The following is a 242,446-nucleotide window of genomic DNA, read 5'->3' as shown; positions in this document are numbered from 1 at the left end:
ACATTCTCCCTCTTCACCCTCCCATTTTTCATTCTTTTTTTTTTCATCCTCCTCCTATATTATAAGTAATAGGAAATAAATGAACATAAAGGAGGTACCTTGATTGTTTTTATAGTCTAACTTTTTTTTTCACAGACCACTTGAAAATTGCTGAGGGTCTCGGCAGACCACTTAATGATCTTTCCAAATGTTGTTTGTACCATTAGCTAACTATTGTAAAGTGCTTTGGATTAGAGCACTTTATAAAAAAAAATTAATAACCTTTCCTCGGTCCACCTGAATGGAGTTCTCAGACCATAGTCTGAGAACTAGGATGGATCTAGACTGTTCTCAGTGGAACCAGATGACAGAACAAGGAGTAATGGTCTCAAGTTGCAGTGGGGAGGTCTAGGTTGGATATTAGGAAAAACTTTTTCACTAGGAGGGTGGTGAAGCACTGGAATGTGTTACCTAGGGAGGTGGTGGAATCTCCTTCCTTAGAGATTTTTAAGGCCTGGCTTGACAAAGCCCTGGGGGATTGGTCCTGCTTTGAGCAGGGGGTTGGACTAGATGACCTCCTGAGGTCCCTTCCAACCCTGATATTCTATGATTCTATGAACTTCTGGTCTAGAAGAAAGCTTATATTTGCATTACGCTAACGTGAAAAATGTGTAAAAATAACAAGTATAGATGACTCATGAATGGAAAAATTAAAGTTAACTTCCTCTGAAGAAACTTATTCAATTTGAAAAAAAAAGTTATTCAGATAGCTTTTTTCTACACTTTTTCTGTACAAAATCGACAATTAAGTCATCGTAAGTAATATTTTATAAAGAGGCACTTTCAATCGTCAATATTGCCGAACTTGTCAAATGTTCCTGACTCATTGTATTTCACAAATAATTTTTACTTGTTTCAATACAGAAAAAATGTTCACCAGAAGCATTTGTGACAGGTATTGTTAAAAATATTTTCAGAATGGTTTCTACATTTGGAAAGGTTGCCTGCAAACCATCACGTACAAGTCTATACAAATCAACTGGTGATCTTGAAGCACAGACCTCCAAATTTTTGATAAAATTAATGAAATGTTTCACTTCATCTTCAAAAAGATTTGTGTCTATGTCCTCTCAGTAGAATTCACTTAATTTCTTACTGTAGTGGCTTTTAGCATTTTCGTCCATATTTCTGTAAAAAACCCATGCAAAATAAATCAACAGTTTTCTTTAGAGATTCACCTCTACTCTGCAATTGCACTATTATTGTGTCACAAATAACATTGACTGTTTCAACTATGATCTTCTCTTTCCCTTTTAAATTGATTTCATTGTCTCTAGTTTCATCGAAAAATAACTTCCTGCTTTTTTTACACTTCTCATCAGATATATCAAGGAACCTATATTTTCTGTTAATGTTAGTGCCTCTGCTTCACTGAGCTATAGTCATTTTGAACTTCCATGACAAAACTTTTAACTGAGGCTAACAATTGTGCAGCATTCAATAAATCTGTATCAACCTTTTGCGGCGATTTTCTGATGGCATTAATTCTTTAAAGTAAATGGTTCTACAAAAACATAAAAACAGCAATGGTCATGCTTTTCAAACTTTTCTGCTAAGGATTATGCTTCAGTTTTCACATGTGGTTTTTCAGAATTTGATGTGGCTATGTCTAATAAGGTTTTCTTTATTTCATCATAACTCATTTTCAAAGCCAAAACAGCATCTGCATGAGCAGACCACCTGGTGTCACAAATTCTTTTGACTGTCAAATGTTTTTCATTTGCCTGCTCCGGATTGTAGCATATTCCACCGATGCATGGAAACCGAAAAAAAGATATACACGTTTTGAACTAAGTCAAAAAAATGTATAGTTCCCTCACAAGATTCGGCTGCAGTATTGCAGATTAAATTTAAGGAATGGCTGGAAAATGGTATGAATAAAGCAGAGGGCTTGCATTGTTCCGTCTTGCCTGTAGACCTGAATGTATTCCTGCCATATTTGCAGCATTATCAAAGCTCTGCCCAGGATAATTTTTGATGTCCAAACCTAATTTGCAATGATTTCCAAAACAGTTGTCTCTAGACCTTCCAAAGTGTGGGATTTTAGCGGGACAAAACAAAGAAATCGCTCTACAACTTCACCATGCCTAGCGAGTGCTGTTCAGTTGAGCGTGAGTCCCTCCATCGGGGTATGCCAGGTACAGGTCTGCTGCCCTCAGTTAAGACTACATGGATAGAAACCCTTTATTATTTCTGCCCCAATAACAAGGAGACTGGGGATACAACACTAGCCACAAGTAATCATTTGGGCAAGCAGTCCCACCATGCTGAGCACCTAGGCAGCGTGGGTGTGTCCATGTGTCCAGATCAGCTTCTGAAGTCTTTTTCCACAGCTCACCACTAGATGTCAGGGGAGAGCTCATCCAGATTCTGCTTACACATACTAATGGCAAATCACGGGCATGGTTGCAAAGTGCAGGGGAGGGTGCTTTTGTTTAATTGGATAATTGGTCAAGCAAACAGACTTTGATTGGCAAATGACGATTTCCCTTAGTTGCTGTTATGTTATTGCCAAGACAGCAAAAAAATGGAGAAGAAAAATTCTTTGCTAGACTACCTCAAAAAAACACATTTAGAACAGAGTTTGCAAAATAAGTTCGCAGGATGCAGAAACCCTGGACCACTTCGTGACTTGCAACACTTATTAAATTCAGTTATTTATCAGATTTGTCCTGCATTTTGGGGTTCTCTGTCATTGGGGGCCCTGTGCCACCACATGGTTTGTTTCACGGTAAATCTGCCACTGCCTGGAGGAGCCTGATCAGACCAGGGAGACCACAGAGGAGACCAACCAAACTGAGGAAAGTCTGAATGAACCTAATTGGATTGGAGAAGGGCAGACAGAGTGGGACCAGATTGGAGAGCTGCTCAGAGACAGTTCACCAGCTCCACGGCACTCAACAAGACAGTGCTGGAACAGTGGGCTGCCTGATGAAAGAGGAGCAGAGACCTGGGGTTTGGCCAGTGCTGCTGTGGGGCAACGTGCAGCAGAAAACTCTTGGAAACATTGAAGAAAGGGGGGTAGCATGTGATATTCAACCTTAGCAGTTTTTGACTAAGGAAAGGGATGAGGTTGCCCTTTCAATAAGCTGGGGAAGGGTGTAGCCCAAGGTCCAGTGTGCTTCAACAGCAGCCCTGGGAACTACAAGTTGTGAGCTACAAACTGCGGCATGTTGGAAGAACTTCCTGGTTCCTGCCAGGATGTACCCACTGCGCTAGGGTTACCATTCGTCCGGATTCCCCCGGACATGTCCGGACTTTTGAACTAAAAATAGCGTCCGGGGGGAATTTGTTAATGTCCGGACTTCCCCCCCCCCCCATGCAGAGCACGCGCGGCTAACAGGGCAGCCGGATGGTGCCACTTACATGTGGCTCCGACAGCGAGAGAGAGTCCCTCCTCCCCCTGCAGCAGAGCTCACTCACTCACTCCCTCCCTGCATTCGCCTCCGGCAGTCTGGAGCTCCTCCCCCGCTGCTGCCCAGCATACCAGTTCCTGAGCAAGCTCCCAGAGAGACCTTAGGCGAACCGAAGGCCAGGGAGGTTCTGGAGGGGGCAGTCAAGAGACGGGCGGGGTCGGGAGTTCGGGGGGGGGGGCTTTCTGGGAGGTGTGTGGATAAGGTTTTGGGCAGTCAGGGTACAGGTAGGGGGTAGGGTCCTGGGGGGCAGTTTGGGGGGGTCTTAGGAGGGGGCAGTTAGGGGACAAGAGGCAGGGAGGCTTAGGTAGGGGGTGGGGTTCTGGAGGGCAGTTAGGAGCAGGGGTCCCAGGAGGGGGCAGTCGGGACAAGGAGCGGGGGGGGTTGGGAGTTCTGGGGGGGGGCTGTCAGGGGGCAGGAGTGGGGAGAGGGATCGGAGCAGTCAATGGGACAGGGAGCAGAGGGGTTTAGATGGGTCGGGAGTTCTGGGGGGGGCTGTCAGGGGGTGGGGAGTGGTTGGATGGGGCGTGGGAGTCCCAGGGGTCTGTCTGGGGGTGGGGGTGTGGATAAGGGTTGGAGCAGTCAGGGCACAGGTAGGGGGTAGGGTCCTAGGTGGCCAGTTAGGATGGGGGGAGGGTCTCAGGAGGGGGCAGTCAGGGGACAAGAGGCAGGGAGGCTTAGGTAGGGGGTGAAGTCTTGGGGGGACAGTTAGGGGCAGGGGTCCCAGGAGGGGGCAGTCAGGGGACAAGGAGCGGGGGGGAGGGTTGGGAGTTCTGAGGGGGGCGGGAAGTGGGTGGGGCAGGGGCGGAGCCAGGGCAGGACAGGGACGGGGCTCTGCCCATCCTCTTTTTTGCTTGCTGAAATATGGTAACCCTATGCTGCACCCACCCCCGGCAGGAGGTTTCAGCACTGACTGAGCTGGGAGCATGTAGCAGGCCAGCAGAGAGGAGGCTGTTGCACTGTAATTGGGGGAGGGATAGCTCAGTGGTTTGAGCTTTGACCTGCTAAACCCAGGGTTGTGAATTCAATCCTTGAGGGGGCCACTTAGGGATCTGGGGCAAAATCAGTACTTGGTCCTGCTAGTGAAGGCAGGGGGCTGGACTCAAGGACCTTTCAAGGTCCCTTCCAGTTCTAGGAGATAGGACATCTCCATTTATTTATTTAATCCTGTTCTGTGTTCTTTACAGAATAAAGCCTTGTTCCTGGGGTTTGTCTGAGTGGGTCTGGTCTGAGGTGAACACATACAGACCTACTACTCAGAGCATACAAAGGGCCTCAGGCCCAGTTTCTCAAAGTTGTGTAAAAAGTCGCAAGGCAGGCTTCCCTATCTTTAACAACCTCATACTGGGCCAGTGAACTGGAGAGGGGGCTCTAATTGTTAAGTACATGTACAGCATTGAAACACTACATTAAAATACACTGCTGGTAACATACCTATCACTTTCTCGCTGACCCTTCACAAGCACACATGCCGGCGAATACCCCAAGCATGTTGAGTGAATCCAGGGGCAGGGGACTTTGTGCCTGGGAGAAAAGCAATGTGAAAGGGTCCTGGGGCACTTATTGGGGGGAGCAATACTCTAAACTTTCCCAACTTTTTCCACAGATGAGGGTCATTGTGGCAGATATATCACTCCTGAGGGAAAGCAGGGGAGCAAGGATGTGTCTACTACTTCTGCCCCAGTCCCTATGGTGCTCGCCTGTATGCCACTTTGGTCCCTGCCCAAGTGATTGCAGAATGGTGCAGGAAAGTGTCCCTCAATGGGGGAAGGAACAAAGCAGCTCTGCCAAGGAACCTCTGGCAGAGGATTGGTGAGTACCTCAAGGAAAATTTCCTAGAGAGCTCTCTAGAGGATTCCCATGAAATCTTGGTGTGCATCAACATCCTGTTCTTGGCTGCACGGGGAAATGCCCAGCACACAAAAACAAAGCCACCCTTCTACATTTCTCTGCCCTCAACCCACCTCTGCACTTCACAAAGCAAAACCACTTACCAGGGGTCTCCTCTCCTGCTTCTTGCTCACTGCCGAGAATGGCTAGACACCTCTGGAGTGGAGAACAGCTTCTGACTGCACGCAGCATTGGGCAAGCCAAGCATGGGCTCCACATCTTCTTCTGCCTCCATCTCTTCATTGATGACTTCCTTCTCTGGGTTCGGTCTAGTTTCCGTCGATTCCAGCCCGGCCGAAGTATCCACAGTGCTCTTGGCAGTGGAGGTGGGGTCGCCACCTAGCATAGCATCCAACTCCTTATAAAAATGGCAGGCCTGGGGTGCAGCACCGAAGCAATGGTTTGCCTCCCTCACCTTCTGGTATGCATTCCTCAGCTTCTTCACCTTTGCTCTGCACTGCAGCATGTCCCGGGCATAGCCCTTTTCATGCAAGCTACTTGAAATCTGGCTGTAGGTATCGAAATTCCTATGGCTGGAATGCAGCTGAGACTGGACAGCCTCCTAGCCCCAAATACTGAGCAGATCCAGTAGCTCTGCATTGGTCCAAGTGAGAGAACATTTGCTGCATGGAGCCACCATGGTCAAACAGGAAGGGGAATTTCAAAATTCCCGGGGCTTTAAAAGGGGAGGGTGGAAGGTTGTTTACCTGGCAGCGGAGTTGGAACTGCTGACCAGAATGCTCTGGAGGGGCATTGTGGGACACCATCGAGGTGGTTTTATTATGTTGTTGAAACTGAGGAATTCCACTGGCAAAAGTGGCTTAGCAGTGTGTACACCTCCACTGTTTCGTCACCAAAAGCTGCCTTTTGACGAAAAAACTTGGCAGTGTAGACAACGCCATAAATCAACTGGGAACTGGTTTAAGATTCCTCTAAATTTGATTCTAAGCTGACGCTAAACTGAATAAACTGCTTTTAAACTGAAATAAAAGGATCTACATGGGGGTTTGCACCAGTTTAACTAAATAGGTTTAAAACCAATTTAAGGCTACATCTGCACTACAGGGGGGGTCGATTTAAGATATGCAAATTCAGCTACACGAATAGCTGAATTCGACGTATCGCAGCCGACTTACCCCGCTGTAGGGACGGCGGCAAAATCGACCTCTGCGGCTTCCCATCGATGGCACTTACTCCCACCTCCGTTGGTGGAGTAAGAGCGTCGATTCGGGGATAAATCAATCCCCGAGAGGTTGATTTCTACCCGCCGATTCAGGCGGGTAGTGTAGACCCAGCCTAAGTGTAACCAGTGCAACAAACCCTAAACAGCCAACAGATGGGGAAAAGGGAAGTGAAGTGACTCAGCCAAGCAGCAGAGGAAGAAACAACTCTGATCTCCACTGGACTATGCAGCCTTCTGAAAGCCTCCTGAAAGAAATCCCTGTACTATATGGAAAAGTGGAACTGTCCGGTAAAGCTGGTGACTTTACAGATGGAAGGCAGGACAAGTTACTATAGCATCAGTCTCAAAAGGGCTCAGAGACATATATATGCTTATTTCTTTAAGGAGAGGCATTTTTCTTCAAACTTAGCAATTTGTAAAACAGCAAAAACATCCAGGCCCTCAGCAGTGAGCGAGCACCTCTCCCAAACTCTCTGCCCGGGGAACCCTGATCCCATCAGGTAAATCACTGCAGAGTGACCTCCACAACATACACTGCTGCTGACACAAGCAGAGAGACCAAAGGGAAGTGTTTGACAGGCCACATGGGCATACGGGAAAGGCAATTCTGTCTCGAAAACAGCACACCACATTAAGTGACATCCCCTCAAGCCCCTGCAGATCTATAGGGCAGAGACAGAAGGTATAAATTTCTAAACAGATAGCATCAGATGCACCATTAGGGCTTGAAAAATTAATGCAAATACATTTGCAATGCACCAAACCAAACCTTTTTTCATGAAATTGCAGAGACACAGGGAATGGAGACCAGTTAAAGGGACAATATCTAGGACATCTGAACTATATCCTCCCTTGTTAACTACACTCTCTTGGCAGCTGGAAAAATAAACTTTCTTTCCTTACCAGCACTGGCTCTTTGCCATTCTCACCTCTGTCCCAAAGGGAGTGTGTAGGGTTACCAGATAGCAACTGTGAAAAAAACAGGACAGGGGGTGGGGGGGTAATAGGCGCCTATATAAGAAAAAGTCCCAAAAAATGGGACTGTCCCTTTAAAAATGGGACATCTGGTCACTCTAGGAGTGTGTTACTGGGACAGTAATCAACAGCCAGCCCTGAGAACAGCTAAAGAACTCGTGCTCCCTCTGCTGGCAGCGCAACACAAGACACCTCAGGTCCTACATAAACCTGGGGATCTTTGAATTTCATATGCGTATGAGGATGGATCTAAACACAAAACTGAGATCCGGATGAATTATTGTGGTTTTAAAGTAGGTCAGAAACTCCGTGGAAACAGAATGGCAGGCGTGTCCCTTTAAGAAAGCATCTTTGTGCACAACACAACCATGCATTTCACACATTTCTGCTTGCTAAGTATATCAAATGGCTGTTTGGTTGGTTCACACACAACACAGTGCACTCCTTCATGGCAGAGCCTTTTCATGTCAATATCTGAAGGTGCTTGGTAATTATTTGGTGCATAAGAAGGGCTGGGACAACAGAGCTCAGCCATAAAGGTGCTGCAATGGAAAGATGTAACTGTTTGCATTCTGCCAGGAGCCCTGTGTATACACAGCTGTGCCATGCCAGCTGTGCACAGTGGTGAGTGACTCTGTCCGCCCCCCATCCTTCATTTATTCCACCCCCACATAGCTTTCACATGCACCCCACCCTCCCTGGGGTTCTGCACTCACTCAGTGGGGAGGATATTTAGGGAATGCCCACAGGCACCATCCCAGCTTAGCTGTCACACTACCCCACTTTGGTGGAGCTCAGAATTAAAGTGCATGGTCCCTTGCATGGCAGACCCATGCAGCACTCCAAGCCTGATTCGGAGGCAGTGATGTCCTCTCAGTCAGCCACCACTGATGTGAAATCCAGGGCCCTGCTCCACTAGAGAGGACACAGCTGGCACCATTCAGTGACTGATCCTGGTGGCAGCAGCTGTTTGGGGGGGGGGGCAGACACTGCCCAGTATGCCTTGGGCAGCAAATGGCCTAGAGCCAGCGCTGCTCCCCCATGAGTGGGGGGCTGGATCCCATTAGGGTGACCAGATGTCCCGATTTTATAGGGACAGTACCGATTTTGGGGTCTTTTTCTTATATAGGCTCCTATTACCCCCTACCCCGATCCCGATTTTTCACATTTGCTGTCTGGTCACCCTAGATCCCATGGCCAGTGGACTCTCTGCCTCTTGCAGCCATGGGTTGAGGGCATGGCAGCCACACATCAGCTGTGCTGGAGCTCCAATAGGGCCACCACGCAGCACAGTACTGTCAGTCAGAATATTTCAAGAATGGCTCATTTGACCAAACAGAGACTGAAAAGCCTGGGAGGGAGGTTTCAAGCCCTGGTGTAAAATGGGCTAAGAAACCTCTTCCCTTCAAATGTGGAAAGGGCCCATTAATACTGCATGAGGCTGAGAGCAGGTGGGGACAGAGCCAGTCACAGAGACCAGGGAGAAAGAGATGGGGTGGGGTGGGTGGAGGAAGAGGAAAGAGACGGCTGGTGCTAGAGAAAGCATCGAGGGGGCGGAATGGCAGATGCTGGGGGAGGGCATGAGAGATGAGGAGGGTATATGAGAATGAGGGCAAAAGTCAGAGTGTGTGGGGCAAGCATTGATGAACTTGAGTTGTTCACACCAGCCGCATGGCACCAGCTGCTGGAGTGCCCCACCCAGGAATTTCAAACACTCATCTGGTGTGAGCTGCTGCACTGGTGCCAAGAGAATGGGTCCCTTCTGACCTTAAAGTCTAGTGGAGGTTCTTACCTGTTGACTCCAGTGAAGCAGCACTGTTTTACACAGCTGAGGAGCGGTGTCAGGACCAGGGCAGGGCAGGCAGGGCCAGAGGTTACAGCTCTAGGCAGTTGAGCCTGAGAGGTTGAGGCAGAGTAACTAGCCATGCACCAGAACCAAGGGCCAAGCTGGCATCAATAGCCAGGAACTGCGGGAGGGGGAGCAGGATGAGGAGGCAGGAGCTGGGAGTGAGGTGAAGGAGCAGAAAGTAGATATAAGATGAGGAAGCAAGAACGACGGGGCATCTACCTCAGCAGCAGGTCAAGGATCTGCCTTGTTGCACAGAAAATTCCTGGTACTCCCTCAAGGTGTCAGTAGTAGGTGTGGGCCAATTAGAGGTCACGGGAGGAGCTGACAGTCATCCCTACCCTGGGCAGCACTTTCTGTAGTGACTGGTTTTCCAAGATGTATGATGCATTGACCATGGCTCTACTTTGGTTGTCTGGTGGTAGCATGGAAGTGCCACCCCCAGAGCCCTGCCGACCCAGACTACAGTATCACAAATCCTCCCATCACACCCCACTTCTTGGGTCTTTGCAGGGCCAGGCTTGTCCGGGTGAAATTTGTGAATAAGTCTTTGACTAGTTCCTGGTGTGACAGGTTCCCTCTGGGGTGCCACCTGGACCTGGGGTACCACTGAGCCCTCCCTGACCCACCAGCCTGGGCTCTGCTGGCACCAGCCCTATCCCAGGCTCCAGCCTGCACTTTACCAGCACATATACAGGTAGGGACACACCCCGCTGCAGTTACATAGAGATGCTGTGTTCAGCTTTGCATAGTGAGACACAGCTAGGGCACCTCCAAGTTCCTAAGGCATGTACCTCCTCTCTGGAGTGTAAATCCAAAATTATACCATCTTGCCCTGCTGGATATTGAGGCCCACTCCAGTCTTCAAATGCAGATTTAACTGCAAGCAATTCCTCGTCAAGGATCTCATAGCTTTGTTCTGCATGGGTGAGCTTCTGCTAGTGGAAAACACAGGGGAGCAGGAGGTGTGGGGCCCATGCCTCTGAGACAGCATGGCTTGGATGACCACATTAGATGCATCAGCTTCCACAACAAATGCCCTCATTGGATCAGGATGCGCCAGAATAGACATAGTGGTGAATTCTGAGCTGTTCAAAGCTTTGCTGAGTCTTGGGCAACCAAACAAATTTGTTGGCCTGAAGAGTAGGGTTGTAATGGGGGCTTGTAGTGGTCCCTCGCTCTCCCACTCAGAGGGAGGCCACTTGTTCCAGTTGCCTTCAGGCTTCTCTGGCCAAGGCATGAAGCTGCAGAACAGTCTAGGGCCCTTGTCTCCACCCGAGATGGAGCAAGGCCCCCCAGGTCCTCTCGTTCCCAGCCCCACAATAGGGCTGGGCACCAGACAGTCACGGCCAGGCTTTAGGCTGGGCTTGGGGAGGCTCAAGCTGCCAACAATTAAACACTCTTAAGTCTGGCTTTAGCCTGGGCGGGGCTCAGGCAGCCAGCAAAGCGACAGTCTATAAGGGAGCTGATACGGGAGGCTCCTTCTTCAGAGCAGGAGCTTCCCTGCACAGTGTAGGGAGTCGGCCACCCTGGGGTGGGGTGGCTGGGGGACGCGGGCCCACCCTATTCCACCGAGTCCCAGCCCAGGGCCCTGGCAGGGGCAGGATTGGCTGTCCCTGCGTCGGTGGGGAACCAGCCACAACACACCGACTGAGCCACACCCAGCTCCACAAACCAGCTGCTCCGTGGCTGCCCCTGGGCCACTTCCTGCCTCCCCGGGGTTTGGTACCTCTCGCTTCCAGGGCTCCTCAGGCTCCTCGGGGTACACTGCGGCCAGTAGTCCAGGCCACTCCTCATTGGAGTCTCCCACTTCTGTAGCTATGGACAGCCGGGTGTAGGTTCCCCTCCTGGGCACAGCCGTACGGCAGGAGCGTCCTTCTCCTCCGGGGATTCCGCCCCCACTGGGGTGCAGGGCCTGCCTCTTATACTTCCAGCCCCACCCCGGCACTTCCAGCAAGGGGGCATGGCAGGCTACGCTTCGCCCACCAAGGGTTGTGTAGTGGTCCTTCGTTCTCCTGCTCAGAGGGAGGCCACTTGGCCTCACTACAGGGCTATTCATTTCAAAAACCCTGGAATGAAGAGGCTACAGAAACTGGCAACGCTTAGGAAGCATTGCACTTCTCAGAGCACTCCACGGTGCCTCCCAGTTGTGAATGGCTTCCACCTTATTTGGATCCATCTTAACTCCTTCTGGGGAAAAGGTATACCCCAAAACACTCCACAGAGGCTTGGTCAAAGGTACATATTTCCAATATTTCATATAGACCATGCTGACACAACTCTCCAGGATGGTCCTGATGTGGTGTTTGTGCTGTTCAGGGTTCTCTGAAAAGACAAATATTTAGATGACAATATATTGATCCAGAAATGTCCCTAAATGCTTCATTGACAAAGTATTGGAAGGTCATAGGGGTGTTGGTCAGTCCAAATGGCATTATCAGCTATTTAAAGTGTCCAGAATGTGTTCGGAAAGCAGTCTTCCATTCCTACCTCACCCAGATGCATATCAGATTGTAAGCCTGGTGAATATCCAGGCAGATCTCATGTGATCCAACAGTTCTGGAATTAAGGGCAGGAGGTACTGGTTCTGGATTGTCACTAGGTTCAGTTTCCAGTATTCTACACAGAGGTGCAGACTCCCATCTTTTTTCTTTACCAAAAGGACTGGGGCCCCTGTGGGAGACGTTGAGTGGCAAATAAACATTTTGGCCAGGTTTTATGGAATATACATGTGGAGGGCCACCAGTTCTGGTTTGGACATCACATAATATGGCCATAGGGAACCTTCACCTCAATCTGTAGGTCAATAGGACAGTCACAGTCTCAGTGCAGAGGCAAAATATCTGCATTTTTTCTTTTCTTTTTTGAAGATATCTGCATATTCCTGGTATTTATCAGGAATGTGGGGGTCAGACTAGGAGAAGCTCACTCCAGCCAGTCACTGCAAGCCCCAGCACATGTGGGGGTGGACTCACCACTGGAAATTGGCACCTGCTTCCAGGGACTTTCTGCTGTTTTCACGGAGGCCAATGTTGCTCAGAGGGGAAGCTGATCTGTGTCACCAGCGAACCTGGGAGAAATAAGGGAAACATCACACTGAACTGCAGCACTTCTTGGTTTTCCTGCATTACCGCTTCAAGGGGCACCATCTCCTGGGCCACCAGCTCCAAGGACAAAAGGGTCCCTGTGACACTGGCAGGCCAGGTGCCACCCCATGGCAAGTCCCCTGGGCCTCACTGAACATGCATAGCTGGAAGCCAGTCTGGTTCGCCTGTGTGTTAGTATTGTTAAAATAGAGATTAGAGTTATAAGACTGTGTTTTGTGTTTAGACTTTATGAATTGCTTGTAGGACGCTGCATGTATTAATCTTACTTACAAGGGCTGTAGCCCACATTATTAGGTAACATTTAAGTGTTTTGTCTGTAACTATAAAACTAAGACTGTAACTCCCCACCCCATTCAGGGGAATAGCATTACCAAGTGTGAAATACAAGAGCTGTCATCTCCTCCCCAACAAAAGAAGGCCCATAGACACCAGACAAGCCATTGTGGAACATCAGTGGACAAAAGACTTTGTTGATTGCTTCCTCCCCTCTCCTCCCCCAAAAAGGGGACGTGCACAAGCTCTTGTCCCATCACAGTTTGAACACTGGGGGGAAGGGAATAAAAATCTCTGTTAATAAGAAATTGTATCCTATTCTGCTTGAACTCGGGGGGGGGGGGGATTTCTAAGCATAAGCAAGGGGTCCCCAGCTGATTAGCTTGGGTTAGCCCTAAAGGACATATAAAGCTTGTATATTATAGCCTGTACTATCTTTTGGAACCTAAGACTGTATCTTGTGTGTGCATGTTTACCTGCTTTAACCTTGTAAATAACTTGCAGTTCTTTTTCCAGGTTAATAAACCTTTCATTAGTTTATTATAGGATTTGCTACAAGTGTTGTATTTGGTGAAAGAGCTAGGGTGCACTTGACCTGGGGTAAGTGACTGGGTCTTTGGGACAGGGAGTAACCTGATTATTGATGTGAATTTTGGTGTAAGGGACCATCTATCACCAAGACAGGCTTGTCTGGGTGGCAAGATAGCCCAGAGTACCCAAGGGGACTGTCTGTAACTCCATGGTAAAGCTGATATAGTGCTTGGGGAGTTCACACTTGTTACTTGGTTGGTGAGATCTAATTACAAAACACAACCAGTTTGGGGTTTATGCCCTGCTTCTTCACAGTCTGCCAGTCAGATTGACAGTCCTGACTCTGGTTTCCATGATGTCTGCTATGGAGTTTTGCTGGACAGGGAGTTGCCGACCTTGAGCTGTCTCAGAATTTGTGAAGTTGTTGGCAGCCCCCTAATCAATAAGTGCCCACTGCAGTGGCAGCTGTCAAATTTCGCTGGGGATGTAGAGCTGAATTGGAACCAGAAGATGCGGCAAGAGCCTTGGGGGCCTGGACAGGTCCCTGTCAAGTCTTGGGAGGTCAGCTCCAGGTGTAGTCTCATGGTTGAACCAGGCCAGCCCTCCCTACAAGGCCCAGGCTTGCTCATTTCCCGAGCCTTTCCTGGCCAGGGTCTGTGATGGGCACGAAGTGAGTGCGTGCTCTAACTCTCCACAGCAGATGCACAGGTTATTGCGCTCATGTTGCTCCTTCTCCTCGGTGGTCAAATATTGGCCAGTCACATCAACCTGCCTGGATCCAGGGGCTGAGCTCAAGGGTGTTAGTGCAAGATGTGGGCGAGGCGGCCGTGTAACACCCCTTTATTCCTCCCTCCGCTTGTCAATGAGGTTGGCTAGATCAGTGAAGGTGTCCAGGCCTGTGTGAGCTTCCACCCAAGCCATCTCATCTCTGCCCTCTTCTCAGTGCCACCCCTCATTCCCTCGGAACTCATATAACTGGGCCCCTTTGTTCCACTCGGTGTCAGCCACAAGCTGCTGGATGTGCATGGCATATGAGATGGCTGACTCCTACTTGCCAGAGCAGCATCAGCCAATTGCATGGGAGGCAGGCCATGAGGAAAAGGCTTGGAGGAAGCTGTTCCCATCGGTTAGTGCCAGGCAGTTCTGTGTAAGCAGGAGGCCTTATCCCACGCCTTACTGGTCAGAGAATAAATTACCAATCCCTCTTTGGCCTGATCAGTGGGACAGGTCTCGGGGTGGAACAGAAACAATACACGGCACTGGGTAAGAAAACCCCTTCATTGAATCGCTCTGATAGGGCAAGAGAATGCCTGCTCCCTACATGTCCCCACTGGCTGCTGGCCACAGGGGTCAAGGGGGCCTGTGAAACACTGTCAGGGACGGGTGTGGGTGTGGGTGGTCAAATCCAGAGGCTAGATGCAGTAGGGCCTGAGGAGAAGACGCTTAAGGAAATCGAGGCTCAGGTGATCTTCAGTGGGATTCTGCCTGTTCCTAGAGAATGGCAACAAAGGTGTGACAAGATTATGGCGGTCAACAGATGGCTAAGACAGTGGTGCTATAAGGAGGGCTTTGGGATGTATGGCCACTGGGAAGCATTCATGGACACAGGACTGTTCTCTCAGGATGGACTTCAACTGAGTAAGGAGGGAAATAGACTTCTAGGATGGAGGCTGGCACAACTGATTAAGAGAGCTTTAGACTAGGAATTTGGGGGAGATGGTTGGGAGATTTCCAGGTAATCTCCACGCCGGAATTTAACATTGAGAGGGAAGAAAACAAAGCAAGAAAGGATACAGTCGTGTGTAGGAGAATGGACATAAGGAAGAAAGGTAGTGTGGATATCGATCTAAAAGGTGATACTGGTGATAGAATGTCTGTGCCCAATTGGGTAAATGTCAGTGAAGCCAAACGGCAAAAATTAAGATGTTGGTACACTAGTGCAAGGAGCCTAGGAAACAAAATGGAGGAACTAGAGCTACTGGTGCAGGAAGTGAAACCGGATATTATAGGGATAACAGAAACATGGTGGAATAGTAGTCATGACTGGAGTACAGGTATTGAAGGCTATGTGCTGTTTAGGAAAGACAGAAATAAAGGCAAAGGTGGTGGAGTAGCATTGTATATCACTGATGAGGTAAACTGTAAAGAAATAAGAAGTGATGGAATGGATAAGACAGAGTCTGTCTGGGCAAAAATCACATTGGGAAAGAAAGCTACTAGAGCCTCCCCTGAGATACTGCTTGGGGTGTGCTACAGACTGCCGGGATCTAATCTGGACATGGCTAGAGACCTCTTTAATGTTTTTAATGAAGTAAACACTAATGGGAATTGTGTGATCATGGGAGACTTTAACTTCCCAGATATAGACTGGAGAACAAGTGCAAGTAATAATAATAGGGCTCAGATTTTTCTGGATGCGCTAGCTGATGGATTCCTTCACCAAGTAGTTGAAGAACCAACAAGAGGGGATGCCATTTTAGATTTGCTTTTGGTGAGCAGAGAGGACCTCACAGAAGACATGGTTGTGGGGGACAACCTTGGTTCGAGTGATCATGAGCTAATTCAGTTCAAACTAGATGGAAGGATAAACAAAAATAGATCTGAGACTAGGGTTTTTGATTTCAAAAGAGCTAACTTTAAAGAATTAAGGAAATTAGTTAGGGAAGTGGATTGGACTGAAGAACTTGTGGATCTAAAGGTGGAGGAGGCCTGGAATTACTTCAAGTCAAAGTTGCAGAAACTATCAGAAGCCTGCATCCCGAGAAAGGGGAAAAAATTCATAGGCAGGAGTTGTAGACCAAGCTGGATGAGCAAGCATCTCAGAGAGGTGATTAAGAAAAAGCAGAAAGCCTACAAGGAGTGGAAGATGGGAGGGATTAGCAAGGAAAGCTACCTTATTGAGGTGAGAACATGTAGGGATAAAGTGAGAAAGGCCAAAAGCCATGTAGAGTTGGACCTTGCAAAGGGAATTAAAACCAATAGTAAAAAGGTTCTATAGCCATATAAATAAGAAGAAAACAAAGAAAGAAGAAGTGGGACCGCTAAACACTGAGGATGGAGTGGAGGTTAAGGATAATCTAGGCATGGCCCAATATCTAAACAAATACTTTGCCTCAGTCTTTAATGAGCATTATGCTAGGATGACAAATGGGAATGAGGATATGGAGGTAGATATTACCACATCCGAGGTAGAAGCCAAACTCAAACAGCTTAATGGGACGAAATCGAGGGGCCCAGATAATCTTCATCTAAGAATATTGAAGGAACTGGCACATGAAATTGCAAGCCCATTAGCAAGAATTTTTAATGAATCAGTAAACTCAGGGGTTGTACCGTACGACTGGAGAATTGCTAACATAGTTCCTATTTTTAAGAAAGGGAAAATAAGTGATCCGAGTAACTAGAGGCCTGTTATTTTAACATCTGTACTATGCAAGGTCCTGGAAAAAATTTTGAAGGAGAAACTAGTTAAGGACATTGAGGTCAATGGTAACTGGGACAAAATACAACATGGTTTTACAAAAGGTAGATCGTGCCAAACCAACCTGATCTCCTTCTTTGAGAATGTAACAGGTTTTTTAGACAAAGGAAACGCAGTGGATCTAATTTACCTCAATTTCAGTAAGGCATTTGATACGGTTCCACATGCGGAATTATTAGTTAAATTGGAAAAGATGGGGATCAATATGAAAATTGAAAGGTGGATAAGGAACTGGTTAAAGGGGAGACTACAACAGGTCATACTAAAAGGTGAATTGTCAGGCTGGAAGGAGGTTACTAGTGGAGTTCCTCAGGGATCAGTTTTGGGACCAATCTTATTTAATCTTTTTATTACTGACCTTGGAACAAAAAGTGGGAATGTGCTAATAAAGTTTGCGGATGACACAAAGCTGGGAGGTATTGCTAACACAAAGAAGGACAAGGATATCATACAGGAAGATCTGGATGACCTTGTAAACTGGAGTAATAGTAATAGGATGAAATTTAATAGTGAAAAGTGCAAGGTCATGCATTTGGGGATTAATAACAAGAATTTTGGTTATAAATTGGGGACACATCAGTTGGAAGTAACAGTGGAGGAGAAGGACCTTGGAGTATTGGTTGATCACAGGATGACTATGAGCTGCCAATGTGATATGGCCGTTAAAAAAGCTAATGCAGTCTTGGGATGTATCAGGTGAGGTATTTCCAGTAAAGATCAGGAGGTGTTAGTACCGTTATAAAAGGCACTGGTGAGACCTCATCTGGAATACTGTGTGCAGTTCTGGTCTCCCATGTTTAAGAAGGTTGAATTCAAACTGGAACAGGTACAGAGAAGGACTACTAGGATGATCCGAGGAATGGAAAACCTGTCTTATGAAAGGAGACTCAAAGAGCTTGGCTTGTTTAGCCTAACCAAAAGAAGGCTGTGGGGAGATATGATTGCTCTTTATAAATATATTAGAGGGATAAATATCAGGGAGGGAGAGGAATTATTTAAGCTTAGTACCAATGTGGACACAAGAACAAATGGATATAAACTGGACACTAGGAAGTTTAGACTTGACATTAGACGAAGGTTTCTAACCATTAGAGGAGTGAAGTTCTGGAACAGCCTTTCAAGTGGAGTAGTGGGGGCAAAAGACATATCTGGCTTCAAGACTAAGCTTGATACGTTTATGGAGGGGGTGGTATGATGGGATAGCCTAATTTTGGCAATTAATTGATCTTTGATTATTAGCAGGTAATTAGGCCCAATGGTCTGTGATAGGATGTTAGATGGGATGGGATCTGAGTTGCTACAAAGAATTCTTTCCTGGGTGTCTGGCTGGTGAGTCTTGCCCACATGCTCAAGGTTTAACTGACTGCCATATTTGGGATTGGGAAGGAATTTTCCTCCAGGGCAGATTGGCAGAGGCCCTGGAGGTTTTTCGCCTTCCTCTGCAGCATGGGGCACGGGTCACTTGCTGGAGGATTCTCTGCAACTTGAGGTCTTTAAACCACGATTTGAGGACTTCAATAACTCAGACATAGGTTAGGGGTTTTGTTACAGGAGTGGGTGGTCTGCGTTGTGCAGGAGGTCAGACTAGATGATCATAATGGTCCCTTCTGACCTTAAGTCTATGAGTTAAGCCAGTTGGTAGCTAGGGTCTACAGCCAAGGGTCAAGCCAGGGTCAATAGCCAGGAACTGGAGCCCAGGGTTCAGTCAGAATCACTAACCAGGAACCCGAGGGCAGGGCAAGGAGGCAGGTGTGACGGGTTGGGTCACAGAACCCCCCTTGGGAGCTGCCACCTGATGTGCCCAGACTACTTCTACCCCTGCTTTCCCTGCCAGCTCAGGACTCCAGCACCCTGTCTTGCTGAGCCAGACACTCCCGTCTGCTCCAACACAGACCCAGGGTCTGAATTACTTGCCCCAAAGCTGCAGGTTTACCTGAAAGCACCTAACAGAAGTGTTCCTGTCTTTAACACTGAGATGCCCAACTCCCAATGGGGTCTAAACCCAAATAAATCCGTAAACTCATAAATTGTTCGCCCTCTATAACACTGATAGAGAGATATACACAGTTGTCTGCTCCCCCAGGTATGAATACATACTCTGAGTTAATAAGTAAAAGTGATTTTATTAAATACAGAAAGTAGGATTTAAGTGGTTCCAAGTAGTAACAGACAGAACAAAGTAAGTCACCAAGCAAAATAAAATAAAATGCACAAATCTATGTATCTAATCGAACTAAATACAGATAAGATCCTCACCAGTTCCAGAATGCTCCCTTTTCCAGACTAATCTCCTTTTAGCCTGGATCCAGCAATCACTCACACCCCTTGCACACTGTCCTTTGTTCCAGTTTCTTTCAAGTGTCCTGGGGGGTGGAGACTCTCTCTCTTTGGACAGCTGAAATGGAGGGGTCTCCCCACGGTTTAAACAGACTTTCTCTTGTGGGTGGAGACCCCCTTCTCATTCCTATGCAAAGTCCAGCTCCAAGATGGAGTTTAGGAGTCACCTGGGCAAGTCACATGTCCATGCATGACTCACAGTTTTTACAGGTAGCATCCATTGTTTACATGCTGCCTTGAACATCCTCAAGTAGACTTCCTATGTGGATTCCAAGATCCATTGTCCTTTAAGTGTTTCTTGATTAGGTACTTAATTTCAACATTCCTTTCTCCAGGAACTTACCAAATGCTCTACTAAGGTTATTTAGAAATCACGCCAGTACACAGCCAATTTTTATAACATTCATAACTTCGAATACAAAAATGATACATGCATACAAATAGGATTAATACATTCAGTAGCTCATAACCTTTACGGACAAAGGTTACATGGCATATGTAGCATAAAACACGTGCTAAGCATATTTCCATAAAGCCTTATGGGAGGTACTGTCACAGCAGGAACCTGGAACGAGGAAGCAGGAACAAGGCAGGATCTGCCTTGTTGCACAATTTCTTGATACTCCCTCCAGGTTTAAATAGTAGGCCTGGGCCAACCAGAGGTCATGGTAGGAGCTGACAGTCATCCCTACTATACCATTTCTGCAGTGACTGGTCTTCCCAGATGCATGATGTGTTGACTATAGCTCTGCCAAGGTTGCCTGGTGGTGCGGTGGACGTGTTGCCTGCCACGAGCCCTACAGACTGGGATCAAGTCCCATGTAGGCTGCCAACTATCTACTTGCACAAGGCCGAACACCCTTACCCTGCCCCTCCTCCAAAACCCTGTCCTGCCCCTTTTCTGAAGCCCCACCCCCAGCTCACTCCATCACACCTCTCTCTATCGCTTGCTCTCCCCTGCCTCAATCACTCACTCATTTTCATCTGGCTGGGGCAGAGGGGTGTTTTAAATGGGCCCATTTTCTATTAACTTTTCTGTGACATTTTTAATAGAAATTTGCACAGAAATTATTTTCAAAAACATAAGAACATAAGAACAGTCATACTGGGTCAGACCAAAGGTCCATCTAGCCGACAGTGGCCAATGCCAGGTTCCCCAGAGGGAATGAACAAAATAGGTATTCATCAAGTGATCCATCCCCTGTTGCCCATTGCCAGCTTCTGGCAAATAGAATCATAGAATCATAGAATATCAGAGTTGGAAGGGACCTCAAGAGGTCATCTAGTCCAACCCCCTGCTCAAAGCAGGACCAATTCCCAGCTAAATCATCCCAGACAGGGCTTTGTCAAGCTGGGCCTTAAAACCTCCAAGGAAGGAGACTCCACCACCTCCCTAGGTAACGCATTCCAGTGTTTCACCACCCTCCTAGTGAAATAATTTTTCCTGATATCCAACCTGGACCTCCCCCACTGCGACTTGAGACCATTGCTCCTTGTTCTGTCATCTGCCACCACTGAGAACAGCCGAGCTCCATCCTCTTTGGAACCCCCCTTCAGGTAGTTGAAGGCTGCTATCAAATCCCCCCTCATTCTTCTCTTCTGCAGACTAAACAATCCCAGTTCCCTCAGCCTCTCCTCATAAGTCATGTGCTCCAGACCCCTAATCATTTTTGTTGCCCTCCGCTGGACTCTTTCCAATTTTTCCATATCCTTCTTGTAGTGTGGGGCCCAAAACTGGACACAGTATTCCAGATGAGGCCTCACCAATGTCGAATAAAGGGGAATGATCACGTTCCTTGATCTGCTGGCAATGCCCCTACTTATACAGCCCAAAATGCCGTTAGCCTTCTTGGCAACAAGAGCACACTGTTGACTCATATCCAGCTTCTCGTCCACTGTGACCCCTAGGTCCTTTTCTGCAGAACTGCTACCTAGCCATTCGGTCCCTAGTCTGTAGCAGTGCATGGGATTCTTCCGTCCTAAGTGCAGGACTCTGCACTTGTCCTTGTTGAATAGAGGCTAGGGACACAATCCCTGCCTATCCTGGCTAATAGGCATTGATTGACCTATCCTCCATGAACTTATCTAGTTCTTTTTTGAACCCTGTTATAGTCTTGGACTTCAGAACATCCTCTGGCAAGGAGTTCCAAAGGTTGACTGTGCGTTGTGTGAAAAATACTTCCTTTTGGTTGTTTTAAACCTGCTGCCTATTAATTTCATTTGGTGACCCCTAGTTCTTGTGTTATGCGAAGCAGTAAATAACACTTCCTTATTTCCTTTCTCCACACCAGTCATGATTTTATAGACATCAATCATATACCCCCGTTAGTCGTCTCTTTTCAAGGCTCAAAAGTCCCAGTCTTCCTCATATAGAAGCTGTTTCATATCCCTAATAATTTTTGTTGCTCTTTTCTGAACCTTTTCCAATTCCAACATATCTTTTTTGAGATGGGGCGACCACATCTGCACACAGTACTCAAGATTTGGACATACCATGGATTTATATAGAGGCAATATAATATTTTCTGTTTTATTAGCTATCCCTAAACAACATCAACATTTTTTTGCTTTTTCCAAAAGCTAGTTTTTCAGTGAACTAAAAATGTCAATATTGATTTGGAAAACAATTCTGATACATATTTTGATTAAAAGTATCCGTTAATATGCAAAAAAAAAAAAATAGAAAAAAGTAAAAAAATTCAATAATGCAAAAGAGGCCACTTTTCAATCAAAAAAAAAGCCACAACCATCTAGTGTGACAAATTTTGATTCACTCCTATAGGCAATGATTTTTAAAATCGGCAGGGTTAAAACAAGAGACACCTCAAAGTTTGAACAACTTAAGAGAATAAGAATGTCTTGTTCCTTGTGATGGTTGGCCCTTATTGGGAGTGGTCAGGTGTGGAGGGGGTTGGAAGGGGAGCCCAGGCCCTGCCACTCCTCCAGGCTCCAGCCAGGGCCCTGTGAGCGTTACCGAAGGACTGGCTCTCAGGAGCATCTTAAGGCTGTTCTCCCTAGGCCACTTAGAATCATAAACTCATAGAATATCAGGGTTGGAAGGGACCTCAGGAGGTCATCTAGTCCAACCCCCTGCTCAAAGCAGGACCAATCCCCAACTAAATCATCCCAGCCAGCGCTTTGTCAAGCTGGGCCTTAAAAACCTCTCAGGATGGAGATTCCACCACCACCCCCATAGGTAACCCATTCCAGTGCTTCATCACACTCCTAGTGAAAAAGTTTTTCCTAATATCCAACCTAAACCTCTCCCACTGCAACTTGAGACCATTACTCCTTGTTCTGTCATCTGCTACCACGGAGAACAGTCCAGATCCATCCTCTTTGGAACCCCCTTTCAGGTAGTTGAAAGCAACTATCAAATCCCCCCTCACTCTTCTCTTCTGCAGACTAAATAACCCCAGTTCCCTCAGCTTCTCCTAAGTCATGTGCCCCACCCCCTTAATCATTTTGGTTGCCCTCCACTGGACTCTCTTCAATTTGTCCACATCCTTTCTGCAGTGTGGGGCCCAAAACTGGATGCAATACTCCAGGTGTAGCCTCACCAGTGCCGAATAGAGGGGAATAATCACTTCCCTCGATCTGCTGGCAATGCTCCTATTAATGCAGCCCAATATGCCATTAGCCTTCTTGGCAACAAGGTCACACTGCTGACTCATATCCAGCTTCTCATCCACTATAATCCCCAGATCCTTTTCTGCCGAACTGTCACTAGGTTGCCTCCCCCATTCAGTAAGGGGCCCATACTTTCCCTGACGTTCTTCTTATTGCTAATGTACCTGTAGAAACCCTTTTTGTTACCCTTCAAATCCCTGGCTAGCTGCAATTCCAATTGTGCTTTGGCCTTCCTGATTACACCCCTGCATGCTCAAGCAACATTTTTATACTCCTTCCTAGTCATCTGTTCAAGTTTCCACTTCTTGTAAGCTTCCTTTTTGAGTTTAAGCTCACCAAAGATTTCTTGGTTAAGCCTAGCTGGTCGTCTGCCATATTTGCTATTCTTTCTGCACATCGGGATGGTTTGTTCCTGCGTCCTCAATAAGGCTTCTTTAAAATACAGCCAGGTCTCCTGGACTTCTTTCCCTCTCAGATTAGCCTCTCATGGGATCCTGCCCATCAGTTCCCTGAGGGAGTCAAAGTCTGCTTTTCTGAAGTCCAGGATCCGTATTCTGCTGCTCTCCTTTCTTCCTTTTGGCAGGATCCTGAACTTGACCATCTCATGGTCACTGCTACGTCCCCTACCAATTCTTCCCTGTTTGTGAGCACCAGGTCAAGAGGAGCACAGCCTCTACTTGGTTCCTTCAGCACTTGCACCAGGAAGTTGTCCCCAATACCCTCCAAAAACTTCCTGGATTGTCTGTGCACTGCTGTATTGCTCTCCCGGCAGATGTCAGGGTGATTGAAGTCCCCCATGAGAACCAGGGCCTGTGATCTGGAAACTTCTATTAGTTGTCCAAAGAAAGCTTTGTCTACCTCATCCTCCTGGTCTGGTGGTCTATAGCAGACACCTGCCACAACATGACCCTTCTTGCTCTCGCCTCTAAATTTAACCCAAAGACTCCCAACAGGCTTTTCTCCAGTTTTATACTGGAGCTCTGAGCAATCATACTGCTCCCTTACATACAGTGCAACTCCTCCACCTTTTCTCCCCTGCCTGTCCTTCCTGAACAGTTTATATCCATCCATGGCATTGCTCCAGTCATGTGAGTTACCCCACCAAGTCTCTGTTATTCCAACCACATCATAGTTCCTTGACTGTGCCAGGACTTCCAATTCTTCCTGCTTGTTTTCCAGGCTTCTTGCATTCATGTTCAGGCACCTAAGATAACTAGCTGATTGCCCTACTTTCTCAGTATAAATCAGGAGGACTCCCCTGTTGCACCCTCCTCCTTGTGTTTCCTCCCGGTATCCCACTACCCCGCTTACCTCATGGCTTAGGTCTCCATCCCCCGGCGAACCTAGTTTAAAGCCCTCCTCACTAGGTTAGCAAACCTGCCTGTGAAGATGCTCTTCCCTCTCTTCATTAGGTGGATCCCATCTCTTTCTAGCAATCCTTCTTCCTGGAACAACATTCCATGGTCGAAGAATGCAAAGCCCTCTCTCCAACACCACCTGTGTAACCACACATTTACTTCCACAATTCGATGGTCCCTATCTGGGCCTTTTCCTTCAATCGGGAGGATGGACGAGAACATGACTTGCACCTCAAACTCCTTTATCCTTCTTCCCAGAGCTACACAGTCTGCAGTGACCCACTCAAGGTCATTCTTGGCAGTATCATTGGTGCCCACGTGGTGACGTAGGAAGGGGTAGCAGTCCGAGGGCTTGATCAGTCTCGGCAGACACTCCATCAAATCCTGGATTCTAGCTCCAGGCAAGCAGCACACTTCATGAGTTTCCTAGTCTGGACGGCAGATGGATGACTCCATCCCCCTTGGGAGGGAGTCCCCAAACACCACCACCACCTGTCTCCTCCTCTTGGGAGTGGTGGTCGTGGAACCCCCATCCCTAGGACAGTGCATCCCATGCGTCCCTTGATGGGATCTCCTTCTGATCCCTTCCCTCAGATGACTCTTCCAAACCATTCTCCGCCATAGTACCTGTGCAGAGAGCCTGAAAATGGTTTCTTACCTCTATCTGCATTGGAGTACATGGGTTTGCCTCTTTCTTCTTCTGGAGGTCACATGCTGTCAATTTTCTTCCCTGTTCTGCACTGCCCTCCCTGATTCTTCAGCATGCTGTGCCTGCAGTACCAAACGCTGAATTCTATCCAGAAAGTCTTCATTTTCTCTGATGCAAGTCAGGGTTGATACTTGGGTCTCTAATGCTTTAACCTTCTCTTCCAATATGGAGACCAGTTTGCACTACGTACAGACAAAGTCGCTTCGATCCTCTGGGAGAAAGACAAACATGGCACATCCTGTGCAGGTCACAACAGCTGATCGCTTACTATCCATATTGTCGTCCTCCTTCTAAGACCTATTTCAGATGTTGTATTTACTACTCACAGAAGCCTAAAAGGCAAAAACTCTGTAGGAACGCCCCTCAGGCAAACGCCCTCTGTTTGCTTCCCCTCTGCTTGCAGCTCACTCGGCTCACTTCCTACCACCCACTCTGTTCTCCAAGTTTTGCAGTCTGTAGCAAGAAGATAATAGAAAAAAGTACTAACTGCCCCTTCAGTCTGTCTGGGCCCAGCACTTCTTCTCCAAGAGAGGCTTCTGCAGAATCCCTTCTCAGGAGCGACCAGAACAGGTCCTTCTCCCTAGCTTGTCAGCCTCATTCTGAGCTGTCTGGCTACTTTTTAAGCTCCCCCTCCACCTGGAGCATGCTCTGCAGATATGGCTAGGTGGGGGTAATCTGGGCCTAGAGTTGTTCTTTAATCCCTTCAGTTCTTGTGCGGGCTTTATACACCCCATCACATTGCTAAGGTCCAATCCCACTGCCAGCACAGATGCTGCAGTGCTGAGACTTAGTACAGCAGTTGCTAATGCAGAGATGCCTAGTGGTTAGAGCACTGTATTTGGATTATTCTCAGCTCTGCCACTGGCCTGCCGGCAGACCTTGGGCAAGTCTTGAGGCAACCTAGTGACCGAGGATGTGGAAAAAGCTAATGTACTCAATGCTTTTTTTGCCTCTGTCTTCACGAACAAGGTCAGCTCCCAGACTGCTGCACTGGGCAGCACAATATGGGGAGAAGGTGACCAGCCCTCTGTGGAGTAAGAAGTGGATCGGGACTATTTAGAAAAACTGGACGTGCACAAGTCCATGGGGCCGGATGCGCTGCATCCGAGGGTGCTAAAGGAGTTGGCGGGTGAGATTGCAGAGCCATTAGCTATTATTTTTGAAAACTCATGGTGATCGGGGGAGGTCCCGGATGACTGGAAAAAGGCTAATGTAGTGCCCATCTTTAAAAAGGGAAGAAGGAGGATCCGGGGAACTACAGGCCAGTCAGCCTCACCTCAGTCCCTGGAAAAATCATGGAGCAGGTCCTCAAGGAATCCATTTTGAAGCACTTGGAGGAGAGGAAAGTGATCAGGAACAGTCAACATGCATTCACCAAGGGCAAATCATGCCTGACCAACCTGATTGCCTTCTATGAGGAGATAACTGGCTCTGTGGATATGAGGGAAACAGTGGATGTGATATATCTTGACTTTAGCAAAGCTTTTGATACAGTCTCCCACAGTATTCTTGCCAGCAAGTTAAAGAAGTATGGATTGGATGAATGGACTGTAAGGTGGATAGAAAGCTGGTTAGATTGGCGGGCTCAATGGGTAGTGATCAACAGCTCCATGTCTAGTTGGCAGCCGGTATCAAGCGAAGTGCCCCAGGGGTTGGTCCTGGGGCCGGTTTTGTTCAACATCTTTATTAATGATCTGGATGATGGGATGAATTGCACCCTGTAGCGGTGCAGTAACCCCGCTCCTGCCCTGAAGGGCTTAAAACAGTCCTGGGAGAGGGCTGTGGTAGGGGAAAACCTGGGCTGATTGGGGAAGTAGCCACAGCTGGCCCTTATACGAGGGCTTTCAGAGAGAGAGGGGACTGGCTGCTGGGAAGCTCAAGGTACCTAGAGTAAGGCAGGGCTGGGGAAAAGCCAGAGGGGTTGGGTAGCTCCAGGCTGGCAACTCCTTAGGCTGCAGGGCCTTGTCCAAGGCCCCATAGAGGTACTGGGTTGCAGGTAGAGGCAGCATGTTCAAATCCCACCTTGCCTGTGATGAGTGGCTTATACTGCAGTCTGCCCCAGGGAGCAGGGGCTAGTTGGTGACTAGCAGTAGCCTATGACTGTGGCGACGTGGGGATAATGGGGTGGGGGTTCCCTGGGGAGGGGAGACCCTGAAACTGAGGGGGTGTATGGCCAGGGGGCAGCACCCCAGATAATGGGGCACCAGGTCCAGGAGGGAAACAGGGGCCAAGCGGCAGCAGGACACCGGCCTGCAGAGGGTGCTCCGGAGGCTGGATGAGCTAATTCACAGAGGCAACCAGCAGGAGGCACCGCAGGGGTGAGTCCCGCATCGCTACATACCCTCAGCAAGTTTGCAGATGACACTAAGCTGGGGGGAGAGGTAGATATGCTGGAGGGTAGGGATAGGGTCCAGAGTGACCTAGACAAATTGGAGGATTGGGCTAAAAGAAATCTGATTAGGTTTAACAAGGACAAGTGCAGAGTCCTGCACTTAGGAAGGAAGAATCCCATGCACTGCTACAGGCTGGGGACCAACTGGCTAAACAGCAGTTCTGCAGAAAAGGACCTGGGAATTGTAGTGGATGAGAAGCTGGATATGAGTCAGCAGTGTGGCCTTGTTGCCAAGAATGCCAACAGCATATTGGGCTGTATTAGTAGAAGCATTGCCAGCAGATCAAGGGAAGTGATTATTCCCCTCTATTCGGCACTGGTGAGGCCACATCTGGAGTATCGCGTCCACTTTTGGTCCCCCCACTACAGAAGGGATGTGGACAAATTGGAGAGAGTCCAGCAGAGGGCAACAAAAATGATTAGAGGGCTGGAGCACATGACTTAGGAGGAGAGACTGAGGGAACTGGGGTTATTTAGTCTGCAGAAGAGAAGAATGAGGGGGGTTTGATAGCTGCTTTCAACTACCTGAAGGGGGGTTCCAAAGAGGATGGAGCTCGGCTGTTCTTAGTGGTGGCAGATGATAGAACAAGTTGCAGTGGGGGAGGTCTAGGTTGGATATTAGGAAAAACTTTTTCACTATGTAACCCCTTTGGGGTTTGGAGAGCACTGTCCCTTTAAATCTTTTTCCTAAGGGGGGAGGGGGAGCAATGAGAGAAAGGAGGGGGTGGCTCTGGAGCTCTAGAGAGAAGGGCTGCAGCCTGCAGGCCCTGGCCAAGGAAGCAGCAGAGAACCTGCCTGAAGCCTGGGAAGGACAGGGCCGATCGGGGACACCCCAGGACAGGAGCCAGGAGCAGCACGGCACCAGGGAGGAATCACCTGAGAAGGACAGGCCGGAGCTGGACCCAGTATTACGGCTGCCCAGAGCTGCATGGGGCTGTGAGTACTGGGGCTTGTGACTCTGCATTGGGAACAAGGAGGGAGGCTGTAGCTAGTTAAGTGGGGAGGTGGTCGCTCTGGGTGGCTTTGCAGAGAGCGGCAGAAGAGGGCACCGGAGGGGTTTGTTGGGGGAAAGTTCACTGGTGCTGAAGAGGACCAGGAGCACCCAAGACTCACCACTGGACTGGAACTTCGCTCAGGACTCCTGAACTCTGTGTGCAGACATATTGCTCAGTGTCTGCCCTTCCAGACTGTGCTACCACTGGGCCTGTGGGGCCTTGGCTTGGATGCAGCCCTGTTCTACTGCTCCCCATATATTTCCCCTTGTTGTTTTTCTCCTCTCATCCCTCTGTAAATAAATATTTCCCTTTCCTATATCCACTGTACTTTTCCTGAGGGTGTGTGTGTTCACTCTGGGGGGGTTTGGAACAGGTGCCCCTGGGGTGGAAGGGATTTCTCCTGCTGCATTCCTGCGCATGCCTTCTCTTGGCCAGAGCTGCCTGCCCAGCAGACTCCATCTTGGCCACAAGGGCGCTAAAGTTACAACTAGGAGGGTGGTGAAGCACTGGAATGGGTTACCAAGGGAGGTGGTGGAATCTCCGTCCTTAGAGGTTTTTAAGGCCCGGCTTGACAAAGCCCTGGCTGGGATGATTTAGTTGGGGTTGGTCCTGCTTTGCGCAGGGTGTTGGACTAGATGACCTCCTGAGGTCTCTTCCAACCCTGATATTCTATGACTCCAGCACCCAGGTATTTCAACCTCCACTCCAGAGCTGCAAGTTAGTCTGTGCAACTGCCACACTCAGCTAAGAGCCCTCCTGCTGCCTCGCTAGGCTGCCAGCGACTCTGGATCTGTCCTTTCCTGCCCAAACTTTCTTCCAGCCTGCATCAGTCTTGTCCATGCCCTACCTGATGTTGCCTCCTGACCCCCAGACTCTTGGACTGACTCCAACCCAACTTTGACCTTCGGCTGGCTTCCAGACTCTGTCTCTGATCCTGATCTGGCCAACGACCTGTCCCCAGACCCTGCTTTCAGCTGTGCCCTCCGCCCAGTCCCAACCCTACATTCGGCTTCAGCCACCACTCCAACTAGCAGGCCTGACAGCCTAGAACCCCAGAGCCGCAGCCAGTGTCCCCCTCCCAACTAGTTGGGCTTCCCCCCTATGTAGGAAGGGCAGAGTGACCACAATTTCCTGGCATCTACTTGAAACCCCTAGGGGGTTGTGATGCCAAGCTGAGACCCTTGGGAACATGGTTCAAACCACAGCAAGAGACAGGGCCATCGCTGGTGAAAACGCCACCGAGGTCAGGGGTGAATAAGACCCAGAAAGTCCTGGGAACTTCCCAGCTAGTACTGGCGTGTCCAGCCCTTCCATAGTCAAATAGCCTGTCTATACTTATATGGCACCCATCACCATCTTCACCCTGGAACATGGGAACTGAGACCCACAGAAGGTAAGGGACTTGCCCAAGGTCACTTCAGGAGTCTGGCAGGGCAGGGACTTGCCCAAGGTCACTTCAGGAGTCTGGCAGGGCAGGGAGTCTTTCACGCCCTAGGCTAGTTCCCTAACCAGATAGCTTTGAAGGGACCAGCACCCAGCACACGGAGCTCGTTGGACAATTCAGCCATTTTCTCTGGTGCCGCGTGACAGCTGAGCCCAAACTCCCCAGCTCACACACTGGTGAGGCCAGGCCTTCAGACCCCAGAGCATCTGCTCATTCCCTGGTGCCTCATGTCAAGCTGCTGCATGCACCTCAGAGATGCTGCAGGGCTGTGCTCCAGCTTCACTGTTCTTGCATCACACTCTGAAGGTGACCAGGGATAGGCTCGCTAGGCTTGATTCCAGGTGCTAGTGAATGCCACGGTCAAGGGCTCTGCCTTGCAGCTTTGATGAGTTTGCCCAAAGACTGATGTTAGGACACGTCCCCAGCAACAAATCCCTTCAGTCAAATGCCTTTTAAACAGGATGTTATTGTTTGTTAAACATCCTAATATGTGCAAGGGAGAAGGTGAGGACACAGTTTTGTTCTGGAGCATCCAGCCACTGCTGGAACTGGGTACCACAATGCATTCACCAGTGGTCTGAATCTAGGGGGCTGGGGCAGGATGTCAAACTGGATTGGCCACAGTGCTCTGATGTCATGCTGCAGGGGTCAGGCTATTGGCCCAGCTCCCCCTGTGCTCTGAGGTCACGCTGCTGGAGGCTGAGTACCACTCTAGCTGGACTTCTCCCGCCTTCGCCCCATTATTGCAGTTGATTGGAAATACAGTTTGTTGCCAGCAGATGGCAGCCTTGGCCAGTGAATCCAGCCCCTGGGCTCCATCCAGAACCTTGTGCCTTGCAACAGGGAGGAGCTTTCACAGATGCTGCACTTGCCTGCCAAGAAAGGGGCTCTGTCCCTGTGGAGTCAGTGCATGGTGTAGGCTGGAGTTTGAGGCGGCTCCAGTGCTGCAAAGGGTCAACCTGAGGTCACCAAGCTGTTTGTGCCTCTATGAGCAGCATACCCTGGGGGTAGGAGTAGATGCACAATCCCTTTGCCCAGGCACCATCCGGACATCACCTCCCCAAGGGCTCTGGGCTGAGAGTTCCCCCTGTAGCTCCCCAACCACACCAGCCAGTGCAGATGGACAGGAGCCCAACACACTGCAAACACACTTCAATCTGCATTGGAGGTGAGTGCACCTCCTCTGTGACCCCTGCTGATGGAAATCACTGCTCTGTGTAGCAGGAGCAGGACTGGTGACACTGACAACATGGGGGCCCAGAGCCGGTAACAGGAGGTTCCAACTGGAAATAAACCTGCCTTTCTGCAGCTGTAAGGGCCAAAAGGCCAGGATGATTAAACTAGGTTCCTGTTTCAGGTCAGCTACTAACCACCGTTCTCATTCCTCTCTGCTCTCCTCTAAGCGCCCTCTAGAGTTTGCAAGTATGGATTGCACTTACACCCTCTTGCTCTGTGCAGTTAGTCTCAGGAAATACAGTCAGGCCAGGATTGCTAGCCTACCGTAAGCAGGGCTGGGGGCTTTATTAGCGATGTGCCTGCTGGTGTAAAATTGACTGGGCCCACAACTATTAATTGTTATTCCTTAGTGCAGTAGCACCTAGGGACCCCAGCCACAGAGCAAGGCTGCACTGCGCCAGGCGCTGTACAAACAAAAGGAAGACAGGTCCTGCAGCACAGAGCTGAGAATCTAAGTCATTGTTATTTATCATATTATTCTATTATAATCATATTGGTATTGATTGTCTTGTGGAAGCCCCATTGAAAGTCAGGGCTCCGTTGTGTTAGGTGCTGCACAAACACACAGTGAGAGACAATCCTTGTCCCTATGAGCTGAAAAGCTAAGCAGCCAAGAGGTCAGAAAAGGGAAGCTGTAGTAGCCCCATTGAGCTGAGGCTCAGGGATATTATGGGGCAAAGGTTTCCAAGAGCTCAGGGCCAAAGTTTAAGTCTTCTATTCCCATCTATAGGCTCGCTGACAAGCCCCAGATCTGCAGTAGTGCTCGGCATCCAGCAGCTCACACTGGGACAGATTTTCAAAGGACTCAGCTCATCTGACAATCCAGCCTATGCTACTTTCCCAAGGTCAGAGCAGAGCTCAGAATCCATCCCAGAGCTCCTGATGTGGCACTTTATCCACAAAGCAGCCAGCTTCTGCGTTTTGCATCAACGCTTTCCAGGCACAAGCAAAGAGAGTTCTGGAAACACAGCCCTCAGTGCTTACAACTAAAGCAAAATATTTCACATGTAAACATTACACATGACCCTACACCAGTTCTTATCAGAAGTTGTAAAGGGATTGTTATTAAAGTTACTTGGGACTCTAGAGCCCATTTTCACTCAACAGTTACCTAGAAGTGTTCATTAATGAAGCCCCACAACATCCTAGACGTCAGTATTATCACCCTTCATTTTGCAGTTGGGGAAACTGAGGAATGGAGCAGGGTAGCAATGTGCTCAGAATGAGTCAGTTGCAAGCTGGTAGTAGAATCCAGGAGTTCTGATTATTTGTGTGCTGCTCTAATGACTAGCCCACACTCTTTGTATCGGAGAGCAAGGGCCTCACTGGTTGCCCATATGCTATGGTAGGAGGTAGGGCGACTGGAGAAAGTTCCAGTATATTGTGGCGGGGAATTGCCAGTAAATGCACAGCTGTGAAAACACCAGCATGGCAAGGCTAAACATGATCCCCGAAGCACAACACTCCCCATGCAAACCATCTGAGTTGTATTTGTTTAATGGTTTCTCGGTGTGCTTGTCATTGTGGTATCTGGGTGAATGACAAAAATGATCAGAGTGATAATTGACATGACCACAGTAGTCTGCTCTGGATGCCAGCTCTGTCCCGCCGGACTGGCAGAGGGAGGACAGCTGCTGAGGCAGTGTGTTCAGCCCTGGGGATAGGGATGTGCCTTAGATTGTTCTCTAGCAACCCTCCTCCGTGCGTGTCCCAGCAATACCAAGGAGGCGCTCTCAGGCCCCTTCGGGATTCCTAAGCCCATATGTATGAGTGCGTGCGATGTAGCTGCCTGATCTGGCACTTCCCGACTCCTTGCGCTTAGGAGACCCTCTGAATTTAGGCCATTGCTGTAGCGTTGAACAGTGGGGCTGCTGCCCCTCAAGGCCCCCAGATCCCAGAATGACATTACTGATCCAGGTGGCCTGATTGCTATAGAACTGTATGCAAGGGAATGTACCATTTTCTGAAGCTCAGAGAAAACTCTGATGGTCACAGAATGGGCAAGTCCAGGATCTACATTGTCGAAGCCAGGAATCTCATTCACAGCAGAGTGGCCCCACACTGCCCCCAGGCTCCCTGCAGCTTCACCCCAGGCCAGGAAGCAGACAAGGAGCAGGAGGAAGGCTGGTTGTATGGTAAAGGGACAGGCCTGGGAGTCAGGACTCCTGAGCTCTATTCTTGACTTTGACACTGATTCACTGTGTGACCTTGAGGAAGTCACATTCCCCGTGTGTGCCTCAGTTTCCCCACCTATAGAAGGGGTAATGATTCACCCCAGAGGGGCTTCCGGCAGTTGTGTTTGTGAAAAGCTCTCAGACCCTTGGACCCACATGCAGAACATTATCAGCAGCAGCCCTGGCTCCGCAGCTGCCCACCCCATGGAGGCACACACATGGTCAAATTCTGAAAGCACATGGGGACAGATGGACAACACCAATTGGTGCTACTTCTGTGGGTCACCTAGCAAAGGCATGGATACCATGCCTGGAAACTAGGGGTATCACCTTTCACTTCGTCCACAGGCCCAGCCAATCTCCGGCAGCAGTACCCCAACAGATATCCTGCCTGTCAATAGAGGGCACCATCTCTACCTGCAGGGAGCTGATGTCCTGGACAAAGGGCATCGCAGCTCAAACAACAGCCAAACCAAGTGCTGTCTGTAAGCTGCCAACAGGTAACACCAAAAATTTGTGCTACAGTAGATCCCTCCTTTCTGGACGGTACAGCCCCAGAATGCCTGGGAACCAACAGCAGCAGTTGTACAAGTAACAGGGAGAGGAAAGGGGATTGGCTTTCAGCCACAGACAGGCAACAGCTCAGTGGAGCTGCTAAGACTGCTACAGTCATGGGTTTCCCATCTACTCCTGAGGACATTCTGTGCCAAAAAATTTAAAATTCTCCACACAATATTTTAAAATTCTGCAAAATACTGTAAGTTTTATTTATTTCTCAATAAATAAATGCAGAGGCTCCAGCATGGCAGTGGGGAGCACAGGCCATTGGCTGCACGAAGGTGGGAGATCACCCTGCAGCCCCCCCAACCCCTGGGACATGGACTCAGCAGTGAGGCTGCACCTGACTCTAACACAGCACAAGGTCTGGGCCTGCCCCGGAAACACCCTGGGCCCTGCTCCTCTGCACCAGGCACACCAGGTGTGGGGCAGGCAGGCTCAACCAGGCAGGATCCAAGTGTGGAGGGGCTCAGTGTGAAGAGATCCAGGTGTGGAGTGAGAGGATTCTGTGTGGGACAATCTGGGTGCAGGCAGCTTAGTGGGGGGTCTAGGTATCTATCTATCTCAAAAAAAGATATATTGGAATTGGAAAAGGTTCAGAAAAGAGCAACAAAAATGCTTTGGGGTATGGAACGGCTTCCATATGAGGAGAGATTAATAAGATTGGGACTTTTCAGCTTGGAAAAGAGATAGCTAAGGGGAGATATGATTGAGGTCTATAAAGTCATGACTGGTGTAGAGAAAGTAGATAAGGAAGTGTTGTTTACTACTTCTCATAACACAAAAACTAGGAGTCACCAAATGAAATTAATAGGCAGCAGGTTTAAAACAAACAAGAGGAAATATTTCTTCACACAATGCACAGTCAACTTGTGGAACTCCTTGCCAGAGGATGTTGTGAAGGCCGAGACCATTACAGGGTTCAAAAAAGAACTAGATAAATTCATGGAGGATAGGCTGGGACTTGGAGTGGCTGGGGAGAGAAGCAGAGCGGGACGGCGTGCTCAGGGGAGGAGGCGGAGCAGAGGTGAGCTGGGGAAGGGAGTTCCCCTGCATGCCGCTCCCCCCCCCTTACTTGCTGCATGCGGCCCTCCCCGCGCCTCCCTGCCCCAGCTCCCTCTACCTAAATGCCAGCGGTGACCAGGGTGGCCGAAGATCCGGCCGCCGCGGTCGCAGCCAAAGAAAATGCCACCCCCCCAAATCCTGTTGAGGAGGATGAAAGGCCCAGGGAAGCAGAGCAGTCAACGGGAGCAGAGGGAAACCTTCCCATGGTTGGGACCCTCCTTCCAGATGGTGCTGGCGTTGCCTCTCGCACTGAGGTTTCCTCTCCGGGGGAGGGAACTCCAGTTGCTAGGAAAAGGCAGGTATTAGTATTGGGAGATTCGATCATTAGAAACATAGATAGCTGGGTTTGTGATGACCGGGAGAACCGTATGGTGACTTGCCTGCCTGGTGCGTGTGAAAGTGAAATGAATTATATTAAAGAAATAGAATGAATTAAAGAATGCTGTATGTACCTTTAAGTAGAAATGAGAAATGCTGCAAGCCAGGGGGGCAGAAAAGCAGATATTAACTGCTTAACTTGCCACTTAAGGGCAATTGGTGAAGCATTAGTCTTAGATTGATAAGATTTCAGAGTAACAGCCATGTTAGTCTGTATCTGCAAAAAGAAGAACAGGAGTACTTGTGGCACCTTAGAGACTAACAAATTTATTAAAGGTGCCACAAGTACTCTTGTTCTTCTTTTTGCAGATTGATAAGAGTTAACAAGGAAGCAGGATATGCATACTGTGCTCCATGCATATTTTACAATTTTGCTCTCTCTGTCCCTTTGTTTAGTTCGCACCCTTTTATCTGTATAAATAAGACTGTTTGAATCTTGCATGGAGGCTCACATTATCTGAATGTATTAGAGCGCTGTGCTAATAAAACAGAGTGGTCTGACAAACTATGAGTCCTGAGTCTATCTTTGACAATTTGGAGGTTCCACCGAGATGGCAACCGTCTTCACTGGGGCTGTGTGATTCCTGACCGTTTTTGTAGGACGACCGTGGTAGCCGGCACCTGGGCATTTGGCCTGAGCGGTCCTCCTCCTGAACGGAAGGGTGCACGACCACAGTGAGGTCTACGCCATTGAACCTGTTGGTTCCCACTCTGTTCTGGTAGGGATCCCGTGATCTGACATCAGGAATCTGGTCAGGTAATTATTTCTGTGTTTTGTCCGGACTGAGGACTGTCCTGTCTCTGTGTCTATCTGTCCTCCTGTGGAGTGTTTGAGTCTGGGTGCCATCTCCGTCCGGGGATCGGCCGACCAAGGGGTTCCTGTCCCCGCGGTCTGAGTGAGTGAAATCTGCACAATCGCAGCCGCACCGCACCTTGGGTAAAACCCTTGGTGTGAAAGCAAGGGCGATTGAGTCAGTAGCCTGTGGGCTCCTTTTGTGTGTTGCACCGGGCATCGCTCTGACGAACCCGAATTTCCTTCTTGTGTGATTGGTGTGTGTAAAGTCCTCCTGTATTGGTAACAGACGTCTAAGTCGGGACAGTTCCCTAAAGGAACGCCAGCTCAGTTTTAGGAAGGGTCCGGACTCCTGTAAATTTCTGGAAAAATGGTCTAGGCTAACTCAGGGAGATCCCAAAACTCAGTGGCCACTGTTAAAACTTTGGAACAAGGACCGAGTGGACATCTTAAAAAAAACAAACTCGGCCAGCCTAAAACTAAATTGGCTAAAGGAGAGGTTAATTGTTTCATGCAGTGGTGGGAAGAGGCAAATCGTAGGTGGACAAAATCAAAACTCGCCTCTCTCAAATATTCAAATAATAAATTAAAAGCTTTATTAAAAGCCTCCTCTCCCACCACCAGACAGAGCGCAACCCTTTACCCTGTTCTAAAACAACCCCGGATCGATCCCAACTCCCTTCATACTCCCCTCTCATTGTAAAAAGGATAAAATGGCCCTTGTTCTGTTCCCCTTCGTTGTCTGCCTCAGAAACTGATTCTTTAGTTTTCCATTACCAATTCAGCAAGGAGGGTGGGCTTCTCAACTAGCCCCCACCCTTCCTGGTCCCTTTCCTTAAGCATTTATTTCAAAATTGTGAAATGACCACAATATCACTCACAAAAATGGTTCATTGGAAAAAGCGGGATTGGGCCCAGACAAGCAGGCAAGCAACAGATAAAGAAACTGAAAAAAACACAGGTTGGAAGCCCTAAGGGCATAGTGTCAGGAGTAAGTGCAAGTATGAACCCCTGGAACAATACTTACAATGGTGAAATCTGAGTTGATGAAGGCGTCATTTTGGGAAATAAACAAGTGATTTAAGGAAAGAGTGAAAAGTTAACTCTACAGAGGCTGGGAAGAATTAAACAGTTAAACTTTGTGAAAATGTTAAAAAGGATCTTGTTAAAAGAATTCTTGGTTTCTTTGCAGCCATTCTACGGGAAAAATGGGCCCTTTTCCAGAGGAATGTCTGTAAATAATCCAGGTAAAGAGACTATCTAATTAAAATAATTTGATTATGGACAATTGAGTCAAATTTGCTAAAAGAACATAGGGGGGGGTTCTATTGGAACTTAACTGCCCCAAATGTATAAAGGTAATGTAATCTATGTAAAAACAAAGCAGTGTAAGAGGGATGTTAAGGAAAAGAAAATGTGTATGTATCTGTCTGTCTGTGGGAATATGTGAGGTTTGTAAAACTCCTATTTTGTAAGTTTAAGATAAATTGGTTTTGTTTTGTTTATAATGCCACTAAAAATCCATTTGACTCTTTAATTCAAAGTTGCAAAACTGACAGACCTTTTTGCCAGACACAGGTAATCAGTGTTGGTTGGCTTTGGGATTTAACCCTTAAGGGGTAACTTGATTCTTTACAAAATTTGAAATGTTTTCAAATAAAGACCAAGTCATGGCTGCAGCAGGGCAGTCAAAATCAGAAAAATAGGGAGAGATTCTGGATTCTGTTTGTTTGTTTTTGTAACAAAATAGCAAATGAAAGCTGTAGGAAAAGAATAAAGACAGTGCCCCTCTGAAGCAACAGCAGGGGTGAGGTGCACAAAACAAAAAGAAGCAATGTTAGAAACACAGCCTTAAAATGGCTCTGTGTAATCAGACTGTCACTTTGATAAGGGTACATAAAACTCTGTAAGAACAAAAGAAACACTTACACCTTGTGTAAAAATTAATATGGCTAATGTTTTAAAAGTTAAAGTATAGAAGGAATGTGCAGACGTGTGCAGTGTATATTATAGAGGGGGTAAAAGAAATGCAAAAGAAACATGCTACTTAATTAAAATCCTATTAGGGCTCCAAAGGAGCCACAATAGATTGTGTTTTCTTTTTCAGATCTGTGTGTGTTTTGGAAGCAAGAGTTAAAAGTAATCAAAACTCTGATAAAAGTTAATTGTGTTCCTTTTAAGACAGAGTCTCTGAGCTCTGCTAATGGTTTTGAATTCAAAAGCCAAGCCTGTGATGATGCAAATTATCTAACTGATAAAGGAAGTGAGAGAACTGCCAGCACAAAGAAGTTGCAGATAAAGAACATACCTGGTCAGCAAACAAATTGTCTAAATAAAAGGCACGGTATAACAAGGTACCTTTAATTAAAATAAATGTAATGTTAATAAGTACCCCTGTAACAATGTATAGTGTGTATGATTTTGGGGGGAAAAAAGAAATCCTTTATGGTAATGATGCTTTTCAGCTGTTACCTGTTAAACTTAAAGCTTAATACAGCAGGAAAGACATTGTAACCTTGGTCTGCTGTAAAGGGAAAACTGAGGTACACCACCTCATGGATTTAATGCCTGAACAGTGGGATAATTTCCCCATAACTCTTAAAAGATAGAAGCCATTAAAACCTGGCCTGCCTATAGAACAAAAACACAGGAAAATATGGAGGTAATTCCTCTCGTTTTGCCTGCAATCAGCAAAGGTATTTGTAAAAGAAAGGAATATTTTAAGCAATAATGAATGCCACCCCAAAAGGGGTAGAAAAAATGTTATTTTTGTCTTTCAGAAAAAGCTAATATCGGCTACAGGACAACCTAATAAGAAACAAATAAAAGTGGGTATGCTTATCCATGCCTGTTGCTCCAAAGCCCTGTAGTAAAGACATCTCACTAGGATCCTGTATGTGGGATAAAATGAATAATGAGACCAAAGTACTGTATAATGGGCTATGTGTATGTGTTAATTCTTGGGGGAGAAAGTGTTTTAAAAGAATGGAAGTGTTAGCAACCTTCCAATAGACAAATGTAAATGTAATGTAAGTAATGTGTTTACAAAAGGTAAAAAGGTAACATAGTTCCTAAAACAAACAAAAGGGCAGTGTGGGAAACCAAACCATTCATATTATACATGCAAATGGCAACATGTTAAGAATTGCCACTGCAGAAAGATATAACAGCTTACCATTGGTATAATATATTTTCTGAATGGTCTCCCACAACTACTGGCGTACTAATGTTACTAACCCTAATTGGTTTTGATTTTAAATTGTGTGTGTTTAATTGGAATGTTTGAAATGTGCTGTTGGATAAAACAAATGTATGCAAAGCTAGAGCCACAGGCCCAAATCACCTCCCAGTATTTTCTATTACGTGGACTAAATAAGAAGTGACACTGGCGATTAATAATCTTAGTGTCAAAAGGGGGATATGTAGGAGCAGGATCTTATAATGTCCCATAAGAATTAATGTATGATTTGATTTCATCCCTGTCAGCCACCCTTTTTGAATAGCAGAAAGGAATGACAGACCAGAACAATCCTTATGACTGTGTTGAGTCTGAACTTTTGATGAGCTTAAACTTAACCCAGACTTGATGTCTCTGTCTGAACTTTTAATCAAAGCTCTGACCTGCGAACTACTCATGACACCCCCCTCCCCTTAAGTAGTCATCTCCCCTTTTCTCTTTCTGAATTTACATTTTAACCTGTTTTATCCTGTAGAATCTTGATTGATTATACATGAGCATTATGATCTGTTAATCACTTTGTTTACTTCTGTGTATAAATATTGATGCTCACCCCTAATAAACTTGCCACACTTACTCTGAAGCTTTTCAAGCTAAGGATAGTGTGAGCCCGTTGATCAACGAATTGGTGTCTGGTCTCTGACAGATTGTGAGCCCCATACCAACTCCGCACGAACTCGGGTGCTGGAGAGGTGAGTGAGGACTTGCTTTTTACCTAACAATTTGGGGGCTCGTCCGGGATTTCCTTCTGGTGCGGTGCCTCTGTCCAGTGGTAAGACCACTCATATACGAATTGGCAGGTGCCACGGGAGATTTCTCCCAGCCAATTCAATATTGAGGGGTCGTGTACTGGACAGCAGGGTAAACGCCAGTTGGAGGGCTCCTGTCAGACACCATGGGTCAAGGGACTAGCGTGCCTCTTGAGAGTCCGTTGGGGATTGTAAATAAGTTATGGAACGAAGGGAAACTCCCAGTACAGACAGGAATGTCTAGGAGGAAGTTGTACACACTGTGTGTAAGGAATTGGACTGGGTATATTGGCCGACCCGGAGATGAGGTGGCCTTCGTATGGCTCTTTCGAACAGGCTGCCTTAAGAGGAGTAAGGAGCCAGATCGAAAAAGACCATCCGGGACAGTTATGTTACTGGTTTTGTTGGGACACAGCAGCAGAGCTGTGGAAATCTTTAAAAATTATGGCAGTCAGGTATTCTCCCGAGAGTGAACCCCCTCCATGTTATTTCGATGAAGGGTGTAAACCACGGCGTGTTTTGACTCGTCAGTTGGTCCCCACTGCACCTGCCCCTATTCCTCCGCAGGGGGACTCTCTCCAGGGCGCAGAGGGGAATCTGCAGGACTCCAGATCAGAATCTCTGCAGAGGGATAAGGGGGAAATGGAAGGGCACACCTCGGGAGGAGTAATTACTAGGCAAAAGATCAAGCAGATGCAGCAGGTTGCATACCCCTCCCCTGGGGACGCCCAGAGGGTCCGGTCACATCTGCAGATACTTACACCAGGGACGAATACACCCCTGCACCACCAGCTCAGCCCGTTCCCCAGGCCTGGATCAACTACGGGCAACAGCTGCAGCAAACTCAGCCTCCTCAATGACGGTACCCCGGGGGCAAAGGCAAACAATGTGATGGTCTTATTTCCTTAATGTCTTTAGCCGGCTCCTTCCTCACTTTCTCCCCTCCCAGCAAAGAGCCTCGTCTAACCCTTTCAGTCCAGGGACTGCCTGTCTCCTTCCTCATTGATACTGGAGCTACTTTCTCTCTTTTAAATCATGCCCCCTCTCCCTGGCTATCCTCTGAGGTTAAAACTGCAACTGGGGTGGAGGGCAACCCACAGTCTCTGGGACTCACTTTGCCTCTAAATGTTATTTATGCTGATAAATGTTTTTCTCACCGTTTTCTTTTTTCCCCAGCTTGTCCGATCCCTTTGATGGGCCGGGATTTACTCTGTAAGCTTGAGGCTACTTTAACCTGCACTCCTGAAGGGGTAGGATTATTGATGACAGTGTTAGGAGATTCGGCCCCAACTCAGGGTAATTGGGAAACCCCCCCCCCTCTCTCCCCTGACCTCACTGACTTGCCTTTAACCCTCTGGGGAATTTCTGACACTGATGTTGGCCTGCTCTTTCGGCAGAGCCAGTAAGGATTCAAGTGAAGCCCTCCTTAACCCCCCCGTCAGTCCCTCAATACCCCCTGTCGCTGGAAGCCCGGGAGGGCATCCGCCCCATTATCGAGGGATTCATTGCACAAAAGCTAGTCCGCCCTCAGCGCACTCCCTGTAACACCCCTATACTGCCTGTCAAAAAGCCTCCTAAAAAGGACGGAGACCCTATTCGTTGGCGCTTTGTACAGGATCTACGGGTTGTTAATCAGTATGTGGTCCCTCTTCATGCAGTAGTTCCTGATCCAGCTACTATCATCAGCCAAATCCCCTGGGATGCTGAGTGGTTCACTGTTATTGACTTAAAATCAGCCTTTTTCAGCATTCCTGTGCACCCAGACTCTCAGTATCTCTTTGGTTTCATCTGGGAGGGACAAAGTTATGTCTGGCAACGACTTCCTCAAGGCTACAGAGACAGCCCCACGATTTTCAGCCAATGCCTCCGCCACGACTTGGAAGGCTTCACCAGTCCGCAGGGATCCACGTTAGTCCTATACGTAGATGACATCCTATTAGGTAACCGCGAAGAAGCTGCCCTCTGCATCGATGGTAAGGCACTTTTATTATACCTACACACCAGAGGCCACAAGGTAGACCCTAACAAGATTCAGTGGGTCTCACAGAAGGTCCGATATCTGGGCTTCCTGTTAACCCCAGAGGGGAGACAAATGGACCCAGTCCGCATAAAGACTATCCAAAACTGCCCTCTGCCAAACACCAAGAAACAACTTCGAGGTTTCTTAGGATTAATTGGCTTCTGTCGCCCCTGGTTGCCGTCCTGCGGGGAGTTAAGCAAACCGCTCCACCGACTCACTGCTAACCTTGCTCCTGACCCTTTGCAGTGGTCCCCGGACACAATCCAAGCCTTTCAGTTACTCAAGGACAGTGTGGCCTCCTCCATGTCTCTCCGCCCCCCCAATTACAGCAAACCCTTTCACCTTTTTGTCCACGAGAGGGGCGGAATTGCTAGTGGCGTCCTTACCCAGCTGAGCAGGCCCCACCATTTCCTGCTTGCTTTTTACTCTCAGCAGATCGACCCTTTCGCTCAGGGAACCCCATCCTGCACCCGGACTCTGGCAGCAGCTGCCCTGCTGATCACAAAGGCAAAGAGCCTTACCCTGGGTCATTTTACCACGGTTTGGACCTCTCATGCCTTGTCAGCCCTTCTGCGTAGGGACACAACCCAAGTCTTTTCGGCCCATCGTCAGCAACAGCTAGAGGCCGAACTCTTAGAAGACACTAACCTAATTTTTAAAAGGTGTGGGCCCCTTAATCCAGCTACCTTGCTTCCTGACCTGCCAGTCCTCCAGGATCAGCACGACTGTGTGGAAGTAGTTTATAGCATCTTACAGATAAGGGACAACCTGTTTGACGTGCCACTGGACAACCCTGATTGCATCCTCTTCTCGGATGGAAGCTCCTTCTATGTTGATGGCAAGCATTTCACCGGTTATGCAGTCACCTCTGAATGGGACATTCAAGAGGCCGCCTCACTGCCAGGCAACTGGGGAGCCCAAGCCGCCGAACTCTATGCCCTGGCCCGAGCTTGCCAGTTGGCCGCTGGTAAGACCGTTACCATTTTTACTGATAGCAAGTATGCTTTTGGAGTTGTGCATTGTCACATCCACCTCTGGAAGTTTCGAGGTTTCCAGACAGCTGCCGGTAAACCCATTCAGCACCTCCCCCTCATCCACAAGCTTTTGGACGTCCTCCAAGAACCCTTGGTCCTGGCTGTAGTTCACTGCCGGGCCCATACTAAAGATGATAGCCCCGTCACCCGTGGGAATGCCCTGGCTGACGCCTCCGCCAAGACGGCTGCCGTCTTACCCTTAGCCATGCCCACGTTGGCTATTGCAGCCTCCTCCTTTACTCCACCACACCCCGTACCAGTACCCGCTGCTGAACTACAGTCGTGGGAGAGCCTCGGAGCCACTCTGGTCAAAGGGACATGGCTTATGCCGGATGGCCGAGCCTGCCTCCCTCGCTCCACATACCCTGTGGCAGTTCGCTGGCACCATGATAAGGGGGGGTCACTACGGCACGCACGCCCTTGTGGACACCATCGCTCGCTTTTGGTATGCTCCAGGCATTCAACCCTACTGCCTGTCAATAGTGAAAGCATGCAGCACATGTCAGCGTAATGGACCTGCTCCGCCTCTTAACAAAATTAAGGGTGGAAGACCTCCGCCTGCTGCTCCATTTCAACATCTTCAAATTGACTTTGCAGATATGCCAAAGGCTTTTGGGAAAAAGCACCTCCTTGTTTTGGTTTGCCCTCTGACTTCCTGGGTCGAAGCTTTTCCTACTGCTAATTGTACTGCTGCCACAGTGGCGAAGATTCTCCTTAGAGACATTGTACCCCGTTTTGGCATCCCTCTCGTGCTTGACTCAGATCGCGGACCTCACTTTACTGGTCATGTCCTTGGCCGTTTAGAACAAGGACTGGGCAATTCACACTCCTTTCATACACCCTACCACCCCCAGTCTAGCGGGAAAGTTGAGCGTATGAATAGGGAGCTTAAGTTTACATTGGCTAAATACTGTCAGGAAACAGGATTAAAGTGGCCTCAGGTACTTCCCTTGGTCCTGTTTCACCTTCGTACTCGCCCAACCCGTGTATTGGGATTATCCCCCTTTGAACTGCTCTATGGACACCCCCCTTTCAAAGGCGGGGCGCTACCACGTGCTGATGTTTCACTATTGGGAGGGGATCATATGACCACGTGCCAGTTTCTCTCCCTACAGGCTCGCCTCCGTACCCTTTGGAAAGCCTCGCAGTTTTCCCAGACCGTGCCGCTGGAAGAACAGATCCACCCGTTCCAACCAGGGGACTTCGTCTGGGCCAAAAAGTTCGTTCGTGGCGACACCCTCCAGCCGAGGTTTACTGGACCCCACCAGGTTCTTTTAACAACCCAGACTGCAGTGTTCCTGGAAGGACGCAAATCCTGGATCCACCACTCCCACGTCAAGCCAGCCGTAGTGGACCACAGTGACGGACCAGCAGCTCTTGCCACCACTGAGGACACTGCCTCCGACCAGTGGACCAGCTTACCTCTTTCAGACATCAGACTCCACACCGGTTAGAGTAAAAGATCTAGTCCAACACAATCTTACATGGGACAAAACAGGAGTGCCAATTAACAGATATCTCAGGGTAACCAATCAGACAGGATCACTGTGTTTTGTTAAAGAAAAGGGGTCAACTTTTGTGGGAACAAGTAAATGCAACATGTATTTTAATGGCACCGCCTTTAGTAAAAATCTTGGCTTCAAGCCTTGCGCATCCCACTTATCCCATATGTGGATCCCTCACCCCGATCCAACTTTTTCATGAGTGGGCAGGCCTTCAGAGCCAGCTTTTAAGAAGCCCTGCTCAGATCACGAGGGTGTCCAACTAATTGCTAAGGGACATACGATTGCCTTCTACAACTGCTCAAGCAGTACTACACTGCCCTTTGAAAACACCACTACCAAATTGTGCCTCTGTAGTTTGCACAACGACCCCTCTGCGTTACCAGGGGAACAGTGGTCCAACGGGTGGTGGGTTACCTCCTACTTTGAGAAATGGAATACCCGAAACGCATTGTATGGAACATACTGGATGTGCGGGCCCAAAGCTTATTACTTTCTCTCCCCTGATTGGGCAGGGTCATGTTATTTGGCATGGCTAACACCGCCTTCTCGCATCTCCCTCACTCCCCCTCATTTTCCCCACGTTCGTAACATCCGTGAAACCTTCAGAGATATTAATATCCGTGAAGGTTTGTCGTGGCAGCGGTGGGCTGGTCTCATTAGCTTGAGGGGTGGTGTCATCCGTCTACAGGGACTACTAGAATCTTTAACCAATGAAACTGCGACCCTATTTGAGAATCAGGCCGGGGAAATGTCCCAGCTGCGCCAGTTAGCTTTGCAAAACCGAATGGCTTTAGACATAATGTTAGCAGCCCAGGGAGGAACTTGCGCCCTCATAAATGAAGAATGCTGTGTTTTTGTAAATGACACCTACTCTGACACTTTTCAACGTACCAAACATCTAAAGGAAATAGCTAAGAACTACTCCTCTGGCCAGCAACCTTATGATTGGTGGGGAGCCTTATGGAATTGGTTGCCTGGATTTGGGTGGGTTAAAAAAACTCTTGGTGGGTATTGTTGGGGCCATAGTAATCCTTATAATACTGTGTTGCTGTATTCAGTGTGTCCCCTCCCTCATAGACTCATGTAGGTCAGTTTATTCTTTTCCTACTTCAGCCAAGGGCCTTACTCTCTTCGAGTTGGCCCAGGCTGAAATTGCCAAGCGGCCCTTGGCTCCTTAAAATGGGGTGTAGCTTTTGGTAAATAGTTATCCCAAAGCTACAAATGGAGGAATGTTGAGTCTGAACTTTTGATGAGCTTAAACTTAACCCAGACTTGATGTCTCTGTCTGAACTTTTAACCAAAGCTCTGACCTGCGAACTACTCATGACACCCCCCTCCCCTTAAGTAGCCATCTCCCCTTTTCTCTTTCTGAATTTACATTTTAACCTGTTTTATCCTGTAGAATCTTGATTGATTATGCATGACCATTATGATCTGTTAATCACTTTGTTTACTTCTGTGTATAAATATTGATGCTCACCCCTAATAAACTTGCCACACTTATTCTGAAGTCTTTCAAGCTAAGGATAGTGTGAGCCCGTTGATCAACGAATTGGTGTCTGGTCTCTGACAGATTGTGAGCCCCATACCAACTCCGCACGAACTCGGGTGCTGGAGAGGTGAGTGAGGACTTGCTTTTTTACCTAACAGAATCCTAATGATTTTTGTATGTTTTCAGTTAATCTCCTGTTGTATCCAGAATTGTGTAAGGTATGCCACCAAGGTGACTGCCCCAAAACAGAGTGCTAATATGATGATGTTAAATATCACTGATGAACCAAGAGATAAAGAACTATTAATATGTGGAACCCAGTAATTGTTGGTCTTTGCGTAAGCTTGACCAAAAGGAGGGATTGTGAAAGTGAAATGAATTATATTAAAGAAATAGAATGAATTAAAGAATGCTGTATGTACCTTTAAGTAGAAATGAGAAATGCTGCAAGCCAGGGGGGCAGAAAAGCAGACATTAACTGCTTAACTTGCCACTTAAGGGCAACTGGTGAAGCATTAGTCTTAGATCGATAAGAGTTAACAAGGAAGCAGGATATGCATATTGTGCTCCATGCATATTTTACAATTTTGCTCTCTCTGTCCCTTTGTTTAGTTCGCACCCTTTTATCTGTATAAATAAGACTGTTTGAATCTTGCATGGAGGCTCACATTATCTGAATGTATTAGCAGAGCGCTGTGCTAATAAAACAGAGTGGTCTGACAAACTATGAGTCCTGAGTCTAACTTTGACATGCGAAGGTTGCGGATCTCTCGAGGCATCTAGACAGACTTATGTGTAGTGCTGGGGAGGAGCCGGTGGTCGTGGTACATGTAGGTACCAATGACATAGGGAAGGGTAGGAGAGATGTCCTGGAGGCCAAATTTAGGCTGCTAGGGAAGAGACTGAAATCCAGGACCTCTATGGTGGCATTCTCAGAAATGCTCCCAGTTCTACGCACAGGGCCAGGTAGGCAGGCAGAGCTTCAGAGTCTCAATGCGTGGATGAGACGATGGTGTAGAGAGGAGGGGTTTACATTCATTAGGAACTGGGGAAACTTCTGGAATGGGGGGAGCCTATACAGGAAGGATGGGCTCCACCTAAACCAAAGTGGAACCAGACTGCTGGCACTAAACATTAAAAAGGTTGTAGAGCAGTTTTTAAACTAGGAGATGGGGAAAAGCCGACTGCTGCAGAGGAGCATGTGGATCGGACAGAGACTTCTCTTAGGGGAGAGTCTATTGATAGAGAATCTCCAGGTTATAGTCAGGAGCAGAGGATGGAAGAGGATAAAGTAGGGGCCAGATCAGATGATAAACATTCACATAAAAAAGAATCTGATACATCAGATAAGGGCAGACAAATAAATAGTAACAAGTTTTTAAAGTGCTTGTATGCAAACGCTAGAAGTCTAAATAATAAGATGGGTGAACTAGAGTGCCTTGTGATAAAGGAAGATATTGATATAATAGGCATCACAGAAACCTGGTGGACTGAGAGCAATCAATGGGACACAATCATTCTGGGGTACAAAATATATCGGAAGGACAGAACAGGTCGTGCGGGGGGGGGGGGAGCGGAGAAGGGGGAGTGGCACTATATGTGAAAGAAAATGTACAATCAAATGAAGTAAAAATCTTAAGCAAATCCGCATGTTCCATAGAATCTCTATGGATAGAAATTTCATGCTCTAATAAGAATATAACATTAGGGATCTATTATCGACCACCTGACCAGGACAGTGATAGTGATGATGAAATGCTAAGGGAAATTAGAGAGGCTATCAAAATTAAGAACTCAATAATAATGGGGGATTTCCATTACCCCCATATTGACTGGGAACATTTCACTTCAGAATGAAATGCAGAGATAAAATTTCTCAATACTTTAAATGACTGCTTCATGGAGCAGCTGGTACGGGAACCCACAAGGGGAGAGGCAACTCTAGATTTAGTCCTGAGTGTAGTGCAGGAGCTGGTGCAAGAGGTAACTATAGCAGGGCCGCTTGGACATAGTGACCATAATACAATAGCATTCAACATTCCTGTGGTGGGAAGAACATCTCAACAGCCCAACACTGTGGCATTTAATTTCAAAAGGGGGAACTATGCAAACATGAGGGGGTTAGTTAAACAGAAGTTAAAAAGTAGAGTGACTAAAGTGAAATCCCTGCAAGCTGCGTGGGCGCTTTTTAAAGACACCATAATAGAGGCCCAACTTCAATGTATACCCCAAATTAAGAAACACAGTAAAAGAACTAAAAAAGAGCCACCATGGCTTAACAACCACGTAAAAGAAGCAGTGAGAGATAAAAAGACTTCCTTTAAAAAGTGGAAGTCAAATCCTAGTGAGGCAAATAGAAAGGAGCATAAACACTGCCAAATTAAGTGCAAGAATGTAATAAGAAAAGCCAAAGAGGAGTTTGAAGAACGGCTAGCCAAAAACTCCAAAGGTAATAACAAAATGTTTTTTAAGTACATCAGAAGCAGGAAGCCTGCTAAACAACCAGTGGGGCCCCTTGATGTTCGAGATACAAAAGGAGCGCTTAAAGACGATAAAGTCATTGCGGAGAAACTAAATGGATTCTTTGCTTCAGTCTTCACGGCTGAGGATGTTAGGGAGATTCCCAAACCTGAGCTGGCTTTTGTAGGTGACAAATCTGAGGAACTGTCACGGATTGAAGTGTCACGAGAGGAGGTTTTGGAATTAATTGATAAACTTAACATTAACAAGTCACCGGGACCAATGGCATTCACCCAAGAGTTCTGAAAGAACTCAAATGTGAAGTTGCGGAACTGTTAACTAAGGTTTGTAACCTGTCCTTTAAATCGGCTTCTGTACCCAATAACTGGAAGTTAGCTAATGTAACGCCAATATTTAAAAAGGGCTCTAGAGGTGATCCCGGCAATTACAGACCGGTAAGTCTAATGTCTGTATCAGGCAAATTAGTCGAAACAATAGTTAAGAATAAAATTGTCCGACACATAGAAAAACATAAACTGTTGAGCAATAGTCAACATGGTTTCTGTAAAGGGAAATCGTGTCTTACTAATCTATTAGAATTCTTTGAAGGGGTCAACAAACATGTGGACAAGGGGGATCCAGTGGACATAGTGTACTTAGATTTCCAGAAAGCCTTTGACAAGATCTCTCACCAAAGGCTCTTATGTAAATTAAGCTGCCATGGGATAAAAGGGAAGGTCCTTTCATGGATTGAGAACTGGTTAAAAGATAGGGAACAAAAGGTAGGAATTAATGGTAAATTCTCAGAATGGAGAGGGGTAAGTAGTGGTGTTCCCCAAGGGTCAGTCCTTGGACCGATCCTATTCAACTTATTCATAAATGATCTGGAGAATGGGGTAAACAGTGAGGTGGCAAAGTTTGCAGATGATACTAAACTGCTAAAGATAGTTAAGACCAAAGCAGACTGTGAAGAACTTCAAAAAGATCTCACAAAACTAAGTGATTGGGCAACAAAATGGCAAATGAAAAAATAACCCCAACTATACATACAATATGATGGGGGCTAATTTAGCTACAACAAGTCAGGAAAAAGATCTTGGAGTCATCGTGGATAGTTCTCTGAAAATGTCCATACAGTGTGCAGAGGCGGTCAAAAAAGCAAACAGGATGTTAGGAATCATTAAAAAGGGGATAGAGAATAAGACTGAGAATATGTTATTGCCCTTATATAAATCGATGGTACGTCCACATCTCGAATACTGTGTACAGATGTGGTCTCCTCATCTCAAAAAAGATATACTGGCACTAGAAAAGGTTCAGAAAAGGGCAATAAAATGATTAGGGGTTTGGAACGGGTCCCATATGAGGGGAGATTAAAGAGGCTAGGACTCTTCAGCTTGGAAAAGAGGAGACTAAGGGGGGAAATGAAGAGGTATATAAAATCATGAGTGATGTGGAGAAAGTGGATAAGGAAAAGTTATTTAATTAGTCCCATAATACAAGAACTGGGGTCATCAAATGAAATTAATAGGCAGCAGGTTTAAAACAAATAAAAGGAAGTTCTTCACGCAGCGCACAGTCAATTTGTGGAACTCCTTACTTGAGGAGGTTGTGAAGGCTAGGACTATAACAGAGTTTAAAAGAGAACTGGATAAATTCATGGAGGTTAAGTCCATTAATGGCTATTAGTCAGGATGGGTAAGGAATGGTGTCCCTAGCCTCTGTCTGTCAGAGGATGGAGATGGATGGCAGGAGAGAGATCACTTGATCATTGCCTGTTAGGTTCACTCCCTCTGGGGCACCTGGCATTGGCCACTGTCGGTAGACAGGATACTGGGCTAGATGGACCTTTGGTCTGACCCGGTACAGCCTTTCTTATGTTCTTATCCTAGTGCCCTAGGCGACCGCCTAGGTCACCTAATAGGTTGCACCGGCCCCGCCTCTGGGTACAACCTTCCCTCCAGCTCAGCACCCTTCTCTCCATAGTCTCTGAGACAGGGACTGCAGCCTTCGTCCCTGCAGCACCTTTCTGCCCTCAGTTACCTGGCTTTATATGTGCCCCGCCTGTTCCTGTCCAGATGAGCATCATCCTTTAATTGGTCCTCCTTGTTCCCAGGCTCCTCCTCCAAGTGGAGGCTAGGCAGTTAATTGGCCCACCTAGCCTCTTTAACTCTTCTGGTTGCAATGGGATGAACACCCTGTCACAGAAAGGATCAGCTTTTTGTGGCCAGGCTCCTATTGTGTAGGGGAAGTCTCTTGCTTTTGACTCCTGTTCACAGGGCTGCATTTTTAATGATCTCCCACAGGAACCTGGAATTGACCAGCCTTTATGTTTTATGGGTTGAAATCAACATAGAATCATAGGATATCAGGGTTGGAAGGGACCTCAGGAGGTCACCTAGTCCAACCCCCTGCTCAAAGCAGGACCAATTCCCAACTAAATCATCCCAGCCAGGGCTTTGTCAAGCCTGACCTTAAAAACCTCTAAGGAAGAAGATTCCACCACCTCCCTAGATAACCTATTCCAGTGCTTTACCACCCTCCTGGTGAAATATGTACTCCTGTTCTTTTTGCGGATACAGACTAACACGGCTGCTACTCTGAAACCTGGTGAAATAGTGTTTCCTAATATCCAACCTAGACCTCCCCCACTGCAACTTGAGACCGTTACTCCTTGTTCTGTCCTCTGCTACCACTGAGAACAGTCTAGATCCATCCTCTTTGGAACCCCCTTTCAGGTAGTTGAAAGCAGCTATCAAATCCCCCCTCATTCTTCTCTTCTGCAGACTAAATAATCCCAGTTCCCTCAGCCTCTCCTCATAAGTCATGTGCTCCAGACCCCTAATCATTTTTGTTGCCTGCCGCTGGACTCTTTCCAATTTTTCCACATCCTTCTTGTAGTGTGGGGCCCAGAACTGGACACAGTACTCCAGATGAGGCCTCACCAATGTCGAATAGAGGGGAATGATCACGTCCCTCGATCTGCTGGCAATGCCCCATCTTATACAGCCCAAAATGCCGTTAGGCTTCTTGGCCACAAGGGCACACTGTTGACTCATATCCAGCTTCTCGTCCACTGTAACCTCTAGGTCCTTTTCTGCAGAACTGCTTCCTAGCCATTCGGTCCCTAGTCTATTAATATGAATTGGTGGTGGATGTTTTCGTTCTCCGTATACATATCTGATCCTTTTACAATCCTGCTGAGCTCTTGTCCTTGTAACAAGGAGTTCCACAGGTTAATTATGCATTGTGCAAAGAAAGAAAAGCATCTTCTTTCCTTAGCTTTCACTGCCTTGTCTTTTGATGCCTGGCAGCACTGCACAGTTTAAAGGGGGATGGCTGGGGCCCTGACTTCCTCCTCTCCATCCCCCACCTGATAACCTCTGGCAACAGAGGGTGTGGGAAGAGAGCATGTGCAGTTCTTCTGGGAGTGGGAAGCACTATAAACTACCTCCCAGGCCTTGCTGGGTCTGTCTTCACTGCAGACTTAACTCAACATATCTGCACTCAAGTTAACCGAACATGAGTGAGGGGCTACTCCGACAAAACCACTCAAGTTGCTGGAATGACACGCATCCACCCGGGCCCTGCACATACTAGTGTGTGGTACTAGGACTTCCAGGAGCACAGCCAGGGGCTCTTAGCACTGCAGAGCTGATCTGATCTAGCTATTTTTTCCCAATGAAGTGTGAGAGAACTTTTCTGTTCTTCCAGCCCATAGACAGAAGTGGTGTTAGCCTGGCAACTCACTTCTGCCTTGGCATGTTCCAGCTTTCTGTTCTCGCCCATCATGCCAACCCGTGGTGAACTGAGCGATGACTTCCAGTCCAGAAGCAGGGACTCTGTAGGTGACAAGAAACCATTGCCCAGGGGGCGACTGTGGGAAGGCATTGGAGGACTAGTGGCACTTGCGGGATCTAGCCTGTGTCCACATTACAGAGGAGTCATGATAGCAGCTGATGAATTGTGCTCAGTCAAGTTTTAGCCTATACAATTCTCAAGCTAGCCAAAGCACCGCTGCACTTGAGTGATGGATTTTGTGTGTGGACGGGAGTTGTGGGCAGCAGTCCAGGTCTAACTTAGTGACTTTTGCAGTGAAGACAAGCCATCAATATGACTCTGTTCAGCTGTCCCCTGCTCCAAACAGGAGCAAAGCCTTCATTTGGCTCATTATCTTCTAAAGGGTTTGTTTATCCTGCTGTCTCCTGTCTTCCCCTACTGACACCCATATCTGGTCAAACAGGAATTTTTGGAGCCATTCACATGCAAATGGACTCATGTGGCGCTTACATGGCTTCCATAGCCACAGGCATGAACTGAGCGCAGCAATCCTCAGCCCCGAACAGGAGTGAGACACAGCCCAACAGTGCACAACAGAAAATGAAAACCTCAGGCTCAGGCCAACTACGGGCTCCTTTGGAACACCCCAGAGGGCTAAGCTAGGGGTGCTGCAGCACAGATGTGCTGGGGACAGGAGATACAGAAAGCCCCCTCGCCCCCTCAGACGTACACATGCAGCACATCTGCCAAGGGGAAACTGCAGTTCGACTACAGGGAGGGGCGGCCGGAGATGCAGAAAGCCCCCCCACACACACACACACACCTGCCTAAGGCTCTGGGAGGGAGTTTGGGTGCGGGAGAGCGTTTTGGGGTGCAGGCTCCCCAAGTTTGGATGCACGAGGGGTGCAGGCTCTGGGACAGAGTTTGGTGCTGGGTGCAGGCTCTAGGCTGGGGCAGGGATTTTGGGTGCAGAAGGAAGTTTGGGGTGCAGGCTCTGAGAGAGAGTTTGGGTGTGGGAGGGGTGCAGGCTCTGGGAGGGAGTTTGGGTGCTGGGTGAGGGCTCTGGGCTAGGACAGGGGGTTGGGGTGTGGGAGAGGGTTTGGGTGCTGGGTGTGGGCTCTGGGCTGGGACAGAGGGTTGGGGTGCGGGGCATGGGGTTGGGCAGGGGATGAGGAGTTTGGGGTGCAGCAAGCAGGCTGCCTCAGGGCTGGGGGCCAGAGAGGAGGACTCCCCCCAGCCCTCTCCCTGCCAGCAGCATTGAGCCCCGGGAGGCGGAGGGGGAGAGGGGCCTCCTTCCCAGCCCCCCCGGCACGACACTCACCAAGCCCCCCCAGGCTGCTGCTCAGGAGGTCCAGCCAGGATAAGCCCCGCCACCCCACGCGGAGTCGCCTGCCGGGGGGGGCTGCCATGCGCATGCGCCTCCTCCCCTCCTCCCTCCGCAGGCACAGCAGCCGCCTCAGCCTGCCCCCGGCGCCACTCCCTTGTAGCAGCAGCAGCAGTGGCTGGCAAGGGAGCGCAGCGTGGAGCAGCAGGGCAGCCGCCCGCTGCCCAGGGCGCAGGCAGGGTCGCTCGGGGGAGGCGCACGGGGGCGGCAGGCGGGACCGGGGGATGCTCCAATGGAGGAGCATAGGGGCAGTGGGTGGGGCCAGTGGACACTCCGGGGGAGGTGCACAGGGGTGGCAGGGAGAGACCCTGGCCCGAACATTGGTGGAGCCAGGCCCCTGGGCCCTGAATTTGTTGGAGCCCAGGCACCACGGGCCCATCTAACTCGCCGCCCCTGACTACAGAGAACTGGGAGCACAAAGGCATAACACAGCCTTCCCCATACACCATGATGGGAGGTTTTGTATGTGTCAACGCTCCCCATGCTCCACCCGTGCCTATGATGACTTCAACAGCCACGGTGCTGTTAGGATATCTGCCCTGTTCCAAGACCCCTCCTCTCTTCGCCACACACCCTCTCACACAACAGACTCCAGCATAGGCTCTGACCTTTATTTTTCCGCGGGGGTGCTTCATCCCTGCTCAACTCCGAGGCCACCCCCCCACTCCACCCCTTCTCCCAAGGCCCCGCCCTCACTCCACCTCTTCCTGCCTCGCTCCGCCCCCTCCCCTGATGTCCCCACCCTCCCAGCACTCGCTGCTCTCTGCCCTCCTTCAAGTGCCTCCCCCAACCGCCAAACAGGTGACCGGCAGCCCCACCGAACCGCTGATTCATGGCGCCCTTGAACAGCTGTGGCTGGTGGGTGCTGAGCACTCACTATTTTTTTTTCCATGGGTGCTTGTGCCTGTGGGCTCCAGTGCAGCAGAGGTGAAAAGAAATGGAGCCGAACCCAGTCGGGACCAGAACAAGCCTTGCTCAGCACTGGTGCAGCAATCACCTCTGTCACACTGTGCTCTGCACCAGAGGCTGGCCATTTGCCTCCTGTTGAATGTGCCTAACTTTGCATGTGCACATGGATCTAGTAGAAAGCTGACACCGAGTCATTCTCTAGCCACATACCTACCCTGGACGATGAACCACCATCAAAACTCAACTACTTCGTGTGCTGTTTACCCAGCAGCATAAATCAGTAGCTTCTCTCCCAGCCATTAAAGCTTCATAAAAACCATATACCTGTCAAAGTATTAATATTGTATTAACGTTTATGCTAATGAGCAAGTTGAACCATTAAGTTGTTTATCCGCCTATGTAAACTGATATAAACCCTGAGAGGTTTACTCACATTTATTGGACCTTGGGTGACAATAAATTAGACACTTGCAAAGTTCCTAGTTCAGTGTAAATTGCCAGCTTGCAACCACCACGCAGAATATGTAAACGGTTTGTTTTCATCCAGTAAGAGGTCCTGCAGTCTCCAACCACATGCTGGGAGAAATGAACGACAGTTAAAAAGCTGGAGCAGTTGGACACTCATAACTTAGTGGTCTGGAGCTAGCCTTTCATGGTTTATTAAACACTTGGGTAATGTGCGTATTAAATATATAACAGTTTCTTTTCTTCATGCACAGTGAGCAATCAGATACTTCCAGTTTGAGCTGATTTTATTTTAGGTTAAGGGAAACCAAACAAATAAAGGACAGAGTACAATCTTCAGGACAGAGCATAGTGTGCGCATCGCCTCTGTAAACAAAATGGCTGGCTGGCTCTACAGAGAGCAGAGTTTCTTAGAGATTTAAAGGAGAAAGCATCGACAGAAGGAAATATTGGGCAGAGACATAACATAAGGAGAGTGCCCTAACAGTGGCACTTAGAGTACTAGACTGGGACACAGGAGTTCTGGGTTCAATTCCCTGCTCTGCCACAGACTTCTTGTGTGAGCTTGGGCAAATCACTTAGACTCCCTGTGCCTTGGTTCCCCATCAGGGGATAATAGCCCTTCCCTGTCTCATAGGGGTGTGGTCAGGGCCAGTCTTATGGTGGGTGATGTGGGCAACTGCCCAGGACGCCATGGTCGGGGGGGGAGGGGCTCTGTCCAAGTGCTGCAAGCTAGCTGACCTGGGCCACCAGAGTAAGGGTGAGTGCTGGTGAGCCCAGGGCTGGAGCCCCTGGCCAGGGGGGGCAGATGATGCCACCCAGAGCTGCCAGCCTGGTGAGGAAGGGCAGGCACTAGGGCTTGCCCCGGCAGAGCCAGCAGGCCAGCCGCAGGATTCCCCCTTCCTGCGGGCATGGGCGGTAGCTGCACACCCTCTCTCCTCCTGCTAGGTGATCAGGGGCTGTGTGGCCAGGGGAGTCAAGGCTTCCTCAGCAGCTCTGCCAGTCTCTGGGGCCAGGAACTGCCCCACGCTGCTGTTCGCACTCAAAGAAGGTGCCAAAATACACATTCATCCAGGGTGCCATTTCCCTAAGGCCAGCCCTTGGTGTGGTAAGGGTGAATACATTAAAGGCTGTGAGGTGCTCAGATACGCTGGAGATCGCTATAGCCCTCATTCTGCTCTCACACCAAGGCTGACTCCTGATTCACCTCCTGTGACCAAGGAAACAGTCCAGCCCCTGGCATAACAGCAGCTGTATGGCACAGAATCCAGTTTAAAAAAAGTCATCATATCATCCTTATCAGTGAAGCTAAAACATGCTACACAGAATTGCCATAAGGTGCTGCAACCTATTGCCCCCAGTACAAATGGAGTGGAAAGCAACAATGAAGGCATGAGTCATCTCGCAAGGGGAGACCGCTGGGTGCAGTGGAAACAGGAGGTGACTTGGCTCCCCCAGGCATAGTTGGCTATCCCAATGGAGTTTCTCAATCGTGGAAAGTCCTCTCCCTTCCCTGAGCCTGAACAGTGGCCAGCCATCAGCCTGTGGTCTCAGACTCTCCCACTAAGTGATGCTCCTGTGGAAGGATCGAGATGTCTAGCCATTGGCTTTGCAATAACAAGCATGACACTCCCTTGGGCAAATTCCTCATTTTCAGTTGTGGTGGGATGTAGTTTGGTCCTGGTGCAGGACTAGAAATCTAGAGACCTGGGTTTGATTCCTGGGTCTCTTCCTGACTTGCTATGTGACCTGAGCCAGGTCACTTGGGACCCAACCCAGTCAAAGTCCTCACTGACCCTCAGTTTCCTGATCTGAAAAATGGGAATGGTAACAATAACCATTTATATAGAGCACTGAGGTCAGTGGGATTTGAGAGGTCTCAACTGCTTGATGGATTAGGCCCTGAGGGATCTATGGCCAAACAGCCCTTGGTAAGAGCTAAGCACTATTATTATTATTGGCATGATAAGGCATTTGAGCATTGCCACGGTGAATGTATCAAGAATCTGGGGATCATGAGGATTTCTGCTTTCTGGCATGGATTGTTTCTGATTTTCTGCCTTTGCTTTTGAGGCAAATTATGGCTAATTTTTAAGGAGTAAAAGTTACATATCAGTGTTTACAGAATTATTTCTCTTAAATTATCCAGAGAGCTGGCCCCATCCAAAGGCTGGGAATGAGCTCTTTGCAACTCTAAAGGGTTCTTGAGGGCACATCCCTCCACAAACAATTTTTCATGCTGCAAAAATGGTAACGATTGGTCCATTTTGTTAAAAACTAGTCTCCAATCTTTGCTCCGTTAGAGTATTATCACGGGAAGGGTCTGTTTGTCAGGGGGAAAGCTTCGTTGAATACACCACCAAGTACTATCGAGCTGCATAATGAAGCAGGAGTTCTTCCATGACAACGTGCAGTATCCCAGTGGAGTAGGAGAAAGAGGCATTGGGGCACCAGCACACAGCATGGGACAGACAGGCACCTGGTGGCAAGTGAGTCGTGGGGTCCAAATGCAGAGGAGCTTGCCAGGTCTGAAGACACAATGACCCTGCTTCCTGTGCCACCACTGAGATCCATGCAAAGTGCATGGGAAATGTCCTCTGAGCAGGGTTCTGCTCACACCAATGGTGGCATTTTACCTGCTGTATACAGGTGTGGAACAGGGTAGCCAGCCAATCCTGGTCATGAATTCGATGTGGGTGAGGTGGAGATAGCTGTTTTCCATAAAAAGCCAGGCTATGGGTAAGGAAGGAGGAGCAGGGGTAAGTCTCAGTCCCCTGGGAATGGAGGCAATAGGCATCAGCTGGGGGGAAAGGCCTCAAGGCAGCAAGCCCTGGGAGGTGATGTTCACCAAAAAGGTGGCTTGGTGCTCAGGACAAGGAAGAATCCTGCCAAAGGCCATGAGGCAGGCAGGACAAAGAGAGGCGAAGGGGAACACCCCTGGGGAGCTGTAGCCCAAGGTGGGCTCAGGAATTGTATTACGCCATTTGCATATGTTTGGAAAATAAAGTTGTGCCTGGGACGAGACTGAGCCTGACTATGGGTCCTTCGTGGGCTGGGGACGAGCCAGCCCCTTCCAAGGTGTAAATAGTGACGGGGAATCAGGCCTGACAGGTGATGACAAGCCCTAGGCACAGGCAGAGGTGCTGGAACTAGGAGCACACCCTGGCTTGAAGTGGTTTCCATCACATACAGGGGTTACAGTGTGGTTCAATGGCTCTCAGCATCTCCCATACGCCACTGGGCTAGGGTGACCAGACCTCCCGATGTTATCAGGACAGTCTCAATTTTAGGGGACTTGTCCTGTGTCCCGACCTTACATCGGTCGGGACGCACTTTGTCCCGATATCGGGGGACTGTCTGGTGGAGGACGCAAGCCGGCGCTGCTCACCTCTTCTTCCTGGGCCCTGGGGCAGCTCAGCTGAACTCCCGGCGCCCGTCCGCCGGCAGAAGCCTGCAGAGTGCTGCAGCCCCACTCCGCAGACATGCCCAGAGGCAGCGAGGAGGTCTCCGCTGTGTGCTGCAGGGGCGGGGCTTGTAGGCGCCGGCAGCCGGCAGAGAGCCCCCCCACCCCTGCCCCCACCCCCCTCGACCCAACCCGACACGCGGGACCTTAGGAGACTGAGGGATGGGACCTGCCTGCTGGATGCTTCCTGGGAGCTGCTCCAGGTAAGGCTAGCACTACTGGGCCTCACCTGGTCCCCTGGCAGGTCCCTCTGGCTGGGGGGAGGGGAAGGGCTCTGCGTGCTGACCCCCTCCTTCCTTGAGGGGGGAGGTGGAAATGGAGCAGAGGCAAGGTGGTGCGGGGGGGAGTGGGAGGCGGGGCGTGGAGCTGCCGGTGGGTTCTCAGCCCCCACCAATTTTTCCTGTGCTCCGGCGGGTTTTTTTGTTTTGCTCCGCTGCCAGCTTGTTTTTTGTTTTTTTTGCTCTGCGCCCCCCCGTGTCCTGATATTTGACCTCTGTCATCTGGTCACCCTACACGAATTTCCCAGCAGCACCAGCACTGTCTCCACGTGTGGCTCTGATACAGGATAGAGTTGCCAGGCATCTGGTTTACGACTGGAACGCCCAGTCGAAAAAGGGATGCTAGTGGCTCCGCCAGCACTGCCGAACAGGCCATTAAAATCCGGTCAGCGGTGCAGCAGGAGCCCAGGGCTAAGGCAGACTCCCGGCCTGCCCTAGCTGCACGCAACTCCCGGAAGCGGCCACCAGTTCCATGCAGCACCTAGGTGCATGGACGACCAGGGAGACTACGCGCACTGCCATTGTCCCGATTACCGGCTACGCAGCTCCCATTGGAGGGGCAGCACCTGTGGGCGTGAGGTCAGCACATGGAACCTCCCTGGCCCTCCATGTGCCTAGGGGCTGCAAGGACCTGGTGGCTGCTTCCTCAGAGTCGCGGTAAGTGTCGTCGTGATCCCGGACCCCAACCCTCCTACTGCACCCCAACCCCCTGCCCCAGCCCAGAGTCCCCTCCCACCACACTCAAACACCCTCCCGGAGGCTGCACCCCACACACACACACAGAACCCCAACCCCCTGCCCCAGCCCTGAGCCCTCTCCTGCACCCAAAAACCCCTCATCTCTGGCCCCACCCCAGAGCCCACACCCCCAGCCGGAGGTAAGGTTGCCAACCCTCCCAGTTTGGCCGAGAGTCTCACAGAATTGGGCTTGATCTCCCAGAGGCACTGAAGCCAATCCAGGAGATTGTAGGCCTCTAAAAGTCCGGTGGTGCAGCCGAGCTATGGCAGGCTCCCTACCTGCCCTGGCTCTGCGCCGCTCCCGGAAGTGGCCGGCATATCCAGCAGTGACCCCTAGGTGCCGGATATGCCACTGGGGGGGGTCTCTGTGCACTGTCCCCCGAGCGCCAACTCCACAGCTCCCATTGGCTGGGAATGGAGAATCGTGGCCAATGGAAGCAGTGGGGTGGTGCCTGCAGGCAGGGAAAGCATGCAGAGCTGCCTAGCAGCCCATGAATTCAGGAGCTGCTGCTGGACCTTGCCTCTGCTTCTGGGAGCCACCCAAGATAAGCACTGCCCGGCCAGAGCCTGCACTCCAAAGCCCCTCCTGCACCCAACCTGCTGCCCCAGCCCCCTCCCACACCGCAACTCCCAGCCTTGAGCCCTCTCCTGCACCCAAACTCTCTGCCAGAGCCTGCCCCCCAAACCCCTGCCCCCTTCCCCCAGGCTCAGCCCGGAGTCCCCTCTCACATGCGAAACCCTTCTGCCGCAGTTCAGACCCACCCAGCCACCCCCCTGTCCCAGCCCAGTGAAAGTGAGTGAGTGAGGGTGGGGGGAAATGAGCGAGGGAGGGAGGGGGACTGGAGTGAGTGGGGGCGGGGCCTTGGGGGAAGGGGCAGGTTCGGTTTTGTGCCATTAGAAAGTTGGCAACCCTAATCCAGGAGCAGGCTCCTAACTTTTGCCTCCGCCAGGCAGTTTCTCCAGCTACCTCCTGACCTCAGGAGCAGCAGAGTTTTGTCCGAGCACATCCTCCACCTTGCCAGCGCCCCCTAGAAAGGGTTAAGGCCAAGCGAGGAAGTCCAGCCCTCCCGCTTCCTGATTGGCTCCTCTGGCTCAGGTACATCCTTCGGCAGCGGCGCCATAGGTCAGAGCCGCTGCTTCTCCGGCTCTACAAGCCCGGCTCCTGGGGCTGCGCGCTTCGCTGCAGGAGTGGCCGCGTCCGAAGGGGATCGCGCCGAGCCTTCGTCCCCTCCAGTGCGGAGCGGAGCGGAGCCGAGCCGAGCCCTCTGCCGCTGGGGAGTAGCCGGGAAGAGAGCGGCTGCAGGCTCAGACATGGTGAGTGGCTGCGGTAGGTTGTGTGCACGAGCAGGCTCTGCTTTCGCTCGGTTGCTGGCAGTGCTTGTTGGAGGCTGCTGGGCTGGGGACACTCGCACAAACAGACCCGCGCTGTGGGAAATGTTCCAAGGCAGGAAGGCGTCCGCTCTGGCCTGGGTGTGGGGATTTAATGGGCTGTGTGGGAGGAGGGCAAGGGCGTCTGGGAACAGGCATGAAAGAACTGAAGTAATTCTGTGCCTCTGTGCTACACAAAAGGGGTGTGGATGTGTAGAGGGGGGAGTGTGCAGGGGTTGACTGGGAACAGATGACAGAGCATGGACAGATTCCCATGTGATAAGAACATCTAGAGGCCAAGAAACTTCTGGTGGCGGTGGGTCCAAAGTAGCAAATGGGATCTAGGGTGAGGTGACATCTAGCAGTGGCCCCGTTTGGGAACGGGAGTGAATGAACAGAAAGTGACCACTAGGGCAACCTGATGGAGTGTCTAGATAGCATGGTGAGGGGTGCATTAGGAATATCTGGAGAGACAGATAGTCTGGCTAATATCTGTGCCACTTGGGAGCCTGAATAGCCCATTTTGCATGGAGGTGCTCTCCATCATCTAGGAGCTTCCCATGTATCCCATCATAAACCCCACCCTCCATGTTATAGCCATCTGTAATGTCTTGGCTGGACTCCTCCCTTCCAGATTCCTGAGCAGGACTTTGAAATAAACAATGAGGATTCAGCCCTTCAAGGAATCTGTCTCAGGTTTTACACTGAGCCCAGAGCAGGCCGAATCAGGGCCCTGAGAGTAAAGTCAGTGCTGTGAGGCTCCCCATGTGCACAGAGATGATAGGAAAGTGCGAAAGCTTAGTGTCTTGGACTAAGGAGAGGGACGTGCACAAAGCCACCAACCTTCCAGAACAGGCTGGACTGGGGCTGGCTGGATGGCTCACCTCTCCCAGACCTGAACTCAGCACAGCCTACCCAGAAGCTCTCAGATGGGGAGCGAGTGTTCAGCATCATCATTTGGCAACTGCGCCAACTCTAAAACTGATGAGTGGCAGCAGGGGACTAAGCTGAGGAGCCACAGTCTCTGAATCAGAGAAGAGCGGGAAATACCTAGACTAGTTGCAGAATTATGGTATATTGTGGTCTGTGTTGGAATAGAAAGCTATCACTTTAAGAACGTGGGGAGGTGGGAGGGGGTGGGGTTCTGGTCCTGTTTGTAGGCTAGGGAACTCTGTGGAGAAGTGTCTGGGAGCACTGCAGCAGTCAGCCTGGAAAAAGGTGGGATGAGTTGTGCCTTAGGGAGCAGCCTGTTTTCTCTCTCTGTGTTTTGGGTTCTTGATTGTTGTTCTGAATTGTAAGAAATACAGTAGTGTTATGTTGCAACCTTCTAGTAAAAGTATCCTATGTTTTTATCTAATTTCTCTGTATGTATGTGCACCATGGAACATAACAAGAATCACTAAAGGGGTAGGACCTAACTAATCAGACATTGGGGAGGAATTAACAAGAGGCAGTTAACTGGGGTACAGTGGACATATGTGCTGTTTCAACTTAATACATTAGCCTACCCGATAGAGGGGGGTGTGGTACACTGAAGGCCTCTGAGAGCAAAGGTATTCTTCCCTCCCCCTGGGGAACAATTTTCTTGTAAGTGTGAATTTCACTCCAATCATGAGGCTTGCAGTGTGCAGCCTGAACGGCCCTGAGACTTTCCTTCACTGTCAAAGAGCTATATTTTGTTGGCCTTGGTCACCACCTGTGTAATGCCTACCCACTCGGTTTGATTCTCTAGTGGTGGCTGGGTCCTGTGGAGAGGTTAAGTCTGCTGCAGCGGTAGTTAGTAGAGCCAGATCTGGCTCTGGCAGCAGAGGCTTATGCATTTAGATTCAGAGGTCCCCCAGGTTCAGTCCGTGTTACAGGTGCGATGTTTATTCAAGCAAAGCTCTATCTGATGCTGATGGGAGTCTGGCCTAGTCAGGAACTGCATCAGGATCTCAGGTTTTAGCCCTTCAAAGCAGATTGTGTGTGTAGATTCTCCATCAGGTAAGGTGTTTGCATGGCCCTTATCACTGAAACATCTGAGCGCCTCTGTAATATGCAAGCATAGAAGCTACTTGTCCAAATGATGTGGCTGGGCCAGAGGGACTGTGTAAAGTGAAAACAGCAGAGGCTGAAGGAAGGCGCCCAGCAGTGAACTCCAAAGGAATAAGCAGGTGACTGGTGATGCAGTTTGTTGACACACCCCTTGATAGCCCTTCTAAGCTACAAACATTTAACATTAGGCAATAGGGATTTTGATAGCCAAGCTTATGAATCTGCCAGCAGCTGTTTGGTCTGAACAAATAACCCATCCTGGGTTGTGGTGGGGGACGATCTGCACCATGCAGAAGAGCTACGTTAACTGAGGGCAGCTGGAAGTCACTGAGCTAATGAGATTCAGAACAATGTAATGTTTGACAGTGCTTGTGTTGATGGAAAGGTTCAGCAGATGGCAACTTGAATGGGGCAGGGACTAGAGGGCGAGTCATAGCTAAAGAGTCACACTGCTCTGGGCCCTTTGGGAGAGAAGATTTGGGAGGCTCATTAGATAGGAAGAAGAGATGATTAAGCCAAGGCTACCAGAGCCTAGATCAAACGGAAGACTAAAGGCACAAATCTATAAACCAAGAATAGTTTTGGGCACTAAAGACATCAAGGTGGTATTTGCTTTACACTGTTATTACAGTACAATAATAGTCCCCTATTTATTGATCTTTCATCAGTTGCTCTCAAAGTGCTCTTCAAACATTAATAATTTAAGCCTCACAATGCACCTTCCCCCAAACTCGTACAGATGAGTAAACTGAGGCACTGAGTAGTTAAGTGATTTGCCAAAGTTCACACAGTGACTCAGTGACAGGACCAAGAATGGAACCCAGCAGTCCTGACTCCCCTGTTGCCCATTCTAACCATTGGATCACACTCCCTCTTCCACTTTGTTGGGGAGATGGTGATCTTTTAAGATCCAAGCTTCTGCTGATAGCTCAGCAGGAACATAGTGGGTACAAGAGGAAGCAATATTTGCCCTCCCTCTCTGCTAAGGAAGCTGAAGCAGGATCTGAAGCATTTAAGTGGCTTATTTGGAATAAGCTTCACAAAGCAACAATCAAGGCTGATTTGATAAGCATTCAGAGGATGAGAAAGCCTAGGCCCTAATAGCTCATTTGGACAATGGGGGTGGAGTCGGCTGGGCTTCATGGCTCCCTCAGGCCCGTGCTTCCAGTTGATAATTAAATTGCTCATGTTTCCCAGCAGAACCAGGGCGGGACAGGCTGTTCCAACATTAGCAAACTCCCGATAAATGATATTTGCATATTGTTTCATAAGCTGGGTTGATGTGTGTCAGGGCCCCCACAAATGAGAAGCCATGGGGATTATCAGACTTTTTAGGACTCTGTGTTTAGCAAAACAGCCAGGATTCTTAGGCCTTTAAAAAGCTAACTGTAACTATGTTTTAATTGCCAGCAGCCTCTCCTTCCCACCCCTGTGCTAAGTAGAGAAGGAAACTTGGATGCTGGGGGCCTAAGTCTGCTTTCACTTCCACTGGTGCAAGTGCAGAACAGCTCCAGTGAAATCAATGGACTAACTCTGATGTGAGGTCAGAAACAGGCCCACTGTTCTGTGGCATCTGTTACGCTCTCATGGGATGGGGACTGGGCTTTCTCTGGTCCCATAGACCCTCCAATGGAATGTTTGTCCAGCAGAAATGTTTATTCTTGGCCTTTGATCTTCTAGTTCATACCTGCTTAACTTGGTTCCATAGTCCATTCCTTTACTAAATCAGTGGCTTCAAACAACAGACACCGATCTCTAGCTAACTGGGACATACAACAGCATACATAGAAGAACTCAGAGGCTTTTCTTCCAAAGCACAAACCCTAGCACTTATGCTAAAGGAGATTTTATTTGAGCGGTGGTAATATTACGGTATATAGATTGTGGGTTGCAGCCACTAGGAGGCAACATAGGCTCACGCTTAAGCAGGATCTGAGCACCCCACTCCAGTTTGGGTGCCACAAACCTGTTTCCCCAGTGCATGAAGGAAAATGAGTTATGTGAGGCTGTCAACTTCTCCCTATCTGGATTACTTATCAGCTCTTTGCTCAGCCAGAGCAAGCCCACTAAAGGAGAGAGGATTTCAGTGCAGTACTTTCATTTAAATATAGCATCCTTTGTTAGTGCAGGGCTAATGGTAAACGGAAGGAAAAAGGGCGGGCTCTGGTTAGATTTTAAAAAGAGAAGTGAATGGCTAGGAGGAAGGGCAAGTGCAGGGTTGGAGAAGATTTGGGAGGTTCATGAGATAGTAAGAAGAGATGATTAAGCCAAGGCTACTAGAGCCTAGATCAAACAGAAGATTAAAGGCACAAATCTATAAACCAAGAATAGTTTTGGGCACTAAAGAAATCAAGGTGGTGTTTGTTTTACACTGTTATTACAGTACAATAATAGTCTCCTATTTATCCTCTTTCATCAGTGGCTCTCAAAGTGTTCTTCAAACATTAATAATTTAAGCCTCACAAGGTACCTCCCCCCAGACTCGTACAGATGAGTAAACTGAGGTTAGGAGGAGAAGTGAAAGTGTGGCCGCATGCACAAACACCCATGTAATCGTGGTGTTTGGATGTAGGATCCCAAGATGGGAGAGGGAAGTAGAATGACTTTGGAATTTGATGTATAGCTGCAAAACGAGGGAAAGTGCTGCATGGTTCAAGATGAATGAATGCAAAGTCACAGGGTTGATTTTTTTTCTTCTCATTTATATCCTTGTAAATCAGGAGTAACTTCATGGAAATCAATGGTGGTTACATGTTGATAGGGCCTTTATCAGCCACCTTGCACTGGTGCAGGTTGAGAGCTGATAGCAGAATCAGACCTCTAATACCAGGACCGGCTCTAGGCACCAGCAAACCAAGCACGTGCTTGGGGTAGCACAATTCCAGGGGCGGCATTCTGGGAGTTGCGCTCTCTGAGTTTGTTTTTTTTTTTGCTTGGGGTGGCAAAAAACCTAGAGCCGGCCCTGTCTAATATCCCTGTTCTGCACTGGTTTCTAGCACATCAAGGGCAGAATCTTATTTATATCTCAGCAGCACCTTGAGGTCCCAACTAAAGATCAGGGCTCTGGGGGGGTGGGGTGTGTGTGGAGGGGGCAGGGGGGAGTGACAAACCCAGAGTGAGAGGCAGCCCCTGCCCTGAAGAGCTCACAGACTATAAATTGACAAGACAAAGGGTGGGAGAAAAAGATATTGTGATTCCCCATTTACAGCTGGAGAACTGAGGCCCAGAGGTGTTAAGTGACTTGCCTCTCATCTTGCAGGGGTCTGAAATCCAAGCTGGAGTCCAGTGCTTTAACTTACCAGAACATCTTTCTTCGATGAATCCATCCCCATATGGGATTCAGAATAACTCTGTAGGCTTTGGCAGAGTCTTTCCAGATTTTCTACTGTGTAACTGAGAGCAGGCTCTGGCCTTGAAAATGTGGCTGAGTACCCAGTCTAGGATGACAGCATGCCGCATGCTCTGTGTTTCAGAAATCCTGGGTTTGCTGAATGAACCAGTTCCCACATGTCTTGCTATTTTTAAGAATGGAATCCTTTTGCTCATCATCTGCTCGAGGGAATGTTTTGGATCCGCCTCATACACTTTCTACACACGGTTGTAAACACGTGAGTGGGCGCAGCAGGCAGCCAAAGGTGTGCCAAGATTGCAGAGCTCTAGCCAGGAGGAGGTGGTGGCAGGAGAAATAACAATGTGTAAACACCATGAGGTCAGCATTTCCCTCTGCTTTGAGCCACTCAATGCACTACACAACTCTTGGGGAAACTCCAGTGGGCAGGCCCAGGCTGGTGAATCTGACTGGGATCTGAGCAGAAGTTCTGTGGGGTTTCCAGAGACACAGGCCAAGGCACAGCACAGATCTTCGGTGGATTTAGGCTCCTAACGCCCATTGAAATCAACTGAAGATATCTTAAAGGGGCCAGCTTTTCTGGTCTCAGGTTGGGCATGGGGACCCAAAACGCCGTAGTTCCAAGGCCAAGAAGGGACCACTGTGATCAGCTAGTCTGACCTCCTTCATAACAAGGTAAATTGTGCCAACCAGACTCCTCAGTTACCTTTGAAAATCTTGGTAATTAGAAGTATTGCAGACCCCATTTGGATTGACTAGAATGATCAGTACTGCCAGCTAAGCAAACAGCAGTTAAAGACAGCACTCCAGTGACTAGCTGTTGCAGAGTCACGTCAGACCTGAAATCTATGTAATAATCAATTGGTGTTTTAATTAGCACACAGCCAGAAGAGAATGCAACCAGGTTTGTTAAGCACTTTGTTGATCCACCAGATAGGTATTCTAAACATAAAATAATTAACCCAGTTAAAGTTAAAATAGCTTCTCATTGGAGGCACTTAATTTGAAACAGGGTCGATGCATTTATTTTCAAGAACTGAAAGAAAAGCCATTCCTGAAAGTGAAAGTCAGCATCACAATGTAGATGAATCTCCAGCCTAGGGCTTATGCCAACCTTGCTTTCAGAATGAGTAAAGCTTCCTCTGCCTCTCATGTCAGTATGGGGTCATGTCAGATGAGATGTTTTTTTTTAATGGGGCTTTGAATGGGAAGTTCTCCCTAGCTCAGTGCTCTGGAGCTGCCATCTTGACCTTTTCTCCACTAAGGCATTAGCCAATACATAGCAACTAACATGAGGTAAAATCCTAATGAAGACAAGGCAGATTGTAATTTTAACATGAGTTAGCAAGGCAAGATAAAGACCTAGCCTGCCCCATAGTCTTTGCCTTGACCAGTGAGCCCCCACCACATTCACTGCTCCTCTGTTCTCGGATGTGTCCAGCCTGGAGTGATTTCCCAGGATCTTGCCCTTTGTGGTGCCATCTACACCTCTGCATAGTGGGTATACCATGCTTCTGAGTCCACTTGGGAGCTGCTACACTCACTTTGCTCAGGTGCACACGGCTCCATCGTGGGGCTCTGGGCTTTTGTGCTAGCATTGGAGCAGAGGATTGGGACACCTGATTTCTGGCTCTCAGCCCAGCCATGCTGGGTAATTCTGGGTGGTTTTGGACAATGTGAATGAATTTAGGCCATTCACATCTTTCACGTGAACATAAAGAAGATTTAAAGGAATGGTGATTTTTTTTTTTTTTTTTAGTTGCATTTGTGCAGAGGGTATGTTTGCATTTTATGATTTATAAATAAGCACCAAATATGTGCACATATCTTCCCTCCCCCCCCCCCCCCCCGCTTGTTGTTATTAGTAACATAAAATCTGGTTTTGCTGGAGGAATTTCTGGTTATCTCAGCTGTTTGTTGTGATATTAATGGTAGTTGTTGCTGGAATTTTAACAAATGAGAGACAAGGTGGGTGAGAGCATGGTTGTTGCTGGGGCTTCTGAGGTGGGTAAAACCAGACAATCACTACACTCTTGAATGAACTCACACAGAAAAACAATAAAAGACAAAAACCGCACTATCACCCATGGGTGAACACTTTTCACAAAAAGAACGAGGAGTATTTGTGGCACCTTGGAGACTAACAAATTTATTTGAGCATAAGCTTTCGTGGGCTAAAATCCACTTGCTCAAATAACTTTGTTAGTCTCTAAGGTGCCACAAGGACGCCTCATTCTTTTTGCTGATACAGACGAACGCGGCTACCCCTCTGAAACTTTTCACAAAGTGATCACTCCGTATTGACCACTTGGTCCTAGTCCTCAAAGGAAATGGCAAAAAACCTTCAAAAGATGAGTCTGGGAGCTTAAACTCCTAACTCTGGCCTTGGCTACACTTGCAGCTGTACAGCGCTGTGAGGTAAACCTGTCTTCGTACAGCTGAGTAGGGTAAAGCGCTGCAGTCTGTCCACACTGCCAGCTGCCAGCACAGAGGTGTGGCCACGCTTGCAACATTTGCAGCTGTGTTGGGAGCGGTGCATTATGGGCAGCTATCCCAGCATTCATGTGGCTGCAACATGCTTTTCAAAACTGGGGGGTGGGTGGATTGTGACAGGGAGTGTGGGGGGAGAGAGAGTGCTTTTTGGAGCATGTCCGCTCTCTATTTTGCAAGTTCCAAACTCCCGGCCCCCTGCTCATTCATTTACTCACTCAAAGCCAACTGCAAACTGTTTGCTTTTCTCTGTGGTATGAGCTTTGAAACCGGCACTTCCGCATTCCTGCAGCCCATCACAACAATGGAGAGGATTGGCCACTTGACAAGGTGATTAGTACAGCGCTGCAAGCGTTTACACTCTCACCCGTGAGTCGTAGCCACTCCGCTGCAGCTGTTATTCCTCTGAGATGTAGAGTACCTACAGTGGTGTACCCAGGGAGATACAGCACTGCAAGTGCTCTGCCAGTGTGGACGGAGAGTGAGTTACAGTGCTGGGGGAGGCTTTACAGCGCTGTAATTTGGGGTATGTCTACACTACGGGATTAATCTGAATTTATATAATTCGAATTTGGGAAACAGATTGTATAAAGTTGAATGTATGCGGCCACACTAAGCACATTAATTCAGCGGTGTGCGTCCAAGTACCGGGGCTAGCATCGATTTCTGGAGCGTTGCACTGTGGGTAGCTATCCCATAGTTCCCGCAGTCTCCCGCGCCCATTGGAATTCTGGGTTGAGATCCCAGTGCCTGATGGGACAAAAAACATTGTCGCAGGTGGTTCTGTGTACAGCCTCACCCCTCCCTCCCTCCCTCCCTGCATGAAAGCAACGGACGGCAGACAACCATTTCGCGCCTTTTTTCCTGGGTGAACACTGCAGACTCCATACCATGGCAAGCATGGAGCCCGCTCAGCTCAAGACAGCAGTCATGAACATTGTAAACACCTCGTGCGTTCTCGTGGAGTTTATGCTGAGCCAGGACCAGAAAAACGAGGCGAGGAGGCAGCGGCAGCGCAGCGACAAGCGTGATGAGGACATGGACACAGACACAGAATTCTGTCAAACCGCGGGCCCCGGTGCTTTGGAGATCATGTTGTTAATGGGGCAGATTCTATCCATGGAACGCCGATTCTGGGCAAGGGAAACAAGCACAGACTGGTGGGACCGCATAGTGTTGCAGGTGTGGGACGATTCCCAGTGGCTGCGGAACTTTCGCATGCGTAAGGGCACTTTCATGGAACTTTGACTTGCTGTCCCCTGCCCTGAAACGCCAGAATACCAAGATGAGAGCAGCCCTCACAGTTGAGAAGCGCGTGGCGGTAGCCCTGTGGAAGCTTGCAACGCCAGACAGCTACCGGTCAGTCGGGAATCAATTTGGAGTGGGCAAATCTACTGTGGGGGCAGCTGTGATGCAAGTAGCCAAAGCAATCACTCCGGTGCTGCTACGAAAGGCAGTGACTCTGGGAAATATGCAGGTCATAGTGGATGGCTTTGCTGCAATGGGATTCCCTAACTGTGGTGGGGCGATAGATGGAACCCATATCCCTATCTTGGCACCGGAGCACCAGGGTACCCAGTACATAAACTGCAAGGGGTACTTTTCAATGGTGCTGCAAGCACTTGTGGATCACAAGGGACATTTCACCAACATCAACGTGGGCTGGCCGGGAAGGGTTCATGACGCTCGCGTCTTCAGGAACACTACTCTGTTTAAAGGGCTGCAGCAAGGGACTTACTTTCCGGACCAGAAAATAACCATTGGGGATGTTGAAATGCCTATAGTTATTCTTGGGGACCCAGCCTACACCTTAATGCCATGGCTCATGAAGCCATACACAGGCAGCCTGGACAGGAGTCAGGAGCTGTTCAACTACAGGCTGAGCAGTGCAGAATGGTGGTAGAATGTGCATTTGGCCGTTTAAAAGGTCGCTGGCGATCGTTACTGACTCGCTCAGCCCTCAGCCAAACCAATATCCCCATTGTTATTTCTGCTTGCTGTGTGCTCCACAATCTCTGTGAAAGTAAGGGGGAGACCTTTATGGCGGGGTGGGAGGCTGAGGAAAATCAGCCTGGCTGCTGATTACGCACAGCCAGATACCAGGGCGATTAGAAGAGCACACCAGGAAGCGCTGTGCATCAGAGAAGCTTTGAAAACCAGTTTCATGACTGGACAGGCTACAGTGTGAAATATCTGTTTGTTTCTCCTTCATGAAAACCCGCCCCTTTATTGACTCATTCTCTGTAAGGAACCCACCCTCCCCCTTCCCCCAGCTTGCTTTCAAACCAAATAAAGTCACTATCGTTTAAAAATCATTTATTCTTTATTAGTAGATTATAAAAAGAGGGAGGGAACCCAGGTGGGGCTTGGGGAGGAGGATCGGTGGGAAGGAAAAGGCCACTAAAAAAAGGTTAAAAAAATGACAGCCTTTTGCTTGGGCTGTCCACTGGGGTGGAATGGGAAGGTGTACGGAGCTCCCCCCTCCCCCGCGTTCTTGCATGTCTGGGTGAGGAGGATATGGAACATGGGGAGGGGGGTTATACAGGAGCTGTAGCGGCAGTCTGTTTTCCTGCTGCCGTTCCTGAAGCTCCACCAGACGCCGGAGCATGTCTGTTTGCTCACGCAGCAGCCCCAGCGTTGCATCCTGCCTCCTCTGATCTTCCTGCCGCCACCTCTCATCTTGAGCGTCCCTCATGTCCTCACGTTCACTGGCTTCTTTCCTATACTTTGAAACCGTGTCCTTCCACTCATTCAGATGAGCTCTGTCACTGCAGGTGGATTCCATGATTTCTGCAAACATCTCGTCTCGCGTCTTCTTTTTCCGACGCCTTATATGTGATAGCTTTCGGGACAGAGGAGGGAGGCTTGAAGAATTTGCAGCTGCTGTAGGGAGGGGGAAAAAAGAGAATTTTTTAAAAAGATACATTTTGCAGAACAATGCTTATACTCTTTCACGGTGACCAACACTATTCACATTACATAGCACATGTGACTTCTGTGCAAGGTCGCATTTTGCCTCTTAATATTGAGTGCCTGTGGCTTTGCTGCTAGAGATCACAGGTCCGGGCAACAGAATTCGGCTTGCATGCAGCCATGGTAAGCCATTGTCTTTCGGCTTCTGCGCCCTCCTTTCCCACATACCAAGCAAAGCCCGTTGAGTGCTGCGGTTTTCCTGTTAACATTATGCAGCAGCAGAAAACAAACTAACCACCCCCACATCCAATTCTCTGGATGATCGCTTTATCCCTCCCCCCCACCGCATGGCTCGTATCAGGCAAGATCCCTCCTAGCCAAACGCGAAAAGCTCAGGGCCAATTCCCCCCCCCCCCCCCCCCCCCCGTGCTTGGCTAACTGCAGGGAAGGATTTCTTTTCAGCCACAGGCAAACAGCCCAGTAGGAACGGCCACCTCTGTCCCCTTAATTAAGTTCCCATATTTCAACCAGGTTACCATGAGCGATATCACTCTCTTGAGGATTACACAGCAAGATAAAGAACGGATGTTGCTTGAATGCCAGCAAACACCGGGACCATACGCTGCCAGGCTTTGTCAGGCAATGATACCAGATTACTTGCTGCAAGCATGGCGTGGTCAAGTGTCCTACCATGGAGGATGGAATAAGGCTGCACTGCCCAGAAACCTTGTGGCAAGGCTTTTGGAGTACCTCCAGGAGAGCTTCATAGAGATGTCCCTGGAGGATTTCCGCTCCATCCCCAGACACGTTAACAGACTTTTCCAGTAGCTGTACTGGCCGCGAATGCATCCCAAGTCCTCAGGGCAAAGTAATCATTAAAAAACGCTTGCTTTTAAAACAAGTTTTATATTTTAAAAGGTAAACTCACCTGAGGTCCCTTCCATGGGGTCATGGTCTTGGATACTGGCTTGGGAGGGTACTTCAGTCAGGCTGAGAAAAAGATCCTGGCTGTTGGGGAGAACGGAGTGCTGGGTGCTCTCTGCAAGCTCGTCCTCCTCCTCCTCTTCCCCATCCGCAGAATCCTCAGGTGTAGCTGATGAGACTATCCCCGACCCAGAATCCACGGTCACAAGTGGGGTAGTGGTGGCGGCCCCCCCCCTAGAATTGCATGCAGCTTGGCATAGAAGCGGCATGTCCACGGCTGACCCGGAGCGACCGTTTGCCTCCTTTGTTTTTTTTTTGATAGGCTTGTCTGAGCTCTTTGACTTTCACGCGGCACTGATCCGAGTCCCTATTGTGGCCTCTCTCCATCATGCCCTTGGAGATTTTTTCAAAAGTTTTGGCATTTCATCTTTTAGAACGAAGTTCTGCTAGCACTGAATCCTCTCCCCATATAGCGATCAGATCCAGTACCTCCCTCCGGGCTGATAAAGTTTGCGGATGATACGAAGGTGGGAGGAGTTGCAAACTCGGAGGAGGATAGGGATACTCTGCAGGGAGACTTGAATGAGCTTGTGAATTGGAGTATCAGAAATAGGATGAAATTTAATAGTAAAAAGTGTAAGGTGATGCACTTGGGGACGAATAATAACAATTTTAGTTACAAGATGGGGACGCATTGGTTAGAAGTAACGGAAGAGGAGAAGGACCTAGGGGTCCTTGTGGACCGCAGGATGACTATGAGTCGGCAATGTGACGTGGCGGTGAAAAAAGCCAATGCGGTCTTGGGATGTATTAGGCGAGGTATATCTAGTAGAGATAGGGAGGTCCTGCTTCCGTTGTATAAGGCGCTGGTGAGACCTCATTTGGAGTACTGTGTGCAGTTCTGGTCTCCAATGTTTAAAAAAGATGAACTCAAACTGGAACGGGTGCAGAGAAAGGCGACTAAGATGATCAGAGGAATGGAAAACCTGTCGTATGAAAAGAGATTAGAGGAGCTTGGGTTGTTTAGTCTGACAAAGCGAAGGCTGAGGGGGGATATGATTGCTATCTTTAAATATATCAGAGGGGTTAATACAAGGGAGGGAGAGGAATTATTCCAGTTTAGTACTAATGTGGACACGAGAACGAATGGATACAAACTGGCCGGGGGGAAGTTTAGGCTTGAAATTAGACGAAGGTTTCTGACCATCAGAGGGGTGAAATATTGGAACGGCCTTCCGAGGGAAACGGTGGGGGCGACGGACCTGTCTGGTTTTAAGATTAAGTTGGATAAGTTTATGGAGGGAATGGTTTAATGATAAAACATAGTAGCCAAGGAAAACCAAGCAATGGTACATGAACAGCATAATGGCCAACAAGGGTCAGGCTAGAGACTCTTGCCTATATGCTCGGGGTATTACTGATCGCCATATTTGGGGTCGGGAAGGAATTTTCCTCCAGGGTAGATTGGCTGAGCCTCTGGAGGTTTTTCGCCTTCCTCCGCAGCATGGGGCAGGGATCACTAGCAGGAGGGTCTCAGCCGATTGAAGTCACTAAAACACAGGATTGGGGACTTCAACGGTAGAGTCCAGGGAAGGGTCTTGCGGCCTGCAGCATGCAGGGGGTCAGACCAGATGATCATAATGGTCCCTTCTGACCTTAATGTCTATGAGTCTATGAGTCCATGCTGGTGCTCTTTTTCGATTATCGGCCTGCATGGTTACCTGTGCTGATGAGCTATCTGTGGTCACCTGTGCTCTCCACGCTGGGCAAACAGGAAATGAAATTCAAATGTTCGCAGGGCTTTTCCTGTCTACCTGGCCAGTGCATCCGAGTTCAGATTGCTGTCCAGAGCGGTCACAATGGTGCACTGTGGGATAGCTCCCGGAGGCCAGTACCATCGAATTGCGGCCACACTAACCCTAATTCGAAATGCTAAAATCGATTTTGGCGCTACTCCGCTCGTCGGGGTGGAGTACAGAAATCGATTTAAAGAGCCCTTTCTTTCGAATTAAATGGCGTCGTGTGGACGGGTGCAGGGTTAATTTGAATTAACGCTGCTAAATCCGAATTAAAGTTGTAGTGTAGACCAGGCCTTGCAAGTGTAGCCAAGGCCTCTGTTACATATTAAAAAATCATAGACTCAACCAGAAACCTTGGCTTTATGGTTCATCACAACCATTGGTAACCTACTAACCCTTCTTTGTCCTATGACAGAAGAGGTGTTAATTGCCCACTTCATTTTAAATGATCTCCTGCAACATGTGATAACCCCTTATGCTTAACAATCTCTCCCACCTTGTATTAGTTGTGACACACTGGTTACCTTTTCCAGACCTGAAAAAGAGCTTTGTGGCACTCAAAAGCTTGTCTCTTTTACCAGCAGAAGCTGATCCAATAACAAAAGTTACCTTGTGTATCTCCTATCCTGGGAGAAATACAGCTACAACACCATTGCAAATAACAATGGCAGATACTGAATTTCTCCTATGTGTTAATTAGACATTGGAGTTAAATAGGTATGAACAAAACAAAATATTTCACTAGTTCTCTAGCCACCACAGATTCTTCTAGGCTAAACAAGACCTGATTTTCCATTTTCTTCATGGAGACCAAAAAAGAGTCCTCTTTTTCATCATTGTTTGTTACAGTCCTCTAAGGAGCTTTTATATGCAATAAAGAAGCAAAAAGTGGCACAATCCATTTCTTCCCCCCTATGTAAGAATGGCCATTCTAGGAAAGACCAATGGTCCATCTAGCCCCGTATCCTGTCTTCCAACAATGCTCAGTGCCAGGGGCTTCAGAGGGAATGAACAGAACATGGCAGTTATCAAGTGATCCATCCCCTGTTGTCCAGTATCCGCTTCTGGCAACTCATGGTTTAGGGACATCCGGAGTATGGGATTGTATCACTAGCTAATTGACTAGCCATTGATGGACCTAACCTCCATGAACTTATTTAATTCTTTTTTGAACCCAGTTATACTTTTGGCCTTCACAATATCCCCTGGCAATGAATTCCACAGGTTGACTGTGTTCAGGGGTGGCAGGTTTGTATAATTTTAGGTGGTGCCCAGAACGGGTCCTAGTCCCACCCTACTCTCCACCTGCCTAAGGCTCTGGGAGGGAGTTTGGGTGCAGGCTCTGGGCTAGGGCAGGGGGTTGGGGTGCAGGAGAGGGTCCAGGGAGCAGGCTCTGGGAGGAAGTTGGGATGCAGGGTTTGGGCTGGGCAGACGGTTGGGGTGTGGGAGGGAGTGTGGGGGACAGGCTCTGGGAGGGAGTTTAGGTGTGGGGTCTGGGCTGGGGTTTGGGGTTGGGTTCTGGGAGGGAGTTTGGGTGTGGGGTCTGAGCTGGGGCAGGGGGTTGGGGTGTGGGAGAGGTTGAGGGGTGCAGCACTTACCTCGAGCGGCTCCTGAAAGCGACCCACACCCACTTCTGGCAGCAGCTCCTAGACGGGGGGCTGGAGGGGTCTCCACACGCTGCTGCCCGCAGTCACTGCTCCGCAGCTCAGGGCAGGGGTAGCGCGTGGAAACATGCCCTCCCTCAGGGGCCGCAGGGATATGCCAGCCGCTTCTGGAAGCCGAGCAGGAGGGAAGCAGCCTTAGCCATTAACCTGCCTTAACCGTTGTGCTGCTGGCCCTTTTAAAATTATCTGTTTGATTCATTGAATTCAAGTGGAAGAGGGGAGGGATCAGCAAGGAGACTTACCTTAGTGAAGTCAGAGAATGTAGAGATAGAGTGAGAAAGGCCAAAGGCCGTGTAGAGTTGGACCTAGCGAGGGGAATTAAAAGCAATAGTAAGAGGTTTTACAGCCATATAAATAGGAAGAAAGCAAAGAAAGAAGAAGTGGGACCGCTGAAGACTATAGCCGGAGAGGAGATTAAAGATAATCTAGGCATGGCGCAATATCTCAATGAATATTTTGCATCGGTGTTTAATGAGGCCAATGAAGATATTAGGGATAGTAGCACCGTGACAGAGGGGCATACAGGATGGGGGATTACCATATCCGAGGTAGAAACAAAACTTGAACACCTTAATGGGGCTAAGTCGGGAGGACCGGACGATCTTCATCCGAGAATATTGAAGGAATTGGCACGGGAAATAGCAGGCCCATTAGCGATAATATTTAATGAATCTGTAAACTTGGGGGTGGTCCCGTTAGACTGGAGAATAGCTAATGTGGTTCCTATTTTCAAGAAAGGGAAAAAAAGTGATCCGGGTAACTACAGGCCTGTTAGTTTAACATCTGTAGTGTGCAAGGTGCTGGAGAAAATTCTGAAAGAGAAACTAGTTGAGGACCTTGAGGTTAATGGCAATTGCGATAAATTACAACATGGTTTTACGAAGGGCAGATCGTGCCAAACGAATCTGATCTCCTTCTTCGAGAAAGTAACGGACTTATTAGATAAGGGAAATGCGGTGGACCTAATATACCTGGATTTCAGTAAAGCGTTTGATACTGTACCCCATGAGGAATTATTGGTTAAACTGGAAAACATGGGGATCGATATGAAAATCCAGAGGTGGATAAGGAATTGGTTAATGGGGAGAATGCAGCGGGTCGTATTGAAGGGTGAACTGTCAGGTTGGAGGGAGGTTACTAGTGGAGTGCCTCAAGGTTCGGTTTTGGGACCCATTTTATTTAATCTATTTATAACTGACCTTGGAACTGATTGCAGGAGTGGGCTGATAAAGTTTGCGGATGATACGAAGGTGGGAGGCGTTGCAAATTTGGAGGAGGATAGGGATATTCTGCAGGGAGACTTAAATGAGCTTGTGAATTGGAGTATCAGAAATAGGATGAAATTTAATAGTGAAAAGTGTAAGGTAATGCATTTGGGGATGACTAATAACAATTTTAGTTACAAGCTGGGGACGCACTGGTTAGAAGTAACGGAAGAGGAGAAGGACCTAGGGGTCCTTGTAGACCGCAGGATGACTGAGTCGACAATGTGACGTGGCGGTGAAAAAAGCCAATGCGGTCTTGGGATGCATTAGGCGAGGTATATCTAGTAGGGATAAGGAGGTCCTGCTTCCGTTGTATAAGGCGCTGGTGAGACCTCATTTGGAGTACTGTGTGCAGTTCTGGTCTCCCATGTTTAAAAAAGATGAACTCAAACTTGAACGGATGCAGAGAAGGGCGACTAGGATGATCAGAGGAATGGAAAACCTGTCGTATGAAAGGAGACTAGAGGAGCTTGGGTTGTTTAGTCTGACAAAGCGAAGGCTGAGGGGGGATATGATTGCTATCTTTAAATATATCAGAGGGATAAATACAAGGGAGGGAGAGGAATTATTCCAGCTTAGTACTAATGTGGACACGAGAACGAATGGATATAAACTGGCCGTGGGGAAGTTCAGGCTTGAAATTAGACGAAGGTTTCTGACCGTCAGAGGGCTGAAATATTGGAACGGCCTTCCGAGGGAAACGGTGGGGGCGACGGACCTGTCTGGTTTTAAGATTAAGTTGGATAAGTTTATGGAGGGAATGGTTTAATGGTAAAACATAGTAGCCAAGGAATACCAAGCAATGGTAGGTAAATAGTATAATGGCTAACAGGGGTCAGGCTGGAGACTCTTGCCTACATGCTCGGGGTCTTACTGATCGCCATATTTGGGGTCGGGAAGGAATTTTCCTCCAGGGTAGATTGGCTGAGGCTCTGGAGGCTTTTCGCCTTCCTCCGCAGCATGGGGCAGGGATCACTAGCAGGAGGGTCTCTGCCAATTGAAGTCACTAAAACACAGGATTCGGGAATTCAACAGCAGAGTCCAGGGAAGGGGTAGGGATGGTTTTGTGGCCTGCAGCATGCAGGGGGTCAGACCAGATGATCATAATGGTCCCTTCTGACCTTAAAGTCTATGAGTCTATCTGCCATTTGGTTGCTCGGTCACCTAGTTCATTAAGATTCTTTTTTAACTCTTCATAGTTAGCTTTGGACTTAACTATTTTCAGTAATTTTGTATCATCTGCAAATTTTACCGCCCTTTTTCCAGATAATTTATGAATATGTTGAATAGCAGCGATCCTTAGAGTGACCCCACCATTTATTTTTTTTCTCCACTGTGAAAATGAACCATTTATTCCTACCCTTTGTTTTCTATCTTTTAACCAGTTACTGGTCCATGAGAGGACCGTCCCTCTTATCCCATGACAACTTACTTTGCATAAGAGCCTTTGGTGAGGGACCTCGCTTGTCAAAGCCCAAGTACACTCTAGCCACTGGATCCACTTTAAAGTCCACTTTACAGTGTGATTGTTCAGACAGCTGGAATGTGCATATTGTTTACTTTGCACCATGGAGAGTGAGATCCTGCCAGGTGCTGAAGGCTCTGAGCTCTGTACTGGGTTCCCACAGACACAGCTCCTGTGCAACATGCACAGAACCAGGCGAAAGGGAAGATTTACAAACAAGAATGTGACCTCGACAGCCCCACCCCCAGCATCCTCTCCCTGCTTCAGAGGATATCTGGCAGTCATTAGCAGAGGAAGTGATTCAGTGAAAGGGAACCTCTCGTGCGTATGCTCTCACGTAGTTGCACCTTGACAGTGTGTGGGCTGGGCTCTGTTAACACAAGCTTCAACGGGGGCTTGCATGTACAAGCTGCACAGTCCTCTAAAGTCTGGTGCTCCCCCCCCAGGATACGACTGAGAGTTCCTTTAAAGAGTTTCCTGGGACTCTTTTTCATCTAAAAGAATCGCCCCAGCCGCTGCCCTCCAGGCTGAATTGGTAAGAGGTGAGTCAGCTTCTTACTTCACGGAATTGTTCTTGTTTTTAACCTTTTAAAAAAATAGTCTGGGGAAGAGGGTCTGGTGCCTAGGGGACACTGGGTTAACACTACAGTTGCTTCTATCAGGTGAAATGGATTTGCTCCAAGAGCCGTGGCATTGTCCAGTCTGGTTAGTTTCAGTTGCTGAGACTCCATGGTGCAGTTATATGGTGGGATTATCAGCTGATTGGAAGGATGGAGGTGAGCACACATCCCTCTGCTGGCAAATCTCCCTGTCACACATTGTCATTGAATGGGCTATGTTGTTGCTTGTCTGTCCACCCCTTTCCTCTGCCCTTTGCCTGCCCCATCTATGGAGATTGTGAACTCTTCAGGGCAGGTTTGTGCAGTGCCTAGGACAATGGTGCCCTGGCCTTGGTTGGTCCCTAGACACCACTGAAATAAACCGGGTTAATAATATAATGGAATATGGGAAGGGTGGGAATGAAGCAGCTGCAGGTCAATGGAAGTTTTGCACACATGAGGATTATGGGATCTGATGCTAAGGCACATTCCATCACCACGGGCTAAGAAATGGATCAAGACTTGCTTTGGGAGGGATCCTCCAACAGGTAGCCAGCTGCTCTGGGCAGATTTAGCACAGAGATTTAGGGCCAAATCCTGCTGCCAGTGAAGTCAATGGGAGCGTAGAGGTATCTGTAAGAACCTGTTGATCAGCCTTCCATCAGGGAAGGCATCCCTAGGGAGTCTCCTTCCAGTTGGGTGTGTTGATCACTTCTTTTAGGTGTCCCCCAAAAGTGGCATTTGAGGGACCTAGTCAGTGTCATTTATTCTGTGGGGTTCTTTAATGAAATGGCTCATTCTGGGGTACTTGTGCTTGGGATGTATAAACCCAGTTTGGTGCTCTGATACCCCAGTGGTGCGTGTGTAACAAATGCCGATGCCGAGAGATATACCAGAACTCCTTGGAGCCAGATGGATTACCAGGCAAAATGGACCACTTGGGTTCTGGGGAGGGTCTGGACACCGCAGGAAGAAGAGCAGGATTAGCTGCACCAAGGTTGGCCCTCTAAGAAGGGTTTTTTAAACCTTAAGGAAATGCCCAGCCTGTCTTTGCCTTAGTTTTCACCCTATTCACTAAGTGCTGAAGCCGTATGTTCAGTGTGCACCAGCTGTGGCTTCTCACTTCCCATAGTTCCCACGACACGGTGCAATGGTGATCTTTTGAGATGCCACTTGCAGACTAATAGCCCAGCATCAGAAAGGCAGAAGTGTAACTCTACCACCGGAGAAAGGGGAAGCAGCACATTGATAAAGCATGAGCTTATCTGCATGTTTCTGAAACCACAGTGGAAACAGCCAGAAAAATGGCTGCCCAGTTTTAACATGCTCTGGTGTGTAAGAGTCCTCTGAGCAGAATTAAACAAAGGTAGCTCCCCTTGTACTGACCATGTGGCCAAGGTATCCCCCTCTGGCAGAGCTATGGTAGGCAGATTCTCTAGCAGAGTGGACATTAAAGTGTAGATCTCTGAGAGTCAAGGGAGCTTCTCTCACCAGTGGAGGTACTTCACCTCTCCCAGAGACAGTAGCTATGTCGGTGGGAGTAGCCCTCTGTTAACATAGTGCTCTCTACACTGGAAGTTAGGTCGGTATAACTGCATTGCTTGTCCAAACCCCTGAGATGTGGTTATACGGACATAAGTTTGTAGTGTAATCCAAGGCTCAGAGCCTGTAAAAGTGGCTCCAAGGTGGCTTATCCTTAGTGTTACTCTATTGAAGTCAGTGGAGTTACATCTGGGATGAATTTGACCCATTGGCGTTAGGCTAGAGCTCCCTAGTACTGGAATGGGATAGCTTTATAGTTTGGGAGTGATGGCAATGGGAGTAGTAATCTTGGATTTCTATAGTGCCACTTGTCCTAAAGAAACCCAACGCACACTGAAAACCATTTACCCAAGAATCACTACTCTGTGCAAACAGCGGCTCTTCTAGGAAGGGAAAGACACTAATAAGTCACTTCACGTATTGCTAAAAGGCAGCCTCTGGGGCCCAACATGGCAGCGAATAGTCCACTGTTAGGAAAGGAAACAAAGGGAATGAAATTGCAGGGTGGATCTTATTCCGCAGAATGTCATTAACTGGAAAGCATGTGTCTTAGGAAAGAAGAGCAATCAGTCTATCACAGCAGTTCTCAAACTATGGTCTGCGGGAACTTGGTGGTGGTCTGTGGAGAGATGCCTGCCACGTGATGGTTCCTTCCTTGTTTCCAGCTGCTAAATTGCATTAACAGAAGCTAAAAATATCTCCTTACATTACTTTTCCGTGTTGTCAATTACTGCCATCAGACAAGGATATTGTGCAACAGTAAACAGGAGGGAAACAGGGCCAGGCTACCTCAAACGGAAGGGGAACTAGGTCCTAGTGATGACAACGGATAAGAGAGACACAGGACAGTCTCTTTAAGATGTGGTCCTTGCTATGAAAATGTCACCCCCTGGTCTAGGGCACGGTCCTTTCCTTTAGCGTCCTGAAATTGCTTAGAAGAATAACTTCCTTCTGGAGGACATGCTGTAAGCATGATCTGCCCATGAACATCCTGTAGCTTGAGGTCTGTTTGGGTGATTCTTTTTCAGCTAGCTTTGTCATGCAACCACTGAATTCTTCTTTGGAGTCTGTGCCTGGGAGCAAGGGCTGTGACCTTGGCATTCTTTAGCCTGACCTCTCGCTGCAATCCTCTGTTCTATCCACCTTTGATGCCACAGATCAGCAAAGAGCCTGTGGTAGGGAAGCTGTTCCCCTTTGGCTTTTCAATATTTCAAAGGAAACCCGAAGGGGAAGATCGAATTAGAGCTACATTAAATAACTATTTCCAAAGACTGATTTCTTTATCTGAAGCCAGCTGGTTGAGAGGGGTTATTTGTGGGAAGGTTTCAAGTATACAAATGGGAGGGAGACGGACTCTGGGACATCTCAGCTGGGTAAACTGTGCTGCATCCGTCCAGGTGCTGTACAGAGTTTGCAGGGGTGCCGGAACCCGGGGCAGCCATGGGGGTACTGCTTGCCCACTTTTTCACATGGACATAGTTTGGGGGGCAGGTGGCCACACTGCCCCCCAAACTGCAAGCCTCAGGCAGGCACAGAGTGGCGCCAGCAGGAGCTGCACTTCACGGCAGGAGAGCTGACAGGGTTCCTGGAGGCCCCCTCCAACCCTGCTAGCGGTGCCAGCCTCTTCCCGGTGTGGGGCAGCCCCCCCTTGCCACAAGGCTCAGTCCCTGTCAGAAGCCAAGCCCTGCCCTGCTCCGCCTTTTCCCTTTGAGGCCCCACCCCCTGGCCAGGCAAGAAGCTGTAGTTGAGCTGCAATAAGCTGCCCAGGGAGCCTGGGCCACTGTGGGGAGCCCTGGACCCTCCACCTGCCTTGGACAGGACATGGGCTGGGAGCTGTTCTCAGGCAGCCTGCTTAGATGGATCTAGGAATTATTATCATAATGCTAGGGTTACCATATTTTAATTAAAAAAGAAAAAAGACATTCCACGGGCCCCACCTCCACCCCCTCCCCTGAACGCTCCGCCCCCTGCTCCTCCCCCTCTCCTGCTTCCCACGAATCAAATGTTCGCGGGAAGCCTGAAACAGGGAGACAGCAGGTAAGCTGGGGCTGGGGCGGTAGCGGGCACGAGGAGGCGCGGCCCAGTACGGTCCCCCCGGCCGACTGGCTCCCTCTGGCGGCCGGCCGGCCCCAGCAGAGATGCTCTGGCCCCGGCATCTCCGGCCCTAGCAACTCCGGCTCAGGCCCCAGGGCCCCGGCCGAGCAGCCCCGGTCCCAGCGGCTCCGGCCCAGCTCAGCTCGGGCCCCGGTTCCGGCTGAGCGGTTCCGGCCCGGCACCGGCCCTGGTCGAGCGGTGCTGGCCCCAGCAGCTCCAGCCCGGACCCAAGCCCCCTCCCTATTTTCCCGGACATGTCCGGCTTTTTGGCAATTCCCCCCGGACGGGGATTTGAGGACCAAAAAGCCGGACATGTCTGGGAAAATCCAGACGTATGGTAACCCTAAAAATGCAGGCCAGGGAATCCATGCAGTGAGCCCTGCATCAAGCCCAATAGCTCATGGCTGAACTAGGCCCTAGTTCAGGAAGGCATTATCGCACGAGTTTAAGTGCATTCTGCTTAACAGAGTACTCCAACATGTCGGTGTGCTTTAGTCCCCCTGATGTCATTGCAATTTAAGTGTGGGCCCCACAAAAGTACTTAGGCACCAAAACCCAAGATTTAGACACCTAAGTCCTAGTTTTGGCTCCACTGTGATCCACAAAACTCCCACTGAGTCCTGTAGGTGCCTAAAGTCACTCAGTGCCTGTGTTCCTGCCTCTGGCTATGTGTGCTGCTGCCTCCCTCTAGGCATCTGGATACCATCTCCTGCCTGAGTCGCAGAGCAATTCACGCACCAGGGCAAGACGGGCCTTCGGCCCCTTAACCTGGGTATGGGGCCCTATCTTATAGGAAGCCTCTGCTCAAACTTACAGGGTTGGGTCCTTTTGATAACACAGCCCGAGCAGGAGGTGGTGCTGGTGCCCACCTCCTCACTTTTATCCCCGTGGTTGGCACACTTGCCTGGGATGTGGGAGCTTTGGGTTGAATTCCCCGCTCTGCCTGAGGGAGAGAAGGGATTTGAACAGGGGTCTCCCACCTCTCAGGTGCAAGCTCAGAACCACTGGGCTCTGGGATACTCTGCTGTGGGGCTCCCTCACACTCTCCTGCTGAAGCTGTTCCACTCTGGATAAATAATGAACAAGCAATTGGAATGGGGGCCTGGACCCAGGGTCTCCTACCCCCAGGTGGGTGCCCTACTGACTGACTACAGACCCATTCTCTCTCTCTCTCTCTCTCTCTCTGGCCCAATGACTCTTCCACTGTGACTAAATACTTAACTAATTACTGGGCCAGAGAGAGAGAATGTGAGCCTGATACTGTAGTCCAGTAGTTAGGGTAGCCAGCTGGGAGTTGGGAGACCCTGGGTCTAGCCCTGCTTCTCAACTCTTTCCCTTTCTGGGAGGGGCAGTGACCAGGGCCATTCCTAGCGGGGTGCAGGGCCCGGGGCAGAAGTGATGAATCCGTCACTTCTGGGACCGACCATGCTGGGTGGAGGCTGGGGGAGGCAGTGCCTCCCCAAATGGCCAGGCGTTGCCCCGGCCACCCCCAGGGCCCTGCTTCAGCAGTGCCGCTGGGCTCTAGGGGGCTCTGGCCATGCCGCTCTCCCTCCTGGCACTCTGGGGCTGGGGAGGGCCAGGTACTAACCAGCCAGGGGCCGGTGGCCATGGTGGGGGGCTCTGGGTTCTGGGGCATGCAGAAGGGGCGGGGCTGGGAGCTAACCTCCCTTAGCCAAAGGTTCACACACCGCCCATGCGCAACAGCCAATCACACTGGCCCGGGGGGCCCAGAGTGGTCGCCCTGATTCGCTGTACCCTAGGGACGGCTCTGGCAGTGACTGCTCTTGGGCTTTGCTCCCCTTTGCACCTCACTGACTTCTTGTTAGAAATTGGATTTGCTGCCTCAAGAAGCATTAGCAGCCACAGCCTCCTCTCCATTAGAGTGTCTGTCTGCCAGTGGCAGAGGAAGGGTTACTATGGGGAAGGTGGCATGTGCTCTTCTGACAGCGCAGCAGGAGATCTGCTAGCTTATGGGCCTCCAAGGGGAGCAACTCTCTCCTCTGCTCCATGAAGTGATGATCAGGAAGCTCCACAAAGCAAAATTCAAGGCATCTCCTGCCCCTTGTGCCTGGGGAAGGGAACCTGCATCTGGGAGAATATGGTCCCTGCTTCTTACATCTATGCCAGGACAGTGGTAAAGAATCACATGAAGAGCTGCTTTCTTCTATCACTGAACAAGGAACTCTGTTAGAATAAGGAAAACCGAGCCACTCTGTCCTTTTTCTCTGCTTCTCTGGAGAGCTTAGATCCTTCTTGTCAAATGGCCTGTCTGCCCTGTAGTGCCACCTTCAGGCTAGTGTGGCTCTGCTTGGGACTGCCTTAGTTTGCCCTTTACTCAGGGCCATACAGTCCAGATATTCAAAACACTCCCCTTCTGGGATCCAATGTATTAAGTCCTGCACAGTGTCTTTCTAAAGAGAATTCAAACCTACAGCCTTCACTCCTTTTTCAGCAGGGGCCAGCCCAGGGCCTCCTCCCTGACAGTCCATTTCCCAGCACCTCTTGCCTGGAATTTAGCCTTTCCATAGGCCATTGCCATTGGTGTCTTCCCCCTACTGACTTAGGAACGTTCTTGCTCCCTGCCATGCTTGCAGGCATCTGCAAATCCCCATCTGCAGTTGCTTCCCCTTTTATAAGGTCCAGGTGCCTTTCCTGAAGCCCAGTTGGGCAGCAGGTAGCTGCACTGAACTCTGCCCCCTCTTAAAGGGGATAGTCACCCTGGCCCAGATCCACAAAGATACGTAGGCCCCTAATTTCCATTGAAGTCAATGGATGTGAGGAGGCTAAATGAATCTGGGACCATGTGCTGCTGTCATGCCCAGCTCCCTGGCACAGATTTAAAGGGACAGGACACATCCTCCCAGGAGGGTCGTTAAGATGATGGATAAGAAAGAAAAGCAGCCCACAGGGAAATGTTGCAAACATCATAGTAGGAATACAATGGTGCGGGGATCCCACTGTAAAGCAAATGGGGTCAAGGGAGGCCAGGACTGTAATGAGAAACAGTACCAGGGCAGGGGGTGAATGTGGCAGAGATGGGGCGGGCTGGAGTTTTTAGGGGCTTGAAATGGGATCACTGAAGCCGATTTGTGCAAAGCCTCTCACAACCAGGGCTGAGGGACAGAAGGCAATACACCGGCAGGAGACTCAGGTTCTGATGGCTGGACAAAGGGAGGCAACACCAGACACTAACTGCCCTTGCTTAGATTTCCGGCAGGGGTTTGTTCTTTAAATAGGAGCATCCTGGAACCTTCTGTGCTAGGGCAGCAGAGGTAAACTCCGGGAGGGAGGGGGCAACTGCAGAGCATGATACGTTACCCTGGAGCTCCAACCTAAGCAGCTGTGTCAACTGTAACTGATGCATATGTACGCAGTTCCAGGGCTACTGGGAGAAGACTCAGCCACTCCAACTCCAGCCTTCAGCACAGAGCAGGAAATTGGGGTAATGCTTTTGTGCCCCACCCTTCCTTTCCAAACCATTGAGGGAGGAAAGCAGGAAAATGGAATAATCCTCTGCATGCTGAGAGAGAATGAGGAATATGCTCCCCCTAATCTGTCTCAATACCAGGAGGGGGTTGGAACCATGAAGGGATTGAAGGTGTGGGTGATGAAAGGAGGAACTGAGAACAAATAGAGAAGGGGAATGAATGTAGGGCTGGACTGAGCAGGAGAAATGTGCCATGAAGTAAGAGACCCAGAAAGAACAAAATAAATACATAAACTCTTATTTTGCAATATTTTAGTCTTTTCATACCAAAATGGTGCAAGGATTATGGGATAAGGCACAAAGGATTATGGGGCCACTGCGTGACAAAGGAGGTAGATGGATAGGAGAAGACTGAGGTCCCCTCAACCAAAATAGGGGAGAGCTAATGTGGCCAAGCAGTTAGTTGGATTAAACTGGGTTTGTTGCTCAAATGAGAGCAAGAAAAAAAATGTTTTTCTTTGAGTGATTGCTCATGTTATTCCAAGTAGGTGTGTGGGTGCCATGTGCATGGTCACCAGAAGGTTCTTCCCCCTAGTGGTACCCATTGGGTCGGCTGTGGAGCCACCTGGAGTCGCACCTTCATGGAGGTGTATATAGGTCCCTGCTGACCCATGGCCTCTTCAGTTCCCTCTAACCACCAGTGACAGTCGTTGTAGCAGCTTCTCTCTTTCAAACTGCATCCAGCTTTCCTCCTGAAGGTGGTTTCACAGTTTTATGCAAATCAGGACATTTTTCTTCCAGTGTTCTTCCCTAAGCTGCATGCCAATGACGGAGAATGCATGCTCCGTTCCCTGGATGTCAGATGGGCGCTAGCCTTCTAAATTGAGCAGATGAAGTCGTTTTGAAAATCGACACAGCTCTTGGTTGTGATTGCTGAACAAATGAAAGGGCTTCCCGTGTCGTCCCAAAGGATCTCCTCTTGGATCACGGCCTGTATCAAGAAGTGCTGTAACCTAGCAAAGATACTGGCACCAGCATTAACAACGCACTCCACAAGGCCGCAAGCTTTGTTAGCTGCCTTCCTTGCTCAGGTTCCTATTCAAGACCTCTTCAGAGAGGTGACATGGTCATCTATTTGCACTTTTACGTCGCACTACGCTATTACACAGCAGGCCAGAGACGATGCCGCATTTGGCAGAGTGGTGCTTCAGTCTGTGACTTGGTGAACTCCGACCTCTCCTCCTAGCCACTGCTTGGGAGTCACCTACTTGGAATCGACATGAGCAATCACTTGAAAAAGGAAAAAACTGTTACCTATCTTTCAAAACTGAACTTTTCTTCGAGATGCGTTGCTCATGTCCATTCCAAGACCCAGCCACTTCCTTCTTGCCGGATACTCTGACAAAGGGGAACTGAAGAGGCAGCAGGTTGTCAGGGACCTATATACACTGCCATGAAGGCGTGACTCCAGGGGGCTTCAGGTACCGCTAAGGGAAAAACCTTCCGGCGCCTGTGCATATAGTGTGCACACATCTATTTGGAATGGACATGAGCAACACATCTTGAAGGACAACAATTATGATAGTTAGGTAACCATTTTGTCCAGGAGGAATTGTGGGAAGGCCCTAGAGGATTAGTGACTCTCAAGCGTGTCACTGACCCCACCTGTGTCTGCACTGCAGAACAGTCATGTTAAGAACAGACAAGTTGCGCTTACTGGGTCTTAGGCTGCACCCCATGTTGAGCTAGCAAACTTGTGTGACTAGCACCACTGCACATGTGCAACGGGTTCTTGTGTATGGACGGGGGTCAAGTTAACTTTGCAGTGAAGACTAGCCCATGTAAATGCTATTGTTCCTCTTCCACTGCCCAGTGCTTCTCTGAGTCTCTTACAGGTGTGCAATGCAGCTGTACCATCCATTCACTCACGCTGTGGACAAGAGTGCCATTTAGAGGGAGCAGAAAGGGGGCTCCTTTCCCCTCCTCAGTTTCCTACCACCGGCTGGGAGCCACATCACTCACTCCCCTCCCCCTGCCCCTCGCTGGCTCAGCCAATAAGACTGCAGAGCTGTATTTGGTAGAGCCAAGAGCAGGGCTGGGAGCTTCTGCAGCACTTTTTCATTCCTGAAACAAACACACTCAGGGAGTGGTGGGGGGAAGGAAGCTCTCAAGCTCTGTGGCTTAGGTCAGAAGATGCCTGTTGTAGATTTCATCATGATCTGCTCCTCCCCTTCACACAGTGACGTGTTAAAAAGGCAGGAGTAAGCCCCTTGTGACACCAGTAGACACAGGGCTGCTCGAGCAGGGGAGGGGGATACTGCCCCAGGCACATTCAGGGGATAATTATCCCCACAGCCAGCCCAGCTTTGGAAGTTTCAGGCTGCAAGAGCAGCGTTGCAGAATGACCACCTGGAATCTTCCTCTGATGTGAGAAACAAGCATGTGCTGCCACTACTGCAAATATTGTTTAAATGCCACTTAAAACTTTCCCAATTTTTTTTCCAACACTCTAATTTGGGGTACTACCATTCACTACAAATGTGGCCATTTATTCTGCCATTTAGTCCCACTTGTCTGTGGGAGTCTTTCCTTTGCCTGCAATGGGCGTTGGGTCTGGTCCATCGGCTGTGACACAGAAACACAATTCTGTGTAAATGCTGGGATTTTACCAAATCTCCCCAGAATGGGATTGCACTTTTCTAGGACCTTTTCCCAGAATACCTTTTTGAGAAGCTGCTGCCCCTCAACTGCTGCCCTCAAACAGCCATTTTGCAGCTGTCTGCTGTATCTCCTTCTCTTCCAGCTGGTAAACATTCTTATCTCCTGTTGTACTTACTCTTTAACATTTCGGAGGGCATGACAGTGTCTCACAAGCTTGAGGACCGTCCATGAATTTCATTGAGGTGATGTTTACTCTCACCAATCGTTAGAGCAACACACTAGAAACCTTCTTCCAACTTAATCCTTGGTATTTTTCATAACTATTTATATACACCCTTCAGTGTATGTAAACCCAAGCCAATCTGAACAGTTTGCCAGATTTGGCTGCCAAAATTTTTGTTGTTAACCCATGCTGCTAACATCCAAACTTAGGAAGTGTTCTTCCAGTGGCAAAGCTGTGTCTGCACTGGGGTTTTTGTCAGCGTAGCTATGTCAGTCGAGGTGGTTTTTTCACACCCCTGAGTGTTGTAGCTCTGCTGATATGACTGAAGTGTAGACCAAGCCTCATCTACTCTGTGCTGCTCTGGTGTGGCCATTCTCTAACTAAAGAGGAGTTAACTTGAGCTACCTCTGCAGTGGAGACAGAGCCATTTAGTGACCTGCTCATACTGCTTTTGCTCAGCCATACAGTGCAACGTTCAGCAGCCAGTAATGCTGAGTTTTATTCAGCAGAGGCCAACAACCTGCATCAGGCTAGCTCAGCTGATTCCAGGGCTAGCTTGACTGAGCAGTGGAAACCAGCATCAGCCCTGTGTGCAGCAGCTAGAGTTAGGGTTGCCAACTTTCTAATTGCAGAAAACCAAATACCCCTTCCCAAGGCAATGCCCCCGCTCACTCCATCCCCCCGCCTCCGTCGCTCACTCTCCCCCACCCACCCTCACTCACTCATTTTCATCGGGCAGGGGGTTGGGTTGCGGAAGGGGGAGGGGCTGGGGTGAGGGTTCTGGCTGGGAATGAAGGCTCTGGGGTGGGGGTGGGGATGAGGGGTTTGGGCTGCAGGATGGGGCTCCAGACTCAAGTGTGGGGCCAAGGGATTCGGGCTGAGGCACGGGGTGAGGAAGAGGCTTTGGGCTGTGGCCAGAAATTAGGGGTTCAGAGTGCAGAAGGGAGCTTTGGGCAGGGGGTTGGAGTGCATAAGGGGGTGAGGGCTCCAGATGGGTATGGGGGCTCTAGGCTGGGGTCAAGCGGCTCAGAGTACAGGGGGGGCTCAGGACTGGGGTGGGGGGTTGTAGTGCGGGGGGGGTTTCAGGGTGCAGGCTTCAGGCGGCTCTTACTTCAGGGGACTCCCAGGAAGTGGCCGGCATGTCCCTCCAGTTCTAGGAGGAGGTGATGTGAGGGGACTCTGCGCGGCGCCCCCGCCCACAGGTGCCACCCCCACAGCTCCCACTGGCCACGGTTCCCAGACAATGGGAGTTGCAGAGCCGGTGCTTGGGGCAGGGGCAGCACGCAGATCTCCCCATGGCCACCCCATGCCTAGTAGCCGGAGGGACATGCCGGCCACTTCCCAGAAGCCACACAGAGCCAGGTAGGGAGCCTGCCAACCCCGCACCAACTGGACATTTAAAGATCCAGTCAGTGGTGCTGACCGGAGCCGCCAGGGTCCCTTTTTGACTGGGTGTTCCGGTCGAAAACCTGTGCGGCTGCACAGCAGCCTATTAAGAGCCTGCAGGCACTCAGGGAACCCAGCCCCAGGGAACCTGCAGCACCTGGGGGAGGGGTGCCCCAAACCTAGCCCTGGCCTGGACCTGCCTGGGGAGGGGCACCTCTCCCCCAAACCCAGCCCAGCCCCCTGACCTGCCACGGCGCGGCTGGGGGAGAGGCACCTATCCCACAGCCCCAACCCCAGAGCTGCCACAGCAGGGAGAGGCGCCTCTCCCTCCTGCCCCCCCAGCCCAGGTGCTGCTGCGGGGAGAGAGCTGTGGGGAGTTCTCTCTCTCTCTCTCTCTCTCTTCCCCCCCCCCCCCCCCCCCCCCCCCCCCGCCAAGGCCCCAGGGCAGCCTGCACCCCAAACTCCCCGGCCCCAACCCAGAGCCTGCATCCCCAGCTGGAGCCCTCACCCCCCCACATACCAACCCTCTGTCCCAGCTCTGAATGCCCTCCCACACTCTGAACCCCTTGGCCCAACCCCCGCCACATGAATTTTGGTATGTGCACCAATATGGAGGTGATGTGTCACACATCACCTCCATATTGGTACACATACCAAAATTCATTCCGCGCCTATGTGGGAAACCTTAGAGGGAACACTACTGGCAATCCTAGCTAGAGTTTCTCTGGGCGTAAGACCTTCTCTGGTTTGTGGTTGTGAGTTTGAGAGCACAAACAAAGTAACAAATCGTGCACCCCCATTACTCACTTGCTTTCACCATCCTGGTTCCATGGGGAAGGCACCAAGGTACAAAGTTTGGATCTGGATGCAGATCTGAACTCCCCTGGACTTTGGGTGAATTTGGAGCTCCGATTTTGATTTGGGCCCATCTCTAGTGAGAAAGAAGCCAAATGGGTGTTAAAACTGGATTCAGGCAGCCACTTGCAGTACATAACAAGTTAATTGAAGCTACTTGCTTATGAGTTCCGCTAGACGTTCTTCTATTCTATGAGATGTAATAGTAATTCTCTACGATCAATCTGTCAGAGAGCATTCCCGCAGTTGTTATAGTTTGCTTACAAACAGAGCTCTGAGAAACACAAAAGCAGGGTACTCCAACATCACCACCAGACGTGCAGATGTGCTGCTTTGGACACCGTGTTAGAGGTCCCTTTCACAATGTCTAGCCCTCCACGTGTTCCTAAACCCAGAAACCCGTGGGCTCTGCTACAGCTCCACTGTGTGTCCGGGACATGATTATTTGTACAGAGTTGCAGTATCATCTAGGAGCCCCAGTCATGGCCAGGGCCCTATGGAGCTGGGTGCTGGTCAAACAGAGAACAAAAGGACTGTCCTTGCCCCCAAAGCCCTGACAATTTAAGTACTAGGCAGGAGACAACAGCTGGAGACAGACAGACAGATGGGCAAGAGGGGAGTACAAGGAAACAACGAGAGGCTGTAGTCCAGGGGTCTCAAACTCAAATGACCATGAGGGCCACATGAGGACTAGTACATTGTCCCGAGGGCTGCATTACTGACACCTTTCCCTCCCCCCACCCGCCGCCCTCGGCCCTGCCCCCACTCCACCCCTTCCATGAGGCCCTGCCTCTTCCCACCCTTTCCCTGCCCCCATTTCAACCCCTTCCCCGCAATCCCCACCCCAACTCTGCCCCCTCCCTGCCCCCAGGGGGTGCAGGAGGGGTGTGGGGTGTGGTGGGGGCTCAGGGCAGGGAGTTGGGGTGTGGGGTGCAGGAGGGGTGAGGGGTACAGCAAGGGTGCAGGGTGCTGCAGGGGGATCAGGGCAGTAGGTTGGGGTGCAAGAGGAGTGTGGGGTGCGGCAGGGGGCTCAGGGCAGAGGGTTGGGGTGCAAGAGGGGTGCAGGGTGCAGCAGGGGGATTAGGGCAGTAGGTTGGGGTGCAAAAGGAGTGTGGGGTGTAGCAGGGGGCTCAGGGCAGAGGGTTGGGGTGCAGGAGGGGTGCAGAGTACGGCAGGTGGTCGGGGTGCGGCATGGAGCTCAGGGCAGTGGGTTGGGATGCAGGAGGGGTGTGGGGTGAGGCAGGGAGTCGGGGTGCAGGGTTCAGCAGGGGGCTCGTCTGCAGGAGAGGTTCAGGGGGCAGGATCTGTCCTGGCATGTACCGGGGGCAGGGCAAGCTCCCTGCCTGCCCTGCCCTGCCCCTGCAAGAGGCTGGAACGTGGGGAAGGGGGGGCGGAGGGGCTGTGCGTTTCTGTTGCTTGAGGCACCGCCCCCAGCAGCTCCCATTGGCCGCGGTTCCCCGTTCCCAGCCAATGGGAGCTGCTGGGGGCGCTGCCTAAAGCAACAGAAACACACAGCCCCTCCGCCCCCCCTTCCCCACGTTCCAGCCTCTTCCCGGAGCTGGGCAGAGCAGGCGTCCGGTCACCGCTCTGGTAAACACTGGGGGAGGGCGGGGGGTGGGGGGGGGCTGCGAGGGGCTCTCAAGCCGCAGAAAATAATCCCGCGTGTTTGAGACCCCTGCTGTAGTCAGCACCAGGGACCGGGGTCTCAGCCTGCTGGCAGGTGCTCATTGTTTAAAGAAAAATATCTAGATCTCTCTGGCCCAAAGCAATCAGACGCATAGCTGTAGCAACGGGCTGATGGCTCTCCGCTAAGAGCAGCCCCACTAACGCCAATGGCAGAGCCAGGGGAATAGCTCTCTGCTTTGCATCTGGCTGTGGCTGCTGTGGTGGGCATTGGTGTGAGCAGAGCCTCTTTCGATATTTGGAAAGTCACAGTGTGCCAGGATATGGCTACTGCTCTCTGTGCCTGATCCTGAGTGGTGCTGAGGGCCTACAGCCCCACCTACCCCCAGCTTCAGGGGTAGCTGCAACGGCTCAGCACTGCTGCTTCTCTTGCTCCTCTGCCCATGTTTTACCCAGTTATTTCCAATGCTACGGTCTATTACCTGCCAAGTGCAACTATTCCAGAACCTTATCCAAACGTACCCCACCCTGCACCAATCCAAATGCAGGCATATTCACCTCCATGCCTGCAGCAGGCAGCCCTTGATCCAGGGATGTGCTCCCCATACGTGGGGGCATCAAACACAGAGGCCAAACTAACCAGGCCATTTCTAGAATGGCTTTGGAGTATCGCTGTCTTTCTAATGCCTCTTCCGCATCCTTGGCACTGGCTAGCAGCAGGTGTTGCCACTCTAGGACTCCTTTATAGCAAAATCAGCTGCTGCCTACAAGTGGCAGCTGGTAAAGTGTAGCCCCAGAACAGGACAAACATTCAGTAGGCACAATCCTCCGTGCATGAGAAAGCACATCTCCAAAGGTTACCAGGGGATTTGATGGGGGGCAGGATTGCCCTAAAGCTGCACAATTTGGCAGGAGCATTAAGCCAACATGAAATTGTTCGGAAGCAGGACCAGGTTCCAGGTGGGTTGTTTAGGAAGCAAGGAATAGCCAGACTAGATCAGACCAGGCATCCATCTAATCCAGCATCCCATCTGATAATGGCCAGTAGCAGCTACTTCAGAAGAAGAAAGGCTATAGTAGGTTGTTATGGGATAACCTGCTCCCAGGGGAAGTTTCTTCCTGACTCTCAATAGTTACAGGCTGGCTCATGCCCTGAAGCATGAAGGTTTATATCCCTGCCAAAGCTCTTGTGTTTTTTCAGTAGTATTAGAACTCTGGAAGTTCTTCTTCATATAATGTCCAGTCCCTTTTGGAAGCCTGATAAGCTCTTGGATAGAGCACTGAGCTGGACCTTGAGACCTTGGTTCTATTCCCTGCTCTGTCACTGGTTTGCAAGTGCATTTTTCTTGTCAAGTCACTCTGCTGCCCTGTGTCTTAGTTTCCCCATTTGTTAAATAACCTCCTTTGAAAAGTGCTATGAGATGAAAAGGGCTATATAAGAGCTAGATTTTATTATTAGTTGGCCTTCCTGGTCTATTGTAGCAATTTATGCAACTTGTTTAAAAACTCATATTAATAAACAGAGGGTGGGTAACATTTGCATTTGGGGAACTCAAGGGACAGGTGCATTGTGGGGTCCAGTGAAACCTGTGCTAACAGGTGAGGTGATTGTAATCAGGGCCGGCTCCAGGCACCCAAGCACATGCTTGGGGCGGCACCTGGTAAGGGGTGGCGGGGGGAGCGCGGCGCGGCATTCCGCGGGGGGGGGGGCAGCACGGGGCTCGGTGCTCGGGGGGGGGGGGGTTCCGGCGGCGCGGAGCTCGGCGGGTCGGGGGGCAGCACGGGGCTCGGCGCTCGGGGGGGGGGGGGGTTTCCGGCACTCAGCGGGGGGGCGGTGCGGGAGGGCGGTGCTCTGGGGGGGGGGGTTTGGCGGGGGGCCTCGGGGGGTGGCGCTTTTTTTTGCTGCTTGGGGCAGCAAAAAAGCTAGAGCCGGCCCTGATTGTGATTATCAGGAGACCTGGTGCCTGGTGAAAGCTCCATTCCTAGTAGGGTTTGTACACAGGAGCATAGGTATTTCCCCTCTGGATCAGTGCCCAGTGAGAGCCAAAATGAATCATAGCAAACATACGGCTAAAACCCCAAAGCTGGGACACTGGCTCTTTAAACCCAGGGACCTTCCTGCTCAGGATAGAGAGGGAGAGCTGGAGAAACCCAGGTTAAATTCTGATCCACAGTATTGCCAGTCACAAGTATTCAAACCTCTCCTCATCTGAGTTAGTCCCCCTAGACCAGGAGTTGGCAACCTTTCAGAAGTGGTGTGCCGAGTCTTCATTTATTCACTCTGATTTAAGGTTGTGCATGCCAGTAATACATTTTAACCTTTTTAGAAGGTCTCTTTCTATAAGTCTATAATATATAACTAAACTATTGTTATATGTGTGATGTTATTGATATAATCTGGGACCATATAGATCATTGTTGCAACCAAGGTCCTGTAGTGGCACGCAAATCTTGTATAAAGGGGGTCAAATGGGGTGTCTAAGACAAGGTTATGGTTTACTGGTTATGATTATGCTGTCTATATCTGTGTATCAGTTTTGTAGTTGAAGTTATGAATATTGGCTCTATACTGTCTGTATTGCAAACTTATGCTATGCTTCTGGATGACATCCCAGACAAACTGGTGTTAGCTCTGCCTAGCCTGCTTGATGGCCCATTAAGGACCATCAGCTATACAATGGACCCATTGAGAGAAGGCAAATATGCCTTGAGACTCAGCAAAGTATGCAGCAACTTGCCCATGTGACTCCAGACTCCATTTTGCTGTAATCTTTCCACAGTAAGAACAAAGAGGTGTTCTTACACCTGGAAAAGACTATATAAGGCTGATGCCTCATCTCCATCTTGTCTTCAATTCTGCTTCATACCTTTGGAGGAACTTTGCTACAAGCTGAAGCTTTGAACAAAGGACTGAGGACCCATCCCAGAAGGGGATGTATTCCAGAGACTTGATTTGAACCTGCAGTTTATTCTATCGCTGCTGCAAGCCTGAGCCAAGAACTTTGCCATTACTGTATGTAATTGATTCCATTTAACCAATCTAACTCTCATCTCTATCTCTTTCCTTTTATGAATAAACCTTTAGATTTTAGATTCTAAAGGATTGGCAACAGCGTGATTTGTGGATAAGATCTGATTTGTATATTGACCTGGGTCTGGGGCTTGGTCCTTTGGGATCAGGAGAACCTTTTTCTTTTACTTGGGTATTGGTTTTCATAACCATTTGTCCCCGTAACGAGTGGCACTGGTGGTAATACTGGGAAACTGGAGTGTCTAAGGAGATTGCTTGTGAGACTTGTGGTTAGCCAGTGGGGTGAGACCGAAGTCCTCTTAGTCTGGCTGGTTTGGTTTGCCTTAGAGGTGGAAAAAACCCCAGCCTTGGCTGTAACTGCCCTGTTTGAGCAATTTGTCTTGAGTTGGCACTCTCAGTTGGGTTCCGCCAGAACCGCATTGTCACAGTATGTAAAGTAAATAAGGTTTCAAAATGTTTAAGAAGCTTCATTTAAAATTACATTAAAAGGCAGAGCCCCCCGGACCGGTGGCCAGGACCCGGGCAGTGTGAGTGCCACTGAAAATCAGCTCGTGTGCCGCCTTCGGCACGCGTGCCATAGGTTGCCTACCCCTGCCCTAGACTCATGAAATTGCCTTAAAACTTCAGAACTTTAAAAAAGAACCAGTTTGGCATTCTATTGCTTTGCCTGATGGAGCCATAGCCTTTGGGAGTCACGTTTTCAAGCATTTCTCCCCAACCACAAGGGCCAGAAATGTACTCTGTTTGTTTGTTTAAATGAAAGCTGTGATACTCAGGAGATAACCTGATCCCAGCAGCAAGTGGAAGGAGGCATTAAGAGACGACCGCTCCTCCCCCCCCCCCAATCACAAGACTCGCAATAAATCCCAAGAAATGGCTGCACTGGGTCATCCATTTCCAGTCTATTTTGGCCTTGGACTATCAGCCATGGGATTCATGCTGTAGGAAAGAAAATACTGAGGTGTATGTTCTTCTTACTACCAACAACAGTAGGAGTGTCCTGGGCAGACCAGCTGTCCCACCGCAGCCAGGCCCTCTCAGATGCCTCCTGCTATTTTCCCCTGTGTTACCGGCTGACTAATTATATGTAGTGATACCTGACAGTAACTTAGGGCCGTGACATCCTGGTGAACCCTTCCAGCGCCCTCCCAGAATTCAGTTGGTCCAAAAGATCTGACTTCTCCCATCTCAATGAGCTTTCTGAGACGGACAGGACATCTCCCCTGCCCCTACTCTCCAGTTTCAAAAGACTAAGAACCTGCGAAGTCTTCCATGCAGGAAGGGATTTTCCCTAACAGGAATATAACCCGTCAGCTACAGCTGTGTGACAAGATGCTGTAGAATAGGCAGTAATGAAGTTCGGCTTTCCCCACTTTCACAGTAGCCCTGCTCACAATGAGTCTGCACGTTGTATGCATACAGGCTGTGCAACACACATGGAGCACTGTGACTAGAATTCTCGATTCTCTGCTCAACCTCCGCTTCTCCCTGTCCACCTACAAAAATATTGACCTCTACTAGTTGGCCTAAAGAAAAGTACTGTGTGCAGTACTAGGGTTTTCAGCTGCCTGCAGGCCACAGCCACTAGGAGGCAGTGTTGCACATTAGCTAGCGGGTTACATCCGGTCAATGTGTGTAGTAAGCTCTCTAGGAAATAACTTTAACTGGCCACAATTTGTCCCAAATCCTTCCCCCCGCTAATGCCTTTGCTGCTACCCTTTCTCCTTCCATGTGGAGTTGAAGCTTGTCTGCACAGGAAAGGCTCTGCACCATTTCTGCATTCGTATCGACTGAGGGCCCCTCTGGCTCTGTCAATCCCTCATCATTGTGCTCCTCGCCGCTCCCTTTGGCTCCTTCTCCCATTGTTAATTGTGTTATCACAGTCACAGAGCAGTACCCCATTGGGCCATGTGCTGTACGAACACACTTTACAATCTAAATGCCTTCATACTGCTTTTCACGCCCCTTCCTACTGCTTGGGCCAGCCACGCTCTCCTTCTTCCAGTCCCTCTCCTTCTTCCAGTCCCTCCGTTTTCCGTCCTGCTTCAATCTCAGATGTCGCTGTGCATCCCTAAATGTGACCCATTGCCGTTCATCATTATGGTGTTTATTATGGTACTGCCTATGGGCAACCAAGAATGAGACCCATTGTGCCAGGGCTGGGGCTGTAACAGCCAGTCCTTGCTCTGAAGAGCTGCCAGTCTAAACAGCCCAGACTCACACAGGGTGAGGAAGGGGTAGAGCACACACATGCAGAAGGAACAATGGGATGGTGGCAAATGTCAGGTTGGTGCCATATTGATTTGGGGAGGGGGCACAGGGGAGGTTTAGTTAGGAGGGGATCAACTAAATGGGAAGGGAAGGGGTTTGAGGGGGCAGGGCAGGAGAGGGTACGAGGGGCAGGTGTGGAGTGAAGCTGAGATGAAGAGATTGTGTGTGAGAAGTGAGGGCAAGGGTCGGAGCTCAGGGAAGAGAGAGTTAGAACTCTACAGCTTTGACTGAAATATCCAGAGGTCCCAGCTTTTGGTTCCTTCTGTCCCTGCCAGCTGGAGTCTCTGGCTGGCTGCTCGTGGCAGCCCACCTCAGAGGCAGTCATCACCCCGATCATTGTGTCTCCCCAGTTGGGGGAGGGTCTCGCCTGCACAGTCCTTGAGTGGATCAGCTGCTAACAGGGGACCTGCCACTGTGCCAGCGTGAATTACATCAGCTCCTTGGGGCAAGGTTACTGACCAAGTTGGATACCCCTTCTTTCTTAGCTCAATGTGGCCGTCGGATGAGCCTTGCTAAGGGCTGTGCAAAACGCCCTAGAACAAAGCCTGAAATTTGTCATTTGCCCAAACCTTGAGTCCTGTTTGCTGAAGATTTGCATGAAATCTCTTCAGGGGAGGGAGGTGCCGGCTACCAGGCAGGGGCTGATGGTTTTTGGTAGAAACCAAGCAAAACATGTCAACTTTGGCTGAGTTTTAATGGTGGCTCCTCAGAGCAGTAAATGCTTACCCTGCTTTAAAGTGTGTCTGCCTTGGAGCTGAAGGTGTAATTTCCCAATCAGGTAGACGTACGTGAGTTGTATATACCTCAATAGTATTCATCACTATGTATTTTTGACAGGTTTCCAAGCCCCATTTTGGGCTTATGTCCTGCCCTCCGTTCCTGTTTTTGTTGGTGCTGAGGTTTGGCACCGTTAGACATTTTGAATTTTTTTTTTAATTATTATTTATGTTTGGATATGGGGAATGTTGGGTGCTTGTTCTTTGATATGTTTGGTTAATTGTTTAGAGAAAAAGGTTGAAAGAATAGAAAGAGAGCCCTTAAAGGAAAGGAGGGGTGTTTTGTTTTGTTTTTTTAAAAAGAAAGCTTTGGTTAGGTTTAGAGGAAAAAAGGAAAGAAAGGTTGTGAAATAGAGATTGTTTGGTCAGGTTTAATAAGGAGAGATGATTTTAAAGGACTAGTTTGGCATGTTATTAAAGAACAGAAAGAGAGAACTTAAAGACAAATAAAGCTTTTTGTTTTTAAAGGGTTAGTTTGAAAGAATAGGGGCAAGTTATTAAAGAAAAGAAAGATTTGGGGCATGTTTTAACTCGGGTGTTCCTGAATACCCTTTTTTTTTTTTAATTGAAACACGTGTAAAAATGTTAAATAAAGGGCACTGTCTTCATATTGGTTTGTCTTTTAAAGTGTTTATTCCTTTACAAAACTTAATATAACTTTCACTTGTATTTGTTAAAACGTGGGGGAAGAAACAAACTTCTCTCTGATCCACTGGTTTACAGAATAAGGGTAATATAAAACAGCTCTTACTAAGGTTCTGTGGTTTTAACTCTGGGGTGTGTATTTAAAAGTCGGGGAAGAAGCAATCTTCTTATCTCTGATCCACTGGCTCACAGACGCTGTTTTTGCTACAGCTTCAAATTGTCCTCACTAAAAGCATAGGGAAAAGCTTTTAAAAACTTTTAGTTAGTAAGGGTTTGTGTGTTTAACCCTGGGGTGCTTCTGCATGCTCATTTTTTATTGAAACACATATAAAAGTGTTAAATGGAAGGATGTTTCTTCAGATAGGCTTGTCTTCCAAAGTGATCTTCTTTTCTAATCCACTAACTTAAAAAGGCTGATTCAAATTGTCCTCACTAAAAATAGCAAAAGCATAGGGGAAAACTTTTTTTATTACTATAAATTACTTTGATAAACTGGATGTCTGTGGTTTTAATCCTGGGGTGTTTCTGCATGCTCATTTTTTTTATTAAAACACTTATAAATAAAGGGCTGTTTCTTTAAATAGACTTGTCTTTTCAAGTGATTATAAAACAGAGATTTATTCCTTTACAAAACTTAATATAACTTTTTCTTGCTTTTGTTTAAAAAGAAACAAACTTCTTATCTCTATGTTCTGAACATCTAATAGCCTTCTTTATCTCGAATTCACTAACAAAACTGCTTTTGCTGCAGCTTCAAATTGTCCTCACCAAAAGATAGGGGTGGGGGGGGATTTAAAAACTGTTACTAAGGACTTATGGTTTTAACCTTTATTAAAGCACCTATGCAAAAGTGCTACATGATGAGAAAGATGCTTGGGGTCTGGTTTTTTTAGATAAGAATAAGGCAGTTAAAGGGAAGGAGGGGGAGAAGTGAGGGGAGGGAGAATGGAATAGACAATGAAGATGATTGCATGTGGAAGATGTGGGATGTATGTTATTCTGGAGAGGGGACCTGAAAGTGCTTTGAAGTGCCATCTGATAGAACTGATGGAAGAGAAAATCAGATGCAACCAGAAACTATGGTTGAGCTTAGAAGGGGATTTGAATGGATGATGAAGGAAAGGAGAGAGAAGGCTGAAGGGAAAACTCAAGACTTGAAGATGCATGCCGCACAAGGCACTATGAGGGTAGACTGCTAGATGAAGAAAGTGGCCGTGGAAGCAAGTGACTATGATAACTAGGCAGAGAAACAGACTGGCTACCTAGCCCTACTAGAAGAGGGGAAAAGCCAATAGAGATAGCCGGAGTTTGGAGCCCTAGGAAGACAGAGGATGACTCTGAGGATTGCAAGTGAGAACAGAAGACAAGACAACTTGCAGCCAGAAAGAAGAGAAGAGGGAAGGCTGGAGAATCACACCAACACCAGGAAGAGGCAGGTCTACGTGATTGGAGACTCCCTACTAAGAACAGTCAGGCTTGTAACCCAGAGCTGATCTGGAGAACAGAAAGGTGTGCTGTCTGCCAGGAGCTAAGATACTGGATGTGGACCTGAGACTGAAGAGGAACCTAATGGAAGCAGGAAAGAACCGACTGATTGTCCTTCAGGTGGGAACAAATGATACTGCTAAATTCTCGCTGGGACCCATCAAGGGAAACTATGTAAGGAGCTTAGGGGCAGTGGCAGGATGGTTAATGGAAATGGGAATATGTAAGTAGAAATTACTACATCGGAGGTGGAAACCAAACTCAAACAGCTTAATGGGAAAAGCAACAGAGGGTCCTGTGGCACCTTTGAGACTAACAGAAGTACTGGGAGCATAAGCTTTCGTGGGTAAGAACCTCACTTCTTCAGATGCAAGTAATGGAAATCTCCAGAGGCAGGTATATATCAGTATGGATCTCCACACTGATATATACCTGCCTCTGGAGATTTCCATTACTTGCATCTGAAGAAGTGAGGTTCTTACCCACGAAAGCTTATGCTCCCAGTACTTCTGTTAGTCTCAAAGGTGCCACAGGACCCTCTGTTGCTTTTTACAGATTCAGACTAACACGGCTACCCCTCTGATAGCTTAATGGGACTGGAACATGAAATTGCAAGCCCAATAGCAAGGATTTTTAATGAACCTGTAAACTCGGGGGTTGTAGCCTATGACTGAAAAATTGCAAATATAGTACCTATATTTAAGAAAGGTGAAGAAAAGGGATACAGGAAACTACAGGCCTGTTTGTGTTTTTTTTCTGGGGAGCCTTGGAATTTCAGGGTCTTGGGTTGCTCCTTCCCCAAGCTCTGTTGGTGTTTCCCTGAAGCTTCCTAATGGTCTGCTGCAATCTCTGAGATACCCTTGCATGATCTGTCTTGTTTTGGCAGTCCAAGGCATAGTGACCATCTCTTCCACAAAAACAACAAGAAGTCTGGTGGCACCTTAAAGACTAACAGATTTATTTGGGCATAAGCTTTCGTGAGTAAAAACCTCACTTCTTCGGATGCATCCGAAGAAGTGAGGTTTTTACTCACGAAAGCTTATGCCCAAATAAATCTGTTTGTTAGTCTTTAAGGTGCCACCAGACTTCTTGTTGTTTTTGTAGATACAGACTAACACGGCTACCCCCTGATACTTATCTCTTCCACAGTTATAACAGAAACCTGCTCGCTGGCTATCACCCCTCCTGCTACTCTCCCCTCTTGAGGATGGCACAATATGTCCCTGAGCCTTCATCATGGCCATCTCTCGGGTCAAATCTCTCAGTGCTGCTGCCACTGACTGGGCATCTTCCATCTCTCCAAACACTGTGGTGGTGCGACTCCCTGCCATCTTCGGCTGCACCACTGCATCCACTTGCAACAATCGCTCCTCCTCTTCACGTATCTCTCGAATGAGCTTGTGGAATGGGGGTGGGTTTTGGGCCCGCTCCCTCAGCTGCAGTCGCCACAACATCAACCCATCTTGTCGGGTGCCCCAAAGGATTTGGTCCAACCTAGCGGAATCAATGCGCTTGGTGGGGATGCCCTCCTTCCGCACTACCTGCTGTAGCAAATCCTCTAGTCTCCTGATGAAATCCGACAATCGTTCGTGGGGCTCCTGATAGGTTTGGCGGAACTGATAATACAGGTCTTCACCACTATCAGTGGTACCGTAGACACTCTCAAGAGCGGTTAAAGAGCTTGCACTGTGGCAGCTGGTTGTGAGTCTTTCAGGGATAGGATAATTCGCATGGCAGGTCCCCTCAGACTCTCAAGCACACGTTTCGGCTTCTTAGCATCAGAGCAGTCCCACTCTTGGACAAGTGGCACCGTAAAATCCCTCCAGGTCTCGTAATCCTCCTCCCCTGGGGGTACAGGTGACACCCCTTAGAATGAACGTAACCGCTTGTATGTAGCACTTTCATATACCAACCTCAATGCATCTTTGAGAGTGTTTCCCAGCTCTTTGGCCCATCCCACCAGGCTGGGTGCTGCAGGTGTTGGAGCCCCTCCTAATGCCAAAATTAATTCTTCTCTTGTCCACTTCTCATCCACCATCAGAGCTTGCAATTTCTGCGCTAAAGAATCCACCTCAAGTGACACAGGCACACTAGGAGGGGACTGCTCTGCCCCCAGAATTGTCCAGGGAATACCTTCTACATGCACCTCTTTGGGCACTTTATCAAGATCTGTTTCCTTGCAGTGAGTACATAGTGCTACCATGCCCTTCACTTTGCGGTTGTAAATACGGGTGTGGACCTTTACCCTCCCCAGTATTTCAGCTTCATCTAGGCTCTCCTCAATTTCATTTGGTTCCATCTCTTCTGGGAACACCGCCACCAGCACAGCTTTGGTTACTGGGATTCATGCCCCTCAGCACAGGACTTCTAATAATCCTCTCTCCATTTTTTTTTTTTTTTTTAAACTGAGATGAAAGTCACTCGGGAGTTTCTTTGCTCTGTGAAGAAGAGCCCAGGGTGCACGACGTAGGGGTGTGTGTGTGTGTGTGTGTGTGTGTGTGTGTGTGTGTGTACTGCAAAGTCCCCGTACGGGCCACCAAGTGTAACTTTAGCGCCCACGTGGCCAAGATGGAGTCTGCTCTGCAGGCAGCTCTGGCCAAGAGAAGGCATGCGCAGGAATGCAGCAGGAGAAATCCCTTCCACCCCAGGGGCACCTGTTCCAACCCCCCCGCCCCCCCCCAGAGTGAACACACACATGCACAGGAAAAGTACAATGGGTATAAGAAAGGGAAATATTTATTTACAGAGGGATGAGAGGAGAACAACAACAAGGGGAAATATATGGGGAGCAGTAGAACAGGGCTGCATCCAAGCCAAGGCCCCACAGGCCCAGTGGTAGCACAGTCTGGAAGGGCAGACACTGAGCAATGTGTCTGCACACAGAGTTCAGGAGTCCTGAGCAAAGTTCCAGTCCAGTGGTGAGTCTTGGGTGCTCCTGGTCCTCTTCAGCACCAGTGAACTTTCCCCCAACAAACCCCTCCGGTGCCCTCTTCTGCCGCTCTCTGCAAAGCCACACAGAGCGACCACCTCCCCACTTAACTAGCTACAGCCTCCCTCCTTGTTCCCAATGCAGAGTCACAAGCCCCAGTACTCACAGCCCCATGGAGCTCTGAGCAGCTGTGATACTGGGTCCAGCTCCGGCCTGTCCTTCTCGGGTGATTCCTCCCTGGCACAGTGCTGCTCCTGGCTCCTGTCCTGGGGTGTCCCCGATCGGCCCTGTCCTTCCCAGGCTTCAGGCAGGTTCTCTGCTGTTTCCCTTTTCCAAGGCCTGCAGGCTGCCTCCCCCTCTCCTTGGGGCTCCAGCGCTGCCCCCTGGAGTTTTCCTCCTTTTTTCTTACTCTCCCCCTCCCGCTTAGGAAAAAGATTTAAAGGGCCATGCTCTCTAAACCCCAAAGGGGTTACACAAGGTTTTATGAGAGAGTAATTAAAGTCATATAGGGGGATAAAATACAGCATGGTTTTACAAAAGGTAGATCGTGCCAGGCTAATCTGATCTCTTTCTTTGCGAAGATAACTGATTTTCTTGACAAAAGAAATGCAGTAGATCTAATCTATCTGGATTTCAGTAAAATCATTTGATACAGTTGCACATGGGAAATTATTAGTTAAATTGGAGAAGATGGGGATTAATAGGAGAATCAAAAGGTGGGTAAAGAACTGGTTAAGACTGCAAGGGGTCATACTGAAAGGTGAACTGTCAGGCTAAAGGCCAGTTAATAGTGGAGTTCCTCAAAGATCAGTCTCATCTGGAATGCTGTGTGCAGTTCTGGTCTCCCATGTTTAAGAAAGATGAATTCGAACTGGAACGGGCAGAGAAGCGCTACTAGGATGATCAGAGGAATGGAGAAACCTACCTTACAAAGGAGACTTAAGGAGCTTGGCTTGTTTTAGCCTAACAAATGAAGGCTGAGGAGAGAGATGCTTACTTTCCATGAATACATCAGAGGGATAAACACCAAGGAAGGAGTGGAGTTATTTAATTTAAGGGCCAATGTTGGCACAAGAACATATGGATATAAACTGGCTATCAAGAAGCTTAGGCTTGAAATTAAATGAAGGTTTCTAACCATCAGAGGAATGAGGGTCTGGAACAGCCTTCCTAGGGGGAATAATAAGGTCAAAAAACCTTATTTGTTTCAAGACTGAGCTTGTTAAGTTTATGGAGGGGACACTATGATGAGGTTGCCTACAATGGCATATGGCTCATTAGCAAATATCTCCAACCGCTGGAGATGGGACACTAGGTGGGGAGGGCACTAAGTTACTACAGAGAATTCTTTCCCAGGTGTCTGGCTGGTGGGTCTTGCCTAACTGATCACAATATGTGGGGCTGGGAAGGAATTTGCCCGGGTCAGATTGGCAGAGACCCTAGGGGGTTTTCACTTTCTCTGCAGCATGAGGCCCAGGTCACTTACTAGTTTAAAGTAATGTAAATGGGGAATTCTCTGTAACAAAGTCTTTAAATCATGGTTTGAGGATTTCAGTAACGCAGGCAGGGGTTATGGGTCTGTTACAGGAGTGGGTGGATGAGGTTCTGTGCAGGAGGTCAGACTAGATCATAGAATCTCAGGATTGGAAGGGACCTCAGGAGGTCATCTAGTCTAACCCCCTGCTTAAAGCAGGACCAATCCCCAGACAGATTTTTGCCCCCGATCCCTAAATGGCCTCCTCAAGGATTGAACTCACAACCCTGGGTTTAGCAGGCCAATGCTCAAATCACTGAGCTATCCCTCCCAAAGCTTCTGTGCCCAAACATCATGATGGTCCCTTCTGGCCTTAAAGTCTATGAGTCAGAGCACTAAAAATAGCAGTGTAGCCGCAGCAGGGAGGGTAATAGTGTTAGGGGGCTTATTCCTTCACTCTCTCACTTCCCTGGCCCTTCTCGCATGAACAGAGAGCAACAATACCCGAAGTCCGAAGGTGCAAACAATTCGATGTTTATTGGGGTGAACTTCCAGCAAGCAAAAACAACAAGGAGTCTGGTGGCACCTTAAAGACTAACAGATTTATTTGGGCATAAGCTTTCGTGGGTAAAAACCTCAGAAAGCTTATGCCCAAATAAATCTGTTAGTCTTTAAGGTGCCACCAGACTCCTTGTTGTTTTTGTAGATACAGACTAACACGGCTACCCCCTGATACTTTCCAGCAAGCAGTGATTCCAATTTCCTTCCTCAGTGTCCCCCTTCCCAGCTCTGATGCCACAGAGCCTTGCCTGTGTCCCTGTTCCCATTCCCCCCGCTTAGCAAAACATGATTCCAATTTCCCACTGCCCCCTCTACTTCCTGATTGACTGCAGACTATATAGTAAAACTTGAGTTCGGCTTAGCTATACCATAACCAATCATTTTACTGAAATTTAACTAACCAATTCTAACATATTGTAACATGATTATCTAATCAATTATATCCCACCACCTTAATTGGTTTACACCCAACAAAATTAATTATACAGCAGACAGAAACAATCAGAGAACCAGACAGAGATTATACAGACAAACAATAGGGAAATGGGGACTATAATGATAAAACAACAAAGAAATGTGGATTTCACACTCCAGCTATTGATAAGTGAGTTTTTGCCAGACAAGATACTATCAAACTAAATTTTCTTTAAATCTTCTAGGCTCTTCCCTTTCTCTGGAGGTGATAGATTGGATCACCTTTTTAACAGCCCAAAATTGCCTTATTTCAATGTGACTGGTGTGGACATGACCATACGCTTCCAGGCTTATGGCTGCCCCTGCTGTTTAGCCAAAGGCCTTGGGCTAAGAACAAGGCTTAGACTATCCTAGTGAGAGAAGGCCTATAAACAGGCAAACAGTTGGTGCAATCCCGCGACGGCCCCAGAGTGGGGGCAGCAGGCCCCAGCCCCCCCGTCCTGCTCGGGTCCCGCAGGGGAACGAATGGGGCTGGGCTGCCGATGCTTCCGCCCCAGGGACGCCGCGGGATTGCACCAGCTGGGCAGCAGCCCAGACGCAACTGGCCAGGGGCTGAGCGCAGCGTGCGCGCTGCTGGGTCCCCGCAGCAGGCCCGGGCGCCAGAGCCGTAGCCGCCGAGCTTGGCCATCGACCGCTTCCTCCCCCCGCGGCAGTGGGAGCTGCAGCAGCGGCTGCTCCTGAGTCCCGCTGCCCAGGGGGGAGAACAGCCGCCGCCTGGCCCCGCGGGCCGCCCCCCTCCTCTCCCTACCGCCCGACTGAGTCCTGCCTGCTCGGGGCCAGGCCGGACTCTCACTCACCCTGGCCCTGCGTTTCCCCTGCCTCTCCGGGGCCTCCCTCCAGCGCTTGTGGAGGGGGGGGGGGGTTGTTTTGTTTTTTGGCTCTGCCACTTTTTTTTTTTTGCCCTGCCCCCTCCCGCCCCGCATCCCGATATTTGACTTGGGTGATCTGGTCACCCTAACCTCGGGTGTGGGGTCATACTAGCCTAGGCTGCCACCCATAACACTGCAGCTGCACTTCTGTTTTTAGTGCATTGATCAAAGCTAGCAAGTTTATGTATACCTGAGTGGAAATGACATCTCCAGCTCAAAATGCAGATATCTTTCCAGTGTGCTCTTTCCCCATTGCCTTCATGGGGAACTTTCATCAAGCTCCTCTGCAGAGTTATTCTTGCTTGGAGTTTTTGGGTTAATTTGAACACAAATGCCAGGGGGCAGGAATCAAAACCAGAAAAAGACAGAGATGATTCAACAAACTCGGTGCAGACTGAAACCACCCAGTTTCATGCAGCTGTACCTTTGCTGCAGATGGAGCCTTTTGTTTTTGCTTCAGCAAAATGGGCGTCTCTCAGTTGCTTGTTAGACAGCCATAAAAAGGCACATTCTTACAGGCATCATCTCAAACCTACTCATCCAGAAGATAGCTCCTCCAGCAACACAACCTTTGCTAGCATGCTGGGCATTGGTTCAATGCTGAATCAGGCAAGAGAATCACCTAGGGTGCCAACTTTCTACTTAGACAAAACCAAACACCCTTGCCCCGCCCCCTGCCCCGCCCCTTCTCTGAGACCCCGCCCCCACTCACCCCCTCCCCCCTTCCCCCTCCCTCTGTCGCTGGCTCTCCCCACCCTCACTCACTCACTCACTCATTTTCACTGGGCTGGCTCAGGAGGGTGCTGAGGGGTCCGGCTGGGCCTGCAGGCTCTAGGGTGGGGCTGGGGATGATGGGTTTGGGGTGTAGGAGGGTACTCAGGGCTGGGACTGAGGGGTTCAGAGGGCAGGTGGGGAGTCAGGGCTGGGGCAGGCGGTCGGGGTGCAGGCTCCGGGCAGCGCTTACCTCAAGCAGTTCCCGGAAGCAGCAGCATGCCCCCTCTCCAACTCTTACGTGGAGGCATGGCCAGGTGACTCTGCGCGCTGTCCCGTCAACAGACGCCACCCCCCGCAGCTCCAATTGGCCATGGTTCCGGGAGCCACGTGGAGCCATAGCAGGCAGGGAGCCTCCCTTAGCCCCGCTGCACCACTGACCGGACTTTTAATGGCCCAGTCAGCAGTGCTGACCGGAGCCACCAGGGTCCCTTTTCGACTAGGCGTTCCGGTTGAAAACTGGACACCTGTCAACCCTAGGATCACCTATGAATTGTCACTACTTTCTGTATCCTCTTGGGTTATTTTTGGAAGGCTCTTGTCCATGCACTGAGCATCGGTGCCCCCCTGAGCTTGCAATCTGAGCCTAAGGGTGCACGGCTACAGGCAGAAACGTTAGCCAGTGTTTGGACTTGAAGAGTTATCTGGGCAAATAAATCTGTTCCAGCGAGGTTGGGATTGCCAAAAGTGCTCACTATTGCCCTATGTGAACACTCACGTTGATTTCAATGGGAGCAGAGCTAGGCCAGCGCTGAGCACTCCCCACCCATGGTATCCAAGTTGTTTGGCCCGTCCCTTAAATCACGGTCCGAAAATAGAATGGGAAGGGATGCAGCACCAAGTTTGGGGGAAAGGGAGAGCCCCTTCTGTGACACCTGAGACTCGGGACTTCACTCGGTTGATGGGTGGAAAGGTGCCACACTTGAGCTGCTTGGGTTGCTGAGTGTGTCCTGTTACCCAAAGCTGGTGATCATATCACTGGCCTTCAATCTGCCTCACAGTGTGCTCAAGGCCTTCACTTGGAAGTTGCTTGTCAAATTTGATTCCACTCGCCCATCCACGACCCATGAAATAGTTTCCACAGCTTCTGGACCATAGGTTAGTTTAACCATTGGTGCAAATGAAACTGCTGCATGTGGGCACTGTAAGGTGCAGCCCGCAGCTGTTGCACTGATCACTGAAGTTTATGATGCCTGAGCGTCAGTAACTGACCAGGAGACTGATGACTGTACCTACAGTAGTTTGCATATACATCAGCTGCTTAAATCTCCCTTACTAACTGCAAAAAAATGCTTGTTGGCAGGATTCACCAGCAACTAAATCCTGCAGTTGATTTTCTTTTTTTAAACCTCATCTTTATTGATTAGTTTTACGTGTGTGTGTCTGCAAACTCAATAACATGAATGCACTCATTTTGCTGCTGAACTCTGCATATGTGAGTTATTTTATTGGCTGTAGAAGATCAATAGGAAGAGAAAATAAATGAGAAGTCTTTTTTATTTTTTAAAGTTAAGCAGTTCAGTTGCAAACAAACCTGTAGTCTTCAATAGTCTTTTATGTTGCCGGGTCATAAGACACGTAAGAGACTTGCTACTACAACTGTCAGCATGGAGAGATCTTCTTTAGTAAAACCATTAAGGTCCTGCATTTTTAGTACTTGAAGAAGCAGAGCTCTAGGAAGGCAGTATTGCCTAGTGAATAGTGCACCAGCCTAGGACTCAGGAAACCTTGGTTTCTACTTCACTAGCCTGCTATGTGTTGAACAAGTCAGGAAGTATCTCTGTGCTTCAGTTTCCCAATCTGTAATACGGGATAATTGTCTTGTGTAAAGGGTGTTGAGACCTATTAATTAAAAAGCACAATGTAAAAATAGCAGTATAACTAAGGCTAAGATTTTGTCATGGATATTTTTAGTAAAAGTCATGGACAGGTCCCTAAGCCCGTGACTTGTCCGTGACTTTTACTAAAAATATGTGTGACAAAATGGGGAGCTGCGGAGTCCCCATACCTCTGTCAGTGGCTGGGCAGCTGCGTGGCCCCTGGCCAGAGCTCCGGGGGCCCCACTACCTGTGGGGGATCGCAGCTCCAGGATAACCCGCAGCCTGTGGCAGCCAGGAACTCTGGGGTCCGCCCGCAGCTCAGAGCTCCAGCCCATGGCAGCCAGGAGCTGCAAGGTGCCCCCATCGGAAGCTCCGGGATCCCCCTGCCACCTGCAGCAGCTCAGAGTTCCGGTGGAGATGGGGAGTCCCTACAGCTCCCAGCCACTGTGGGCTGAAGTCACGGAGGTCTCTGGAAGTCACAGATTCTGTGAGTTCCACAACCTCCGTGACAAAATCATAGCCTTAGTTATAACTATTATTGTGTTAGTCCTGGCTCCACTGAGTCTGGTGTGATTTGGCGTCACAGGATTTGAGAAAGGTTCATTTATGTTTATAGACTAAGCTTGTTAATTTAATTTAATAGAGAACAGGGTTTTGTGGAATTGTCTACATGTTGTTGCATTTTGGTAGATTATTTTCTCCCTGGAGATATAACATACAATGTCTTTCAGCTAGCGATGGATAGTTGATGCTGCTCCATCTAGCTAGTGTATTATTATGCCTTATGGCAAGCAGCAAGGACTCTGTTCAACATGCATTTAATCAATTTGACATGGAAAACCTAGCTGGGCTCCATCTGAACTCGCACTACAGTAGATCATCCTTGTCCCCCTTGCCCTGGAGTTGCATGGAGGATGGGAAGCTGCAGTCCCCTTTGGGCTGTACATGGGACACCCCTGATTTCAGAGACCAGAAGGAACTTTGCCAGCTTGTGATGGAGCTCATCTCTTCAGTGTCAGGAATGCAAGGGGTCAGTTGTCAAACCAGCGGTTTCAGTTTCCTCACCTTTCTACTGCCAGTCAAACTAAATGAATTATATATTTAGCTTCTGAGATAAAACAGTTGCTGACAGCTGCTGTTGCAGGTTGTTTCTGAGTTGGTGGCTCAGAAATACAATTAACTAGTTTGTTTAAATTCAAGTCCCTGAAGGGCAAATTTTTAAAGAAAGTGGCCCAAGGTTTGGAGGAAGTAATGCCTGCACACTTGCTGCGACTGCACACCCAGCTCCCATGGTTGTGCATTGCACATGAGCACCTAATTGGCCATTTGCATATGAAGTTGTCTGGCATGGCTTGTGGGGAGAAATACATATGCAAATATAGGCACGCAATAGCATGCATGCCTCTGGCTAATTAAAAACAGGTCTCTGATGTCTTTCATTATCTGGAAGTATTGTCCCAATTATTAATTGTGCAATTGAAAATCTGGCTCCTGTAGCTGAACAGTAGCCAAAAGATGAAGGACACAAAGGAATAATAATAATATGTAACAAAGCAGAATCCAGAGCCAAAAATGCTAATTATTTTTGTAGGCCAGTTATGAAAGCTCACTTGTAGGAGTGGCAAGTAGGCCTAGTAGTGTGACAGCAGCACATCCCTCCCTGCTGCATTGGCGCTGTTCGCTGTATGACCTTTCGACCAGCATAATTCCTTCTGTTCCTTGCGAGAGCCGCTGACATGGCTAGTTTGAATTAATAGATGACAAATACCCGCTCACCTTTCCACTTCAGAGAACTTGATGGAGGGAGCTGGCAAAGTCCCCACATAGTTGGCTGGCTGAGGCGATGATTCACAGATCCCAAGTGCCAACAAGACAGAAAGTTGGTGCCACTTCAGCTGTATTGTCCACTGAAAATCCACGTAGCAGTCACAGAGTATCAGTGATCTAGACCCCAGTGGGGCAGATTCTTTTTTTTTTTTTTTATCTTGTCTCTGAGCTCTCTTGTCTGCATCATATCTTCTATCTGTATCTGTGTCTGTCTTCCTCTATCCCCATGCACCCATCTGTCTATCCACCCAAACTCCAATTTCTATATTTCCTTGCTCAGCCTTCAGAATTTTTAAAATTCTGCATTCACAAATAGTTCCTGTTTTGCAGCCGTGACGTCCATGTGTAGTGAGACAAACAGGAGACGTGTCAGCCACTCTGGAGGATCGTAAACCAGATTGCTTGCCATAAGGCTGTCACAGATCCAGGCCAGAAAGGATCTTTATGATCATCTAATCCAGGGGTCTCTGACTGTGGGTCGGGACATTTCAATGGGGTCGCCAGTGCTGGTGTTCGACTTGCTGGGTTCCAGGACCGATGCCAAAGCCCGAGCCCCACCGCCTGGGGCCCAAACCCGAAACGCGAGCCCCACCATTTAGGGCTGTGGCTGAAGCTCAAGCCCGAGGGATTCCGTCCTGGGCGGCGGGACTCAGGTTACAGTGCCCCCGGCCTGTGGCTGAAGCCCTTGGGCTGCAGCTTTGATCCCTCCCCACCCCCCAGCTGGCCGTCTGGGGTGGTGGAGCTTGAGCTTTGGTTTCCTTCTTTCTTCCCCCCTCCTGACGATGGCAGGTTTGTGTGGGACAGAGGTAAATTGGGGGATGCTGCTGGGGATGAGGCAGGGGAGAGGAGTGGTGGTGTACATAGCAGGATCTATCAAGTGGGGACCTGATAAGCAGTGAGAAGTGTTTGAGGATCCTAGAATCATAGAGTTTAAGGTCAGAGGGGACCAGATAATCCAGTTGGCGTTCCTGTATGTCACAGGCCACCACCATTATCTGCCACCTGCCCACTAAACCCAAAGGTCAAAGCCTCTCATTTCCCTAGTGTTTGGTCCCTTCCGCTCCTTCTCCAAAGTGGAAAAGGAAAGAGGAATTGAATCCCTTCCCCCAAAAATAAAGCCCTCCAATGCCCTCTGCCCAGCTTCCAATCTCTTTAACTCCCTCCTAAGGACTTGGACCATGCAGTTGTGTTGCCAGTACAAAAATCCGCAGCACATTGAAAATACGGTGGCAACATAAAACTGATCTAATATAAAATGAATAAATGACAAAGGAGGGAGAAAGGACTGTAGTACTGATTGTATGGGACCTGGGGCAGAGATCAGTGCTGTTATAGGAGTACTCTAAAAGCTGTGTTAGTTGGTAAGGAGCAGGACCGGCTCTAGGCACCAGCAAAGCAAGCACGTGCTTGGAGTGGCACATTTCCAGGGGCGGCATTCCGGCCATCCTTTTTTTTGGGGCGAGGGCGCCATGCCCCCGGCCGCAGCGGGGAGGGGAAGCCCCTGCCCCGGGATGCTGAGCTGCCAGGGCCCAGTCACTACCTGGGGAGGAGAGGGCGAGTCCTGCCGGGGAGCCAGGGCTGCGCCACCTCAGCTGCATACTGGCTGCTGTGTTGCCTTGTGCCACCCGTTCTATCAGGGCTTCTCTGCGCGGCTAGGCAGGGGAGGAGGAAAAGCCCCTGCAAGCGCTGGGAGAAGGTGACATCACTCTCTCCGCTTCCAGCGCCGCCTGCAAGCCCCAGCCCTACCTGAGCTTGGGGCAGCAAATGTTTTGCTTGGGGCAACAAAAAAACTAGAGCCAGCCCTGATAAGGAGCCAGTAGAACCAGGGGTGGCAGGTCTGTGTAATTTTTGGTGGTGCCCAGAACAGGTCCAAGTCCAACCCCCCCGCCCCCCGACACACACACACAGCTGCCTTGTAATCCAATATACAGTAACTGCTCATTAAAGTCGTCCCAGTTAATGTTGTTTTGTTGTTACGTTGCTAATCAATTAGAGCAGGGGCTCTCCAACTTTTTTTTTTTCTGCAGACCACTTGAAAATTGCTGAGGGTCTTGGCGGACCACTTAACATCTTTCCAAATGTTGTATGTACCGTTAGATAACTATTGTAAAGCGCTTTGGATAAAAGTGCTATATAAAAAAACCCCTAAATAATAAACAACTTTTTTGTTCTACACATAAAAACACACAACTCATATTTTAATATCAGTAGTCTGAACCTTTCTAATGCGATGGATTAGGCTGCTGCAGCAGCCCTCAAGCTGAGACTGGGAAGAAGCGGGGTTCTCTCCCTCTTTCCCCCACCGCAGCAGCCCCTGAGCTCTGGCTGGAAAGGAGGGGGGTCTCTCCCCTGCCACAGCAGCCACAGAGCTGAAGCTGGGAAGGAAGGGGGTCTCTCCCCAGCAGCTGCAGCCTAGACTCTTTCTCTTGCCACCGTAGCCCTGCACGTCCCAAATTCCCCCCACCACCTCTTCTTACACCACTGCCCCGTCCTACCTACTCCCTATTCCCCCTAGGCCACCACCTCATCTTACATGTGCATCTTCTCCAGGGTCCAGGCACCTAATTAGAGGAGCCATGCCTGCGCGTCTCCACTAAATAGGTGGGTGGCCCTTCATTCTCTCATGTGCGGCCGCCCAGGAGTGCACCTTAGAGGGACCACCTGAATGGAGCTCGTGGACCACTGGTGGTCCGTGGACACAGTTTGAGAACCTCTGAATTAGAGAACATGCTCATTTAAAGTTGCCCAATGCTCCCTTATAGTGTTGTTTGGCAGCTGCCTGCTTTGTCCACTGCTTGCAGAAAGAGCAGCCCGTTGGAGCAAGCTGGTGGGCCAACAGCCCCCCTATCAGCTCCCCTAAGTTCCCTGTACAGCTGCCACTCAGCAGGCTATCAATTGCTGGACAGTTCAGGTGTCCCTCCCACCCACTGCCATGTGCTGTTCCTGGCCTCCTCCTTGGAGCTGCTCTGGGAGCCTCCTCCTTGCTGTGCAGGTAGGGTGACCAGATGTCTCGATTTTATAGGGACAGTCCTGACTTTTGGGTCTTTTTCATATATAAGCTGCTATTACCCCCCCGCACACACACACACCCTGTCCTGATTTTTCACACTTGCTGTCTGGTCACCCTGTGTGCAGGGGGGGAGGGGGAAGAGGGGCTCTGTTGTCAGGGTGTTCCCCTCCCCGGTTCCTGCCCCCCCATCTCCACAGAGCGGGGGGGGACACGACAGGGCTCAGAATGGAGGCAGCTTGCTAGTAGCAGCTGCTGTCTCAAAGTCTCTCTCACACACACAGTGTGTCTCTCTGTCTCTCTCTCTGCCATGCTGTCTCCCCCCGCCCCTCCATTCCTGCTGCCTTATAGAGTGTGAGGCTGCATTAACAACGTTTCAGAGTAGCAGCCCTGTTAGTCTGTATCTGCAAAAAGAACAGGAGTACTTGTGAGTACGTGTGTTAGTCTCTAAGGTGCCATAACAACAATGTGTTAACCCTTGAGGGCTCAGTCAAATGTTAGTTCATCATTTAGCAGTCAGGCATTCCCTGGGAAATATCCACCCTCTGACTCAACCACCTTAACCAAGATTCACAAGCATTATTGCTGTGTACAGTATTAAATTGTTTGTTTAAAACTTATAGTGTGTGTGTGTGTGTGTGTGTATATATATATACATAAAAAAATATAGTCTTTTGTCTGGCAAAAAAAAAAAAAAATTCCCTGGAACCTAAGCCCTCATTTACATGAATTCTTATGGGGAAATTGGATTAATTTAACATTTGACTTAAAGTAGCATTTTTCAGAAACATAACGACATTAAGTGAGGAGTTAATGTAAAAATGTGAGGGCTCTGGTGATGAGGGGTTTAGGGTGTGGGAGGGGCTCAGGCAGAGGGCTGGGGTGCAGGGGTTTGGGGTGTTGGAGGGGCTCAGGGCTGGGGTGCAGGGTTGAGGTGCAGGGGGTATGGGTTCTGGGGTGGGGCAGGGCTGGGGATGAGGAGTTTGGGATGCAGACAGGCTGCCCCGGGGGCAAGGGCCAGAGAGCAGGATTCCCCCCAGCCCTCTCCCCACAGGCAGCAGCGAGCTCTGGGGGAAGGGCCTCCCCCACATCCCCCCTGTACCACACTCACCTCGCACCACTGTCACTGCATGTGCTCCTAGGGCCCCTCTCAGGTCCAGGAAACCCCCTTGCCTTCCCTGCGGTGGGTGCTGGGGGGGGTAGGGAGAGACTTGCCATCACATGTGCGCCTCCTCCCCAGCTGCTGCCCCTCATTGTAGCCTCACTGGGGGTGGGGGATGGGGCTGCCCCTTGTCCAGCATAGGGCAGGAGTGGTGACTGTGGCGGGGGAGTGGGGGGGGAGGCTGTGCTGATGGAGGGTCCTATTGGAAAATGAAAGGGTCTGAGGGGGAAGGGCAGGCTCAGGGTCAGCCTGCCCTGGCAGTAGTGGATGGGGAGCACTAGGACCCTGCAGTGGCAGTTGATGCAGGGAGGCAGCATGGAGCTCAGGAAGGCGAGCAGGGGCAGCAAGTAGGGGCCAGGGGAGGCGCGTGGGGGCAGCAGTTGGGGCTGGGGGACAGACCTGGCCTTGAACATTGGTGGAGCTCAGGCACCATGAGCCCATATAATTCGCTGCCTGTGAGTAGAACATGTATCTTTGGCCTTGGGTTTTGTAAGACTGCTCAAACATATTGTGCCCTGCAAACAGGGGCGGCTCTATGTGTTTTGCCACCTCAAGCAGGTTTCGGGGCATGCCTGCGGGAGGTCCACTGGTAACGCGGGTTTGGCAGTAATTCGGCGGTGGGTACGCTGAAGGCGCGGGACCTGCGGACCTCCCACAGGCATGCCGCCGAAGGCAGCCTGACTGCCGCCCCCCACGGCTTGCCGTCCCAGGCACCCGCTTGGTGTGCTGGTGCCTGGAGCCGCTCCTGCCTGCAAATGGCTTCCTCAGGGCAGCTCTTAACAAGTGCTACATCATTCAGGGGTCTCTGCTGCATTACTTGTGATGTACTGTCTCACTTAGAATGAGAAGTTAGCTCCTGCGGAAGAGGTTCCCCCCCTTTTACTACAGTAGCACCTGAGGGACCCAAACAAGACCTCATTTTGCTCGCTGCTGCAAAGACAGCCCTTGTCCTGACAGTTTACAATCTAAATTGACAAGACACACACAGGATGGGAGAGGAAGCCACTTGCCCAAGATCACCCAGGAAGTCAGTGGCTGAGCTGGGACCAGCACCCTGGTTCCTCAACTCTAGGTCCCATGCCCTAGCCTACGCTGTCTGCCACCTTGAGCCTGAATAAATCTGCCTGTCTGGAAAGGAGTAACTACTGCTCTTCAAAACTCTGCTTGGACAGGTGCTTCTAGTCCTCTTCCCTAGCCACCCCCAGTTTGGTGTCTGCCGTCATTGGCTAAGCAGGTTTTGATATGGCTTGGGCTTCGATGGGAGATATACATTGGTGTCGGAAATGGAGGGAAAATGCATGTTCTTATATTCAGATCAGACTATGAATGTCCTTTAGAAACTGACTGTACAGTCTGGCCTAATGATCAGAGGTTAACTGTTGATGCCACATCATAATTAGGCCTTATCAGTGCATTGCGATACTGCATTGTATTGGCTATATTGTTTCAGCCTCCCTCCAGACTCAGAAGTGCAGTGATTTACTGGACATGTGGCAGGGATTCTGCAATACAGAGCACAGAACTTAGCTTTCATTTCATTTGCTTCTATATATATCATGGAGCACATAGCAAGTATGCAGGAAACTGGCCCAGAGACCAGTTTCTTTGGAATGTGTGGTGTCACTCCTCAAGAATTCTGAAATAGAGGTTCCTGCTATTGTGTTGCCTGGCTGAGGGGATGTAACCAGTCGCTGAGTCAGAGTCTATCTACACAAGCAAAGCTACTGTCTTGGGGGCCTGCCTTCTAACAGAGTCTGGACTTATGGTGTTGATAGAACCAAAACATGATGCATACAGATATATATATTTCAGAGCGGTAGCTGTGTTAGTCTGGATCAGCAAAAAGAATAAGGAGTACTTTTGGCACCTTAGAGACTAACAAAATTATTTGGGCATAAGCTTTCGTGGGCTAAAACCCACTTCATCGGATGCATGCAGTGGAAAATAAAGTAGAAAGAGAGTCTACATAACCAGACAGTCCTGCTGTCAGGTTGCCAATGCCTGAGATGATGGGGTGTCCAGGATTTCCAGGTTTATGGCTCTTGGGTAGCAGATAGAATACCCCTGGTTAGGCTTCTAGGGGTGTGTGTGCGCAGATTTGTTCCTGGGCTTTATCAGGGAGTTTCTTGAGCAAATGGTGTAGTTTCTTTTGGTAACCCTCAGTGGGATCAGAATTGGAATTAATTTGCAAACTGGACACCATTAAATTAGGCTTGAATAAAGACAGAGTGGATGGGTCATTACACAAAGTAAAACTATTTCCCCATGCTAATTTTTTCCCCTACTGTTACTCACACCTTCTTGTCAACTCTTGGAAATGGGCCATCCTGATTATCATCACTACAAAAGTTTTTTTTCTCCTGCTAATAATAGCCCACCTTAATTGATTAGACTAATTAGAGTTGGTATGGCAACACCCATTTTTTCATGTTCTGTGTATATATAATCTTCCTACGGTATATGTATATATATTAGTGACAAAGCTCTGTCCCAGTCTCTGTGGGTCCCTCGTTTCCTGGCGGATTTCGCTAGCCTCAGAGGCTCGCTGTGACCCTCCACGTAGCCCTTCTCTCTCTCTAGAGGCAAGGGTCACAGCTTACTGAGCCATTTTCATCATAAGCCAGCAAGGGAGGCGAGGAGAAGCAACCCTCCCTTGCACAGTCTCTGTTATCTCCCAGTCTCAGTGATTAATCGGGGAGGGGAGGAAGGAGCCTGGGCCCGCCCTCTACTCCAGGCTCCAGCCCAGGGACCCTAATAGTAGCAGCTATGGTAGCTGACTTTTTGAAATAGGATGTGTACAATTCCCTGGGGCACTTCCCCACTGCAGCCCCCACTCAATATCTCCTTCACCATTACCTCAGGGCCTCCTTCCTTGCACCTGATATGGCTTTGTACTTCTTCATTCCTCCAACAGCACAGCTTCCTCCTATAGCTCCTGACACCCACCTCACACTGACTGACTGGGAGGCTTTTAACTAGTTCCAGCCAGCCCTTGATTGGCATCAGGTGCCCCAATCAACCTAGCTATCTCCACTGCCTTCTAGAACGTTCTTAATTGGCCCCAGGTGTTTTGATTAACCTGGAGCAACTGCCATTTGGTTACCATGGTACCAGGGATTTGTTTAGCCTGGGGCTAACATTAGGGTTACCATATTTCAGCAAGAAAAAAAGAGGACGGGAGGAGCCCCGCCCTAGCCCCGCCCCTGCCCCTCCCACTTCCCGCCCCCCAGAACCCCCAACCCTCCCCCCGTTCCTTGTCCCCTGACTGCCCCCTCCTGGGACCCCTGCCCCTAACTGCCCCCCAGGACTCCACTCCCTATCTAAGCCTCCCTGCCTCTTGTCCCCTGACTGCCCCAACCCTTATCCACACCCCCACCCCCACCCCCAGACAGACCCCTGGGACTCCCACGCCCCATCCAACCACTCCCCACCCCCTGACAGCCCCCCCCCCAGAACTCCCAACCCATCTAAACCCCTCTGCTCCCTGTCCCCTGACTGCTCCGATCCATCTCCCCACCCCTGCCACCTGACAGCCCCCCCCCAGAACTCCCAAACACTCCCCCCCTGCTCCTTGTCCCCTGACTGCCCCCTCCTGGGACCCCTGCTCCTAACTGCCCTCCAGAACCCCACCCCCTACCTAAGACTCCCTGTTCCTTGTCCCCTAACTGCCCCCTCCTAAGACCCCCCCCAACTGCCCCCCAGGACCCTACCCCCTACCTGTACCCTGACTGCCCAAAACTTTCTCCACTCCCCCCAAAAAGCCCCCCCCCCCGTTTCTTGACTGCCACCTCCAGAACCTTCCTGCCCCCTTACCTCCTTACCCTGCTGCTCAGAACAGAGTGTTGGGCTCTGTGCAGCCGAGCCGGACACGTGGCTGAGCTCCCCAGCACAACAAAACCCGGTCCCTGGCCCTGCACAACAAAACCCGGTCCCTGGCCCTGCACAGTGCTGCCGGACTGGGCTGCAAGGGAGCTGCCGGCTCAGAATGCAGGGCGGATCCGGCTCCTCTACAGCTGCTCCTGAGTCCAGCCCGGGACTTCCCTGCAGCCCTCCCAGCCGCTCGCTCTGCTCTGCAGCGGGAGGGGGGAAATCCCGGACATTGTGAGTGCTTTACAAATTCCCCCCGGACGCTATTTTTAGCACAAAAAGGAGGACATGTCCGGGTAAATCCGGACGAATGGTAACCCTAGCTAACATACCTGTTTCTCACAACTGTATTGTAGCCATCTGGCCTTGCCCTGTCACATATTCCCCCACCCCACCCGCTCAACACCATAGAGTTGGGCAACTTGGGACGCCAGGCAGCGTGCTCGTGACAGACCATCAGCATTGCCGTGGTGGCATCCAGCCCTGTGCCGTATGCAGAACTGGAACAGTTGGAGGGATAAGAACCAGCTGGTGACCCTTGCATTCTTTTCCTTATTCTGCTGCATCCACTGGAGGGGTGCATGGTCACGAGAGTAAATTGCCGGCCTAAGAGGTAATAATGCAGTGTCTCCATGGCCCATTTGACAGCAAGGCATTCTCTCTCAGCTACTGCGTACTTCTGTTCTCTTGGAAGCAGCTTTCTCCCAAGATCGGGTGTTCTTCTCCAGCCATTTGCGACAGAACCACCCCCAACCCCACCTCGGAAGCATCTGTTTGTAAAATAAATTCCTTGTTAAAGTCCGGGGTTATGAGCATGGGATCATTACAGAGGGCCATCCGAAGGTCTATGAATGGCCCCTCTGCTGCGGCAGTCCACTTCACCATGTCTGGACCTCAGGCTTTCACCTGGTCCGTTAGGAGACTTGCCCTAGTGTTGGAGTGGGGAATAAAACGTCAGTAGTAGCCTACCACGCCTAGGAACGCACGGACAGGCTTCTTTCGGGTCAGCCGAGGCCAGTTTTCAATCATCTCTAGCTTATTTGTTTGGGGCTTCACCATGCCCCTGCCTACACTATATCCCAGGTACCTAGCCTAGCCCTATGGTGAATTTAGTGGGATTAGCGGTGAGGCCAGCCCACCTTAAGGTGAGCAGTACTGCCTCAACTTTCTCCCAAGTGGGTTCCCCAGTCTGGCATATGGATTATGACATCATCTAGGTATGCAGTTGCATAACTAGTATGGGGGCACAGTAGCTTATCCATGAGGCGCTGGAATGTGACCAGGGCCCCATGTAGCCCAAAAGGGAGGATGGTGTACTGGAATAGCCCGTCCGGGGTGGAGAACACTGTCTTTTCTTTAGCTTCTTTGGTTGGGGGAATCTGCCAATACCCTTTTGTCAGATCCAGTGTAGTCAAGAATCGGGCACTACCCAGTCGATCAACCAGTTCGTCGATGCGTGGTATGGGAAATGCATCGAATTGGGATATTTCATTTAGTCAGCGAAAGTCACTACAGAATCTCGTGGTACTGTCAGGTTTAGGCACTAGAACGATTGGACTGGACCACCGAATATGATTCTTCAATAACCCCTAATTCTAACATTTTCTTTACTTCGGCCTTGATTTCTTCTCTTTTGGCTGCTGGGATTCGGTAGGGTCTCAATGTTACCTTGGCTCCGGGGAGTGTGCGGATATGGTGATAGGTCTCAGTCATCATCCCTGGTTTTGTAGATTGCGATTAATCATGTCAGCTGCCTCGATCTTTTGGATCGGCGTCAAGTCTCCTGGGTGACTAAGCATGCCTCTCGATCATGCCAAGGTTTTAGAAGATTGATGTGGTAAATTTGCTCTGGTTTCCTGCGGCCTGGTTGCCGCACCTTATAGTTCACCTCTCCCAAGGCTTCGATCACTTCGTAGGATCCCTGCCTCTGGGCCAACAGTTTATTTTCTGCTGTGGGCACCAGGACCATCACTCGATCCCCTGGTTGGAACCACCGAAGCTTTGCTTGGTGGTTATAATGGGTTCGTTGGGTCTCCTGTGCTTTCTCCAAGTGTTCCCATACAATGGGCGTAACTCGGGCTATCCAATCCCTCATCTGCAGTATATGCTCCACTATGTTCCTTCCGGGATTTGGCTCCTCTTCCCAGGCTTCTCTGGCTATATCCAATATGCCCCGGGGGTGGCGCCCATATAGTAGTTCGAATGGAGAGAAACCTGTGGAGGCTTGTGGAACCTCCCTGATGGTGAACATGAGGTAAGGCAATAGGGCAGAGGTTGGCAACCTTTCAGAAGTGGTGTGCCAAGTCTTCATTTATTCACTCTGATTTAAGGTTTCGCTTGCCAGTAATATAGAAAGAGACCTTCTAAAAACGTTAATGTAACTCTATAATATATAACTAAATTATTGTTGTATGTAAAGTAAATAAGGTTTTTAAAATGTTTAAGAAGCTTCATTTAAAATTATATTTAAATGCAGCGTCCCCCAAACTGTTGGCCAGGACCCGGGCAGTGTGAGTTCTACTGCAGATCAGCTCGCATGCCGCAGGTTGCCTACCCCTGCAATAGGGTATCCCAGTCTTTGCCATCCCAGCTCACCACTTTCCTGATCATGGCCTTGAGGGTCCTATTGAACCTTTCCACAAGGCCATCTGTTTGAGGGTGGTATACAGAGGTCCAAAGGGCTTGTACATGGAGCAATGAACAGAGATCTTTCATCAACTTGGACGTGAAAGGTGTCCCTTGATCAGTCAATATGTCTTTGGGTAGCCCAACCCGGAAAAGATCTGTACTAGCACCTTAGCTATTGTCTTGGAAGCCATGTTGCATAGGGGGACGGCTTCCGGGTATCGGGTTGCATAGTCTAGTACAACAGGCACATGTTGGTGGCCCCTAGCTGTCTTCTCTAGGGGCCCAACCAGATCCATGGCTATGAGTTCAAGTGGTACCTCTATTATTGGAAGAAGTATCGAAGTGTGGGCGAGGGCTATGTAGCTCACACTCTGGACAAGAGGTGCAGTATCGCCAGAGATCTCCTGGACAGAAGAATCTCCGCAGGATCCATGCCTGGGTTTTCTCTACCCCTAGGTGACTCCAAATAGGTGACTGTGGGCGAGGCTCAATATGGCTTTTTGATGTTTTCGTGGCACCAGAAGTTGATGTATCTCTTGCTCCTTCATTTGCACCATGAGGTACAGGAGGTCTTTCTTCACTATAAAGTAAGGTCCTGGACCCTGGACCTTCCCCTCCACAGGTATCCCATCTATCTCAGCCACCTCTTTCCTGATGTTATCATATCTAGGGCCCTCCGCCTGGTCCCATCTGAAAATCTCTTTCCCAGGACTAATCTGCCCGAGCTCCCAGGGGCTGGCTTCTGCTTCTTCCGAAGGCTCGCCGCTGTCACGGCTGGGGCCGGCCTCCGGCTCACCTTCCATGGTGGTAGTTTCTCCGATGGCTGCTCGTGTCCATCTGCCTACTAGGGCAGTCTTCTGGCCCTGGATCCGGGTTCCCAAAGCTTTCGCAGCCATCCTCTCTTTTTTGGTCTTCCGGGTCTTTTGGGGGGCTGAGAACAGATCCTGAGAAATCTCACTCAACATCAGGGGTTGACATTCCCCCTGCGACAAGTTGCTGCCATCAAGGTCCCCACCTCCCTCCAGCCTCTCCAGTGGGAGTAAATTATCAAACCCTGGATAGTCCCTCCCAATGACTACAGGATATGGGAGTTTAGGAACTATGCCCATTGTCCCCTCAATGGGGTTCTCCTGAACCTCAGTCTCCACCAGGATGGTGGGGTAATGGCTCACACGCACGCACGTCACTGCTACGCGTTTGGCTTGTAGCAGCTGGCTGCTTTTGACCAGTTTACCCGATATAAGGGTGATAGCACTCCCTGAGCCCACAAGTGCTGTAGTCTCTGCTCCATTTATCTTCACCGGCCTGGTGTAGTTATGCGGGGCTAATGCGACGCCTGCAAGGTGGATAAGGGAGCACAGGACTTCCCAGTCCCCCAAGTTACATTGCATAGGCTCCTCGGTGCTGCTGTGTGGAGGTTAGGGGGTTTAGTCCCAGGGTTCCCCCCACTCAGGCCAATCCCTTCCTTCTGAGGTCCATGCTGGTTTTCAGCCCCCCTTCCCCCCTTCCTCCACCTAGGACTCCCCAGGGGGTTGGCTGCCCCACCTTCCAGGGTTGGGGTTGGGTGCTTGCTTCGAAAGGGGCCTTCCTTGGGTAGTCGGGTCAATTCCCTGGCTGTCACGCGTCTTTCTACCAGCGTGATCATCTCGTCATAGGTGGATGGATCGTTCTGGCCTACCCATTTGCAGCATGTAATGATCCATGACCAAGGTCTCCAAAATCTCCTCCAGGCTGCACACCTTGGGCTGTAACCACGTCCGCGCGAGGTGTAGTAGGTCGAATAGCTGGGACCTCGGGGGTTTGTTCTCCTGGTACTTCCACTCATTGAACCTCTGGGCCTGTACCGCTGCCGTCACCCCTGATCGTGCTAGGATCTCTGCCTTCAGCCGGGTATAGTCAATGGCGTCAGTGGCAGGCAAGTCAAAGTAGGCCTTCTGGGCCTCTCTGCACAAAAAAGGGGCAAGAATGCTGGCCCACTGCTCCTTGGGCCACGTCTCACACTGAGCAGTCCTTTCGAATGAGAGGAGATATGCCTCTACGTCATCTTCTGACGTCATCTTTGGCAGACAACCAGTGGCCCTCAGGGTTCGCGTCCCGTCCAACCCCCGGGCCTGGATGGTGAGGATCTTCAGCTGGTCTGCTACTTCTCGCAAGAGGGCACGATCTTGGGTCGCCTGGTCCATTAATAATTTATCAGTTTCCTGCTGAAGCCACATAGACCAATTGCACCATTGCCTGAACCCAGGTGGCTTCCTGCTGGGCTGCAGTGGCTCATACCAGAGCTCTTACCACCTCCTCCATTGTGGTAGAAAGCAAACAAACAAACAAAAATCCAAAACCCCAGTGCACTTTTTTTTTTAAACCTCTTTCTTCTGCCATGCTGTGAATGATGATCCCACCGCTGACACCAATTGTGACAAAGCTCTGTCCTAGTCTCCGTGGGTCCCGCATTTCCTGGTGGATTTCGCTAGCCTCAGAGGCTCGCTGTGACTCTCCATGTAGCCCTTCTCTCTCTATAGGCCCCAGGTGTTTTGATTAACCTGGAGCAACTGCCATTTGGTTACCATGGTACCAGGGATTTGTTTAGCCTGGGGCTAACGTACCTGTTCCTCACTACTTTATTGTAGCCATCTGGCCTTGCCCCGTCACAATATATATATAATATATGTGTGTGTGTGTTATAACATATGGGAAGGCACTTCTGCCTCGCCAGACTTAGCGCCCCCTCCTCTGGCAGGGACAGGATCTGGGGTAAATCAGGTCTCCACTCTGGAGTGTGTCTGTCTTTCCTCTTTGGGGTTTAAATAAATAAATTAATGGAGATGTCCTATCTCCTAGAACTGGAAGGGACCTTGAAAGGTCATTGAGTCCAGCCCCCTGCCTTCACTAGCAGGACCAAGTACTGATTTTGCCCCAGATCCCTAAGTGTCCCCCTCAAGGATTGAGCTCACAACCCTGGGTTTAGGAGATTAATGCTCAAACCACTGAGCTAGCCCTCCCCCCTAAGGTTTGTTTCTCAGAGCCTTCCCAGTAGGTCTCGGGGCAGGTCTGAGGAGTGCTCCTCTGCCAATCAAAGGGGAAAAGTCTATAATGCACCAAAACAAAAGGGGAGACCTTTCCCTGGCCCCCTCACTGGGGCAGGTGTTGTCCTGTTGCTGGCCCCGGGGTGTCAGTCCTTCCCCTAAACAGGAACTGGGTTTTGGGTCTCTCCCCTATGGGGAGGAGCACAGTCTCTCACACTGGAGAAGCCTATCTCCCTGCTGCCTCCAGCCTTGCAGCAGTTTGCCTCTCTCTCTCTCTCTCACCAGGAGAGAGATTTTAACAGGTTTCAAGCAGCCCTTAATTGGACTCAGGTGTTCCTCATTGACCTGAAGTAACCTCTTTCCCAGCCTGTGGGAAAAAGAGCCTTTAGCATTCTAGGGCTAACGTACCTGTTTTCACAGACCCTCCTGCAGCTGTCCGGCCTGACTTTGTCACTCATATTAAGACTTCACCATGGATTGGTGACATGCTTATAACGTGTCTTGGTACAATCTGCACAGACAGTATTAGAACGCAGTCACACTTTTTGGTTTTGCTACAACTGTCCTGTTTAGTGTTCTGCTGGAGATGTGCCTCGAGATTCCGATATGCACTGCTGATAAAATAATGTAGCTGAACTGAATCGCCTCTCTTGACCGATATGCAGATAGAGGGGAAACGGAGCATTAGGTTTCTCTTTGTAATGGAAAGTGCCTTTCTGCCACTCCAAGGAAAAAACAGCTTTTGTGAAGTCACAAAGTTGTTTTTTTGTTTGCATCATGCGAATCTCAGACAATGCTCTGCAGCACTCGCTGCCCTGCTGGTGCCAGCCACAGAGGCGATCAACAGAGGGAAGGAAATGCTAAGGAACAGATAAGCCCAGCTGGATGTCAGCTGGTGGCAGCTGAGATACAGAGATGCACTAGAAAGGAAGATGTTTCAGAGTAGCAGCCGTGTTAGTCTGTATCCGCTAAAGGGATAGGAGAGATTTCCACTTGCTCTCTGTCCAGGGCGGGGATCACAAATGGCTGTGAGGTAGGAGTGCAGGAAAGAGGGATTAATTGGTTTGGAAGAGAGAAGAAACAGGCCCTCTGATTGAGCTACAGCAGGGCTGGAGGGGGGAGGGTCATATTTGCTTTTTCATTAGTTATGTCAAAGAATTGGAGAGGACACCATGTTTAGATAAATGTAGTGGCTGGAAAAGTGTGGGGGGAAGGGGAAATTGATAAGCAGATCTTCCCATTTCTGACTTTCTCCAATTGTAATTTTCTGGGCAGATGCTCAGGGAGTCTCACATCAGCCTGAAAGTATTTTGTTTGACATTTATTTGTCAACAGAATCTCTCCTAATTTGGCTCCAGCTACAATGGGCCCAATTTAACTTCAGTTGCAGAGTGCCAAGCTGGGGTGTAATGTGCATGGTTAGTGACTGGATCCTGGAGTAAGAGACAGAACAGTGCACTCCTGGGGACCAAGAGTGGCCCCTGGTTTGGGACGCCTCGTGTTACGAGGGCTTAATGTAAGCCCCCCCTGGACCCAGCTTTTCAGAGGGGCTGGGCAGCAGCGTCTCTGATGAAAGCCAACAGGAGCCGTAGGTGCTCAGACCTCTGGACATAAAACCTGTAGCATCTCAAATTGGGCTCTCAAAAATCAAGGCCCCCAAAATCATTGGGCACTTCTGCAAATTTTGGCCTAAGGCTGGGAGCGTGCTACAGGTCATGTCCCATTTGACTTGCGCCATCTATGACCGTATGCTCCTCAGAGCAAGGATCTTGAACTAGCCAGAGTCTTCACTGCCTGCACCCTGCGTTATCATCGACATCTGTGCAAAGTGAGGAAATGCTTCCATTCCTATTAGTAATAATCATTTATTTGTATTGTGGTAGCACCAAGGAGCCCCAATCATGGATCAAGACCCCATTGCACTGGGCTTGGTACAAACCCAGAACAAATTGACAGCCTCTGCCCCAAAGAGCTTACTATGGGGAATGCTTCTATCTCACTTGGCACTGGTGTGAGTGACTCCTCATAGAGCAGGGAAGCAGAGTAGGCCCCTTCCTGCTGCAGGGCTGTAACACACTGTTAGCCCATGGCCCATGGGTCAGTCGATGGCACAGAAGGGTGATATAACCATGTGGGAGGCTTAGCCTGTTGTAAGTGGGTGGGAATTCACAGTGAAGATAGGACACTAGAACACAATTCTCATGGCTCAGGAGGGTACAGCTCCTGCCCCCCTTCCCTGGGAATAACCCTGACCCACGAGGCCTCTTTGCCCAGGGCAGAGCTGGTCCTATGCTGCCTCCTCAGAAACCCTGGTTGTAGGGAGCAGGCTGGAGAGAAAAGGGGCAGGATGGGGTGTAACCAGGTCATTGCCCCCCTGACAATTCTCCACCCCTGCAGAGTCCCTTTGAAAAAGGAGCACAACTTTTTGTTTGTTTCAAACAAAGGGGGAGGGGGGGTTGCCACAGTCTTTGCTGGGGGCCAAACTGGCTCCAGCAGCCCCAGAATAGGAGAGGCACAAACTGCCTTCCTTTCTCCCTGTCCCAGCACTCACACAGGAATGAATCCAGCCAACCCCGCCTGTTTGCGCTACCCAGGAGTGAAACAACCCAAAAGTACCCTCCTGTCCCTGACCCCCAAGAGAAGAAGGGAAGTGACCACAAGGGCACATGAAAAGGGCTATGACTGTTCAGCAAATATTTAATTTCATCATGAAAGAGCTAATGGATCCATTCCAGCACATGGCTGACAGGAATTCCTCCTAGATGTTGAGTGGGTGCCACTTTCCAGACAGCAGCCTATGCAGAGACCATAGTTAATGCTGAACTCCAAGCCCTCCCAAAAGCACAAGGATTCCCTACTATTAAAGAAACAGCCTTTTAGGCTTTAAAACCCCAGTGATTTCATAGAATCATAGAAGATTAGGGTTGGAAGAGATCTCATGAGGTCATCTAGTGCAATCCCCTGCTCAAAGCAGGACCAACCCCAACTAAATCATCCCAGCCAGGGCTTTGTCAAGCCAAGCCTTAAAAACCTCTAAGGATGGAGATTCCACCACCACCCTAGGTAACCCATTCCAGTGCTTCACCACCCTCCTAGTGAAATAGTTTTTCCTAATATCCAACCTAGACCTCCCCCACTGCAACTTGAGACCATTGCTTCTTTTTCTGTTATCTGCTACCACTGAGAACAGCCTAGCTCCTTCAGGTAGTTGAAGGCTGTTATCAAATCCCCCATCACTCTTCTCTTCTGCAAACTAAATAAGACCAGTTCCTTCAGCCTCTCCTCATAAGTCATGTGCCCCACCCCTAATCATTTTTGTTGCCCTCCACTGGACTCTCTCCAATTTGTCCACATCCCTTCTGTAGTGGGGGGCAGAGGTGTAGACTCTGTGGGTGCTCCACAGCTAGAGCACCCACGGGAAAAAAATGGTGGGTGCTGAGCACCCACCGGCAGCCCCCTATCAGCACCTCCCCCGCCCTCCCAGCATCTACCGCCTGCCATGGATCAGCTGTTTCGCGGTGTCAGGAGGTGCTGGGGGGAGAGGGGAGGAGCGAGGGCGCAGCGCAGTCAGGGGAGGGGGCAGAACTGGGCAGGAAAGAGGCAGGGCGAGGGCAGGAAGAGATGGGGCGGGGGTGGAAAGAAGCAGGGCCGGGGTGGGGTATTGGGGGAAGGGGTGGAGTGGGGGCGGAGCCAGGGGGGAGCATCCCCCGGCAGATTAGAAACTCGGCGCCTATGCGAGGGGACCCAAAACTGGACGCAATACTCCAGATGTGGCCTCACCAGTGCCAAATAGATGTGAATAATCACTTCCCTTGATCTGCTGGCAATGCTCATTTCATTCAGATGTAGGGCTTGTATATGCAGGGAATCCTACTGGTGGAACCACAGTGGTATAATTATAGCACTATAGCTACACTGGTATAGCCCCCCATGTGTCCACTTTATTCTGGAATAAAAGACACTTTATTCTGGCATAAAGAACAGGAGTACTTGTGGCACCTTAGAGACTAACAAATTTATTAGAGCATAAGCTTTCGTGGACTACAGCCCACTTCTTCGGATGCATATAGAGTGGAATAAATATTGAGGAGATATATATACACACACATACAGAGAGCATAAACAGGTGGGAGTTGTCTTACCAACTCTGAGAGGCCAATTAAGTAAGAGGAAAAAAAACTTTTGAAGTTATAATCAAGATAGCCCAGTACAGACAGTTTGATAAGAAGTGTGAGAATACTTACAAGGGGAGATAGATTCAATGTTTGTAATGGCTCAGCCATTCCCAGTCCTTATTCAATCCTGAGTTGATTGTGTCTAGTTTGCATATCAATTCCAGCTCAGCAGTCTCTAGGAGTCTGTTTTTGAAGTTTTTCTGTTGTAAGATAGCCACCCGCAGGTCTGACATTGAATGACCAGACAGGTTAAAGTGTTCTCCCACTGGTTTTTGAGTATTATGATTCCTGATTTCAGATTTGTGTCCATTAATTCTTTTGCGTAGAGACTGTCCAGTTTGGCCAATGTACATGGCAGAGGGGCATTGCTGGCACATGATGGCATATATCACATTGGTAGATGTGCAGGTGAACGAGCCCCTAATGGTATGGCTGATGTGATTAGGTCCTATGATGATGTCACTTGAATAGATATGTGGACAGAGTTGGCATCGGCCACCAATCCTCACACCACCACTCATTTCATGCCAACATGCAAATATCACTCTTGATTAAATGCCAGGAATTTTAGCTACATGCAAGATCATGATTTGGAAGCAATACTGCAGAAGTGCCAGCTGAGACAGGGCCTGTTGTGCTAAGCACTGTACCTAGGAGCCCCAGCCGTGGACTGGGACCCCATTACGCTAGGCACTGTACAGACACAGAACAGAGACAGTCCCTGCATGCAGCACTTACGGTCTGAACAGACAATGCAGGCTGAGGGTGGGAGACAGCAAGTTTCATTACTACCATTTCACCGATGGGGAACTGGGCTCCAGAGAGACTAAGTGACTTGCCCAAGATCATACAGAGAGCATGTGGTAGAGACTTGGAACTCCTGAGCCCCATGCGTTAACCCCAAGAACAGCCTTCCTCTTCTGTCCATATTTAAAGTCATATCATTATAATTCCAGTGGTTCCTCTGTGGCTACACAAAGATCCAATACTGAAATGGAGCTCTAAGCTATAAAGACAGAGGCAGCCATTTGGGGTCCTTAGCACACAGGGCTGGGAAACCTAGGTCCTAACCCTGGCTTTAACATTGATTTATGAACCCAAACTGCTCCTACAAAAGTTGATGACAAAACCTACCCTGACTTCAGTGGAAGTGGGCCTGGGCCCTCAATCTGTGATCTTGGGAGAGTCACTTAGCCTCCATGCCTCAGTTTCTCTATTTGTAAAACTGGATGAAAGGTAGCATGGAAGAGAAGCACTGTATCAAAGCTGACCAGAAGCGAAATGTCCTGAGCAGAGAGCCCCTTATAGTCTAGTAACAATTTAAATTCAATTAAAAAATGGCAGCCACGACCAAATAAACAGCTTGCCACATGGTTTAATTGAAGGCCGCAGGCCCCTCCTCTCCTGCCCCAGTTTCACCCAGCTCTAGGGTTGCCAGGTGTCCGGTTTTCGACTGGGTGTTTAAAGTCCGGTTGGCGGCACAGCAAGGCTAACGCAAGCTCCCTACCTGCTGTGGCTCCACACGGCTCCCAGAAGCACCAGCATGTCCCCCGTCCGGCTCCTATGCGTAGGGACAGCCAGGGACTCTGTGCGCTGCCCCCGCCCCAAGTGCCGGCTTCTCAGCCTGGAGCACCCTCCTGTACCACAAACCCCTCATCCCCAGCCCCACCCCAGAGCCTGCACCCCCAGCCAGAGCCCTCACCCCCCCTGCACCCCAACCCTGTGCCCCAGCCCTGATCCCCCCCACCCTCCAAACCCCTTGATCCCAGCCTGGAGCCCCCTCCTGCACCCCCAAACCCCCCCGAGCCGGCACCCTCAGCCGGACCACCCCCACTCCTCCCCACACTCCAATCCCCTGCCCTAGCCTTGATCCCCTCCCCTCTGAACCCCTCGATCCCAGCCTGGAGCACCTAAACCCCTCATCCTCAGCCCCACCCCAGAGTCTGCACCCTCAGTCAGAGCCCTCACACTACCCTGCACACCAACCCCCTGCCCCAGCCAAGAACCCCCTCCCACACTCTGAACCCCTCAGTCCCAGCCTGGAACCCCCTTCCACACTCTGAACCCCTCAGCCCCAGCCTGGAACCCTCTCCTGCACCCCTCATTTCTGGCCCCAACCCGGAACCCGCAACTACAGCCCAGAGCCCGTACTCCCTCCCACACCCCACACCCTGCTTCAATCTGGAGCCTCCTCCCACACTCTGAACGCCCCAGCCCAGAACCCCCCCACACTCCAAATCCCTCAGCTCCAGCCCCACTCCAAACCCCTCAGCTCCAGCCCCACTCCAGAGTCTGCACACCCAGTCAGAGCTCTCATCCCCCCCACACCTCAACCCACTGCCCCAGCCCAGAGCCCCCTCTCACACCCTGAACCCCTCATTTCTGGCCCCACCCCAGAACCCACAACTGCAGCCCAGAGCCCGTACCCCCTTTCACACCCCAACCCCCTGTCTCAGTCCAGAGCCCCCTCCCTTACTCCGGACCCCTCAGCTCCACCCCCCAGCCCAGAGCCCCCTCCTGCACACCAAACCCCATATCCCTGGCCCCACCCCAGAGCCCACAGCCCCAGCCAGAGCCCTCACCCCCTCCCGCACCTGAGCCCCCTGAGCCAGCCTGGTACAATGAGCGAGTGAGTGAGGGTGGGGAGAGCAAGCAACAGAGGGAGGGATGGAGTGGGTGGTGGCGAGGCCTCAGAGAAGGGTTGGGGCCTTGGAGGTGGGGCAGGAGCAGGGCAAGGGTGTTCAGTTTTGTGCGACTAGAATGTTGGCAACCCTACCCAGCTCTGCCCCTTTGAAGAAGGAGGCAAGCCTTCTTATCTCGCCTGGGGTCCCTGACTGGCTACTGCCTCCTCCTGACCCTTCTAACAGCTGGACAATCAAGCTGTGGTTCTGTCCGGCCAGATCCTGGGGGCTGATCTACACAATCCAGTTAGGTCGGCTTAGCTACATCGCTCAGTGCTGTGATAAATGTTACACCCTGTGCAATGTAATTAAGTGTCTACACTGCAGCTGTGCTGCTGTAGCCTTTCTAGTGTAGCCATGGCTTGTCTAGGCGGTGCTTGGAAGTCTAACATCACTGAACGCCCCTCTTTCCCAGGTGACTCTCCTCCTTTGGGTGGGTGTGTCAGGGCAGCAATGCCTCTAGCAGGGAGCAGAGAAGGCTGGCACACCCCATCACACACTGTTTGTTCTAAGTTATCATCTCACTCTGTTTTGGAGGCAGTATTTGAACACTGAAACAGGGTGCAAAACTATATTCAAGAGTCAGAAGCATGTAACTGATGCCTTCTGATTCAACTCTGAAATTCAAAACAGCTAGTTGAGGATTTTCCCTCTGTGACCCCAATCCTGCAAGCTCTGCTGAGGGCTGACCCCTTTTGACTTCACTGGAGCTTCATAAGGGTCAGCCCCCACAGGCCAGCTTGCAGACTTGGGATCTGTGACAGCAACAAGCACCCACAGTCCCAATGATTCCATCATGCTGTTTGGTGGGTTTGGCCTGCTTGCCCTGAAACATTCTTGTATCATAAATCAGAAACCTGGAATATCCCCAGCTTCATTTCCAGCTGTGTTTTCTTTTGATCTCTAAATATTTCCCTCCTATACCCTGATTCTAGCATTCGCAGGGTTTCAGAGAGGTGGATTCAATTAACTTTACAGTTGTAACTGACACTCAGATGAAATGTAGGAGTATATTACTTTAGATTGGTATTAGCCAATTCATAAATATACACGGCCTTGCTGGGGCCTGTATTTATCAGTTTTTGAATGCAGACTGCTGTAGGGAGAGCACCAGTCCCTGACTAAGGAATTAAAACCCAGGTGCAATATCCTGCAGGATAGTTCAAGAGGCTAAGTGGCAGCAGCTGCTTGTTAGAAAGAAGGAGCAAGGCCAGCTGTGGCAGGGGTTGTGTTTGAATGTTCTGTTTAATATAGAAGAGGAGTGTTTGTGGGACACGTGGAAAGGGAGGAAGAAGTGTCTCAAAACAGGACTAGTAGATTGTTGTCAGACTAGAATTTCCTGGTTAACCCCTTAGCTGCTAGTCCTGGAGCTGTATCTCAGTACCACTGTTTGTCCAATTGGCTGTGATTCCTTCCTGCACTGGGGAAATGTATTTCAGTTCCACAGCCAAGAATGCTGCTCAGCACTTGGGGTAATAGGGTTTTACAGACTGAGGAGAGTCTTGGAGCTTGGGTGTTTGTTAGGGTTACCATATTTCAGCAAGAAAAAAAGAGGACGGGAGGAGCCCCGCCCCTGTCCCTCCCACTTCCCGCCCCCCCAGAACCCCCAACCCTCCCCCCGTTCCTTGTCCCCTGACTGCCCCCTCCTGGGACCCCTGCCCCTAACTGCCCCCCAGGACTCCACTCCCTATCTAAGCCTCCCTGCCTCTTGTGCCCTGACTGCCCCAACCCTTATCCACACCCCCACCCCCAGACAGACCCCTGGGACTCCCACGCCCCATCCAACCACTCCCCACCCCCTGACAGCCCCCCCCCCAGAACTCCCGACCCACCTAAACCCCTCTGCTCCCTGTCCCCTGACTGCTCCGATCCATCTCCCCACCCCTGCCACCTGACAGCCCCCCCCAGAACTCCCAAACACTCCCCCCCTGCTCCTTGTCCCCTGACTGCCCCCTCCTGGGACCCCTGCTCCTAACTGCCCTCCAGAACCCCACCCCCTACCTAAGACTCCCTGTTCCTTGTCCCCTAACTGCCCCCTCCTAAGACCCCCCCCAACTGCCCCCCAGGACCCTACCCCCTACCTGTACCCTGACTGCCCAAAACTTTCTCCACTCCCCCCAAAAAGCCCCCCCCCGTTTCTTGACTGCCACCTCCAGAACCTTCCTGCCCCCTTACCTCCTTACCCTGCTGCTCAGAACAGGGTGTTGGGCTCTGTGCAGCCGAGCCGGACACGTGGCTGAGCTCCCCAGCACAACAAAACCCGGTCCCTGGCCCTGCACAACAAAACCCGGTCCCTGGCCCTGCACAGTGCTGCCGGACTGGGCTGCAAGGGAGCTGCCGGCTCAGAATGCAGGGCGGATCCGGCTCCTCTACAGCTGCTCCTGAGTCCAGCCCGGGACTTCCCTGCAGCCCTCCCAGCCGCTCGCTCTGCTCTGCCGGGGGGAAATCCCGGACATTGTGAGTGCTTTACAAATTCCCCCCGGACGCTATTTTTAGCACAAAAAGGAGGACATGTCCGGGTAAATCCGGACGAATGGTAACCCTAGTGTTTGTGGCATTGCTGCAGCGCAAGGCAAGTGGAACAGTGCGCTGGCTTGGCAGTAGGGTTGCCAACTCTCCTGGTATTGTGCTCTATCTCCCGGAGGCTACTGCAGCCAAACTGGGAGATTTTAGGTGCTAACAGTCCAGCAGGGTTAAGGCAGGCTCCCTACCTGCCTTGGCTCCGTGCTGCTTCCAGAAGCGGCTGGCATGTCCCTGCGGCCCTTGGAGGGCAGGGGGTCTCTGTGTGCTGCCTCACCCTAAGTGCTGATTCCACAGCTCCTATTGGCTGGGAACTGCCGCCAATTGGCGCTGCAGGGGCATTGCTTGAGGGCAGAGCCAGCAGCATGTGGAGATCCCCTGCGCCCCCCCCCGCCCCCCGGAGCTGCTGCCAGGGGGATGTGCCAGTTGCTTTTGGGATCCACCCAAGGTAAGTGCTGCCTGGCCAGAGCTTGCACCCCTCACCTGCTCCCAACCCCCAGCCCAGAGCCCACACCCAAACTCCCTCCCAGAGCCTGACCCCTCACCCTCTCCTGCACCCCAACTCCTTCCCAGAGCCTGCACACCAACCCCCTGCCCTAGCCTGGTGAAAGTGAGTGAGGGTGGGGGGGAATGAGTGATGGAGGGAGGGGAAATGGAGTGAGCAGGGGGTGGGGTGTCTGGGGAAGGGGCAGGGCAGGGGGTGGGACAAGGATGGTTTGGTTTGTGCCATTAGACTGTTGGCAACACTACTTGGCAGTCTAGTGCCAACACAGCCTGTGTCGTCAGGGTCATGGGTTGAGGGCAGGGAGGAGGTGAAGTCAGTGATTTGATTGCCCTCTGCCTTACAGCTCATGGAGACAGCTGGCCAAAGTGCAGGTGAAACCCTAACAAATTGGAAGGTAGCATTTCACCCTCCTTTGGCCCAGGCAGATGGGATACCCACGTATGGGCAGTGGAGACTCAGGCTTCCTGTGCTGCTGTGGAGCACGATCTCCCCTTCCCCATCCCTGCTCTGGGGCCTGAGCGACTTCACCCTGAGTATCTGCTTGGGGGGAAGAGGTAAGAATACTGTAGAGGGAATCAGACTTTCAATTAGACTTGTATGAAAATATAGCTTGGGGCAGTGGGGATTTCAGCTCATGGTCTTGGGGCCTTCTGGAGGGAGCTGGGTTTTTTCCTTGCACCCTCCAAGGCAGATTCTCTATCCTGCTAAGGCCTCGTTACAGGGCTCTGGTGGAGTAAAGGGGCTGGAATCATCCTACAAGGGGACTCTCCCACTGCCATAGATCTGCCTTGTCCCAGGCTCTAGCATAAGGGGCACCTTTGGGGCAGGCCAGGGGTGAGAAGGAGGCATGGGCAGAAAACACGGTGCTCCAGATATTGTCTGGTTCTTGGGGAAGCAGAGTTAAGTTGGAGCAGCCTCAGGGCTGCTCTAACATATGCTGGAGGCTATGCTGACCTGCAGATAGGCCCAAGTAGGAGGAATGCAAAGAAGGCATAAGGTGCTCTTTGTCTCCCACAGTTCATGCACTCAGGCCTCTCAGTCGTGCCTGGAGCTTGAACAAACACAAAGACCTCACTCAGGACTCCAGAGTTTTGCATGGCCTCCTGCCAGAGTGAAACCACTGCTCTGCCCTTCTGCACAGGGACTCAGTTTCCACGAATCCCTGTCTAGGCTCCTAAACCTAAGCTAAGGTTGTGGTGTCCTTACAAGAGATCCTGTCCTAGTCCCCTGTGGTTCATATCCTGATTTCCCACAGTAACCATTCAGTAATAAGTTACTGGCTTGCCTGCCACTCGCTGCTGTGACCTCAGTCATGATGCATTTCTAGTCCCCTCAAAAGGTAGCACTCTCATTGTGTCTGGCTAGAGATAAACCTGAACTGTAAAACCTAGGTACTGAATATGCTCAGATCCAGGGTTTGGGGCTGGACACATTGCTAATTTTGGCAGGGCCAACTTAGAACAATTCAGAGACTGCAGCAGTCTGGAGGCCTCTAAATAGAGGTATGGATGGGGACTACATGGGGCAAGAGTTTAAATGGGGGAGCCTACATAAGGGTACCAGGATTTGACCTCTAAAGCTGGAGCCAGGGCATAGCTTACTCCATTTAGGAAGGCTTGAGGCAAAGGCAGGGGTGGCTTGGCTGATAGACTGGGTGCTGCTTGGGTAGCAGCTAGATTTGGTAGACAACAGTTGCAAACCTTGCCTGGTGGGTGGTGGTGGAGTTGGAGAAGTTGGTTGGTTCAATTGAATCTAGTGCACTACCCCAGTTTCAGACCCCCTAGGGGTGGTCCCTCAAAGCTGAGACAATCCAGCCAGCTGGACATCTTGTCATCCTAGGCACAGGTGCAAGCTCCAGACTGGCATGGCACACTCAGCATGTGTGCCTACATGGAAAGGTCCAGCATGTGAAAGAAACGATTATTTCTTGGTGTATCATTTGGATGATGATGGCTGCGAGAACCATCTGCTTCTCTGGCCATCCCCTCACTCTCCTCTCTGGAGCGCAGCCCTGGTGTGCTAGATAAGCAGGAGGGACACAGCAGGTTAGAGATGGAGTTGGGGTAGGGTGGAGCTAACAAGGAGAAAAGGAGGCTGGCCTCTGAAAGTTTTGAACAATCAGTTGGCTCCTGCTGTGGAATGCAGCTTTACAAACGCAGGCAGACTTTATTTTACTTCCTGTTCTCTGACTTGCTCCCTGATCCTGTGTTTTGAAACGTGCATGTCTGATGTTCCCAGGCTGAGCTAGGCAGCCCCTCTCTGCACAGGAGTCTTTCTTCCCATTGAAAGAGAAAGTTTACTTAAGGCTCAGAGGAGGGCTTCAGAGGAGACATGGGGGCGGATGGTTTGGCCTGTGGGTGGGCTGACTTTCTTGTGCCTTTTTTGAGTTTCTTCAGATTATAATTGTTCAGTAACTTTATATCTCAATCACTTGGATTCAGCACAAAGGAGGACTTACAACCTGGCTGGGCAGATGTCCCAGCCAAAGCCTCTCTCGCTGCCTCAAGTGCCATTCCACTTCAACTCTCTGGGAAGGATCTGCGGAACTGATCCAGGAAGAAAGGGGAGGTTGCCCTGATTAACCTTGTTCAGAGACTTACCTGGTAACACTTGGACATATGGCTCCGGAATCACTAGCTTCTTAGTCTGAGCAAAGATCACAGGAGATGGGGATCCAGCCAGCAAGGGCTGAGCTGATGTCTGAGTTGCCCTGTTTGCAAAGCAGTGTCTGTCTGGCTGGTGCCTTTAAATGTTCCTTGCCATGGAGATGCTAAGGGAATCTGTTCTCCATTTGACGTTTCAGATGTCCACCTACAGGCGGGCGACGCTGGATGAGGAAGATCTGGTAGACTCAATCGGGGAAGGAGAAGTTTACCCTAATGGAATCCAGGTAGGCGATCCAGTCCATGACACTCCACTTTGAAAGCAATGTGATTGTAGGGTCATTCCAGACACAGCCCTCTCTCCCCCAGTGATTGTCCTGCCACCCTACCATGAGCAAGGGGATGTGTACGGCCCTTGTGCCTTGCTGATAGGAAGGAACTCTCTCCTCCAGTGATGCAGGAGGTCAGAATGGGCCCACTGTGACCTCCTTTGCCTTGTGACCCTGGAAGCCCCATTCACCCCACCCTCAGGAGTAGGTGCTTCTCTCTCTAGGCTGCTTCCTTGACTGCATGCACCTGGCCTGCTCTCCCAGGGCTGCAACACAGCTAGGGAAAAGTGCCTGCCTCTTTACATTTCACTGAGGCCAGAGCCTGGCCTTCTGCTATGCAGAGACCTGGCCAGGTGGGTTAGAGCTCTGCACCTGAGACAGCCCAGGCTGGAGACATGCTGGGACTCACTGAATCTGAGCCCAGGCAAAGTCTGCCCGAGGAACACTTTCAACAGGCAGGTTTTGCTTTTGGGATTTGCCCTGGCAAATATTCTCTTAAACACTCCATTGCCCCAGGGCTGTGTCTGACAGCAGTCTGGAGCCTTAGGCTTGTCTACACTACCCACTGGATCAGCAGGCAGTGATCGATCCAGCGGGGGTCGATTTATCACATCTAGTATAGACACGATAAATCGACCACTGAGTGCTCTCCCATCGACTCCGGTACTCCACCAGAACAAGAAGCGCAAGCAGAGTTGATGGGAGAGCGTTAGCTGTCGACTTACCGCAGCGAAGACACCGCGGTAAGTAGATCTAATTACGTCAACTTCAGCTATGCTATTCACATAGCTGAAGTTGAGTGTCTTAGATCAACCCCGCGCAGTAGTGTAGACAAGCCCTTAGACACAGTGACTTCAACACAAACACTTGGGGACTAACTCTAGCCTTGTTGTGACTCCACCAATATCTGTGATGTTACAAATAGGGCTGCCCTGCCAGGCCCCCTAGGGAGAGGCTGTGAGGAGAGCAAGCCAGAGGGGTGGTGATGTGAGAACTCCTAGAAACCCTTATTGGTCTGCCCCCTCTGTGCACAATGCACACCTCCTAGGGCCGAAGCTTTGACCTGACATGTGCCTGGTGCAGTCCAGTTGATGCGCAGTGAGGTTCAGAGCAGAGCCTAGTCCATGGTGAGATGACCAGCAGTGTGTGTGTGCTTTGTGCCTGCTTGCTTTCCTGAGCTGTCTCAGCTACCCTCAGTTAACACCACACCATCGGCCGGGTCCCCAGCCAATGGAAGAACTGGATTAGCCCCAAAGTAAACCCTGTTTCATCCTGCCTGATCACTGTCTACAGGCACCAAGGCAGGAAGGAGTTTTCTGATGCCGGAGGGCTCCCTAACCGCACAGAGGAAGGCATAATACTATCCAGTGACTGAAAGTAGAAGCCAGCAAAGTTCACGCTGAAATCAGATGTAGACTTTTAACAGTGAAGGTAATTAACCATCAGCATAACTTGCCAAGGGATGCGGTGAGTCCTCCATCACTTGGAGGCTTTGACTCCTGATTGGATGTTGTTACAGAGATACTTTAGCCCAACCACAGATCACACTGCAACACAGGAATCACTGGGTAAAATTCTACAGCCTGGGCTCTGCAGGAGGTCAGACTAGATGATCATGTCAGTCCTTCCTGGCCTGAAAAATTATGAAAATAAGGCATTAATGTTAATGACCTGATAAAGGTCTAAAGGATCTTTCCTAAGAAGGAAAAAGTCCTGTGTTTGCCTGAGTGAACCCAGTACGGTCTCCCTTTTAGCTTGCACTGTGATGCTGTCCTCACTGACTTTCCTGATCTCTTGAAATAAACTGAGTCAGCAACTGCACACCAAGGTCTTAAACTGGCAAGCAAACCCCTCTCACGTCTGCCCTGTGTTTCCCAGGCTGGGCCCGATGGGATCTTGCCGAACTCCACTACTTTATACATCACCCCTCTTCACTCCAAGCCCTAAATCTCCTTCAGACAAAGAAATAGTCAACAGACACTACAGGTCTGAGCTGAGCTGTGAGTATGACACTTACAGAGCCCTGGCTGATGCCAGGAGCTAGTGGAGCATTTCTGAGTCCAGTAGAGTCTGAGTGCTGCGGGAAGTGCTGCTGGTGATTCAGTGTGCAGGGCTCTGCATCAGTCCTGAACTGATGCTGTAGCAGGTGCAAGGGCGCTGTGATGCTGGAGGACCAATTCTGACCATGGTCATCCTTGCAGGTGTCAGCCTTATCTATCAAAGGGACTTATAATTCCCACCACTGTAGTATCCGAGCACTTCCCAGTCTTGAATGTGTTTATCCTCTGTGAGGATTCCCACACCCCTGTGAGGTAGGTCAGCACAGAGACTTGCCCAAGGTGTAACCGTGCCTCAGTGGGTTGCAATTGAGGATGCCAAATTCAGGACAAACTGCTGAGAAATAGGGCAGATACACCCCCAAGATTAGTAGTTCTTCTTCCATAAGATATACCAAGTCAGCAACAAAAGTAAACTTCTGTTTCACCATACTCGCTAACAAGAAATCATAAAAGCAGTTTCCTTAGGCATTCCAGTTCTTATATCACCATCACTGGATTTAAAGGTGAGTGGTTCTTTACAAACAGTCTCATCAAATAAAAGGTTCTCCTGATCCCAAAGGACTAGCCACACACCCAGGTTAATATATAACTTCGATCTTACCCAAAAATGATGCTGATGCCAATCCTTTAGCATCTAAAGGTTTATTCATAAGAAAGATAGGTGAGAGTTAAAGGAATCAAATACATACAATAAATGCAAAGTTCTTTGGTTCGGGCTTGTAGCAGTGATGGAATAAACTGTTGGCTTAAGTAAAGTCTCTGGCTGCTTCCAAATCATTGGAAGGTCCTCAGTCCATTGGTTAGAATGCTCCCATTAGTATAAGTTCATAGTCCAGAGGCTGGCGCAGAAAAGAGGCAAATGGAGGGGTTTCCACAGCCTTTTATATGTTCTGCCATGTTTCAAACCCAACTAATTGAGGCACTGGGGCAATCAAGCCTCAGAAAGACCATGCTGGTTCTGTGCGAAGTTAAGAATTGCTGCCTCCGAGCGTGTCAAATAGCATCTCTAAGTTAAGGTTGAGGCTCAGGTTGTGACTCTCTCTCCACTATCTCCCTTCTGATGTGTGCAGATGCTAGGCAGGATGTTCTGTCAGTTCCAGGAGTTCAACATGGTATGGAAAAATTGCTCCACCTCCACACAGTAAATCATCTTAAACTGTATCATGTCTTACAAAGCCTGGGTGTGGCAGCGTTGCTGTATCTAAGCAGCCATAAAGTCTGTCTTTAGGAGCTACCTGAAGGCAGATCTGCTGGAAACAGCTTTATTCAAATCTATACAGAAGATTTACATTAACTGCAGCATAAACATTATGTTGTGCACATACTGGTTTGATCGCCTATTCTGGGCCACTTACCTGTGAAGTAACTCAATTCAGTCGGCACACAATGGTGGCAGAGACTACAGAGCATTTTCATGTATTAATAACTTCCAGTTAAAAAGGATGTAGCTCCTAGCACTGTGAAAATACAGCACTAATTAGTGACAATCAGGAGCAACTGAGCATGCAGTGTGAGAGACACAGAGTGCAGCTGTGCAGGTAAGACCTGCAGAGAGCCAGATGCTCCAAACCCCTCTGTAATACATTAAGCAATATCCTCATATTCCAAGGAATATGATAGTAAATCTTTCTCTGATTCAGAACCGATGAGGCCAGGTTACAATGCCTGGGGACAACTACTTGTGACTTTTAAAAATGACCCATCTTATCAAAGGAGATAGTGGAAGAGAACTGGAATACTAATACGAGGAAAGTGCTAGTAGTACAAGGGAAAGGAATTCCTTAGCCTCTGTGGGTGCATTTATGCCGCAATTAAACACCTGTGCCCTGAGTCAGCTGACTTGTGCATGCGGAGCGCAGGCTGCAGGGCTGTAAAATTGCTGTGAAGACATTCGGGCTCAGGTTACAGCCTGGACTCCGGGATCCCATGAGAAGAAAGGGTCAGCTGGGATGCCTTGTCAGCTCTTCTCTTGATCCTGCTTTTAGGTAGCACTTTGCATCCCAAAGTATTTTCCAGCCTATAAAATCCAATCCTGCTTCCATTCAAGTCCATGGCAAAATTCCCTCCACATTTTTTTTAACGTCCACATAATGCGGAAATATCTTCATCCAAAAGTGCACCTACCTCTGGAGTGGAACGCAGCAGTCATCAAACTTAGCCTAGCATTACTTAGAACAGGAGGCAAAGTATTCTGTATCCAACAGAAACTTCCGGGGGGGAGAACTTAAGCTGGGAGAAAGTTACTAGCACTTGACAAATACAACAAAAAGATGTGAACATTTTTTAAATAAAAACACTGGGCCAGATCCCCATCTGGTGTAAACTGGCACAGCTCCATTGAAGCCAGCCGGAAATCTGGATCGGTAATGTTAATTGTATACACAATCCTTATTGGCACGTTTAAGCTTTCTTTGATTGTTTGCAAGAAAGTCTAAGTCTCATGAATATCCTCAAATGTGTTTGCACTAGAGATTATAATTATTTCTTGCTTGTATTATCATATCACCGAGGAGCCCCAGTCATGACCCAGGATTCTGTAGTGCTAGGGGCTGTACAGAGACAGAACAAAAGCTCCAAGTGCCACCATCTTGGATTTCTACCCACATCCCTTCCATTAGTTTGTGATTTCAGACAGGGAGTAGAAATAACCTCATATGACTTCATGCTCTACAGATACCTGTAAAGTGTCAATTGAACAAAAACTTGTAAAAATTGGTCTGCTTGCAAGTTACCTGCAAATGGGGAAGAGGCTCAATTAACTGGAAACTTTTTTCCAGAAAATAGCCCAGCGCTGTTAACTTCCCATTTGTAGTTAGGCCATGATACCAGAGTTAATACCTGATCCTCAGGATTCTAAGCCCTCCACAACAGGAATTGTATGTGTCTCTCTGTACAGCACCGAGCACAGTGGGGCCTTGATCCTGATTGAGGCCTTTGAATGTTCCAATACTTGAGAGCCCTCCTGCAGTACAGCATCTCCTAGCACTGTGAGGAGCCTGAGGTGATCACTAGCTCCAGGAGAAGGGTCTGCCATGTCCCCCCCCTCCCACCCATGCCTGATCCACAGAGGTTCCGAGTCTGTTACAGTCCCTAAGAGCCTTGCCTTTTAGCTCAAACTGTAGAGATTTATGCTTCTAGTTCTGGAGGTCCCTGGTTCAATCCTGGTGTGTCAGCCAAGCTGGCAGCCAATGAGACCTCCTGTAGCACTTGGGCATCTCAATCTCTGGCCAAGGGTTAACCAGGCCTTGCATAGTTTTTGTAATCTCTATTGAGATTGCAGCCTAAGATGCCATGACTGTGTTTCTTGATACTGTTGTGCGAGGTTTCACTGGTGCATTATGTGTGGCTATTCTTATTAACTTTTATTGGCCTCTGTTGTGTTCTGCTTCAGCAGTGTTTCTCTGGCTGCCACCTCTCTCTCATCAGTGGCTGGCACTGTTCCTTGGGTACTAGTGTTGTCTGACCTTTTCTCCTGCCCATCCCTCTGAATGCAGCTCTCCTGTTCCCATGCCCTTGCCTGCAGAGTTTGTTCCTGTTGATAGGTGGGGATGGACCATGCAGATATTGCTGCAACTAAATCTTTATCCCTTCCTGAAAGGAGATTAATTTCAGTCTAGTTCTTCCAAAACAATGAAAAATGGAGAACCTCTTTGAAAAGGGACTGTGTAGGGACTTAGACTTCCCATTGTGCCAGTGAATTTCTGCAGCTGCCAGGCTCCCGGGTAGAAAGCAAGCTGACTTTCATCTGCTGCCAGGAGCTGTAACCTTGGGTGTCTTGCTGCTGCTATCTACGGTATCTGTGCTTTGCACATCAACTGCTAGGCAGTGCTCTGAATCCTTGGTTCTGAGTCAGAGATGCATAACTTTTATTGTCCACACTCTGAAGCGTATTCCTTGCTGCATCTCTGAGGCATGCACACTGCAAAGAACGGCGGCCTGACTGCTTAGCAGGAGCTCAGCTGTACAATAGGTCACTGCAAAGATCTTTCACCAGTGGCCAACTCCTGTCTGAATGGAAAGGGGAGGACCTATCTAACTGAGGAGACACGCTAATGCACATCAAAGATACAACATACCTCTAACTCTGCTCTGAATAAGGGGCTCTGCAGCTAAAGGCCAGTCTTCTAGAGAACTTGCATATCTTTCACCTGCTTCCCGCCTTGTCCTCTCCAGACTCTTAGCTGAAAAAGAGGAAGGTATTCTTCTCTCGGAATAATCAAATCTGGCTGGAGTTCAGTGCCTCAGACGCTTGGCGAAAAGCCAGCATATTCCAGTACATGAACATGCATGGCATTTTACAAGGGTCCCTGCCCTGATGGGCTCTCAGTCCAAGCTAAGAGATGATGTAGAGAGGGAAAGGAGGACAGGGCTTGCCACAATAAAATCACATGGCTGCTTTGATTAAATGATGCAGGAGTTGGTGTGTCTCAAACTCTTTTTTTGCTTGTAACGTCTCTTCGTTGGTGTTCAAAATCTGTTGGGGTTGGGGGAAGGGAGAGCCTCTTGCAGGGCTGCGGTTAAGGTCCTGGTGTCACTTGGTATGCAAAATGCTATATAACCTTATCCACAGGTGGAGACTGGACACTGCTGTGTTCCAGTGCAGCAATTCTCTGTTCCTAACTGCTACACATGGCACTGCATGGCTGTGGAGGCTAGCCACAGACACACACAAGGTGGAGTTAAATTTAGGGTTACCATATTCTCTGCCTCCAAATGGAGGACACTCCACGGCCCCCGGCCCCGCCCCCAGCCCCGCCCATACCCCCGCCCCAACCCCGCCCCCTCCCCAAAGTCTCCGCCCCCTCCCCTGCTTCCCGCGAACATTTGATTCGCGGGAAGCCTGAAGCAGGTAAGGGGGGTGTGGGGGGGAGGAGGCGCGGCCCCGGGCGACCACCCCCGGCCCGCCCAGCACTGCCGGCCCCCGGCGGCCCGGCGCACCCCCGGGCTCCCCGCGGGCCCGCCGGCCCGGCTGACCGGCTCCCCGCGGGCCCGGCTGACCGGCTCCCCGCGGGCCCGGCTGACCGGCTCCCCGCCGGCCCGGCTCCCCGCGGGCCCGGCTGACCGGCTCCCCGCCGGCCCGGCTCCCCGCGGGCCCGGCTGACCGGCTCCCAGCCCGGGCCCCGGCCCGGCCCCGCGCCCCCGGCTCCCCGTCCGGCCCCGCGCCCGGCACTGCGCCCCTAGTTCCCGGCCCGGCACCATGCCCCCGGCCCCGCACCGCCGGCCCCGGCCGAGCACCACCCAGCCCTCCCGATTTTCCCGGACATGCCCGGCTTTTGGGGATTTCCCCCCGGACGGGGATTTGAGCCCCCAAAAGCCGGACATGTCCGGGAAAATCCGGACGTATGGTAACCCTAGTTAAATTTGACAATACATCAATTTAGGGTAAAAATGTTAGATAGGGTTACCGTATTTCAACACTGAAAAAAGAGGACACTCCACGGGGGCTCTGGCCCCACCCCAACTCCGCCTCTTCCCCATCCCTGCCTCCGCCCCCTCCCCACCCCCATTCCAACCCCTTCCCCAAAGTCCCCACCCCAACTCTGCCCCCTCCTCTGAGCACCCCACATTCTCCCTTCTCCCTCCCGCTCTGTTCTTGGTTGGGGGTTGCTAAGTGCTTCATAAACTGTAAAATGTTTGTAAAACCTACAAAGTGAGGGTGAAACAGAGAAAAGTCTGTGAGCAAAACAAGCTGCTAGCGAGGGAGACATGGTTATCTATATGAGATGTTTTTATTTAAGAATCCATGGTAATACAAATACTGGTGGTGGTGGTGGTAATGCTACAAATAAGCAGTTAAGATTGGGACCTTATTCTAAACAAGAAAATAAATCTAAACCATGGAGAATGCAGTGAAAATTAATATTGATTATTAGGAATAATGGTGAGGTAGCAGAGCAGCTGGAGCCCGCAAGGAGAAGTGCCCGGCCGGCAGCTCGGGGTCCGGAGGCAAGGGGGCTGCCCGAAGCCAGAGCACTCGGGCAGCTCAGCTCTTAAACAGAGCCGAAGAGTCAGGGGAGGAGCAGAGCAGCTGGAGCCCGTGAGGGAAAGTGCCCGGCCAGTATTTTTCCCAGACATGTTCGGATTTTTGGCAATTCCCCCGGACGGGGGTTTGATTACCAAAAAGCCGGACATGTCCGGGAAAAAACGGACGTATGGTAACCCTATTGTGTAATTATGCTAACAACAAGCATTGGAAATCCTGAGTGAAAGCTGAGTTTAGATTTCTTTTAAGTGTAGCTTTAATTAGGATTTTCTTTCGCTTGAGTTGGGTTAATTATAACATCCCTGTAATGTGTTTTACCCTTCAGTTACTGATACATACACTCAATTAATTACAGGTCTGGCGCATCTTACGTGCATTCAACATACGCGATTTCAACTTTACGCGGTCGGCAAAAACAAAAAACCCCCAAAAGAGAAAAATAACAATTTCAATACTATACCTGTAGTGCGGGCGATTCCGCCCGCCCTTGAACTCGATGGAATTTTGACTATATGAGGTTTTCGCTTTACGCGCTAACCGCGGAACGGAACCCCCGCGTAAGACGAGACAGATCTGTATTATATTGTGGTGGCACTTAGCAGCCCCAGCCACAGACCAGGACTCCATGGTGCTCGGAGCTGTACAAATACAAAACAAAAAGAGCTGACTGTAAATACACTACATAGGATGCACACACTCAGCCTTCATCCCATCTTAACGTGGTTCTTGGGCTTTGTGGCCTGGGAATTTCCTGGGTGTTTTTTTAATTATTAAAAATGTTCTACACACTAACACTGAACAGAGAGCCAATGGGAAGTCTGCTATGTGCCATTTCCGATGGGCTGACGCTACATACTGCCAACCTTAATACTGCTTAAATGATTGAACTAAGGACAGATTCGGCAGTGCACTAAAGCAGTACTGAGTAGCCAGTTTACCTGGGTTTACCCCTGCCTTGCATTGCCTGAGCAACACCCAGCAGCCAGAATGTACTGGGGAGTTTGGTCCTTAATTTGCCAGTGATGGATGGGCTTAGGGGGCTGTGTTAGTGAGGCTGGTGCTATGTGAAGAGGGGGCAGGGCAAGCCCAGTGAGTCCCATTGGCTTTGTGCTTTAAGTGTTCCTGCTACACTCCTACCTGACAGTGCTGACTCAATTCCCAGTAGAGCTGAGGCAGCAGTGCCAGGCAGGGCCGGCGCAACCTATTAGGCAACCTAGGCGGTCGCCTAGGGCGCTGACATTTGGGGAATGGCGACCGCGGCAGCCGAACATCCGGCCGCTGTGGTTGTCGGCGGTATTTTGGGGGCGGAACCTTCCGCCGCCTCTGTCGGGGTGCCATTTTGGGGGCGGGACCTTCCACCGCCTAGGGCGCCAAAAAGGCTGCCAAAAGAACAGGAGTATTTGTGACACCTTAGAGACGACACAAATTTATTTGAGCATAAGCTTTCGTGGGCTACAGCCCACTTCTTTGGATGCATAGAATGGAATGTGTGTGTGTGTGTGTGTGTGTATATATATATATATATATATACACACGCGCACACACACATACAGAGAGCATGAACAGGTGGGAGTTGTCTTACCAACTCTGAGAGGCTAATTAAGTAAGAAAAAAAAATTTGAAGTGATAATCAAGATAGCTCAGTACAGACAGTTTGATAAGAAGTGTGAGAATACTTACAAGGGGAGATAGATTCAATGTTTGTAATGGCTCAGCCATTCCCAGTCCTTATTCAAGCCTAAAATGATTGTATCTAGTTTGCATATCAATTCCAGCTCAGCAGTCTCTCCTTGAAGTCTGTTTTTGAAGCTTTTCTGTTGCAAAATTGTCACCTGTAGGTCTGTCGTTGAATGACCAGACAGGTTAAAAGTGTTCTCCTACTGGTTTTTGAGTGTTAGGATTCCTAATGTCAGATTTGTGTCCATTAATTCTTTTGCATAGAGACTGTCCGGTTTGGCCAATGTACATGGCAGAGGGGCATTGCTGGCACATGATGGCATATATCACATTGGTAGATGTGCAGATGAACGAGCCCCTAATGGTATGGCTGATGTGATTAGGTCCTATGATGATGTCACTTGAATAGATATGTGGACAGAGTTGGCATCGAGCTTTGTTGCAAGGATAGGTTCCTGGGTCAGTGTTTTTGTGCAGTGATGTGTGGTTGCTGGTGAGTATTTGCTTCAGGTTGGGGGGTTGTCTGTAAGCGAGGACAGGTCTGTCTCCCAAGACCTGTGAGAGTGAGGGATCATCTTTCAGGATAGGTTGTAGATCTTTGATGATGCGTTGGAGAGGTTTTAGTTGGGGGCTGAAGGTGACAGCTAGTGGTGTCCTGTTATTTTCTTTGTTGGGCCTGTCTTGTAGGAGGTGACTTCTGGGTACTCGTCTGGCTCTGTCAATCTGCTTTTTCACTTCAGGAGGTGGGTATTGTAGCTCTAAGAATGCTTGATAGAGATCTTGTAGATGCTTGTCTCTGTCTGAGGGATTGGAGGAAATGCGGTTGTATCTTTGATCTTGGCTGTAGACAATGGATCATGTGGTGTGTCCTGGATGGAAGCTGGAGGCATGTAGGTAAGTATAGCGGTCAGTAGGTTTCCGGTAGAAGGTGGTATTTATGTGACCATCGCTTATTAGCACAGTAGTGTCCAGGAAATGGCTGCTGGCGCTCCTGGTGCCAGGGGAGCATTTCACACACTTGTGCCCAGTATAGTGTACTGCCACAAACCTTAAAAGAGCCATGAAAGTAAGGCCAAGATATCTGCCAATAAGAGCTCTAACACATGTCCTGTCTCCACACCACAGAGTCATTACAACCAATAGGGTTTATTGGATGCAAATTAGCTGGAGAGGAAAGGGGGTGATTGGCTCAGTTACCTCTATCAGAGTGGCACCACTTAAGCCTGTCTGGAGACTACAGAATCAGAAGAATTAGATACAATAGTTAAATAGCTTAATTAAAACCTAATTTCTTACAATATAGCCTATGCACAAGGTTTGAATTAAGTTTAATTATATGGAAAACTTGGAAGTGTCTGTGCTACTCCATTGTTAAGACCACTTGGGACAAAGAAGACTGATGCAGGGCTAGTCTATGCTAGAAAATTAGGTTGACCCAGCTATGTCGCTCAGAGGTGTGAAAAATCCACACCCCCTGAGCAACAGAATTAAGCCGACCTAAGGCCATGTGTAGACAATGCTAGATAGAAGAATTCTTCCATCCTTGGAGCCATGCCGACGCGTGGGCAGCACTCTGGGGGCTGGGGCTGCGCGTTCCCGTGGGGCAGTGTTTGGCTCCGCGGGGAGGCAGACGTGCCCCCAGTTCATCCGGAGGCATGGCACCGTGCGCGCGCAGCATTCTGAGGGGCGGGGCTGCCCGCTCCCGCGGGGCAGCATGTCTGGCTCTGCATGGAGCAAAACATGCTGCTAGGAGCCTCATGGTAAGGGGTCCGGGGCCAGGGGTGTTGGATAAGGGGTGGGGGCATTCAGGGGACAGGGAGCCGGGTGGGTTGGATAGGGGGTGGGATCCTGGGGGGGTGGTTGGGGCGAGGCAGTCTCTGGAGAGGGCAGTCAGGGAGCGGGGGGGTTGGATGGGGCATGGGAGTCCTGGGGTCTGTCAGGGGGTGGGTGGGGGTGGATAGGGGTCAGGGCAGTCAGGGGACAGGGAGCAAGGAGGGTCCTGGGGGGGCAGTTAGGGTGGGGGGGTCCTCTGGAAGGGGACTACGTAATCAGAAGAATTAGATAATGAGGGACAAGGAGCTGGGGGGGGTTGGATGAGTTGGGAGTTCTGGGGGTCCTGTCAGGGGGTGGGGAGTGGTTGGATACGCGTGGGACTCCCGGGGGTCTGTCTGGGGGCAGGGGTGTGGATAAGGGTCGGGGGCAGTCAGGAGACAGGTAGGGGGTAGGGTCCTGGGGGGGGGGGAGCAGGGAACAAGGAGCAGGGAGGCTTAGATAGGGGGTGGGGTCCTGGGGGGCAGTTAGGGGCAGGGGTCCCAGGAGGGAGTAGTCAGGGGACAAGGACCAGGGGGGGTTGGTGGTTCTGAGGGGGGCAGTCAGGGGGTGGGAAGTAGGAGGGAGTGGATGGGGGCAGGGCTAGGGCGGGGCTCCCTGGGTGCACATCCTAATGAAATGTGCTGTGCATGCCTATGGTAGAGGACACTGCCTATGCTAACGGGAGGGGTCTCTGTCGCTGTAGTTAATCCACCTCCCCAAGAGGCAGTAGCTAGGTGGACTGAAGAATTCTTCCCTCAACTTAACTCTGTCTACACCGGAGGTTAGGTTGGCTTAACTATGTCGCTCAGGGGTTTGGATTTTTCACGCCCCTGAGCAATGTAGCTGGGTCAACCTAATTTTGTAGTGTAGACCAGGCCTAAATGCTGTATGCTGGGGGAGAATACACCGCACAGAGATTGAATTCCTGCTTCAAGTGCAAAACTGTGCTCAACCCTAATGATGGAGTTGCAACCAGTGCCTCCATGATGTATGCGCCCTGGGATATTCAAGATAGCAAAGTTCTTAGAGGGACCCTGGGGGAGCCATATTTGCTAGAGGATGCCCTTCTCCTTGCTACTAAACTCACCTTGGAGTGAAATTTTCAGCTTCCAAAACCTGAGTTAGGGCCTCGAGTGCTCAACATTCCTCTGAAGTCAATGGGAATCTTGCCAGATGGGAGCAGAGTCAGGCCAGGACTGAACGCTCTTGGGATTCCCACCATTAACATGCTTTTTCACCATTTACACTGTCTGCTATTGTTGCATTTTATCCAGCTTGAGCCTTGAAGTGGATGGTTTGGCTCCCCTTTCTGGCTCTCGGGCACCAGAATGCAGTACAGCTGGTGGTTTCTGATCTGGAAACCACTTCCCTCTTTGGGCCTCAATTTCCCCATCTGCAAAATGAGGACAATGACACTTGCTTTCCTTTGGAAAGTTCTTGGAAATCTGTGGATGAAAAATGCCCTAGGAGAGCTAAGTATCTCCCTCCAGTTCCTCCTCATTTTTATTTAATGGAAGTAAAAACACAAACTCCTGTTCACATTAGGTTTTGTGAAACTTACTTTTTTTGTTCACAAGCAAATATTCTGGATCTAAACTACTTGATATTGTCCAAATGAGAGCATAAGCTACTAGCTAAACCCTGTAGATACTCAGTTATCCAATCCTCCTCCATTCTCCACAAGCACCTCATGCATAGCTAGGGATATAAACCTTTTGTGCAACAACCTTTGTCGTACTTAAGGGGCAAGTCAGAATTGTGATTGAGCCAGTTCCTCTGCAGTTCTTCATGCTGTGTGTCAAAGTTAGACTCAGGACTCAGTTTGTCAGACCACTCTGTTTTATTAGCACAGCGCTCTGCTAATACATTCAGATAATGTGAGCCCCCATGCAAGATCCAAACAGTCTTATTTATACAGATAAAGGGCGCGAACTAAACAAAGGGACAAAGAGAGCGAAATTGTAAAATTTACCATGCATATCCTACTTCCTTACTAACTCTTATCGATCTAAGGATAATACTTCACCAATCGCCCTTAAGTGGAGCAATTGTTCTATCTTAATGTCTGTTTTCCTGACACCTGGATCGCAGCATTTCTCATTTCTACTTAAAGGCACATACAGCATTCTTTAATTTATTCTACTTCTTTAATATTCATTTCACTTTCGCAATCCCTTCCTTTGGTCAAGCTTACGCAAAGACCAACAATTACTGGGTTCCACATATTAATTGTTCTTTATCTGTTTGTTCATCAGTGATATTTAACATCATTATATTAGCACTCTGTTTTGGGGCAGTCACCTGGGTGGCATACCTTACACAATTCTGGATACAACAGGAGATTAACTGAAAACATACAAAAATCATTAGGATTCTAAACAGGATAGTCAGGGCTTCCTGAAACAACCAATGTTCTATGCCAGAGAAATTGAATAGGTTACTTAGTCACGTCCATAAAGAACTCGGCTCTTCATGGGGAAGAGATGCGATTTGTTTTAAGTGGCTAGCGTGATCTATTACCTCATTGGTGTCGTCAGGTATGAACACACAACATTCTTTTCCAATGAGAGCACAGTTCCCTCCTTTGGCCGCCAGCACTATGTCCAATGCCTGACGGTTTTGGAGGGTCATCTGTCAGATCGCCCCTGTTTCTTTGGCCAGGGTCTTTAAACTCTCTCCGGTTTCATTTGCCATTATTTCAACTACTGCTTACAAGCAGGAGCCTTTTTGCATGGTGTATTACTCCCCCAAGTGGGATAAGGGAACCGCCAATGGCCTCTTCCCAGGTTAAGGGGCTTATGTTATTTACATACCATTGGGCATCTGGTAAGTCCCTTCTTCTTCACCTGAAATTACGAAGGCGTTCTCGTGGGAAGGACCCTAGCACTCGGAATTGTGGGAAGAGTCGGGCGGGATAACAGATACCTGACCAGTTAGCTGGTAATGCAGTATAACCTTTGGTCCCACAAACCCAATGATGGCCTATTAAGGCCGGGAAGGGTCGGTTGCACCCATTTGTCACATAGATGCCTGCAAAGGAGGAGTAATATCCTCCAAAGGGCACAGGGTAATTCTCCTTACGAGGAGTGGTGTTATTTGCATGACATTGAAAGATTGTATTGTTTTCACTAAGATTACTGTAGGGGAAACATGAGACTGATTTTTCTGTTTGATCCCAGGTCGAGAAAAAAATTCATATCCCTATACCCGGCCCGCCACTCTTTAGTTTTGTTCGAATAATCCCATATACCATTGGCCACAATAGGCTGAAGTCAGTGGCTTTTTCCCAGATCCAGCCCTGTTCCATTACACACCCAACATCAATGACCTTTTCCCTCCACCACACTTATCCATTTAGATACATTTATTTCCACCACTTCCCAAGTGTCATTGCTGTTCCATGTTTTGTTAAATGGAGGAGGTCCTCCAGTGAGGTCTGGGGAATTGAGTGGGATTGCCAAGACAGGAACACCAGTTTGAGAGTGGGCTGGGATGTGGCTGCAGACCCAGCATTTAGAAATATTAAGGGTCTGAGCTATCCACACTTGCTGCTGGATAAAAGAATTGTCATCGTCGACTCCCCAGACCTTAAGACACCAGCAGCCAAGGAACAGGCGCCACCAGAGGCGCATGTTGGAGGCAAGGCCCTTCTGGTTCTGACAACCTCAACTATGGGAACCGCAGTCATGGTTTTACGTCCACCAGGCAGCAGGCGTTAGGCTCGCTACTGCTTCTTTTTGGGCCTTGCTTTAGGTCGTCATCTGCTTCTGGCAACCCTTACGAGAACGTAGATTGTAAGGTATTGCAGTCTTCTTCTGGAGTCAAAATTGAGTCTGCGTGGTCCTGAGGTGATGATTGGTTCGCTGGGGGTGGTGCCTTCTTACACTGCGAAGCATGTATCCACGCTGCGATGGCAGACAGTTTAACAGCCATCTGGGTAGTAAGCAGTACCTGATGATTCTTTGATGTCCTTTAAGTCTCTTTACTTCTTCTTCCTTGACTCTGGCTATAACAATGGCCTTCACACCTTATCTTTTCCTGATGCATACATTCCTCATTCACACAAACAGATTGAGAATACAAACAGTAGTATTTTATATTGAGCAAAAAGGCATTGCAAATTAAACCTTGCTAAGTTTTACAATCAATAACCAAGACAATTTACATTGAGACCCAGGCCTTTAATGTTCCTCTAATCTACTTAACATAGACACAATAGAGAATCCTGTTTCTTACTTACTAAACCTTAAAACAAAGAAATGTATATTTAACTAGAGTGCCTACTTTGTAATACATATAGGAAACCATAGTAGACATTATAACTTATTGATTAACCATAATCAGTCATAAGGATTATTCTGGTCTGTCATTCCTTTCTGCTATTCAAAAAGAGTGGCTGACAGGATGAAATCAAATCATACATTAATTCTCATAGTACATTATAAAATCCAGCTCCTACATATCCCCCTTTTCTCTTTTGACACTAAGATTATTAATCGCCAGTGTCACTTCTTATTTAGTTCGTGTAATAGAAAATACTGGGAGGTGATTTGGGCCTGTGGCTCTAGCTTTGCATACATTTGTTTTATCCAACAGCACATTTCAAACATTCCAATTAAACACACACAATTTAAAACCAAAAACAATTAGTAACATTCGTATGCTAGTAGTTGTGGGAGACGATTCAGAAAATGTTATACCAATGGTAAGCTGTTATATCTTTCTGCAGTGGCAATTCTTAACATGATGCCACTTGCATGTATAATATGAATGTTCGGTTTCCCACATTGCCTTTTTGTTTGTTTTAGGAACTATATTACCTTTTTAAAACACAGTACTTACATTACATTTACATTTGCCTATTGGAAGGTTGCTAACACTTCCATTCTTTTAAAACACTTTTCCCCAAGAATTAACACATACACATAGCCCATTATACAGTACTTTGGTCTTATTATTCATTTTATCCCACATACAGGAGCCTAGTGAGATGTCTTTACTACAGGGCTGTGGAGCAACAGGCATGGATAAGCATACCCACTGTTCAGGCATTAAATCCATGAGGTGGTGTACCTCAGTTTTTCCTCTACAGCAGACCAAGTTTACAATGTCTTTCCTGCTGTGTTAAGCTTTATATTTGTTCACAGGTAATAGCTGAAAAGCATCATTACCATAAAGGATTTTTCCAAAAATCATACACACTATACATTGTTACAGGGGTACTTATTAACATTAAATTTATTTCAATTAAAGGTATCTTGTTATACCATGCCTTTTATTTAGACAATTTGTTTGCTGACGAGGTATGTCCTTTATTTGCAGTTTCTTTGTCCTGGCAGTTCTCTCCTTCCTTTATCAGTTAGGTAATTTGCATCAACACAGGCTTGGCTTTTGGATTCAAAGTCATAAGCAGAGCTCAGAGACTCTGTCTTAAAAGGAACACAATTAACTTTTATCAGAGTTTTGATTACTTTTAACTCTTGCTTCCAAAACACACACAGATCTGAAAAAGAAAACACAATCTATTGTGGCTCCTTTGGAGCCCTAATAGGATTTTAATTAAGTAGCATGTTTCTTTTGCATTTCTTTTACCCCCTCTATAATATACACTGCACACGTCTGCACATTCCTTCTATACTTTAACTTTTAAAACATTAGCCATATTAATTTTTACACAAGGTGTAAGTGTTTCTTTTGTTCTTACAGAGTTTTTATGTACCCTTATCAAAGTGACAGTCTGATTACACAGAGCCATTTTAAGGCTGTGTTTCTAACATTGCTTCTTTTTGTTTTGTGCACCTCACCCCTGCTGTTGCTTCAGAGGGGCACTGTCTTTATTCTTTTACTACAGCTCTCATCTGCTATTTTGTTACAAAAACAAACAAACAAAAAGAATCCAGAATCTCTTCCTATTCTTCTGATTTTGACTGCCCTGCTGCAGCCATGACTTGGTCTTTATTTAAAAACATTTCAAATTTTGTAAAGAATCAAGTTACCCCTTAAGGGTTAAATCCCAAAGCCAACCAACACTGATTACCTGTGTCTGGCAAAAAGGTCTGTCAGTTTTGCAACTTTGAATTAAAGAGTCAAATGGATTTTTAGTGGCATTATAAACAAAACAAAACCAATTTATCTTAAGCTTACAAAACAGGAGTTTTACAAACCTCACCTATTCCCACAGACAGACAGATACATACACATTTTCTTTTCCTTAACATCCCTTTTACACTGCTTTGTTTTTACATAGATTACATTACCTTTATACATTTGGGGCAGTTAAGTTCCAATAGAACCCCCCCATGTTCTTTTAGCAAATTTGACTAAATTGTTCATAGTCAAATGATTTTAATTAGATAGTCTCTTTACCTGGATTATTTACAGACATTCTTTTGGAAAAGGGCCCATTTTTCCTTTAGAATGGCTGCAAAGAAACCAAGAATTCTTTTAACAAGGTCCTTAACATTTTTACAAGGTTTAACTGCTTAATTCTCTCCAGCCTCTGTAGAGTTAACTTTTCACCCTCTTTTCTTTAATCACTTGTTTAACTCCCAAAATGACACCTTTATCAACTCAGATTTCACCATTTTAAGTATTGTTCCAGGGGTTCATGCTTGCACTTATTCCTGACACTATGCCCTTAGGGCTTCCAACCTGTTTTTCAGTTTCTTTATCTGTTGCTTGCCTGCTTGTCTGGGCCCTGATCCTGCTTTCTCCAATGAACCATTTTTGTGAGTGATATTGTGGTCATTTCACAATTTTGAAAGAAATGTTTAAGGAAAGGGACCAGGAAAGGTGGGGGCTAGTTGAGGAGCCCACCCTCCTTGCTGAATTGGTAGTGGAACACTAAAGAATCAGTTTCTGAGGCAGACAATGAAGGGGAACAAAACAAGGGGCTTTTTGTCCTTTTTACAATGAGATGGGAGTATGAAGGGGGTTGGGATCGATCCGGGGTGGTGTGGTGTGTGTGTGTTTTTGAGAACAGGGTAAAGGGTTGCGCTCTGTCTGGTGGTGGGAGAGGAGGCTTTTAATAAAGCTTTTAACTTATTATTTGAATATTTGAGAGAGGTGAGTTTTGATTTTGTCCACCTATGATTTGTCTCTTCCCACCACTGGATGAAACAATTAACCTCTCCTTTAGAATCATAGAATATCAGGGTTGGAAGGGACCTCAGGAGGTCATCTAGTCCAACCCCCTGCTCAAAGCAGGACCAATTCCCAATTAAATCATCCCAGCCAGGGCTTTGTCAAGCCTGACCTTAAAAACCTCTAAGGAAGGAGATTCCACCACCTCCCTAGGTAACCCATTCCAGTGCTTCAACACCCTCCTAGTGAAAGTTTTTCCTAATATCCAACCTAAACCTCCCCCACTGCAACTTGAGACCATTACTCCTTGTTCTGTCATCAGGTACCACTGAAAACAGTCTAGAGATCCATCCTCTTTGGAACACCTTTCAGGTAGTTGAAAGCAGCTATCAAATCCCCCCTCATTCTTCTCTTCTGCAGACTAAACAATCCCAGTTCCCTCAGCCTCTCCTCATAAGGCATGTGCTCCAGCCCCCTAATAATTTTTGTTGTCCTCTGCTGGACTGTCTCCAATTTTTCCATATCCTTCTTGCAGTGTGGCCCCGAAAACTGGACACAGTACTCCAGATGAGGCCTCACCAATGTCGAATAGAGGGGAATGATCACGTCCCTCGATCTGCTGGCAATGCCCCTACTTATACAGCTCAAAATGCCGTTAGCCTTCTTGGCAACAAGAGCACACTGTTGACTCATAGCCAATTTAGTTTTAGGTTGGCCGAGTTTGTCTTTTAAGATGTCCACTCGGTACTTGTCCCAAGATCCTAACAGTGGCCACTGAGTTTTGGGATCTCCCTGAGTTAGCCTAGACCATTTTTCCAGGAATTTACAGGAGTCCGGACTCTTCCTAAAATGCGCCGGCGTCCCTTTAGAGAATTGCCCCGACTTAGACATCTGGTTACCCATACAAGAGGACTTTACACACACCAATCACACAAGAAGGAAATTCGGGTTCGTCAGAGCGATGCCCAGTGCAACACACACAAGGAGCCCACAGGCTACTGCCTCAATCGCCCTTGCTTTCACACCAAGGGTTTTACCCAAGGTGTGGTGTGGCTGCGATTGTGCAGATTTCACTCACTCAGACCGCGGGGACAGGAACCCCTTGGTTGGCCGATCCTCGGACGGAGATGGCACCCAGACTCAAACACTCCACAGAAGGACGGACAGACACAGAGACAGGACAGTCCTCAGTCCGGACAAAACACAGAAATAATTTCCTGATGTCAGATCCCGGGATCCCTACCGAACAGAGTGGGAACCAACAGGTTCGATGGTGTAGACTTCACTGTGGTCGTGCGCCCTTCCATTTTGGAGGAGGACTGCTCGGGCCAAATGCCCAGGTGCCACTGCCCCGGTCGTCCTACAAAAATGGTCAGGAATTACACGACCCCAGTGAAGACGGTTGCCATCTCAGTGGGACCTCCAAATTGTCAAAGTTAGACTCAGGACTCAGTTTGTCAGACCACTCTGTTTTATTAGCACAGCACTCTGCTAATACATTCAGATATTGTGAGCCCCCATGCAAGACCCAAACAGTCTTATTTATACAGATAAAAGGGTGCGAACTAAACAAAGGAACAAAGAGAGCAAAATTTTAAAATTTACCTGAGGCACAACATGCATATCCTACTTCCTTACTAACTCTTATCGATCTAAGGCTAATACTTCACCAATCGCTCTTAAGTGGAGCAATTGTTCTATCTCGGGGTTCGGCAACCTTTCAGAAGTGGTGTGCCGAGTCTGCATTTGTTCACTCTAATTTAAGGTTTTGCCTGCCAGTAATACATTTTAATGTTTTTAGAAGGTCTCTTTCTCTAAGTCTATAATATATAACTAAACTATTGTTGTATGTAAAGTAAATAAGGTTTTTAAAATGTTTAAGAAGCTTCATTTAAAATTAAATTAAAATGCAGATCCTTCTGGACCGGTGGCCAGGACCCGGGCAGTGTGAGTGCCGCTGAAAATCAGCTCGCATGCCGCCTTCGGCACGCGTGCCATAGGTTGCCTACCCCTGTTCTATCTTAATGTCTGCTTTCCTGACACCTGGATCGCAGCATTTCTCATTTCTACTTAAAGGCACATACAGCATTCTTTAATTCATTCTATTTCTTTAATATAATTAATTTCACTTTCACATGTGTTAGCAAAGCCGTGAGGTTGCCTCACAGGATGTAATCCGCTAGGACTCAGCTCTGTCATTTCCATGCCTTGCTTAGGACAGTGACTTCAGACCCAGCTTGGGGGATGGGAAGCGTAGTCTGTAACCCATTGCTGCTCTCACAAATGCAGTGTGTTGTCACTTAGTCTAGTGCTAAAGCAAGGGACCCATTGGTCTGGACCAAGTTGGCCATAGCTGGAGCAAACACAACTTGGCAATAAATCTCCCTACTGAAAACCATCAACAGCCTTGTTGCTCTGAGTCCAACATGGACTGGGTCAGTTCCAAAGGAATGTCATTCTCCTCTTCTCCCCTGCCTGCTTCCCTCCCTCAGTTTATATCAAGGCCTTGCCTTTCCTCCGGAGAGCCAGGAGAGTCTGTCTCAGACTCCCTGAGTGGTCAACAGATGTGATTCAGAAAGACAAGCCCAAGGAGAGCCATGTGTTCAGGCGGCCTGCAGTCTGCAGGGCTGTAATACGTGGGTCTGATTCCGGTGGTTGGGCTGGGTGTAAGGTGGCTGGGGGGTGATATGCAGGAGGTCAGACTAGATGATCTGGTAGTTCCTTCTGGCCTTAAACACTGAAGACTCAGCCTTCCCTTCCCCAGGGAAAGCTCCTTTGCTTCCAGCTTGGCTGCAGTCCTCAGGTCTTGCAAACACTGCTCCTTCAAAGACCGGAAGAGACAGGTCCTCTTTGTGTCAGAGCAGCTGCTGCGTCACCTCTATTTCCTGTTGTCTCCGGACGATTGGAAAAAGGCAAATATAGTGCTCATATTTAAAAAAAGGAAGAAAGAGAACCTGGAGAACTACAGGCCTCACTTCAGTCCCTGGCAAAATCATGGAGCAGGTCCTCAAGGAATCCATTTTAAAGCACTTGGAGGAGAGGAAGATGATCAGGAACAGTCAACATGGATTCACCAAGGGCAAGTCATGCCTGACTAACCTGATTGCCTTCTATGATGAGATAACTGCCTCTGTGGATATGGGGAAAGCAGTGGATGTGATATATCTTGACTTTAGCAAAGCTTTTGATATGGTCTACCACAGTATTCTTGCCAGCAAGTTAAAAAAGTATGGATTGGATGAATGGACTATAAGCTGGCTAGATTGTTGGGCTCAATGGGTAGTGATCAATAGCTCGATGTCTAGTTGGCAGCTGGTATCAAGTGGAGTGCCCCAGAGGTCAGTCCTGGGGCCGGTTTTGTACAACATCTTTATTCATGATCTGGATGATGGGATTAATTGCACCCTCAGCAAGTTCGCAGATGACACTAAACTGGGGAGAGAGGTAGATATGCTGGAGGGTAGGGATAGGGTCCAGAGTGACCTAGACTAATTGACAAGTTTCAGAGTAACAGCCGTGTTAGTCTGTATCCGCAAAAAGAAGAACAGGAGTACTTGTGGCACCTTAGAGACTAACTTAGCTTATGCTCTAATAAATTTGTTAGTCTCTAAGGTGCCACAAGTACTCCTGTTCTTCTTTTCTAGACTAATTGGAGGATTGGGCCAAAAGAAATCTGATGAGGTTCAACAAGGACAAGTGCAGAGTCCTGCATTTAGGAAGAAAGAATCCCATGCAGCGCTACAGGCTGGGGACCAACTGGCTAAGCGGCAATTCTGCAGAAAAGGACCTGGGGATTACAGTGGACAAGAAGCTGGATATGAGTCATCAGTGTGTCCTTGTTGCCAAGAAGCCAACGGAATATTGGGCTGTATTAGTAGGAGCATTGCCAGCAGATCGAGGGAAGTGATTATTCCCCCCCTATTCGACACAGGTGAGGCCATACCTGGAGTATTGCATCCAGTTTTGGTCCCCCCACTACAGAAGGGATGTGATTTAAATTGGAGGGTCTAGTGGAGGGCAACGAAAATGATTAGGAGGCTGGGGCACATGACTTATGAGGAGAGGCTGAGGGAACTGGGGTTATTTAGTCTGCAGAAGAGAAGACTGAGGGGATTTGATAGCAGCCTTCAACTACCTGAAAGGGGGTTCCAAAGAGGATGGAGCTCAGCTGTTCTCTGGTGGCAGATGACAGAACAAGAAGCAATGGTCTCAAGTTGCAGTGAGGGAGGTCTAGGTTGGATATTAGGAAACACTATTTCACTAGGAGGGTGGTGAAGCACTGGAATGGGTTACCTAGGGAGGTGGTGGAATCTCCTTCCTTAGAAGTTTTTAAGGCCCAGCTTGACAAAGCCCTGGCTGGGATGATTTAGTTGGTGTTGGTCTAGCAAGGGATTGGACTAGATGACCTCCCGAGGTCTTTTCCAACCCTAATCTTCTATGATTCTATGATGGTTTCTGCAGCTGGAGGGTGCTTTCAGAGTTGCCACCTTGGGCAGATGTTGCAGGGCAGGGCAGATGTTAAGCCCACTAAACAGTATTTCACTGCCCTAGGTGCTTCCCACCCCAAACTGTCTGGAGGGGTATCCAGCTAGCATAGTGATGGTGCAGTGGCTGCTGACATAGGGAGGCAGGGACTTAGAGGAGCATATTTCCCACACCCAAGTTGGGCAGCTGGGCCAGAGTTGGGCAGGTGTGGCAGTTCTCAGCTGCTGAAGGAGAGGCAGCAGCTACCCTTAAAGAGACAAACCATCTGAAACTGGGCTTTAGGAGCAGATGGACCAGAGCTTCACTGATGTGGCTGGTTGAGGGGTGGCGAATTCAAGGGGAGCCCCAAAGAATAAGCCTATATTTCCCCCAACACAGTCATGCATAGGAAATGACAGCACTAGACAATTACTCTCAGTACCTTTTAGATACCTCTATGGCCTCTTGTTACCACAGCATCTGTGCATCTCGCCACCTTTTATTTATCATCCCACACCTGTGTGGGTAGGGCTATTATCCCCATTTTACAGATGGGAAACTGCGGCACAGAGAGACTATGGGCATGTCTACACCAAAAAAAAAGGTATGTTATTAACTCAGGTTAGCCAGCTCAGGTTAAAATAGCAGTGAAGATGCAGCATCTCTGCTTTTAATTTGTGTTAGCAGCTCAAGTTAAAACCTGTAGGGCAGCCTGAGATCGAACTCCAGCTGCCAAGTTAGTGTGTCTTCACTGCTATTTTAACCCCAGTTAGCTAATCTGAGGGTATGTCTACACTACCTGCCGGATCGGCGGGTAGTGATCAATCTATCAGGGATCGATTTATCGCATCTAGTGTAGACGCGATAAATTGATCCCTGATTGCTCTGCCGTCAACTCCTGTACTCCACCGCGGCAGAGGCGGAAGCGGAGTTGACTGGGAAGCAGCGGTAGTCCACCCCGCACCGTGAGGGCACGAGGTACGTCGACCTAAAAAATACGTCAACTTCAGCTATGCTGTTCTCGTAGCTGAAGTTGTGTATCTTAGGTCGATCTCTCCCCCCATCCCACCCCCTCCCCCAGTGTAGACCAGACCTGAGTTAAGAGGTCACCTTTGCATGCAGTGTAGACATGCCCCAAATGATTTAGCCAAGGTGACACAGGAAGCCTGTGACAAAACAGGGAATTAAACCTGGGCCCCCCATGGCCAGCACTCTAATCGCTGGATTATCCTTCCCCTCTGGGATAGGTGGTACTGTCAAGAAAACCAACACGGTATTTTTAAAAAAAACATCTGTTCCACAGTTAAGCTCGGTAGGTCAGCTCCTCAGCTGGTGTCTGTTAGCATAGCTGTAGTGATCCCTATGGCACTATCCCCATACCCACCAGCAGAGCTCAGTCCTGGGAAGGCTACATGGAAATAGTTTGCATTGCTGTGAAATCAAGACCCTGGATTTACTCACTCTGGATATTTTTTGCAAATGTGTTAGGCAGCAGGAATCGAACCCACGTCTTGAGCGCCAGGCCACTAGATCAACCTTCCCCCTGGACTTGGGGTGACAACAGAAGTACTATAGGAAACAATACTGCCTGGGAACACTGATGCCCTAATACGTCTCTTCCATCTCTGGGCTCCAGGATTTTTTATTCAGTGCTGCAGCACCATAATACCCTGACCCTATATTCTTATGTGGCCCACATTAGGATAAAGCCTTCCATTGCATTGAAATAAAGGGATTTGCCTAATCATTTACTCATGAACCAGCAGGGAGCTTTGCAAAGCCATCCTGTGCATCCTATTCTCCGGTCTTTCCTTTATCTGACTTCCAGTCCAATGGAAATGTTTAGGTAACAGCATGGAGGTAACAAAACACACAAGTGCATCCATCTCTGGCTTGGAGCACCTGTTGGGCAAGGGAGCTGGGCTGAAGTTTCCAAGTGCCAGCAGAGCTCCTGGAAACTCCTCTTCACCCAGCTGATGAAAACTACCCAAACACGTCTGACTGGGAACAGGTGATGATGGCTCTAGACTTGCCAAGGTCTGAAATATTCCAATTTCCAGTGTTCTGGGTGCATTTCCTCTGATTGTGCCTCCCTTCCTGTTAGGATTTCTGGTTAGTGCAGAGTTCTTTCCAGTTCACAAACTTTACATGGGCTCTTCCCCCTCCTTCTGTCAACCCTCCCCAAAGAATCTGGAGCTTTGCCAAGCTGCGAGTGACTTGTTCATAGCAATCTCTCTGCAGCACTGTCTTCATGTAGCACAGCTCCTGTTGCATGAGAAATAAGTGACAAGTTTTCAGACGATTTTAAGTAAACTACCCCAGTTACCTTCCATCACTGGCACGTCTGCTGGAGGGATGGGAGGAGGGGAGGGGCAGGATCTGAACAGTGTCACTTAAAATACAAGTCTGTAGAAACAGAAAAATGTGATGGGGCGATGTTTTTCTTCGTAGCCCGAGTTCAAGGGATATTGACCTAGTGGGAAGGTGCAGACGTTCCTGTCATCGGTGTGGGAGAGTAATTGGACTGATTCTTCCTTTTCCCTCCCTAGGTAAATTTCCGTGGCTCTGGGAACAGCAGGAGTTGCTGGACAGAACGCACTCACATTGAGAAGCGTCTCTTGGTTCTGATCGTGGTTCTGGCACTCAGCCTCTTGGCCTGTGTCTTAGCCCTGGGATTCCAGTACAGATATAGTAAGTCCTTCATTTGCATGGGATCTATGTATGGTAGCTGTAGGGTGACTGTGTGGAGAGCACTGATGGCAGCTGCTCTGGAAGTGAGCCAGGGGTAACAGCTGAGCTCCTCGTGGGCAAGTCAGATCACAGCATCCTTGCTATAAGACTCAGAGAGCTCGGGTTTGAAATGAGGATGAAGGCAAAACCACCTTCCCCTGCAGCAAGGGCCTTTCTGGGTCAGGGCTAAGAGATGCTGACAAATGTGGCTGGAAGGAGGATTCCATTCTCTGGGGCATCAGGCAACGCTTTGACCAGCACTGCACTCCTCTGGGTGGGGCAGAGGGAAATAAAGATTGCTTTGCATACCTAGTTCAAGATGTGTAAAGAACTTGTGAACTCCTCCCCCTTCCCCCTCCCACCCCATCTGAATTTTAAGGGCAACAGTCCCCTGGCTCTAGTCAGCCAGATTCTCCCTGGCATTGGTAGGAAGTGGCACCATGGTAAAATAGGAGTGACTTCAAGCCCTGTCATCCTGCATTGCTTGCCCCTGCAGTGAGATGCTGTAGGATAGTTTGGGAGTCCCAACACCCGTTTTTAGGGGATCTGAGACCCTAACTAAGGGAGGGAGGAAATGAGGAATGAGACTCACTTGCCAAGAGAAGTAGCCAAAAGGTCCAATTGTACATGTTCCCAGATACCGGAAGTGTCTTGTCCATTGGGTTTGGCTCAGACTCTGACCCACCTTGATGCTGAAGCCTTCCCAGCGAACTCTGTTTTCAACCAAGGCACCAGGCCAAACTGTTTGGATGCCTCCAGAGTGGCTTGTGGTCTGATATTCTGCCCCTTCCCTTCCAGGGCCATCCAAGTCATGTCTGACGGAAGCCTGCATCTCCGTGACCAGCTCCATCCTGAGCTCTCTGGACCAGTCAGTGAGCCCCTGCGAGGATTTCTTCAAATATGCCTGTGGTGGGTGGATGAAGGGAAACCCCATGCCCGATGGCCACTCACGCTGGGGCACCTTCAACAACCTCTGGGAGCACAACCAGGCCATCATGAAGCACCTTCTAGGTAAGTGTCTTCTTATGTACCACCCATGAGGCAAGGTGGCCATTCACTAGCAGGAGAGGAAAAGCAGCAGGAATCCAGGGACTGGGGAGATGCCCCTCAGCTGATCCTTCCTTGTGACTCTGGGGTGCTGACTTGCCATCTCCATGAACCTGGATAGGCTAGTCCCAGTAAAGATCCTACTCCATCTGAGAGAGGTGAAGGTTACAACATTGCCTCAGAGAACTATAGAATCTGGGCAATGCTCTCCTATGCTGCAAGATAGGCCAGGAGCCAAGCAAGCTCTACCAAACAATCTCTTTCCACCTCTCTGTGGGGACCTCTTGCAAGTGCATGTTCTGCAGCTGAGTGGGACCAGTCTGCAGCATCATTTCCCAGTGCTAACTTTGCCAGAAGCAAACTCTGCCTTGCGTTCAAATGGCTCCTGGATCTTTCACTTCCAAAAAATGAAGGGTCCAGGGTGACATGGCGGGGGCTAGGGGAGGATGATTGCAATGCTATCTGTCAGTTGACAAGAGGGCAGTGGCTTGGGTTTTTGCTCCTGCTGGGTTTCCACAATAATTATGGACATGATTTGGTCATGGAGGTCACGGATTCCATGACTTTAACAGATGTCCGTGAGTACTTCAGTCTCAGCCCCAGGCAGTGGGGCTCAGGGAGGGAGCACCACCTCCACCTCCTGACTCACCTCAGCGGGCCATCCATCCTATAGGTCAGTCAGTATCAATGCTTCAGAGCCCAGCGGAGATTTTTGGTTGCTATGATCATACCCTGATTTTGTACATTTTTACCATGGCTGATCAGTGAATTTTGCCTAATTTTACCATGACAAAATCTTATCCATAACATTAATAAAAGTAGCCCCTATCCAAGATCTAGGTGCCCTGACGTAACAAAATTAAAATCAACCAGCAGTATACTGTCTTCCCCCTGACACCAAGACCTGAGAGCTGAATCTTTTAGAAAATACACAGCTTCCCCTCCCCCCCCCCCGCCTGCGTCCCACAGATCTAACCCCACCCAGCACAGAAGCTTGCAACATGTCCCAGGGTTGCTGGAGGCATAGATATAGTATAGATGAACTCCACAGCATGCCCTGAAGATCCAAATATCCAAGCTATTTCAGAGCTGAGGACCCCTCACTAAGAAAGCTCAACTCCCAGCCCTCACTCCTTTAAATTAGGTGGATCCGGCATGAGTGGCTTTGCATGCTGCAGCTCTGAAGATATGGTGCGATGAGAGAGATGCTTCTACTGAGTAGAAAGGTCCTGTCTGTTGTGGACCTGGGTGAGTGAGACAAGTTACCCAAAAAGAGAAATCTGAGTGTCTCTGGGGGACTGAGAGTCCTGTGCTGGTGGAAGAAACTCTGAAGCAGTGGGGGTGCCGAGCTGCAGGGGAGCATCGTCCACCCGCCTAATGGGAGTGTCGAAGAGCAAGGGGCTATGGAGGATCCCATAAAACATGACGCTCCTCCTGAGCAGCTCTCTATAGTTCTCCCAGGGCTTTGTCCTCTGATTTAAGCCTTGGAACATGGGCACCTCCCTGCCTGTACATTAAGGGAGCGCTCGGCACATGCTGTGTGCCGGCAGCCTCCAGAGGAGTTAGCCTCTCTCCGGTGCCAGCTCCAGCCAAGGCAGGATATGATCCAACAGCTCAGATGTGGCGTCTGTGGGCTCAGCCAGGAAACCAGATCTTTCCCATATTTATTTTTCTTTACGCCCCCAGGATTTTTGACTTTCGTGTTCATTGCTTTGTCTGGGACCGAGGAGAGTTTGCCGAGTGAGTTTGAGGCCCCACCCCCTCACTGTGGAGAGAGCCTCTTTGTTTCATTAACCAAGGCAGGAGCCAAATGCGGAACTGCCAAGTTGTTTTGAGGGGCATAACAATCCAGGCCAGGATCTTCTGTCCTTGCTTCCAGACACTCCTGGCTAAGGAAGCCCCTTGGTATCTGGCCAGGACGGAGCTCCTTGTCTCTTACTCGAAGCAGTGTTGAAATTCAGTGGCCTGGTAGGAAGCTCACTCTCCGTTAGTCTGAGCTCCTTTCGTTGGGCATTCTAGGACTCCTCTCTGGATTCCAGGCTTAGCTTGTTCTCTCACACAGACACAACAGTCCAGCGTTTGATGGGTTTGCTGCAGTTGACTGGCCACAAACCCATTTTCATGTGGGCACGTAAGTAGGGTGTGAGACAGTTCTGAGATACAGCTGTGGTTCTGACCCACTTCAAGTGCCACGTTCAGCTCTGGGCAGACACAGCCTCAGTGTTGCTGGGGTAGCTGAGAAGATAGCAATGGCTGCAGGGCCCTCATGACAGAGACACTTGCTCCTGGGACATCTAAGAAAATCACTACCTCTGGACTTTCCCTCCCTCAGTCATTATTTGCAAACCCTAATACCAAATCCCATTGGAAGGGCCTACTTCGCTTATTGAGCTAGTCTGAGACAGAACCTGCCCCCAGCACAGGCTAGTCAAGTACCTTGGATTGAACTCCCTGCATATAAAACTAGAGTCTCTTCAGGCTAACGCCTAGTGCTCACTATGGCTGTTGCTTGTGCTGGTGCAGGTTCAAAGAGGAGGCTGCTTGTGTCTCCCTTATACAGGATTTGGGGGCAGGTCATGTGGCCCTGGGGCTGCCCCAACTTGTGCCACTATTTCAATACCCCATGCAGCTTTCTTTGTAGGATCATAGAACTACAGGGCACAAATCCACCCTGGCCGTCTCTTTTCTCTGGCCACCTGCACTTTCCTTTGGCTTTCCCCAGCACATCTCCTGCAGAGATGGAGCTGTCTGTGTCAGAAGCAGGAGTTCTCCTGTGCTTAGTTGGGACTTACTCCTGTCCTGCAGCCCCTTTTGCAACAGCCTCACTGGCTCCGCCAGTCCACGGAGGTGGCCTGGAGAATGGAGGAGAATTGCTGCCAGGTTTATGGCTAGGGAAAGGGCCCCTTTTAGATGTCTCAGCAGACTGAGAATGATAACTCTGCCTTCCTCCTGGGACATCCAGCCTAGCATGGATCCTGCAGACCTGGTCACAAGGTCCACATTATAGTAGAGAAACTTTTATCACTTGCAGCAGCAAACCCAGAAGTGGTCTTGCTCAAATGCTCTCTTCTCCTGCTCTAAAACTCCTTGCAAGCTTCCCCAGAGAGGAAAGGGTAACTCATGCTTCCCTGGAGCCCTCATTCCTCTGATTCTGGAGCAGAATGGGCTTTGCAGCATCCCCCTCTTTCTATGATGAAATCTTCTTGCCCAAAGATGGGGATAATTTGCAGTGAGAGGGAGATGGGGAATTCCTAAGGGAAATGCAGAGAGGAAGGTTAGATGGGGACAGGGAATGTTATAATGAGCGGCTAAACTAGCACAAAATCTCAGCGGTGAGTTGCACAAGCTTAGGCTAGCCAGCCCCGTGAATTAACGGGTGGGTTAATGCAGTGGCTCTTAACCTTTCCAGACTATTGTACCCCCTTCAGGAGTCTGATTTATCTTGCATACCCTAAGTTTCACCTCACTTAAAAAATACTTGCTTACAAAATCAGACATAAAATACAAAAGTGTCACAGCCCACTATTACTGAAAAATTGCTGACTTTCTCATTTTTACCATATAATTATCAAATAAATCACTTGGAATATAAATATTGTACCTATATTTCAGTGTATAGTACATAGAGCGATATAAACAAGTCATTATCTGTATGATATTTTAGTTTTTCCTGACTTCCCTAGTGCTTTTTACATATCCTGTTGTAAAACTAGGCAAATATCTAGATGAGTTCATGTACCCCAGGGATACGCATACCCCTGGTTGAGAACCACTGGGTTAATGACTGCAAACCGCAGTGATTGTATGCAAGAAACACATGTCCCTGCTGAGGCAGTACAATTGGCTTGAGGAGAGAAGAGATTCATCTCTCTGTTGCCCCCTGGTGGCAGCAAGCTGGCATCTGTTCCAAAGAGTGGCCCCCATTCTAGGCTCCCATCACAGAATCGTAGGACTGAAAGGGACCTTGAGAGGTCATCTAGTCCAGTCCCCTGCTTCATGGCAGGACTAAGTATTATCTAGAGCATCCCTGACAGGTGTTTGTCTAACCTGCTCTTAAAAATCTCCAATGATGGAGATTCCACAACCTCCCTAGGCAATTTATTCCAGTGCTTAACCACCCTGACAGTTAAGAAGTTTTTCCTAATGTCTAACCAATCATGAGGTTACATTTGCAGCAAGGCCCTATTGGGACTGGGGGGGTAGGGGATATGGAGTGCTGGCTGTTGGTGGCATGTATCCACATAGTGTGGCTCTACCTGGCATGAACCTGGGCTGGATCAAAGGTCCCACCAGCAGAGAAAGCCAAGCCTTTGTGACTGCTCACGACTTTGTTGTTGATTTCTAATCTGAGCAACTCCTCCCTGCCAGGTGCATCTTTCTGAGCCAAGGGGTTGTGCTAAGAGTAGGGCTCCAAGGAAAAACAGGGAAGTGACTTTCAACCAGACAAGAGAGAGCTACCTGCAGCTGGGTGCTGTTGGCTCCCATGGGCTTCATAGATCCATGCTGATTGCTGCGTGCTCTCAGCATGTGAAAGGAGAAGTGGGGAAATTGCATCTGTACAGCTGCAGCCCTCAGGGCAGTGTTTGTGCAGACTTTGAGCAAACAAATGGGTCCTTATCAGTGCTATTGACTCAAAGAACCGGGCTGGTTCTGAGGATAATTATCTGTAGGAGGATAGTGAGGAAGTTCTTGCTTCATTGGAGGGGTGTGGCGCAGAGCTGTGTTCCTCTAGTCCAGGGGTCGGCAACCTTTCCGAAGTGGTGTGCCGAGTCTTCATTTATTCACTCTAATTTAAGGTTTCGCGTGCCAGTAATACATTTTAAGGTTTTTAAAAGGTCTCTTTCTATAAGTCTATAATATATAACTAAACTATTGTTGTATGTAAAGTAAATAAGGTTTTTAAAATGTTTAAGAAGCTTCATTTAAAATTAAATTAAAATGCAGAGCCCCCCGGACCGGTGGCCAGGATCCAGGCAGTGTGAGTGCCACTGAAAATCAGCTTATGTGCCGCCTTCGGCACCCGTGCCGTAGGTTGCCTACCCCTGCTCTAGTCTCTGATCCATTGTAGACTGCAGGGTACATTTTGCACTTAGTGTCAGGGTCACAGTGGATATGCCACATACCAAGTGGACTGAAAAGGGATATAGCATCAAGCAGAGCAGTTCTGCATGGGATTGGTTTTTTAATTTAAAGGGACCTGGGATAGTAAAAACATGCAGGCAGGTTCCAGTTCCCCCATCTGGGGTTTGTGTAATCACTGCAGATCTCTAATCTAAAACAAAATTCAGTTACACCACAGAGCAAAACATTAGTTATAACATTTCAGGGCAGTTGCGGCCATCAGAGAAATCTGACCTGCTAATGTTAAGTGAAACCGGCAGTGCTAATAACAAACATATGTGCTGGAGACAAGACTCCCATTGCTGCCCTAGACCTACACGGTGTCCATAGCTTCTGCGGTCTTAGCAAGAAATGCCCCCCAAATCACAAACTGTTATGTCTGGGACCATCGGGATGGCTTGAGAGTAAATTTTAGGTAGCAATGAAACCAATTCAGAACAGGCAGCAGGAAGTCAGAGCTAGTTTGGGAACCTATTTGTCAGTCTTCCGTAACTGGGATTAGCCACTAAGAAATGTATCCCAGCTGAGGCCACTGGCCATGTTTGTTGCCTACAGGGGGCATGTGCGCTCCAGAGCTCAAAAGAGCACCTCAAAGTTTAGCTAGGTTGCAGAAGGCAACTTCTCCCTAAAGAGGGAAGGTATGAGCATATGGTTACCCCACTCCCACAAAGTTCCAGTAGTCCACAGAATTTTATTCTATTGTCTCCATATATACAAGCCCACTCATTCCATGACTGTTACAGGCTGTATGTGAGTTCTTCTCTGCTGGATAGAGCCCTAAGAATATATAAAATGTAGCCACAATTTATCTTAGATGGGATGCATTTATTAAATACATTTACATAATCAAGCATCTACCCAGCCTGGGTTCCAGATTGATCTCTGTTATTTACCAGGGTCTTTGGCTCCCTGTTTGGAACATTTTGAATCACACAGAGCCATCTAGTGACTGAATCATATATTGCAAGCAAACATAGCCTTACAGGGGTGAGGAGTCTGTTATTATAGTTGTTAATTATTATTATTTATTATTTGTATTGCTCTACAGCCTCCTTGTTCTTGTTACTGAAATATTGGGTCCACCTAGCTGAGAGCCAATAACAGCCAGACAGGGATAAGGAAGAGTTGCTTTATTCTGCAGAAGAAAGGAGAGCTTTGCACTTTAGTACAAAAACTTTGTTTTACATACATTTTACAGATCCTTTATACACATTCAGACAAAGGTCTTTGCAGTGTTAACACTTGATTGGTGGTTGTCAGACCGTGCTTTTGTTATCTGGTCAGTGAAAACCGGCTTGGGACCAGCTCCAACTACCTTAAGGCCTTGAAGGGAAGACAGTTGAAAAGTTCAGGCTACTGTGTACTTGAAGTGTCTGCTTCCCCCTAATGGCCACTGGTTGACATAAAGGCTGCCTAAAGGTTGACATAAAGTTACTAGTAACTTTCACAGTCCCCCCTTCGGGCCTGACAAATTTAAAAATTGTCAGGCCCGTTACGCACTTTGCGATCAAGCTGGAGGGACAGATACTGGTTTTTTTTATGGACAGCAGAGCTTTTGATTATAGCATTACACAGGCATTTGGCACATTGTATTATTGTTTAAATAACACATAGAACGAAAAGAATTTATTTAACAATTGTTTGAAAGAGCCCCGTAAACTATGACCTAAGGTCTGGAAGGAGGGTCTTAAAACTAAAGGTGTGATTAAGAGATAAAGCACGGAAAACAACAGCAGCATTTTTAATGGCTTGTAAATTCTGCTTAATTAATCCAGAATGATTAACATAGAAACAACCTCTTTTTTTGATGCAAGCACAAGTTTTTTCTTTAATTGGTTTATATGCTTGGAAGGAGCATTGAGAATGTTTGTACTTTTACTTAGAAAGTTTCTAAGTATGTCTTTATGGCTACAGATCAGATGGTACTTCTGATGCCTCTGTGAGGGCAGGGTTTTTGGGTAGCACTTCTTTTATCTGTGAGAAAAGAAACTTAACAAATTTTATTAATGCCTGGCAGTGTTTTGCAGATTTCATAGTTGCTTGGGCACATTCAGGCCCCCCTTTTTTTGGCTGTTAGCCAAGTCTTAGCTGTGGGCAGTGTCCTTGGATGGGGCCAGCATCTTATCTTTGGACTGAGCTTGCTAGCTGTATTTTTTTTTTTTTTTTTTTTTTTGGCTTTTTTTAATTTACAAAGGAAACTTCCAGTCTTTACTTGTACACTTTTTTTAACAATGAATATATACACATTGCTATTATACAGTACATTAGTTTTATTACGTAATGTATGCTATATACACTTTTTTAGTAAAATAACTTTATTACAGAGCTTTGGAGCAACAAACCAGGACAAGCACACCCACCTTTGAGGAGTCTACTCGGTACAACCTCTTGTGTCCAATAGCTTTCCTCCCTCCCCAGCCCTCTGGCTAGAAATCTGAGGTAGCCAGAAGGATCCCATGGGCAATATGGGGAATGGGTTAACTTTTTATGTCCTTGCTTCCAAAGACTGTTGGTATGCAAATTTGAACAACAATTTTGGCCATAGAACACACAAATAATTTTATTGTGCTAGTAAATGCATGGTACGTTGAATGCTATTCAGCTGGCATCCATTTTTTCTGATGATCTGAAAGACAAAAGATCCAAAGCTATCCACAGCTTAAAGATTTTTACTTAAAAAAAAAAAAAAAAAAAAGGACACAATTAACTTTTTTAGACTTTTGATTGCCTTTTACTTTTAACTCCTGCTTTCAAACACCCAGTGATCTGAAAAAGACAACACAACCTATATTGGTAGGTTTGCATTTCTTTTACCTCTACTACAATATACACTGCACATGTTCTGGGGAAAATGCACATCTTTTTTACAATTTAATTTTTACAACACTAGCCACATTAATTTTTACACAAGGTGTAACTATTTTTTTTTAAACACCGGGTAAAGACTATTTACTTAACATATAATCTAAAGGGCTATCCTCAGAGGGTTTGACCAGAGACCAGAGACCCACCCATCTGCCTGCTGACACTCTAACAGACAATTACACAGAGAACAGAGGGAATTATGGCCTAATAGGATCTTATTACAGGAATTTCTACTAATACTGACCGCTACAGGGGACGGGACAGAAGGATCCCAATTCGACCTCAGAGCTTTATCGCATGCGATGGCTTCCACTCTGAGGAATTACGAATGAGAGGCTCAGTTCTGTTTACACACCTAACGCCTAAATGTATAAGACAGAAATTCATTAACCGGTTAACCAGACCAGAACTAGATAGTGTCTCCTTATCCTATTAGGACTCACCTTATCGGAGCACGAACCCCAGGGGCTGCAGTGAAGCAGAGAAAAGGGGCGAAACACCCCATTGGCGCCGTTCCCAATTCGCCGCAGCCGTCCGGAGTCCAATGTCCGAGCTAGGAGAGTCCGGCGGAGTCGCCAGAAACTGTTACCGAAATATCGGGTCCACCTAGCTGAGAGCCAATAACAGCCAGATAGGGATAAGGAAGAGTTGCCTTATTCTGCAGAAGAAAGGAGAGCTTTGCACTTTAGTACAAAAACTCTGCCTTACACACATTTTACAGATCTTTTATACACATTCAGACAAAGGTCCTTGCCATGTTAACACTTGATTGGTGGTTGTCAGACCCGTGCTTTTGTTATCTGGTCAGTGAAAACCGGCTTGGGACCAGCTCCAACTACCTTAAGGCCTTGAAGGGAAGACAGTTGAAAAGTTCAGGCTACTGTGTACTTGAAGTGTCTGCTTCCCTCTAATGGCCACTGGTTGACATAAAGGTTGCTCTGTTAAGGGGGGGGTCACTAGTAACTTTCACATTCTCACTATCTTTATTTTCTAGATTAGTTCTTAAACTGAATGCTTCACTCACTTACAACACATAAAATCTTCTCTTCACCTGAAAGGAGGGATGGGGGGCATTTAAATCATTTACATTCTCTGTTGTTCATATCCTTTTTGATACATTTTCTCCCCCACCCCTAACTGTTCTGATTGCTGATTGTCTGTCCTACTATAGGAAGGGTGGGTGTGAGGCAATTTCTAAAGGGATTTGAAGCTAAACGGACTCTGTGTTACATCAGCCTTTCTTGTGGGCTGCCTGCACTATGGCCAGTGGAGTTATTTTCATAGATTTCAGGCCAGAGAATTCCACTCAGTTTCCCCTGTAATGATCCCAATAATTTGTGTTTGGATCCATTCTGGGAGATGCTTTAGTTAATCTTGATTTGCAGATTTAAATTGGAAAATTCACCACTCCCCTTGGGAGTTGGATTTAGTGGTTAATCACCCTTCTTGTTAAATGTGTGTACCTTATTTCTTATTTGAATACATCTGGATTTAATTTACAGTCATTTGTTCTTGCTCTGCCTTTCTCCGCTAGATTAAAAAGCTCTTTAGTTGCTGGTATAAACAGCTTCACAAGAAGAAAACACCAAGTCACTTCTTTTTGATAAGCTAAACAGATGGAGCTCTTTCCATCTCTCCCTGTAAGGCATTGTATCCAACTTTCTAATCATTTTTGTGGTTCTGCTCTATATCCTCTCACAATTTTTCAATATTCTTTTTAAAATGTAGACACTAGAACTGGATGCAGCATTCAATTATTGGTCTCACCAATGCTGCATAGAGAGGTAAAATTACCTCCCAGCTCTGACTAACTGCGTTGTTGATACATCCAAGGATTCCATAGTGCTTTTTGCCTCAGCATTGCAGTGAGTAGGAGCTCATGTTCTGTTGTTTAAAAAGGATGTAAAGGTCATAGTGGACACAGCATCACTGCTTTGCAGGCTGCAATCCTGCATTCAGTAGGTCTTGCCTGTGGGTCCCTCCTCCTCCCCCCAGATGTAGGATTTAGGTTGACAGAGTGATGGAGTTCTAGGGGAGGGAACCTTAACAGATTGTAGAAGCTAGAAACAGAAAACATCTATTGGGCCATGCTATTCATCCAGTCCAGAAAGTCCAATGCAAAATTGTTCCCTATAGTGTTCTAGTGCTTTGTTCATTTAATTTAAAAATATTTCATAGTTGAGAGGTTGGGTTATTCAAAGGATGTTCCCTGGTGGATTCCAATTGGTTATAAAGCTGCCCAGACTGTAGGGCCTAAATCTCAAAGAAAGTGTGTGTGTGTGTGCATGTCCCTTTGACTAGTGGATGGCTGCTCAGAGCAGACCTATACTTTTATGGCTTCCTTTTTAAGGCCTGTCCTAATTATCTTGCTCTGGCCTAAGGGAGAGTTTATTATCTGTCTTTCAAGGAGTTGCTTGCAGACTTGTGGATCTTATTATGCAAATAAATGAGACCTAACAAGAAACCTAGCCCCAGGAACACAGCGCACTTACAGTCAGTTCAACAACGGAAGCCATCCCATCTGCAGAACTTTCAAGGGCTTCTGGGAAAGGCCTTTTGTTTTGCTTTCATTGTCTGTCTTCTCCAAAGGGAGAGCCCTGCCTCTGCAGTGTGGGGAGACGGGACCAGGCAGCCAAAGACACAAATTAGCTCCCCATTTTGGCAGGTTGGAATTGCTGAACTTCGAATGCCCTGGTGACATCTCCAGCAGCAGATGAAACTACACAACAAAGAGCTCCCTCGTGGAGCTTTTGCTTCCTCAATTGCCATTTCCCAGGCAAAGGAGCTGGCGCGGGCCTGGTGCTGGGGAACGGTTCCCATGGCAATGGGAACGCTTTGTTCCCTGGGCTGAGAGCGCCTTTCCCAGATCTGGCTTTTTCCAGCTCATACAAGTGGGTTGTGTTTGGTTTTTCTAGCACACAGATGTGCAAATGTTTGGCTACTAGCTCCCTGACTTCCTTCCTAGCCCTCAGGGAGAGCTCTGTCACTATCACAGGTTTGATAACTCCCACTGTCCCACACCTCTGTAGACCTGCTACATGCCTCCCGTCTTTCCAGCTCCAGTGGACAAAGGCCTTCGTCAGTGAGGGCCAGGCTTGTGTTAAGTGTAAGCAGGCCCTGATGCAGCTATTGCTTAACGCACATCAGCACATCCACGATTCACCCCATTGCCTGCTATGCTGAGTAGCAGAGTGAACACCGGCCAGGGAAATCCACTTTCCCGGGGGAAGAGCACTATTGGGAGCGGCTGTCATGTCGTGCAGTGCATTCTAGCATGCTCTTGTGCACAGATGAGGAGGAAGGGGGACAGACTGAGTTCAGAGCCCTGGCTCAGGAACAGAGTCTGAATACCCCACTCCCAAACCACAGATGGAGTCATCATGTTCCACTCAGTCACAGTACGGAGGGTAGGCAGGCCCCGCCTGCATCCAGCTGTCATCAGCCAGTGGGGTTGAGGTGGGGTGACATGAGGAGCTGCCTCTATGGCCTCTGAAGCCTTGGTGGCCAAGTACAGGATTATCTCTGAAGACAGGACTCCACTGCGGCAGGAAATTGAGCTCCAATAGAAATCTCCTGGGCTCCGCAACTTCCCACGGTGACACCTTTGAATCGCAACATGTCCTGACACAAATGTCAAGGCCTTTGTTCTTGAACAGAGTCTAAAAATGAGGCAGCCCCAGCCAGGCTCCAGGAATGGAGCCCAACCCCTTCACCCCCCTATGCACATGCAGCAGTTCAAAGCACTGAAGCCAGGTCAGCCACATCTCATGCTCCACAGCCTGGCTTTGCTCCAGGTGGAGCCCACTCCATCAGTCCAGCTGCTGCCAGGCCTCTCCCTGCCCTGCCCCTCTAGCTTCTGCTGGCACTTCATCACCTCTGGAGCCTGAGAACCCTTCCAAGGTGACTCCCCATTGCTCAGAGTGCACTCCTCCCACTGGCTCCAGTCAAGCGGGTTTCCTTCACAGTTCACCTGCTCTCCCCTCTGATGCTGATGGGAGTTCTCAGGGGGATGTCACACTTGAGCTCATCTTCAGTACAGCTGCTTAGCTCATGGTGGATCATGCCAGAACAGTCTGCAGTGCCGTGTTTAGATAGATTTGGAGGTAGGGCCCAGCGTAGAGGTAATTGGTGATCTTTCTGTGTAAGATACTGCCTTCTACGTTGCCTTTTCTATGGGTGTCCAGTGGGAGGGCCTTTTAAGAGATTTGAACACTGGGCATCTCCATCTCCAGTAAACAAGTGGTGACTTCAGAGTCGGGTGTCCTTCTGCCCCCCCTTGTGTAGGAGCCAGCAGGTTACCATCCAGAAGGTCTTCTAAACGATTTCTTCCTTCTCTCTTTACCAAGGATGTGTGTGTTGCAAACATTTCTAAACAAGCAGCATCTTGCTCACTCTCTGTTATGCAAAAAGCACTTTCCAGCTGACACAGGCCTTAGCCCAGATACTACTGGTGTTTGCAGGGAAGGCTCACCTAGCAGACTGCTGTCTACAAACCAGGGAGTCACTTAAAGTACTGCTGGGGTTGCATGTGGGCAGGGCTGGCTCCAAGTTTTTTGCTGCCCCAAGCAAAAAACATTTCCGGCGCCCCCCGGCTCCACCCCTTCCCCACCCCATTCCAACCCCTTCCCCAAATCCCCAGCCCTGCCTCCTCCCCAGGGCACGCTGCATTTCCCTTCCTACCCCTCCCTCCCAGGCAAGGACTGAAGCGGAACGGGGGTGCGCTCAGGGGAGGAGGTGGAGATAAGCTGGGGGGGAGCGGTTCCTCTACCCCCCGTTACTTCCTGTGGCTCTCCCCGCGCCCCCCACCACCGCAGCTCACCTCTGCTCCGCCTGCTCCCCTGAGCCTGCCACCACCGCTCCGCTTCTTCCCCCTCCCTCCCAGGCTTGCCGCACGAATCAGCTGTTTTGCGGCAAGCCTGGGAGGGAGGGGGGAGAAGTGGAGCGGCAGCGGCGCGCTCAGGTTGGCACGGGGTGGGCAAGGAAGTAACCCGGGGGGTGGGGGCAGAGGAACCGCCCCCCCCCCCGCTCACCGCCGCCTCCTGCCCCGAGCGCGCTGCCGCTCCACTCCTCCCCAGGCTTGCCGCAAAACAGCTGATTCACGCAGCAAGCCTGGGAGGGAGCGGGGAGAAGCGGAGCGGCGGCACACCCGGGGGAGCAGGCGGCGGTGAGCTGGGGGGGGAAGCGGTTTCCTCTGCTCCCCTCCCCCCCCCGCGGGTTACTTCCTGCAGCCCTCCCCTGCCCCGCCTCACCGCAAAAAAAAAAAAAAAAAAAAAAGAGAGGGCTGGAGTGCCGCCTCTTTGAAAGTGCCGCCCCAAGCACATGCTTGGAGGGCTGGTGCCTAGAGCCGGCCCTGCATGTGGGATGTATGTGTGCCAAGCCCAGCCACTGAATAATGGGGACTCCCTGACTTGGTTACATCTGCCATATTGTCTGGCCAGCACTGTCTTCGCTGCCCCTCCTCTTCCTCTTCTCTGGACACAGAGTTCCATTAGGGAAACAATGGCATCCAGCAGCGTATGGGCTTCAGCTGTGCGTTTAACTAGCTGCCTAGAAACCGAGATGAGAACGGGCTTATGGGAGCAGTTTTCCTCTCATCCTGGGTTATTAGAATAACCTCTGCTGTTTAATCTGGCTGCTCCAGTCCCTGTCACTCTCAGCAGGAGGGACTGCTGGGGACAGTATATAGGACTGCTGGCTGTAGAGGAGCTCTGTTACTTTGGCTGGCAGTCCTTAGTATCTACCCCCTGTAGTGTTTCCCCCCAGAATGATCACTATAAGGCAGTGGGGGTTTCCCACTGGAGCTAGAGCAAGGGAGCGGGAGAACTTCAAAGAAACACTCAGTGTAGGCAAGGCTTGTGGGAGCAATGGGGGATTGTTTTCCCAAGGATCAGTCTCTGAAGTTGGAGGAGGTGGAAAACTGGGGACTCCAAATCAAAGATGACCTTTGGGAAACAGAGAGCCTGCCTGCCCTAGCTCTGCGCGGCTTCCAGAAGTGGCTGCCAGGTCCTTACGGTCCCTAGACACATGAGCGCCCAGGGAGGCTCCACGTGCTGCCCCAGTGCCAGCTCCGCAGCTCCCATTGGCTGGGAACTGTGACCAATGGTAACTGCAGGGGCGGTGCATGCAGGCCCGAGGGCAGCATACAGAGCCTCCCGGGCTGCACATGCATGTAGAGGCTGCAGGGACCTGGTAGCCGCTTCCTGGGAGCTACGGTAAGTGCCATCTGCACCCTCTCCCGCATCCCAACCCCCTGCTCCAGCCCTGAGCCCCCTTCTGCACCCCAAGCCCCTCATCACCAGCCCCATCTCAGAGCCCCCCCCCCGCCAGAGTCCTCACCCCCCTCCCACACCCCAACTCCCTGCCCCAGCCCAGAGCTCCCTCCTGCACCCCAAACCCCTCATCCCCTACCCCACCCCAGATTCCACACCCCCAGCTGGAGTCCTCACCCCCACCCTGCACCGCAACCCCCTCCCCCATCCCAGTGAAAGTGAATGGGGGGGAGAGCGAGTGACGGGGGGGGGATGGAGCGAGCGGATGCAGGGCCTCAGAGAAGGGGTGAGGAAGGGGTGTTTGGCTTTGTGTGATTAGAAAGTTGGCAACCCTAACCTCTGGGCCTGGCAGTTCAGAGCCCTGGCGCCTCTGGGCTTGCTGCATCACTTAGGAATTTTAAAAAATTGCTCCTCTTTCATTACTAGTTAAGCACTGCTTTTCTTACAAAATACAGTCTGTCCCTCCTAAACGGCAATGCTTGGGGGGAGGGATAGCTCAGTGGTTTGAGCATTGGCCTGTTAAACCCAGGGTTGTGGGTTCAATCCTTGAAGGGGCCATTTAGGGGTCTGGGGCAAAAATCTGTCTGGGGTTTGGTCCTGCTTTGAGCAGGGGGTTGGACTAGATGACCTCCTGAGGTCCCTTCCAACCCTGATATTCTATGACATGGAATCATCAGCATCCCTCCTCTGGCTCAGATGGAGTCTTCCTAGCACCATGTCCGGCTTGTCTTACAGAAAATACCACATCAAACATGTCCAGCGAGGCCGAGCGCAAGGCCCAGCGCTATTACCAGTCCTGCATGAACGAGACCAAGATCGAGGAACTGAAGGCCAAACCACTGATGGAGCTGATTGAGAAGGTAATCCCTTTCCACTCAAAGTGCCTGAAGAGACTGGGGGTTCCACCATTCATACACCAGTGCCCACAGCACTGATGGCTGAGACTGGCATGGCTGTAGGTTCCCACAGTGGCTCCTGGACACTCCCTCTGCCAGAATCTCCACGTTTAGTCCCATTCTGGATGTAAACTCCAAGATAGCTGGTTTGCATCTCTAATAATTGTGCAGTGCAGGGTAAATGGCCTGGAATGGGAATGTCTGTCTTACCTCGCAGTATCATGGGCATGGACTACTCCTAGTGTCCAGATGCCCTGTGTGGGCCATTCCACCCCCCCCTGGGAGGTCACCTCCTAAAGGGCTACCCTAGAGTAACCTCAGTTCAGGGTGTCGGCATCTTCCATGGCTTTGGCGGATGTTACAGCAGGTAGGTTGAGCCATGCAAGGGTGCAAATGGTGAGGGAGATTTTCAAAGGCACTTAGGTGCCTAGCCCCCATTGACTGGCCATGGGAGTTAGACACCTAGCTGCCATTTGTGCCTTTGAAAATCTCACCCAGTATCTTCAGTGCAATGGGTCTGAAGGAGGAGACTCATCCCCACCTTCCTGCTCAGGACACTGTCCAACAGGACATGTATCCATCTAGGACATGGACTCTTCCTGGCAAAACCAAAGTGGATGCTGTACTGAATGGTCTATGGGTGACATCGATCCATAGAGCTGACAGGGCAGGGGAGAGGGTGTCTTTCATTTGAGAAACATACTAATTAGAAAGAAAAGGCTGGTCTTGCCTGCCTAGTTTCCTAGTTCTTCCTGCTACCAGCACATCCTACAGGCAACGGGTACAAATAAAAGCTCTAAACCTTGTGCACGTGTATGGGGTCCAATACTCACTGTGTGGTAGTTCTTCCACTCTTGCTTTCAGTGCCTCCAGAAGCCAGCTGTGCAGCTGAAATTGGGTGAGATCTGGTCTTTCCTTGAAGCTTCCATTGCTGGATGGTGAACATGCAATGAAGACCAAATTCCATTTTGCTTTAGCCCAGTAAATGGCCTAAGGCTCTAAGGCAGCCCATCAAACAAATGCCAAGTTACTCTGTATTTAACCAAATACCAAAAGATTACTGCCAGTTTCCAATCACTGCACTTTAACCTCCCAAACTTCCCTTCCACTAGTTCAAAGGGCACTTGCCAGTACTTTATATGCTTTGTAAAACCCTCTTTGGAAGCTTGAAAAAGTTTCTCCCACTGGCTTGATGTAGCAAACTCTCTTCTAGTTAAATGTTAATATCTGAAACTCAGTGAGGTCAGCATTGCTCTGAGACAAACTCATGTGGTGGAGCAAGCAGGAGGCAGTAAAAAATGCCCAGAATGTTACTTTTCTGTAGGACCTACATTAAAGCAACATCCAGCTTCTTTATTAACCTTCCACGTGAGAATGTTAGCTTCTAAATTCAATAGATAATATGATTCTGAGAACATCTATGCCCATGTGTGGATTTTCAAATGCAGCAGCACTGTTCTATCTCTGTTATTAAAGTGAAAGGGAGGTCTACCATTGATTCCAGTGGGACCAGAATACGACCAACACAGAGTGCTTATACACCCTGTATAACTACTGAGAGTCAAGAAAAATTTTGGACCCTGGCTACCTGATTGCCATGCTTAAAGTGGTCTGAAAAACCCATGGGGTCAATTATCAATATCCGCCTGTCTCCTTGCCCAAAATCAACCCTGTGCTCTGCAGCCCCCACAGCCATTCTGCCTCCTCCAGACTCACCATCAGTTCTGCCTCTACATCAGTTGTCTCCCCCAGCCTCACCTGAGCTCCCCCAGCAGCTCCAGGAGCTCTTCACCCCCTCTGCCCCTTCCCAGGCTGGGTGCAGTGTGGGGGCTGAGAACAAAGGAGCCAGTCTGTTGTTCACAGGAGAGATGGAGGTAGAAGCAGGGAGCTGCCCTCAGCTGCTGGGCTCTTGTTCCTCCCACATCCTTGTCCATGAGAACAATGTCAGCTGTTGGGGGAGCAGGGAAGAGCTTGACCTGGTTCCTGCATCCGCTGTGATTGGCTGCTCTTCCTCGGGAGGCAGGCAAGGGGGGAAGCAGCTAATCAGAGGGAGGGGTCCCCAGGCATTACTGATATCGTGCACCCCTCAGCAACTGGCTGGCTATTCAGAATTGTTTTCGCATGTCTGTGACCACAGCACTTTAAACACTGCCCCAGCATGTCCCTTCTTTGGAGAAATGTAGACTGGACCTTCATTCATTTGTCAAGACCTGCTGCTTTGCATAGGAAGTCAGGAGCAGGATACAGACTCCTCAAGGCAGAAAGCAGCAACCTGGCCACTAAAAATCCAGTTGATAGTCCGTGTTTGATCCATGCTCCCATGAGTTTGCCTCCTTTGCTCAGCTCTAGGTGGTGCAACCAGTCCCTTGCGCTATCTCCTTAACGGGAAACAAGACCCCTTCTCTGCACGTCTAGGGCCCTATCTCATCCATCTGTGTGCGTTCTCTTTTCCCAGCTCGGTGGCTGGAATATCACGGGCCCCTGGGACAAAGATAACTTCAACAAGACCCTGCAGGAGGTCATGGCATACTACCACACCTCACCCTTCTTTTCTGTCTACGTAAATGCTGATTCCAAGAACTCCAACAGCAACGTCATCCAGGTGAGTGCAACAGCCTCATTCCTGACAGATAGTCCTGACAATGTTCAACTGAAAGACGAGTTGGGTCCTTTCCTCACTTTGCATGGTCTTGTTTCACTGGGGTAACAACTCAGCAGTGGCCCCCTGTAGTGAGAGCCAAGTCACTTGGCTACAGGAGCTTTGCTTGTACCATAGCCACGCTCTTATCTTTCTCCGTGCTGTGCACCGTGTTCACTCCTGCTCCATTTATTCTTCAGGTAGACCAGTCAGGACTCGGGTTACCTTCCAGAGATTACTACCTGAACAAAACGGAGAATGAGAAGGTATGCGCCCATCTCTTCTCATGTTCTTCCTTGCAGCATGGGCTCAGTTTAGCAATTAAGGGCTACTTAATGCCTATTCCCTGCAAGATCCATCTGTTTGAGCACCAGAAAGACCTTGTGCGTATTATTCACCTCCACTCTCAGCCCAGGAACCACCTCAGTGACCCGTCCTTCCCCATGGGTTGAGGGTGTCCAGCTCCAGGTGCAAGATGAGACACAATGCTGGCATTTTAGAGGAGATGGGATTCTAACAGCTCACTACACCCCAGGCTGGCAACCTCACTGCTCAGCCACATAACTTCCCTAACTGTGGCTGCTGCTCTACCTCCATGCTCCATCCTCATGAACTAGTGGATCTTAAATGAAAAGAGAGAGGAAAACAAGCTAGCAGTATGCCTCCGAATATGCCTGGTAGTGATTTTGGCCAAGGACAAGTCCCCTTGGGTGAGTGATGCATTCCTGTGATTAAATCTGCCATTGCCTATAAAGCAGACATCTGGGAGGCATTAGCTTTGTGCACACAGACCAGCTTCCTGTAGAGCTGCAGGAAGAGTAGATTCTGCCTCTCTGAGCATCTCTAATTTAGGATATGCTCAGGCTCCTGGAGATGGTCTCCTCTGACTATGGGCCTGGAGAGAGCTATTCCTCTGCCATGCTAAACTGTCTCCTGTAGACAGGACAAGAGAGTGCATGGATGTGGATGAGAGAAAACAGACAGGGTTCTATCAGCTATGCATTATGGAGGAGGCAGAAACTTGCCCTCTCAGCGGGAGCTGGAGCTGGGGGATGGGAGAGGAGTTAAGCAGGGAGGGTTTATTTCCAGCCTGGTGTGGATAATAGATTAAACATAGGCAAGGCAGAGAGTCTCTCCATTGCTCATTACCCAGCTGGCCTGTTGTCCCTGTCGTAGCAGGGCTGCTACAGGTGACTGGTTTCAGGCTGAGCCCTGGGGAGTGAATTCAGGCCTTTCCCTCATTTCTCATTCCCAGCCAGCAACTAACAGCAGGGCCAATCACCTTAACTTCTTCTCCCTGGCATCTAGGTACTTACTGGGTACCTGAATTACATGGTGCGGCTGGGCATGCTCCTGGGAGGGGCAGATGAGGAGGCCACCCGGCACCAGATGCAGCAGATCTTGGACTTTGAGACGGCGCTAGCCAACATTACCATCCCTCAGGAGAAGCGCAGGGATGAGGAAGTGATTTACCACAAAGTGACAGCCGGAGAGCTCAAGGTAAAGGCAGTAGCAGCGCACACACCCTGGGTGAGAGGCAGAGGCTGGTCCTTGGCCGTAGTAGAGGTGGAAAGGTTCAGCTGGGGAATGGGGGAGGGGCTACATTAAGATCTTGATGCTGGTAGCCTGCCACTGGCAATGGGATAAGCTTTGCCAATACCAAAGTGTTTCTGCTGTACTGGGGCAAGAAACACTGTAGAACATGCACCGTGCAAGCTGGGAACCACACTAGCAGCTTCTGTTCTGTAATGGTTCAGAAACCAACCTGTAGAACATGTTCATGTGAACCTGTCTATATCCAGAAGCAAATGTGACTGCTAAGCCCACCACCCCCTTGCCTTCCCATGCCTAGCAGTGCTCTGGTGTCGCCCATAACCCTGGATCTGAGACTTTTCAGGGACACCCTGCTCTCAGCAAACATTCTCACTGGCCCGGCTCATGCCCAAGGCTGAGAAAGTAATAAAAAAAAAAAAAAAAAAAAAGCCGCCTCAATTCACAACCCTTCGGGGAACCAAGCAACTTGTTCTGGAAGCTCAGTTTTAACTTGGAAACCTAACCATAGGCACTGTGTTTGAAATCCTGGGCCAGGGTGCTGTGATCTATTGCCCAGCACACTGCTGCTCCTAACCCCTTCTGCCCCATCAAGATTTAACTTACTGATCTCTGCTTTACTGGGTCAACAGCAAGAGTTTTCTCTCAAAGCTTCTCCATGCTGAGGGCCTAGCTAAATATATCAAACCTCTATGACTCTGGAGAGCCTGCTGTTACCTGGCTCCTGCTTCTCTAGGCCTAAACTTCACCTGGTAGAATTTTGTCTTTGGGGAATGCATCTGAGCTTGCTGCCTAGAGGACCATGCCTGTAGCCTCTTACCAGCACTCCACTCAAATCACCCCTGTGTTTGAAGTCTTCAAAGTGGCAGGTTCCCTGGTGGTGTAGGGCTAGGAGACTGTATTGGAGTGTGCTGGGGGTGGGGTAGGAGCCATGACTGGGAATGTGCTGCAGTCTGGCTATTCTGGGCTGCTAAATGACTCCATCTTTGACTCTCTTGCTCTGTGTGCATATTCTTCCTCTGATCTGCAACAGGTGACTTGGTGACATGCTGCCAGTATCGCACACTGTTTACACATAGCCTCTTGAGTTGTGCCATTTCTGCTGTTAACCCAGCCATCTGTCACTGGTTTAATTTAGAGGCAGCTGTTTGCACATATGTGTGACAAGGATCACCTGTGATAACTGGGTGCTGCTGGAGGATCAGTATCTCCATGGCATCCCAAGACTAACTTCTTGGTGGCTGGTATCTGCTGGGTCCCTAAATCCTTCACCTGAAAGCCTGATGAGTCATTGTGTATCAACACAGTGAGTGTACCAAGCTGTGCGTGGCACTCTTCAGCAGTGAAACTTCAGTTTTCATACCTCTCCCACGCCAAGGAGCTAGGTGGGATTGCTATCTAGCGCTTTGCATCCTCAGAGGTCAGTGTCAATATCCCCACTTGCAGATGTTATTTGTCTCTGCCAACATCTGCTGGGGAGTAGAAATATGCAGGCATAGGAGATTTGGTTTCAAGCTTTTGTTACTAACAGCTGGGTACATAAAAGTGAGGGTGTTGGGATTCCTCCAGCAGCCACAAGCTACTCTGAGAAACAGTGAGGCCCAGAGAACTAGGACACAGGAGACCTGAGTTCTATTCCCAGTGTGGTCAATGACCTGTTGCATGACCTTTGTGCCTCAGCGTCGTCATCTGTACAAGGGAGATAATAATACTGACCTTCCTTTATAAAATGTTTTGAGATCAACAGACAAAAAGTGCTACAGAGGAGCGTAGGAGCTCTGGAACCCTCACTAACGCAGTGTGACTCTGTCCCCGCCAGAGGCTGGGCCACTCTAAAAGTTTGAGTCTGCTGCTGAGCTAAAAGAGATGCTCCTTTAACTCAGGTTGTAGAGGCTAGATTGCTTAGATGAAGAGATCCCACGTTCAATCCCTACTAACGGTGCAGCTGGGGGCATTGTTACAATTGTTGTTCCTAGAAGAGTGGGAATAAGTTTACTCCACTTGTCATCCTGAGCACTCCGTTTACACCATTCTGGATTTATTACATCTTTTTTTTATGAGCGGTCAAGACAGGAAATAATTCTGTCCCCTTCAACCTCTAGAAGCAGGAGTTATCAAGGGAACCTGACTGCAAATTTTGACTAACCCATTAGATTGAGGGTGAATAGCTTGCATCTCTGCATAGAAAGGGCAGGCAGCTAGCTGAGCCTGGACATACAGGACCAATTTAAGTCCTCAGTAACTTAGAGCAACAGCAATCAGTTAGAAAACATCTATCTTGCATGCAGTGGCAACGTGCTATAGTCCATTCCTCACTGAAACTGCCTACCAGTTCAGGTTCCTCTTGGAGAAGTCCTATGACCATAGCTAAAGACCCTTGAGCAGCCTAGTCCATCTGACCCTAACTGCAAGACATGTTCTCAAAATAAGATCCATCCACTGTTGACCTGACACAGCAGCTCTTTCTTCCCTCACTCACCTGGCTTCAGACAGACATCAGTGAAGCTGAAGGTAAAACACATGCTTTAATCCACGCCTTCGGAGTGAAGGTGTATTTAAAGGGCACATATAGCCAGAGATCGCAGCTGCTCTGCAGACTGGCCTTTGGGCTAACGGTCTGTCCAGGTAACATAGCCCTGCCTCCTGTGCTCTGTGTCTCATTGGGTGGGCAACATGTAGTTTTTTCTCTCTGCCTCTCTTCCAGAACCTGGCGCCAGCTATCAATTGGATGCCCTTCCTCACCACTGTGTTCTACCCGGTGGAACTCAATGAATCCGAGCCAGTGGTTGTCTATGCCAAAGAGTACATGGAGCAAGTCTCCAGCCTCATCCAAGCCACAGACAGATGGTGAGAGCTCTTACCTATGAATGGCAATGCAGGTATAGGAAACATCCTGTAGAATCCAGTCCGCATACCAAGAAACACTTAGGGTGTGACACTGTTATGCTCTGCAAATGATGGGAATAACCTCTCCACCAATCACATCTCTCCCACATCAGAGGGGGCTTATGGAGCAAGGTGCCACTCAGGGTATGTCTATATGTACAGCGCTGTAGCAGCACAGCTGTACCAATACAGCTGCAGTGCGTCTGGTGAAGAGGCTGTGAACCGACGGGGGAGCTGTCTCCTGTTGGCATAAAAAAAACACCTCCACAAGCTGCAGAAGCTATGTCATCAAGAGAAGCTCTCCTATAGCCTTAGGTTATGTCTACACTAGAGAGTTTATAGTGGCACAGCTACACCGCTCTAAGCAGCCCTGTAGCTGCTCTGTGCCTATGGGAGAGAGCTCTCCCATCGACATAATTAATCCACTCCCAATGCGCGGCAATAGCTATGTTGGCGGGAGAAGATTTCCTGCAGACATAACGCTGTGCACTCTAATGCTTATGCCGGCATAATTTATGTTGCTCGTGGGGGTGGAATATTCCCCCCTCTGAGTGACATAAGTTTTGCAGACAAAAGTGGTAGTGTAGACACAGCCTTAAGTCTCTTGCCATACCCTAGCCACTCCCTCAGGGATGCTGGGTTTATCCACACTTGAAATGCTACAGTGACGTGGCTATGCCACTGTAGTACTTCAGTGTAGACTCTACCTACAGCGACAGCAGGGGTTCTCCCATTGACATGAGTAATTCACCTCTTCCGTTGACCTAGCACTGTCTACACTAGGGCTTGGGTCGGCTTAACTATGTCGCTCCTGGATGTGGATTTTTCACACAGCTGAGTCGATCTAACTTCGTAGTGTAGACCAGGCCTTGGACAGCCAGAGGTAGCCTTGGAACCCAGGAGTCCAAGTGCAGCTGTTCACAGTGCTGCCAATGCATCTGAGTGCTGTTTGCATCAGGAGGCCATGTTTGGGGGAGGGGGACAGGAAAAGCCAGCTTCTGGAATAGAGACTTGCATACCAAGAGGTTGCTACTGTATAGACTGCCAAGCTCAGGTCCCCAGCTCTGCCTGATGGCCTGTGCTGAGAATGGCAATGTAGGGTTCCTCTCTTGTACACCAGCATACACCCACCGGCTTTGGGACACTGTAAGTCATTGCAGAATCCCTCCCTTAGGGCACCAGATACTGCGCCAGGGCACCCAGTGCTCCCACCCTCTTTGCTTTTGCTGTAGTAGAAAGAGAGCCTAAGACACATGCCCTTGTATGAGAGGTCTGGTATGAGGCCTGAACTAAAATAGTGGGCAAGCTTTGCCGATATAAAGCAAAGTTAGCAAAAGTCAGCCTGTAAGCAGATGTCAGGCTCTGTCTGCATGCAAGTTCACAGAAGCTGGCAAGAACAGGGCTGATATTGCAAAAACACACACATTCCTGAGAAGTGCTAGGCACAGGACACTCACACAAACACATTCTAGAAGGGTAATACTAGAACACCCCATACCACATATGGTACTAACAACCCCCCCCCCCCCCCCCCCCAAGATAACGAGAACACCCAGGAGCGCCACCAGCTTTTCTGCAGCCCTAGGCAGCGGAAGGTCCCACCCCGAAATGCTGCCCCCCACAGAGGTGGCGGAAGGTCCCGCCGCTGAAATACTGCTGCAGTCGCCGTCCCCCAAATTGTGCCCTAGGCGACCGCCTAGGTCGCCTAATGGGTTGCGCCAGCTCTGAGAACACCCTGACCCCTCCTAAAGATAAGGGTCAGGATGACAGTGTGATGGCTCGAGATGTTTTGATCAAACTAACCACGCCTGAGGGGCAATGCGTAACTTGTTTGTACTGGTGTATAAAATGGAGTTTCAGAGGGAGTGTCTTTGGCCAGCCTAGGAGACAGTGGGAAGTCCTGCCACTGACTGAGTTGCGTCCATTGTCACGGGCATACATGTGCTAGTGTAACTGTAGACGTTAATCCAGGGAGCTAGGACCATGCTTCGTCAGCAATAAACCTGACCGAGTACCTTTGTACCTTAACGGCTCTTGTGGTCATTGGGCGGTTCAGTCGAGGTCTGCTGTGCCAGCTGTCTGCGCAGAGGTGGAATGGCACATAGAGAAAACACACACGCAGCCAAACATCTGAGTACAGATGTGAAGATCTTCTTCCTCAGAAACACCCTGTGTAGTTTATTTGCAGTGTTTTAATCCCTCCATCCATACACAGCAGTGTCTCCACACCTTTACACACCATATCTCAACTTTCTAACCCCTTTCCAAAAGTGGGGGCAGGGAACTGGTGTCTCCTTCCAGAGAATTCCCCGTGGTCAGGCCCTGCTAGCCACTATTTCTTCTGCTTCTTTCCTGTGCTCTTTTATCCAGTCTCCTTGTTAATGGGCTAATTAGCTCATTAGCTTCCCTGCCCCAGTCTGATCTGGTATTGGGGAACTTCTCTTCTTAATCAGGCACTGCCAGTGGGCCTGACTGATTAAACAGTGACCAGAAAGCTGGTGGGTCAGTGGCTGATTCCCAGCACCCGGTCACAGGTACCAAATGGCTGACCCCTTGTGGACCAGAACGACAAAGGTTGGTGGGACTCGTCTCCAGAAAACAGTTGGGAACTTCCATGTTTTGTAGAAAATCTTTTTATTCTCTCTTCCATTGCAGCCTCCTGAACAACTACATGATCTGGAATCTGGTGAGGAAAACCAGCTCCTTCCTGGACCAGCGCTTCCAGGATGCAGAGGAGAAATTAATGGAAGTCATGTATGGGACCAAGAAGGTGAGTCTGTGGGGGAACAGGAGGGAGATGGGAGAGAAACTACATGACAAAACACGCGTCACTACCCAAGATAGTCTCCACCCCCAAATCACTGTGCCTCCTAGCTTAAAATCTTCCAGGCTGCTCTCTTTCAGCCTAGCGGGTCGCTTTAAAGGGCTCCCATTTCCCATGTGATGGAGGTGCCCCACACAGCTTCATCCATACATAGGAGGAGGCATGGGCTTTCTGTTTATGTGAGGCTGCCCTTCTGATTTGGCAGGGCCACAAGCTGTTGGCCTGGAGGGAAGGGCAGAAATTCCTCCCTTTCCTCCCCACAGCAGGAAGGCCTGGCACTGCAGTTCCCTGCTGCTGGCCCAAGAGTTGCAGAGTTTGGGTGGGGTGCCTGGCCCCATGCAGTCACTTGCATTGCTTCTGCTTAAGGCCACCCTTATCTCACTAAGGACCAGCGGCGGCCACCTCAATCATTTCACAATGGATCCATCTGTCCAAAGGCCAGTGGTGTCTCCACCCACAGCACTGAGCTCTTTGTGAAGTGGGGGAGGCTGCGCACAGAGCTGCCAAATGCCACTGTAAGAGTGCAGCAGGATTGCTCCCTCCTCCAACCAGCCTGAGAAATGGTCCCTGGAGCCCTGACCTCTTCCCAGGCAAACGGTTAGGACCAGATGCCTGGAAAAGGGAGTCTGGCCCAGCTTGGCTGAGCTGCAATTCCATCCAGGATCACCTGGGTGACTGCTCTTATCATGCTGAGATAAGAGCAGCCTCTGAATCACAGGAGATGGGCTCTCACTGCACTCGGACAAGGTGCTGGGATTGGTTTTGTCTGCACCTCTGAGGGGGAGGAGATGGCAAGAGGGGGAGCCTCTGGGCCTCATGTGGCCCTGGGGGGCAGGCACTCACCCAGTCCCATAGGGGGAGAGAGGGGGAGGAATGGGACAGCAGGGCATAGAAATGACCATCTCAATGGAGCGAAAGAGAGGCCTTAGCAGGCTTGAGTGATGGGAGTGTCTCTCTGAAACCCTCGTGACTAAAGTAAGGGAGAGTGGGAGGCGAGATCCCCTCTACTTCCTGCAAGCCCGCTGACAGTGGAGGCCAAAGGGGACAATTGCCCAGGGGCCCGGGCGATTTAAAAGGGGCCAGGAGTCCCTGGACGCTGCTGCCGGCAGCACAGCAAGGCTAAAGCAGGCTTTCTGCCCGCCCTCTCTCCGCGCTGTTCCCAGAAGCAGCTGGCATCCCTGTCTCCCCTGGGGAGGGGGGTCTCTGCATGCTGCCCCCACCCCGAGCACCCACTCCGCAGCTCCCATTGGCCGGGAACCACAGCCAATGGGAGCTGCAGGGGCGGTGCCTGCAGGCAGTGGTGGGTGGAGACCCCCCGGGCCCCCCACCTAGGAGCTGCTGCCAGAAGGGTGTGCCGGTCGTTTTCGGGAGCCACCCAAGGTAAGCGCCGACCCTCTGATCCCCTCCTGAACCCCAACCCCCTGCCCCAGTCCAGAGCCCGCACCCAAACTCCCTCCCAGAGCCCACATCCCGCACCCCCTCCCACACCCAAACTCCCTCCCAGAGCCTGCACCCCAACCCCCTGCCCCAGCCTGGTGAAAGTGAGTGAGGGTGGGGGAGAGTGGGGGGTGGAATGAGCAGGGGGCAGGGCCTCGGAGAAGGGGCGGGATGGGGCGTGGTCTCAAGGAAGGTAAGGGGCAGGTGGTGGGGCAATGGTCTTTGGGTTTCACGATTAGACAGTTGGCAGCCCTACCAGGCAGGCATATGGAAGCCCTGGCCATGCCAGAAGAGCATGCCCAGCAGTGCAGCCGGCAGCTCGCTGGGCACCAGCCAACACAGGTGCTGCACCGCCCAAAAGTCAGGTGGACCGCATCCGCGTGGCTTGTGCGTGTGTGGGGGCCCATTTGCTGTTCTGCCCTGGGGCCCAGAATTGCTGTCAGCGGGCCTGGCTTGGCTAAGCAGTATTTCTTCCCCACACACACGCACAAGTGCCATTCTGTCCCCCCCCCCCCCCACACACACACAGAACCCCCGCTTCTGTGCCCCTCCTTCCCTGGCTTGGCTAAGCAGCGCCCCCAGTTCCTCCTCCTCCGTAGCTAGTGCACTGAAAGCACCCTCTCTTGTTTAACCCACTGCTCCCAGCCCCGTGTCAGAGGCCTCTCTGCACAGAGCTGTGTCTGGCAGGGTGCAGGAGTGTCTGGTTTAATCTTCTCTTCTCCCCCCACAGACCTGTCTGCCACGCTGGAAGTTCTGCGTCAGTGACACCGACAACAGCCTGGGCTTTGCGCTGGGAGCCATGTTTGTTAAAGCCACTTTTGCAGAGGACAGCAAGAAAATAGTATGTCCCCACCTCCCACTGGATTACTGGGCTGGCTCACATGCCAGTGGGGAGTGAATCTAGAGCCAGATTGATTTACGGTCTCTTGAGTCACCTTGCATGTGGAAAGTGAAACTCCCCCAACATGGTGTTTAAAGCTTCAAATAATAGCACAGTATGGACCCCATAAATGCCTCTGGAAAACCTGTGTCTAGGGGTGGAGGGGAAGGGGTTGGTGTTGTGCCCCAAATCATTCACAGCTCCAATAACTAACTGCTGCCTAGTCCCTGCCACCACCAAACCTACTGTATAATGGGGGAGAAGAAAAATCCCTGTATTTCTATAGCACTTCACAGGGAGCTCTGGCCATTTTCTAGATGGGGAAACTGAGATATAGAGGGACATGACTGGCCCAAGGTTACACAGTGAGTTAGTAGCAGAGCTGGAGCAGAACCTAGATCCTCTGGCTCCTAATCCTGTGCACTATCCACTGCTCCATGCTACTTCTTGGGAAAACTGGCAGCTCTTCTGTTTGAAAAGGGACCATCTATCTCATCCCCAGAGTATCCAGTGCACCAGACTGAGGACCTTGTCCCAAATGGACATGCCTCATTGTCATTACATGCTGCAGGGTTACAGTACATGCTCTAGGAGCAGATCTCACCAAAGCTGAAGAGGCTGCAGACTTAAGGCTCCCTCCATAATGTCCCTTATGCTCTCAGTGACCTACTTAACTCTCCTCATCCTTACAGCCTCCTGGCTAGATGATCAAAACCCACTTCCTTTTTCTGACCTACGTTTGTCCTCCTTTTGGCAGAGCCCAGCATACACACGTACACCAGCCCTCATTGCTAATGGCGCTACAGCCAACATAATCTTCTTGTCTCCTGCAGTGCCCAGTGGCATCCTCCCATCAGCAGCAGCTCTGCTCTGGGGGGAGCGTTTGCTTCTCCGCCGCTACGTTTGGGTCCCACACAAAAACCACGCCACTAATTCATCGTTGCAATCTACCAGCTTCAAAGTAGATCATATTTTTTAGGAGTGAGTTGGGGACAGCACCCCAACCATCTGGGCCCTTCACAACCTGTCTACAGCCGGGTGTGGTGTGGGTTGTTTCCATCTCCCCGCAGCTATTTCAAGAGACTTTTGCTTAATCTTTGATCCTGTTGAGCAGGGTAAATGTTTTGGCTTCCAGCTGACACAAGACCTCTTATTTTGTCTAGGCCGAGGAAATGATTACAGAGATTAAAACTGCCTTTGAGGAAAGCCTGGCCACTCTGCAGTGGATGGATGAAGAGACGAGGAAATCTGCCAAGGAGAAGGCTAGTGGTGTCTAAGCAAGGCACAGTCTGCCCCTCACTCCATGACTTGGGGGAGCTCTGTACAGCCCCTAGCATTTCCATCATGAGATTGTTTCAAGCAGATCCTGGCATTTTCCTTTTGCCGCCTCAGACTTGGGGAGCTCCCACATTAATTTGTTATTACCCATCCTTGACTGTTTCTTTGCTAGCTTGCGGGGGTCCACCGTGGCATCTTAAGACTCATCGCAGACTAACAAACTACGCCATTATTATGTGTATTCCGTGGGCGTGCACTGCTGGGATAGCTTCCCTAGGGGACAGCTCTGTCATCTGAGAGCACAGTCTTTGAGGTTTATTTCTTGTTCTTTCTCATTGTAAATCCCAGTAATCAAGATTTGTGATCCCATAAAGGCAGGGCTGGCTCTGGCTTTTTTGCCGCTCCAGGCAAAAAAGCCTCCCGCCGCACCCCCCGCCCAGAGTGCGGCAGGGGAGGGCGCCGAGCCCGGCCGTGGGCCGCTCTCCCCAACCGGCCGGAGCGCAGGGGGGAGGGCGTCAAGCCCGCCGCGGCTCCGCTGGCGGCCAGAGCCCCAGGAGGAGGGCGGATAGCCCGGCTGGGGCTTGCTCTCCCCAGCGGCCAGAGGAGGGCGGAGAGCCCGGCCGGGGCTCCGCTCTCCCCGGCGGCCAGAGCCGGAGCACCACACCGCCCCCCTCCAGGTGCTGCCCCAAGCACAAGCTTGGTGGGCTGGTGCCTGGAGCCGGCCCTGCATAAATGTGTGTAGACCTCTCTGCCTAACAAGGCTGGCCTCCAGTAGGTGACACATGGAAAAAACTCAAAATGAGGGAGATACCGATTATTCGTGCAAGAAAGTTAAAAATGCTGTGGGATACCTTCCATCCTTGCAACCCCCCTCTCTGTGGCCATGGTTCCAGGAGCCTTCATTTCTGATGCAAATAATTTTCAGCGATAAAAGTGAGTTGCGGGGAGTGACACCAGATCTGGATGGAAAGTAAGAAACTTGAGATTACCATGTGTGACAGCCTTTGGAATTAGAGCCTTGTGGCCAAGCTGGACTCTTTCCCCACCTACTCTCCACAAACCCACAGGATGTGCACAGATCAGAGGAACAGCCTTGTATGACTCTCCTCTTCTCTCTTTCCAACTTCAACCCAGGCAGATGCAATCTATGACATGATCGGTTACCCCAAGTTTATCCTGGATCCCAAGGAGCTGGACAAGGTGTTTCATGATGTGAGTTGACTGGCTACACACCCTCATGTCTGAGTTTCCTCTACTGCTCCACTCTTGCCCCCCACTGTAGGAATCCACTGGGGAAACTGCCGCCCCATGTGAAATCTGATACAGTAGCCCTCACAAATAGACCAACCACAAAATTAAACCCCCATGATTCAAAATGTGTCCTAAACCAATTGATCTGCAGCCAAGAAATTTAATATTGCCAAAGTCTGTTCTTATTGTTGCATGTGTTTAGGGCCCCCATCATTGCAGTATCTGGACACTTAATGAATTTAAGACTGGGTTCCTTCTAAAAGGACAAACTCTTCTCCACTTCCTGTGCCCTGTTGAGAGGATTTCTCACCTGGTTAATCGGGAAACTCCTTTGTGAATTGGTGCAGCGTAACCTCCATTTTGAAGGCCATGAGACTCCGTCTCCTCTCTGTCAGCAGCACATTCCAGGGTCTATGGGAATAACTCTCCTGAGTGCAGTGGTGTCCTTCTTTGTTATGGACTATACAAAGACTAGGAGCTTGCAATCAACCCAGGGTAGTACTGGCAGCCAGCATGGAGGTGTTTCTCTAGGGCAGTGCGTGGTAACATGCTGGGTTCAGGTTTCGGAGTGGTAGCCGTGTTAGTCTGTATCAGCAAAAAGAATAGGAGTACTTGTGGCACCTTAGAGACTAACACATTTATTTGAGCATAAGCTGTCGTGAGCGAAAACTCACTTCATCGGATGCATGCAGTGGAAGATACAGTAGGAAAATATATATACACAGAGAACATGAAAACTACACACCATTAAATTAGGCTTGAATAAAGACTGGGAGTGGATGGGTCATTACACAAAGTAAAACTGTTTTCCTATGCTAATTTTCCCCTCCTCTGCTACTCACACCTTCTTGTCAACGGTTGGAAATGGGCCATCCTGATTATCACTGCAAAAGTTTTTTTTCTTCTGCTGATAATAGCTCATCTAATAGCTCACCTTAATTAATTACCCTCGTTACAGTTGGTATGGCAACACCCATTTTTTCATGTTCTCTGTGTATATATATATATATATTCCTACTGTATCTTCCACTGCATGCATCCAATGAAGTGGGTTTTAGCCCATGAAAGCTTATGCTCAAATACATTTGTTAGTCTCTAAGGTGCCACAAGTACTCCTGTTCTTTATGCTGGGTTCGGTGTCCACCCCAGTAAAAGTGCATTGCAGCAGCCCAGCCTGAGGTGAGCAGCACAAGGATTGTTGGTTGGCTCCATGGCTGATAGGGAAACATGTAGCATGCTGGGTAATTTTGGCCACTACTATAAGCTGAGCATCCTGGAGAGGATTCTGAGCCACTGAGAGCTGGGTTTTCTGCCAATAGAAAGTTGGCAACCCTACCTGCAGTTTCTCTCCCATGGGGCTGGACCCAGCTCCCCACTCCTGACACTGTGATCTGGTGCGAGGGGGTGCAGCACCATTCAGGTTTGGCCTAGCCACACCTCATGATGGGAGGGAGGCTGGGCCAAATCTGAGTGAGTGGCATTGCAACCTGATGCCAGGGTCGCAGTGCCAAGCAGCTCTATGAGCCATGTCACAGCACCTGGAGTGGGGAGCTGGGCCCAGCCCAAGGGGACAGGAGCTGCTCCAGCCAGAGGAGTGCAGGATGGGTTCGCTCCCCAGCCCTGTGTGAAAATTCGTGTCATCCACCTTTTGTCAAGTGCATAATATTCTTAGAAAGGCACCACACATACACCGCAAGGTGATTGCCCCTCTCCCTGCCTGGAAATCACTGTGGGTCTAGCCAGTTCTGGACTTGATCAGCACCATCTCAGTCTTATTTGGGTTGGGCTGAGCCAGCTGTGACACATCTGTCTTGGTCAGTAGTTCTCAAACCGCGACCCAATTAGCACACAGCTGTGGCCCAGCTCAGCTGTGTGCTAAAGGCTGTGGGCTCCAGGCTAGTGGCGGGATCCCAGCTGCCCTGCCGGGCGGTGGGCTCCAGGCTGCCCTGACGCTCTCCGGGCTCCCAGCTGGGCTGCCTTGCTGCGCAGCAGGCTCAGGGGTCCCAGCTACCGCTGGCCCCGCACAGCGAGGCTTGAGTCCCAGTGGGGTCCTGGCTGTCTGTTCTCCCCCTCCCCCCCTCGGTGGGGCTCAGGGTCTAGGCAGCTGGCTGCCACCTGGCCCCCTGCAGTGGGACTCAGTCTCCCGGCTCCCCTGCCACACAGTGGAGCTCAGTGTCCAGACTCCTGGCTCCCCTCCCACCTGGCAGGCTGCCGGCTCCCCTTCCAGTTGGCAGGCTCCAGGGTCTGGGTCCCTGTCGCCTGCCCAGCTCTCCGCTCCTGGCCCACTCTGTGGAGGGGTCTCTGGAGGGCACTGAGCATAGGGGGTTTAAGGGTGGGGGGCACAGTGGTTCTCAACCTGCGGCCCAGCTAACACTTTGTGGGCTGCATATAAATAGGTTGAGAACCATTGGTCTAGGTCATCCCCACAGTCAATGAGTGAACTATTTGGTCAGGGCTTGCTGGGAAGAGAGTGGAGCTGGGTGTTATCTACCTATGGACAGCTGGAGTCTGCAGTGTTTCCTCATGCATGGCCAGACATTGGCATTAATAGGAACGGGGTGAGATTGAGCCCTGAGGGTCACTGTATGTTAGGTGCCTAGAGAGAGAACAACTGCCCATTGCAAACCTTTGAGACCTGTATGCAAGGTACAGATGCCACTCTGTGATGCAGTCAGATACTGTAGTGATGGGCACTGTGTGAGCCCCTAGCCAGACAGCTGCAGGGCTGCAGACAGTAGCAGCGGGGGATACTGGTCTCGGGTCATGCTAGTGGCTCTTTCTCCAGGACTGATGGGTTTGGGTTTTGCAGTATGAAGCTGTCTCCAGTCTCTACTTCGAGAACGTCATGCAATTTTATAACTTCTCTGCCCGAGTGGCCGCTGACCAACTCCGGAAACCTCCAAATCGGGACCAGTAAGTCCTCCCTGCCCTGCCTTTCCCTGCTAGGAGTGGGGGGAGTCACCTCTGCCCAAGATTATACAATTAGCTTCGACACATTTACACAACATGGGGACCCAGTGCTGTATAACTCAGCCACAGTTTGACCAGTAACTAGGTTTGGCTTCTTCCATAATGACGCTACAGCACATTGATCTAGGGACTAAAATCTCTACGGTGTCCAGTTCCAGAATGCTGATACCAAAACAAAAATCCATCCCTTTCCACATGTATAGCTGGTCCGTTTGCTAACTGGAACACCCAGGAGTACTTCTGCTCTCCTTGGGCTGCTATTGATACTACTAACAAACAGCTCCTCACCCCAATGGTGCACAGAGCTCTGAGCAGCCTCTAGAATACCTCTCTTCTCCAGACCGCAAAAATCGAGCATAATGCTAAGGTCTGATTTACACCCCTCAGAGCCTTGGGAATTCAGCTGAGGGCTCTCTTCTTCATCGAGTGGTGTCCCTGTGGGTGTTGCACTTCAGGTGGCAGTGCGTCTCAGCGCCATCAATCGGACATTTTGCTAGCAGTGTCTGGTCGGGTGACGTGTGTGCACAGTAGCTGTCTCGTGGCAGCACTGATGCCTCTTCTGGCACGCACATCCCCCAACCCCCTGATTTCCTTCTCAACCATCCTCGGCTTGAGATGGAGTCCATTAGCAGTGTCCCTACCTATAACAAAAAAATTAGATTTTAGATATTTAGGATAGTACTTAGTGTTAATAGTTAGTTTAAGCTTGGATTTAAGTAGATGTAGTTTTTAGTAGCGTAGCAGCACCATCTACCCCAGTGAAGGGAACGGCACCGCAACTCATGCCTCAAACCATGGCGCCCCCTCCGCCACCAATGATAGCGGCACAGAGCATAGAACAATCTCATCAAGACACCACAGTGCCGAGAAAGGCCACACACAAGCGATCGGCACTGAAACCAGCGGCACCACATGCGGCGGCACCGATGTCTGCTGAACAAACCGCAACACTCAGATTGCAGCTGCACCGAGCTCTCCTCTACTCGGCACCACGGATTCATAGCTTCATAGATTCTAGGACTGGAAGGGACCTCGAGAGGTCATCGAGTCCAGTCCCCTGCCCACATGGCAGGACCAAATACTGTCTAGACCATCCCTCATAGACATTTATCTAACCTACTCTTAAATATCTCCAGAGATGGAGATTCCACAACCTCCCTAGGCAATTTATTCCAGTGTTTAACCACCCTGACAGTTAGGAACTTTTTCCTAATGTCCAACCTAGACCTCCCTTGCTGCAGTTTAAACCCATTGCTTCTTGTTCTATCCTTAGAGGCTAAGGTGAACAAGTTTTCTCCCTCCTCCTTATGACACCCTTTTAAATACCTGAAAACTGCTATCATGTCCCCTCTCAGTCTTCTCTTTTCCAAACTAAACAAACCCAATTCCTTCAGCCTTCCTTCATAGGTCATGTTCTCAAGACCTTTAATCATTCTTGTTGCTCTTCTCTGGACCCTTTCCAATTTCTCCACATCTTTTTTGAAATGCGGTGCCCAGAACTGGACACAATACTCCAGCTGAGGCCTAACCAGAGCAGAGTAGAGCGGAAGAATGACTTCTCGTGTCTTGCTCACAACACACCTGTTAATACATCCCAGAATCGTGTTTGCTTTTTTTGCAACAGCATCACACTGTTGACTCATATTTAGCTTGTGGTCCACTATAACCCCTAGGTCCCTTTCTGCCGTACTCCTTCCTAGACAGTGTCTTCCCATTCTGTATGTGTGAAACTGATTTTTTCTTCCTAAGTGGAGCACTTTGCATTTGTCTTTGTTAAACTTCATCCTGTTTAACTCAGACCATTTCTCCAATTTGTCCAGATCACTTTGAATTATGACCCTGTCCTCCAAAGCAGTTGCAATCTCTCCCAGTTTGGTATCATCCGCAAACTTAATAAGCGTACTTTCTATGCCAATATCTAAGTCGTTGATGAAGATATTGAACAGAGCCGGTCCCAAAACAGACCCCTGCGGTACCCCATTCGTTATGCCTTTCCTGCAGGATTGGGAACCATTAATAACAACTCTCTGAGTACGGTTATCCAGCCAGTTATGCACCCACCTTATAGTAGACCCATCTAAATTGTATTTGCCTAGTTTATCGATAAGAATATCATGCGAGACCGTATCAAATGCCTTAATAAGTTTAGGTATACCACATCCACAGCTTCACCCTTATCCACGAGGCTCGTTATCCTATCAAAGAAAGCTATCAGATTGGTTTGACATGATTTGTTCTTCACAAATCCATGCTGGCTGTTCCCTATCATCTTACCACCTTCCAAGTGTTTGCAGATGATTTCCTTAATTACTTGCTCCATTATCTTCCCTGGCACAGAAGTTAAACTAACTGGTCTGTAGTTTCCTGGGTTGTTCTTATTTCCCTTTTTATAGATGGGCACTATAGTTGCCCTTTTCCAGTCTTCTGGAATCTCTCCCATTTCCCATGATTTTCCAAAGATAATAGCTAGAGGCTCCTCTATTAGCTCCTTGAGTATTCTAGGATGCATTTCATCAGGCCCTGGTGACTTGCAGGCGTCTAACTTTTCTAAGTGATTTTTAACTTGTTCTTTTTTTATTTTATCTGCTAAACCTACCCCCTTCCCATTAGCATTCACTATGTTAGGCATTCCTTCAGACTTCTCGGTGAAGACCGAAACAAAGAAGTCAATAAGCATCTCTGCCATTTCCAAGTTTCCTGTTACTGTTTCTCCCTCTTCACTAAGCAGTGGGCCTACCCTGTCTTTGGTCTTCCTCTTGCTTCTAATGTGTTGATAAAAAGTCGTCTTGTTTCCTTTTATTCCTGTAGCTAGTTTGAGCTCATTTTGTGCCTTTGCCTTTCTAATCTTGCCCCTGCATTCCTGTGTTGTTTGCCTATATTCATCCTTTGTAATCTGTCCTAGTTTCCATTTTTTATATGACTCCTTTTTATTTTTTAGATCATGCAAGATCTCGTGGTTAACCCAAGGTGGTCTTTTGCCACATTTTCTATTTTTCCTAACCAGCGGAATAGCTTGCTTTTGGGCCCTTAATAGTGTCCCTTTGAAAAACTGCCAACTCTCCTCAGTTGTTTTTCCCCTCAGTCTTGATTCCCATGGGACCTTACCTATTAGCTCTCTGAGCTTACCAAAATCTGCCTTCCTGAAATCCATTGTCTCTATTTTGCTGTTCTCCCTTCTACCCTTCCTTAGAATTGCAAACTCTGTGATTTCATGATCACTTTCACCCAGGCTGCCTTCTACTTTCAAATTCTCAACGAGTTCCTCCCTATTTGTTAAAATCAAGTCTAGAACAGCTGCCCTCCTAGTAGCTTTTTCAACCTTCTGAAATAAAAAGTTGTCTGCAATGCAGTCCAAGAATTTGTTGGATAGTCTGTGCCCCGCTGTGTTATTTTCCCAACATATATCCGGATAGTTGAAGTCCCCCATCACCACCAAATCTTGGGCTTTGGATGATTTTGTTAGTTGCTTAAAAAAAGCCTCATCCACCTCTTCCACCTGGTTAGGTGGCCTGTAATAGACTCCTAGCATGACATCTCCCTTGTTTTTACCCCTTTTAGCCTAACCCAGAGACTCTCAACACTTCCATCTCCTATGTCCATCTCTATCTCAGTCCAAGTGTGTACATTTTTAATATATAAGGCAACACCTCCTCCCTTTTTCCCCTATCTATCCTTCCTGAGCAAGCTGTACCCATCCACACCAACATTCCAATCATGTGTATTATCCCACCAAGTTTCAGTGATGCCAACCATGTCATAGTTGTATTTATTTATTAGCACTTCCAGTTCTTCCTGCTTATTACCCATATTTCTCGCATTTGTATATAGGCATCTAAGATACTGGTTTGATCTTTCCTCCCAGTTTTGTCCTGACCCTCCTTTCTCTCTGCCAATATAGCCCACACTCCCTCTCGTTTCCGACCCATCTCCCAGGTCTCCATGTTCCCCACTTACCTGTGGGCTTTGCTCACCTGTCCCCGTCGAACCTAGTTTAAAGCCCTCCTCACTAGGTTAGCCAGTCTGTGTCCAAATAGGGTCTTTCCCCTCCTCGAAAGCTGAACGCCATCTCTGCCTAGCAGTCCTTCCTCGAATAGCATCCCGTGGTCTAGGAAGCCAAAGCCCTCCTGGCGACACCATCTTCGCAGCCAGGCATTCACCTCCATGATGCATCTGTCTCTGCCCGGTACCCTACCTTTGACAGGAAGAATCGAAGAGAATACCACCTGCGCTCCAAACTCCTTCACCCGTACTCCCAGAGCCCTGTAGTCACTCTTGATCCGCTCAGTGTCACACCGCGCAGTATCATTTGTGCCCACATGGATGAGTAGCATGGGGTAGTAGTCAGAGGGCTGGATAATCCTCGACAATGCCTCCGTAACGTCTCGGATACGGGCTCCCGGCAGGCAGCATACCTCCCGAGATGAAATGTCAGGGCGACAGATGGGCGCCTCCGTCCCCCTCAGCAGAGAGTCTCCGACCACCACTACCCTACATTTCCTATTCGCAGTGGTGGCAGCAGACCTCCCAGCCTTAGGGGTATGAGGCTTCTCCTCCTTTACTGTAGGGGGTGATTCCTTCTTTCCTGTATCAAGAAGAGCATAACGGTTACCTATTACCACGGCGGGAGGGTTCGGAGCAGGGGTGGAGCACTGCCTGCTGCCAAAAGTAACCAGCTGCCAGTTTCCACCCTGAGCCGCCATCTCCTCCACCAGTGGTGTATCAGCAGTCCTGTGTACTGGGACAGCTACCTCAGCTGTCTCCACATGGACACTGTCCAGGAATTGCTCGTGGATTCGGATGCTCCTCAACCTAGCCACCTCCTCCTGTAGCTCTCCCACCTGCTGCCTGAGAGATTCCACCAGCAGGCACCTTTCACATTGGATGGTCCCCCCAGCCTGGATATCAGTAAGTGGAAATTGCAAGTATTCGTCAGTATCTACAGCACCAGACCAACCCACTCACCCATCACACCACCATTTTCAAGTGACGAAGATGTAGAAGAGGAAGCTGTCTTCTTTTCTGGCAATTCTTCTCCAACAGTGATCAAATACAAAAGAAAATCAGACCCAAATAAGGGTCTACCACCATGGCTGGCTCACCCATGGATATGCCCACCCATGCTATTCCAACTACAGTGGGACCCATGGGCAGCTTTTAGGGCGCAATTCCAACAGACTACATCCACACACAGAAAAAACATAAAATCAGCACCGACTTCAGTACCCGATCCCTCTGAAGCTACAGAGTAAGGGGAAGAAGAAAGAGATGACACATCAGAACATGGTGAGCTTCCAGAACACAATTCCTCATCCTCTCCAGATGAAGCAGTTATACCCACAACTACAACGGCCCCTGACGACTTCAAACACTTCCAGGAGCTCTTCAGGCGAGTGGCACATCTCTCTAAAAGAAGTACAGGAGACGCAACACCAACTCCTGAAAATACTCCATACTCAACTTCCTCCAAGATCACCATCCCCATCAATGATGTCCTCCTGGACTCGGCAGACGTAGTGTGGCAAACACCGGCCTCCATTCCACCAACCAACAAGCGCATGGATAGGAAATACCACGTGCCAAATAAAGGGATGGAATTCCTATTTCCGCACCCACCACCAAACTCCTTAGTGGTGGACGCAGTAAATCAAAAAAACAAACAATATAAATCCACTTCTCAAGACAAAGAATGGAAGAGACTGGATCTTCTAGGCCGAAAAGTATATACATCAGCCGCACTGCAAATTACACCGCACTACTGGCAAACTATGATCATGACAATTGTAACAAATTCACAGAATTCACCCAGGATATACCGGAGGGGGAAAGAGAACAATTCCGGGCCATCGTGAATGAGGGCCAGCTTATCTCCAGGACAGCACTATAGGCCACCATCGACACGGCAGACACAGCAGCTAGCACGACGGCAACAGCCGTTGTAATCATAGAATCATAGAATATCAGGGTTGGAAGGGACCTCAGGAGGTCACCTAGTCCAACCCCCTGCTCAAAGCAGGACCAATTCCCAACTAAATCATCCCACCCAGGGCTTTGTCAAGCCTGACCTTAAAAACCTCCAAGGAAGGATATTCCACCACCTCTCTAGGTAACGCATTCCAGTGCTTCACCACCCTCCTAGTGAAAAAGTTTTTCCTAATATTCAACCTAAACCTCCCCCACTGCAACTTGAGACCATTACTCCTTGTTCTGTCATCTGCTACCACTGAGAACAGTTTAGATCCATCTTCTTTGGAACCCCCTTTCAGGTAGTTGAAAGCAGCTATCAAATTCCCCCTCATTCTTCTCTTCTGCAGACTAAACAATCCCAGTTCCCTCAGCCTCTCCTCATAAGTCATGTGCTCCAGACCCCTAAACATTTTTGTTGCCCTCCGCTGGACTCTTTCCAATTTTTCCACATCCTTCTTGTAGTGTGGGGCCCAAAACTGGACACAGTACTCCAGATGAGGCCTCACCAATGTTGAATAGAGGGGAATGATCACGTCCCTCGATCTGCTGGCAATGCCCCTACTTATACAGCCCAAAATGCTGTTAGCCTTCTTGGCAACAAGGGCACACTGTCAACTCATATCCAGCTTCTCGTCCACTGTAACCCCTAGGTCCTTTTCTGCAGAACTGCTGCCTAGCCATTCGGTCCCTAGTCTGTAGCAGTGCATGGGATTCTTCAGTCCTAAGTGCAGGACTCTGCACTTGTCCTTGTTGAACCTCATCAGGTTTCTTTTGGCCCAATCCTCTAATTTGTCTAGGTCCCTCTGTATCCTATCCCTACCCTCCAGTGTATCTACTACTCCTCCCAGTTTAGTGTCATCTGCAAACTTGCTGAGAGTGCAGTCCACGCCATCCTCCAGATCGTTAATGAAGATATTGAACAAAACCGGCCCCAGGACCGACCCTTGAGCACTCGGCTTGATACCGGCTGCCAGCTAGACATGGAGCCATTGATCACTACCCGTTGAGCCCAACAATCTAGCCAGCTTTCTATCCACCTTATAGTCCATTCACCCAGCCCATACTTCTTTAACTTGCGGCAAGAATACTGTGGGAGACCGCATCAAAAGCTTTGCTAAAGTCAAGGAATAACACATCCACTGTTTTCCCCTCATCCAAAGACCCAATTATCTCCTCATAGAAGGCAATTAGGTTAGTCAGGCATGACTTGCCCTTGGTGAATCCATGCGGACTGTTCCTGATCACTTTCCTCTCCTCTAAGTGCTTCAGAATTGATTCCTTGAGGACCTGCTCCATGATTTTTCCAGGAATTGAGGTGAGGCTGACTGGCCTGTAGTTCCCCGGATCCTCCTCCTTCCCTTTTTTAAAGATGGGCACTACATTAGCCTTTTTCCAGTCATCCAGGACCACCCCCGATCGCCATGAGTTTTCAAAGATAATGGCCAGTGGCTCTGCAATCACATCTGGCAACTCCTTTAGCACCCTTGGATGCAGCGCATCCGGCCCCATGGACTTGTGCTCGTCCAGCTTTTCTAAATAGTCCCGAACCACTTCTTTCTCCACAGAGGGCTGGTCACCTCCTCCCCATGCTGTGCTGCCCACTGCAGCAGCCTGGGAGCTGACCTTGTTTGTGAAGACAGAGGCAAAAAAAGCATTGAGTACATTAGCTTTTTCCACATCCTCTGTCACTAGGTTGCCTTCCCCATTCAGTAAGGGGCCCACACTTTCCCTGACCTTCTTGCTAACATACCTGAAGAAACCCTTCTTGTTACTCTTAACATATCTTGCTAGCTGCAACTCCAAGTGTGATTTGGCCTTCCTGATTTCACTCCTGCACGCCTGAGCAATATTTTTATACTCCTCCCTGGTCATTTGTCCAATCTTCCACTTCTTGTAAGCTTCTTTTTTGCGTTTAAGATCAGCGAGGGTTTCACTGTGAAGCCAAGCTGGTCGCCTGCCGTATTTACTATCCTTTCCTCACATTGGGATGGTTTGTTCCTGCACCCTCAATAAGGATGCTTTAAAATACAGCCAGCTCTCCTGGACTCCTTTCCCCTTCATGTTTTTCTCCCAGGGGATCCTGCCCATCAGTTCCCTAAGGGTGTCAAAGTCTGCGTTTCTGAAGTCCAGGGTCCATATTCTGCTGCTCTCCTTTCTTCCTTGTGTCAGGATCTTGAACTCGACCATATCATGGTCACTGCCTCCCAGGTTCCCATCCACTTTTGCTTCCCCTACTAATTCTTCCTGGTTCGTAAGCAGCAGATCTAGAAGAGCTCTGCCCCTAGTTGGTTCTTCCAGCATGTGCACCAGGAAATTGTCCCCTGCACTTCCCAAAAACTTCCTGGATTGTCTGTGCACTGCTGTATTGCTCTCCCAGCAAATATCAGGGTGATTAAAGCCTCCCATGAGAACCAGGGCCTGTGATCTAGTAATTTCTGTTAGTTGCCAGAAGAAAGCCTCGTCCACCTCATCCCCTTGGTCTGGTGGTCTATAGCAGACTCCCACCACGACATCACCCTTGTTGCTCACACTTCTAAACTTAATCCAGAGACTCTCAGGTTTTTCTGCGCAGTGCCTCATGGCTGCATTCATCAGGAAACCCCAGAGAACTGCAACACAAAGTGGAAGACTTTCCCTTCAACAGAGACAAACTATTTTCAGCCAAAACTGACAAAGTTCCCCACTCCATGAAAGACTCCAGAGTGACCCTCAGAACATTAGGGCTATACACAATCCAAACAGGAGACAACGTTATCAGCCATACAACAGAAATTGAGACAACACGTCTCAGCAACAGCAGAGAGTATACAAATCCAGGGGACAAAGAAATAGACCACAAAGTTGCCAACAGAACCAACCCCAGAACTTAGCATCTCAACCACCACCAAACAAACTGCAATTTTGAAGTATTGGTCAAGGGTCTGCATGACCTCCACATAACACCAGTGTCAGCGGACAACACTCAAATCTTTGGGCACTGACTCAGGCCATTTTACACCAACTGGGCCTCAATCACATCCGATCAGTGGGTTTTAGAACTAATTTTAATGGGCTATACCATCCCTTTTACATCTATCCCAGCTACCCGCCCCTTCTCTGTCCCTCTTCAGGGACCCTTCTCACAAGCATCTATTGAGACAAGAGGTGCATCACCTTCTGCAAATAGGTGCGGTGGAACTAGTCCCAATACAACACAGAGGAAAGGGATTTTATTCCCATTACTTTCTGACTCAAAAGAAAAATGGGGGGTGGAGACCCATCCTAGTGCTAAGAAAACCCAACAAATTTGTCCATGCCCACAGATTCAAAATGGTCACCCTGAACTCGATCATCCCTCCGCTGGAAAAAGGGGACTGGTTCACAGCCCTCGACCTACAAGATGCATACTTTCACAATACAATCCACCCGGCTCATAGACGTTCCATAAGGTTCACAGTAGGACAAAAACGCTTCCAATACAGAGTGCTACCATTCGGCCTGTCAACAGCACTGAGAGTGTCCACCAAAACACTGGTGGTAGTAGCAGCGCACCTATGCAGACAAGGGATACTCCTATTCTCTTACTTAGACAACTGCCTAATCAAAGGCTCCACAAAGACAGCAACAGAAAGAGATGTTCAGTTAACCATCTCCCTCTTCCACTCCCTGGGGCTACAAATCAACAAAAAGAAATCCACCTTTACTCCAGTACAACAACTGGAATTCATAGGTGCTCCCCTGGACTCACTCACGGCCAGAGCATCCCTTCCAGAGCCCCGCTTTACAACGATGATCTCCCTGATATTAGTGGTCTCGCTCAGCCCATGAGTGCATGCACACACCTGCTTACAACTACTGGGACACATGGCGGCCATCATGTTTGTGGTCAAGCACACCAGGCTACACATGTGGTGCCTACAAAGATGGCTGAATGCAGTCTACATACCACGAAGGCACAACCTAAACAAGAGAATCACAGCCACCGCAGAGGTGATTCAATCACTGCACTGGTGGACAAACACATCAAACTTGTGCTCAGGCATACCTTTCCAACAGAAAACACCATCGGTTCAAATCACAACAGACACCTCCCTGATCAGATGGGGGGCCCACCTGAAACAATATACTGCCCAGGGCAAATGGTCACCAACAGAGACGCACCTTCACATAAACCTACTAGAACTATGCATGGTCTGCAATGCATGCTACCACTTCCTTCCACTCATAAGAAACAGAATAAGGATATTAACAGACAACATTGCATGCATGTTCTATATCCACCACCAGGGTGGAGCACGATCCCACTCATTATGTGCGGAAGCTCTAAAGTTATGGAATTGGTGCATAAAGCACATCATCACTATAACAGCTTCATAATCTACCAGGCCGCCTGAATATCATGGCGAACACACTAAGCAGACAGTTCCCACAAGAACACGAATGGGAACTGAATGACGAAATAACACAACGCATCTTTCGGAGGTGGGGAAATCCGTTCATAGACCTATTTGCCACACGAGCAAACAAGAAATGCCCTGGATTCTGCTCACAAGCAGGACAGGGAGCGCAATCACTAGGAGACATGTTCCTGATAAAATGGAACCTCCCTGTACTATACGTTTTCCCTCCAATTCCTCTAATCTCCAGAGTCGTACACAAAATACGAACTGACAGAGCCAAGATAGTGCCAACATGGCCCAGACAGTCTTGGTTCCCTTACCTGAGTTGCATGGTGATATGCACTCCATTCAATATCACTCGACAATATGATCTCCTTTCACAGGACAACAGACAAGTCCTCCATTCTGATTTAGGGAAACTTCACTTGAGAGCATGGCTCCGAGGGGCCAAATTAACCTGTTTGGATCAAATACAAGAAGTACCGATTAACAGCAGGAAACAAAACACACGACATACTTACCTCCAAAAATGGAAGAGATTTTTCCATTTGATGCCAAAACAAACAACTATCGGCAAACCAGGCCCCACTCCCATTGATCCTGGAGTACCTACTGTCATTAAGTATCAGAGGGGTAGCTGTGTTAGTCTGGATCTGTAAAAAGCAACAGAGGGTCCTGTGGCACCTTTAAGACTAACAGATGTATTGGAGCATAAGCTTTCGTGGGTGAATGCCTGCTTCGTCAAACACATGTATCTGACGAAGTGGGCATTCACCCACGAAAGCTTATGCTCCAATACATCTGTTAGTCTTAAAGGTGCCACAGGACCCTCTGTTGCTTTCTACTATCATTAAAGAAATCAGGACTGGCTACAAACTCGATCAAGGTCCACCTTGCGGCAATAACCGCCTTCCACCAACAGATAGAAGGGACCTCAGTATTCGCCCACCCAATTACAAAGAGATTTATAACAGGCGCACAAAACATGTATCTGGACATCCGTGAACCCACTCTGGCATGGGACTTAAACCTAGTGCGCAAATGCTTAACCAGAAAATCATTCAAACCCTTAGCATCTTGCTCTCTGCTCCATTTATCTATGAAAGTAGCATTCTTAATCGCCATCACATCGTCACGAAGAGTGAGCGAGATTGGGGCACTCATGGCTCACCCCCCATACACAATATTCCATAAGGACAAAGTGGCTCTAAGAACTCACCCAAAATATCATCCTCATTCCACCTTAACCAACCAATTCACCTACCCACTTTTCACCCTAAACCACACAGCAACCCACAAGAGGCGGCATTACACAGGTTAGATGTCTGCCGTGCCCTGGGCTTTTAGCTAGACAGGACAAAGACCTTTTGTAAATCCCCCAAACTGTTTGTATCAACAACAGAAAGGTTGAAAGGCACAGCTATATCAACACAAAGACTGTTGAAGTGGATATCAAACTGCATCCACTTGTGCTACTCCTTATGCAACACTGAAGCCCCAACAGGCATCAGAACACACTTGACGAGGTCTGTAGCAACTTCTACAGCATTCCTGCACAACGTGCCCATCCTTGACATATGCAGAGCAGCTACATGGGCATCCAAATACACTTTCACCGATCATTACGCAATCACACTTAGCTCGAGAGCAGATGCTAAATTAGGCTGCACGGTCCTACCAGCAGCTACACAATCAACTCCAAAGCCCCTTCCATCCGCATGAGGGCACTGCTCTACATTCACTTCAAGTGCAGCACCCACAGGGACACCACTTGAAGAAGAGGTTTCTCACCTTGTGCAATAACCGAGGTTCTTCGAGATGTGTATCCCTGTGGGTGCTCCACTACCCACCCTCCTCCCCTCTACTTTGGAGTAAGAATCAACTGCTCCACAGTAGAGAAGGAACTGAGGGGGTCGGGGCATGTGCGTGCCAGAAAAGGCGTCAATGACAGCTTCTGCGCACGCACGCCCCGACCAGACACTGCGAGCAAAATCTCCGATGGACGACACTGGGATGCACCACCACCTGAAGTGGAGCACCCACAGGGGGACACATCTCGAAGAACCTCAATTACTGCACAAGGTGAGTAACCTTCTCTTCACCTTGTGCCTACATAGTCTTTGCAAAATCTCTGGGCTGCATAATACAGTTAAAACCCTATTTCCTCAGCAAAACCAGCACACTCAACCAACCCTAACCTACAGGCACATGCATATCTCCCCTCCATGCTTGTTGGAGATGGCATTGAGAGCAGGGAGAGTGCTGGAATAATTATTATTTGTATTTTGGGAGCACCTAGGAATCCCAGCCATTGTGCTAGGTGCTGTACAAATGTAGAACAAAGACTGTTCCTGCCCCAGAAGCTTTACGATCTTTTGTAAATATCTGTCCTGCTTTCTCAAAAGAAGTGAGTGGGTAAGGACCTTCCCAGCAAGGAACTCCCTGCTCAGACCTCCCCACCCAAGTGTTATACAAGGAGGGAGGTGTGTGTTATGTGGCTGACTGACATCTGTATCCCCATCTGGTCAAAATACGTTAGTGCTCTGGTTCCCTCTCATGGACAGTAGGAGTATTACACTTTCTTCAGTCATTCGTATTGCTGCAGTTTTCATCTGTGGCTGAAGACTCGGTGGTTCTTTGTCTCTGACCTGTTCCCTGGTCTGTGGCAGTGAATCCTGAGGTCCTTGCCCATGGCCCTGATTGCCATATATGTTCCTGTAGTTGCTAGGTGTCCTAGGAAGCTTCAGAGGACCATGGGGAGGCCAGGAAATACTTGTGCCTTGTGTCAGTTTGCCAGTGTGTGTGGGGGTTTGCACCTTCCAGCCTGGCTGTAATGACAATCCCCTTTGTCTCCTGCAGGTGGAGTATGACCCCTCCAACAGTGAACGCCTACTATTCCCCCACCAAGAATGAGATTGTGTTCCCAGCCGGGATCCTGCAGGCTCCTTTTTACACCCGCACCTCCCCCAAGTATGAACATCCTCTTGCCCATCTGCTGCCCCCCTCTCCCGGTGTTCTTCCCCCACTCCACCCTGCTCCCCTAAACTGGAGGGGGATGGGGACTCTATGATGGCAGCAGCCTGGTTGGAAGATGGTGGGTGCCTCACACACCTCTGTATCCTAGTCTACGACCGTCAGTAGCTAAGGAGGGTCCTGTCCTGAGCTGGGGGCTAGAAAACAGCCAGGGGAGGAATGCTGGGGCTCAGAGAGATTGCACCAGCTCTGCCAGACTCACGCTAGAAGACTCCATGGATCTTGATGCCAGTGCGCATAGAACTGCCAGCTTTGCTGGGGACAGTGGTGGACGTGTGCTCTTTCAGCACAGGATCTGGACCTTTTTCCCCCTGAGTTAGTCTAATGTTCCCCCTCTTGTCAGGCTGCTTGCCTAAGGAGACAATGAAGGACTTGCAACCATTTTTGACCCCTCCCCATTATCAAAGAAGGCATCTCTCTGGCCAAGTCCCTGGGGCTGTCTGGACAGACGGAGCTGTAGGACAGACCAGTAGACGATGGCCTAGTGGCAGGTCTGTGCAACATGGAGGGAAACCCAGAAAAACTGAGGAGAGGCACCATCCCCAGAGATTCCCAGTCTGGAGGAGGCCACACCTTCACTTTCTTAGTTCTTCTATGCTGGCACCTGGTAGACATGCAACATTATGGGTTCATAATGTTGCATGTCTACCAGTCTTGTATCTAATGGTAACATGGAAATAACATGCCTGGCTAGCTGCAAAGTGGCTCATTTGGGGCCTAGAGAATCCACAGTAGGTTTATCCTTGTGTCCGGGTGTCCAACAGCCTGAGGGGCTGTGTAATCAACTCTACATTTCATAGCTTCTCCTAAGTCCCATTGCTGGAACTGTCTGCAGCTCCCGATGGAACATGAAGGGGGCTTTTAAAAAATAGGTTCAGATTGCCAGCTGCACTTCAGTCCTTCGCAGAAAACACCATAGAGCTGTTTAATGGCGCTTGGCAGTGCAGCAGATTTATTGTGCAATTGGCATTAATAGGAAGATGCGACAATTTCAACATGCATGGGGCTGTCTCCCCTTAGGACTCTTTCTGTCCGTAGGGGGAAGCCAAGGCAAGAATAGGAAAAAAGTGGGGTAAGGAGGAGCAACTCTACATAGTCCTAGTGAAATCTGCCTCCTAGTCCATTTCTCCTACCTTAGTACTCTGGTGGGTAGGGTCACAGAGCCTATGTGCAGACATTAGTAAGCAATGGCCTTAGTGAAGCACAAATCCTAATACTCTTTGTCCCTCTCATGCAGGGCACTGAACTTTGGCGGGATTGGTGTTGTCGTGGGCCACGAGCTGACTCATGCCTTTGATGACCAAGGTGGGCAGCCTGAAGACACCTTACTTCCTGTTGCTTTCTCTCCATCTTCCTCTTCCTGGTGGAACTCTGTTTTCCTCTTTGTTGAAAGGCTCCCAGTGCCAGGAGTCAAAATTAAACTGTGGTGGCCCTCTGTATCAAAGAGCCCTTCTCAAAGTGGATCTTGTGAGAATGGGCCAGAGCCATCCCTCATGTAACTCCAGTGACCTGCATGGAGCTACACCAGGTACAAATCTGTCCCAGAATGTCTAAATATGTTTGACATCTGAGACTCTGCCTAGTCTCTGAGGTGGAAAAATCTAACTGGGTGAAAGAAGGCAAGAGGAATTTTTCTTTGCTGCTTTTCTGCCAGAATGAGGAAACCTACATGTGGCTCATTAATGGTGAGGGCCTTAAAATGGGACGGTCAGGGTGTCACGGGGTGTGACCCCTCTCCTACCTTCTCCCCCAGAAACTACACAGACTCCTTTGATTGTGCCTTCACTGTGCCTTTTTATTTTGTGTTCCCTGTACCAATTTCACAACAGTCCTTGTGCAACAGCCTGTTTGCAATATTCAACTGACTTTTGGCCCTCTCACCAGGACCTGAGGGTCACCAAGGACTCCTTGTTCCGAACCTCTGTCTGGCAAGGCTCAACTAGACTTGTTCCTCCCTCTCCCCTTCCTTCCTCCCTCCTGCACTTCCTTGCTGTACCGCCTCTTATCAGCCCAGGGCTGATGGGGAATTGGCTCAGCCAAGCAGCCTGATTGACTAATTACCCCCCAGCTTCCTACTGAGGAACTAATTACTATTCAAGTGATCAGAGTGCAGGGTCACTTGTTTGCACTCTGACACAAGGGGGTATCTTACTAACACCAAAAGCATTTTGTGATGATCTGTTGCTGTTTGCAATCTCTTCCTGTGGGATTTATGGTGGTGCAATAAAATAAAGATCAGTAATTTCAAGAGGTCTCAGAACTCACTCCTCCTCTCTCTGAAGAGGCCATGCCATTGCCAGTATGCTCACTGCATCTCCAAGCCCACAGATTGTGTGCTCTAAATATCAAACAACCCCCGCTCCGCACACACAGGCTTGGTTCTGCCAAAGTCCATCTCAGATTAAGTATCTTCTAGTTCCAGTGTTTCACTTGATCTGCTCCTCTGCAGGGCGGGAGTATGATAAAGATGGAAATCTGCGCCCTTGGTGGAAGAACTCCTCTGTGGAGGCCTTCAAGCAGCAGACTGAGTGCATGGTGGAACAATACAGCAACTACACCGTGAACGGCGAGGCAGTGAATGGCAAACACACTCTGGGAGAGAATATTGCTGACAACGGGGGCCTCAAAGCTGCATATCGGGTAGGAATCTAGTACAAGCACAGGCTTTGTCTGGTATCTCTCATTGCAGCCATGGCTGTAGGGATCCTTTTGTAGTCCTAGACTTTCCCCTGATGCTACAGCTGGAGAGACATTCCTGGTTATACAGTGATGGCAAGGTGAATTGCTCTAAGGAAATGTAAAATTCTGAGCCCCTCTTCTATGCAGTGTCCTCTCTGAGGAAGGGGGTGGGCCATGACCATATATAAGTCTTCAGGTGATTCTTGGATTTGGGCTCTGCTGTCCTTGGACCAGAAAATTGTAGACCTGATAATCTGCAGCCCGTAGAGGGTGGATGTGCAGGAGAGAGCTTTTCAAGGAGATTCAAGGAAGGGAAGAACCTAGGGTGACCAGATGACAAAACTGAAATATCGGGACATGGGGGAGGAGGGGGGCGGCGGAAGAAAAAAATAAAACAAGCTGCCGGAACGCCCCCTCCCCCCCCGCACCAGCTCGCCCCTGGAGTGGGGGCAGCAGGCCCCAGCCCCCCGGATCCACGGGTCCACGTGGCGGGAGGTGAAGCCCCGTCGGAGTCCCCGTGCAGACAGCCGCTACCTCCCCACCCCCACCCCTGGGCGCGTACAGGGAGCCGGTTCCCCAGGCCGGACCCGGGGCTGCCCCTGCAGGTACCGCCCCGCCCTCCTGCCTGCGCTTGGGGCCAGGCCGGACTCACTCACCCCGCGCTCTCCTGCATCCCCCGGGCCTCCCTCCAGCGCTTGCGCCGCCATACAGCTGATCGGCGCAAGCCTGGGAGGGAGGAGGAATGGTGTGCTTGGGGAAGAGGCGGGGATTTGGGGAGGGATCCAATGGGGGATGGAGGGGGTGGAGCGGCCTGTGCGCGGGAGTGGAGGGCAAAATTGCTTGTTTGTCCAGTGTCCCGACTGAACATTGATTGGGACGTGGGACAAACAAGCAAATATCGGGACAGACCCGATTAAAATCGGGACGTCTGGTCACCCTAGAAGAACCTGACTATTTTAACTGGAAGAGGCTTTAACTCCTCTCCAGATCCTCCCATTTTCAATGGCATGTGTAGCAAATGTGGTAGGAGGTGATGAGTCTGCCTTGAGTGGATACAAGTTTCTCCCTGCGCAGCTCTGATAGGTCACGCTCCCTCAATGGATCCCCATTCTGATTTGTTTCCTATAAGCCATATGTAATCCTGGGTGTCACGGATAGAGCTAGGGAAAACTTTTTGGATTAATCATTTATTTGCCAAAAAATACAGTTTGGGGTCAACCAAAATTATTCACAAATTCAGTTCGAATTTGGCAAATAGTTTCAGCTGAAAACAAATGAAAAAGTCAGATCGGTTCATTTCAATGTTTTCTGAACAAAGCAGTTTGACTTCTGGTTTCAAAATGATGTTTCATGTTGAAATTGAGCTAGATTTTTGTTTTTGTTTTTTTTAAAGGTAAATAACCCCCCAAAACTAGCCACAACAAAAAATTCAGGAGAAAATTTGTTTTGAGTTTAATGAAACATTTCATTCAACCTGAAAAGATTTTTGTCTTAGATTTTTCATTTCAGTCCCTGAACCAAAGGCAATTTTTTGCTCAGCTCTAGTGGGAGGTTTATTTTGTGCTTTCTCTTCCCTTCGCAGCCCCTAGGACTGTCTTAGATTTTTTTTCTGGCTTTATGTGACCAAATGGAAAATGGGCACAGGGGAAGACTCTTGCAATGCTGACATTTCCCTCCCTGCCAGCATGTGCCATGGAGACTGGACTGGTGTAGTCCCTTAAGGGTTAATGCCTCCCTGGCTAGCTGCACCAGCATTTCGTACCCCCACAAGGCAGTAGGAGTGTCTCTGATCCTCTAACTCCATCCACTATGTCCCTCTGCTGATGCAGGATAGCCTCTGTTCTCTCCTGCCTGCAGGCTTATCAAAATTGGGTGAAGAAGAATGGGAATGAGGAGTCTTTGCCGACGCTTGGCCTCTCCAACAACCAGCTCTTCTTTGTGGGATTCGCCCAGGTGAGTCTCTGCCATCCCCCAACGCTTTGTTCTGTCTCCAGGTGCACTGTGTGAGCTGGGGAATAGCAGTGGCTCCAGCTACTGGGTTAGCAGGAATGCAATTTACAGCAGACTCCACTTTGTAGGGGTGGCAGTGCCCCTCCCATCTTCATCTCCTCCCAAACTCCCTTCGAAGTTCTAGGGTATTCCTTTTCCTGAACTGAGTCCCCACATCAGTGACTGGGATGTGAGCAGTCAGACCTAGTGGTCGCAGTAGGAATCATGAACCAGAGGCCAGAGCCTAGTGTCAGAGCAGGAGTCAGGAACCAAAGCTGAGGGTCAAAACTGGATTACCGGGAGTAAGGGAAGGAAGGAGCAGAACTGGAGCAAGGCAGGAGCTATCTTAGTCATGGGCCAGTGCTTTGAGCAACCACTGAACTGCTGCTGCTGTTAGGCTTAAGAGCCAGTCTGCTGACTTTTCCAACCAATCAGATGAAATACAGGTTAGCTGCACTCATTAGGTTGCCTAGAGACTGGCTCTGCTGCAGGCCCTGATTCCTTACCCCTCAAGTGGCAGAGGAGTGCAGCAAATATGAGTGTTGATGTATTGTGAAGAGAGAGATACATTACAGTCAGTGAGGAAAGCTTGCCTTCCTCTAAAGCATCAGGTAAGAGGCAAGATAACAAACTTGACAAGCCAGCTGTCTGATGCATTTTGACAAGTCTAATGCTCATTTTGCAGCAAAGTAAGATATACACTCCTCCAGATAGAACAACTTCAGGCTACAGAAGTCTCTGGGTGAGGCCCCTTTGCTGGTGTAATGATAAGGTTACTTGCAATACACTATTCATCCTCCAGATGTGTGTGTAATGTATGGATCCAGTGTGTGGTTGCTGGTAAACAAGGGAGACCAAGTTGTGACTCAAGCTGCATGGAAACTTGTTTGTATCCGTAGTTGTTGTTTTCTATAATAAACTCCTCCTATTTAAGAAGATCTGTGATTTCCCTTTGTCATGATAGGTGGGACAGAGACACTTTTCAGCTATAATGAAGCCCTTGAGCTAACTCCTGTTGCCTTGCATTTGCAGGTGTGGTGTTCAGTTCGCACCCCGGAGAGCTCCCACGAAGGACTCATCACAGATCCCCACAGCCCATCGCGTTTCCGAGTCATTGGTACCATCTCCAATTCCAAAGAGTTCTCTGAGCACTTCCACTGTCCTTCCGGCTCTCCTATGAACCCCCAGAAGAAGTGTGAAGTTTGGTGAAAGGAAAAGGACCAGGAAATAGTGGAAACCAACTTTTGGCTTATTGTTCCTTCATCAAGAATTGAATTTCCCAGGCTCTCTGCTCAAAGGGCAGTTTCTTCTTTCAACGAACTGTAAAACTCTCAGCAGGAACGGATCCCTGAGCCCTAGGTATCATCACGGGGGGAGGGAAGGGATAGCTCAGTGGTTTGAGCATTGGCCTGTATTGGCTTGCTAAACCCAGGGTTGTGAGTTCAATCCTTAAGGGGACCATTTGGGGATTGGTCCTGCTTTGAGCAGGGGGTTGGACTAGATGACCTCCTGAGGTTCCTTCCAACCCTGATATTCTATGATCTGAGATTCGATCCACTGTGAAAACCTTTCTTAATCTCACTCACTTGTGAAATGTCTTTTTTTTTTTAAAAAAAAACCTTGCATAGAGTGTATGTACATATGCATGTGTCTGTCTGCACTGACCCATATGTACACATACACTGTTAAGCCCCTGCCCTGTCACAGGCTTGAAGACTTTTTCTAATTGATAAAGGGAGACCCACAGATTAAAGTGATAACTGGTTTGACTGTGTATCTAAATATGCCCGACATACGCTAATCTCTCCAGATGTGTGTGTGTGTGTATGTGTATATACACACACACACACACACACACACACAAATATATATTTTTTTAAATATATTTTGGGGAAAATATTTTTTGAACATTGTGAAATACACTGGAAAAGTTCAGGGAAAATGCATTTAAAAGCCCCCTTTTTTTTTTTTTTTTGGAAAAGGATTAGTATATTTATTACTTTTTTTTTTAAAAGTAGTGCAACTAGATACGAGAATCTCAGTAGAGACCATTCCACTGAAACACAGGAGACTTAAGGGTGTCACTGAGGCAACAAATTAACTTTGCAGCCCTGGAGACCAAGATTCTTATTGAATCCCTGGGATCACTAACAAGATTGAAGAACTGCCCTTCTAGTCTGTCGTGGACACTGATCCAGTGCACAGTTGGAAGAGTCTGTTCAGAGCCAGGACGGCAGTAGCCAACTGTAGCTAGCTGGAATTGAGTGGCAGTAGAGGACTGTGAGGGTAAGTGCCATGAGAGAAGTGCGTGCATTTATAGTTGAGTGACAGATCCTGAACATATCACTAGAGTTTTATTTGCAGGCAAACGCTTGCAGGTCTTGGAAGCCATATTAAGCTCTGCTGATGTACAAGGTCCATTACAGAAAGTCTCTCAGAACAGGTTTCAGAGTGGTAGAACAGGAAACCAAAGAGAGATTCGTTCATTCTATAAATCTTCCATCTGTCTCTCTTCTCCTGCACCCTACAGCAAGCTAAGAGCAGCACACTGTGACTGAGATACACTGGGATCCCAACCACCATCTAACCTGTCTCCAGGCAGCTGTACTTGGGTATAGTGAAAGCTGCATTGTAACTTTTAACCTACTTGAGCCATCTTTAACTTCTGTATACAAAGGGAGAGGAAGGCAGCCAGCTGCACTAGATTATTAAGTCCAGCTGGTACACAGACCTTCCCAAGAGAATTTGTGAAACTTAAATTATGAGCTCTCTCTTTGTCTTACTGCTTTAGAACAGCCCAAGCATAGACCAACCCTCTTTATGTCATCGTTATTATTGCTGAAATCAACATTGCATAATATAGCTTGGGTCAGGCACAGGTGTAAGTCGCCTTGGGTTTTGTTGTTCAACTGGCAGGCTGGGGAAATGGCTCTGTTCTGAAAGCTCACAAACCTGTGAAGGCTGAGGCCTCTCTCCTGTGTAAGCAGCTGGCCAGTTATTTAGCAATACTGCTAGCATCCCCTCTGAGCAGCTCCATAAGGGAATAGGTGTAACCACAGGACCTCATGGTCCCTGGGCTGGAGGAGATCATGTGGAATATGGTGGTTCAATGGGTATTCCTCTACCATTCCAGCCACAAATATCTCACCACCACCACCCCCTGACTGCCTGGTAGACTGCCAGTCCTACCTCTTCTGTGTACGGTGGCAATCCATAGTTAAAAAGGGTGGGAATCGGTAACCTCAGAAAGAGGGTGGATGTTGGCTATGCACCACCCTGGGTAGTGCCCAATGACAAACCGAGTCTAGAGCCCTTCCAGGGCCTTACAGGTGTTCAGTTCCACCTGTGAAAGCAGCCTCCTCCCTCTGGACTGGCACAAGAGCCTGGGTACATGCACGTTTGCTCCAGCATGGAGTTCAGCCCACATTTCCGGGCTCAGAGTCTGCACAAATCCCAGGCTTGGATGGGGAAAAGGGAACCCAAAAAGCATTAAACCACCAATAGCTATGGAAGGCAGGAAGGTGATGGGGGATCTCTTGGTGCCATGGCCCCCAGGGAAAGCAGTTTGTTCAAGTCTCTCTGACTTCATCTCGCTCCCTTTCTTCTTCTTTCCACCCAGTCCCATGCATTGCCACTTCCTTGGACTCTTCCAAGTTGAAATGCCTCCTTTCCTGTAAGCAAGACATTGGAAAGTAGCCATTGGTGTGAGCACTGTGGATCTAGAGTCCTCTATTGATTCTGATGCCGAGAAGGCTGGGTCACAGGTTGGCTTACTTACTGTGTTGCAAGTATTAGCCAGGCTTGCCATGGTCATTGCTACATGCAAGAGAACCCCAGTGCCCTGCGAGCTGGGAAAGGCTAAGCACATTGTAGGGCTATAGAGGCTGGATGTCTGTCAGTTGTCTGGAAGAGGGAAGAGCTATGCTCCACCCCCCTTCTAAATGGAGACCTGGCAGGGGCTGGAAGAGTCATTCTGGATGGGCAGAGGCACAGATCTGATGGTCCTGCTGGGGCAAGTGGGGCAGGTTCTTTCAAGTATGGAAATGAGCCTAGAAGCCTGTGGTCTGATAGAGGCAATAAGAACCCACCGTACCCATTTTGTTCGGTGTGAGGGGCAGGCCATGAGTGACCAAGAGTAGGCTTAGCTATGAAGAGCCTCGTCTGCTCCTAGGCAGTGCATTTGTCCAGATTTCAGATAATGAATGCAGAGTAACTCCTGCTGTGTCCCTGCCTCTTCCCTAAAAGCCAGGGCCCCATTTCAGGCCCGCCCCATTTCAGGCCCACCCCATGGGCTTCTGTTAAATTCCTGTCTGGCAGTCTCCTAGCCACAGGATTGCCACAACACTACCTGCTCTCTGCATGTGAGCCTGTGGGCTTGGGCACCGCGGCCAGGTCAGTTGTCCAGCATTGCATGTGGCTGTTCTGCATTGCTAGGGGAATTTCTTTCCATGTCTGTCCCCGCTTTCCTCACAGCCTCCAGTGCAGAGCAGGGACAATTTTCCTAAGCAAACTACCCCAGGTGAGCCCACAGAGCAGGGCTCAGTGCTGGGAGAGCTCTGGGGCTCACTAGGTGGCTTGAGGCCTTTCACACAGCAGGTTTGTTAGGCAGAGTCCTAGCATCTCACCCAGTGCCAGCCTTGGGATGCTTTCTTCTTTTGTCTATCCTGTTAACCCTACGTGCTCCTCCCAGAGGTAGCCTAGTCTCACAGTTAAACCAATCTGGGATTGGTTACTGGAGTATAGAAACCTGGTGATCGCTTCAAGATGTGCTGTCAACTCAAAGAGCTGAAAGGGAACAGGGAGGTCAGGACTGTGAGCTTTCAGATCACAGCCTCCATTGGAGCGCAGGAAACCAGTCCCTTCAGTCTGTGCTACCAAGACATCAAGGGAGCTGGCCTGGAAAGAGCCTATAGAGACTATGGGCTTTTCGATATTCTCTCCTAGATTTTAACAGGAAACTGCTGACAGTAATGGGTGCCAGTCTCATTTCCTCCAGCAAGGGGCACCATCATATTTTAGACAAAGGGAAGGATTTTTAGGGATTTTTAGTATTTATATGCTAAAGCAGGGATTTTTGTAACTGTTTTTTCAACCTTCATTGTGACGCTTATTGTAATTGAAATAAAATACTTGTTATTGGGTTTGAGGTGTTGTCTGTCTCTTATAGCTGCTCTGAGTCCTGCAGGTCCCAGGGGCTTCTCACGTCAAGGTGAGTAGTTCTAAGCACTGACAGTATGGTGTGTGTTGTATGGGACATCAGTGAGTTCCCTGCCTAACATGCAGATGGGTTTATATTGTAAGGACAGCCATGGAAAGGACGGGAAGCAAAGGGACAAGAGAGAAGAAAAGACAGGTGAAGTTGTATACCCCATACTGGGAATTGATCACCAAGTAACACATTTATTTGTCATGCACTTTTTTGACCGCTTGGAAGATTCCAAACCTCTGAGCAGCTGCAAAACTGCTGCTGCTGCTTGAAGACCTGCCTGAGAAAAGGTTCCACTTTCCCTCTTCCCCACTGTGGAATTCCCTCTTCTCCCCACCACTCCCCCCAAAAAATCCCCTCTGCTCAAAACCCAGGTCAGTCAAAACAACCCCAGGCCAGTAATGGCTTGTATAGAAACAAGACTGTCATGGCTTTTGGACTCTGTTATCTGGTGACCTCACAGAGCTAGGAACCGAGGTCGTCTTAGCACCAAAAAGGGGAGGTCCTGAGTGTCTACTGGGGACCCAGCACATTTCTAGCCCTGGAAGGGCCTTCAAGCTTTTGTTACTGGCTTTCATTAGCAGGCTTTTATGGATCCCTCTCAGCCCAGTACCAGGGCATTTGCGTAGTCCAATATTCTGGGAGCTGAGCCTCCTCCCTGTAGCTCCTGCTGACTTTTTTTTTTTTTTTTTTTAAATAGGGACTGAAGATTTTCCTAACTGCTGTAAATCATGTAATTATGCCCCTTGGTGGAAGAATACAAAAATAGTCCCAATAACACTTTTTTTAAAATCCCTCTCTAAAGCATTCCTTAATAGTTTTTTTTTCTCTTAACTGGCAGGGTGCAGGCAGACTCCAGGATGGTGCTAATCCCTATGTAATGGGGCGGCTTCCCCACTCCAGCAGAAAAAAGGTTAAAGTCAGCCCTAGGAGAAGGTTGTGGCTGAGAGCTGTTAAGGGAAGGGCTGATTGGGGAAGCAGTGGCAGCTGGGCCACGCCCCAATCAGACCACAGCTGGCCTGTATAAAAAGGCTGTGAGCCAGCAGCCCAAAATAAGTCTTTCTCTAGGCTGGGAGAGAGTAGGGCCTGGCTGCTTGCAGAAAGGGTACTGGGTGTGAAGCAGGGCTGGGGAGCGCCAGAAGAGCAGGGGAGCTCCAGGCTGGCAACTCCCCAGGCTGCAGGGCCTGGTCCAAGGGCCACAGAGGTACTGGGTGGTAGAGGAAGGCAGCAGGTCTGAATCCCCTTGCCTGTGATGAGTGGCTCTTACACAGTAGTCTGCCCCAGTGAGCCGGGGCTTGGTGATGACTGGCAGTAGCCCAGACTGAGGCAAGGTGGGGATTAGAGGGTTGGAACTTTCCCAGAGAGGGGAGACCCATAGAGACTGGTGGGGGTATTGCAAGGGGGCAGCCCCCGGGTAGAGGGGCACCAGGGTCTAGGTGGGACACGGGGCCAGCTACAAGCGGGACACTGGGGCGCCCAGGCTGGAAAAGAGCTAATTCCCTGAGACAACCAGCAGGAGGTGCCGCAGAGGAGAGTCATAAGAAAGGCCGTACTGGGTCAGACCAAAGGTCCATCTAGCCCAGTATCCTGTCTACTGACAGTGGCCAATGCCAGGTGCCCCAGAGGGAGTGAACCTAACAGGCAATGATCAAGTGATCTCTCTCCTGCCATCCATCTCCATCCTCTGACAGACAGAGGCTAGGGACACCATTCCTTACCCGACCTGGCTAATAGCCATTAATGGACTTAACCACCACGAATTTATCCAGTTCTCTTTTAAACTCTGTTATAGTCCTAGCCTTCACAACCTTCTCAGGTAAGGAGTTCCACAAGTTGACTGTGCGCTGCGTGAAGAAGAACTTCCTTTTATTTGTTTTAAACCTGCTGCCTATTAATTTCATTTGATGACCCCTAGTTCTTGTATTATGGGAATAAGTAAATAACTTTTCCTTATCCACTTTCTCCACATCACTCATGATTTTATATACCTCTATCATATCTCCCCTTAGTCTCCTCTTTTCCAAGCTGAAGAGTCCTAGCCTCTTTAATCTCTCCTCATATGGGACCCGTTCCAAACCCTTAATCATTTTAGTTGCCCTTTTCTGAACCTTTTCTAGTGCCAGTATATCTTTTTTTGAGATGAGGAGACCACATCTGTACGCAGTATTCGAGATGAGGGTGTACCATTGATTTATATAAGGGCAATAATATATTCTCAGTCTTATTCTCTATCCCCTTTTTAATGATTCCTAACATCCTGTTTGCTTTTTTGACCGCCTCTGCACATTGTATGGACATTTTCAGAGAACTATCCACGATGACTCCAAGATTTTTCCTGACTTCTTGTAGCTAAATTAGCCCCCATCATATTGTATGTATAGTTGGGGTTATTTTTTCCAATGTGCATTACTTTACATTTATCCACATTAAATTTCATTTGCCATTTTGTTGCCCAATCACTTAGTTTTGTGAGATCTTTTTGAAGTTCTTCACAGTCTGCTTTGGACTTAACTATCTTTAGCAGTTTAGTATCATCTGCAAACTTTGCCACCTCACTGTTTACCCCTTTCTCCAGATCATTTATGAATAAGTTGAATAGGATCGGTCCGAGGACTGACCCTTGGAGAACACCACTAGTTACCCCTCTCCATTCTGAGAATTTACCATTTATTTCTACCCTTTGTTCCCTCTCTTTTAACCAGTTCTCAGTCCATGAAAGGACCTTCCCTTTTATCCCATGGCAGCTTAATTTACATAAGAGCCTTTGGTGAGGGACCTTGTCGAAGGCTTTCTGGAAATCTAAGTACACTATGTCCACTGGATCCCCCTTGTCCACATGTTTGTTGACCCCTTCAAAGAATTCTAGTAGATTAGTAAGACACGATTTCCCTTTACAGAAACCATGTTGACTATTGCTCAACAGTTCATGTTTTTCTATGTGTCGGACAATTTTATTCTTAACTATTGTTTCGACTAATTTGCCCGGTACAGACGTTAGACTTACCGGTCTGTAATTGCCGGGATCACCTCTAGAGCCCTTTTTAAATATTGGCGTTACATTAGCTAACTTCCAGTCATTGGGTACAGAACACAATTAAAGGACAGGTTACAAACCTTAGTTAACAGTTCCGCAATTTCACATTTGAGTTCTTTCAGAACTCTTGGGTGAATGCCATCTGGTCCCGGTGACTTGTTAATGTTAAGTTTATCAATTAATTCAAAAACCTCCTCTCGTGACACTTCAATCCGTGACAGTTCCTCAGATTTGTCACCTACAAAAGCCAGCTCAGGTTTGGGAATCTCCCTAACGTCCTCAGCCGTGAAGACTGAAGCAAAGAATCCATTTAGTTTCTCCGCAATGACTTTATCGTCTTTAAGCGCTCCTTTTGTATCTTGATCATCAAGGGGCCCCACTGGTTGTTTAGCAGGCTTCCTGCTTCTGATGTACTTAAAAAAACATTTTGTTATTACCTTTGGAGTTTTTGGCTAGCCATTCTTCAAACTCCTCTTTGGCTTTTCTTATTACATTCTTGCACTTAATTTGTCAGCATTTATGCTCCTTTCTATTTGTCTCACTAGGATTTGACTTCCACTTTTTAAAGGAAGTCTTTTTATCTCTCACTGCTTCTTTTACATGGTTATTAAGCCAAGGTGGCTCTTTTTTAGTTCTTTTACTGTGTTTCTTAATTTGGGGTATACATTGTGGAGTCCAACACCTTTACACCCTAGCATAAATGTGCTGCACGAGTATGAATAGTAATTTGCACCAGTGTTGGGGGACAGGCGGGTATGCTACAGTTCTATATCTAGACCAGTGCTAAGCCTCAATGTAGACATGGCCTGAGGTATCACGGCTTGCCATACACACCCTCAGAGACCCCTTCAGCAAAGGGCAGCCCCAAGGTGGTATTTCTAACATAAAAAACAAGCAAAGCCCTCACCCACACATCCCTTATATTTTATTTGACCCTGCCCCTTTATCCATCAGAGAGGCACAAACCCAGCTTTTTAAAAATCCTTTGCAGGGCTCCTTTAAGAAAATAAATTTAAGTGTGCAAATTCCTGCACAGGGAATGTATAGAGAACAGGCCTTATCATGGCACAAGATAGGCTTGAGCTTGGTTTGGTCTAGCTTAGGAAACACTTAGATATAAGGCACAGGTTTTTAACAGTGGTGGTGATTGGAACCAACTCCAAAGGTAAGTGGTGGATTTGCCATCTCTTGATGTCTTCAAATCTAGACTGGCCTTTCTGAAAGAACTGCTTTAGTCAAACACAAGTTATGGGTCTGAATGCAGGAGTAACAGAGTGAAACGTAATGGCCTGTGTTATCCAGGTAGTCAGACTAGGTGGCCACTTCTCACCTAAAACACTATGGATTGAGGAAAGAGCTATGAACTGGCCAAACCTCACCTGAGAGGGAACTCCTCCTGAGCCAAAGGTACACATCCCTGGAGAAGGTCTGTTTGTTCATGGATTTCTGAAGAAACAGAGAGATGCCGTGAAGTGGAGTGGAGGTGACAGGAATCAGTGCCTGACACAAGCTGTGAGGCAAAAGATCTTTATTATTTGTACTTGAGATTTCAGTCCCACGGTGCTAGGTGCGTCTCTCTCCTTGCCTCAGAGAGCTTGCACTCTAAACAGACAAAGGGAGGCCAAGCAGCTCCATTTTGCAGATGGAGCCATTAGGTGACTTGCCCAAGGATACACAAGAGTCTGTGGCAGAGTGAGGAACTGATCCCATATTTCCCAAATCCCAGTGCAGATCTTTAATCACGAGACCTTGCCTTGCTCCTGTGGTGCACACCTGAAGATCAAACCTCTAGGAGGAGGCCAGGGTTCAGCTGGGGATTAGCCATGGCATTTTTTGCTACAAAACTTCAAAGCTATATGTGCATTTATAAAATGTGCCTCAGGGTTCAGCTGTTGCCCCAGATTTGAGGGATGTATGTACCCTGGATGTTGATTAAGCTAATTGCAACCATTGTGTACATTCAGCCACCATGAATTAATAAAATAGAACACAACCTTGTTAAGGGTTAATTTGAACAAGTAGGGCTTCTGGAGGCAAGATCAAATGCTAGCTGCAGATTTGCAGTTTCTGCTAATCAGAATGGGAGGGGGGGAGAAAAGAGTCAACAAATTGAGACTAAAAGAAAATAAGTGGATACAGAGGTTGAGTTTGGGCGCCTTTGACATAAAAGCTTATTATGACTAAGATTGTTAGGAATGTTTAAGTAATTTATTGAAGTCAGGAGCGGTGATGACCCAGTAGGTGTCACTATAAGCTGTATGTTTTGTAAAAGTTAATTATAAAAAGACTAGACAATAGAGTGTACTTTGGAGCAGTTCTCTGAAACGATCCTGAGAAACTTTTCTGACACCATACTCCCCAGTGGGAAGTGACCGGCCATCATGGACCTGCTGTGAACTACTCAATACCATCTCAAATTCTAGGTAATGATTTGGGATGTTCTAAACCTATGGCTTATCTCAGAGGTCGGCAACCTTTCAGAAGTGATATGCTGAGTCTTCATTTATTTACTCTGATTTAAGGTTTCGCGTACCAGTAATAAATTTTAACGTTTTTAGAAGGTCTCTTTCTATAAGTCTATAATGTATAACTAAACTATTGTTGTATGTAAAGTAAATACGGTTTTTAAAATGTTTAAGAAGCTTCATTTAAAATTAAATTAAAAGGTAGAGCCCCCCCAACCAGTGGCCAGGACCCGGGCAGTGAGAGTGCCACTGAAAATCAGCTCACGTGCCGCCGTCTCTATTTTGCAAGTTCCGAACTCCTGGCCCCCTGCTCATTCATTTACTCACTCAAAGCCAACTGCAAACTGTTTGCATTTCTCTGTGGTACGAGCTTTGAAACAGGCACTTCCGCATTCCTGCAGCCGGTCACAACAATGGAGAGGATTGGCCACTTGACAACGTGATTAGTACAGCGCTGCAAGTGTTTACACTCACACCCATGAGTCGTAGCCACTCCGCTGCAGCTGTTATTCCTCTCGGAGATGTGGAGTACCTGCAGCGGTGTACCCAGGGAGATACAGCGCTGTAAGTGCCCTGCCAGTGTGGACGGGGAGTGAGTTACAGCGCTGGGGGAGGCTTTACAGCGCTGTAACTTGCAAGTGTAGCCAAGGCCTCAGGAAATATTTGGGGGGAAGGCAGAGTTTCCAAATAGCTCTCCCATAAACATTTGTTTAAACCATTTGGTGGTGGCAGCTACTAGACCTAAGCTGGTAAATAAGCTTAGAGGAGTATTTCATGCAGGTCCCCACATCTGTACCCTAAAGTTCAGAGTGGGGAATAAACCTTGACAGGAACTTATTTTGAAAGCCATTTAGTTTGACCTTTTAGAAAGGTCGTGTGTGAAAGAGGATTGTAGTTCTAGCTCCCTGGCTCCTGGTATTGACATACAGCAGGACTTCCTTCACCAATAACTAGAGTTAACAAAAGGACTCCAGCCTCATTCCCTACAGGTTAATGGTACCCTGCATTATTCCTTCAGAGTGAGCTATTTTTGCCCACAGTAAAAAGAAGGGCATTTGGGGAGTAAATTAGGGTCGGACTTTCCAATGTCACTGAAGGTCAGAGCAGGCGATCAAGCCAGATAGGTTAAATAAGGCTTTCATGAAGTAATAGATGGCCAGTTTATTGTCCTTGGAAACATCCGTTACCAATGGACTATAGCAAGAAATAGATGTCTGGGACGAGAACTAAGTTCTAATAAGAGACATGGGAGTGTCTATTTGGTTTGAAATAAAAAACAATAAGAAAGTAAAGAATCCAAAATAGCACTCAATAGTGTAGAACAGCCAGCATGTGTTCTCCAAAGGTGGTGGAGAAGCTCCAGATATATTAATGCTGAGGTAGACTGTAAAGAAATTAGAAGTGATGGAGTGGATAAGACACAGTCTGGTTGGGCCAAAATCACTTTGGGGAAGAAAGCTACTAGAGATGCTTGGGGTCTGCTACAGACCCCTGCATCTGATCTGGATATGGATAGAGACCTCTTTAATGTTTTTAATGAAATAAATGCCACTGGGAATTGTGTGATTATGGGAGACTTTAACTTCCCAGATATAGACTGGAGGACAAGTGCTACTAATATCAGTAGGGCCCGATTTTCCTGGACGTGATAGCTGACAGATTTCTTCTCCACCACCTTTGCTTTTATTTTTGTCTTTCCTGATCAGCATATACCCTTCAATATCTGTGCGCCAGTCATGACTACTATTCCACCATGTTTCTGTTATCCCTGTAATATCTGGTTTCACTTCCTGCAACAGTAGTTCTAGTTCCTCCATTTTGCTACCCAGGCTCCTTGACTTGGTTTACAAACATCTTAGTAATTTCAGCTTCATTTTGCCCACATTCCTCACCCAATTGGGTAGTCATTCTACTGCCAGTATTACCTACCAGACTGTTAGCTTCATTGGTATTGGCATTATCTTTCCTCTTAATGTCCATTCTACTACCCTCTGCTGTTCCTTTTTCCATTGCTGTATCCTTTCTTAGTTAATTTTCCTCCCTCTCAATGTTAGAATCAGGTGTGGAGATTACATGAGCACCTCCCAGCTATCTCCCCCGAGTTGCTAGTTTAAAGCTTTTTTAATTAGTTGTGCCAGTCTCCATTGCAAAAGTCCATTTCCCTCCACGCTCACGTGGAGTTCATCCCAGGAGAACAGTTCTCTCTCCATGAATTCCTCCCAGTGGTCAAACTCCCAAAGCCCTCCTGAGAGCACAACTGCCTGAGCAGTTGATCATTATAATCTTCTCTCACCTTCATTCTCCTCCTTTAGGGACAAGTTGAATCCCACTGAAGATCATAAGAACATAAAAACATAAGAATGGCCCTACTGGGTCAGACCAAAGGTCCATCTACCCCAATATCCTGTCTGACAGTTGCCAATGCCAGGTGCCCCAGAGGGAATGAACAAAACAGGTAATCGTCATGTGATCGATCCCCTGTCGCTCATTCCCATCTTCTGGCAAACACACTAGGGACACCATTCCTGCCCATCCTAGCTAATAGCCATTGATGGACCTATCCTCCATGAATTTATCTAGTTCTTTTTTGAACCCTGTTATAGTCTTGGCCTTCACAACATCTTCTGGCAAGGAATTTCACAGGTTAACTGTGTGTTGTGTGAAGAAAGACTTCATTTGATTTGTTTTAAACCTGCTGCCTATTAATTTCATTTGGTGACCCCTAGTTCTTATGTTATGAGAAGTAGTAAACAACACTTCCTTATCTACTTACTCTACACCAGTCATGATTTTATAGACCTCAATCATATCTCCCCTTAGCCATCTCTTTTCCAACTTGAGAAGTTCCCGTCTTATTAATCTCTCCTCATACGGAAGCCATTCCATACCCCTAATCATTTTTGTTGCCCTTTTCTGAACCTTTTCCAATTCCAATTTATCTTTTTTGAGATGGGGCGACTACCTGAGCCTCCCTTTCCTTAAGCATCTTCCCCAGTCAGGCATAGTCTCCTTTGGTGCATCCCAGCGAGAATCTATCAGTATCATTTGTTCCCATGTGAAGGACAATCAGTGGATTCTTTCCTGCTCCCAATAGGATTCTCTTCAGCCTCAGGTCCAAATCCCGTATCTTAGCTCCTGGCAGACAGCACACCCTCTGTTCTCCAGATCAGTTCTGGTTACAGGCCTGTCTGTTCTTCTTAGTAGGATGTCACCAATAATGTAGACCTTTCTTTTCCTGATGGTGGTGTAACAAGCTGGACAAACATCCATCAGGGATGGTCTAGGTTTACTTGGTCCTGCCTCAGCGCAGTGGCCAGGATTGGATGACCTCTCAAGGTTTCTTCTAGCCCTACATTTCTATGATTCTATGATTTGTAGTCTCCCATCATCCTTCCTTCTTTGCTGGAACTCTGATGTGAGCGTACAAACTCTTCACAGGGGAGAATGACTTCTCCTGGCCCTTGGGTGGTCAAGATCAGGAAGCACTGACGTGTTCATGTTTTTGTCTCAACAGTAGCAACCTCCTCTCACTGAAATGAGCAGATCTGTAATACAACAAAAGGGTTAAATTCTCTCCTGGTTCATGTTAGCTTCTGGCCATAGAACCCTCTTACACTGTCCCTGCAGAATGTCCAACCTGTTCAAAGCATATGTGAATGTTACCCTCTACTGGCTGCAGCTTGCAGACACCATAAGCCTTCCTAGCACTACAGCAGTGGTTCCCAAACTGGGGTTCGTGAAATGTTACAGGGGGTTCTTGGGAAAAAATTCCCTAATGGCGGACAGAGCTGTCCCTAGGGACTCCGGGAAGCATAAGGGCCAGCAGCCTGGAGCCCCTGGACTTCCAAGAGCTAAGCAAATCAAAGCAAGCCTATCTATCACACTGAGGAGATTTAAACTTCAAGACTCCTTATAAGAAATGGAAAGGGAGATGGATATTTTTTGCTGTTTTTAAAATTAAATAGGCAGCTAGTATTGTTTTTACAATTATTACGAGGAACAAATTTAAGCTTTGTTGTAACGTGCGTTGTTTGCCTGGACTGCTCAAGCCCTGAATGCCTGTGTAGGAGGAACTCTTTGAATTGGCTCCTTAAATACCTTCATGCTGTTTCACATCTGATGAAACATAGGAGCCTTGTCTTATAACAAGCTTATTCAAACTGTACAAGCTTCGAAAGTGAGATCTTGGAAGTGTTGCTGTTTTCATAATGTAATAAAAATACTGTAATGATCAATAATAATAGTGTGTAATAAGTGTGTCATAAAAACAAATTTTATATTTCCAAGATCACTGCTTTTATAATTTATACTCAGGTGAAGGAGAAAATCCCTGGAAATATTCATTTTTAGGAGGGGAGTTCGCGAGACTTGACATTTTAGTGAAAGGGGTGCACGGATTGTTAAAGTTTGGGAACCACTGCACTACAGTAACCCCTGCTAACAGGCTACTGTTTCATTTGTTTAGGAAGGGGTATTTTGAAGCAGAAAGAACCAAGCTCCATCCCTGCTGTTGCTGGTGGCAGCTATTAAACATGGATTTGTTATGCCAGATGAACAGATATCAGAGTTTTTACTCAATAAGAGAGCTTTAAAAATTTACCTCATTCTAAAGCTGTTCAGAGCAGAGAATGTGTCTGTTATTTACTTGTGATGTACTCATTATGGATGCCTTGTAATCACATTATTAGGAGGATCCTTGCAGTTTGGACACTGGCTGTGGTAGATTTCATTCCCATTCCAAGAGTCCCTCTGGGCAGCACTTTTCTCCTGATGAGGTGGCAATATCAGCCAGGCTGCTGTTTGCAGGCGTGTCCTGTTGAATCAAATGCTGCTAGCTAGTTGTGCATGAAGGCCAAAGAATGACTGTGGCAGCTGTGTCCACTGCTAATCATCATTAGATTTCCCACAGGGTAGTGTGTGGAAAGTGCCTTGGGAATTGGGGGTTCAGCTCTGTTCTGTGTCTGTACAGAGCCTAGTACAATGACACATCAGCTCTTTGAGGTTTGGGGGGCGGGGAAGCTGAAAGTTCTTGCCAGCATGAGCATGTAACACCACTGCTTCCTCCTCGGCACTGGCTAGCTATATGCCTCTAGGTTCTAGTTACACTGTTTACAGTCTAGGACAATGGTCTCCAAAGTGGGGTGAACGGCTTTTTTTTTTTTTTTTGCTTCAGCAGTTCGGGCAGGAGTCTGAACGGCTTTTTTTTGTTGTTGTTTTTGCTTGGGGCGGCAAAAATGATAGAGCTGGCCCTGCGGCGCGACTGGGGGTGCTTGCTCAATTTTTTTTTTACTGATAGGGGTGCACGATCAAAAAAGTTTGGAGACCACTGGACTAGGAAGCCCTGATTGGTCAGGTATTGCAACTCTATGAAAAACCGTCTCTGTCCTCATTGTTCTGTCCAACCACTGAAGATCAGCTGGGGAGCCCTCCAGAAACCACTGGCAGGTATTCTCAAAGTGTTTTTTTTTTATGGAAAGCACTTCCTTGGTGCACCACCTTCTAGCCACTCTCAACGTGTATGTCACACGCACTTGGGCTCTCTTATTAGATATGCATCCCCACCCCAGCCTGCAGCTTAAACCCCCTCTTCACCGTCACTGCTGAGTTTGTCCCAGTAGGTCAAAGGGAGTCCATTGGTGCCAAGGGCTCAGAGAAGGGGAATGTAGCCAGGAAACTCAATAACCTGAAGGTGTATGTTGAAGTTGGATACCCCTAATTAGATTGTAAGCAATTTGCAACAGGGACTGGTTTTGGGTTCTGGATTTGTATAGCACCTAGTGCAATGGGACCCTATCCTAGGTATTACCCCAATACAAATAATAAATACTTCAACTTATAGCTCTTTATTCCTCAGTATGTGACACCAGCTCAGATTCTGCAATGGAGACACGCCAGTTAGAAGGTCTAAGGGAGTCCAATTTATCCCACCTCACACGTTACCTCTGAATTTGTCCCACGGGTTTTAAATGTCTTTTCCCCTGAGCTGTTTCATATTCCTAAGACTGTCACATTCATCTCGACCCCAAACACATATAAACACTTAGCTGACCTGGCAAACTGCAACAAGGGGCCTTGCCCTGAGTTCCAGCTGTCACTGAAGAGTGATGCTGCCTACAGAGCTTTGCAAAGTTGGCTGCTACCCAGCGTGACACTCTACAGGTGAAGAGGATGGATTGCAAGCCAAGCAGTTCCCTCCGCTTCCTGAGCCTATGGGCATTTCTCAGTGACTTAGGAACTAGAGCTGCTCCGATTCCCATTAAGCTGAATTCTGCAAACAGAGACAATTACAATCAGAGTAGAGCTATTAGAAGGATAGAGGGCCGCAAACCAACACATTCAGATCCATCTCTCCCTCTGTGTAATGATGCCCATACCCATAGTGTCTATGCCATTAGTGGTAATACAGAAGAACCTAGCAGCTCCAACTGCAATCAGAGCCACATTATGCCAGGCACTGCTCAGACACACAGTAAGAGACAGTCCATGTCCCAGAGAGCTTGCTATCTAAATAGATGAGACAGACAAAGGTGGAAGGGGAAACAGAGGCACCAAAAGGGAAGGGCCCAGATCCTCAGGGGGGTTAGGCACCTAGTTCTCACTGAAATCCATGGGAGTTAAGTGCCTACACACTTTTGAGGATCTGGGCCAAAGGGACTTGTCCAAGGTCACCCAGCAGGTCAGTAGCAAAATCCCAGGTCTCCTAACTCCTGGGCTTGTATGACATTATTGACATGAACTGTGACCGTATAGATCATTGTTGCAACCAAGGTCCTATAGTTGCACCAAATCTTGTACAAAGGAGGTCATGTAAGATCTCTATGAAAAGGTTGTAATTTGCTGGTTATGATTATGCTGTCTGTATATGTGTATCATTTTTGTATGTGAAGTTATGAATATTGGCTATGTACTTGTATCTCAATGTGTCTGATTCTAAGTAACATTAGTGAAGCATTTAGTGAGCTTCTTGAGCAAGAATTCTTCAGATTAAGTGCCCAATCAAGAAACACTTAACTGACAATGGACCTTGGGAGACACCAATCCATATATGAGGAGTCTTCCTGGGAATGTTCAAGGTAACCTGAGCCATGGCTGCTCTACCTGTAAAGAACAGAGTCATGCAGGGACATGTGACTTGCCCATGTGACTCCAAATTCCATCTTGCTGCTGTGATTTTCCATAGTAAAAACAAAGGGGTGTCCTTCCACATGGCAGAGGATAGAAAAGGCCGTGGAAACCCCTCCATTTTGTCTTCAATCCTGCTTCTAACCTCTGGAGGAGCTGTGCTTGAAACTGAAGTTCTGAACAAAGGACTGAGCAACCCATCCAAGCTGGGATGTTTGTACTCTAGAGACTTGATTGATTTAAATCAGCAGGAATCCCATCAAGCCTGAAACAAGAACTTTGCCATTACTGTATGTAATTAATTCCATTTAACCATTTTTAACTTTCACCTATATTTCTTTCTTTTTATGAATAAACCTTTAGATTTTAGATTCTAAAGGATTGGCAACAGCATGATTTGTAAGTAAGATCTAACTGGTATATTGACCTGGGTCTGGGGCTCGGGCCTTTGGGATTGGGAGAACCTTTTTTCTTTTACTGGGGTATTGGTTTTCATAACCATTCATCCCCATAAGGAGTGGTGCTACTGGTGATACTTGGAAACTAGAGTATCTGAGGGAATTGCTTGTATGACTTAGAATCATAGAATATCAGGGTTGGAAGGGACCTCAGGAGATCATCTAGTCCAACCCCCTGCTCAAAGCAGGACCAATTCCCAACTAAATCATCCCACGCAGGGCTTTGTCAAGACGGGCCTTAAAAACCTCCAAGGAAGGAAACTCCACCACTTCCCTAGGTAACGCGTTCCAGTGCTTCACTACCCTCCTAGTGAAATAGTGTTTCCTAATATCCAACCTAGACCTCCCCCACTGCAACTTGAGACCATTGCTCCTTGTTCTGTCATCTGCCACCACTGAGAACAGCCGAGCTTCATCCTCTTCAGGTAGTTGAAGGCTACTATCAAAACCCCCCTCTTTCTTCTCTTCTGGAGACTAAACAATCCCAGTTCCCTCAGCCTCTCCTCATAAGTCATGTGCTCCAGACCCCTAATCATTTTTGTTGCCCTCCGCTGGACTCTTTCCAATTTTTCCGCATCCTTCTTGTAGTGTGGGGCCCAAAACTAGACACAGTACTCCAGATAAGGCCTCACCAATGTCGAATAAAGGGGAACGATCACGTTCCTCAATCTACTGGCAATGCCCCCCACTTATACAGCCCAAAATGCCGTTAGCCTTCTTGGCAACAAGAGCACATTGTTGACTCATATCCAGCTTCTCGTCCACTGTGACCCCTAGATCCTTTTCTGCAGAACTGCTACCTAGCCATTCGGTCCCTAGTCTGTAGCAGTGCATGGGATTCTTCCGTCCTAAGTGCAGGACTCTGCACTTGTCCTTGTTGAACCTCATCAGGTTTTTTTTGGCCCAATCCTCTAATTTGTCTAGGTCCCTCTGTATCCGATCCCTACCCTCTAGTGTATCTACCACGCCTCCTAGTTTAGTGTCATCTGCAAACTTGCTGAGAGTGCAGTCCACACCATCTTCCAGATCATTAATAAAGATATTAAATAAAACCGGCCCCAAGACTGACCCTTGGGGCACTCCGCTTGAAACCGGCTGCCAACTAGACACGGAGACATTGATCACTACCCATTGAGCCTGACGATCTAGCCAGCTTTCTATCCACCTTACAGTCCATTCATCCAGCCCATACTTCTTTAACTTGCTGGCAAGAATACTGTGGGAGACCGTATCAAAAGCTTTGCTAAAGTCAAGGAATAACACATCCACTGCTTTCCCCTCATCCACAGAGCCAGTTATCTTATCATAGAAGGCAATTAGGTTAGTCAGGCACGACTTCCCCTTGGTGAATCCATGCTGACTGTTCCTGATCACTTTCCTCTCCTCTAAGTGTTTCATAATTGATTCCTTGAGGACCTGCTCCATGATTTTTCCAGGGACTGAGGTGAGGCTGACTGACCTGTAGTTCCCCGGATCCTCCTCCTTCCCTTTTTTAAAGATGGGCACTACATTAGCATTTTTCCAGTCATCCTGGACCTCCCCCGATCACCATGAGCTTTCAAAAATAATGGCCAATGGCTCTGCAATCTCATCTGCCAACTCCTTTACCACCCTCGGATGCAGCGCATCTGGCCCCATGGACTTGTGCACATCCAGTTTTTCTAAATAGTCCCGAACCACTTCTTTCTCCACAGAGGGTTGGTCACCTTCTCCCCATATTGTGCTGCCCAGTGCAGCAGTCTGGGAGCTGAACTTGTTCGTGAAGGCAGAGGCAAAAAAATCATTGAGTACAGTAGCTTTTTTCACATCCTCTGTCACTAGGTTGCCTCCCTCATTCAGTAAGGGGCCCACACTTTCCTTGACTTTCTTCTTGTTGCTAACATACCTGAAGAAACCCTTCTTGTTACTCTTAACATCTCTTGCTAGCTGCAACACCAAGTGTGATTTGGCCTTCCTGATTTCACTCCTGCATGCCTAAGCAATATTTTTATACTCCTCCCTGGTCATTTGTCCAATCTTCCACTTCTTGTAAGCTTCTTTTTTGCGTTTAAGATCAGCAAGGATTTCACTGTTTAGCCAAGCTGGTCGCCTGCCATATTTACTATTCTTTCTACACATCGGGATGGTTTGTTCCTGCAACCGCAATAAGGATTCTTTAAAATACAGCCAGTTCTCCTGGACCCCTTTGCCCTTCATGTTATTCTCCCAGGGGATCCCGCCCATCTGTTCCCTGAGGGAGTCAAAGTCTGCTTTTCTGAAGTCCAGGGTTTGTATTCTGCTGCTCTCCTTTCTTCCTTGTGTCAGGATCCTGAACTCGACCATCTCATGGTCACTGCCTCCCAGGTTCCCGTCCACTTTTGCTTCCCCTACTAATTCTTCCCTGTTTGTGAGCAGCAGGGCAAGAAAAGCTCTGCCCCTAGTTGGTTCCTCCAGCACTTGCACCAGGAAATTGTCCCCTACACTTTCCAAAAACTTCCTGGATTGTCTGTGCACTGCTGTATTGCTCTCCCAGCAGATATCAGGGTGATTAAAGTCTCTCATGAGAACCAGGGCCTGCGATCTAGCAACTTCTGCTAGTTGCCAGAAGAAAGCCTTGTCCACCTCATCCCCCTGGTCTGGTGGTTTATAGCAGACTCCAACCACGACATCGCCCTTGTTGCTCACACTTCTCAACTTTATCCAGAGACTCTCAGGTTTTTCTGCAGTTTCATACCAGAGCTCTGAGCAGTCATACTCCTCTCTTACATACAATGCAACTCCCTCACCTTTTCTGCCCTGCCTGTCCTTCCTGAACAGTTTATATCCATCCATGATAGTACTCCAGTCATGTGAGTTATCCCACCAAGTCTCTGTTATTCCAATCGCATCATAGTTTCCTGACTGTGCCAGGACTTCCAGTTCTCCCTGCTTGTTTCCCAGGCTTCTTGCATTTGTGTACAGGCACTTAAGATAACTCATCGATCGTCCCTCTTTCTCAGTATGAGACAGGAGTCCTCCTCTCTTGCACTGTCCTGCTCGTGCTTCCTCCCAGGATCCCATTTCCCCACTTACCTCAGGGCTTTGGTCTCCTTCCCCCGGTGAACCTAGTTTAAAGCCCTCCTCACTAGGTTAGCCAGCCTGTTAGCGAAGATGCTCTTCCCTCTCTTTGTTAGGTGGAGCCCGTCTCTGCCTAGCACTCCTTGGAACACCATCCCATGGTCGAAGAATCCAAAGCCTTCTCTCCGACCCCACCTGCGTAGCCATTCGCTGACTTCCATGATTCGACGGTCTCTACTCAGGCCTTTTCCTTGCACAGGGAGGATGGACGAGAACACCACTTGCTCCTCAAACTCCTTTATCCTTCTTTCCAGAGACACGTAGTCTGCAGTGATCCGCTCAAGGTCATTCTTGGCAGTATCATTGGTGCCCACGTGGAGAAGCAGGAAGGGGTAGCGATCTGAGGGATCCCCGTAGTGGGAAGGGGAAGCCCCAGCCCTGAGATGCTGAGCTGCCAGGGTCCAGCCGCTACCTGGGGAGGAGAGGGTGAGTCCTGCCAGGGAGCCAGGGCTGCATCGCCTCATTTGCACACTGGCTGCTGCACTGCCTTGTGCCACCCCTTATATTGGGGCTTCTCTGCGTGGGCGGGGGAGGGGATAAAGCCCCTGCAGGCGCTGGGAGAAGGTGACATGACTCCCTCCGCTTCCAGCGCCGCCTGCGAGCCCCAGCCCCACCTGGGGCAGCAAATTTTTAACTTGGGGCAGCAAAAAACCTAGAGCTGGCCCTGTTCTTGGAGAACCAGGGCGCAGTATCCAGCCTGTTTGGCTCATGAAAGACTTTCCCCCTCAGCCTCCGCTTGAACCAAAAGCGATCAGAAGAAAGACTTACAAAAAGCAATGATAAAGCCATGGGAGACAAACTTAAACCCCTGGGACAAGGGTGACAGGATTAAGGAAACTCCCCTAGCCTCATTTGCATCGAAGATGGGACAGGGAGGCATCTCCATTAGCATACAGAATGGAGAACAGAGATTCCAAGGCAAGAACTGTACAAAACTCTGGGACCAGAAAAGCAGGGAAGCAGTGCATGATGGGGGATCTCTGCTCCAGATGTTAATGAACCCATGCCTGCACACACCCAGCTTGGTAGTTATCAGACTAATTCTAGAAATAAATCCTTTATTGGTATCCAAAATAGTGAAACTCCCTAATTACATTGCGAGCTCCCTCCAAGGAACATAGCCAGGAATGATCAGTTTCTATTGTCTAGTCTGAATAAACCAACTTTGGTATACTCCCTTGGGCCATCAGTTTACACATAAACAAATCTAGTGTTCTCCCTTGAACCATTATTGTTTCTCTACAAAAACCTCTAGTAAGTGTTCTGATGCCTGGATCCAAAATCTGCACCCGTTCTATTTGGACTTCATCTTCTCCTGACTGATCGTGCTGGGGGCTCTGCCTGTCTCTAACACTCCAGACCCTCAACTGCTACCACCACCACCTGGGACCCCCATAGAATACCAGGGCTGGAAGGGACCTCAGGGGGTCATCTAGTCCAACCCCCTGCTCAAAGCAGGACCAATCTCCAGACAGCTTTTTGCCCCAGATCTCTAAATGGCCCCTTCAAGAATTGAGCTCACAACTCTGGGTTTAGTAGGGCAATGCTCAAACCACTGAGCTATCCCTCCCCCAAATCAATTCAAACTTCACGGAGTGGTAAGAACCCATCTCTCTCTCTCTCTCTAGGTATAGCCTTCTGACCCTGACTTGTGTGATCGGTTATAGTTTTCTAAACCTGACTTTAATAATGAAATTTGAATTAGATTTAATATAACTGTTTTTGTTTGTTTGGCTCCCCTATGGTTATTACCTGGCAATAAAACTTTCACAGTTAAGCTGGTTGCTTCCCTCTCTCCATCTCTCTCCACCTCGTGGGTTTTTTTGGCTTCCTCATTCACTCTGCAGCAATGGTCCTCGTACCTAAGCTAAAAGATCACTGCAGAGCCCAAAAATCCTGTGGGGTTTGCTCATCAAGTGGGTTACTACCAGACAGGGACGGCTTTAGGCCGATTCAGCCGATTTGGCTGAATTGGGCCCCGCACCAAGAGGGCCCCGCGCTGCAGCTGTCCACCCCGCCCCCAGCTCACTTCCCCCTCCTCCCCTCCCCTGCACGCCCCGCCCCCTCCCCTGCTTCCCCCTAGTCTGAAAAGAAGCAGGGGCGGGCCAACAGCACAAGGTAAGCTGGGGTGGGGGCGGTGGGGGCGCGAGAAGGGCTCCGGGGAGGCGCGGCCCGTTCCCGCAGGCCCCAGCGGCTCTGGCCCGGCCCGGTCCCCGCAGCTCGGGTCGGCTCCGGCCCGGTCCCCGCGGCACGGCTCGGGTCACCCCCCCTCCCCCCGCGGCGCGGCTCGGGTCCCGTCCCCCCCGCGGCGCGGCTCCCCCTGTCCCGCGGCGCGGCCCGGGTCTCTCCCCCGTCCCCCCCGCGGCGCGGGTCTCTCCCCGTCCCCCCCGCGGCGCGGCTCGGGTCTCTCCCCATCCCCCCCGTCCCCCCCGCGGCGCGGCTCGGGTCTCTCTCCCCGTCCCCCCCGCAGCGCGGGTCTCTCTCCCCCCATCCCCCCCGTGGCGCGGCTCGGGTCTCTCCCCTGTCCCCCATCCCCCCCGCGGCGCGGCTCGGGTCTCTTCCCCCCCCCCCCCGTGGCGCGGCTTGGGTCTCTCCCCTGTCCCCCATCCCCCCCGTGGCGCGGCTCAGGTCTCTCCCCCCCCCCGTCCCCCCAGCTGCGCGGCGCGGCTGGATTCCTGGGGGCGGGGCTTGCAGCAAGGAATCGGGCCCCGCTCTTGCTAAAGCCGGCCCTGCTACCAGAACAACTGTAATGTGAAAGTGGGGATAGGGATGTGCTGAACCTGGGACATGAGGGTGGCAGCTTGGAAATGCTGCTCAACCCATCCTACTAAATCCAGAGACATATAAGGGGTCAGCTTGGGAGTGCTGATTAACTAGGTCCTCTCAGATGTGCTCTGTTAATGTGTGTGTGTTCATCTGATTCTGGGGCTGGAATAACCCAGCCATGGGAAACCTAGGTCCTGCAGGATAGCTCCATTGGGACGGAACTTGCAGCAGGAAGAAGTAGAGCTCCATATGAGAACACAAGTGACACAAGCAGTACATTGATAGAATTACAGAACACCGCCCCCCCCTGAGAAGAGTAACCCTAATAAATGAGCATACCCCAAAGTAACGGGCAAAACTGATAATAGTGGGCAGAAAAAAAACAAGTTATAAGTGTGTTAGGGAGCCCTGTTTTAACATATGTACCTTGCAAGATTAAACTATGAGTTCCTAATATGGTTAAAACATGTTTCTTTTCTTTCTAAACAGGAAAGAAAGCAAATGTAAGGTGCTTTATCACTATGTATCACGGTTATTTTTGTATGATAGATAGGGCCATAGATGTCAGTTGCTTTCTATACAAGTTTCTATCCACATGAGGGAAATGTACCAGGTTAAGTATGTGCTTAGAACATGGTCGATCTTAACAGCATTGGGCACCAATCCCTACAATCCCATTTTTCATCTTAGAGTCTGCTTAATTGGAAAGGAGGAATAGGGCTTTTTCAACTAAGTTATGATAGAGTTATGTGACATCTGGTAGAGGCTGATCCCAGACGGATTGTATCCTACTCGTTTCTCCTCTTGAAAGGTGATGTTTTAAACCTATATTTTGCATGTCTGCTCCCCAAGCTCACTTTCCACACACTGTCTACACTAAGGCTATGTCTACACTAGCACACATACCCAACTACTGGCTTATGTTCATGCAGGCCAAAGCCAGCCAAAGCCACCTAGAGAGTCCCCATTTGCTCAGCTGGACATGTGTATAACTGCATCCACACTGCTGTTCTGGATATACAAGTTCAGCACTACCATTTCAGAGATCATACCCTAGCATTGTTTGCATCACACAGAGCCACTCTGGGAGCTGGTTTGTAGTGTGCTGACTGCACTTAGGACGGAAGAATTCCATGCACTCCTACAGACTAGGGACTGAATAGCTAGGCAGCAATTCTGCAGAAAAGGACCTAGGGGTTACAGTGGACCAGAAGCTGGATATGAGTCGACAGTGTGCCCTTGTGGCCAAGAAGCCTAACGGCATTTTGGGCTGTATAAGTAGGGGCTTTGCCAGCAGATCATTCCCCTCTATTCGACATTGGTGAGGCCTCATCTGGAGTACAGTGTCCAGTTTTGGGCCCCACACTACAAGAAGGATGTGGAAAAATTGGAAACAGTCCAGCGGAGAGCAACAAAAATGATTAGGGGTCTGGAGCACATGACTGATGAGGAGAGGCTAAGGGAACTGGGATTGCTTACTCTGCAGAAGAGAAGAATGAAGGGGGATTTGATAGCTGCTTTCAACTACCTGAAAGGAGGGTCCAAAGAGGATGGATCTAGACTGTTCTCAGTGGTAGCAGATGACAGAACAAGGAGTAATGGTCTCAAGTTGCAGTGTGGGAGGTTTACGTTTGATATTAGGAAAAACTTTTTCACTAGGAGGGTGGTGAAGCACTGGAATGAGTTACCTAAGGAGGTGGTGGAATCTCCTTCCTTGGAGGTTTTTATGGTCAGGCTTGACAAAGCCCTGGCTGGGATGATTTAGTTGGGGATTGGTCCTGCTTTGAGCAGGGGGTTGGACTAGATGACCTCCTGAGGTCCCTTCCAACCCTGATATTCTATGATTCTATGTTGCAATCCTTCCTGGACTCATGTGCAGAACAAATGTTTGTGCCCCTGCTTCACACATGTGCCAATGGCACTTCCGGATCACGTCACCAATCTCTTCTATGCCTGCAAAACTGGGTCAAAGGCACCAAACACACAGGCTGTTGAGATACATATAACAGTATTTTTAGGAAATTCAACTGTTTAGTATGTAACAATGTGAGAGATGGAGTGGGATGGGGGAGGTTAGGGCTGGACAACCTATTGAGGA

The 242,446-nt window shown here is 49.1% G+C and overlaps 1 protein-coding gene across 1 annotated transcript; it reads left to right on the top strand.

Annotated features, from left to right (window-relative positions):
- Positions 1–78,992: 78,992 nt before the first annotated feature.
- On the top strand, positions 78,993–221,342 carry ECE1 (endothelin converting enzyme 1). Its single transcript, XM_054009096.1, is given in 21 exon segments — positions 78,993–79,027; positions 79,029–79,101; positions 79,104–79,127; positions 138,307–138,393; positions 164,064–164,205; positions 165,043–165,255; positions 180,282–180,406; positions 182,898–183,044; positions 183,281–183,346; positions 184,389–184,580; positions 187,336–187,478; positions 190,173–190,287; positions 192,509–192,619; positions 193,822–193,920; positions 195,071–195,148; positions 197,997–198,100; positions 211,360–211,470; positions 212,771–212,838; positions 213,983–214,173; positions 216,070–216,165; positions 217,234–221,342. Coding segments are annotated over 21 exon segments (2,397 nt in total). The 3' UTR covers positions 217,411–221,342.
- Positions 221,343–242,446: the final 21,104 nt, after the last annotated feature.

This window comes from Malaclemys terrapin, chromosome 19 (genome assembly GCF_027887155.1).
Source record: "Malaclemys terrapin pileata isolate rMalTer1 chromosome 19, rMalTer1.hap1, whole genome shotgun sequence".
Lineage (NCBI taxonomy): Eukaryota > Metazoa > Chordata > Testudines > Emydidae > Malaclemys > Malaclemys terrapin.
Note: the sequence above shows the minus strand (reverse complement) of the source record. Positions and strands in the feature narration are given on the sequence as shown.